Source organism: Tachyglossus aculeatus, chromosome 21 (genome assembly GCF_015852505.1).
Source record: "Tachyglossus aculeatus isolate mTacAcu1 chromosome 21, mTacAcu1.pri, whole genome shotgun sequence".
NCBI lineage: Eukaryota > Metazoa > Chordata > Mammalia > Monotremata > Tachyglossidae > Tachyglossus > Tachyglossus aculeatus.
Window position 1 is genome coordinate 33,609,349 of NC_052086.1, and position 243,793 is coordinate 33,853,141.

At 44.0% G+C, this 243,793-nt stretch overlaps 1 protein-coding gene and 2 non-coding genes across 3 annotated transcripts; all 3 read left to right on the forward strand.

Moving 5' to 3' along the window:
* Positions 1-3,956: 3,956 nt before the first annotated feature.
* Positions 3,957-4,094, forward strand: LOC119942981. The gene has a single exon (XR_005455471.1). It is a non-coding gene; the product is annotated as a small nucleolar RNA SNORA7 (small nucleolar RNA).
* Positions 4,095-101,699: 97,605 nt separating this feature from the next.
* LOC119942801 (splicing factor SWAP) lies at positions 101,700-220,923 on the forward strand. Its single transcript, XM_038763758.1, is given in 20 exon segments — positions 101,700-101,784; positions 101,786-101,922; positions 114,722-114,891; positions 115,475-115,606; positions 119,017-119,105; positions 123,306-123,531; positions 125,402-125,511; positions 128,958-129,093; positions 151,561-151,798; positions 152,950-153,081; positions 153,394-153,487; positions 159,956-160,127; positions 164,932-165,162; positions 174,923-175,113; positions 189,166-189,434; positions 194,886-195,041; positions 196,417-196,542; positions 213,498-213,662; positions 215,260-215,332; positions 220,492-220,923. Coding segments are annotated over 20 exon segments (2,994 nt in total). The 5' UTR covers positions 101,700-101,703; the 3' UTR covers positions 220,558-220,923.
* A 13,398-nt stretch (positions 220,924-234,321) lies between these two features.
* On the forward strand, positions 234,322-234,459 carry LOC119943066. The gene has a single exon (XR_005455550.1). It is a non-coding gene; the product is annotated as a small nucleolar RNA SNORA7 (small nucleolar RNA).
* The last annotated feature ends 9,334 nt before the right edge of the window (positions 234,460-243,793 follow it).

Genomic DNA, 243,793 nt, shown 5'->3' on the forward strand with positions numbered 1-243,793 from the left:
GGCTCACAGTCTTAATCCCCATTTTACAGATGAGGTAACTGAGGCCCAGAGAAGTGAAGTGAGTTGCCCAAAGTCACACAGCTGACAATTGGCAGAGCTGGGATTTGAACCCATGACCTCTGACTTCAAAGCCCGTGCTCTTTCCACTGAGCCACGCTGCTTAACTGCAGAGTAGTGTGGCTAAAGGAGCAGTTTCCTACTCCTCGATGCTCAGGTAATATCGTTCAGGGTCCTACACAGTTGCACTTCTTATTAATGATAATAATGATGGTATTTGTTAAGCGCTTACTATGTGCCAGGCACTGTACAAAGCACTGGGGTGGAGACAATCAAGCAGGTTGGACACAGTTCCTGTCCCGCGTGGGGCTCACAGCCACAATCCCCATTTTACAGATGAGTTAACTGAGGCATAGAGAGGTGAAGTGACTTGCCCAAGGTCACACAGCAGACAAGTGGTGGAGCTGGGATTAGAACCCATTACCTTCTGACAACCAGTTCCGTGCTCTATCCACCACACCCTGCTGCTTCTCTATTTATTTAGCACTTCCAATTTGCAGAGCACTGTACTCAGTGTTAGGGGAGAGTACAGTAGAATTGGTAGACTCGAACCCTGCCCTCAAAGAGCCTACAATCAATTCATCAGTAGTATTTATTGAGCATCTACTTTGTAGTGAGCACTGTACTAAGTGCTTGGGAGTAAAATAGAATTAGTAGATGTGAACCCCACCCTCAAGGAAATTACAATCTAGCGGGAGAGATGGGCACTAAAATAAATGACAGGTGGGAGGAAGCAGAAGCAGCGTGGCTCAGTGGAAAGAGCCTGGGCTTTGAAGTTAGAGGTCATGGGTTCAAATCCCTGCTCTGGCACTTGTCAGCTGTGTGACTTTGGGCAAGTTACTTAACTTCTCTGGGCCTCAGTTACCTCATCTGTAAAATGGGGATTAAGACTGTGAGCCCCCCATGGGACAACCTGATCACCTTGTAATCTCCCCAGCACTTAGAACAGTGCTTTGCACAAAGTAAGTGCTTAATAAATGCCATTATTATTATTATTATTATTAAAGATGTTACTTAACTTCCCTGGTAAACTTGAGGGCAGGGAGTAAGTTTTAACAACTCTGCTGCATTATATTCTCTCATATGCTTGGTTCAGTATTCTGCACACAATAAGAGCTCAATAAATACCATTGATTGACTGAAGGGGTGTGAATACCCAAATGCTTCAGTGAGGCACAGTACCCGAGTCAATTGTACTTAATGAGCACTTACTGCATGCAGAGCACTGTGCCAAACTCTTGGAAAGCACAATATAACAATATACAGGCATTCCCTGTCCACAACGAGTTTACAGTCTGGAGGGGGAGGCAGACATTAACATAAATGAGTAAAATTACAGATGTGTACCTAACTGCTGTGCATCTGGGATGGGGGATGAATAATGGGAGCGATTCAGGAAGACATGGAAGGGAGTGGGAGAAGAGGAAAGGGGGGCTTAGTCAGGGAAGGCCTCTTGGAGGAGATATACCTTCAATATGGTTTTGAATGTGACGTGTGGGGGAGAAAAAAAAGAAGTGAAAGACAAAACAGCCTCCAAGTGTGCTAAAGGAGGAGTCAGAGGTCATGATGATGATGATGATAGCATTTATTAAGCGCTTACTATGTGCAAAGCACTGTTCTAAGCGCTGGGGAGGTTACAAGGTGGTCACGTTGTCCCCCGGAAGCTCACAGTCTTCATCCCCATTTTACAGATGAGGGAACTGAGGCCAGAGAAGTGAAGTGACTTGCCCAAAGTCACACAGCTGACAACTGGAGGAGCCGGAATTTGAACCCATGACCTCTGACTCTAAAGCCCGGGCTCTTTCCACTGAGCCACGCTGCTAGCTCCACCACTTGTTAGCTGTGTGACTTTGGGCAAGTCACTTTACTTCTCTGTGCCTCAGTTCCCTCGTCTGTAAAATGGAGATTAAGACTGTGAGCCCCACGTGGGACAACCTTGATTACCTTGTATCTCCCCCCAGCAGCACTTAGAACAGTGCTTGGCACACAGTAAGCGCTTAACAAATACCAACATTAATCAATTAATGCGGCTGCTTGGTCCTCACCCTGCTGACCTGGAACCAAGCAAGGTGGCATCCAGTGGTGACGGGAAATAATGGCTGCAGGGGGTCTTCCAGGGAGTGAGGCTAGCAGATCGGCAGAGTGGACTGGGCACACACTACCTCTCGGACACCCAGGAGTCTGAAGGCCATGGCCTGCAACATACTGTGGTATGAAATGTCTAGTCCCTAAGGAGAGAATAAGAAGAGAGTTGGGGGGTTCGGGGGGGGGCGTGTACTTTATCTCCCCCACTAGACTGTAAGCCCTTTGAGGGCAGGGATATCATTTACTTTTTGGTACGCTCCCAAGGGCTTAGTTCAGTCCTCTGAACAGGCTCAGCATTCAGTAAATGGCAGTGACTGAATGAAGGATTGATTGAGCTGCCTCTAAAGCCACTTCAAATCTCCTCCCAGGTGGAAAGGAAACAGGGGGGTGGCTGAGGGTTAAGAGTACCCAGTTCTTTCCAAATTTAGCTACATAATCTTGGAGTCCCAAATTCCAGCTTAAAGTTGCCAGCAGAGCATGAGGTTATTATTGTTAATAATAATGATAACTGTGGTATTTGTTAAGCGCTTAGGCTGTGCCAGGCACTGTACTAAGTCCCCGGGTAGATGCAAATTTGTCAGGTTGGACATGGTCCCTGTCCCACATCGGGCTCACAGTCTCAATCCCCGTTTTACAGATTAACTAACTGAGGTGCAGAGAAATTAAGTGACTTGCTCAAGGTCACACAGCAGGCAAGCAGCAGAGCCAGGATTAGAATCCATGTCCTTCTGAATCCTAAGCCCATGTTTTATCCACTAGGCCATGCTAGTGTTAGCGGGACACTCAGCACTTGCTGAAGCTCCCAGCTTCTGTCTTCTTCTGCCCCTCACACCCCATGATCCTGCCAGACTCCACCGACTGCTCCTCCGCCCAGGAGCCCTCTGCCTCGGCTTCCAGTCGGGCCCTCACATCTCACTGGCCTGGGCTGGGAGGCGACTTCAGGAAGGTTCAAATTTGGAACCTTTTCAGATGATATATCACGGAGACCCTCCGATACAGCTCACAGCATCCTTTTTATTTCCCATGGGACACTGCATCCTTGCCCTATATGTTGTCAGACATTACTGCATCTGCCCCAGACAGGTGTATTTGTGAAAGGAATTTCCCGATGGAAAATTCCAGCTTTGACTTGAATCAGCGTGGGGCCAATTTAACCTTTGGAGCTGACGGTAACAGCATAGATTGCACAGTACAGACATTTCTGGAGCCAAAATTCTCACAGACGGGACCCAAGAACCCTGACGTCAGCCTATCTGCAAGTTTGCCAAATGGTATTTCAGTTTTTCAATCCCTTACCCATCTCCTCAGTTCCCTCCCTCCTTTTTGCTGACCCTGCTACCACCCTGGTTTATTATAAACTCATCCCTGATTCATTCATTCAATCGTATTTATTGAGCACTTACTGTGTGCAAAGCACTGTACTAAGTGCTTGGGAAGTACAAGTTGGCAACATATAGAAACAGTCCCTACCCAACAGTGGGCTCACAGTCTAGAAGGACTGTCTAGAAGGATCCCTGATGAGGATCGAGTTTTTTGCTACTTTTGAATATTTCCCTAATTCAATAAACAATATTCTGCACAAAGAAGATTATCAATACCATTGAGGATTATGACGATGAAGACTTTCAAAAGAAAAAAGCATAGCTAATTATTCACTGAACCAACTAGTCCCAGGGGACCCATGGGCTTAGAGAGCAACAGGATCAGTGATCTAAACCACAGAGCTGTATAAATCCTTAGGAGAAGAGAGCAAGACTCATTAATTCACTGGCTCATTTTTCAAATTCAAATATAGTTCGAGGTAGAGACTGTCACCCCTCTCAGGGTCGCACCTGGAGAGTTTCCAGTACTTTACCAGTCTCGACTCCTCGAGGGAGAGTCTAGCAGAGGCCTACCCGTTCCATTCCTAGCTTGGGCAGTGGCTAGCGAGTGGAAGGCAATCCGCTACAAGTAAAAACTCACCTGTGCTGGGCAGCAGCGGCATGGGAGAGCGGAGATTCAAGTTTACTGTGCAGAAGGAGATGTGTCTGTGGTATCACTGTGGGTTGGAAACGACTTGACAGCATAAGACAAGACTGTCAGTGTTCCCCACCCCATCTCCTCCTCACCATGTCATTACCCCCTCCTCATCCTTCTCCTACTTTCCTGCTGTTTCTCAGACTCCCTAAATCAACTTCCTCTACCTATGCCTTACATCTTATCTCCTCCACCTAGTAAAGCTCTTAATAACAATGATGGTAATTGTTAAGCCCTTACTATGTGTCAAGCACTGTTCTAAGTGCTAGGTCCTACTCTCTTCCCCCTCCCTCACTGAAATAGTCAACACTTGACTCTCTGAGGGTCTCTTCCCCTCCGCCTTCAACATGTGCCAGCCTCCTACACCCTAAAAGAGCCCCCTCTCATCCCCATGGCCACCTCCAACTTTCACTCCATCTCTCTGCTCCCATTCTAATTCAGTCTCTTGGAATGGTCTTTGCTTCCTTTCCACACACACTCTCTTCTTGACCTGCTTCAGTCAGGTTTTTGACCACTCCACCCAACCCTAACTGCACCCTCCAGTGTCACCAGTGATGTCTTTGAAGCCAAGCCGAAAGATCCTCCTTGACTTTTCAGCTTGAGTGTTGTGGACGAGTCCTTCTTCCTTGTCAGTCAATCAATCACACTTATTGAGAGCTTGCTGTGTGCAGAGCTCTTTACTGAGCACTTTGGAGGGTACAATATAAAAGATACACTCCTTTTCCACAATGAGCTAACAGTCTAGAGTGGGAGACTGATATTAACAGATATCTTTGAACATGCTATCAGGCCCCAGGTATTTACTGACATGATATCATCCTGATTCTCCTCCTACCTACCTGACAGCTCTTTCTCAATCTCTTTCATTGGTTCTTCTTTGGCTTTGCAGCCCCTTACTGGAAGGTCTCACAAGACTATTCTGGGTCTCCTTCTTTTCTTATTAATTTGTGGTTCAGTGGAAAGAGCACGGGCTTTGAAGCCAGAGGTCACGGGTTCAAATCCTGGGTCTGCCAATTGTCAGCTGTGTGACTTTGGGCAACTCACTTCATTTTTCTGTGCCTCAGTTATCTCATCTGTAAAATGGGGATTAAGACTGTGAGCCCCCCGTGGGACAACCTGATCACCTTGTAACCTCCCCAGTGCTTAGAACAGTTCTTTGCACATAGTAAGCACTTAATAAATGCCATCATTATTATTATTATGGCATTCGTTAAGCACTGAATATGTGCCACGCACTGTTCCAAGCACTATACAAGGTAACCAAGTTGGACACAGTCCCTGTCCCAGATGGAGCTTCCACTCAATCCCCATTTTAAAGATGAGATAACTGAGGCACAGAGAAGTGAAGTGAATGGTCTCACAGCAGATAAGTGATGGAGCTGCAATTAGAATCCACTTCCTCTGACTCCATGCTGCTCCTTGTTGTTCAATCACTCTGACAGGCAGCTCATGCACTCACATGGCTTCAGCTACTGTCTGCATGTGGCTGACCCTCCAACCCATCTCTCTTTAAGGTCTGATTTTAATCGTCTAATCAAACTTGACCAGCCTGGAGTAAAATCCTGCTCTAGTTAACCATTCCAGTGTGAACTGAGATCTTACTACAATGATGTCAAACAGTACCAAGAAAGAATCTCGACATTCAAACTCCTTTATTGACAGACAGGTGTTATCTTGGCAATCAATATCAAGCTATTACCTCCAAATAAAAGGGACTCTGGGACAATTCAGACAGGTCCCCAATTTTCTGAAATGAAATGAGTTTTGTTGTTGTTGTTTTTCCATGGTTGTCAGCCTTTCCATTGTGGAAAAAATGGGAGGCTTGTATTAAGATAGAGACAATCTGAATAATAATATTGGTATTTGTTTGACACATAGTGAGTGCTCACACAGTACTAAGCACTTGGGTAGATTCAAGATAATCAGGTTGGATATGGTCCCTGTTCCACACAGGGCTCACAGTCTAAGTAGGAAGGAAAATAGGGATTGAATCTTCATTTTACAAATGAGGAAACTGGAGCCCAGAGAACTTAAATTACATGCCCGAGGTCATACAGCACATTAGTGAAAGAGCCAGATTTAGAACACAGATCTCCCAATTCCCGCTCCTGTGCTCTATCTACTAGGCCCAACTTCTTCTCTGTCCTGACTCCAGTAACCCCTTCCCACTTCTGCCCCCATTCAGTACCCTTCCCATTCCTCCCTCCAGAGTCCCTACCCCCTGCCACACTCCGTGACCCCGGGCCAGTGGACTCCTCATTTACTCCCATCACTGAATGGATTTTGGGACCTCGTGGTGCATTCCTCCTACAGGTCCCAAGCAATAGTGGAAGATGAAATAACATCTCTCCCCAGTAAAGCATTCAACAGCTGGCATCTGGCACAGGAGGGTCAGGAAAAAAAAAGAAGCTACCACAAACTCACACATCTGGGATTTGAGGAACACCTTGTTTAGCTCCAGCTTTGTCATTCGTACAATGGCTTTTTCTAAACATTACTAATAATATGATAGCACTCTGTATCCCACTGATGGGGATTTTTGGAAATAACTTTATGACTGTCTCAAGCCCCGAGGGCACCAAGACAACCTGATAAAGAGGGCAATAGTTGTATTTGGACCAGTTAAATAACCACTTGGAGTGGTACAGTCCGAGGATGACGGGATCTTTCCCAATTCCCAGAGTGCCAGGAAGATCAGGACTTCATGAATATTTATCAATCAATGGTATTTATTGAGTGCTTACTAAGTGCAGAGCACTGTTCTAAACACTTGGGAGAGTGCAGTGTAATAGAATTGGCTGATACGTTCCCTGCCCAAAATGAGCTTTACAGTCTAGAGGGGGAGACAGACATTAATATAAATAATTCGTAATATATCATTTAAAGATATGTACATAAGTGCTGTGGAGTTGAGGGTGGGGCAAATATCCAATGCCCATAGATCATAGATCCAAGTACACTGGTAACATGGAAGGGAGAGGGAGCTGGGGAAAATAATACTTTTAAGGTGGGGAGAGTGGTGATCGGTATAAAGGGAGAGGGAGGAAGATCAAGGCTGGGGGTGGGGAGGGCCCTCTGAGAGCTCACCTCCTCCAGGAGGCCTTCCCAGACTGAGCCCCCTTTTTCCTCTCCTCCCCTCCCCATTGCCCCCTCCCTCTGCCCTACCTCCTTCCCCTCCGCACAGCATTTGTATACGTTTGCACATATTTATTACTCTATTTATTTTACTTGTACATATTTACTACTATACTTTATTAATGATTTGCATATAGCTATAATTCTATTTAGTCTGACAGTTTTGACAGCTGTCTCCATGTTTTGTTTTGTTGTCTGTTTCCCCCTCCTAGACTGTGAGCCCGTTGTTGAGTAGGGACCATCTCCCTATGTTGCCGACTTGTACTTACTTCCCAAGCGCTTAGTACAGAGCTCTGCACACAGTAAGTGCTCAGTAAATGCCGTTGAATGAATGAATGATGGGTGACCTGGGAAAGGGGTCGGTTAGCTAGATGAGATTGGGGCACAGTGAATAAACTGGCCCTGGGCAGCAAGGAGTAGGGGCTGAGCTGCAGCAGGAGATCAGAGAGGTGACATATGTTTTCAACAATGGTAAAGACTTTCTATTTGATGTGGAGGTGGATAGACAGCCATTGGAGTTTCTTGACGAGTGGAGAGACAGGACTGAACTTTTCTTAGAAAAATGATACATGCACTAGAGTGAAGTCTGGACTGGAATGGGGAGAGAAAAAGAGGCAGGGAGGTCAACAGGAGGTAAATGTAGTAGACATGGCAAGATAGGACGAGTTTAAGACTGAGTTAAAACTGTGAACCCCATGTGAGACAGGCCCTGTGACCAACCCAATTTGCTGGCATCTGCCCCAGCGCTTAGTACGTGACTTGCACATAGTAAGCACTTAAATACCACTTACTAATATTATTTTTATAAGTGCTTAGATCAGCATGGCAACGGTTTGGATGGAGCAGAAAGTGCTAATTTTGTGAAGGTAGAAGCAGCAGGATTTGGTGATAGATGAAATACGTGAGCCCGTTGTTGGGTTGGGACCGTCTCTGTATGTTGCCGAATTGTACTTTCCAAGTGCTTAGAACAGTGCTCTGCACACAGTAAGCGCTCAATAAATACGATTGAATGAATAAGTGGGTGAAATGAGAGGGAGGATTGAGGACAACTCCCAAGTTAAGGGCTTGTGAGGTAGGGAAGATAGTGATATTGTCTACAATGATGGGAAAGCTGGAGGATAGGGTTTGGGTGGGAAGATAAGGAGTTCAGTTTTGGACATGTTTAGTTTGAGGTGTCGGCAGAGCATTCAGGTAATAATAATAATTGCAGTATTTGTTAAGCAATTACTGTGTGCCAGGCACTGTGCTAAATGCTGGGGTGCATTCAAGCAAATTGGGTTGGACGCAGTCCTCATCGGGCTCACAGCCTTAATCCCCCTTTTACAGATGAGTTAACTAAGGCACAGAGAAGTGAAGTGACTTGCCCATGGTCACACAGCAGACAAGTGGCAGAGCCAGAATTAGAACCCACGACCTTCTGACTCTGAGGCCTGTGCTCTACCCGCTATGCCATGCTGTCCCGAGGGCAGGAGGAAATTTTAAATTTCAGAAAAGGAAAGAGGTCAAGGCTAGAACTGTAGATTGGGGAATCATCCATGTAGAGATGGCAGCGTGGCTCAGTGGAAAAAACTCAGGCTTGGGAGTCAGAGGTCGCGGGTTCTACTCCCGGCTCTGCCACTTGTCGGCTGTGTGACCTTGAGCAAGTCACTTAACTTCTCTGAGCCTCAGTTCCCTCGTCTGTAGAATGGGGATGAAGACTGTGAGCCCCACGTGGGACAACCTGATCACCTTGTATCCCCCCCAGCACTTAGAACAGTGTTTGGCACATAGCGCTTAACAGATGTCATTATTATTATTATTATTAGTTGAAGCCAAGGGGAGAGAATGATTTCTCCAAGGCGGTGGGTGTAGAACAGAAGAGGACATGGAACTGAGTCTTAAGGGACCCCCACTGTGAGAGCATGGGAGGCAGAGAAGGAGCCAGAAAAAGAAACTGAGAGGAAGGGGTCCGAGAGGTGGGAGAACCAAAAAAGGACAGTGTCAGTGAGGCCAAATTTGGTTAAAGATTCTACAAGTTCAAAGGCAGTTGAGAGGTCCAGGAAGATTAGGATAGTGCAGACGGCTACAGATTTTACAAAAAGAAGGCATTGGTTACTTTAGAGAAGACTTTCTATGGAGTGATGGGGGCAAAAGTCAGGTTGAAAGGGATCAATCAGAGAATTGGAGAGGAATTGGAGTCAGTGGGTGTAAAGAACTCTTTCAAGAAGTTTGGGGAGGAAGGGTAGAAGGAAGATGAGAAATAACTGGAGGGTGCTTTAGGGTATTGAGGGTTTTTTTTAGGATAGGGGATATGCAAGCATATTTGAACAGGCTCAGAGGCTTCAACATGGGTTTGCCTCAGGAGCACATGAAAGACCTAATTCTGGCAAACAGGTTGACTGGCATTCAACTGGAATGAAATACGATGATTTTGTACTGTCCAAGGGTTTTGTACAGTGCTCTCTACACAGTAAGTGCTCAATCAGTGGTGTTTTTTGAGCACAGAACACTGTACTAAGCACTTGGGAGAGTACAACAGAGTTGGTAAACATGATTCCTGCCCACAAGGAGCTTACGGTCTAGCAGTTGATGCAGACGTTAAAATGAAGTATGGATATGAACTTAAGGGCTGAAGGTGGGGTGAATATCAAGTGTGCCTATTTGACTCAGAAGGAGAAGGAAGTCAGAGAAGAGAAGACTTAATCGAGAAGCAGTGTGGCTCAGTGGAAAGAGCACTGGCTTTGTAGTCAGAGGTCAGGGGTTCAAATCCTGGCTCTGCCAATTGTGAACTGTGAGACTTTGGGCAAGTCACTTAACTTCTCTGTGCCTCAGTTACCTCATCTGTAAAATGGAGATGAAGACTGTGAGCCCCCTGTGGGACAAACTGATCACCTTGTAACCTTCCCAGTGCTTAGAACAATGCTTTGCACATACTAAGTGCTTAATAAATGCCATCATCATTATTATTATTTTTATTATTAATTAATCAATGAAATTTATAGAACACTTACTGTGTGACTTTTCTTCAAACAATCAATCAATCATATTTATTGAGCGCTTACTGTGTGCAGAGCACGGTACTAAGCACTTGGGAAGTACAAGTTGGCAACATATAGAGACAGTCCCTACCCAACAGTGGGCTCACAGTCTAGAAGGGGGAGAAGTCTGGGAAGGCCTTCTGGAGGAGGTGAGCTCTCAGTAGGTCTTTGAAGGGAGGAAGAGAGCTAGTTCCAACTATGTATAAAACACTGTGCCAAGCACTGGGGTAGATACAAGAAACCTGATCTGCCCCAGTCCCTGTCCTACACAGGACTCACAGTCTAAGAGGGAAGAAGTGGGCTCACAGTCTTGTTTTGTTTTGTTGTCTGTCTCCCCCTTCTAAACTGTGAGCCTGTTGTTGGGTAGGGACCGTCTCTATATGTTGCCAATTTGTACTTCCCAAGCGTTTGGTACAGTGCTCTGCACACAGTAAGCGCTCAATAAATATGATCGAATGAATGAATGGCATCTAATAAGTGTCATCTTCATTATTCCAAGGCACAAAATGGCAACTGGAAAAATGTGTTTTCTTTCAACAGAAAGGTACAAGACTGCTACCCATCGTCCTTGCAGTTTCTTTTCTCTGATATGAAATTCAGCAGTGGAATCTGCCAATATTCAGCTCAAATGCAAACTTTCCCAAAAAGAAAAATAGTCCAAGATCACCTGTCCCCCTCGTCCCCCTCTCCATCCCCCCATCTTACCTCCTTCCCTTCCCCACAGCACCTGTATATATGGATATATGTTTGTACATATTTATTACTCTATTTATTTATTTATTTTACTTGTACGTATCTATTCTATTTATTTTATTTTGTTAATACGTTTGGTTTTGTTCTCTGTCTCCCCCTTCTAGACTGTGAGCCCACTGTTGGGTAGGGACTGTCTCTATATGTTGCCACCTTGTATTTCCCAAGCGCTTCGTACAGTGCTCTGCACACAGTAAGCGCTCAATAAATACGATTGATTGATTGATAGGTGCTCCTTCCATTTCTCACCATCATTTTCCCTCTTATTTTGTTACTGGTGCCAATCACAGTGAGGTTGAAGTCTGACATGGAAGTGTAATGGATGAGTGGAGGAAAGCCTATGTAATGGATTCTTCCAAGTCTAGGCAATAAAACTCCAGAACTATTAGACAATACAATTTTCCTCCTTATTTCCTACCACCCTGCCGTTGGCCTGCCGAGATCAATTCAAAATGTGATGGGGAAAGAACCGCAAAGCATTCCACCAAGAATTTTCCTTGCTGTAATTGACTTGGATTTTTCTTCCTTCTTTCTCGGTTCATTTAGTTTTCAACATTTCCCACAAAGTATCTGAATATTATTAGCCTGCTGCCAGACCTACTCCAACTTATTCTTTACAGTTTTGGCACAGAACGCAGGTGCCTCTGCTCTGCCCTTGTGTTCAGTGTTAAGTGAAAGGTTCAGAAAGGTGTAGCATGTGCTTATCTCTCCTGATCCTTTTAAACCTGGAGGCAGCAGAAGGAAGACAGGATCAGAAGAAAAGATTGCTCTCTGGAGAAGCGAGTGCTCAAAGAGAATGTGAAACTCTGGGCAGCAAGATCTAAGCAGATGACTAATCCCAGCCTAGTAAATCAATCGGTGGTATTTATTGAGCTCTTACTATGTGCAGAGCACTCTACTAAGTACTTGACAGAATTCAGTAGAGTTCATCATCATCATCAATCGTATTTATTGAGCGCTTACTATGTGCAGAGCATTGTACTAAGCGCTTGGGAAGTACAAATTGGCAACATATAGAGACAGTCCCTACCCAACAGTGGGCTCACAGTCTAAAAGGGGGAGACAGAGAACAAAACCAAACATACTAACAAAATAAAATAAATAGAATAGATATGTACAAGTAAAATAAATAGAGTAATAAATATGTACAAACATGTATACGTATATACAGGTGCTGTGGGGAAGGGAAGGAGGTAAGATGGGGGGATGGAGAGGGGGACGAGGGGGAGAGGAAGGAAGGGGCTCAGTCTGGGAAGGCCTCCTGGAGGAGGTGAGCTCTCAGCAGGGCCTAGAGTTGGTAGACATGATCCCTGCCCTCAGTGAGCTTACAACCTAGCTGGGGAGGCAGAATTTAAAATAAATGACAGATAGGAGAAGCAGTAGAGAGTATAGGGATTTTTCAGGGTGTTTAAGTGCCTACTATGTGCCAGGCACTGTACAAAGAGCTGGGGTCGATAAGAAAATCAGGATAATAATAATAATTTTGGTATTTGTTAAGCGCTTACTATGTGCCAAGCACTGTTCTAATCGCTGGGGTCATCGGGTTGTGCCACATGGGGCTCACAGTCTTAATCCCCATTTTCCAGATGAGGTAACTGAGGCCCAGAGAAGTTAAGTGACTTGCCCAAAGTCACACAGCTGACAATTGGTGGAGCCGGGATTAGAACCCATGACCTCTGACTCCAAAGCCCCCGCTCTTTCCATTGAGCCACGCTGCTTCTGGGCTCCCAGTCTTAATTCCTATTTCACAGATGAGGGAACTGAGGCACAAAGAAGTTAAGTGACTTCCCCAAGGTGACATAGCAGGCAAGTGGCGGAGCAGGATTAGAACTCAGGTCTTCCGACTCACTGACCCATGCTCTTTCCACATGTTTCTGAATTGTTCATAAAGGGTTTTTGTTTTTTTCTAATGGTATTTGTTAAGGGCTTACTGTATGCCAGGCCCTGTACCTAGCGCTGCGGTAGATACAAGCTAATCATAATGAACCAAGTCCATGTCCCAAATGATGATGATGATGGCATTTATTAAGCACTTACTATGTGCAAAGCACTGTTCTAAGCCCAAATGGGGCTCACAGTCTTAATCCCCATTTTACAGATGAGGAAACTGAGGCACAGAGAAGTGAAGTGACTTCCCCAAGGTCACACAGCAGACAGGTGCTGAGCCCAGGATTAGAACCCAGGTCCTCTGACTCCCCAACATGTGCTCTTTCCACTAGTCCATGCTGCTTCCCACCAAGTCTCACCTTGTTGCTTGTGAGCACCTTGAAATTCACAATTTCAGAAAAGTGATCTCTTCCTGACGAGGAAAATGGTGCACCAGAGCACGGGCAAGGAGCTAAGAGAATGAGGACTGTGGGAATGGTCAGAAGAAAGAAAAGGACACATAGAAAAGCTCATTGTGGCCAGAGAACAAATCTACCAACTCTGTTATATTGTACTCTTCCAAGCACTAGGACAGTCCTCAGCACACAGTAAGCGCTCAAAAAAATACCAATGATTGATAGAAAAAGGGAAATTCATTTCAATCGTATTTACTGAGCGCTTACTGTGTGCGGAGCACTGTACTAAGCGTTTGGGAAGTCCAAGTTGGCAACATATAAAGACGGTCCCTATCCAACAGCGGGCTCACAGTCTAGAAGGGGGAGACAGACAACAAAATATATTAACAAAATAAAATAAATAGAATAGTAAATATGTACAGGTAAAACAGAGTAATAAATATTCCTTCAATTGTATTTATTGAGCGCTTACTGTGTGCAGAGCACTGTACTAAGCCCTTGGGAAGTCCAAGATGATAAGCCACTGAAAGATAACCCATTAAGAACCATGAAAGCCCCCAAATCAAGAGCACGCTGTCGACAAGTTCAACAATGATTAGTGGAGTAATAATAATCATAGTATTTAGTAAGCACTTACTAGGAGCCAAACACTTTACTAAACACTGGGATAGTTACAGTATAAGCAGACTAGATAAAGTCCCTGTCCCTTACAGGGCTTGCAGTCTAATATAGTGCTCTGCACACAGTAAGCGCTCAGTATCATCATCATCAATCGTATTTATTGAGCGCTTACTGTGTGCAGAGCACTGTACTAAGTGCTTGGGAAGTACAAGTTGGCAACATATAGAGACAGTCCCTACCCAACAGTGGGCTCACAGTCTAAAAGGGGGAGACAGAGAACAAAACCAAACATACCAACAAAATAAAATAAATAGAATAGATATGTACAAGTAAAATAAATGAATAAATAAATAGAGTAATGAATATGTACAACCATATATACATATATACAGGTGCTGTGGGGAAGGGAAGGAGGTAAGATGGGGGGATGGAGAGGGGGACGAGGGGGAGAGGAAGGAAGGTGCTCAGTCTGGGAAGGCCTCCTGGAGGAGGTGAGCTTTCAGTAGGGCCTTGATGGGAGGAAGAGAGCTAGCTTGGCGGATGGGCAGAGGGAGGGCATTCCGGTAAATATGACTTAATGAATACATGGCCAACCAGGTCCAGCACTGCCAGAGTCCGTACCCAAACTGCCAGTAGGAGCCACAACCATCACTGCCAACCAGGGCTACCGTTGCCAAGGCTACCACGGCCAGCCAGATCTACCACTACCAGTAGCAGCAGAGGAAGTAGAGGTGGTGAAGGTTCCCATTGTCCCATCACCCTTCACCCCTCTCCTCCACTTTCTCCTTCTCCCCATCACTCCTCTATCCCCACCCCTCTCTCCCTTTCTTCTCCCATTCACCTTTCTCCCCCTCTAGACCGCTGTGAGCAGGGAACATGTTCATCCATTCATTCAATCGATCATATTTCTTGAGTGCTTACTGTGTGCCGAGCACTGAACTAAGCGCTTGAGAAAGTACAACAATAAACAGTCAAATTCCCTGCCCACAGTGAGCAGTCTAGAAGGGGGAGATAGACATCAATACAAATAAATCAAATAAAATTACAAATATGTACATAAGTGCTGTGGGGCTGGGAGAGGGGAAGAGCAGAGGGAGCAAGTCAGAAAGGATTGGGAGATGAGGAAAAGTGGGGCTTAGTCTGGGAAGGCCTCTTGGAGGAGATGGGCCTTCGGTATGGCTTTGAAGTGAGGGAGAGTAATTTGTCTGTCAGATCTGAGGAAGGAGGGCATTCCAGGCCAGAGGCAGGACATGGGCTAGGGCTCGGTGTCAAGATAGGTGAAACTGAGGCACAGTGTGAAGGTTAGCACTAGAGCAGCGAAGTGTGCAGGCTGGGTTGTAGAAGGAGAGAAACAAGGTGAGAGAGGAGGGGGCAAGGTGGCAGAGGGCTTTAAAGTCAATGGTGAGCAGTTTTTGTTTGATGAGGAGGTAGATGGGTAACCACTGAAGAGCAGGATATGTCCTGAATGTTTCTGTAGAAAAATGATCCGGGCAGCAGAGTGACGTATGGGCTGGAGTCAGGAGAGACAGGAGACTCTACCAGTTCTGTTGGATTGTACTCTCCTTACTGCACACAGTAAGCACTCAAATATGATTGATTGATGTCTTGCCTTTCTCCATTTCCCCCTCCCTCTTTTTCTTCTCTCCACCCCTCCCACCTTTTCTTTCCCATTCATTCATTCATTCATTCAATCATATTTATTGAGCACTTACTGTGTGCAGAGCACTGTACTAAGCATTTGGGAAGTACAAGTTGGCAACATATAGAGATGGTCCCTACGCAACAACAGGCTCACAGTCTAGAAGGGGGAGACAGACAACAAAACAAAACATGGGGACAGGTGTCAGATCATCAGAATAACTCCACTTAAGGTGACTAATAATAATGATAATAATGAATTTTGGTGTTTGTTCATTCTGGCTCTCTTAATGGAAGGTAGGCTGATCAGTTTACCCAATCCAATCCCAATTTGTCTGTACAATTGTAAGTTCAGAGAAGCAGCGTGGCATAGTGTAAAGAGCATGGGCTCGGGAGTCAAAGGATGTGTGTTCTAATCCCGGCTCTGCCCCTTGTCAGCTGTGTGACCTTGGACAGGCCACTTCACTTCCCTGTGCCTCAGTCACTTCATCCCTAAAATGGGGATTAAGACTGTGAGCCCCATGTGGGACAACCTGCAGCGTGGCTCAGTGGTAAGAACCCAGGCTTTGGAGTCAGAGGTAATGGGTTCAAATCCCGACACCGCCACTTGTCAGCTGTGTGACTTTGGGCAAGTCACTTCACTTCTCTGTACCTCAGTTACCTCATCTGGAAAATGGGGATTAAAACTGTGAGCCCCCTGTGGGACAACCCAATCGCCTTGTAGCCTCCCCAGTGCTTAGAACAGTGCTTTGCACATAGTAAGCACTTAATAAATGCCATCACTATTATTATTATTATTACCCCAGCACTTAGAACAGTGCTTGGCACATAATAAGCATTTAAATACCATCATTGTTGTTATTATTATTATTACACAAGATTCGGTTCATACTGACACCAGATAGAGTTTGCAAAGCTATCAGTGATGCAGAGCATGCAGAGACTATGTTTAAATAAGTAGATTTAATTGGGAAGCAATACTCACAACCTCATCAGTGCAGGAAGAAGCCAACACAGCTGCAGGGGAGGACCGCAGGAAGCACAACAGACCCACATCAGAATTGGTATTAATGGCATCTCAATCAACCCATCCCGGCACCAGGACTTTTATAGGCCCAAATAATAATAATAATAATAATAATAATAATAATGGTATTTGTTAAGCGCTTACTATGTGTAAAGCACGGTTCTAAGCGTTGGCCAACTACATCATACACAAGCAGGGGAACAGGGTGATATAATAATAATGATGGTATTTATTAAGCGCTTACTATGTGCAAAGCACTGTTCTAAGCACTGGGGAAGTTACAAGGTGATCAGGTTGTCCCACAGGGATCTCACAGTCTTAATCCCCAAGAGAAGTGAAGTGACTTGCCCAAAACATCTACCGCTCCAGTGCCCGAACGGGATCCATCAATGGGGACGAAGATACCTGGGCCGCGAAAAGCGCAAAAAAAATCACTCCGCCCGAAAGTTCAAACCGTTTCCATGGAGAATGCTTTCGGTGACTGTTAGGGACGTCTCCCCGGTTCCGCGTATATGTATATATGTTTGTACATATTTATTACTCTATTTATTTATTTATTTCACTTGTACATATTTATTCTATTTATTTTATTTTGCTAATATGTTTTGTTTTCTTATCTGTCTCCCCCTTCTAGACTGTGAGCCCGCTGTTGGGTAGTGACCGTCTCTATATGTTGCCAACTTGTACTTCCCAAGCGCTTAGTACAGTGCTCTGCACAAAGTAAGCGCTCAATAAATACGATTGAATGAATGAATGAATGAATACGGGAGAATTATTGCCTTGAGAAGATACTTCCCAACCAAGTCCAGCATTTCCCCACAATCCAGGCTTTTGTGTTTGTCCTTCCTCTATGAGAAAGGACCACTTTCCTGGAGTTGGACCATTCTGCACTTGGTAAAGGGATGCGGTTCTTCTTTATCAGGGGCCTTCCTCATTCCAGGAATAGGAATCAAGGGTCCCACAGTCCTCAGGTTGGCACCAGGAGATTCGTAGTGTCTCTTTTCAGGCCTCACGTGCTAGTTTGATTAGTACCACTAAGAGCCCTCCTCGTTATTCTTCCATTGTATCCCCCTTACAACAATGCTCCAAAATAGCTCCAACCACCTACAACAATCCAAGACTGCCCCAGATCAACTGCAGGAAGAGGTTCACAGCCTATAAACAGTTGCCTCAAAAAGCAGTCGGCCCGAGCTGTTTCCCATCTGATCTGCTTTCTGGTAAACTGTCTGGAGGCGGCCAGTTACCAGGGGGCTAATCTCCCTTCAGTTTGGTCTTTTCATGATAGCTGAATTGTTAGTGATGGAAAAAAAATGGCTTCTCAATTATTCATATTGCGTTGCTTCATCTTACATTGTTGTTCATGCCAACTATGCAAATGAAAAACCAAAGGCGTTTGGGCATTAAGTAGAGGAATTCCATCACATGCTCATTTATGTCTGTCAAGGACTTTCCACTGTAGGGAAGCCAAGAATCCCTAAGGAAAGGACTAATGTTCCAAAGCACTAAGGAAACCTGGCAGAATGTGAAGTTCTTGCCAAGTCAGTATCTCCTTTACCCAGTCCAATCACGAGTCTAACTCCCAACCTCTCCGGTTTTACAACCCCATGAAGAAGGAAGGCAAAACGCTTTGGTTGATTACCTCTGAGTCACATCACCCCAGAAGCATACTCTCAGATGAACGTCCAGAAGACAGGCCACTAAGTTTTCAGAGGTTTGGGGGTATTTTTTGGAGGGAGGAGGTGCTTGGGAGAAGGATTGCTGCATTTGACAAACAGTACCAAACCTCTTATTGGATTCCTGACCCAGTGACTTGATGAGCAATGTGGTCAAACATAACCGAATAGCATATCTGTCAAACTCCTTGACTGTTAAAGCAAATCAAAGACAGAAAGGCGGCAGCAAGAACCCAAGACTAGAAAGCAGTTCTATTGTGTTCTGACAGAGTTCAGTTAAGCTCACCCAGGCTCCAACAATTGATTGGGTCATACTAATTAACCTAATAGACACTGGAGAGCTGTCATGGAACCTAGATGTCCTTAGCCAGAATTGCTTTTTAAGTAATTTCTCCTCATAATTGCATGACGGGGAAATCAATTAGAAGGCCTTCCCTGGCAAAATTCAAACCCATCTCCAGAAAGGCCTTTGTAAATGATTGACGTTAAAATGTCATCTGCTTATAAATATAATACTTCTCTATTAATTAGGGAAGGTGCTTTGGATTTCCAGAACGCATCTGAGGAGATAATAATAATAATAACAATAATGGCATTTGTTAAGCCCTTACTATGTGCGAAGCGCTGTTCTAAGCGCTGGGGGGATACAAGGTGATCAGGTTGTCCCATGTGGGGCTCACAGTCTTAATCCCCATTTTACAGGTGAGGGAACTGAGGCTCAGAGAAGTTAAGTGACTTGTCCAAGGTCACACAGCAGACATGTGGCGGAGCCAGGATTAGAACCCGTGACCTCTGACTCCCAAGCCCAGGCTCTTTCCAAACATTTATGGACACGTGGGCAGTCCTGCTAATCAAAAACCTGAACGAGCAGCCTGAATCAGCTGGAGAGGCCAAGATCTCAGCCAATCAACACAGCACACCCCTCAAACTTCCCAGAAGAGGCTGGCGGGATCAGATTCCTCTGTCAGAATATTCAGGTTCTTGCTTTCCATAAGCCAGAGTCTCATTGTACTGTGACAGATCCTGTTTCTAGCAGTCAGAAAATAAAAAATCTCCAGTGGCTACCAATCAATCTGCACATCAGGCAGAAACTCCTCACCCTGGGCTTCAAGGCTGTCCATCCCCTCGCCCCCTCCTACCTCACCTCCCTTCTCTCCTTCTCCAGCCCAGCCCGCACCCTCCGCTCCTCCGCCGCTAATCTCCTCACCGTACCTCGTTCTCGCCTGTCTCGCCATCGACCCCCGGCCCACGTCATCCCCTGGGCCCGGAATGCCCTCCCTCTGCCCATCCGCCAAGCTAGCTCTCTTCCTCCCTTCAAGGCCCTGCTGAGAGCTCACCTCCTCCAGGAGGCCTTCCCAGACTGAGCCCCTTCCTTCCTCTCCCCCTCGTCCCCCTCTCCATCCCCCCCATCTTACCTCCTTCCCTTCCCCACAGCACCTGTATATATGTATATATGTTTGTACATATTTATTACTCTATTTATTTATTTATTTTACTTGTACATATCTATCCTATTTATTTTATTTTGTTAGTATGTTTGGTTTTGTTCTCTGTCTCCCCCTTTTAGACTGTGAGCCCACTGTTGGGTAGGGACTGTCTCTATATGTTGCCAATTTGTACTTCCCAAGCGCTTAGTACAGTGCTCTGCACATAGTAAGCGCTCAATAAATACGATTGATGATGATGATGAATAATAATAATGATGATAATTAGTGATGAATGCTTTCTATGTGTCAAGCATTGTACTAATAATAATGATGGTATTTGTTAAGTTCTTACTAAGTGCCAGGCACTGCACTAAGTGCTGGGGTGGACACAAGCAAATTGGTTGGGACACAGTCCCTGTCCCATGTGGGACCTACAGTCTCAATCCCTGTTTTACGGATGCGGTAACTGAGGCCCAGAGAAATGAAGTGTTTTGCCCAAGGTCACACAACAGACAAGTGGTACAGCAGGGATTAGAACCCATGACCATTATACCATACTGCTTCTCATGGGGTAATCAGGTTTTTGACCCAATCCCTGTCTCACACAGGGCTCACAGTCTAATGGAAGGTGAATGCGTATCCTTTTGGGCAGGGAAGGTGTCTACCAACTGTATTATGTTGTACCCTCTCAAATGCTTAGTACAGTGCTCTGCACACAGTAAACGCTCGGTATGACTGACTGAAGGCATGTCCAAACCAGCTCAGACAGGGAGAACAGACCCAATTTGTAAAGACAACCACAGAAAGAAATTCAAGTCTTTCTCTGGTTACCTGACATTATGTTTCCCAATCCTTCAAATTTAGGCAGGCCTTCCATCTGTCTAAGCTCCATAGTTGGGCTCAAAGGACCTGTCCTCTTGATCTCAAAGTTACTACAAAGATTGGCACAATGGGCATTGTGTAAATGGGGATCAGTTGGCATAGTAAAAGAGCATAGGTCTATAAGTCTGAGAACCTGCGTTCTAATCCTAGTTCTGCCAATTGCCTGCTGTGTGACCTTGGGCAAATCATTTCATTTCTGTGCCTCAGTTTCCTCATCTGTTAAATAGAGATTCCATATCTGTTCTTCCTCTTGAGGGAAAGGAATGATGCCTGACCTATCATATCTATCCCAGCACTTAGCACAGTGCTTAACACACAGTAAATACTTTACAAACATAATAATAATGGGCTTGATAATAAGGCCTTGCACTTAAACAGCCCATATCAGATTCAAGGTCTCTGCCCCTCCAGTTGAAAGAAACAAAGCCGGTGAACCCTGATCTCTGTTTGAAGATGTAAGCAATTAATATTTTCTTAGTCATCCAAATGTGTAGCAGTTATAACAGTGTGAATCTGCTGGATAGAGCACAGGCTTGGGGGTCAGAAGCACTTAATAATAATAATAATAATTTTTGCATTTGTTAAGCGCTTACTATGTGCCAAGCACTGTTCTAAGCACTGGGGAGGATACAAAGTGATCACGTTGTCCCATGTGGGGCTCACAATCTTAATCCCCATTTTAGATGAGGTAACTGAGGCACAGAGAAGTTAAGTGACTTGCCCAAAGTCACACAGCTGACAAGTGGCGGAGCTGGGATAATCCCAGTTCGAACACTTGCCTGTTGTATGACCTTGGGCAAGTCACTTCACTTCTCTGTACCCCAGTTACTTCATCTGTAAAATGGAGATTAAAACTATGAGCCCTATGTGGGACATGAACTGTGTCCAGCCTGATTAGCTTGTATCTACCCCAAAGTGCTTAGTACACTGCTTGGCATGTAAGTGTTTAATAAATACTGTATAAATATAAATATTTACATATATAATATAGCTTAGTACAAGCGCTTAGTACAGTGCTCTGCACACAGTAAGAGCTCAATACGATTGAATGAATATAATATAAACACACATAATTCATTGACTGATAGTCTTGTCTTATGCCATCAGGTCGTCTCCGACTCATAGACACATAATAAGGATGGTATTTGTTAAGCGCTTACTATGTGCCAAGCACTGTTCTAAGCACTGGGGGAGATACAAGGTTATCAGGTTGTCCCATGTGGGGCTCACAGTCTTAATCCCCATTTTACAGACAAGGTAACTGAGGCACAGAGAAGTTAAGTGACTTGCCCAAAGTCACACAGCTGACAAGTGACGGATCCTGGATTAGAACCCATGACCTCTGACTCCCACGTCCGTGCCCTTTCCATGAAGCCGTGCTGCTTCACATCTCTTCCATTCATTCATTCATTCAATCGTGTTTATTGAGCGCTTACTGTGTGCAGAGCACTGTACTAAGCGCTTGGGAAGTACAAGTTGGCAACATATAAAGACGGTCCCTACCCAACAGCGGGCTCACAGTCTAGAAGGGGGAGACAAACAACGAAGAACATATTTAACAGAATAAAATAGAATAGTAAATCTGTACAAGTAAAATAGAGTAATAAATATGTACAAACATATGTATAGGTGCTGTGGGGAGGGGAAGGAGGTAAGACGGAAGGATGGGGAGGGGGAGGAGGGGGAAAGGAAGGAGGGAGCTCAGTGTGGGAAGGCCTCCTGGAGGAGGTGAGCTCTCAGTAGGGCTTTGAAGGGAGGAAGAGAGCGAGCTTGGCGGATGTGCAGAGGAAGGGCATTCCAGGCCAGGGGGAGGATGAGGGATGGGGTTCGATGGCAGGACAGGCGAGAATGAGGTACAGTGAAGAGGTTAGTGGCAGAGGAGCGGAGGGTGCGGGCTGGGCTGTAGAAGGAGAGAAGAGAGGTGAGGTAGGAGGGGGTGAGGTGATGGACAGCCTTGAAGCCGAGAGTGAGTAGTTCCCCGCCTCCATCTGCAATCATTCTGGTAGTGTATCCATGGAGTTTTCTTAGTAAAAATACAGAAGTGGTTTCCTACTGCCTTCCTCCATGCAGTGAACTCAAGTCTCTGCCCTTGACTCTCTCCCATGTCACTGCTGCCCAGGACAGGTGAGTTTTGACTTGTAGAATAATAATTATAATAATGGCATTTATTAAGCACTTACTATGTGCAAAGCACTGTTCTAAGTGCTAGGGAGGTTACAAGGTGATCAGGTTGTCCCACGGAGGGCTCACAGTCTTAATCCCCATTTTACAGTTGAGGTAACAGGCCCAGAGAAGTTAAGTGACTTGCCCAAAATCACACAGCTGACAATTAGGGGAGCTGGGATTTGAACCCATGACCTCTGACTCCTAAGCCCATGCTCTCTCCACTGAGCCACGCTGATTGCCTTCCAATGACTAGCCTCCGCCCAAACTAGGAATGGAAGGGGTAGGCCTCTGCTTGACTCCCCCAACAAAAGCCGAGACTGGTAGAGTACCAGAAACTCTGCAGGCGCCATCCTGAGAGGGGGATTGATAGCAGCCGTGATATTTATTGAGCACCTATTGAAGATAATACACTGTACTTTGAGATCTTCTGCAGGAGCAGCCCTACACTCCTCAGAGAAACACCAGTCCTGTGGTGAGCCCACAATAAGCTGCCTTCTTAGCGACTGACTGTGACCCCGTGAACAAGACTGTGAGCCTGTTGTTGGGTAGGGACCGTCACTATATGTTGCCAACTTGTACTTTCCAAGCGCTTAGTACAGTGCTCTGCACACAGTAAGCGCTCAATAAATACGATTGAATAAATGAATGAATGAGTGAACAACAAGGAAGAGACTTGGCAAAGCCACTTATGGGCTCTACCTGAGACAGGTGATAGCTGGCCTGTGGGGACGGAGCATGTTCAACCCAGTTACAGGTCTGGACCAACCAATGACTGTCACCTTCTCACTTTGCCTAACCTCCTCACTGCGCCTCGTTCTCGCCTGTCCCGCCATTGACCCCCGGCCCCCGTCCTCCCCCTGGCCTGGAATGCCCTCCCTCCGCACATCCGCCAAGCTAGCTCTCTTTCTCCCTTCAAAGCCCTACTGAGAGCTCACCTTCTCCAGGAGGCCTTCCCAAACTGAGCCCCCTCCTTCCTTTCCCCCTCCTCCCCCTCCCCACCTCCACACCTTACCTCCTTCCCCTCCCCACAGCACCTGTATATATGTTTGTACAGATTTATTACTCTATTTTACTTGTACATAATTACTATTCTATTTATTTTATTTTGTTAATATGTTTTGTTTTGTTGTCTGTCTCCCCCTTCTAGACTGTGAGCCCGCTGTTAGGTAGGGACCGTCTCTATATGGTGCCAACTTGGACTTCCCAAGCGCTTAGTACAGTGCTCCACACACAGTAAGCGCTCAATAAATACGATTGAATTAATTTCCCTTTTTCTAATGGTAATAATGGTATTTGTTAAGCGCTTACTATGTGCAAAGCACTGTTCTAAGCGCTGGCCAACTATATCATACACAAGCAGGGGGACAGTGTGAAATGTATATATGTTTGTACATATTTATTACTCTATTTCACTTGTACATATTTATTCTATTTATTTTATTTTGTTAATATGTTTTGTTTTGTTGTCTGTCTCCCCCTTCTAGACTGTGAGCCCGCTGTTGGGTAGGGACCGTCTCTATATGTTGCCAACTTGTACTTCCCAAGTGCTTAGTACAGTGCTCTGCACACAGTAAGCGCTCAATAAATACGATTGAATGAATGAATGAATTAATTAATTAATTAATTAATGTAGAGCCCCAGCTGCGACACCTAAGGCAGATAAAAGGTGGTCATTTTGAATCACGAGGGGCCACATGCAGAAGCAGCATGAGGAGGTGCAGAGGCACCCTAAGACCATCGAGCACTGGAGCAGCAGAAGCAGCAGCAGAAAGAAGAAGCATTGGCAGAACGGGCTTTTTTGACCCCAGACTGGTATTGGACTTTTGGTGGAGTGGATTGAGTGAGTGTGTGTATGTGTCACTCCCTTGCACGCTGGTAAAACTAAGTAAAAAATTTTCTACATTAACCTCGGTGATCAGAGGTGTGGTTTGACTTCTACTACATGCCACCGAGGCTCCCCCGTTCCAGGAAGGTCCTGGTTGGTATGAATCGGGGGCTCACGATAAATCCCTGCTGTGGAGACCAGAGGGCTTGGCATTTCTGTGTGGAAACAGATTTGTGTAAAAGCAGTTGAAACAAAACAAAAATGGACTCGTACCACATCTGGAAGTGGAGGCGAAGAGCACTGTGCATAAACGCTGTCAATCAGAGTTGGTAGGAGGCTGTGGCATGGAGGAGGAGGAGAAGCAGGAGGAAGAGAGGGATGGAGAAAGCACAGTATCAGTGAGATTGATCACTGCAGAGTCAGTGAGGGCGGCATCCAGTCATAGCACAGGGAGAGAAAACCAGCCAGCATTCCGGCGACAAACCCGATCAACCTCTTTTCATATAGGAAAAGTGAACTTGCTCAGCAACTGGGTTTTCTCAAGCCCCAGCAAAAAGACTTTTCCATTTTTTTCCTGTCACAGATCTTCATCTGTGGCAATAAAAGCATAAAACTTGTCAGTGAAAGCTTTTACTTTATCCCCTAATCACAGCCACAGCAGCTGCTTGTGTGAAGAATAATGACACCATCTGTACGGTGTTTGTATATGAGGAAAGCCTTCAATTCCCCCCTAGCCGCCCACCCATTCCCCAGGAGTTTTGTTTTTATCAACCTAATGCTGGCTGGTTTCATCAGAAATGATTATTTTAATTCTAGTTCTAATGGGTATTCAGCAGAAAAATCGATGTGGAGGTGGCATTTTCACTAAGGAATGGAAAACAGACATGTGGGGCAACCTGATCACCTTGTATCCCCCCAGCGCTTAGAACAGTGCTTTGCACGTAGTAAGCACTTATCAAATACCATTATTATTATTATTATTATTATTATTATTATTATCATTATTATTATTAAAGCCCAGCAGTGTTGAAAATCACTTTCGGGGCTTGGGAAAGCCATGGACACTCCCAACGGGTCCTTGAGGTGGCATTCCACAACACGGTGCCTCTAAAGGGAAGCACAAAGCCAGTGGTTTAAACAATGATCATGCCACGCTGTTAAAACAACTCTTTACGATTTACTGAAGGAAAAATGCTGAGAAAGGCAATAAGCACAAATGTATATGCCCTGAGGCTTAATGGAAATGCAGAAGCAGACTAATGGAAGGGAGCTTGCTGAACTATAAATGAAAGTCCAAAACCCTCAGGCTGCACCAATGCACCAAGGCAAAAGAGTCCCACTGCATATGGCCTGTGGGCTTGAAACCAAGCCACCTACAATCACCTGATTCAACTGAGCACCTACCATGTGCGTAGCATTATACTAAGTGCTTGGGAGAGCACTAAATGGTTGGCAGACACGATCCCTGCCTACAAGGAGCTTATACTCTGTTTCTACAGAAAGAAACTAAAAGACAAAGGGGCAGGCACAAATCTTTTAAGTCCATCCTCCTGCCTCTAGGCAGCACTGAATTCAAACCATCATAGCCAGATGATAATTCTTCCGTTTTAAAAAAAAAAGCCTCCAGGGAGTGTGATTTCCCCATTTCTCTCAGATGAATCAGCATCATCACGGAAATCCTCTGATAATCCCAACTCCTCAAGTGAAATGATCGTTTCATCCCTTTCGCCAGAACTCAGAGCTCTGGAGTAACTTTCCCCTACTCTCCTCTCTCCTGCTCTGTCTCTGGCAGAAGTGCTAATGAGGAAATGGCCAAAAGGCAGAGAACTGGAGGGAAAAGGAAGAGAGTGTGATGGCCTGAGAAGTTGGTTTTGCAGCTCAAAGATGGTACGATTTTTCTGGTTCCTGTGTCTGACTGGAAGGTTTCATGAAGAAACTGAGAACATTAGCATTCTGGAGGTAGTCCTTGTGCAAGAAGATGCCCCAGAAAATGAATTTGAATGGTACTATAGAGTATAGTGAGGCTCAAAGACTTAAAATGGTACCTTAAGTGCTTACTATGTGCCAGCTATTGTACTAAGTACTGGGGTAGATAGAGAAGAAGCATGGCCTAGTAGAAAGAGCACAAGCTTGGGAGTCAGAGGAACAGGATCTGCCAAGTGCTTGTTGTGTGACCTTGGGCAAGTCATTTTATATCTCTGCAGCTCAGTTTTCCCCCTTACTTAGACTGTGATTCCCATGTGGGACAGGGACTGTGCACAACCAAATTAACTTGTATCTACCCCAGCCCTTAGAACACTGACATATAGTAAGCGTTTAACAAATACTATATTAAAAAAAAAAAGTTGAACACAGCCCATGCCCTACATGGGGCTCACAGTCTTAATCCCCATTTTATGGGCAAGGTTGCAGGCACAGAGAAGTTATGTTACTTGCCCAAGGTGTCACAGCAGACAAGTAGCAGAGCCAGTATTAGAACCCAGTTCTTCTGACTCTCAGGCCTGTGATCGTTCCAATAGGCGACGCTGTTTTTCAATCCATAGCCTCAAAAAGATGCTCTGGCTCCAGAATATTTTAATTCTCATTTTACAGATGAGGAAACTGAGGCCAGTTAAATCGAGTTAAGACCACGCTCTCATAGCAGGCAAATGGTGGAGGTGGGATTAGAACCTGTGTCTCCTGATGCCTAGTATCACACTCTTTCCACTGGGGCACACTACATCCCACTACAGCATGGGCCGCATGCTCCTTGTGAGCAGGGAACATGTCTACCAACTGTTATTCATTCATTCAATCGTATTTACTGAGCGCTTACTGTGTGCAGAGCACTGTACTAGGCGCTTGGGAAGTACAAGTCGGCAACATAGAGAGACGGTCCCTACCCAACAGCGGGCTCACAGTCTAGAATGGAGAGACAGAGAACAATACATATTAACAAAATAAAATAAATAGAATAAATATGTAAATAGAGTAATAAATACATACAAACATATATACATCTATACAGGTGCTGTGGGGAGGGGAAGGAGGTAAGGCTGGGGGGGATGGAGGGGGCAAAGCCCGGGCTCTTTCCACTGAGCCACACTGCTTCTGGTCCACCTTGTAACCTCCCCAGCACTTAGAACAGTGCTTGGCACCTAGTAAGCGCTTAATACATGCCATCATTATTATTATTAAGATTGTTATGGGGGGGGAGGTCACTGTTATAGTGTACACTCCCAAATGCTTAGTATAGTAAAACTTAGTATGTCCAAGACTGAACTTCTTATCTTCCCTTCATTCATTCAATCGTATTTATTGAGCGCTTACTGTGTGCAGAGCACTGTACTAAGCGCTTGGGAAGTACAAGTTGGCTACATATAGAGACGGTCCCTACCCAACAACGGATTCACAGTCTAGGAGGGGGAGACAGACAACAAAACAAAACATATTAACAAAATAAAATAAATAGAATAGTGAATATGTACAAGTAAAATAAATAGAGTAATAAATCTGTACAAATCTGCTGTGGGGAGGGGAAGGAGGTAGGGTGGGGGGATGGGGATGGGGAGAGGAAGGAGGGGGCTCAGTCTGGGAAGGCCTCCTGGAGGAGGTGAGCTCCCAGTAGGGCTTTGAAGGGAGGAAGAGAGCTAGCTTGGCGGCTGTGTGGAGGGAGGGCATTCCAGGCCAGGGGGAGGACGGGGGCGGGAGGTCGATGGCGGGACAGGTGAGAATGAGGCCCGGTGAGGAGGTTAGCTGCAGGAGAGCGGAGGGTGCAGGCTGGGCTGTAGAAGGAAAGAAGGGAGGTGAGGTAGGAGGGGGCAAGGACAGCCCTGAAGCCAGGAGTGAGGAGTTTTGGCCTGATGCCTTCCAAACCCTGTCCTTTCCCTGACTTTCCCGTCACTGTAGATGGCACTACCACCCTTCCCCTCTCACAAGCCTGCAACCTTGCTGTTATCCTAGATTCTGTCGTGGACCCCCTGCCCACGTCCTTCCCCTGGCCTGGAATGCCCTCCCTCCCTCCACACATCCGCCAAGCTAGCTCTCTTCCTCCCTTCAAAGCCCTACTGAGAGCTCACCTCCTCCAGGAGCCTTCCCAGACTGAGCCCCCTTTTTCCTCTCCTCCTCCTCATCCCCCCCGCCCTACCTCCTTCCCCTCTCCACAGCACTTGTATATATATTTGTACAGATTTATTACTCTATTTTACTTGCACATGTTTACTACTTTTTGTTAATGATGGGCATATAGCTATAATTCCATTTGTTCTGTTGATTTTGACACCTATCGACATGTTTTGTTGTCTGTCTCCCCCTTCTAGACTGTGAGCCCGTTGTTGGGTAGGGATCATCTCTGTATGTTGCCAACCTGTACTTCCCAAGCACTTAGTACAGTGTTCTGCACACAGTAAGCACTCAATGAATATGACTGAATGAAAGAATGCTCTGCGTATGGTAAGTACTCATTAAATATTATTGATCAATTCAAACTAACCTACTCTCACACTCATATCTCTCTCCCCATCGACATCTTGCTCATGTCCTCCCCTCTGCCTGGAAAGCCCTTCCCCGGCACAACCACCATTCCTTCATTCATCCATTAGTATTTATTAAGCACTTACTGTGTGCAGAACACTGTACTAACTGCTTGGAAGGCCTCTCTCCATCTTCAAAGCCCTTCAGAATATATATCTTTAAGGTACTTGTTGAGCACATACTTTCTGCCTCCTGGATTAATCTTTCATTCCCCCTTCTGCCACCACTTCAGCATTTGTCAGTAAGTCAATCATATTTATTGAGTGCTTACTGTGTGCAGAGCACTGTACTAAGCACTTGAGAGAGTTAAATAGAGCAATAACACAGACACATTCCTGCCCATAATGAGCTTATCCCAGCAACTAAATATTTGGGTAATCACAACCCCTCCCCAGTCCTCTGCCCCACTGTGAGCCCACTGTTGGGTAGGGACTGTCTCTATATGTTGCCAACTTGTACTTCCCAAGAGCTTAGTACAGCACTCTGCACACAGTAAGCGCTCAATAAATACGATTGATTGTACCTTGTATGCACAGATCTGTAAACTCTGTTGCTTCCCTGCCTCCCCTCTAGAATCTAAGATCCTTGAAGGAAGGAAGCATATCTTCAAGTTCTACTCTACTCTCCCCAAGCGCTTAGTACAGGACTCTGCACATACTGAGAGTTCAGTAAATGCCACTGTGATTCAATTTGATTGTTGATTGATTTATAAAGGTTCTAGGTATCTCAAAACCTCACACATCTCCAAAGTAAAGGGGTATGGCTGTGTAAAGCAAAGACAGCCACTTCACGCCGTATGTAAGGTGCATTTCCGGATTTGAGGGAACTTGACTCTTCTTTATCTGACAGTTTCATCTTAGCCGCCAAACATTTGGCTCATTAAGAGGAGGAAACATGATACATTTAAAAATTCTTCAACAGTTTCTCTAACAGTTCAGAATCCTTCTGTTTCCAAAGATATGCATGTGTCAGTGAGCAAGTGCCCATGGAAAGAAATAGGCTTGTGTCTAAGAAAAAAAAGTCAGGCAGAGGAGAAGTACTTATGGTAGTAAAAATAAAGATTCTGCTCCTCAGCACTCTAACTACCTTTCAGAGCCAGCCTATTCATAGCCACTGGGTACCTCATTGCTGGGACATTGATAAATAGAGTGATTTAGATCCTGTGGCATCTGAAATGTATCTGCAATGCTGAGCAAAGCATATTTCACTGTCTCCAATGTGCTCATGCATGTGAGTAGATATCATATGACCTCTGGCCTCCCTATCCTAAGGCTTCTAAATTAAACTGAATATCAACTTAGCCCACGGTTTAGCTGTGGGTTTTGTTCTTTCTTTGATGAATTACTCACAACTCCCTCTTCTTTTCTGCTGAAGAAAAACTACACAGTAAACTACACTTTCCAAGTATGGGGAAACTAGACTTGTCCAGATGAACAGAGCCCATTCATAATGCAGGTTCGAAACATATTTCATTATTTCTTCTTGAAAAAGAAAAACAATGAGCAAGAGAAGCCAAGTCTGAAGTATCGAGCAGTCTTCCACCAATCCATCATCGAAATATATGAGAAAACCAACCCAGGACTGCAGCTAGCTAAGTACTCTGATAAACAATATTTCTCCCAACAAAGAGCTTTTCATTCAGTGGTATTTACTGAGTGCTTACAATGGGCAGAGCCCTGTACTAAGAGATTGGGAGAGCACAATACAACAGAGTTGGCAAACACATTCCAGTGCTTAGAACAGTACTTTGCACATAGTAAGCACTTAATAAATGCCATCATTATTATTATTCCCTGATCACAGTGAGTTACAGTCAAGTAAGCTTTGTTATAATAGATGATCCATTCTTTTCAGGGAGATCGTCTGAAGGGAAATAATAAATAACCCTAAGTGAAAGAAGAATCTTTATTAAAACCCTGAAAGACAGAACAATGGCTCATCTGAAGAAAATGAGGTGGGAGAAGAGGTCTTCCAGGAAGAAGAAAGTATTTTTAAAGTGATGTTCTGCAAGGCCACAAAGATTGAATTGGTGGAGAGCACGTTGGCAGGAAAACAGATAATGACCTTGACCTTGTAATGTCACTTGGTTTCATGGGTGAAATCTCACTCTATAGCACTCTGGAAGAGAACTACTCTCCTTTAGGTTTGTGTTTTTCCCAGGTTCTGAAAAAGAAGGAAAGAAGGTCCACCCAAAGCCTCTGAAAATGCAATTACATACAGGATATCTTTCTAGGGCATTTCTCCTTGGACAGGAGGAATCACATGACACCCCATTCTCAATTATACATGTAAACTAGCTCATCCCTGTAAATGAAGAAAAATAATGGTCAATAGAATTTTTTGATTTATTCAGCGTAGATAAGAGGGCAAGTATCTATCGGTACCTGAACTTGTAAGAAAATCATAGGTCAGGTAAATAAAAACAGGCTTCATTCCAAATCCAATTTGGTCCACAGGATGGGCTGATTCCTGTCAAAAGCTTTTACAAAAATTTAGATAGCCAGGATATTTAAATTTCTAACTAAAAAAGGCGTGTATTCCCAAGTAAAACACTTGCCAAAGTGTCAGATGTATTCCTAATTACCCACTTTATTAGTTTAAAATAGGCACTGTAAAGAATTACTGAATACAGTTTTAGAAAATTGAGTCAACTCTTTAAGGATAAGTAAAATCAAATATTATTCATACCAGTACCACTTAAAAAGTAGTTTTGCCATTAGAAATTAACCATCTCTTAAAGCAAACTTCCAAAAGGAAATTGAGACCTAGGCTCTTCATACAGAGCTTCACTTGGTGATGTGTCTCCTGCCCAGTGTCCCACAAAATGTTTCTCAAAAGGGTCTTTAATATTCATGAGAGAATTTGCCTCATCTCTGATGGCCAAATGTGCTCTAAAAATCCGTGCTAAGTACAAAATAATGGATCACAAATTGCAGAGGTATTAAACTTGTTGTGGGCAGGAAATGTGTCTGTTTATTATGTTGTAATCTCCCAAGTGCTTAGTGCAATGCTCTGCACACAATAAGCTCTCAATAAATACAACTGAATGAATGAATATTAATTGCCCAGAATCACTCTGTGTGCATGATGGTACACAGGAAGTTTATTGCTTTCTTCAAGTCACAGAGATCAGAGACAGAAATCTACAAAAAAAGTGAGTAGTGAGCAGAAGATCAAACCCACTGAAGAATGGTTTGCAAAGGAGGTATCAAGATGGTGATGCATTTCTTGATGAAAGTATCAATCTACAGTCCTTGCACAGCAGACAGCAAAGAGTATTATGGGGCAGATGTGAGCAGAACATTTCATTTAGGAGACATGTCTTTTTTGCCTTTTTTTTAAATGGTATTTGTTAAGTGCTTACTATGTGTCAAGCAATGTTCTAAGCTTTGGGGTAAACACAATTTACTCAAGATGCTCAAAGTCCCTGTTCCACATAGGGCTCATGGTCTAAGTTGGAGGATTTAATCCCCATTTTGCAGAAGAGGGAATGGAGGCCCAGAGGAATTAAGTGACTTCCCATGGTCACACAACGGACAAGTGGTGGAGCCAGAATTAGAACCCAGGTCCTCTGGCTCCCAGGCCCGCGTACTTTCCACTAGGTCACGTGTTGAAAAAACGCATTTGGTCTGCCGAACGTGAAGTGTTAATATTGTTTTTCATTTGTCTTTTGGTTTTGCCTGGCCCAGAGAAGAGATGCTCATACAGACACTCTGAGGAAAAAACGGGGCCTGGTTTGGACTTTTTGATCAGTCAATCAGTAACGTTTATGGAGCACCTACTCTGTGCAGAGCACAGTACTAAAGTGCTTGGGTGTGAACAACAAACAGAGATGATGGGGATGAGGAGATGTGTGATCGTCACGTATCTTTTGTGTTCAAAGATGTCAGCTCTGATGGTAAGACTCCACATTCCTGTAGGAGAGAATGAAGAAAAAGACAGCCTCTTCCACTCGATACACACTTATAGTAGGCCACTTTTTCTAGCTCCCTGCCCAAAGGAAGTAAGCAGTACATCTGTTATTCATTCATTCGATCTTATTTATTGAGCACTTACTGTGTGCGCAGAGCACTGTACTAAGTGCTTGGAAAAGTAGCATACACAATAAACTGTGACATTTCCTGCCCACAACGATTTCACAATCTGGAGTTGGGGAGACAGACATCAATACAAATAAATAAAGTTACAGATATGTACATAACTGCTTTGGGGCTGGGAGAGGGGAAGAGCAAAGACAGCAAGTCAGGGCAATGCAGAAGGAAGGGAGTGGGAGATGAGAAAAAATGGGGCTTAGTCAGGGAAGGCCTCTTGGAGGAGATGTGTCTTGAATAAGGCTTTGAAGTGGCCCTGCCCTAACATTCTGCTCCCTTCTGCATCACCCTGACTTGCTTTCTTTATTCATCCCTGCCCCCAGCCCCACAGCAATTATGTACATATCTATAATGTATTTATTTATATTAATGTCGGTCTCCCCCTCTAGACTGCAAGCTCATCGTGGGCAGGAAATGTCTGTTCTATTGTTATATTGTACTCTCCCAAACACTTAATACAGTACTTGGCACACAGTAAGCACTCAATAAATACAGCTGACTGCCTGACAGTATGGATCTACCTATACAGGTAAGTTTTTGGTTCAGGAAGGAGAGGAGGAAGGAATTTCTTACCACCCACAGGACACACTCTTGATTCATTTTCCCACTGGCAGTCAAATGACAGAGAAGTAGGTTCTCCATTCGGGTGAAACCCTGCCTCATTTCACCCCTGTCCTCTGGGATGGGTGAGAGCACATGAACAATGCAGCCTATATCTATGATTCCACAACCAGGCATCACACAGGTGAGAGGTGTGAGAAGCAGAAATGATAGTGTCAGTAAAGGGACACGTCCTGAGTTGCCGGTAGGTCTGGCTTTGAATGTGGAGGTAGAGTCACCAGATCTGGAGTTTCCAGTCTCTCAGGGACTCTCACCCGACCGCTGGGCCTGGAGATCAAGAGAGCTTGCAGCCTTTGCTTGCCACCGTGCTGGCAAGATGGAGCAGAAAAAGCTGAGGTGTGAGAAGGAGATGACCTGGGTTTTCATCCTGGTTCTGACAATTAATAATTGGGGTATTTGTTAAGCCCTTACTATGTGCCAAGCACTGTTCTAAGCACTAGGGAAATGCAAGAAAATCTGGTTGAACACAGTCTCTGTCCCACACAGGGCTCACAGTCTTAATCACCATTTTACAGATGAGGTAACTGTCACACAGAAGTGAAGTAACTTGCCCAAGGTCACAGTGCAGGCATGTGAAGGAGCAGGGATTAGAACCCAGGTCCTCTAACTCCCAGGCCTGTACTCTTTCCACTAGGCCATACTGCTTCCCAATTGCCGGCTGTATGACCTTGGGCAAATCACTTCAACTTTCTGACCTCAGTTTCTTCACCTGAAAAATAGGGATTAAATACCTGTTCTCCCTCCTACATAGACTGTGAGTCCTATGTGGGAGAGCGACTGTATCCAACCTATTTTGTCTCTACCCCAGTGCTTAGAACAGTGCTTGGCACATAGGTAACAACTTAGACACCCTAATCATTACTATTATTGCTACTCATGCAACAGTAACTGCACACTCTTAGGACTCTGGGGCTCCCCTAAAAGCACTTACCCAGAAGAGGATTTTGCACTCCAAGGCAAGACAGACAAAATGGGTACAGATGGATATTTAAAACATTAAGTTCACTGACAAGCGCAAATTGATTTGGAACCTTGGACAATTCATTTTCTTAACCTCAGTTTCCCTCTCTGTCAGGCAGGGATAATGTCACATGTCCCTTCCTCTCTGAAGGATAGAGGGTGAAATGTATTAAACCGACAAAGTTAAAGTTCCCTGAGCTCATCCAACAGAGTGATGACATCTTTGTAGCTACCATTTCAGCTTGATATAGCGGAGCACGTGAGATCCATTTTTTCCACCTCACTCTGCTTGGTGTAAAGATCTGAATTCACAACCAGAAATTTCAACGAGTTCCTGGTGAGTCCTGAACCCAGATACTTTTTGGTGAAATCAAGGCCGAGAAATGTGTTTTTAAAAGGCTGGAAATTGAAGGTTGTTCCCTAACCCTTTATGCACTGGAGGTTAAGATAAGACATGGAGCTGGAATGGACGAAGCAGCCCTGTTGGGTGACAGTGACAGTGTCAGCTGGGAAGATGATAAATTGTAGGTTTAAAAAAAAATTAAAACAAAAAAACTATTCACTTAATTTTCCAGAGCTCCAACCGTGTATTCAATCCTTAGAGGACCAAAACTGAGGCTCATCAAATGTCCCCTGTTGTAAAGGCCCTGGAAGGGCCAAATGAATCTTAGGAAATAATAATAATAAAAATAGTATTTGTTAAGCACTTACTATATGCAGGTACTGTTCTAAGAGCTGGGGTAGATACAAGATAATCGGGTTGGACGCAACCAGGGCTTACAGTCTTATCCTTATTTTACAGATGAGGGACTGAGGCACAGAGAAGTTAAGTGAAGTGATTTGCCCAAGGTCACGCTGTAGATAAGTGGCAGAACCGGGATTAGAATTCAGGCCCTTCTGACTCCCAGTCATGTTCTCTACCACCTTTGTGAAGTCTCATCTATCCCACCACCGGCCTCTTTCCCCAGTCCTCCCTTGGACGTGGAACTCCCTCCCGCTTCTTGACGAGCAGTTCGCCACTCTCCCCACCTTTAAAACCCTTCTAAAAATAACATCTCCTCCTAGAGGGCTTTCAGACTAAACCCTTTATTTCCCCTACCCATCTACTAGGAACTAGGCTGGGTTTCCCTTAAGCACTTTGATACTCACCCTAGCCCCACAGCACATATACACATATTTTTATGCTCTCTTTCCCCCGAAATCCCTAATCTATTTTAATATCTGTCCCCCCCGTAGACTGGAAGCTCCTTGTAGGCAGGGATCACTTCTACCAACTCCTTTGTATTATAATTTTCCAAGTGCTCAATTCAGTGCTCTGCACCCAGTAAGCGCTCAATAAATTCCACTGATTGATTGGCTATTTTGCCACACTCTGACCACAGCATTATCCTAATTCATCATGACTTTAACTAGAATTTCTACACAGATGATTCCCAAAACTACCTTCCTGGGTGAGACTTCTCACCTCCACTACAATCTCACATTCCTTCTTGTCTCTAGAACATCTCCACATGGATGTACCACCAACACTTCCAAACCTCCATGCCTAATGTTAAATTCCTCTTCCCTCCCAAATGATCTCCTTCAAATTTGCCCATTATAATCGATTACCTCACCATGTTTCCCTTCCCAGAAACCCTCAATTTTCCTTGACTCTATCTTCTATTTCAATTCCCATAGTTCAATCCAGTATCAAATCCTATAGGTTTTTTCTCCATAAAATTTCTAGACCTTGAAACTTGAAACCTTCATCCAAATGGCTATTTCACTGGGTCTCCTACTGCAACCCAACCCACACACTCCTCTCCTCTAACACCAACAGGTACCTCAATCTCATCTATCTCACTACTGGCCTAAAACTCCCTCCTCCCTTCACATCTAACGGACCACCACTCTCCTCACCTTCAAAACCCTCCTAAAAAAAAAAAAAAATCACATCTCCAAGAGGCCATCACAGACCAAGCCCTTTATATCCCCCATCCAACTTCCCCTCGACCCCAAATATGAACCCTCAATACTCACTCCAGCCTCACAGTACTTATGTAGATATTCTTATAATCTACCATTTCCCCTATCCCTAATCCACTTTAATGTCTGTCTCCCCCCTAGATTGTATAAGGTCACTGTGGGCAAGAATTATATCTACCAACTTTGTTGTATTGTACTTTCCCCAAGTTCTTAGTACAGTGCTCTGCACACAGGAAGTGCTCAAATACTATTGATTATTTGATATAGCCTCACTTCAATTTGCTTACTGGTCTCCTTACATCCAATCTCACCCCTCGGTAGTCCATACTTCATTCTGTGGGACCAAATCATTTTCCTAAACTATTGTTCTTTGTCCATCACTCCAGCCTTCATAAACCTTCAATAGTTGTCCATTTCCTTCATCAAGCAGGAACTTGGCACCCATTGTATGCTCATGTCCTCACAAGTCCTCACCTTTCTATGTATCCACTTTCAAGTAATCATAATGGTATCTGTTAAGGGTCCATTACATGCCAAGCACTGTATAAAGTGCTAAGGTAGATACAAGATAATCAGGTCGTACACTCAAACCCTCAAACCCTTTGCCACATGGGGCTCACAACTGGAGTAGGAGGGGAAAAAAGGATTGAACCCACAATTTACAGATGGGGAAACTGAGACCTAGAGGTGACTTGCCTGAGGTCACACAAGAGGCAAGGGACAGAGCTGGGATTAGAACCCAGATCCTCTGGCTCCCAGGCTCATGCTCTTTCCATTAGGCCATGCTAGTTCTAGTGACTGCCTCTCCTGCCAAAGACTAAGCTTCTCAAAAATAAGGAAACTCTTCAATATACTCTCCCAAGCACTTACTACAGTGCTCTACCCAGTCAGCACTCCATAAACACTATTGATTGATGACTGATGCCTCCCCCACTTAGGAGGCCTCTGAAGCCTCTAAATTCACATCAAGAAGTGAAAATACTTTGAGTACTGTGTTTCCTGGGTCGTTTGCCTGTCAGAAGATATTCTGCCACAGATAAGGATCTACATTTCTAGGCAAGGACAATGGAAAACAAAAAGAAGTCAGAAAAACCAGAGAACTCCAAATCCTGAAAAGGTTTATACCTCTCCAGGATTAACAGACAGAATGATCCCCAGCTAAGGCAACCTATTTAGATGTAAATGTTGGATACATGAAAACAAGCAACTTTGATATGCAGTAGCCATTTTATGCACTTTAATTTAGGACCGATGAAAGCTGTGTTTCTAAAACACAGTATCTGCACCAAAATCATTCAAATAGTAAGTAGGACAACCATCCTACAATAGAAAAGACTGCCTGAAACCAGATTAGGAATGAGGGACTAGTGCTGAACTTTGCAAACTCAAAAAGTACTATCTTCTGGTTATTTAGATTGCACTAAAACCTTTACTCTTTCAACAGTCAGAAAAGCAGTGTTTACAATTCTTTGCACCAAGAAAGATATTTTCAGATAACAGAATTTACATTTTCTACAACTTTATTGCAGTGACATGTTAACCTTTAGCACCCTGAAACTGAATTATTTTAAAAACATATAGTTTGGTGGTAATGAGCTTCCCTTGAAAGTGAGAAAGGGAAAAAAATCAGTCTGTCATTTTGCCTTTGCTTTTGATTTGTCCTCCTCTCATCCTGCCAGGGAAGCCATAATGATGAAGTATTTTCCTTAGCTTCTTTCTTATTAATTATATTCCTCTGGACTGAGATTAAAATAGCTCCCCTCTTCGAAACAGGAAAAGATTTCCACAACTACATGATTAACTAAAGGCAGTACAGATTTTGACTTAAACCCTAATCTATAAAAATTCATCAGGAGAGAACATCGGGTGTATAACATAGAGGCTCAGGTCCTTATACAGAAAATATATACCGTCCCCATGCTAAAAAATCTGCAGGACAGCAGACAAATGAGTCTTTTGTTAACAATGATCTCCCAATTAAGGCTTAAGATGACAAAATGACCCTTAAGCATAAAGTATCATCATAAACAGAAAATGAAGAAACATCAAATAGCTCAGTAAATAACATTCCTAGTGTTTACTCATTGTACAGCACTTGGGTCCCGGCATGCATTAAAGTTGTGTTTAATTGTACCTAATGTTTTCTCACTACTTCAAAGTATTCGCCAGAATTACCATTCCTGAAAGTAAAACAGCCATAGATATCACCCGTTTAACTTTTATCATCCATGACTCAGTTTCTCATGCCTGCCCCATTTCCCCTGTCATTCTGAGGAGCGGCATGGCCTCAGAAGAGATAACAGCCTTAGGAGTCAGAAGACGAGCAGTACTGTGCTTTCCAAGCGCTTAGTACAGTGCTTTGCACACAGCAAGCACTCGATATACAACTGAATGAATGAATGAATAATCTGAGTCAGTAACTTGCCTGCTTTGTGATCTTGGGCAAGTCACTTGACTTCTGTGCCTTTGCTTCCTCATCTGTAAAATAGGGATTAAATCTCCATTGTCCCTCCCCATTAGACCACGAGCTCCATGTGAGACAGGGACTGTGTCTGAGCTGTAACTACTCATTCATTCAATCGCATTTATTGAGCGCTTACTGTGTGCAGAACACTGTGCTAAGCACTTGGAAAGTACAATTCATCATCATCATCATCAATCGTATTTATTGAGCGCTTACTGTGTGCAGAGCACCGTACTAAGCGCTTGGGAAGTACAAATTGGCAACATATAGAGACAGTCCCTACCCAGCAGTGGGCTCACAGTCTAAAAGGGGGAGACAGAGAACAAAACCAAACATACTAACAAAATAAAATAAATAGGATAGATATGTACAAGTAAAATAGATAGAGTAATAAATCTGTACAAACATATATACATATATACAGGTGCTGTGGGGAAGGGAAGGAGGTAAGAAGGGGGGGATCACCTTGTAACCTCCCCAGCGCTTAGAACAGTGCTTTGCACATAGTAAGCGCTTAATAAATGCTATTATTATTATGATGATGATGATGATGAAGACGGCGATGAGGGCAGGATAGAGACAATCCTTACCCAACAATGAGCTCACAGGCTAGAAGGGGGGAGACAGACAACAAAACAAGTTGACAGGCATCAATAGCATCAAAATAAGTAAATATAATTTCAGATATATACATTATTAATAAAATAAATAAAATAATAAATATGTACATATAGACCCAGGTGTTGTGATGCGGGAAGGGGGGTAGAGCAGTGGGAGGGAGTTGGGGTGATGGGGAGGGGAGGAGGAGCAGAGGAAAAGGGGGGCTCAGTGTAGGGAAAGCCTCCTGGAGGAGGTGAGCTTTCAGTAGGGCTTTGAGGAACTCCAGTTCCTCGTGCTTTGTTTGGCTTATAGTTTGCTTTTCAATATGTGATTACGCCGATTGGGTGGTCTCTTCTCACTGCTAGTGTCTACCTTCATGACTCCAGAGAGTCTAACCTTGCTCAAATTTGGTAGAAACCTATTCTGTGGGGGCTGATAGTCCCATCTGGACGATGGTCCGTGGACATTCATTAAGGCAAGACTTAGAACTGCATACCATTACTTTCTCCCCCTCTGGGGAGAGCACAAATGTTGTGTTCCACCCAGGTCAAGAGTAGGTCACATCTGTTGCTCAGAAATCCACCTACCATACTACATTGGATTTAATTTTCCATGCCTTCTAATCAATGTATTAAGTATTGCAGAACTAATTTAACCGCTAATCGATTTAAGCAGAAGAAGGTTTCTCCCAACATGTTTGCTGCTTTGCAGCTTAAAAAAAATCTCTTTCGGGTCCTCCTATAAAGCCATCTGAAGGAAAAGGAGCACACTTAATGCTGATGAAATTCCGATGTGATAACCACTGGCACGGGCTATGGAAGAATGCAAAACTAATAACATTTTGGCAAGCTGAGAAAAAGCATGTTATAGAAATCAATCAATCAATCGTATTTATTGAGCGCTTACTGTGTGCAGAGCACTATACTAAGCGCTTGGGAAGTACAAGTTGGCAACATATAGAGACAGTCCCTACCCAACAGTGGGCTCACAGTCTAAAAGAAATCAGTGGTGCATGAAAAGAATAACTGCAATGAAATTGTGACGTTCCTATAACGTCACTTATGAAACTAAATTTAGTTCTATAATGAAGGAAATAAACTGGAAATGACTGAGCTGAAAATTCTAAGTTCTGAATCTATGAACTAAGCATCCTTTTTGTTTGGGTTTTGTTTTTTTTTTTTTGAGGGGGGCAATCAAGTTTTTTTGCAGAATGGACTATTCTAAAGAGAGAACCTCAAATAGGCCTGCCCTCTGGCAACTTCACCTCCAGCAAAGTTTCAACTTGGCAAAAAAATTGTAATGAAACTCCCAATATCACAAACTGTGAAAACATTAAGAGGGACTACTTTGCAATAAATACCAGCATAGAAGTTTAGGACTCCGACACTTTTAGAATTATTTGAAGCATTAAGTGTCAGAAATTGGTTGTGCATTTGCAAAGCCAACATTTACCACTTAACTGTGTCAAGAAGACTTTATCACTGTTCACACAAAGCAGAAAAACTCTCCTGCAAATCCAAATGGTCTATTCTGTTCTAAACATGTCGAAGTTCTTATCAATGCCCTTGTTATTTTTAATATCCCAGGCATTCTGATGATTCTGCCAACCACATACCACAATGGTATAAATAAAATAGCAATTCTGTTTATCTTAGAACTCAGTGAAAGATAATTTTTTCCCCTTCCACCTCAAAAAAAAAAAACACCTCATTTCATTACAAGCGGAGTTTCTCTCTAGTCTAATCATTTATATATGGTGAGGCACCAAGCATTTGTTTCACTACCTGTGAAGCATCACAATAAACAAATTCATGATGTTAATAATAACAAAAATTGTGCCATTTGTTAAGTGCTTTTTCTGTGTCAATCACTGTGATAGGCACTGAAGTCTATTGAAATAAGCAGAATGGAAATAGCCCATCCGCATGGGACTCACAGTCTATCGGGGAGGGGGACAGGATATTTAATCCCCATTTTACAGATGAGAATGCTCAGGCACAGGGAAGTTAATTGATTTTGCCTAGGTCCCACAGCAGGTAGGTGGCAAAGCCAGGATTAGAGAAGCAATGTGCCCTAGTGGAAAGAACATGGGAATGGGAGTCAGAGGACCTGGGTTCTAATCCTGCCTCTGCCACTTGTCTGCCATATGATCTTGGGCATCTCGCTTAACTTCTCTGTGCCTCGGCTACCTCATCTGTATAATGGGGGTTATGCCTGTAAGCCCCACGTGGAACACAGACTGTGTCCACTCTGATTATCCCATATGCAACTCGGTGTTTAGTACAGTGCCTGGCACATAGTAAGCACTTCATTCAATCGTATTTATTGAGCACCTACTATGTGCAGAGCCCTGTACTAAGGACTTGGCAGAGTAAAACAATACAACAAAAGACACATTCCCTGCCCACAGTGAGCTTGCAGTCTAGAGGGGGAAAACAGAGACATATGGGGTCCTAATCCCAGGCCTGCCACTTGTCTGCTGTGTGACCTTGGGCATCTCACTTAACTTCTCTGTGCCTCGGTTATCTCACCTGTAAAATGGAGATTAAGACTGTGAGCCCAATGGGGGAAGGGACTGTGTCCACCCTGATTTGCTTGAATCTAGACTGTGAGCCCACTGTTGGGTAGGGACTGTCTCTACATGTTGCCAACTTGTACTTCCCAAGTGCTTAGTACAGTGCTCTGCACACAGTAAGCGCTCAATAAATATGATTGATTGATTGATCTACCCCCAAAGCTTAGTTCAGTGCCTGGCACTTAGTAAGCGCTGAAGAAATACTATAATTATTATTAATATAAATAACAGATATAGATAAATTAGATACACTTAAATACATCTTTTAAAACTCTCCTGATCCCAGGCCCATCCACCAGACCACACTGCTTCTCAACATTATATGGGGTTATTTTATGAGTAGCCATTATTCAAAGGGTAATTAATGAACACTGACAGTCACAATACACCACAGGGCCACAGTGAATTGGAGGAGAGAAAGGGACTCTCTATCTAGTCCTGATATTATTAGCATAATGTTGACTCATTGCATGGCAACTGAGGTGGAAAATGAGAATATTTCCCCAAACCGTTCCAGCCCAGCTAAGCCAGAACAATGAAAAGAAGAAACATAAATGAATCTGCCTGAAGAGAGCGACTAATAAGTAAAAATTGAAGCTGATGGTACACTTGCATTTTTTAAAAATATATAAATGTAATAACTCCAAGCCCCTGTTAAGGAAGAACCTGATCATATCCTAAAATGAGCAATTATGAGAGGTTATAAGTGAGGAGACCATGGTGAAGTAATCACATTTTTGGAAAAGGGATGATTGGTTGAGGAGCAGACCTGAAATTGGGCAAAGAGTTTTTACTTTTGAGGAATGCACAACATCCTATTGTGTGGGGAATTAAACTGATTGTAGCACACTAGAGAAATCTATTCTTATTAGAATGTGTAGTAGAAATATTGCTGTTTTATATTTGGAAAAGCAAGGCTCAACAAATTAACTTGTCTCCTCAACTGTGACGAGTGAAAAATTTCATCAACCAGCTTTGGAGTTAGAATAATATTGAGTAGTTTAAAATAAAACCTCTATGAATGGTATTTTTATTGGACTGGTGAACTCAGGAAACATCCACTGAGCCTAACGCATAACTGAACCTAATTTATCTACCTCTCTGCTGACATCTTGCCCACTCTACTGTGTGACCTTGGGTAAGTCACTTCACTTCTCTGTGCCTCAGTTCTCTCAATTGTAAAATGGGGCTTGAGACTGTGAGCCCCTCACGGGACAGAGACTGTGTTCGACCTGATTTGCTTGTATCCATCCAGCACTTAGTACAGTGCCTGGCACGTAGTAAGCGCTGAACAAATACCATTATTATTGTTATTACTATATCCTGCTTCTGGCCTGGAGTGCCCTCCCCCAAAATCTGACAGACCACTGTTCCCCCCATCTTCAAAGCCTTAATAAGACCACATCTTCTTCCAAGACGCCTTCCTTGTATAGGCCCTAATTTCCACTACTTGTAGCCCTCACACTTGGATTTGTACCCTTTATCCATCTCACAGCATTTAAGCAGCATGGCGTAGTGGATAGAGCATGAGTCCGGAGGTAGAAAGTCATGGGTTCTAATTCCGGCTCTCTCTCGTCTGCTGTGTGATCTTGGGCAAGTCACTTCACTTCTCTATGCCTCGGTTACCTCATCTGTAAAAATGGGGATTGAGAGTGTGAGTCCCACGTGGAACAGGGACTGTATCCAACTCTATTTACTTGTATCCACCCCAGCCTTAGTACAGTGCCTGGCACATACTAAGCACTCAAAAAATACCACAAATATTATGTTCCTATCCATACTTTAATATCTGTCTCCCCTTATAGATCATAAGCTCCCTATGAGCAGGGAACATGTCTACCAACTGTATTATATTGTATTCTTCCAAGCACTTAATACAGTGCTCTGCACACAGTAAGAGCTCAGTAAATATGGTTGAGTGGCTGAATAGTTCTTGTCACCTTCAAAGGATAGGAAACAGAATCTCTTGCTCTTTCTTCTGGTCTGGTTTTGTTTGTCGCTTGGTTCCCAGCTGGATAGTGGAGATAATGCAATAAGTTGGTTCATATAATAGTAACAATTGTGGTATTTGTTAAATGCTTATTTATGTCAAGTATTGTTCTAAATGCTGGGGTAAATGAGGTAACTGGGTTGGGCACAGTCCATGTCCCATGCAGGGTCCACAGTCTTAATTTCCATTTTACAGATGAGGCCACTGAGGCAGAAGGAAATGAAGTGACTTGCCCAAGGCCACACGGCAGACAAGTGGTGGGGCCAGGATTAGAACCCAGATCCTTTTGTCTCCCAAGGCCATGCTCTACCCCCTAGCCCATGCTGCAAATACCCATAATAATAATTATGGTATTTGTTCAGTTCTTCATATGTGCCAAGTAGAGTAATATGTATTGAGCGCCCACTGGATAAAATGCACTTTACTAAGCACTGGAGAAGCAGTGTGGCTCAGTGCAAAGAGCACGGGCTTTGGAGTCAGAGGTCATGGGTTCAAATCCCAGCTCCGCCAACTGTCAGCTGTGTGACTTTGGGCAACTCACTTAGTGTCTCTGTGCCTCAGTTCCCTCATCTGTAAAATGGGGATTAAGACTGTGAGCCCCATGTGGGACAACCTGATCACCTTGTAACCTCCCCAGCGCTAAGAACAGTGCCTTGCACATAGTAAGTGCTTAACAAATACCATCATTATTATTATTATTATTATTAATAAATGCTTGGAAAACTAGAACAAACAAAAAGAGCAGTAACACATTCCCTTCCCAAGGAACTTACCCTCTGATGGGGAGAAAGCTGTAAAAATATTTAGAGGAATCCAAATAAATGAATTTACAATTCATTAAATGTACATTCACAACTAGTAAGGACAGGCATATATAAGGAAATAGGTGCTAAAATGGCTGATAGGGTACAGGGCTAATAGCCCTGGGGTACTTGGCTAATATGATAGGCCATGGGAAATTTGAATTTATTATCTTTATTATCTATACAGTTACCAGAGGAATGCTTAACCTGCTCTACTACCTAGTTTTGACTATAGGATATTGTTTCTGCATCAGGGCTTTTGACTCATTTGCACTGCTTTTAAAATAATCCTGGTCATACTGTAAGCACCCCCAAAATGCAGTTTGACTCGCATCATAATATCAAACAAGATTTGGGAACTGTGAGCCAAGTTGGGCAAACCACAAAATCCATAAGGATGCTTCTTAGAAGGCAGCCCCAGGCAATAGGGCTCCTGGCTTTCACTTGGGAAACGATGACATTGACAACAACACCCTTATGTCCATCGGTAAGTATAGATTTCCCAAAGTGCTTTATTGGCTACACAAAGTTCCTTCTTGAATAAACACTGTTTAATGCAGTTTGAGAATTAAGTCTCTCTCTCTCTCTCACACACACACACACACACACACACAAAGATGAACATAAAGGGTGTGGCTCCCAAGGTGATATCCTAATTTACTTCTGACACTATGAAAACATGAACATCAACCTCAAGCTAAACCCTTAGAAGGAAGCAAAGCAATATTACTATCTGTACAACCTGGGCCAAGGGTTGCCTTATCCTCCAAGATTCACATCCTACAGAAACTAGCAATATCTCTGATCCAGAGGCTCGAGAACTGTTCTTCATTTGGTGGGCAGAGTGAGCAGTTTCCCTTGAAAGAAAAGGAGACAACTTCATGCCATGCTATTTTTACCCCCATTAAAGTCTTGCAATCTAACTACTTGTTGGTTGTTGCTTAGGGTACTTGTTAAGCGCTTACTACATGCCTGAGAACTAACCTGTAAGTCCCTCATGACAGGACCAAGCAAACAATCAGTGGTATTTACTGAATGCTTAACTGTGTGCAGAGTATAAAATAACAGAGTGCGAGACATGAGCCTATTCTGCAGTAGTTTCCCCTGACATCTTCCTTATTTCTGCGATCCGAAGGATTCAGAGAACCAGAGCAGCTGAGGAAAAGAGCCCATTCCGACAGGCTGATTTTTCAGCCATCACCCCGAGGTCATAGTTTTGTGTCCTGTGACATTTGTTAATAAACCGATCTAGAAAATAACCAGGGAGGAAGTATAATAATCTAGTGAGGAAGATAAATGTTTGTTTCAAGGTCCCTGTGTCATTGGAAGTCTAAATTGGCAAACTCAGTCACAAATAACACAATTCAGCTTTTGCCTCCTAGCTCCTTTCAAAGGCAAGACAAGGATCTCTCGGAGCATGAGGACTGCTTGCGGATGGGAAGAGAAAAAACGATTGCTAGTTAAATTAATAAAACTAGGAGGAGGGAGATTTAATAAGTGATACTGAGTACGTCTGACACAAGAAATTGATACTTCCCGACATCGTGATCACCAACCTTTGAACATTCAACGTTAATGACAACATGAAAATGAAGATAAATGCAAAGACTTGTGAGCTGCCAGGTTTAAATAAATGTGCTCATCATTGGCAGAAAAGTGAACCCACAGATCCAGGACCGAGTGGTGGGCGGAAGGGCGCGGGAGGTGGCATTTATTGAACTGGCCATGAAACAGCAGCCCAAGGTGGCATATTTAGCAGCAGCTGTTCACACGGAACAGCTATCAAGATGCCTGGGTGTCTCACCGTGGACAGCTGGAAAGGTTAAAAGCACTGAACAGACCCTCCACACCAGATGGGAGGAAGATCATATACGTCCCCAATCATAAATTAGCAATTTTTGCCTGAGATAATAAAGACTCTCAGGGAAACTGGACCAGGACTCAAGGTATTGCCTGAGGTTTGTCCATATTCAAAATGGACAAATGATTTCTCAAATGAATAATTTGGGGGTTTTGGTTTTTTAATGGTATTTGTTAAGCATTTACTGTGTGCCAGGCACTGTATTCAGCACTGGGAGAGACGTAAGTTAATCGGGTTGGACGCAGTCCATGTCCCACTCAGGGTTCACAGTCTTAATCCTTATTTTAGACTGTGAGCCCACTGTTGGGTAGGGACTGTCTCTATATGTTGCCAACTTGTACTTCCCAAGGGCTTAGTACAGTGCTCTGCACACAGTAAGTGCTCAATAAATACGATTGATTGATTGATTTTACAGATGAGGGACCTGAGACACAGAGAAGTGAAGTGACTTGCCCAAGATCACACAGCAAAAATAAGTGGCAGAGCTGGGATTAGACCCACGTCTTTCTAACTCCCAGGCTCATGTTTTATCCACTGAGCCACCCTGTTTCATAGTTCCTCTAGACTATAAGCTCCTTATGGGCAGGGAATGGGTCTACAATTGACTGACCTAAGGTAAATTAGCCCCAGTCTCTCACCTACTCCACAATCTCCCATATCCTCTTGCCTCTAAGATATCTGGAGATGGATTATTACCAGCTCAGTTGTAATGTTCTCTCCCAGGCATTTAATACAGTGCTCTGCACACAGAAAGTGCTTAATAAATACCACTAATGGATCATTTTGGTATTTGTTAGGCACTTACTATGTGTCGAGCGATTCTAAGGACCAAGGTAGTTACACGTTAATCAAATTGGACATAGTCCCTACCCTACAAGGGGCTCACAGTCTTCCAAATGACATATTTTGGAACTATGAATGAAGTCAGCCAGCAAGCTTGAATGCCAATGTTTACGGTACAGGGACCAGAATGTCACTCTGTTGGATCTCTCCCTCTGCCAACCCTTTACCCACATCCTCCCCTTTCTGAGCTTTCTCCACCTGCAAAGCCCTCCTGAGAGCACATCTCCTCCAAGAGGCCTTACCTGATTAATTTTTGCTCTCCTCAAATTAGATTCTCACTCCCCTGCACCATCTGGGCATTTGTAAGCACGCAATCTTCCTTAACACTGAATAATTACCTATTCTCTCTTTATTTTATCTGTTAATTATTTGAATGTCTATGTCCCTACTAGAATGCAAGCTCCATGAGGGAGCGGATTTTTTTTAAGGTATTGGATAAGCACTTACTATGTTCCAGGCACTGTACTAAGTGCAGGGGTAGATACAAGCTAATCAGGTTGGACACCAAACCTGTCCCACATGGGGTTCACGGTCTTTGTACCCATTTAACCGATGAGGTAACTGAGGCACCGAGAAGTTCAGTGACTTGCCCAAGTTTATGCAGCCTTCTAGTGGTGGAGCTGGAATTAGAACATGGTGCTTCCGATTCCCAGGCCTCCACGTTCCATGAATTAGGTCATGCTGCTTCCCACATCTACTAACTCTACCACACAGTGCTCTCCACACAGCAAGAGCCCAACCAGTAACATCGATGTGAACAGATATTCTACCGGCACCTAAAACTTAACTTGCCGAAAATTAAACTTAAATTGCTTACAAAATTCTCTGCTTCTAACTACCAGAGTTAACACTTCCCATCTCAGAAGCCCATAACTTGGGTATTAGCTTCATGTCCTCACTGACATTGAATTCTCATAGTCGGCCTGTTGTTAAAATCCTACCAATTTTTATTCTACGATATTTTCCAGATTATTAGTATTATTATGGTACTTGTTAAGCACTTACTATATGCCAAACACGGTTCTAAGCACTGGGGTAGATACAAGGTAATCAGGTTGTCCCACATGGGGATCACAGTCTTAATCCCCATTTTACAGATGAGGTAAATGAGGCACAGAGAAGTGAAGTGACTTCCCCAAAGTCATACACCTGATAAATGGCAGAGCCAGGATTAGAACCTACATCCTCTGACTCCCAAGCTTATGCTCCTTCCACTAAGCCACACTGCTTCCCTAATCCTACTTAACAGTGATTCCCCTGTTTCTAGCTCTCATCATCTCCCAACTGGACTCCAGTATTAATTTCCTCAGTGGTCCCCTGCCTCCAACCTCTCTATTTTCCAGTCTACATAACAATGCTGCCTAGGTAAGTTTTGTAAAACAGCATTTGCTACATATCTCTCCACTCCTCAAAAGCCTCCAAAGAAGAATCATTTCCCACCAATAATAATTATAGTGGCATTTGTTAAGCACTTTCTATGTGCCAAGCACGGTACTAAGTGCTGGAGTAAAACAGGGTAGCCTAGAAGACACAATCCCTATCCCACACGGGGTTTGCAAATACAATAATAATAACTGCAGGTAAGTAAAACTCCAGGAGGTTCACTGCAGCCTCCCTTAAGAAGTAGCACTGGGTTCAATCAATCCCCAGTATTAAACACGCACTGTACTAAACACTTGGGCAGGTGCAATAGTGGTCAGACACTGACCTTGACTTCAAGGAATTTATAGTCATATGGGGAAGACACAAATGATTAAAGGGATGGGGGGCAAAGGATACATGTGCAACTGAAACAGCAGAAATAAGAAACACTGATTAGGGGATTGCATAAGTGACAGAAGACATAGATTTGTAAGGATGGGTATATTTAAGATCTTCGGTGGATATAGGGGTGACATGTCTTGTTCACAAACTAAAAGGGAGAACAGGTATTAGATCCCTATTTTATAAATGAAGAAACTGAGGCACTGAATCATTAAGTGACTTACCCAAGGTCACTTCAGAGCCCAGATTAGAACCCTCCTTCTTAGTCCCTGTCCACATGGGGCTTAGTTTACCTCCAATCTATCTCACATCTAAGATGCAATCTATCTTATATAAAAGAAACAGCGTGGCTCAGTGGAAAGAGCATGGGCTTTGGAGTCAGAAGTCGTGGGTTCAAATCCCAGCTCCACCAGTTGTCAGCTGTGTGACTTTGGGCAAGTCACTTCACTTCTCTGGGCCTCAGTTACCGCATCTGTAAAATGGGGATTAAGGCTGTGAGCCCCCCGTGGGACAACCTGATCACTTTGTAAACACCCCAGCGCTTAGAACAGTGCTTCACACACAGTAAGTGCTTAATAAATGTCATCATTATTATTACATCTATTCCAGCACTTAGAATAGTGCTTGGCATTCATTCATTCACTCATTCCATTGTCTTTATTGAGTGCTTACTGTGTGCAGAGCACTGTACTAATTGCTTGGAAAGTACAGTTCAGCAACAAAGAGAGACAACCACTGTCTCAAAGTCTAGAAGAGGGGAGACAGACATCAAAACAAGTAAACAGGCATCAATAGCATAAATATGATTGAATGAACGAATACCTACTTCTCCTCCCCACAGCACTTGTATCTATATTTGTACAGATTTATTACTCTATTTTACTTGTACATATTTACTATTCTATATATTTTGTTAATGATGTACATATAGCTTTAATTCTATTTGTTCTGATGACTTTGACACTTGTCCACATGTTTTGTTTTGTTGTCTGTCTCCCCCTTCTAGACTGTGAGCCCATTGTTGGGTAGGGACTGTCTCTATATGTTGCCAACTTCCCAAGTGCTTAGTCCAGTGCTCTGCACACAGGAAGCGCTCAATAAATAGGATTGAATGAATGAATGAATATAAATAAATAGAATTATAGATATATACACATCAAAACAAGTAAACAGGCATTAATATAAATAGAATTATAGATTAGTACATATATATACAAGTGCTGTGGGGAGGGGAGGGGGTAGAGCAAAGGGAGGGAGTCGGAGCGATGGGGGAGAGGGAACTGGGGAAAATGGGGGCTTAGTTGGGGAAAGTCTCCTTCAGGAGGTGAGCCTTCTGTAGGGCTTTGAAAGGGGGAAGTGTGATTCTTTGGCAAATTTGAGGAGGGAGGGCATTCCAGGCTGGGGTAGGACGTGGGCCAGGGGTCGACAGAGGGACAGGTGAAAACAAGGCACAGTGAGAAGGTTAGCACCAGCAGATCAGAGTATGCAGGCTGGGAGGCAGAAGGAGAGAAGGGAGGTGAGGTAGGAGGGGGCAAGGTGATGGAGAGCTCTGAAGTCAATAGTGAGGAGTTTTTGCTTGGCACACAGTAAGCACTTAACAAGCACCATCATTATTATTATTATTACTATCATCATCATCACAGGCCAGGGCTCTTTCCACTAGGCCACACTGTTTCACTACCTCAAGCCAAAATGCCTGATCACTGGCTTCAAGGCAATCCATCGGCCTTCTCCCATATACATATCAGCACTCTTCATTCAGTCTCCCAAGTTTGCTTCCTCTCTGGGCCTTGTTGTCACCACTCCCACCTCTGACCCAAGCAAGAATTGCCTTTTGCCAAGAATCTTCTCCCCTTCAAATCCAGACCACAACTCTTCCCAGATTCACAGCCCTTCTGAAATCCCACCTCCTCCAGGAATCATTCACAGGAGGTCATGTCACCCCTATATCCATCGAAGATCTTAAATATACCCATCCTTACAAATCTATGTTTTCTGTCACTTATGCAATCCCCTAATCAATGTTTCTTATTTCTGCTGTTTCAGTTGCATATGTATCCTTTGCCCCCCCATCCCTTTAATCATTTGTGTCTTCCCCATACGACTATAAATTCCTTGAGGTCAAGGTCAGTATTTGACTGCTATTGCACCTGCCCAAATGTTTAGTACAGTGCGTGTTTAATACTGGGGATTCACTGAACCCAGTGCTACTTCTTAAGGGAGCCTGCAGTGAACCTCCTGGAGTTTTACTTACCTGCAGTTATTATTATTGTATTTGTCAGGTGCTTACTCTGTGTCCAGCTCTGTTCGAAACTCTGGGATAGATATACATCAATCAGGTCAGACACAGCATCTGTCCCACTTGGGACTCAGAGTTTAAATAGGAGAGAGAACAGGTATTTATTGCTCATTTTACAGTTGAGGAAACTGAGGCACAGAGAAGTAAAGTGACTTGCCCAAGGGTAACACAGCAAGCAATTGGCAGAGGGAAGAGCCAGAATTAGAACAAAGGAGCTCTGACGCTCAGGCCCATGCTCCTTCCACTTGGCCATGTTGCTTCTCAGTTGCTCACTGAGCATCCAGAACTGCAATTAATAATAATAGTGGTGTTTGTTATGCACATTCATTTATTCAATAATATTTATTGAGTGCTTACTGGGTGCAGGCACTGTACTAAGCACTTGGGAAGTACAAGTTGGCAACATATAGAGAGGGTCCCTACCCAACAGTGGGCTCACAGTCTAGAAGGGACTATTTAATATGAACATATTTGCCACATAATATGCACATATTTGTCAAGCACTGTACTAAGCACCAGGGTAGATACAAGATAATAATAATAGTATTTATTAAGTGCTAACTATGTGCCAAGCACTGTTCTAAGCGCTGAAATAGGCACAAAGTAATCAGGTTTTCCCATGTGGGGCTCACCGTCTTAATCCCCATTTTACAGATGAGGTACCTGACTTTCACAGAAGTTACGTGGCTTACCCAAGGTCACAGAGCTGACAAGTGGCAGAGTCGGGATTAGAACCTGTGTCCTCTGAATTCTAAACCCGTGCTCTTTCCCCTAAGCCACGCTGCTTCTCAGTTGAGACACAACCCTGGCCCAAATGGGGCTCACAGTTTAAGTATTCATTCATTCAGTCCTATTTATTTTTTCTGTTTTGTTTTGTTATCTGTCTCCCCTTTCTAGACTGTGAGCCCATTGTTGGGTAGGGACCGTCTCTATATGTGGCTGATTTGTACTTCCCAAGAGCTTAGTACAGTGCTCTGCACACAATAAGCACTCAATAAATACGATTGAGTGAATGAAGGAATTTATTGATCACTTCCCACGTGCAGAGTAATGATGATGATGATAATAATAATAATAATGGTGGTATTTGTTAAGCACTTATTATGTGCAAAGCACTGTTCTAAGCACTGGGGAGGATACAAGGTAATCAGGTTGTCCCACGGGGGGCTCACAGTCTTAATCCCCATTTTACAGATGAAGTAACTGAGGCCCAGAGAAGTGAAGTGACTTGCCCAAGGTCACACAGCTGACAATTGGCAGAGCTGGGATTGTTTGGGAGAGTACAGTACAACAATAAACAAACACATTCCCTGCCCACAATGAGTTTATAGTCTTGGGGGGGAGGGGGTGGTGGAGACAGACATTAATAAAAATAATTCACAGATATGTACTTATGTTGCCGATTTGTACTTCCCAAGGGCTTAGTCCAGTGCTTTGCACACAGTAAGTGCTCAATAAATACGATTGAATGAATGAATGAATAAATGCAGCGGGGATGGGAGGGGGGAAGAACAAAGGGAGCAAGTGAGGGTGATGTGGAATGGAGTAGGAGATGAGGAAAGGGGAGGCTCAGTCAGGGAGGGCTTCCTGGAGGAGATGGGCCTTTAATAAGGCTTTGAATGGCCTGGGGAGAGTAACTGTCTGTCAGATTTGAGGAGGGAGGCCGTTCCAGGCCAGATGCCCACTTCTAGACTGTGAGCCCGCAGTTGGGTAGGGACCGTCTCTATATGTTGCCAACTTGTACTTCCCAAGCACTTAGTGCAGTGCTCTGCACACAGTAAGCGCTCAATAAATACAACTGAATGAATGAATGAATGAAGAGGCAGGATGTGGGCAAGGGGTCAGCGGCAAGATAGGCAAGATTGAAGCACAGAGAGAAGGTTGACATTAGATGAGCAAAATGTGCAGACTCAGTTGCAGTAGGAGAGTATTAAGGTGAAGTAGGAGGGGGCAGGATGATAGAGTGCTTTAAAGCCAACAGAGAGGAGTTTTTCTTTGATAAGGAGGTGAATTGGGCAAGCGCTGGAGTTTTTCTGAAGAGTGGGGTGACAGTTCCTGAACATTTTTGCAGAAAAATGATCCAGGCAGCAGAGTGCAATAGGTACCTTCACGGGGAGAGACAGAAGGCTGGGAGGTCAGCTAGAAGGCTGATGCAGTAATCCAGATGAGATCCGATGAGTGATTGTATTAACGTGGTAGCAGTTTGGATGGCGAGAAAAGGAATCATCAATCACACCTGAGCAAGCATTCCTTTGGAAATGAAACCCCAGTCACTTATGGTTGAGCCCCAGGCTACTTCCAGCCAAACTCCGAACTAAACTAAGCTTTGATCCTAAGCGTCAGAGGTCCATTTGGGCTTGGCATGAGTTGGGACTAGAAAAGGGGAGAGTAGTAATAATACTATTTTTTAAGTGCTTACTGTGTGCAGAGTAAGCACTGAGAGAGACCGTACAGGTGGGAATGAGTGTTGGACCCTAACTCTTGAGGGGCTCACAATCTAAAAAGGCATCAGACCAGATGTCTGGTCCTACTAGGCTATATTTCAGTCAGTCTTTTGGTGTGGTTTCACAAGCCTCTTTTAAAAAATTTTGAAAAACAGAAAAGGAATGAAAAGAAATGCCAATCAGCTGTTCTGGGTTACAGAATTAAGACTGCTGCAGTACTGACCTCTCCCCCTACTACCCCTCCCCATCTCCCCCCCACCTTACCTCCTTCCCCTGCCCACAGCACCTGTATATATGTTTGTACATATTTCTCTATTTTACTTGTACATATTTATTCTATTTATTTTATTTGGTTTATATGTTTTGTTTTGTTGTCTGTCTCCCCCTTCTAGACTGTGAGCCCACTGATGGGTAGGGACTGTCTCTATGTTGCAAACTTGAACTTCCCAAGCGCTTAGTACAGTGCTCTGTACACAGTAAGTGCTCAATAAATACGATTGAATGAATGAATGAATGAATGCAGTCAGTCAAGTATTTATTGAGCAGTAAGTGCAGAGCACTGTACTAAGTAGTTGGGAGAGTACAATACAACAGAATTAGCAGACAAGTTCCCTGCCCACAATGAGCTTACGGTCAATGCAATGTGTCCAGGGCTTGCATTTTAAGCAGTCAGAGAAAGATAAGGTTCTTTACTATTCTTTAAGATTGCCAAAGAAGTATACTCACAACCTTCAAATATTTAATCATAACTCGATAATACTGGCAAGCCATTTAGACCAAGCCCCCTGTTTTTGTACGGATCCTTTACCTTATCCCAAGCCTGCCTTGTGTCAGAAGTGATAGGTAAAGGGTGTACATAATTTAGATTCATTTTAGCTCCCATGTTAAATGTAGTCATTTGAATAGGCTTAATTCACCTTCCTTATCACCAAGAACTTGAGAGCCACATAAAAAGGAAATTGCAAGCAGGGCCCCAGTGTGGTCATTTCGGTAAGTTAAATCAAAGTAATTTGAGCCACATTTAGATGTTTTCATCCTTAAAACACGTTAGTGGTTCCTGGCTCCTTGGTCTCTGGGCCTCTGTGGTGTTCTGCCAGCTATGATTTGGAAAGATGGCCTCTCCCTGTGGTAGAAGCTTGACACCACACCGAAGAGCAGGTCAGAGAATTGATTCCTTTGCCCAACCCAAGCTCCCACGACAGGGTACCAAATGTACAAATAAATTTCATCATGGCTCCCGATTAGGGAATAAAGGAATTACTCTGAGAATGACTAACCAGGATATCGGGCCCTGAATGTAAAGTTCAACTCCCGGGCCAAACAGGGATTGAAAAAATATCATAGATGGGAATAATTCCAGGCCCCAGGAAGATCACTTCCATCTTCAACTGCTCACTCTCCCATGGCTTCTTCCCCTCAGCCTTCAAACATGCCCATGTCTTCCCCTCCTAAAAAAACCCTCTCTTGACCCCACTGCCCCTTGCAGTTATCACCCTATCTCCCTCCTACCCTGCCTTTCCAAACTCCTAGAACGAGTAATCTAAATTCGCTGCCTCGAATTCCTCAGCTCCAACTCTCTCCTTGACCCCCTCCAATCTGGCTTCCATCCCCTACACCCCACTAAAACCGCCCTCTCTAGAGGTCACCAATGACCTCCTTCTTTCCAAATCCAACGGCTCCTACTCTATCCAAATCCTCCTCGACCTCTCAGCTGCCTTTGACACTGGGGACCATCCCCTTCTCCTCAACACATAATCCAACCTTGGCTTCATGGACTTCATTCTCTCCTGGTTCTCCTTGACACCCCCCCCACACACACACACACACCAATCTGGCTTCTGTCCCCTACACTCCACTGAAACTTCCCTTTCAAAGGTCACCAATGACCTCTTTCTTGCCAAATCCAATGGCTCCTACTCTGTCCTAATTCTCCTCGACCTCTCAAATGCCTTCGACACCGTGGACCATCCCTTTCTCCTCAACAGGCTATCCAACCTTGGCTTCACAGACTTCGTCCTCTCCTGGTTCTCCTCTTATCTCTCCGACCGTTCATTCTCAGTCTCCTTTGCAGGTTTCTCCTACCCCTCCCATCCCCTTACTGTAGGGGTTCCTCAAGGGTCTGTTCATGGTCCCCTTCTGTTCTCTATCTACACTCACTCCCTTGGTGAACTCATTCACTCCCACGGCTTCAACTACCATCTCTATGCTGATGACACCCAAATCTACATCTCTGCCCCTACTCTCTCTCCCTCCCTTCAGGTTTGTATCTCCTCCATTCTTCAGGACATCTCCATCTGGATGTCTGCCACCAACTAAAACTCAATATGTCCAAGACTGAGCTCCTTATCTTCCCTCCCAAACCCTGCCCTCTCCCTGACTTTCCCATCACTATAGATGGCACTACCATGCTTCCCGTCTCACATGCCCACAACCTGTAAATATGTTTGTACGTATTTATTACTCCATTTATTCATTTATTTTATTTGTACGTATTTATTCTATTTATTTTATTTTGTTGATATGTTTTGTTTTGTTCTGTCTCTCCCTTCTAGACTGTGAGCCCACTGTAGGGTAGGGACCGTCTCTATATGTTGCCAACTTGTACTTCCCAAGCACTTAGTACAGTGCTCTGCACACAGTGAACGCTCAATAAATATGATTGAATGAATGAATGAACCTTGGTGTCATCCTTGACCCCGCTCTCTCGTTCATCCCTCACATCCAATCCATCACCAAAACCTGTCAGTCTTACCTCCATAACAACGCCAAGATCTGCCCTTTCCTCTCCATACAAAACTCCTACCTGGCTGATTCAATCTCTCATCCTATCCCGACTGGATTACTGCATCAGCCTCCTCTCTGATCTCCCATCCTCCTGTCTCTCCCCACTTCAGTCTATACTTCACGCTGCTGCCTGGATCATCTTTGTGCAGAAATGCTCTGGGCATGTTACTCCCCTCCTCAAATACCTCCAGTGGCTGCCAGTCAACTTATGCATCAGGCAAAAACTCCTCACTCTCGGCTTCAAGGCTTTCCATCACCTCGTCCCCTCCTACCTCACCTCCCATCTCTCCTTCTACAGCCCAGCCCGCACCCTCTGCTCCTCTGCCACTAACCTCCTCACCGTACCTCATTCTTGCCTGTCCCGCCATCGACCCCCGGCCCACATCCTCCCCCTGGCCTGGAATGCCCTCCCTCCGCACATCTGCCAAGCTAGCTCTCTTCCTCCCTTCAAAGCCCTACTGAGAGCTCACCTCCTCCAGGAAGCCTTCCCACACTGAGCCCTCTCTTTCCTCTCCCCCTCCCTACAGCACCTGTATATATGTTTGTACAGATTTATTACTTTATTTTACTTGTACATATTTACTATTCTATTTATTTTGTTAACGACGTGCATCTAACTTTAATTCTATTTGTTGGGACGACTTGACACCTGTCCACATGTTTAGTTTTGTTGTCCGTCTCCCCCTTCTAGACTGTGAGCCCACTGTTGGGTAGGGGCCATCTCTATATGTTGCCAACTTATACTTCCCAAGTGCTTAGTACAGTGCTCTGCACACAGTAAGTGCTCAATAAGGACGATTGAATGAATGAATGGTTCTCCTCATCTCTCTGGCCATACATTCTCAGTCTCCTTCGCGGGCTCCTCCTCCCCCTCCCATCCCCTAACTGTAGGGGTTCCTCAGGGGTCAGTTCTTGGTCCCCTTCTATTCTCCATCTATACTCACTTTCTTGGTGAACTCAATCACTCCCATGGCTTCAACTATCATCGCTATGCAGATGACACCCAAATCTCCATTTCCTCCCCTGTTCTCTCTCCCTCCCCCCAGGTTTGTATCTCCTCCCGCCTTCAAGACATCTCCACCTGGATGTCTGTCCGCCACCTAAAACTCAACATGTCCAAGACTGAGCTCCTTATCTTCCCTCCCAAACCCTGTCCTCTCCCTGACTTTCCCGTCACTGTGGATGGCACTACCATCCTTCCCGTCTCACAAGCCCACAACCTTGGTGTCATTCTTGACTCCACTCTCTCATTCACCCCACGCATCCAATCCATCACCAAAACCTGCCGGTCTCACCTCCGCAACATCGCCAAGATCTTCCCTTTCCTCTCCATCCAAACCACCACCTTACCGGTTCAGTTTCTCATCCTGTCCTGACTGGATTACTGCATCAACTTCCTTTCTGATCTCCCATCCTCCTGTCTCTCCCCACTTCAATCTATACTTCACTCTACTACCCGGATTATCTTTCTACAGAAATCCACTGGGCATGTCACTCCCCTCCTCAAAAATCTCCAGTGGTTGCCTATTAACCTACATATGAAGAAAAAACTCCTCACTATTGGCTTCAAAGCTCTCCATCACCTTGCCCCTTTCTACCTCACCTCCCTTCTCTCCTTCTCCAGCCCAGCCCACACCCTCCACTCCTCTGCCACTAACCTCTTCACTGTACCTCATTCTCGCCTGTTCCACCATCGATCCCTTGCCAACGTCCTCACCCTATTCTGGAATGCCCTCCCTCCACACATCCACCAAACTAGCTCTCTTCCTCCCTTCAAAGCCCTACTGAGAGCTCACCTCCTCCAGGAGGCCTTCCCAGACTGAGGTCCCCCTTTTTTTCCCTCTCCTCCTCCTCCCCCCCTCTATCCTACCCCCTTCCCCCCCCCACAGCACTTGTGTATATTTGTACATATTTATTACTCTATTTTATTAATGATATATATATATAGCTATAATTCTATTTATTCTGATGGTATTGACACCTGCCTGCTTGTTTTGTAGTCTGTCTCCCCCTTCTAGACTGTGAACCCATTGTTGGGTAGGGGCCGTCTCTATCTGTTGCCAAATTGTACTTTCCAAACACTCAGTACAGTGCTTTGCAAACAGTAAGCACTCAATAAATATGATTGAATGAATGAATGAATCACTTCATAAAATACACCTTTACTAGACAGGTGTAACCTGGACCTGTCTTGATAGATTTTAATTATTATGGTATTTGTTAAGCAGTTATTATGTGCCAAGCACTGTACTAAGAACTGAGATAGATACAAGATAATCAGGTTGGACACAGTTTTTTTTAATGGCATTTATTAAGTGCTTACTATGTGCAAAGCACTGTTCTAAGCGCTGGGGAGGTTACAAGGTGATCAGGTTGTCCCACAGGGTGCTCACAGTCTTCATCCCCATTTTACAGATTAGGTAACTGAGGCCCAGAGAAGTGACTTGCCCAAAGTCACACAGCTGACAATTGGCAGAGCCAGGATTTGAACCCATGACCTCTGACTCCAAAGCCTGGGCTCTTTCCACTAAGCCACGTTGCTTCTCTGTCCCACATGGGGCTCACAGTCTTCACCCCCACCTACCTACAGATGAGGTAGCTGAGGCACCGAGAAGCGAAGTGACTTGTCCAAGGTCATAGAGCAGACAAGTGGCAGACTGAGGACTAATAATATTAATAATAATAGCATTTATTAATCCCTTACTATATGCAAAGCACTGTTCTAAGTGTTGGGAAGGTTACAAGGTGATCAGGTTGTCCCATGGGGGCTCACAGTCAATCCCCATTTTACAGATGAAGTAACAGGCACAGAGAAGTGAAGTGACTTACCCAAGGTCACACAGCAGACAAGCAGCAGTGCTGGGATTGGAACCCAGGTCAGGTCCTTCTGACACCCAGTCCATGGTCTTTCCATTACGGGACGTGCAGCAGAGCTGGCTCGTCCTGTCTGGGCTTAACTGCATCCCCACTTACCCGAATTAACTCAGAAAATCAGAATGAATGGCTGGCATAATTGTCATTCCAATTCCAGTTTGTCATTGAACCATGCTTTTCTCGGTTGCCAAGAATGCCATCTGAGCCATTTACCCGATTACACACTCTGAGTTTTGGGCCGATAAAAAAGAGCCAAAAGAGGGACCTGCGTCTGGAACTCAAACCATTCCCACAGTGCCATCCTCTAGTGGGACTTCATTCTGTTCTAATGGAATTAGCTCCCCAGGATTAGGCTGGCTTCCCAGTATGGAAAGAAGCTAGGCGGACAACTCCAAAACGGGTTCCAGGCCATCGAAAAAAACTCTCTTTACCTCTCTTTTGTTCAAGGTCTGACAATAATAATAATAATAATAACAATAATAGGATTTGTTAGGCACTTTCTATGTGCCACGCACTGTATTAAGCGCTGGGGCGGATACCAGCAAATCGGGTAGGACACAGTCACTGTCCCACGTGGGGCTCACAGTCTCAATCCCTATTTTACAGATGAGGGAACTGAGGCCCAGAGAAGTGAAGTAACTTGCTCAAGTTCACACAGCAGACAAGTGGCAAAGCTGGGATTAGAACCCATGATTCCAAACCTGACCTTGAGCGGAAGCAGTCACCTGACCTTGGCTTTCATTTTGAGAACAGAGACTGATCAGAAGCATTCTGAATCCACAAAGAAACTGATGAATCAAAATAACAATCAAAATAAACCACAAAGACCAAGAGTAATACCAGTTACAATTAAATATGCAAAGAGCATTGTCAAATGATAACATTATACATGCATTCCCTCAACATCGTAAAATTGACAGTCATTGCAGCAATGACAAAGGGATCATCAAAAGGCCCTAAGAAAAACACTCAGTTAAATCAGAGCACAATACTCCCAAGATCCAATCAGCAAAAGGAAAACACAAAGAGAAAATGAGACTTTATGACGCCTGGAGGACTGCAGACATGTAGAATGACTTCACTTAGATGAAAATATTTCATAAGGGGAAGGTTTTGATTCTAAAGGCTCTCTCATGTACCACCGTCCTGCTGCTTTCCAAATGACAAGGTTTTTCCTCCTCCAACATCTATCCACACTCACAAACCCTGGATCCTTTACTCCGGTTGTCACCAAAGTCTGGGAAAGTTTCCCCTCCCTCTCCCTCTCAGCTTGAGTGGGACCATTCTGAATCCAACAAGTGGGGGAGGAATTCTGCTCTGAAGTTGCCATCATACTTTTCTCTCAAGAAAAAAAAATAATACTAAAGATTTTCGACCTTAGCAAGTGAGGCCATAAGGGTGAGGGGATGGAATCAATGCTTCTGAAGTACATTTCTTTTCCCATTTCTATTTGAAAATGCACAACCATGCTACTGAACTACTCAGGGGGTTGAATGCTTGATTGCCCTAGAGACCAGTTTAGAGATTAACAGCTGTCCTCAGATTCACTAGAACAAATTTAACCGGGGACGTTTCTCTGCAAACTAAAAGGATGGTTGCTGTTCTGTAGTGAGTGAGGAGCTGCAGGGGTTGGGGGGCACGCAGGGAGGCACTCAACAACCAGAAGCAAGCGCAGCTTCTGCTATTTGAACAGCGCTTTATCCCTGTGGATCCACAGAGGAACAGCTCGGCCGCAGGCTTTGGAGAGGTGCCCATTTGGTCTGTGGAACTCTAGGAGACACTACGCTCTTTTTTCAGGTGATGAAAATAAGGAAAAAAAATGCTACTGTAGTTAAGTCAGAGGGCCAGAAGCTGTTATTTTTAATTGAACTGGAAAACCTGGCTGAGCAATGCAGTTTAAATGTTAGCAGGCTACAGCTTACCAGAAATGGGTGTGTATTGAAAGCAGATATACCCCCAAACCAAATGAAGAGGCCTTCCTGAGTCCCTTTTCTTACTCCTAGGGAACAGGATGACACTTTACAAGCTTGATAATCAAATCGGTGGTATCCTTATCTTCCCACCCAAATCCTGTCCTCTCTCTGACTTTCCCATCAATGTAGACAGCACCACCATCCTTCCTGTCTCACATGCCCTTAACTGTGGCATTATCCTGGACTCCTCACTCTCATTCACCCACATATTCAATCCATCACCAAATCCTGACGGTCCCACCTTCATAACATCCCTAAAATCTGCCCTTTCCTCTCCATCCAAACTGTTATCGGGTTAATACAAGCACACATCCTATACCTCTTGGATTACTGCATCAGCCTCCTTGCTGACCTCCCTGCCTCCTGTCTCTCCCCACTCCGGGGCATACTTCACACAGCTGCCCGGATCATTTCTCTACAAAAATGCTCAGGACAAGTCACCCTCTTCCTCAAAAAAAGTCCACTCATAGCCCATCCACCTCCTTATCAAACAAAAACTCCTTCCCATTGACTTTAAAGCACTCCTTCACCTTACCCCCTCCTACCTCAGCTACTCTCCTACTACAACCCAGCTGGCACACTTTGCTCCTCTAGTGCTAATCTTTTCACTTTGCCTCAGTCTCACCTATCTCACCATGGACCCCTAATCCAAGTCCTGCCTCTGGCCTGAAATTCCCCCCTCAAATTCAACAGAATTACTTTCCCACCTTTTAAATCCTTATTGAAGGCACATCTCCTCCAAGAGTCCTTCCCAGACTAAGCCTCACTTTTCCTCGTCTCCCACTCCCTTCTACATCACTCTCGTTTGCTCCTTGTGTTCTTTCTCTCTCACAGCCCCACAAAACACATAAACTTATCTGTAATTTTCTATATTTGTATTGATGTCCATCTCAATCAATCATATTTATGGAGCGCTTAGTGTGTGCAGAGCACTGTACTAAGTGCTTGGGAAGTACACGTTGGCAACATATAGAGACAGTCCCTACCCAACAGTGGGCTCACAGTCTAAAAGGGGGAGACAGAGAACAAAACCAAACATACTAACAAAATAAAATAAATAGAATAGATATGTACAAGTAAAATAAATAAATAAATAAATAGAGTAATAAATATGTTATCTCCCCCCCACACACACTTTAGACTGTAAGCTCATTATGGGCAGGGAATGTCACTTTATTGCTGTGTGGTACTTTCCCAAGCACTTTGTAGAGTGCTCTGCATAGAGTAAGCACTCAAAGCAATTGAATAAATTTACTGAGCACTGAACTAAATACTAATATTTTTATATTTAAGGGTCAGACGTGTGCGCTCTCACTGAGAAGCAATGTTTCCTAGTGGATAGAGCACAGGGCTGGGAGTCAGAAGGACCTGGGTTCTAACCCCTTGTCTGCTGTGTGAACTTGGGAAAGTCACTTCACTTCTCTGTGCCTCGGTTACCTCATCTGTAAAATGGGGATTAAGACTGCGAGCCCTCACTGGACTGTGCCCAACTCAATGCTTGACACATAGTGCTGAGCAAATATCACAGTTATTATTATTATTCTCTCCTCCCCTACTACTGGAACTTGAAAGCCAAGGCGTCTCGTGAGCCAGAAAACTACCCGGGGGGGTTGGGGAGCCCCAGGCTGCATCTTCCCAACCCGGTGGGAGTGAAAGCATAGCTCCTGCAGAAGAAAAGAACTGGTCAAAAGCACCTGCACAACATTTCTATGTTCAGAAAGTGGCGGTGGTTTGGCCCTATTTGGAGCAATTAAAAGCATTTACTGAGCACTCCGTATGCAGCACTATTTAATTCAGTGGTATTTACTGAGTACCTCTGTGCAGAACACTACTAAGCACTTGGGAGAGTACAATACCAGAGAATTAGCAACACATTCCCTCCCCATAATGAACTTACAGTCTAGAAGGGGAGACAGACATTAATATGAATAAGTAATTTACAATATATAATTTAAAGATCCATACATAAGTGCTGTGGGGTTGGAGCAAATATTAAATGTTCAAAAGTCACAGATCCAAGTGTATAGATGATGCAGATGGCAGCGCGAGCTGGGGGAAATAAGAGCTTAATGAGGGAAAGCTGTATAACAAACTCCCCAGCGCTTAGAACAGAGCTTTGCACATAGTAAGCGCTTAATAAATGCTATCATTACTAAGCATTTGGGAGGGTATAATTAGTAGACATAGTCCGTGCCCAGAAGGAGTTCAAGAGATCTAGCAGGAGAGAGAATGCTAAAATGAAGTACGGATACTTACAGAAGTCATGAGGACTGAAAGTCTAGCACTCCCTCAAGACTGTAAGCTTGTTGTGGGCAGGAAATGCACACTATATTGTTGTATTGTACTATCCCACGAACTTAATGCAGTGCTCTGCTCAGTCAGGGCTTAATAAATATGACTGACTGACTGAAATCAATCGTATTTATTGAGCGCTTACTGTGTGCAGAGCACTGTACTAAGCGCTTGGGAAGTACAAGTTGGCAACATACAGAGACAGTCCCTACCCAACAGAGGGCTCACAGTCTAAAAGAATAAACAGAGATCATTCCCTCAACCACACCCATACACACCAGGACAGTACTCATTCATTCATTCAATCGTATTTATTGAGCGCTTACTGTGTGCAGAGCACTGTACTAAGTGCTTGGGAAGTACAAGTTGGCAACATATAGAGACGGTCCCTACCCAACAGCGGGCTCACAGTCTGGAAGGGGGAGACAGACAACAAAACAAAACATATTAACAGAATAAAATAAATAGAATAGATACGTACAAATGAAATAGAGTAATAAATACGTACAAACATATATACATATATACAGGTGCTGTGGGGAGGGGAAGGAGGTAAGGCGGGGGGATGGGGAGGGGCAGGAGGGGGAGAGAATGGAGGGGGCTCAGTGTGGGAAGACCTCCTGGAGGAGGTGAGCTCTCAGTAGGACTTTGAAGGGAGGAAGAGAGCTAGCTTGGCGGATGTGCGGAGGGAAGGCACTCCTGATCTAATCACCCAGATGATCCGGGGGCTCTTCCCAAACCAGTTTGCCAAGGGAGATAAATCAATCAGTGGTATTTATTGAGCGCTTACTATGTGTAGACCTCTGTTCTGTGTGCTTGAGATGCTAGCCACATGACAACATACGGGGGGTGAGTGACCTAGGAGAAAGAGCCCAGGCCTGAAAGTCAGAGGACCTGTGTTCTAATCCCACTTCAACCACTTCCTGTTTTGTCACCTTGGACAAATCATTTAATACAACCCAGCCCACACACTCTGCTCCTCTAATTCCAAGCTATTCCCTTTACCTTGTTTATTTCGACACCAGCCCTTGCCTACATCCTCCTTCTGGTCTGGAATTCCCTCCCCTTTTCCATACGACAGTACACCACCCTCCCTATCTTTAAACCCATCCTAAAAATCACATTCCCTTCAAGGGGCCTAGTCCGACTAAGCCTTCATTTCCCCTACTCCATCTCCCTTTCACACCGAGAAGCAGCGTGGCTCAGTGGAAAGAGCAGGGGCTTTGGAGTCAGAGGTCATGGGTTCAAATTCCAGCTCCGACAATTGTCAGCTGTGTGACTTTGGCCAAGTCTCTGTGCCTCAGTGACCTCATCTGTAAAATGGGGATTAAGACTGTGAGCTCCCCGTGGGACAACCTGATCACCTTGTAGCCTCCCCAGCGCTTAGAACAGTGCTTTGCATATAGTAAGCGCTTAATAAATGCCATCATTATTATTATTATGTCACCTATGCACTTGGATCTGTACCCTTTAAGCACTTGATACTCATCCCACCCCCACAGCACTTATGACATATACCCTGCACTTTCCCCTATATGTAATTTATTTCCATGTCTGTATTTCCTTGTATACACCTTTACCCTCAGCTTTAAAACACTCATCAGTTTACCCCCTCCTACCTAAGAGAAGCAGGTGGCTTAGTGGAAAGAGCACAGGTTTGGGAGTCAGAGGACATGGGTTCTAATCCCGGCTCTGCGACTGGTCTGCTGTGTGACCTTGAGCAAATCACTTAACTTCTCTGGGCCTCAGTTACCTCATCTGTAAAATGGGGATTAAGACTGTGAGCCCCACATGGACAACCTGATTACCCTGTATCTAGCCCAGCGCTTACAACAGTGCTTGCCACAAAGTAAGTGCTTAACAATTACCATAATTATTATTGTAATCATTATTACCTTACCTCTCTGATCTCCTACAACCCAGCCCACACACTTCACTGCATTTATTGAATACCCACTAAGACTGTGAGCCCATTGTGGGCAGGGATTGTCTCTGTTGCTGAATTGTACTTCCCAAGTGCTCAGTACAGTGCTCTGTACACAGAAATAAATAAATACGATTGAATGCATGAATGAATTGTTCACAAATGATTTGTCTGTTTCTCCCAATAAAATGTAAGCTCCTTATAGGTGGGGAATGTGTGTGTGTCTGCTGTACTTTCCCAACTGCCTAGTATAGTACATTTTACTCAATAGGCACTCAGTAAATACCATTACAACATCATATTACCTGTCTCTGCTGCTTCTCTGCTGTGTGACCTTGGGCACTTCACTTCACTTCTCTGTGCCTCAGTTACTTCATCTGTAAAATGGGGATTAAGGCTGTGAGCCCCATATGGGAAAGGACAGTGTCCAACCTGATTTGCTCATATTCATCCCAGCGCTTAGTACAGTTCCCGGCACATAGTAAGCACTTAATACCATAAGTATTATTATTGTTGTTGTGCAACAGAAGACCACATTCTCTGTCAAGGAACTTAAAACATAATGGAAGATAAAAATACACAAAAGTTACCTGATCACCTTGTATCCCCTCCAGCGCTTAGAACAGTGCATTGCACATAGTAAGCGCTTAGCAAATACCATCATTATTATTATTAGGTGCTTGGGAGAGTTCAATACAACGAAGTTGATAGACATTCCCTATTCACAGAGGTAAGTTCTGTTTTTAACCTAAGTTTGAAGCATCAGCAGGACATAATAATAATAATAATAATAATGCTATTTGTTAAGTGCTTACTAAGTGGCAAGCACTGTTCTAAGTGCTGGACATCCAAGTAGAGATGTTCCTACTCCCCATCCCCCCCACCTTACCTCCTTCCCCTCCCCACAGCACTTGTATATATGTATATATGTCTGTACATATTTATTACTCTAATTTACTTGTACATATTTCCTCTATCTATTTTATTTGGTTTATATATTTTGCTTTGTTGTCTGTCCCCCCCTTCTAGACTGTGAGCCCACTGTTGGGTAGGGACCATCTCTAGATGTTGCCAACTTGTACTTCCCAAGCGCTTGGTACAGTGCTCTGCACACAGTAAGCGCTCAATAAATACGATTGAATGAATGAACGAATTTACAAATACTAATGATGGCATTCACTTAGCCCTCACGATGTGCCAATTATTGTGCTAAGTACTGGGGTAAATGCAAGGTTATGGGATCAGACGCAGTCGCTGTTCCACACAAAGCTCACAATCTATCTCATCTCACTGAGGTCCAGAGAGGTGAAGTGACTTGCCCATGGCCACACAACAGGTCAGTGGTAGTTATGAGATTCAAACCTGGGTCAATGAGATTCAAACCTGGGTCCCTTGGCTTCCAGCCCTGTGTTCTTTTCACTAGGCTACACTACCTCCCTGGTGGTACTTCCAAATGAAAAGCCAGTGAAGTTGCTTACTCTTTTGGAAGTATAGCAGATCCTATGTCTGTCTCCCCCTCAAAACTGCAAGCTCCTTGTGGGCAGGGAATGTGTCTACCAAATCCGTTGTACTGTACTATCCCAGGCGCTTAGTACAGTACCCTGCACTCAGTAAGTGCTCAAATACCATTGATAACGGTGATCCTTAGTCCTCAAGACTTCCTCCGCAGTTATTCGAAGAGAAGGCTTAACTTCCTGCATCTATGATTTGTGTTGGTTTATGGCTCTGTGAAGGAGGCTAAATTAGACAAAGCTCAGTTTAATTTCAAACAGGGAACAATTTAGCAGAGTCACGAGTATTTGGGGAAAAGTTGATGGAGCAACCTTTCATATTTATCTCCTCACAACCTTTCGCTCTCACCTCCAAGTCATCACTCTTGTTTTTCCCCACTCCCTGGAACCCCCATGCTCTTCAGCTTCGAACGATGAACTTCTCTTCCTAAACATCACATACTCCAGGAGGGACTCTGATTTATCTCACCACCTTCCCAATGTTGCCATCCCAGCAACTATGTGGGCACCCCTCAATCATTCTGTTAATTTGCTATTCATTTGTTGATTTTTTTAATTTATTCTCATTCTTTAACCATCTTACTGTGTAGTCATTTTTTTTTTTTTTACGTCTGATGTCTTCTTTAGCAGATTTTAAATATTTGAGATCAGGGATTGCATCTTTTACTTCATTTATCTGTTCCCCAAATAATAGTAATAATAATAATGACATTTATTAAGCTCTTACTATGTGACTTTTTGTTACTATGTTTGGTTTTGTTCTCTGTCTCCCCCTTTTAGACTGTGAGCCCACTGTTGGGTAGGGACTGTCTCTATATGTTGCCAATTTGTACTTCACAAGTGCTTAGTACAGTGCTCTGCACACAGTAAGTGCTCAATAAATACGATTGATGATGATGATGATGATGATGTGCAAAGCACTGTTCTAGGCACTGTGGGAGTTACAAGGTGATCAGGTTGTCCCACAGGGAGCTCACAGTCTTAATCCCCATTTTACAGATGAGGTCACTGAGGCACAGAGAAGTTAAGTGACTTGCCCAAAGTCACACAGCTGACAAGTGGCAGAGCCGAAATTCGAACCCATGACCTCTGACTCCAAAGCCCGGGCTCTTTCCACTGAGCCATGCTGCTTCTCAATACCTAGTACCCAGCAGGTGCTCAGTAGTAGTAGCAGAATGTTCTTACTATACTTACTATACATTGTACTAAAATCTGGGTTAACTACCTGATCATCAGATTAGACATTGCTTTCCCCACAGAGGCCTCACAAACTAAATTAATCCAATCAGCTAAATTGAGGGGAGGCAGGGGTAGAGGAGAAAGGAAGAAATCAAATAGATATGAGAAGAAATGAGAATGAATTACAAATACAGTTGGTGATTTATCACTCCTTAAGTAATTAACACCAGAAGTTGAGCATTATAAGAAAAACTATTCTTTATCACGGAATAGATCCACAAGCTCTCAATTAATGTCCATTTTGCAGTAAGAGCAGCATACTACCCATTAGCAGTGAGAGCCTGTTTCTCTCTCTGAATCCTAGGAGGATTTGCCTTGGGATGGACTACACAACTATGACGGTATTTGCTAAGCACTTACTATGTGCCAAGCACTGTTCTAAGTGCTGAGGCTTCCAGGACTTTTATTTCTACTGGGCAAGGCAAAAATAGGAACAAATGCTCACACCTGCACTGCCTTAAAGAGGAAAGAGAGAGACCAGGCTCTTTTTTTAAATTGTATTTGTTAAGCACTTACTATGTGTCAAACACTACTCTAAGTACTGGGGTACCTCTAAGTTAATTATGTCAGACACAGTAAGTAGGAGGGAGAATGCTTCCTCTGGGATTTGGAGTTGGGAGCACTGGGAACCCTCTCAGGATAGCATCTGAAGAGTTTCCAGTACTCTCCAACTCTCCACAATGGAGGAAGAGTCATTCATTCATTCAATCGTATTTATTGAGCACTTACTGTGTGCAGAGCACTGTACTAAGCGCTTGGGAAGTACAAGTTGGCAAAGTATAGAGACGGCCCCTACCCAACAGCGGGCTCACAGTGTAGAAGGGGGAGACAGAGAACAAAAGGAAACATATTAACAAAATAAAATAAATAGAATAAGCATGTACAAATAAAATAATAGAGTAAATAAATAGAGCCACATGGGGCTCACAGTTAAACCCCATTTTCCAGATGAAGTAACTGAGGCCCGGGGAATAATAATAATAATTATGGCATTTGTTAAGCACTTATTATGTGCCAAGCACTGTTCTAAGCACTCAGAGTCAAGCAGAGGCCTCCCCATTCCATTCCTAGCTTGGGCAGTGGCTAGCGAGTGAAAGGCAATCCGCTACAAGATGAAACTCACCTATCCTGGGCAGCAGCGGCAGGGGAGAGAGTCGAGGGCGGATACTCAAGTTTACTGCACTGAAGAGGGTGGTGGTAAACCACTTCCATTTTTTACCAAGAAAACTCAACGGATACACTACCAGAACGATTGCAGATGGAGCTTTCTAGGAGAGATGTGTCGCTGGAGTCGCTGGGGGTCAAAGAAGACTTGACAGCACAAGACAAGTGTTATTGGCAAAATAGAGTTGACCCACTAGAAAGAGTGCGAGGCAAGGAGGCCATGAAGAAGGTGGAAAACGAGCACTTCTCCATGTAACATCTCAGGCACAATCTCAGACTGACCTTTCACTCCTGATCCTTGCAGAACTCTCACAAGATCCTGGTAGATTCAGGAATCACCTTCAGGTTTCTAGCAAAGTACATCCTTCCTGGCACTGATTCCTTTTTTAGGTAACCCTCTGCAGCCTTGACCTGAGGACTCCTAAGGAGATTTTTCCCTCCTTTCCTTTCCTTCCCTTTATTGACTAGCCCACTGGCTCTCCAGTTAGTCAGGAGCTCTCCACTAATTCCTTCAGCTGGGGAGCTCATCAGCTGGGGCCTTGTCAGCTGGAACTCCTCAGGGGCTCTGCCAATTGTGTGCCAGGTGACCTTGGGCAAGTCCCTTCATTTCTCTGTGCCTCAGTTACCTCATTTTTAAAATGGCCATTAAGACTGCAGGCCCCATGTGGGACAAGGACTGTGTCCAACCTGATTTGTTTGTATCTACTCCAGTGCTTAGTACACTGTCTGGCACAGAGAGAAGCAGCGTGGCCTAGTGGAGAGAGCAAGGGCTTGGGAGTCAGAGGTCATGGGTTCTAATCCTGGCTCTGCTACTTGTTAGCTGTGTGACTTTGGACAAGTCACTTCACTTCTCTGTGCCTCAGTTACCTCACCTGGAAAATGGGGATTAAGACTGTGAGCGCCACATGGGAAAACCTAAATACCTTTTATCTACACCCCACCGCGCCGTCAACCCCTGGCCCACGTCCTACCTCTGGCCTGGAATGCCCTCATTCATTCAATCGTATTTACGGAGCGTTTACTGTGTGCAGAGCACTGTCCCTCCACACATCCGCCAAACTAGCTCTCTTCCTCCCTTCAAAGCTCTAGTGAGAGCTCACCTCCTCCAGGAGGCCTTCCCAAACTGAGCCCCTCTTTTTTTCTCTCCTTCTCCTCCTCCCCTCCTCATCGCCATGAGTCAGTCATTCATATTTACTAAGCACTTACTCTCTCCCTCTCTCCCTCTACCCTCCCTCTACAGTGCTCTGCACATAGTAAGCGCTCAATAAATACGATTGATGATACCCTACCTCCTTCCCCTCCCCACAGCACTAGTATATATTTGTACATATTTATTACTCTATTGTATTAATGATATGTATACAGCTATAATTATATTTATTCTAATGGTATTGACACCTGTCTACTTGTTTTGTTTTGTTGTCTGTGTCCCTCTTCTAGACTGTGAACCCATTGATGGGTAGGGACCTTCTCTATATGTTGCCGATTTGTACTTCCCAAGTGCTTAGTACAGTGCTCTGCACACAGTAAGTGCTCAATAAATATGTTTGAATGAATGAATGAGTACCCCAGCACTTAGAACAGTGCTTGGTACATAGTAAGTGCTTAACAAATACCATTTTTATCATTATTATTATTATTAAGTACTTAACAAATACCACAATTATTATCAGTGCTTTGAAGGGACGATATCACAATATCACAATATATCACAATAATATCATGTGCTTTGAAGGGACGATTTCCTATGTACCTAACAAATGAATAGTAAATTAAGAAAATCAGAGCCCTTCATCTACTTCTTCTTAGTAGAAGTACAGTTCAGCAACATAGAGAGACAATCCCTTCCCACAATGGGCTCACAGCCTAGAAGGGGGAGACAGACATCAAAGTAAGTAAACAGGCATCAAGAGCATCAATATAAATAAATAGAATTATAGATATGTACTCATCAAAACAAGTAAACAGGCATTAATATAAATAAATAAAATTATAGATATGTACATATATACATAAGTGCTGTGGGGTGGGGGGGAATAATAATGCTAATAGTATTTGTTAAGCACTTACTATGTGCCGAACACTGTTCTAAGCACTGGGGTAGATACAAGGTCATCAATTTGTCCCACAAGGGGCTCAATCAGTCAATGTCAGTGAGTTTTTTTGAGTGCTTACTGTATGTAGAGCACTGTAGTAAATGCTTGGGAGAGCACAGTGCAACAGACTACAGTCTAAAGGGGAAGACAGACATTAAAATAAATGACAGACATGGACATATGTGCTGTGGGACTGAGGGTGGGGTGAATATCACGTACCTCAGAGGTAATAATAATAGTAATAATGGCATTTATTAAGCACTTGCTATGTGCAAAGCACTGTTCTAAGGGCTGGCACAGAATCAAGTGCATAAGCGATGCCCAAGGGAGAAGGAGAAAGGGAAGTGAGGGCTTAGCTGGGGAAGACCTCTTGGAGGAGATGTGATTTTAATAAGGCTCTGAAGGTAGGGAGAGTGGTGGTCTGTCATACACATAGGGGAAACTATAATTATGTGTACACATCTCCACATAAACAAGTAAAGTCTTCATGCTTTCAGTGTGTAGTAAAAAGGAATTTACTCCTTTTAAACTGCCCTAAGTCAACATTTCAAATACATTTTATCAGTGATATTTACCGACCAATTCCAAGTGCAGATCATTATATTAAATGCTTGGTAGAGTACAATAGATTTAGTAGGCACAATCCTGGCCTTCAAAAGAGCTTTCAATCTAGGTAGTATGGAAGACAGGCACTAAAGCAAATTACAGATAGGCGAGCAACCAACGATAAGGATATATATCCAAGTTCTCTTGGGGTGGGTGAGTATCAGAGTGCTTAGTTTGCATCTGGGCCCACGAATTTAGGTGACACAGAAGGGAGGGACAATTGTGGGGGGAGTTGAAGGTTAGCCAGAGAAGACTTCAGGGAAATATGATTGAAGTAGGATTTTGAGGACGAAGAGAATGGTGGTCTCCCCTTTATTGACTGTGAGCCCACTGTGGGCAGGGATTGTCTCTCTCTATTGCTTTATTGTACTTTCCAAGTGCTTAGTACAGTGCTCCGCACACAGTAAGCTCTCAGTGCGGCTCAGTGAAAACAGCCTGGGTTTAGGAGTTAGAAGTCATGGGTTCTAATCCCGGCTCTGCCACTTGTCAGCTTTGTGACTTTGGGCAAGTCCCTTAACTTCTCTGTGCCTCAATTACCTCATCTGTAAAATGGGGATTAAGACTGTGAGCCCTACGTGGGACAACCTGATTATCTTATAACCCCCCCCCCCCCACACACACACCCTAGCGCTTAGAACATCCTTGGCACGTAGTAAGCGCTTAACAAATCCGATTATTATTAATAAATACGATCAAGTGAATGAATGAATGAATGAATGATCTTTCACTGGATGCTTTTAAGATAGCTTTCTGGATGAGTACCTTTGAGAATTTGAGGGGAGAGGTTGGGTAGGTTTTTGCAGCCCCAAACTGACACAATGTATCCAAATTTTGGGATTGTACAACAAGGGTCCAATTTTTTCCATTGATTTTTCATCCAAAGTGAACTGGATTGACCTCGAGAATTATCCTGAAGATCTCCGGTGAAACCTAGATGAAAGCTCGGCAGAAGGCATTTCAGTGACCCAGAACATATCAAAACCATGACCCGTTTGCCTGCATACACCTAGGAAATCAGCCGCAGGTTTTCAAGTCCACCGGTGTGAACTTCAGCTGCTCACTCCTGTGGGGTCTTGCTGCTTCTCCATTGTCATGATCAGGGCTCTGCTCCTGGCATGCCCTGGGCTCCACAGGCCACCTATGTGGAATTAAGCCGCTGTCGATTGCGCCTCAGAGCTCTCCACCAGGATTCTCTCGGGGACTGTCACCTCTCCGTTGCCGTAATCGACCGTTGTCCGTTGTCGACCCCAGGCCCATATCCTCCCCCTTGCCTGGAATGCCCTCCCTCCCTACATCTGCCAAGTTAGCTCTCTTCCTCCCTTCAAAGCCCTACTGAAAACTCACCTCCTCCAGTAGGCCTTCCCAGACTGAGCCCCCTCCTTCCTCTCCCCCTACTCCTCCTCCCCATCCCCCCCCCCCCAATCCAACCTTGGCTTCACAGACTCCGTCCTCTCCTGGTTCTCCTCTTATCTCTCCAGCCGTTCATTCTCAGTCTCATTTGCGGGCTCCTCCTCCCCCTCTCATCCCCTTACTGTAGGGGTTCCGCAAGGGTCAGTTGTTGGTCCCCTTCTGTTCGCGATCTACACTCACTCCCTTGGTGACCTCATTCGCTCCCATGGCTTCAACTATCATCTCTACGCTGATGAAACCCAAATCTACATCTCTGCCCCTGCTCTCTCCCCCTCCCTCCAGGCTCTTATCTCTTCCTGCCTTCAGAACATCTCCATCTGGATGTCTGCCCGCCATCTAAAACTCAACATGTCCAAGACTGAACTCCTTATCTTCCCTCCCAAACCCTGCCCTCTCCCTGACTTTCCCATCACTGTTGACGGCACGACCATCCTTCCCATCTCACAAGCCCGCAACCTTGGTGTCATCCTTGACTCCGCTCTCTCGTTCACCCCTCACATCCAATCTGTCACCAAATCCTGCTGGTCTCACCTCCACAACATCGCCAAGATCCGCCCTTTCCTCTTCATCCAAACGGCTACCCTGCTCGTTCAATCTCTCATCCTATCCCAACTGGATTACTGCATCAGCCTCCTCTCCGATCTCCCATCCTCCTGTCTCTCCCCACTTCAATCCATACTTCATGCCGCTGCCTGGATCGTCTTTGTGCAGGAACACTCTGGGCATGTTACTCCCCTCCTCAAAAATCTCCAGTGGTTGCCTATCAACCTTTGCATCAGGCACAAACTCCTCACCTTTGGCTTCAAGGCTGTCCATCACCTCGCCCCCTCCTACCTCACTTCTCTTCTCTCCTTCTCCAGCCCAGCCCACACCCTCCGCTCTTCTGCTGCTAATCTCCTCGCTGTGCCTCATTCTCACCTGTTCTGCCATCAACCCCTGGCCCATGTCCTTCAACCCCTGTCCCACATCCTCCCTCTGGCCTGGAATGCCCTCCCTCTTCACATCCGCCAAGCTAGCTCTCTTCCTCCCTTCAAAGCCCTATTGAGAGCTCACCTCCTCCAGGAGGCCTTCCCAAACTGATCCCCCTTTTTCCTCTGCCCCTCCCCATCCCCCCCGCCCTACCTCCTTTCTCTCCCCACAGCACCTGTATATATGTTTGTACAGATTTATCATTCTATTTATTTTACTTGTATATATTTACTATTCTGTTTATTTTGTTAATGATGTGCATTTAGCTTCAATTCTATTCATTCTGATGACTTGACACCTGTCCACATGTTTTGTTTTGTTGTCTGTCTCCCCCTTCTAGACTGAGCCCGTTGTTGGGTAGGGACCATCTCTATATGTTGCCAACTTGTACTTCCCAAGCGTTTAGTACAGTGCTCTGCACACTGTAAGCACTCAATAAATACGATTAAATGAATGAATGAATGAATGAATGAATACCATACTGCGCTCTAAGGGTGCCACACTGACTCTCCTTTGCATCACCAAGGAATTACCATCCCAAACTCCCTTCCGCTGCCCTGTGGGATAGAAAAAAGCAGCTGTGGCCTGACGCCGCCTCTACACAACCTTGGGATGACTGTGCTGGCTGCTGCTGTAATAATAATAATAATAATGATGGCATTTGTTAAGCGCTTACTATGTGCAAAGCACTGTTCTAAGCACTGGGGGGAAGATACAAGGTGATCAGTTTGTCTCACGTGGGACTCACAGTCTTAATCCCCATTTTACAGATGAGGGAACTGAGACCCAGAGAAGTTAAGTGACTTGCCCAAAGTCACAAAGCTGACAGTTGGCGAAGCTGGGATTAGAACCTGTGACCTCTGGCTCCCAAACCTGTGCTCTTTCCACTGAGCCACGCTGCTTCTCTTAGTAGTCACTAAGTAGTCACTTAGTAGTCACTGGGAGTGCAGTCAATCGGATTTATTGAGCACTTACTGCGTGCCAGGACTCTACTAAGCCCTTGGGAGAGGACGGTATAGCACTGTTGTTAGACACATTTCCTGCCGGTAACAATTTTACAGCCTAGAGGGGGAGACAAACATTAATATCATCATCATCAATCGTATTTATTGAGCACTTACTATGTGCAGAGCACTGTACTAAGCGCTTGGGAAGTACAAATTGGCAACATATAGAGACAGTCCCTACCCAACAGTGGGCTCACAGTCTAAAAGGGGGAGACAGAGAACAAAACCAAACATACCAACAAAATAAAATAAATAGGATAGATATGTACAAATAAAATAAATAAATAAATAGAGTAAAAAAATATGTACAAACGTATATACATATATACAGGTGCTGTGGGGAAGGGAAGGAGGTAAGATGTGGGGGATGGAGAGGGGGACGAGGGGGACGAGGGGGATGAATTATAAATTATTAATTTATAATAAATAAATTATATTTATTAATATAAATAAATAAATGTACATAAGTGTTGTGGAGCTGAGGGTGGGGAATAAAGAGGGCAAATCCAAGTGGGAGGGTGACGCAGAAGGGAGAGGGAGAAGAGGAAACAAGGGCTTAGTTGGGGAAGGCCTCTTGGAGGAGATCAGGTTTTAGAAAGGCTTTGAAGGTGGGGAGAGTGGTGGTCTGTTAGATCTGAAGAGAAAGGGAGTTCCAGGCCAAAACGTGGCTCCGTGGAAAAAGCACGGGCTTTGGAGTCAGAGGTCATGGGTTCAAATCCTGACTCCGCCAGCTGTGTCACAACTTCTCTGGGTCTCAGTCACCTCATCTGTAAAATGGGGATTAAGACTGTGAGCCCCCTGTGGGACAACCTGATCACCTTGTAAACTCCCCAGTGCTTAGAACAGTGCTTTGCACATAGTTAGTGCTGAATAAATGCTATTATTATTATTATTATTGTATGGGCGAGAGGGGCTCATTGGTGAAATAGACAGGATTGAGATATAATGAGTAGATGGGCATTAGAGGAGCAAAGTTGGCATTAGACTGTGAGCCTGTTTTTGGGTAGGGACCGTCTCTACAGGTTGCCGATTTGTACTTTCCAAGCGCTTAGTACAGTGCTCTGCCCTCAGTAAGTGCTCAGTAAAAATGATTGAATGAATGAATTAGGGGAGCTCCTCCTCCCATGTTATCCTACTGATGGTTGTTTTTGTCCTCATGGTGTCTTCCCGCCTTTAAAGCCCTACTGAAGGCTCACCTCCTCCAGGATGCCTTCCCAGTCCCCTTTTTCCTCAGCTCCCTCTCCCCTCCCCATCACCCTGACTCACTCCTTCCCTTTGGGAAGCACCGTGGCTCAGTGGAAAGAGCACGGGCTTGGGAGTCAGAAGTCATGGGTTCTAATCCGTTGAACCCTGGCCCACATCCTCCCCCTGGCCTGGAATGCCCTTCCTCCCCACATCCGCCAAGCTAGCTCTCTTCCTCCCTTCAAAGTCCTACTGAGAGCTCACCTCCTCCAGGAAGCCTTCCCAGACTGAGCCCCCTTTTTCCTCTCCTCCTCCCCAAACCCACCCACCTCCTTTCCCTCCCCACAGCACCTGTATATATGTTTGTACAGATTTATTACTCCATTTATTTTACTTGTAGATATTTACTATTCTATTTATTTTGTTAATCATGTGCATTTAGCTTTAATTCTTTTTGTTCTGACGACTTGACACCTGTCCACATGTTTAGACTGTGAGCCCATTGTTGGGTAGGGACCGTCTCTATATGTTGCCAACTTGTACTTCCCAAGTGCTTAGTACACTGCTCTGCACACAGTAAGCGCTCAATAAATACGATTGAATGAACGAATGAAATCCCAACTCCACCACTTGTCTGCTGTGTGACCTTCGGCAAGTCACATAACTTCTCTGTGCTTTAGTTACCTCATCTGTAAAATGGGGATTAAGACTGTGAGCCCCACGTGGGACAACCTGATGACCTTGTGTCTACCCCAGTGCTTAGAATGGGGCTTGGCACATAGTAAGCGCTTAACAAATACCATTATTATTATTATTACCCTCCTGCCCCACAGCACTTCTGTATATATATGTACATATCTATAATTGTATTTATTTATATTAATGCCTGTTCACTTGTTTTGATGAGTATATAGCTATAATTCTATTTATTGATATTGATGCTATTGATGCGTGTTTACTTACTCTGATGTCTGTCTCCCCCCATCTAGGCTGTGAGCCCATTGTGGGCAGGGATTGTCTCTCTTTGTTGCTGAACTGTACTTCCCAAGCATTTAGTACAGTGCTCTGCACACAGTAAGTGCTCAATAAGTATGATTGAATGAATGAATGACTGGTGCTTTGTTTCATTCATTCATTCAGTCGTATTTATTGAGTGTTTACTGTGTGCAGAGCACTGTACTAAGCACTTGGGAAGTACAAGTTGGCAACATATAGAGACCGTCCCTATCCAACAATGGGCTCACAGTCTAGAAGGGGGAGACAGACAACAAAACAAAACATGTGGACAGGTGTCAAGTTGTCATCTCCCCTTATTCATCTGTCACTAGTCCCCTTTCCCCCTTTCTATTTTTAGGTTGAGAAGCCCCCAGAAGACAGGGTCCAGGTTTAATTCCCACCTATGGATTCTTCACCTACACTTATACACTACTCTGCATCCTGTAAGTTTAATAAATATTAATAACTGTGGTATTTGTTAAGTGCTATATGCCAAGCACTGTTCTAAGCTCTGGGGTAGATACAAATCAGGTCAAACATAGTTCCTGTCCCACATGGGGTTCACAGTCTTAATCCCCATTTTTGCAACTGAGACACAGAGAAGTGAAGTGACTTGTCCAAGGTTGCACGGCAGACATGGGGCTGAGTCAGGATTAGAACCCACATCCTCTGACTCCAGGCCTGTGCTCTACCCATCAGGCCAGGTTGCTGTGTTACCTGGTGCTCATCATCATCATCATCATCATCAATCGTATTTATTGAGCGCTTACTGTGTGCAGAGCACTGTACTAAGCGCTTGGGAAGTACAAGTTGGCAACATATGGAGACAGTCCCTACCCAACAGTGGGCTCACCGTCTAAAAGGGGGAGACAGAGAACAAAACCAAACATACTAACAAAATAAAATAAATATTAAAAAGAGGATTCGCTACCTAGTCTTCCTCTTCCTTAAACTTTGAACTCCACATGGTACAGGGACTGTGTCCAACCTGGTCAATTCATATCTAAATAAATACTGTTTCTACTCCTAAGCCCTGCAGAGCTAGGTAGATGAAAAGTTCCCCTCCCAAATACGGCTTCTCCTACTATTCAGTTTCTTGATTTCAACCCACTTTTGAAGTCGATTCTCTCTCCCTGGAGATCACATCACCGCCATTTCCGCAGCGGAGAGTTCTGTATCGTGTCCCTTATTGGGATCACCCAGGGATTAATAGGACCGTACCTGCAGTCGATGCAGCTCGGAAGAGTGGTGGTAATAAACCCAAATCCCCGAAAAGCAAGCGGGAACAGCAGAGGGAAACTGGTTTGCAGCTGATACAGCCCCTGGCAGTGCAGGCTGTTCGGCGAACGTGGAAATGGCATCCCTGCGAGAGAAACGTCACCTACAACCAAAGCCAAACGGCCATAATTCCCTCTTTATTGTCCTTCCAGTTACCATTCTGATGAAAATCATCAGGGTATTTTTGTGTAGGAAGAAAGTTGGCCCTTTGTTTTAGTTCTCAAACTGCCATTTTGCTTTTTATTTTTGGGGCTGCAGCTTTAGTTCTGGGGTCATGACCCCGGTAGATTGTCGCAATGAATTAGATCTTGTTCAGTCATCATCATCAACACCAATGGCATTTATTGAGTGCTTATTGCGTGCAGAGCACTGTACTAAGCTCTTGGGAGAGTAAAATAGAGAGGCAGCGTGGCTCAGTGGAAAGAGCACGGGCTTTGGAGTCAGAGGTCATGAGTTCAAATCCCGACTCCACCAACTGTCAGCTGTGTGACTTTGGGCAAGTCGCTTCACTTCTCTGGGCCTCAGTTCCCTCATCTGTAAAATGGGGGCTGTGAGCCCCCAGCGGGACAACCTGATCACCTTGTAACCTCCCCAGTGCTTTGCATATAGTAAGTGCCATCATTATTATTTTACAGGTGATTTCTGGTATTTTTAAGCACTTATTAAGCGCTAAGCACTGTGCTAGACACTGGGGTAGATACAAGATAATCAGTTGGTTAACAGTCCCTATCTCAAACAGGGCTCCCAATCTCAGAGGAAGGGAGAGCGAGAACCTTTTCCCCAGTTTATAAATGAGGAAACCGGGACACAGAGCGGTTAAGTGACTTGCCCAACATTACCCAGAAGTTGTAGGGCAGAGCTGGGATTCGAACCTGGGTCTCTGACACCTGGGCAGTCCCCGGCTCTTTGCACTAAGCCATGCCACCAACCACATCGTCCCTAGCTCCACCCCAGAAAAGTCCGTATTGAGATTTTCAGTAGGTAGAGGAACAAGGACCTAGAAAATACTATTCATTCATTCATTCATTCATTCATTCATTCATTCATTCAATCGTATTTATTGAGCACTTACTGTGTGCAAAGTACTGTACTAAGCGCTTGGGAACTACAAGTCGGCAACATGTAGAGACAGTCCCTACCCCACAACAGGCTCACAGTCTAGACGGGGAGACAGACAACAAAACCAAACCTGTAGACAGGTGTCAAAGTCGTCAGATCAAATAGAATTAAAGCTATATGCACATTATTAACAAAATAAATAGAATAGTAAACATGTACAAGTAAAATAAATAGAGTAATAAATCTGTACAAGTATATATACAGGTGCTGTGGGGAGGGGAAGGGGGTAGGGTGGGGAAGATGGGGAGAAGGAGAGGAAAAAGGGGGTTCAGTCTGGGAAGTCCTGCTGGAGGAAATGAGTTCTCAGTAGGGCTTTGAAGGGAGGAAGAGAGACAGCTTTCCCAGTTGGAAGAGGGACCCAGAATCAGGTATTTCCTTTTTAAAGCCCAGTTCTTACGGACATATACATGTGTATAATAATGATAATAGCATTTAATAAGTGCTTACTATGTGCAAAGTACTGTTCTAAGGGCTGGGGAGGTTACAAGGTAATCAGGTTGTCCCATGTGGGGCTCACAGTCTTTACAGATGAGGGAACTGAGGCACAGAGAAGTGAAGTGACTTGCCTAAAGTCACACAGCTGGCAGGTGGCTGAGTGGGGATTTGAACCCATGACCTCTGACTCCAAAGCCGGGGCTCCTTCCACTGAACCCGTCCCCCTCAGCTTACCTCCTTCCCTTCCCCACAGCACCTGTATATATGTATATATGTTTGTATATATTTATCACACTATTTATTTTACTTGTACATATCTATTCTATTTATTTGATTTTGTTAGTATGTTTGGTTTTGTTCTCTGTCTCCCCCTTTTAGACTGTGAGCCCACTGTTGGGTAGGGACCGTCTCTGTATGTTGCCAACTTGTACTTCCCAAGTGCTTAGTACAGTGCTCTGCACACAGTAAGTGCTCAATAAATGCGATTGATTGATTGATTGATTGAGCCATGCTGCTTCTCATATATGTATATGTATATATATATGCACATGTACATACACGTACATCGAATACACCTATATGTAGACACCACTAGCTTTAAAGCAGTCCATCACCTTGCGCCCTCCTACCTCACCTCACTCCTAAAAAAACCCTCTCTTGACCCCACCTCACCTTCTAGTTATCGTCCCATATCCCTCCTACCATTCCTTTCCAAACTCCTTGAACGAGTTGTCTACACGCGCTGCCTAGAATTCCTCAACAACAACTCTCTCCTCGACCCCCTCCAGTCTGGCTTCCGTCCCCTTCATTCCACGGAAACTGCGCTCTCAAAGGTCACCAATGACCTCCTGCTTGCCAAATCCAACGGCTCATACTCTGTCCTAATCCTCCTCGACCTCTCAGCTGCCTTTGACACTGTGGACCACCCCCTTCTCCTCCACACGTTATCTGACCTTGGCTTCACAGACTCCGTCCTCTCCTGGTTCTCCTCTTATCTCTCCGGTCGTTCTTTCTCAGTCTCTTTTGCAGGCTCCTCCTCCCCCTCCCATCCTCTTACGGTGGGGGTTCCCCAAGGTTCAGTGCTTGGTCCCCTTCTGTTCTCAATCTACACTCACTCCCTTGGTGACCTCATTCGCTCCCACGGCTTCAACTATCATCTCTACGCTGATGACACCCAGATCTCCATCTCTGCCCCTGCTCTCTCCCCCTCCCTCCAGGCTCGCATCTCCTCCTGCCTTCAGGACATCTCCATCTGGATGTCCGCCCGCCACCTAAAGCTCAACATGTCGAAGACTGAGCTCCTCGTCTTCCCTCCCAAACCTTGTCCTCTCCCTGACTTTCCCATCTCTGTTGACGGCACTACCATCCTTCCCGTCTCACAAGCCCGCAACCTTGGTGTCATCCTCGACTCCGCTCTCTCATTCACCCCTCACATCCAAGCCGTCACCAAAACCTGCCGGTCTCAGCTCCGCAACATTGCCAAGATCCGCCCTTTCCTCTCCATCCAAACCACTACCCTGCTCATTCAAGCTCTCATCCTATCCCGTCTGGACTACTGCACTAGCCTTCTCTCTGATCTCCCATCCTCGTGTCTCTCTCCACTTCAATCCATACTTCATGCTGCTGCCCGGATTATCTTTGTCCAGAAACGCTCTGGACATATTACTCCCCTCCTCAAAAACCTCCAATGGCTACCGATCAATCTGCGCATCAAGCAGAAACTCCTCACCCTGGGCTTCAAGGCTGTCCATCACCTCGCCCCCTCCTACCTCACCTCCCTTCTCTCCTTCTCCAGCCCAGCCCGCCCCCTCCGCTCCTCCACCACTAATCTCCTCACTGTACCTCGCTCTCGCCTGTCCCGCCATCGACCCGCGGCCCACGTCATCCCCCGGGCCTGGAATGCCCTCCCTCTGCCCATCCGCCAAGCTAGCTCTCTTCCTCCCTTCAAGGCCCTGCTGAGAGCTCACCTCCTCCAGGAGGCCTTCCCAGACTGAGCCCCTTCTTTCCTCTCCCCCTCATCCCCCTCTCCACCCCCCCCGTCTTACCTCCTTCCCTTCCCCACAGCACCTGTATATATGTATATATGGTTGTACATATTTATTACTCTATTTATTTATTTATTTATTTATTTTACTTGTACATTTCTATCCTACTTATTTTATTTTGTTGGTATGTTTGGTTCTGTTCTCTGTCTCCCCCTTTCAGACTGTGAGCCCACTGTTGGGTAGGGACTGTCTCTATGTGATGCCAATTTGTACTTCCCAAGAGCTTAGTACAGTGCTCTGCACATAGTAAGCGCTCAATAAATACGATTGATTGATTGACTGATTGATTGTCATGCTACAACCCAGCCCGCACACCCTGCTTCTCTCGAGCCAACCTTCTCACTGTGTCTCAATCTCGCCTGTCTCGCTGCCAACTCCTGGCCCACATCCTACCTCTGGCCTGGAACGCCCTCCCTCCTCAAATAATGATAATAATAATAATAATAATAATAATAATAATAATAATAGCATTTATTAAGCGCTTACTATGTGCGAAGCACCGTTCTACGCGCTGGGGAGGCTACAAGGTGATCAGGTTGTCCCACAGGGGGCTCACAGTCTTCATCCCCATTTTACAGATGAGTGAACTGAAGCACAGAGAAGTGAAGCGACTCGCCCTAAGTCACACAGCTGACAATTGGCGGAGCCGGGATTTGAACCCCTGACCTCTGACTCCAAAGCCCATGCTCTTTCCACTGAACCGCGCTACTTCTCCTCAAATCTGGCAGGCAATTACTCTCCCTCACTTCAAAGCCTTACAGCCCGGGCTTTGGAGTCAGAGGTCACAGGTTCGAATCCTGGCTCCGCCACATGTCTGCTGTGTGACCTTGGGCAAGTTACTTAACTTCTCTGAGCCTCCGTTACTCATCTGTAACATGGGGATTAAGACTGTGAGCCCCACATGGGACAACCTGATCACTTTGTATCCCCCCCCCCAGTGCTTAGAACAGTGCTTTGCACATAGTAAGCGCTTAGAGAAGCAGCGTGGCTCAGTGAAAAGAGCACGGGCTTTGGAGTCAGAGGTCATGGGTTCGAATCCCGGCTCCGCCACATGTCTGCTGTGTGACCTTGGGCAAGTTACTTCACTTCTCTGAGCCTCAGTTACCTCATCTGTAAAATGGGGATTGACTGTGAGCCCCACATGGGACAACCTGATCACATTGTATCCCCCCCAGCTCTTAGAACAGTGCTTTGCACATAGTAAGCACTTAACAAATGCCATTATTATTATTATTAACAAATGCCAACATTATCATTATTATTATTATTGAAGGCACTTCTCTCCAAGGGGCCTTCCCAGACTAAGCCCCAGTTTTCCTCATCTCCCATTCCCTTCTGCGTTGCCCTGACTTGCTCCTTTTGCGCTCCCCACCCCCAGCCCCACAGCACGTATATTTATATATCTGTAATCATATTTATTTGGATGGATGTCTGTCTCCTCCGCTCTAGACTGTGAGCTCGTTGTGGGCAGGGAATGTCACTGTTTATTGTTGTATTGTATTTTCCTAAGTGCTTAGTACAGTGCTCTGCAAACAGTAGCACTTAGCCCACTGCTGGGTAGGGACTATATATGTTACCAACTTGTACTTCCCAAGCGCTTAGTACAGTGCTCTGCACACAGTAAGCACTCAATAAATACGATTGATGATGATGATATGATGAATGAATGCATGAACGAATGCAGGAATATACGGCATTTGTTAACTGCTTACTTTGTGACAGGCACTGTAATAATAATAATAATGATGGCATTAGTTAAGCACTTACTGTGTGCAAAGCACTGTTCTAAGCACTGTACTAAGCAGATACAAGCTAATTAGATTGGACACAGTCCATGTCCTACATGGGGCTTGCAGTCCTAATCCCCATTCTGCAGATGAGGTAACTGAGGCACAGAGCAGTAAAGTGATTTGCCCAAGGTCACCCAGCAGACAAGTGGCAGAGCAGGGATTAGAACCCAGGTCCTTCTGATTCCCGGGCCCGGGCTCTAGCCACTAGGCCATGCCATTTCTCATTTTCAGAATACTATTCATTCATTTAATCGTATTTACTGAGTGCTTACTGTGTGCAGAGCACTGTACTAAGCGCTTGGAAAGTACAATTCAGCAACAGATAGAGACAATCCCTACCCAACAACATCAGGGCTCTATTCAAAAACAAAGTGCAATTTAGAAACTCCTTGAGCCCAAAAGCCTGCCTATCATCATCATCATCATCATCAATCGTATTTATTGAGCGCTTACTGTGTGCAGAGCACTGTACTAAGAGATGCCGCTGCAGGGGCTGACCTCTCTGCCCCGTTCAGGCGAGACAAAACACTACATTAGAAGTAACTACATATAATCGGGAATATTTGATCATGTGCTTTTCAATAATGCATTTCATGTGGTATTCATATTTCGGCTTGAGTCCTGCTCGTTTCCATAGCAACACCGCCGAAATCGAAACTATACGACGAAGGTTGAATGTAAAGTGTGAGTTTAATTTTAAAGTGAGCACATTCTAAACTGTTTATTCCCCCACCCTTGATGTAACAAGTAACACAGTCACGGCGAATTCTTCTCATCTTTTGTTCTTTCCCCTAATTGCTTAGCTTCCCCCGAAAAAACAAAATAACAAAAACAAAACCAATATCCTAAGTAATTGAAGGGCAAATGCAAACACTGAGTCCCAGTGGGATTTTTAATTGGAACTCACTCATCTCAAGTATGACTTCAGAAAAGGGGTTATTGGCTGCAAATGCAGGCCTATTAACTAAAGACATTCCGCTTTTTCGTTCTTCTTTTCTAAGGATCTCTGCGAGGTACATATCTTATAATTGGGGTGGACGCTATCGTTGCCCTCACAATTCAGAAAGAGAATAAAGCCGGGACATCCGGATAAAACACGGAGGGGCCGGAGAAGCAGCGGAATGACCTGGTGGAACAGCACGGCCTAAGGGGAAGCGGCGTGGCTCAGTGGAAAGAGTGTAGGCTTGGAAGTCAGAGGTCATGGGTTCAAATCCCGGCTCCGTCACTTGTCAGCTGTGTGACCTTCGGCAAGCTACTTAACTTCTCTGTGCCTCAGTTACCTCATCTGCAAAATGGGGATTAAGACTGTGAACCCCAAGTGGGACAACCTGATCACCTTGTGAACAGTGCTTTGCACATCATCATCATCATCAATCGTATTTATTGAGCGCTTACTATGTGCAGAGCACTGGACTAAGCGCTTGGGAAGTACAAATTGGCAACATATAGAGACAGTCCCTACCCAACAGTGGGCTCACAGTCTAAAAGGGGGAGACAATCAATCAGTCAATCAATCAATCGTATTTATTGAGCGCTTACTATGTGCAGAGCACTGTACTAAGCTCTTGGGAAGTACAAATTGGCATCACATAGAGACAGTCCCTACCCAACAGTGGGCTCACAGTCTAAAAGGGGGAGACAGAGAACAGAACCAAACATACCAACAAAATAAAATAAGTAGGATAGAAATGTACAAGTAAAATAAATAAATAAATAAATAAATAGAGTAATAAATATGTACAACCATATATACATATATACAGGTGCTGTGGGGAAGGGAAGGAGGTAAGACGGGGGGGATGGAGAGGGGGACGAGGGGGAGAGGAAAGAAGGGGCTCAGTCTGGGAAGGCCTCCTGGAGGAGGTGAGCTCTCAGCAGGGCTTTGAAGGGAGGAAGAGAGCTAGCTTGGCGGATGGGCAGAGGGAGGGCATTCCAGGCCCGGGGGATGACGTGGGCCGGGGGTCGATGGCGGGACAGGCGAGAGCGAGGTACAGTGAGGAGATTAGTGGTGGAGGAGCGGAGGGGGCGGGCTGGGCTGGAGAAGGAGAGAAGGGAGGTGAGGTAGGAGGGGGCGACGTGACGGACAGCCTTGAAGCCCAGGGTGAGGAGTTTCTGCCTGATGCGCAGATTGACCGGTAGCCATTGGAGGTTTTTGAGGAGGGGAGTAATATGTCCAGAGCGTTTCTGGACAAAGATAATCCGGGCAGCAGCAGAGAACAAAACCAAACATACTAACAAAATAAAATAAATGGAATAGATATGTACAAGTAAAATAAATAAATAAGAGTAATAAATATGTACAAACATATATACATATATACAGGTGCTGTGGGGAAGGGAAGGAGGTAAGATGCGGGGGATGGAGAGGGGGACGAGGGGGAGAGGAAGGAAGGGGCTCAGTTTGGGAAGGCCTCCTGGAGGAGGTGAGCTCTCAGCAGGGCCTTGAAGGGACATAGTAAGCGCTTAGCAAATACCACCGTTAGTAATATTATTATTATTATTAATGGATAGAGCCTGGGCCTGGAATCAGAAGCACCTGGGTTCTAATCCTGGCTCTGCCACTTGTCTGCTGTGTGACCTTGAGCAAGTCACTTCACTTTTCTTTGCTTCAGTTCCCTTATTTGTACAATGGAGATTAAGACTGTAAACCCCATATGGGACAGGGACTGTACTCAGACTGATTACCTTGGCCCTGCTGAGAGCTCACCTCCTCCAGGAGGCCTTCCCAGACTGAGCCCCTTCCTTCCTCTCCCCCTCGTCCCCCTCTTCATCCCCCCATCTTACCTCCTTCCCTTCCCCACAGCACCTGTATATATGTATATGTTTGTACATATTTATTACTCTATTTATTTATTTATTTTACTTGTACAAAGCTATTCTATTTATTTTATTTTGTTAGTATGTTTGGTTTTGTTCTCTGTCTCCCCCTTTTAGACTGTGAGCCCACAGTTGGGTAGGGACTGTCTCTATCTGTTGCCAATTTGTACTTCCCAAGCGCTTAGTACAGTGCTCTGAACATAGTAAGCGCTCAATAAATACGATTGATGATGATGATGATCTAACCTGGTGCTTAGTAGAGTCCTGGCGCAGTAAGCACTTCACAAATACTGCAATTACTATCATTAGTAGGAGGAGGAGGGAGAACGGGTATTTAAACCCTGGTTTACAGATGAGGAAATTGAGACACAAAGAAATTAAGCGATTTACCCAAGGTCACAGAGCAGGCAAAATTAGCACTGTGGCTTAGTGGAAAGGTCACAGGCCCGGGAGTCAGAGGACCTGGTTTCTAATTCTGGCTCCACCCTTGTCTGCTGTGTGATCTTGAGCAAATCACTTAACTTCTCTGTGCCTGTTACCTCATCTGTAAAATGGGAATTAACACTGTGACCCCCAAGTGGGACATGGGCTGTGACCAACCTGATAACCTCGTATCTCACCTGGTGCCTAGTACAGAGCCTGGAATATAATAACAATAATTACAATGATGGCATTTATTAAGCGCTTACTATGTGCAAAGCACTGTTCTAAGCGCTGGGGATGTTACAAGGTGATCAGATTATCCCACAGGGGGCCCACAGTCTTAATCCCCATTTTACAGATGAGGTAACTGAGGCACAGAGAAGTTAAGTGATTTTGCTCAAAGTCCCACAGCTGACAATCGGCGGAGCCGGGATTTGAGCCCATGACCTCTGACTCCAAAGCCCGTGCTCTTTCCACTGAGCCACGCTGCTTCTCTAAAGTAGAGTGAATGTCATTTCAAAAAAAGTGGAGGGGTCAGTACTAGAACCCAGGTCTCCTAGTTCCTAGGCCTATGCTCTTTGTAGCAGGCCTATGCTGCTTCAGAGAAGCAGCGTGGCTCAGTGGAAAGAGCCCGGGCTTTGGAGTCAGAGGTCATGGGTTCAAATCCCAGCTCCGCCACATGTCTGCTGTGTGACCTTGGGCAAGTCACTTAACTTCTCTGAGCCTCAGTTACCTCATCTGTAAAATGGGGATTATGATTGTGAGCCCCATGCGGGACAAACTGATCACCTTGTATCCCCCCCAGCGCTTAGAATAGTGATTTGCACATAGTAAGCGCTTAATAAATGCCATTATTATTAGTAGTAGTAGTAGGCCACTCTGGTAATTCATTCATTCATTTAATCATATTTATTGAGAGTTTACTGTGTGCAGAGCACTGTCCTAAGCACTTGGAAAGCACAATTAAAGCTTGGCTTCAAGGCTGTCCATCACTTTGCCCCCTCCTACCTCACCTCCCTTCTCTCCTTCTCCAGCCCAGCCCGCACCCTCCGCTCCTCTGTCATTCACTTCCTCACTTTACCTCGTTCTCGCCTGTCCCGCCGTTGACCCCCGGCCCACGTCCTTCCTCTGGCCTGGAATGCCCTCCCTCCACACATCTGCCAAACTAGCTCTCTTCCTCCCTTCAAAGCCCTACTGAGAGCTCACCTCCTCCAAGAGGCCTTCCCAGACTGAGCCCCCTTCTTCCTCCGCTCCTCCTCCCCTCCCCATCATCCCCCTCCCTCCCTCTGCCCTACCCTCTTCCCCTCCCCACAGCACCTGTGTATATTTCTACATATTTATTTCTCTATTCATTTGATTAATGCTGTGTATATAGCTGTAAGTCTATTTATTCTGATGGCATTGACACCTGTCAACTTATTTTGTTTTGTTGTCTGTCTCCCCCTTCTAGACTTTGAGCCCGTTGTTGGTAGGGACCGTCTCTATACGTTGCCGATTTGTACTTACCAAGCACTTAGTACAGTGCTCTGCACATAGTAAGCTCTCAATAAATACGATTGAATGAATGAATGAATGAACAAATAGAGACAACCCCTGCCCAACAACGGGCTCAAATCAATCAATCGTATTTATTGAGCGCTTACTGTGTGCAGAGCACTGTACTAAGCGCTCAAAGTCTAGAAGGGGGGAGACAGACAACAAAACAAAACATGGAGTTAGGCGTCAGTAGCATGAAAATAAATAAATACAATTATGGGTATATTCAAATCATTAATAAAATTAATAGAATAACAAATATGTACATTACTGTAAATCATTGTAAGTTTATTGGAAATATGTACAAGTGCGGAGGGGTGGGGAGGGGGGTAGAGCAGAGGGAGGGAGTTGGGGTGTTGGGGATGGGAGGAGGAGCAGACAAAAGGGGGGCTTAGTCTGGGAAGGCCTCCTGGAGGAGGTGAACTCTTAGTAGGGCTTTGAAGGGAGGAAGAGAGCTAGCTTGGTGGATTCATTCATTCAGTCACATTTATTGAGCTCTTACTGTGTGCAGAGCACTGTACTAAGCGCTTGGGAAGCACAAGTTGGCAACATATAGAGACGGTCCCTACCCAACAGCGGGCACACAGTCTAGAAGCAGAGTGGCTCAGTGGAAAGAGCACAGGCTTTGGAGTCAGAGGTCATGGGTTTGAATCCCGACTCCACCACATGTCTGCTGTGTGATTTGGGCAAGTCACTTGACTTCTCTGGGCCTCAGTTACCTCATCTGTAAAATGGGGATTAAGACTTTGAGCCCCACGTGGGACAACCTGATCACCCTGTATCCTCCCCGGCGCTTAGAACAGTGCTTTGCACATAGTAAGCTCTTAACAAATGCCAATTATTATTACTATTATTAGAGAGGGGAGACAGACAACAAAACAAAACATATTAACAAAATAAAATAAATGGAATAAATAATGTACAAATAAAAAAATAGAGTAATAAATACATATAAACATATAGACATATATACAGGTGCTGTGTGGAGGGGAAGGAGGTAAGGCGGGGGGGATGGGGAGGGGGAGGAGGGCGAGAGGAAGGAGGGGGCTCAGTCTGGGAAGGCCTCCTGGAGGAGGTGAGCTCTCAGTAGGGCTTTGAAGGGAGGAAGAGAGCTAGCTTGGCGGATGGGCAGAGGGAGGGCATTCCAGGCCCGGGGGAGGACGTGGGCCGGGGGTCGATGGCAGGACAGGCGAGAACGAGGCACGGTGAGGAGATCAGCGGCGGAGGAGCGGAGGGTGCGGTCTGGGCAGTAGAAGGAGAGAAGGGAGGTGAGGTAGGAGGGGGCGACGTGATGGAGAGCTTTGAAGCCAAGAGTAAGGAGTTTTTGCTTGATTCGAAGGTTGATAGGCAACCACTGGAGATTTTTGAGGCGGGGGATGACATGCCCAGAACGTTTCTGTAGAAAGATAATCCAGGCAGCACAATGAAGTATAGACTGAAGCGGAGAGAGACAGGAGGTTGGGATGAGCAGCGTGGCTAAGTGGCAAGAACATGGAATTGGGAGTCAGAGGCCATGGGTTCTAATCCTGACTCCACCACTTATCACCTGTGTGACTTTCGGCAAGTCACTTAACGTCTCTGTGCTTCAGTTCCCTCATCTGTAAAATGGGGATTAATAATAATAATAATAATAATAATGGCATTTGTTAAGTGCTTACTATGTGCAAAGCACTGTTCTAAGCGTTGGGGGGGATACAAGGTGATCAGGTTGTCCCACTTGGGGCTCACAGTCTTCATCCCCATTTTACAGAAGAGGTAACTGAGGCTCAGAAAAGTTAAGTGACTTGCCCAAGGTCACACAGCAGACATGTGGCGGAGCCAGAATTCAAACCCATGACCCCTGACTCCAAAGCCCATGCTCTTTCCACTGAGCCACGCTGCTTCTTGTACCTTGCCTCTGAACAGAGGCCACTCCAATGCTTTAGTTGGTCCCACTTCAGTTCCCTCATCATCTGTAAAATGGGGATTAAGACTGTGAGCCCCACATCCGACAACCTGATTACCTTGTATCCATCCCAGTGCTTAGAACAGTGCTTGGCACATAGTAAATGCTTAACAAATACCATCATTATTATTATTATCATTATAGATCAGAAAGGGTAATTGATAGCTCCCCCGCTAACTCTCCCAAGCACTTAGTATAGTGCTCTGCACAGAGTAAGTGCTCAAGAAATACCATGGATTGATTGATTGATTGATTGAGGGCATTAAAAACACAGGGTGAGGAAGGGGGTGACAGGAGAGGCAGACAACCTCCTGAAGTCCTTTATAAATCAGGAGATCTCTCCACCCAAATCAAATAGCCAATAGCCAGGACTACTGAGAGCTCACCTCCTCCAGGAGGCCTTCCCAGACTGAGCCCCTTCCTTCCTCTCCCCCTCGTCCCCCTCTCCATGCCCCCCATCTTACCTCCTTCCCTTCCCCACAGCACCTGTATATATGTATATACGTTTGTACATATTTATTACTCTATTTATTTATTTATTTATTTATTTATTTATTTATCTTACTTGTACATATCTATTCTATTTATTTTATTTTGTTAGTATGTTTGATTTTGTTCTCTGTCTCCCCCTTCTAGACTGTGAGCCCACGGTTGTGTAGGGACTGTCTCTATGTGTTGCCAACTCGGACTTGTAGAGAAGCAGTGTGGCTCAGTGGAAAAAGCCCGGGCTTTGGAGTCAGAGGTCATGGGTTCAAATCCCGGCTCCACCACTTGTCAACTGTGTGACTTTGGGCAAGTCACTTAACTTCTCCGGGCCTCAGTTCCCTTATCTGTAAAATGGGGATGAAGACTGTGAGCCCCACCTGGGACAACCTGATCACCTTGCAAATTCCCCAGTGCTTAGAGCAGTGCTCTGCACATAGTAAGCGCTTAATAAATGCCATTATTATTATTATTATTATTACTTCCCAAGTGCTTAGTACAGTGCTCTGCACACAGTAAGCGCTCAATAAATATGATTGATTGATTGATTGATATGTATAATGGGGATTAAGACTCTGAGCCCCATTATACAGAATAGTGCTCAATAAATACGATTGATTGATTGATATGTATAATGGGGATTAAGACTCTGAGCCCCATTATACACAGTAAGTGCTCAATAAATACGATTGATTGATTGATATGTATAATGGGGATTAAGACTCTGAGCCCCATTGTACAGAGTAAGCGCTCAATAAATGTGATTGATTGATTGATATGTATAATGGGGATTAAGACTCTGAGCCCCATTATACACAGTAAGCGCTCAATAAATGCGATTGATTGATTGATATGTATAATGGGGATTAAGACTCTGAGCCCCATTATACACAGTAAGCGCTCAATAAATATGATTGATTGATTGATATGTATAATGGGGATTAAGACTCTGAGCCCCATTGTACACAGTAAGCGCTCAATAAATACGATTGATTGATTGATATGTATAACGGGGATTAAGACTCTGAGCCCCACATCCGACAACCTGATTACCTTGTATCTACCCCCAATGCTTAGAACAGTGCTTGACACATAGTACACGCTTAACAAATACCATCATTATTATTATTATCATTATAGATCAGAAAGGGTAATTGATATCTCCCCCCTAACTCTTCCAAGCACTTAGTATAGTGCTCTGCACAGAGTAAGTGCTCAAGAAATACCATGTATTGATTGATTGATTGAGGGCATTAAAAACACAGGGTGAGGAAGGGGGGGGTGGGAGAGGCAGACAACCTCCTGAAGTCCTTTATAAATCAGGAGATCTTTCCACCCAAATCAAATAGCCAATAGTATTTATCGCGCCCTTCCCACATACAGAGCACGATCCTTGCCTTCAAGGACCTTAAACTACAGTGTTCGGCATAAAGTAGCCGCTCAATAAATACAGTTGATTGCACCGGAATTTTGCCCCCTGAAAAACCTGAGGCCCACTGGGCTAAGTGAGCTTCCAAGGTCCGAAATCATCATCATCATCATCATCAATCGTATTTATTGAGCGCTTACTGTGTGCAGAGCACTGTACTAAGCGCTTGGGAAGTACAAATTGGCAACATATAGAGACAGTCCCTACCCAACAGTGGGCTCACAGTCTGAAAGGGGGAGACAGAGAACAAAACCAAACATACTAACAAAACTAAAATAAATAGAATAGATATGTACAAGTAAAATAAATAAATAGATAAATTAATTAATTAATTAATTAATTAATTAATTAATTAATAACTGCGATTTCCCGACTTCTGAACAGAGGCCACTCCAGTGCTTTGGTTGGTCCAGCTTCAGTTCCCTCATCATCTGCAAAATGGGGATTGAGATAGTGAGCCTCACGTGGGTCAAGGACCCAGCTTGACTTGATCGTAAAATCATCATAATAATAATGGCATTTGTTTTTTAGACTGTGAGCCCACTGTTGGGTAGGGACTGTCTCTATATGTTGCCAATTTGTACTTCCCAAGCGCTTAGTACAGTGCTCTGCACATAGTAAGCGCTCAATAAATACGATTGATGATGATGATGATAGAGAGACGGTCCCTACCCGACAGCGGGCTCACAGTCTAGAAGGGGGAGACAGAGAACAAAGCAAAACATATTAACAAAATAAAATAAATAGAATTCATTCATTCAATCATATTTATTGAGCGGTTACTGTGTGCAGAGCATTGTACTAAGCGCTTGGGAAGTACAAGTTGGCAACATATAGAGACGATCCCTACCCAACAGCGGGCTCACATATGGAGAAGCAGCGTGGCTCAGTGGAAAGAGCCCAGGCTTTGGAGTCAGAAGTCATGGGTTCAAATCTTGGCTCTGCCAATTGTCTGCTGTGTGACTTTGGGCAAGTCACTTCCTTCATTCATTCAATCATATTAACTGAGAGCTTACTGTGTGCAGAGCACTGTACTAAGCGCTTGGGAAGTCCAAGTTGGCAACAGAGAGAGACGGTACTCACCCGACAACGGGTTCACAGTCTAGAAGGGGGAGGAGACAGAACAAAACAATAAATATTAACAAAATAAAATAAATGGAATTCATTCATTCATTCAGTCGTGTTTATTGAGCGCTTACTATGTGCAGAGCACTGGACTAAGCGCTTGGGAAGTACAGACTGGCAACATGGAGAGACGGTCCCTACCCAACAGCGGGTTCACAGTCTAGAAAGGGGAGACAGACAACAAAACAATACATATTAACAAAATAAAATAAATAGAATTCATTCATTCATTCAATTGTATTTACTTTTCATTCATTTATTCATTCATTCAATCGTCTTTATTGAGCGCTTACTGTGTGCAGAGCACTGGACTAAGTGCTTGGGAAGTACAAACTGGCAACATGGAGAGACGGTCCCTACCCAACAGCGGGCTCACAGTCTAGAAGGGGGAGACAGAGAACAAAACAAAACATTGTAACAAAATAAAATAAATAGAATTCATTCATTCATTCAATCGTATTTACTTTTCATTCATTCATTCATTCATGCAATCGTATTTATTGAGCGCTTACTGTGTGCAGAGCACTGGACTAAGCGCTTGGGAAGTACAAATATTGGCAACATCTAGAGACAGTCCCTACCCAACAGCGGGCTCACAGTCTAGAAGGGGGAGACAGACAACAAAACAAAACATAGTAACAAAATAAAATAAATAGAATTTATTCATTCATTCAATCGTATTTGCTTTTCATTCACTCATTCATTCATTCAATCGTATTTATTGAGCGCTTACTGTATGCAGACCACTGGACTAAGTGCTTGGGAAGTACAAGTCGGCGACATCTAGAGAAGGTCCCTACCCAACAGTGGGTTCACAGTCTAGAAGGGGGAGACAGAGGACAAAACAAATTAACAAAATAAAATAAATAGGATTCATTCATTCAATCGTATTTATTGAGCGCCTACTGTATGCAGAGCACTGTACTAAGCGCTTGGGAAGTACAAGTTGGCAACATATAGAGATGGTCCCTACCCAACAGTGGGCTCACAGTCTAGAAAGGGGAGACAGAGAACAAAACAACACATATTAACAAAATAAAATAAATAGAATTCATTCAATCTTATTTATTGAGCACCTACTGCATGCAGAGCACTGTACTAAGCGCTTGGGAAGCAAAACTTGGCAACATATAGAGAAGGTCCCTACCCAACAGTGGGCTCACAGTCTAGAAAGGGGAGACAGAGAACAAAACCAAACATATTAACAAAATAAAATAAATAGAATTAATTCATTCATTCAATCGTATTTATTGAGCGCTTACTATGTGTGGAGCACTGGACTAAGCGCTTAGGGAGCACAAGTTGGGAACATATAGAGACAGTCCCTACCCAACAGCGGGCTTACAGTCTAGAAGGGGGAGACAGACAACAAAACATATTAACAAAATAAAATAAATAGAATTCATTCATTCATTCAATCGTATTTATTGAGCGCCTACTGTGTGCAGAGCACTGAACTAAGCGCTTGGGGAGCAGAAGTTGGCAACATCTAGAGACGGTCCCTACCCAACAACGGGCTCACAGTCTAGAAGGAGACAGACAACAAAACAAAACGTATTAACAAAATAAAATAAATAGAATTCATTCTATCAATCGTATTTATTGAGCGCTTACTGTGTGCAGAGCACTGGACTAAGCGCTTGGGGAGCAGAAGTTGGCAACATCTAGAGACGGTCCCTATGCAACCAGTGGGGAGATTTTGAGGAGGGGAGTAATATGCCCAGAGTGTTTCTGGACAAAGACAATCCGGGCAGCAGCATGAAGTATGGATTGAAGTGGAGAGAGACACGAGGATGGGAGATCAGAGAGAAGGCTGGTGCAGTAGTCCAGATGGGATAGGATGAGAGCTTGAATGAGCAGGGTAGCGGTCTGGATGGAGAGGAAAGGGCGGATCTTGGCAATGTTGCGGAGCTGAGACCGGCAGGCTTTGGTGACGGCTTGGATGTGAGGGGTGAATGAGAGAGCGGAGTCGAGGATGACACCAAGGTTGCGGGCTTGTGAGACGGGAAGGATGGTAATGCCATCAACAGAGATGGGAAAGTCAGGGAGAGGACAAGGTTTGGGAGGGAATACAAGGAGCTCAGTCTTCGACATGTTGAGCTTTAGGTGGCGGGCGGACATCCAGGTGGAGATGTCCTGAAGGCAGGAGGAGATGCGAGCCTGGAGGGAGGGGGAGAGAGCAGGGGCAGAGATGGAGATCTGGGTGTCATCAGCGTAGAGATGATAGTTGAAGCCGTGGGAGCCAATGAGGTCACCAAGGGAGTGAGTGTAGATCGAGAACAGAAGGGGACCAAGCACTGAACCTTGGGGAAACCCCCACAGTAAGAGGATGGGAGGGGGAGGAGGAGCCTGCAAAAGAGACTGAGAAAGAACGACCAGAGAGGTAAGAGGAGAACCAGGAGAGGACGGAGTCTGTGAAGCCAAGGTCAGATAGCGTGTTGAGGAGAAGGGGGTGGTCCACGGTGTCAAAGGCAGCTGAGAGGTCGAGGAGGATTAGGACAGAGTAGGAGCCGTTGGATTTGGCAAGCAGGAGGTCATTGGTGACCTTTGAGAGGGCAGTTTCCGTGGAATGAAGGGGACGGAAACCAGACTGGAGGGGGTCGAGGAGAGAGTTGGTGTTGAGGAATTCGAGGCAGCGTGTGCAGACGACTCATTCAAGGAGTTTGGAAAGGAATGGTAGGAGGGATATGGGGCAATAACTAGAAGGTGAGGTGGGGTCGAGAGAGGGTTTTTTTAGGATGGGAGAGACATGGGCATGTTTGAAGGCAGAGGTGAAGGAACCGGTGGAGAGTGAGCGGTTGAAGATGGAAGTTAAGGAGGGGAGAAGGGATGGAGCTAGTGATTTCATGAGACGAGAGGGAATGGGGCCAGAAGCACAGGTGGCCGGAGTAGCACTTGAGAGGAGGGAGGAGAGTTCCTCTGAGGATACCGCTGGGAAGGATGGGAGAGTAGCAGAGAGTGTCGAGAGCCGGGGGGATGGAGAAAGGGGGGAAGAGAATTTGGGGAGGTCGGACCTGATGGATTTAATTTTGTTAATGAAGTAGGAGGCCAGATCGTTGGGGGTGAGGGAAGGAGGAGGGGGAGGAACCGGGGGCCTGAGAAGGGAGTTGAATGTACAGAAGAGCTGGCGGGGGTGATGGGCATGGGTGTCAATAAGGGAGGAGAAATAGTTTTGTCTGGCAGAAGAGAGGGCTGAGTTAAGGCAGGAAAGGATAAACTTGAAGTGAACGAGGTTGGCATGGTGTTTAGACTTTCGCCAGCAGCGTTCGGCAGCTCGAGCATAAGAGCGAAGGAGGCGGACAGTGGCAGTGATCCAGGGCTGTGGGTTAGTGGTGCGAGAGCGGCGAAGGGAAAGGGGAGCGAGCGAGTCTAGCTGAGTAGAAAGGGTAGAGTTGAGAGCAGTAATCTGATCATCAAGACTGGGTAGAGAGGAGAGGGCGGCGAGGTGGGGTGTGAGGCGCTCCGAAAGATGGGTGGGGTCCAGAGAGCGGAGATCTCTGTGAGGGAGTAATACGGATTTACAGGGGAAAGGAGTGTGAGTGAGGAGGCAGGTGAGAAGATTATGATCAGAGAGAGGGATTTCAGAGTTGGTGAGGGTGGACACAGTGCAGCGATAGGAGATGATGAGGTCGAGGGTATGACCAAGTTGGTGAGTGGGTGAGGTGGGGTGGAGAAAGAGGTTGGCAGCGTCGAGGAGAGATAGAAGGCGGGCGGCAGAGGAGTCGTAGGGATATCCATGTGGATGTTGAAGTCTCCGAGGATCAGAGTGGGCATGGAGAAGGAGAGAAGGAAGGTGAGGAAGGGGTCAAAATCGTTAAAGAAGTTGGAGGTGGGGTCGGGGGGGGGGCGGTAGATGACGGCTACAAGAATCTGGAGGGGGTGGTAGAGGCAAATAATGTGGGCTTCAAAGGAAGGGAAGGAAAGGGAAGGAGGAGGAGGGACAGTGCGAAAGCGACATTGGGGGGCGAGAAGGAAACCGACACCTCCTCCTTTTCCGGTGAGTCTGGGGGAGTGGAAGAAGAAGAGGCCTGCACTGCAGAGAGCAGCAGAAGAGACCGTGTCGTCTGGAGACAGCCAAGTTTCAGTTAGGGCGAGGAGGAGTAGAGAGCTGGAAAGGAATAGGTCCAGGATGAAAGGGATCTTACTTAAAACGGAGCGGGGGTTCCAGAGGCCACACTTGGCAGCAGCTGTCGAGGGAGGGGAGGGAGGGGGAAGGGTGCGAGGGGTGGGGAGGGTTTGGATTGGGATGAGTTGGCGGGGGCCTGGGTGGGGAGAGTGGGAAGGGGGGTGGCGATGGGAAAGGAGAACTGGGATGGGGTGGGGGCAGGGAGAAGGGGAGGGAGGGGGCCGGGAGGGAGAAGCGGAGGACCTGTGCTGGTACAGAGGAATCCTTGGTAGGGGGTGAAGGGGAGTGGTCTTGGTGGGTGAGAGGGAGGGAAACAGCTGGGTGGGAGAGGGGAAGGGGAAGGTGAGGAATGGGAATGGCAGTTGGGAGCAAGGGAACTGAAAGTTCATGGTGAGGTCAGCAGGGTGAGTGACAGTATGGCGGGAGGTTAACAATTGAGATGCAGAAGCAATAAAACAGTAGCAATGATATAAGGAGGCGATGGCATCACAGGGGGTAGTTAAACAATCGATATGCTATGGCAATAATAAAATTGGCAGATTATGATGTCACAGAGAGCAGATACAAACTATAAAGTGCTGGAGTAGGGTGGGCCTGTTAAGGGGGGGTCAGGGAGCAGAGATACCTGGGGAGAGGTATCTCTAGCTCTCTTCCTCCCTTCAAGGCCCTACTGAGAGCTCCCCTCCTCCAGGAGGCCTTCCCACACTGAGCCCCTTCCTTCCTCTCCCCCTCGTCCCCCTCTCCATCCCCCACCTTACCTCCTTCCCTTCCCCACAGCACCTGTATATATGTTTTTACATATTTATTACTCTATTTACTTATTTATTTAACTTGTACATATCTCTTCTATTTATTTTATTTTGTTAGTATGTTTGGTTTTGTTGTCTGTCTCCCCCTTTTAGACTGTGAGCCTGCTGTTGGGTAGGGACCGCCTCTATATGTTGCCAATTTGTACTTCCCAAGCGCTTAGTCCAGTGCTCTGCACACAGTAAGCGCTCAATAAATGAAGAAGAAGAAGAAGAAGAAAAAGAGAAGAAGAAGAAGAAGAAGAAGAAGAAGAGAAGAAGAATTAGAAAAGAGAAGAAGAAGAAGAAGAAAAGAGAAGAAGAAGAAGAAGAAAAGAGAAGAAGAAGAAGAAAAGAGAAGAAGAAGAAGAAGAAGAAGAAGAAGAAGAAGAAGAAGAAGAAAAAGAAGAAAAGAGAAGAAGAAGAAGAAGAAGAAAAGAGAAGAAGAAGAAGAAGAAAAGAGAAGAAGGAGAAGAAAAGAGAAGAAGAAGAAGAAAAGAGAAGAAGAAGAAGAAGAAGAAAAGAGAAGAAGAAGAAGAAAAGAGAAGAAGAAGAAGAAAAGAGAAGAAGAAGAAGAAGAAGAAGAAGAAGAAGAAAAAGAGAAGAAGAAGAAGAAAAAGAGAAGAAGAAGAAGAAGAAGAAAAGAGAAGAAGAAAAGAGAAGAAGAAGAAGAAGAAGAAGAAAAGAGAAGAAGAAGAAGAAGAAAAGAGAAGAAGAAGAAGAAAAGAGAAGAAGAAGAAGAAAAGAGAAGAAGAAAAGAGAAGAAGAAGAAAAGAGAAGAAGAAGAAAAGAGAAGAAGAAAAGAGAAGAAGAAGAAGAAAAGAGAAGAAGAAAAGAGAAGAAGAAGAAGAAAAGAGAAGAAGAAGAAAAGAGAAGAAGAAGAAAAGAGAAGAAAAAGAAGAAGAAGAAGAAAAGAGAAGAAAAAGAAGAAGAAGAAGAAAAGAGAAGAAGGAGAAGAAAAGAGAAGAAGGAGAAGAAAAGAGAAGAAAAGAAGAAAAGAGAAGAAGAAAAGAGAAGAAGAAAAGAAGAAGAAAAGAGAAGAAGAAAAGAAGAAAAGAGAAGAAGAAAAAGAAGAAAAGAGAAGAAGGAGAAGAAAAGAGAAGAAGGAGAAGAAAAGAGAAGAAGAAGAAAAGAGAAGAAGAAAAGAAGAAAAGAGAAGGAGAAGAAAAGAGAAGAAGAAGAAAAGAGAAGAAGAAGAAGAAGAAAAGAGAAGAAGAAGAAGAAGAAAAGAGAAGAAGAAGAAGAAGAAAAGAGAAGAAGAAGAAGAAGAAAAGAGAAGAAGAAGAAGAAGAAAAGAGAAGAAGAAGAAAAGAGAAGAAAAAACGAACGAACGAACGAACGAACGAACGAACGAACGAACGAACGAACGAACGAACGAACGAACGAACGAACGAACGAACGAACGAACGAACGAACGAACGAACGAACGAACGAACGAACGAACGAACGAACGAACGAACGAACGAACGAACGAACGAACGAACGAACGAACGAACGAACGAACGAACGAACGAACGAACGAACGAACGAACGAACGAACGAACGAACGAACGAACGAACGAACGAACGAACGAACGAACGAACGAACGAACGAACGAACGAACGAACGAACACCACCAAGCCGGGCCCGGCCCCCTTTTCCCTCACAGCGATGAAACCTAGCGCTAGAAAGCGCCGTCGCACTTTCGCAACTCCGCGGAAAGTCGCCCGGCCCATCTCGCCCTCCCGCCGCCGGAGCTGATTTCAACGGGCACGGTGGGGTCGGACGGGCTCGGGCCTTTAAAGTGTCCGCTGAGGAGGCCGGCGTGCGGGGGGGGCGCGTGGAAAGTGCGGGAGCGGGGCCCGCCGGAAGTCCCCGCCGGAAATGGCGCGGACGCCATTTTGTCGCCCGCCATGGCGGCGGGGCCGCGCTGACTGAACGGGGAGGCCGCCGCCGCCGCCGCCATGTACGGGGGAGGAGGCCGCGGTAAAGGCGAGAGGAAGAGCGGCGCCAAGGAGGAGGCCGGGCCCGGTAATGGCGGCGGCGGCGGGGGGGGGCCGTGTGGAGCTGCTGGTCTTCGGCTACGCCTGCAAGCTGTTCCGCGACGACGAGCGGGCCCAGGCCCAGGAGCAGGGCCAGCACCTCATCCCCTGGATGGGGGACCCCAAAATCCTCATCGACAGGTCGGTCCCGCCGCCCCCGGACCGGGACCCGCATCCCCCTTCCCCTTCCCCTTCTTCCCCCCTTGGCGCCCGGCCAACGACCCCCGCCCCTCCCCCCCCCGTCACTCCCTCATTCATCCGTTCATTCATTCACTCAATCAATCAATCAATCAATCAATCGTATTTATTGAGCGCTTACTATGTGCAGAGCACTGGGCTAAGCGCTTGGGAAGCCCAAGTTGGCATCACATAGAGACAGTCCCTACCCAACAGCGGGCTCACAGTCTAAAAGGGGGAGACAGAGAACAGAACCAAACATACCGACAAAATAAAATAAGTAGGATAGAAATGTACAAGTAAAATAAATAAATAAATAGAGTAATAAATATGTACAACCATATATACATATATACAGGTGCTGTGGGGAAGGGAAGGAGGTAAGACGGGGGGATGGAGAGGGGGACGAGGGGGATTCACTCATCATCAATCGTATTTATTGAGCGCTTACTGTGTGCAGAGCGCTGGACTAAGTACTTGACAGAATTCAATAGAGTTCATCATCATCATCAATCGTATTTATTGACAGCTTACTGTGCGCAGAGCACTGGACTAAGCGCTTGGGAAGTACAAGTTGGCAACATCTAGAGACAGTCCCTGCCCAACAGTGGGCTCACAGTCTGAAAGGGGGAGACAGAGAACAGAACCAAACATACCAACAAAATAAAATAAGTAGGATAGAAATGTACAAGTAAAATAAATAAATAATAAATAAATAGAGTGATAAATATGTATAACCATATATCCATATATACAGGTGCTGTGGGGAAGGGAAGGAGGTAAGACGGGGGGATGGAGAGGGGGACGAGGGGGATTCTCTCATCATCAATCGTATTTATTGAGCGCTTACTGTGTGCAGAGCGCTGGACTAAGTACTTGACAGAATTCAATAGAGTTCATCATCATCATCAATCGCATTTATTGACAGCTTACTGTGCGCAGAGCACTGGACTAAGCGCTTGGGAAGTACAAGTTGGCAACATCTAGAGACGGTCCCTACCCCACAGTGGGCTCACAGTCTAAAATCGATATCAATCAATCGTATTTATTGAGCGCTTACTATGTGCAGAGCACGGTACTAACCGCTTGGGAAGTACAAACTGGCAACATCTAGAGACGGTCCCTACCCAACAGTGGGCTCCCAGTCTAAAAGGGGGAGACGGACAACAAAACCAAACATACTAACAAAATAAAAGAAATAGAATAGGTATGTACAAGTAAAATAAATAAATAAATAAATAAATAGAGTAATAAATATGTACAAACATATATACATATATACAGGCGCTGTGGGGAAGGGAGGGAGGTAAGATGGATAGATATGTACAAATAAATTAAATAAACAGTAAAAAAATACGTACAAACATATATACAGGTGCTGTGGGGAAGGGAGGGAGGTAAGATGGGGGGGATGGAGAGGGGAACGAGGGGGAGAGGAAGGGAGGGGCTCAGTCTGGGAAGGCCTCCTGGAGGAGGTTTATTCATTCACTCGTTTGGACTGCGCGCTTCCTTCACCCGCCCATTCATTCAGTCGCGTTGATGGAGCGCTTCATTCAGTCGTCAGTCGTGTTTATTTATTGAGCGTTTGCTGTGTGCGGAGCACCGTACTAAGCGCTTGGCCCTACTGAGAGCTCCCCTCCTCCAGGAGGCCTTCCCAGACTGAGCCCCTTCCTTCGTCTCCCCCTCGTCCCCCTCTCCACCCCCCATCCTACCTCCTTCCCTTCCCCACAGCACCTGTATCTGTGTTTGTACATATTTATTACTCTATTTATTTTACTTGTACATATTTATTTATTTTATTCTGTTAATATGTTTGGTTTTGTCATATTTATTACTCTATTTATTTCTCACCTCCTCCAGGAGGCCTTCCCAGACTGAGCCCCCACCTTCCTCTCTCCCCCGTCCCCCTCTCCATCCCCCCATCTTACCTCCTTCCCTTCCCCACAGCACCTGTATATATGTATATATGTTTGTACATTTTTATTGCTCTATTTATTTGTTTTGCTTGTACATATCTATCCTATTTATTTTATTTTGTTAGTATGTTTGGTTTTGTTCTCTGTCTCCCCGTCTTAGACTGTGAGCCCACTGTTGGGTCGGGACTGTCTCTAGATGTTGCCAATTTGGACTTCCCAAGCGCCTAGTACAGTGCTCTGCACATAGTAAGCGCTCAATAAATACGATTGATGGATTGATTGGGAAGTACAAATTGGCAATATACAGAGACAGTCCCTACCCAGCAGTGGGCTCACAGTCTAAAAGGGGGAGACAGAGAAAAAAAAACCAGACTAACAAAATAAAATAAATAGGATAGATAGGTACAAGTGTTGGCTGAGCGCTTACTTCATTCGCCCACTCATTCAGCCGTATTTACTGAGCGCTGACTTCACTCCTTCATTCATCCAGTCGCATTAATTGAGCGCTTAGTTCATTGATTCACTCATTCAGTCGTACTTATTGAGCGCTGACTTCATTCGTTCATTCATTCAGTCGCATTAATCGAGCGCTTACTTCATTCGTTCATTCATTCAATCGTACTTATTGAGCGCCGACTTCATCCGTTCATTCCATCAATCGTATTGATTGCTTCCTTCATTCAGCCAGTCGTATTTAGTGAGCGCTTACTTCACTCGTTCATTCATTCAGTCGCATTAATTGAGCGCTGACTTCATTCGTTCATTCATTCAGTCGTACTTATTGAGCGCCGACTTCATTCGTTCATTCATTCAATCGTACTTATTGAGCGCCGACTTCATCCGTTCATTCCTTCAATCGTATTGAGCGCTTACTTCTTTCATCCAGTTGTATTTAGTGAGCGCTTCATTCGTTCATTCATTCAATCGCATTAATTGAGCACATACTTCATTCGTTCATTCATTCAATCGTACTTACTGAATGCTTACTTCAGTCCCTCATTCATCAGCATCATCAATCGTATTTATTGAGCGCTTACTATCATCATCATCAATCGTATTTATTGAGCGCTTACTATGTGCAGAGCACTGTACTAAGCGCTTGGGAAGTACAAATTGGCAACATATAGAGACAGTCCCTACCCAACAGTGGGCTCACAGTCTAAAAGGGGGAGACAGAGAACAAGACCAAACATACTAATAAAATAAATAGAATAGATATGTACAAATAAAATAAATAAATAGAGTAAAAAATATGTACAAACATATATACATATATACAGGTGCTGTGGGGAAGGGAAGGAGGTAAGGCGGGGGGGATGGAGAGGGGGACGAGGGGGAGAGGAAGGAAGGGGCTCAGTCTGGGAAGGCCTCCTGGAGGAGGTGAGCTCTCAGCAGGGCCTTCACTCGTTCATTCATTCAGCCGCATTAATCGAGCGCCTAGTTCATTGGTTCACTCATTCAGTCGTACTTATTGAGCACTGACTTCACTCGTTCATTCATTCAATCGCATTAATCGAGCGCTTACTTCACTCGTTCATTCATTCACTCGTTTTGACTGCGCGCTTACTTCACCCGCCCATTCATTCAGTCGCGTTGATGGAGCGCTTCATTCATTCAGTCATCAATCGTATTTATTTATTTATGGAGCGCTTACTATTGTGCAGAGCACCGTACTAAGCTCTTGGGAAGTACAAATTGGCAACATACAGAGACGGTCCCTACCCAGCAGTGGGCTCACAGTCTAAAAGGGGGAGACAGAGAACAAAACCAAACATATTAACAAAATAAAATAAATAGAATAGATATGTACAAGTAAAATAAATAAATAGAGTAATAAATATGTACAAACATATATACATATATACAGGTGCTGTGGGGAAGGGAAGGAGGTAAGATGGGGGGGATGGAGAGGGGAACGAGGGGGAGAGGAAGGAAGGGGCTCAGCCTGGGAAGGCCTCCTGGAGGAGGTGATTTGAGGAGGTCATGGGTTCAAATCCCGGCTCCGCCACTTGTCAAGTGTGTGACTTTGGGCAAGTCACTTCACTTCTCTGGGCCTCAGTTCCCTCATCTGTAAAATGGGGATTAAGACTGTGAGCCCCACGTGGGACAACCTGATCACTTTGTAACCTCCCCAGCGCTTAGAACAGTGCTTTGCACATAGTAAGCGCTTAATAAATGCTATTATTATTATTATTGAGCGCTTCATTCATTCAGTCGTATTTAGTGAGAGCTTACTTCACTCCATTCATTCAATCGCATTAATTGAGCGCTTACTTCGTTCGTTCATTCACTCAACTGTATTTATTGAGCGCTGACTTGGTTCATTTAGTCGCATTAATTGAGCACCGACTTCATTCGTTTGTTCCTTCAGTCGTATTAAGCGCTTCATTCATTCAATCGTATTTATTGAGCGCTTACTTCGCTCGTTCATTCATTCAGTCACGTTAATTGAGCGCTGACTTCACTCGTTCATTCATTCAGTCGCATTAATTGAGCGCCGACTTCTTTCGTTCATTCCTTCAATCATATTGAACGCTTCATTCATCCAATCGTATTTAGTGAGCGCTTACTTCATTCGCTCATTCATTCAATCGTATTGAGCGCTTCATTCATTCAATCGTATTTAGTGAGCACTTCATTTATTCAGTCGTATTTATTGAGCACTTACTTCACCCGTCCATTCATTCAGTCGTATTTATTGAGTGCTTACTTAACCCGTCCATTCATTCAGTCGTATTTACTGAGCGCTTACTTGATTCATTCATTAAATCATATTGAGCGCTTTATTCATTAATTCATTCACTCATATTTATTGAGCACTTCATTCAGCCGCATTTATTGAGCACTTCATTCATTAATTCATTCAATCGCATTTATTGAGCGCTTACTTCATTCGTCCATTCATTCAATCGTATTTATTGAGCACTTGCTTCATTCAGTCAAGCGTATTTATTGAGCGCTTACTTCATTCGTTCATTCAGTCGTATTTATTGAGTGCTTACTTCATTCATTCATTCAGTCGTATTTATTGAGTGCTTACTTCATCCATTCATTCAATCCTATTTATTGAGTGCTTACTTCATACATTCATTCATCCAATCGTATTTATTGAGTGCTTACTGTACACAGAGCACTGTACTACTAGAGAAGCAACGTGGCACAGGGGAAAAGAGCCCGGGCTTTGGAGTCAGAGGTCATGGGTTCGAATTCCGGCGCCGCCACATGTCTGCTGTGTGACCTTGGGCAAGTCACTTAACTTCTGAACCTCAGTTACCTCATCTGTATAATGGGGATTAAGACTGTGAGCCCCACGGGGGACAACTTGGTCACCTTGTATCCACCCCCAGCACTTAGAACAGTGCTCTGCACATAGTAAGCACTTAACAAATGCCATTATTATTATTATTATTACTAAACGCTTGGGAAGTACAAGTTGGCAACATATAGAGATGGTCCCTACCAAACAGCAGGCTCACAGTCTAGAAGGGGGTGACAGAGGACAAAACAAAATAAATAGAATAAATATGTGCAAATAAAATAAATAAATGGAGTAATAAATATGTACAAACATATATACGTATATACAGGTGTTGTGGGGAGGGGAAGGAGGTAAGATGAGGAGGATGGAGAGGGGGAGAGGAAGGAAGGGGCTCAGTCTGGGAAGGCCTCCTGGAGGAGGTGAGCTCTCAGTAGGGCTTTGGAGGGAGGAAGAGAGCTAGCTTGGTGGGTGTGACTGAGCCCACTGTTGGGTAGGGATCGTCTCTCTATGTTGCCAACTTGTACTTCCCAAGCGCTTAGTACAGTGCTCTGCACACAGTAAGTGCTCAATAAATATGATTGAATGAATGAATGTGTGGAAGGAGGGCATTCCAGGCCAGGGGGATGATGTGGGCCGGGGCACTGTACTAAGCACTTGGGAAGTACAAGTTGGCAACATCTAGAGACGGTCCCTACCCAACAGTGGGCTCACAGTTTAGAAGGGGGAGCCAGACAACAAAACAAACCATATTAACAAAATAAATGCCATTATTGTTATCATTCATTCATTCAATCGTATTTATTGAGTGCTTACTGTGTGTGCAGAACACTGGACTAAGCACTTGGGAATTCCAAGTCGGCAACACATAGGGATGGTCCCTACCCAACAGCAGGCTTACAGTCATATATGTTTGTACGTGTTTATTACCCTATTTTACTTGTACATATTTATTCTATTCATTTTATCTTGTTAATATGCTTTGTTTTGTTGTCTTTCTCCCCCTTCTAGACTGTAAGCCCGCTGTTGGGTAGGGACCGTCTCTATATGTTGCCAACTTGTACTTCCCAAGCGCTTAGTACAGTGCTCTGCACACAGTAAGCGCTCAATTACTACGATTGAATGAATTGAATGAATGAATAGAAGACCGCTAGGGCCGTTATTCGAGTTATTCTATATGTTGCCAATTTGTACTTCCCAAGTGCTTAATACAGTGCTCTGCACACAGTAAGCGATCAATAAATACGATTGAATGAATGAGTGGGGGTGGGAACGCTTGGGCAGAGCGCCTATGGAAGGGTGTGTGGGACCCTTCTATCATTCGTAATAATGATGATGGCATTTATTAAGCGCTTACTATGTGCAAAGCGCCGTTCTAATCGCTGGGGAGGTTACAAGGTGATCAGTTTGCCCCACAGGGGGCTCACAGTCTTCATCCCCATTTTAATAATAATAATGATGGCATTTATTAAGCACTTACTGTGTGCAAAGCACTGTTCTAAGCGCTGGGGAGGTTACCAGGTGATCAGGCTGTCCTACGGGAGGCTCACAGTCGTCACCCCCATTTTAATAATAATAATGATAATAATAATGGCATTTATTGAGCGGTTACAATGTGCAAAGCGCTGTTCTAAGCGCTGGGGAGGTTACTAGGTGATCAGGTTGTCAATCAGTCAATCATATTTATTGAGCGCTTACTGTGTGCAGAGCACTGTACTAAGCGCTTGGGAAGTACAAGTTGGCAACATATAGAGACGGTCCCTACCCAACAGTGGGCTCAAAGTCTGTAAGGGGGAAACAGAGAACAAAACCAAACATATTAATAAAATAAATAGAATAGATATGTACAAATTAAATAAATAAATAGAGTAATAAATGCGTACAAACATATCTACATATATACAGGTGCTGTGGGGAAGGGAAGGAGGTAAGATGAGGGGGATGGAGAGGGGAACGAGGGGGAGAGGAAGGTGGGGGCTCAGTCTGGGAAGGCCTCCTGGAGGAGGTGAGCTCTCAGTAGGGCCTTGAAGGGAGGAAGAGAGCTAGCTTGATGGATGGGCAGAGGGAGGGCATTCCAGGCCAGGGGGATGACGTGGGCCAGGGGTCGATGGCGGGACAGGCAAGAACGAGGCACAGTGAGGAGATTAGCGGCAGAGGAGTGGAAGGTGCGGGCTGGGCTGGAGAAGGAGAGAAGGGAGGTGAGGTAAGAGGGGGCGAGGTAATGGACAGCCTTGAATCAATCAATCAATCAATCGTATTGAGCGCTTACTATGTGCAGAGCACTGTACTAAGCACTTGGGAAGTACAAATTGGCAACACATAGAGACAGTCCCTACCCAACAGTGGGCTCACAGTCTAGAAGGGGGAGACAGAGAACAGAACCAAACATACCAACAAAATAAAATAAATAGGATAGAAATGTACAAGTAAAATAAATAAATAAATAAATAAATAGAGTAATAAATATGTACAACCATATATACATATATACAGGTGCTGTGGGGAAGGGAAGGAGGTAAGATGGGGGGATGGAGAGGGGGACGAGGGGGAGAGGAAGGAAGGGGCTCAGTCTGGGAAGGCCTCCTGGAGGAGGTGAGCTCTCAGCAGGGCCTTGAAGGGAGGAAGAGAGCTAGCTTGGCGGAGGGGCAGAGGGAGGGCATTCCAGGCCCGGGGGATGACGTGGGCCGGGGGTCGATGGCGGGACAGGCGAGAACGAGGTACGGGGAGGAGATTAGCGGTGGAGGAGCGGAGGGTGCGGGCTGGGCAGTAGAAGGAGAGAAGGGAGGTGAGGTAGGAGGGGGCCAGGGGATGGAGAGCCTTGAAGCCCAGGGTGAGGAGTTTCTGCCTGATGCGCAGATTGATCGGTAGCCATTGGAGGTTTTTGAGGAGGGGAGTGATATGTCCAGAGCGTTTCTGGACAAAGATAATCCGGGCAGCAGCATGAAGTATGGATTGAAGTGGAGAGAGGCACGAGGATGGGAGATCAGAGAGAAGGCTGATGCAGTATTCCAGACGGGATAGGATGAGAGCTTGAACGAGCAGGGTAGCGGTTTGGATGGAGAGGAAAGGGCGGATCTTGGCAATGTTGCGGCGCGGAGACCGGCAGGTTTTGGTGACGGCTTGGATGTGAGGGGTGAACGAGAGGTGGGGAACGGTGTCCCACGGGGGGCTCACAGTCTTCATCCCCGTTTTAATAGTAATAGTGATGGTATTTAAGCGCTTACTATGTGCAAAGCGCCGTTCTAAGTGCTGGGGAGGTTACCAAGTGATCAGGTTGTCCTACCGAGGGCTCACAGTCTTCACCCCCATTTTAAATAATAATAATGATAATAATAATAATGGCATTTATTGAGCGCTTACTATGTGCAAAACACTGTTCTAAGAGCTGAGGAGGTTACAAGTTGATCAGGTTGTCCCACAGGGGGCTCACAGTCTTCATCCCCATTTTACAGATGAGGTCACTGAGGCCCAGAGAAGTGAAGTGCCTTGTTCAAAGTCACACAGCTAACAGTTGGCGGAGCCGGGATTTGAACCCATGACCTCTGACTCCAAAGCCCGTGCTCTTTCCACTGAGCCATGCTGCTTCTCTATGCGCTGGGGAGGTTACCAGGTGATCATGTTATCCCACGTGGGGGCTCAGTCTTCATCCCCATTTTAGTAATAATAATGAAGGCATTTTTTAAGCGCTTACTATCTGCAAAGCACCGTTCTAAGCCCCGGGGTGGTTACCAGGTGATCATTTTGCCCCACGGGGGGCTCACAGTCTCCATCCCCATTTTAATAGTAATAATGATGGCATTTGTTAAGCGCTTACTGTGTGCAAAGCACCATTCTAAGTGCTGGGGAGGTTACCAGGTGATCATTTTGCCCCACGGGGGGCTCTGAGTCTTCATCCCCATTTAACAGATGAGGTCACTGAGGCCCAGAGACGTTAAGTGACTTGCCCAAAGTCACACAGCTGACATTTGGCCGAGTCGGAATTTGAACCCATGACCTCTGACTCCAAAGTCCTTGCTCTTTCCACTGAGCCATGCTGCTTTTCATTCATTCATTCATCCAATTGTATTTAATGAGCACTTACTGTTTGCAGAGCACTGGACTAAGCGCTTGGGAAGTCCAAGTCAGCAGCTTATAGAGACAGTCCCTACTCAGCAGTGGGTTCACAGTCTAGAAGGGGGAGACAGACAACAAAACATGTAGACAGGTGTCAAAATCGTTAGAACAAATAGAATTAAAGCCATATGCACATCATTAACAAAAGAAATAGAATAGTAAATATGTACAAGTAAAATAGTCATAAATCTGTACAAATATATAAACAAGTGCTGTGGGGAGGGGAAGGGGGTCAGGTGGGGGAACACCGTAATGATTCCAAGGCCCAGCTTGGCACCCGGATTGGAAAGCGACCCATGAGTCAGGAACGAGGTGCTGGAGACACGGGGCTCAAGGGCCGGCCTCGCTCACTGGAAGCACGCAGTAAGCGCTCAGTAAATACCAGGGAATGAATGGAAGAGTTGGCAGTAAGTGCTCAATAAATGCCAGGGAATGAATGGGAGAGTTTGGAGCAAGCGCTCAATAAATGCCAGGGAATGAATGGAAGAGTTTGGAGCAAGCGCTCAATAAATGCCAGGGAATGAATGGAAGAGTTTGGAGCAAGCGCTCAATAAATGCCAGGGAATGAATGGAAGAGTTTGGAGCAAGCGCTCAATAAATGCCAGGGAATGAATGGAAGAGTTTGGAGCAAGCGCTCAATAAATGCCAGGGAATGAATGGAAGAGTTTGGAGCAAGCGCTCAATAAATGCCAGGGAATGAATGGAAGAGTTTGGAGCAAGCGCTCAATAAATGCCAGGGAATGAATGGAAGAGTTTGGAGCAAGCGCTCAATAAATGCCAGGGAATGAATGGAAGAAATGGCAGTAAGCGCTCAATAAATACAAGGGAATGAATGGAAGAATTTGCAGTAAGCGCTCCATAAATACCAGGGAATTAATGGAAGAATTTGCAGTAAGGGCTCCGTAAGTACGAGGGAATGAATGGAAGAATCTGCAGTAAGTGCTCAGTAAATACGATGGAATGAATGGAAGAATTTGCAGTAATCGCTCAGTACATACCAAGGGAATAAATGGAAGAATTTGCAGTAAGCGCTCCATAAATACCAGGGAATGAATGGAAGAATTTGCCGTAAGGGCTCCATAAGTATGAGGGAATGAGTGGAAGAATCTGCAGTAAGTGCTCAATAAATACGAGGGAATGAATGGAAGAATTTGCAGTAAGAGCTCAGTAAATACAAGGGAATGAGTGGAAGAATTTGCAGTAAGTGCTCCATAAATACAAGGGAATGAATGGAAGAATTTGCCGTAAGGGCTCCATAAGTATGAGGGAATGAGTGGAAGAATCTGCAGTAAGTGCTCAATAAATACGAGGGAATGAATGGAAGAATTTGCAGTAAGAGCTCAGTAAATACAAGGGAATGAGTGGACGAATTTGCAGTAAGCGCGCCATAAATACGAGGGAATGGATGGAAGAGTTTGACTCTCAGTTGCAGATGATGGGGAAAGTGGCCTTTGGTTTGGAAATTGGAGTTGACAAGCGCACGGCCTTTAGGGCAGATTTGGAAGATGCGGGCTTGGCTCTTTAGAGGTGGTGACCTTAGGGCAGGCTTCCCTGTCTCTAAAGTGGGGGTGGAGAGGGGGTGTCCCGCTTCTTTTTTGAATCAGAGGCCAAATATTCATCTCCCCTCCCGACTCGGAGAACTGAGGGGGTCGGAGACCCCTAAAGGTCTTTGATTGGAAAAGGAGGGCATGACATACGGTAGATTGTTTGCTCCCTCTCGATTCCTCTTTCCTTCTCCCTTACGGAGTTCCGGAGCGGGGTTTTGGCAACACAACTTCTGGATGGCCACCGTTAGACTGTGGAATAGGACCTCCAAGGGAAGGAAGCCCCATCGCTTGAGACGTTTAAAGCCGGACTCTACAAAGCACTGGAAAATGCACTGTAGGAAACAATCCTGCACTGGCCAGGGTGGACTACAGTAGACGACCCAACGGGTCTTTCCATCACTAACTTTTTTGGGGTTGTTTTTGAAGTTAAAACTAGAAATTAAGGACTCGGGAAGGGAGCAAGTCAGATCTGAGATAGTTTGGATGCGTTGATTACTTTGCTCAAGCAGTGTTATGCAATTAAACCATGGTGTTTTTTGGTTTTTGGGTTTTGTTTTTTTTTAACGATGATGCCTGGCCTGGCAGCTCATTTTTTTCAACGAGTCACCTGTTTATATTATTTATAAATTATGATGTTTAAACTCTAATATACAGTTTTGTGCATCATACCGTATACTTTTCGGGGTAGGTCTTCTGCAATTGCCAGGGAGCAAACTCTACACGTGTACACGTGCACGATTTTTAAAATACCAGTTTATATCTGTAAGTTAAGGAGGTTTACATCTGCATAGAATAAAGATGAAATGAATGATTTGAAGGTAGATTTTTGTCGCCGGCAGCACGGAACCGCTAAGGGCTTTTAAAATTCATGTCATACTGTCACCAAATTTAGACGTAACGAGAGATCGTGCCAGACGCTTGCTGGTCGGCCAGTCCGTTGTACAAGACCCAGGATCTCGACGCTTTAGATACAGTCACACTCACATATACTTTGGCAGCACACTCAATTGAGAGTCTTGTGTTATTTGGAAAAAAAAAAGACTACGAATGCAGGGAACATTCTGCTAATTCTGTTGTATTATACTCTCCCAAATGCTTAGTACGGTGCTCTGCACATAGTCAGCGCTCAATATGTACTATTGATTGACTGAATGCCCTCTTCATTTTGCACTCGGTTTTATTATTCCACAAAAGAGAAGCATGTAGGTGGTAACTTCACGTGCTGTATTTCCTGGAAGCCAAATGTACTTACAGAGGGAGCGATTATGCACCGTCCAGTATTTTTGTTGTGTTTCTGGTGAACCTCCTTAAACTGCATGTCTCTGTTACTGTTCCTATGTATGTGTGTGTCTCTCTATCACATAACCCAGCACTTATTTCCTCAGCCAAATGGCTAGGGGTCGAGCCTAGCCCAGATTTTACCTCCAATGGACGCAAGTTTCTTTGGTGAAGATCTCTCCTGAGAGTTCGGGACTAGCAGAAAGAAGCGAGGAAAGTTCCACCGTTTGGTTCTTACGGATAGGTATTTATGTATTCCGGTTTGTGTGAATGTAAGCTGCAGTATTTGACTTTCCAGAACAGTATATTTGGCGAGTGACATTGAATGGTTGGCCAAGCCATAAACGGTAAGGACACTTAAGAAATGGATCCAACTTAAACGATTAAAGAATTCTTTGCCTATAATGTAAACTCAGTTATATTTGAGAAGGGAATTTTAACCTTTATTAAGATAAGCCGCTTGAATTTAATCGGTAACACGTGACTAGCAAACTTAAGTATAAATCTACAGAGCCAAGCGCCCCCCACCCCTCCCATCCCTTACTTTTTAATGTCGTTTTCAGTCATTTTGAGTGGGTAAGTATTTTCATTCTTCTCCCGCACAAAACCTGTATCTTAATTTCTTTACCTTGACCAGTCTGTTCATATTACAGATATGATGGACGTGGTCACCTGCATGACCTTTCTGATTATGATGCTGAATATTCCACCTGGAACCGAGACTACCAGCTGTCCGAAGAGGAGGCACGAATAGATGCCCTGTGTGATGAAGAGAGGTATTTAGCCTTGCATACGGACTTGCTTGAGGAGGAGGCAAGGCAAGGTACTGCTCAAGAAAACACTTACTTAAGCAAAAAAAAACTGTACAAAATAAAAAAAAATAAAAAATTACTCCCACTCATTTTTTATACTCACTCTTTCTGATATTATCTTGACAGTACCCAGTGGATTGGAAAAACAGGCGTCTTTGCGTATCTGAGAGGACCTCAGGATAGTTTATATGTAGAACCACACAGAATTTTCCCAGCTTTTGAGGGCAGACTGGGATTTGAAAAAAACAAAAAAACCAAACTCTTTAACTGTTCTTCTTTAACAGTATCGTATCAATTAAACTTGATTTTTTTTTTTTGTCTTTGCCTTAACAACCTTTACAACAATTCTTAATCCCTCAATTTTCTCACCAGGAAGAAATTTTCCACAAAAGATGTGTATCTGCTGTCTTTGGGTAAAAATGTACTCACAGAAAGTACATAATAGTAGATGTAAGGTGTAATCTTACCTTTTTTTTTTTTTTAACCTCAAAGTGAGGTTGAAAAGTGTTGTATGCTTTAGCTACAACTTAAGGTTGTGAAGTTTTGTGCAGAAAGTTCCTTTTTGTTAATAAAGTACTGGTATTTTTATTAAAGAGGAAGAATACAAGCGACTGAGTGAAGCCTTAGCCGAGGACGGAAGCTATAATGCTGTGGGATTCGCTTACGGCAGTGATTATTATGATCCTTCTGAACCAACAGAGGAGGAAGAACCTTCTAAGCAAAGAGGTAAGAAGAGGAGTTGGATTTCAAGGGAGTCAAAAGCACGTTAGAAACTAATATGTCACCTGGCTTTTTATTGGAGAATTTTCTTTCGTCTGTTTGATTTGTAGTGTTGCATTAATGAAGCAAGCTTTTGGATATCAGCCCAAATCACTTTGACATATGTTACTCCAGTCACTGTCTCCCAGCCTCTCACAAAATCTTTGTGAACTAAAAAGAGATCAGACCTTAGTGCTGAGACCACGCTCAGATTGAACACCCGAAACCTGACCTAATCTTTTCAGATTTTGTGGCCCGATGCCAGGCCCCAACCTGTCTGAGCACAGCCTTCCCGATGCAATACTTCCCGGCAGCGCCGGATATTTGTGCAGAGGGTCTGAAATGAGGCGAGGAGGGCAGGATCATCCCAGCCGGAACCGATCCAGGAGCCAGGTTAGGCCCGTTTAGGGCTCCAGGTCAAATCCCACCTTTATCTGGGATGAAATAAAGGCAGACATGAGGAAAATTAGCCCCTCACATTCTGTCAGTGTGTTGGTGGGTGATAGAGGGGGGGAGAAAGACCCCAAACTTCCCTCTGTTCTGTCTTTTAGGCCAGCCTGCCATTTCATTTGCCTCCTCATGTCAGTCGTATTTATCGAGTGCTTACTGTGTGCAGAGCACAGTAGTAAGCGTTTGGGAGAGTAATATTCCCTGCCCTCAACGAGCTTACAGTCTGGAGCTCACTTTTATACCCTTTATTCACCCCACCCTAAGCCCCTAGCACCTATGTCCAGATCCACAATTTATTCATATTTATGTCTATCTCCCCCTCTAAACCGTGAGCTTGAGGGCAGGGAATGTGTCTACTAGCTCTTATATTGTTCTGTCCCAAGCGCTTAGTACAGTGCTGTCCACACAGTAAGCCCTCAATAAATACGATTGACAAGAGAAGTAAATGCATTCATAGGTTTGCATGTAATAACCTTTCTGATGACTATGACGAGGCATGGAAATATAGGTGTTACTACAACCCTTGGAGCGAAAAGATGTCTCTCATGCAGCAATGGTGCCTGCCCACCAGTAGCAGGGAGAGACCGTCAACTGTTGCCACTTACTCTCCCCGTTAAAGCTGTTCTCTGTTGTCCTTGGGTAACTTTTCCTTAAACTATAACAGCCTCTTTTTCTTCATGGTAGTTGTTAAGCACTTCCTCTCTGCAAGGCACCATACTAAGCAGTGGTGTAGTTACACATTTTTCAGGTTGGACATAATCCATGCCCCATATAAGGCTCACATTCTTGATCCCCATTTTACAGATGAGGTAACCGAGGCGCAGAAAAGTTTGTTGACTTATCCAAGGTCACCCAGCGGACAAGCGGCAGAGACGGGATTAGAATCCAGGTCCTCTCGGAAGGCCATTTTCTCTAAACAAAAAAAAATCAAGTGTTTTGAGAATGTTTTTCTTTTCGAACTCATCTGTGTTCCATGGTGTGTTGAGAGAAAGCCTGTAAATTTATAGCACTTTTTTTCTTTCACGGAGCAAAACATTTAAAACTTGATAATACTATGGCAAGATTCTGCTTGGCCGCATCAATTCTTGTCGGGCGCTACTGATTTTTTTCAGTGCCGCACAACAGCGGCAGATGTTCTTCAGACAGATCATTAAAGCAGAATCCCTGCAGTGAATTGACTTACCAAAATGTATCTCCTGAAATCTGCTGCTGTAGAAACAAGGTGGCAAAGTAGAATTCCTTGTAAGACTTGATAGTACTCTGAGCATGCTTTTGTTATATTGAAATTGTGCCTCATGCCACTGTAGATATACTGTTTGTACTTTTTGGTGCTCATTTTCAATATAAGAACCTCCTTGAGTTTTGATTGTGCTTTTCTTCCAAAAAGAGCAGTTCCCATGGTTATCATCTCGCTTTTAGTGCCTCTGTAACTTGGAGAGGCAGGCGTGGGATAATGTCTTTGTTGTATAGCCGAAGAAGCTGAGGGGGAAGAGTGAAAATGTGATAGCGGCTGCCGTGGAGATAACACAAGCGATGTATGAACTTTAGACTCCCCAGCATATAATTCAAGACGCCACTCATAAGTGTCCATCTCGAGCGTAGTTGTCTACCGTTAAAGAGAGTGTGTGGTGTATCCCCCCACCAGCCCAGAGCTGTAAACAAGACTGCGACTGAGGGCTGGGCCGTGTGTAGGGATTATGGGGTGGTGATGGTGGGCATTCCTAGTGCCCTATTCGATTCGGGGAGGGATGAAGCTAGTAAATCCAGAAATGTAGTCAAACACTCCTTAACAAGTAGCGTCCTGGGAGCTCGTTGCCTGCTTATGGTAAGAACTCCTTCCTTGGCCTTAGGGTTCCTCAGCAGCACTTTCTCCACGAGGACAATCTCGCAGGGTCAAGACTCCACACTCTCCTGCCCCTCACTCTCTCTAGTGGATCTCCGTCTCGATCTTGGAAGTGAAAGAGGAGGGTAACAATAATTACAGGATTCACCGAGCTCGTTATTATTATTACATACCACCAAGTCGTTTCCGATTCATAGAGTCTCCATGGATAGACTTCCTCCTCTGCCATAATCCACAACCTTTGTAACGGTTCTTCCGTTACCGTCATTATGGTCTCTGTCCATCTTCCAAGTTTTCCCTGGACTGTTCCTAGCATTAGAATCTTCTCCAGAGAATCAGTCCTCCTGGTTATGTGTCCGTAATATGCTAATCTAAGAAGAGCCATTTGGCCTTCCAAAAAGCACTTTGGTTTACTTTGCTCCAAAATCCATTTGTTTGTTTTTCGGGCAGTCCGTGGTATTTGCAAAAGCCTTCTCCATCACCGCATTTCAGAAGAATCGATGTTCTTTCTATCCTGTTTTTTCACTGGCTCGGCACACATTAAGCACTCAACAAATACCATTTTTATTATTATTATGTCAAATGCTTGGATTCTGATTTTTAAAATGCACTTTAAGGCTGTTAGATTGATTTCTGTCATTTTCTTTTCACGGTTTTGGACCCTTGGCTCGAAGATTCTGTAGATCAACCATCTTACTAGGCGCACCAACGGGGATATATTTTAGAGCCATCTAAATGCAGCTCCCACGTTGGAGCATTAGAGGGGCCGTGTCCCCTTGATAGGTCAAGGAGTTTGTAGTGAAGTCAGTAACTCACCACTGTGTTTATTTTTAATTTTTACTTTTCATATTGTGTCTGCAGCCATTTTATTTAAAGGGGGTCCTTATTAAAGTGGGGCCACATTTAAAGATTTCTATGGAAGAAAAATGGGTTTTGAGGAGGGAAAAATTATCATGGGAGGGAAGTGAATTAAGATTCGTCAATCAGAATCAATATTGCGCTTCTGTTGTTCATTCTTTGGTGGTGCATTCTCTGCTTGTCAGGGCCATGAAATGAGTTCTATATTTCCTATTTTTTTTTGCAGTAGAAAAAAATGAGCCTGAAAATGCAGAGGAAAATGAAGAGCCTTTCATTGCCCCTTTAGGATTGAATGTGCCCTCTGACGTGGAACTGGTATGTGTGCCTCTGTTTCATATGTAGTGATATCATATTGCTCTGAGACCAAAACCCGATTTATTGGAGTCCATTTTTAACCCTGAAAACAAGCTTTGTTTGCAGCTGGGATGGGGTTGTTTGGGGGCCGAAGAAGCAGAGGGTCATCTTAAAATCGTGACTTGCACTAAAGTGAATTAACCGTCACCCTTTGTTCTGTGGACAGGGAACAAGTCTGTCAGTTCTCTTATAGTGTACTCTCCTGTGCAGTTAGTACAGTGCTCTGTACACGGTACGTGCTTAATAAATACCATTGGTGGATTGATTGCTTTCCAGCACCCTTATCTGCTTTTCTCACAACTGCTAGAAATGGGGTAGAGTCTAAAGCCAACTAATGGAGAAGAGCAAATGCGAAGCCGGAGTTCTGTTTATTTCTTCCTGCTGCTTTCAGGCCCAGTACTGGGTTTGAGCAGGGGGAGTGGGGAAGGGAGGTGTCTCGGTTGGGAGGTCATTCTCTGGGTGCACTCTGTTTTGATTATGGTGTTTGGCTGGCACTCACACCCATTAAGTGGTTTTTTTCACTGAAGGCTTCCTCCTTGGGGCTTTCACCCTTGCTGACTCTTACCCTCCCGTGTCATTTCTGTGAGTCTGTTTCTCTGGCTGTCTTTCAGCTCCTACTGTCAGCCTCAGGCAGAGTCCCATCTGTCTCCTCTGTCCGTCAGAAAGGGGGTACAGTGGATGTCAGTTGAAATGGCTGCGGGGGAAATAGAGGAGACCTGTCACTTAAAGACCAGAAACAAGGGAAAGGCACAAAAAAGGTGGAGGAGCTGTGTCACCTAGTGTATAAAGCACAGGGCAGGGAGTTAGAAAGACTTGGTTTCTAATCCTGGCTTCTTCACTTCTGTTTTCAATGTCCTTGGGCATGTTACTTAATTTCTCTGGGCCTGAGGTATGTGTAAAATGGGGGATTAAAACTGTGAGCTCCATGGACTCTATCCAACTTGTATCTACCCCAGCGCTTAGGTCAGTGCCTGGCACATAGTAAGTGTTTAACAAAAACCATTAAAGCAAAATTGGGAAAGGCTGATGTAGGAGGGTGCGTTTCCATTCTGAAAGTAACAGACTATAGGAGAGTCTCCAAATGGTTTCCAGTAAATTTAGTACTCTGTGTTTTGTAAATTTTCTGTGCCTCAGCACTTTGTTTATTTTTTAAGAAAATTAAAGGACTGGAATTCTCCCCATTTTCACATCAACCCTGGGTAGTCTGACATTTCTGTATATGGCAAGAATAAAGCCATTTTCCTTAAAAATGGATTAAAATGTAAAACAGTTTTATAAACAAAAATGCACTGTCTTTAATGGAATTCAGTAATGCAGAATTACCCTGCTCATCTTTCAAGCCAAGTCTTTCTTTGCAGAGGCCCTTTGCCAGTGTGTGCTTCCCTTTGGCTTATCAATGTATTTGATGTTTTCTCTCCGTTCCCTTCTACACATTGGTTCTCAACCATGATCTTTATGCCCCCCACTCAACACTGACAAGTAAAGGAACACATTTTTTCTTCATTTTATGTAGTCAGCTCTCCTATAATGCAGGAGTTACATTCTCGAAGAACCCCATGCAAAGTGAGTTGTGTTGTAGCATTCAGATTTTAACCAACTCTTTGAGCCTATGCAAAGCTATGGTAGAAACATTGGAATAACGTTCCGTAATTATTCCGTTGTATTCTATCCAAAATTTCATTTGCAGACCCCCTGTTAAAGGACAACTGACTGATTTTCAGCATTTTCATTTATTGAAAACCAACTAGAGGTTTGTCTTAGGGCCTTAGAAGTCGGTTAGCCAGTCATGCTTATTGAGGGCTTAGTGTGTGCAGAGCACTGTAATAATAATAATAATAATAATGGCATTTGTTAAGTGCTTACTATGTGTAAAGCACTGTTCTAAGCACTGGAACTAGAGAAGCAGTGTGGCTCAGTGGAAAGAGCACAGGCTTTGGAGTCCGAGGTCATCTATTCAAACCCCGGCTCCGCCAATTGTCAGCTGTGTGACTTTGGGCAAGCCACTTCACTTCTCTGTGCCTCAGTTATCTCATTTGTAAAATGGGGATTAAGACTGTGAGCCCCCCGTGGGACAACCTGATCACCTTGTAGCCTCCCCATTGCTTAGAACAGTGCTTTGCACATAGTAAGTGCTTAATAAATGCCATCATCATTATTATTATTATTGCTAAGTGCATGGTAGAGTACAGTAGAATTACTATAGCAGACCCATCCCCTGCTTACAAAGAGCTTACATTTAGACAGGGAGGCAGACATTAAGTAAATTACAGATGGGAAGGGGGGTGAATAAAGGGAGCAAGTCAGAGCAATGCAGAAGAGAGTGGAAGAAAAGGAAAAGAGGGCTTATGGAAGGCACAGTCCTTGTCCTTAAATAATTTCTAGCCCATTAGGAAGGAGATGGCGCGGCACCCAAAGCTAAGCTAGTGGGAATCATTGTTATAACGGGGGTTAGGACTCGATATTTCTTTTTTTTTTTTATTCTTAGACCAATAATTTCTTGCTCTGTTATACAGGAAAATTAACAAATCAAATATTCTTCTCATTTTTGTGTAATCGCAGTTGTTTTCAAAAATTACCAATGCATTTCTTTTCAGCTAGTGTAGGCAAGATATCTCAGTATAAAACTGTCTGCTTTTAAGAAGTTTGTGGTAACCAGTTAATGGTATTTATTGAGCACTCACTATGTGCAGAGCAATGTACTAAACGCTTGAGATAGTACAGTGCAACAGAATGTGTCCCCTGCCCATAATGAGGTTTAATAAGATCTTGGTCAACAGAGCTAGCCTTTAATAGAAAAAATGAAAAATGGTTTTTTTTTTTCCTTCTGGTGCGATTGTTCTAAAAGAGACCGTGATTGTCAATAGTATGGTTTCGGTGTTTGTTGTTTTGAAATTGATTTTGCTATTTTGCATCAGTGTCTGCTTTAATGCAACAATACGTGGAAGCAAGTATGATAACCAGTGGTATTTATTGAGCACTTACCATGTGCGGAGTGTACCGCACTAAGCACTTGGGAGAGAAGCAGCGTGGCTCAGTAGAAAGAGCCCGGGCTTTGGAGTCAGAGGTCAAGGGTTCAAATTCCGACTCCACCATTTGTCAGCTCTGTGACTTTGGGCAGGTCACTTAACTTCTCTGCCTCAGTTACCTCATCTGAAAATGGGGATTAAGACTGTGAGCCCCCCGTGGGACAACCTGATCACCATATACCCACCCCAGCACTTAGAACAGTGCTTTGCGCGTAGTAAGCGCTTAATAAATGCCATTATTATTATTGTTCATTCATTCAGTCGTATTGAGCGCTTACTGTGTGCACAGCACTGTACTAAGTGCTTGGGAAGTAAAAGTTGGCAACATTATTATATTACAATGGAATCAGCAGACACGTTCCTTGCCCATAATGAGCTTGCAGCCATGTTAATTGAACATATTTGGGGGTCAGTAAATAACTCTAATTGTGCATATTTATCCTGTGTAAATATGACCCCCTGGCTTACTTTAGAAATAAAATCTGAAAATAGAAACTTGCTGATAGGATTCCAGCCTTACACTTTCAGTAGGTAATTCGAGTTCCTGACTGACCAATTTCAGCAGAGACAATTCTCATTTAATTGCAGATGGTCTGCTACCGTTGTGTTCCACTTTCTTTTCAAAGTATACTGTACTGTAGTAAAGTATACTTCTAGACTGTGAGCCCACTGTTGGGTAGGGACCGTCTCTGTATGTTGCCAACTTGGACTTCCCAAGCGCTTAGTACAGTGCTGTGCGCACAGTAAGCGCTCAATCAATACGATTGGTTGATTGATTGGTTTGCAGATTCTCTGTTTCTGTCTTTTAATAAGTATTGCCTTCATTTTCTTTGAAAAGTTAAATTTTGTTCCTTCTCCAGGTTGTCAAGTGCCTTTCATTGCTCACTAGTGACTCCAGTAGTAGTTGAGAAATAGTGTGAGCCTCCTCTAATGGGGGTTACGTTTTATCCTCTGCCTGGAAAGAGCCTGTAGCTGTACTGAGCATTTTCAGGGGGAGGAAAATGGGCCTCCTTGGAAGAGCCTGCAGAATCTTGTTTCAGTCTGTTTCCCTCAAACCAAAGGAACGTGTGGCACGTGGAGAGGCGAAGAAAATTGATAAGCAGTTACACCTCTCCTGCGTTTATTTTTCTTATAGCCACCTACGGCCAAAATGCATGCCATCATCGAGCGAACTGCAAATTTCGTCTGCAAACAGGGAGCCCAGTTTGAGATCATGCTCAAAGCTAAGCAGGCTCGGAACTCTCAGTTTGACTTCCTGCGATTCGATCACTACCTCAATCCCTACTACAAACACATCCAGAAGGCTATGAAAGAAGGGCGGTACACTGTCCTGACCGAAAACAAAGGCGACGAGAAAAAAAGTACGTACGATTACTCCTGTCCTCGGCTCTCATTCGTGGTCTCCCAACAGCAGCTTAAAATCTGTGAAATGGCACTAGCCAGATCTAGCTAGCTCGAAAAACCACTTTTCAGCTCCGGTCGCATTTTTAGCTCATATCCTTCCGGGGCAAATCTGAATCAGATGTCAAAGTAATGTCATCTGGAATTTGTCCAGAACACCTAAGACTAATAGTTTTGGAGCCACATACCTCTGGGTTTGCTCCAAATCCATCAGGGAATCGTGAAGTCGGCAAATCCATCATTTATCAGGCTTTTCCATCTCCCAGTCCTGCCTCCCCACTGCTTCCCAGGAAGGAATCGGGAATAGATCTCAAAAATCCAGATGGGTCCGATTAATCAGTCGATCATATTTGTTGACCGCTCACTGTGTGCAGAGCACTGTACAAAGCACTTGGGAAAGAACAATTTAATGGAGTCGGGAGACACATTCCTTCCCAAAAGGAGCTTGTGGTATAGAGGGGGAGCTGGATGTTAAATTACAGATTAGGACATAATGCTTGGAGGGCTGAGGGTGGGGTGAATAAAGGGTACAAGTCCAAGTGTAGGGGTGATGGAAAGGGGAGAGGGGTATGGGAAATGAGGGCTCAGTTGGCAAAGGCCTCTTGGAGCAAAAAATGGGAAATATAGAAGAAGGGCAGCTTTTTGGGAAAGAAGCCTCGTCAGCCTGACACCAACCTAATGTTTTTCAGTGCCTTGGTACCGGGTGACAAAAAGTATTGTGAATACTGGCTGTCTCCCTGCCCCCCCATGCCCCCCAACAGCCATCCCCTTTGTGAGAATTGGCCATCACCTCAGATTGTTAGGATCGCTGGGAAACTAAATTACTTGGTTTTCTTTTTCCCCCCAGCACAAATTGGACTTAAGGCAAAACAGAGCCATTGTCTTATTAATTAGTCCAGAGAATGAAAACAATTCTAAAACTCCATTGTTGAATTACCTGGGTTGGACCTTGAATGTATTGTGGTTCCTTGAGGTGACGTGGGCCATCCATTGCTTGCTGCAGTAGTAAGACACGGCATTGGACTAGTCAATGCACCCAAAGGAGAGTGCAGTGTTTTATTTTGACAATGAATCATAAAAATGTATTAGGCTCACGGTGCCATATTTACAAATAAATGAAGCGTTCTAATGTAAAGCAGGTACTGTCAGGAAATAAAAATTTAAATTGTGACAATTTGTCCCACTTACAGCTGACACTGTAGCGGAGAAAAATCAAAAATCCATATGAAAGCTAACTTTCATAGAAGTGTTGATTTATCAATATACCTCTACCATTCTATAGTAGTCAGAGCTTCAAGATTAAATTACACAAAGTCTCAAAGAGGTTTATTTGATTTGACATGCTGAACCACTACCTGTTAGGGCAGAATTTTCTCTTTTAACCTTTTGTTTCTAAAGAGACCTAGAATCTCATAGACTTGGAGTTCTAGTTCCTGGAATCAATTTTTTAAAGTCATTATTAAGAGCTCCGATACCTTGGTAGGAGTCCTGTTAGTCTTTTTTCTTGGAAAATAAGCTAGCACTGAATTTTGCAGTCCTAAAATGAAAGTTCAGATGGTTTGCATTAAAACTGAAGCATTCATAAATCTTTAGTGTTTATAATAAAAATTCACCTTTCCCTTGGCTTTTGTTTTCACATTGTTTACAAATTTATGCTTGACGTACGTATGATGTGCTGTATATATAGAATGAAAGAATATAGGTCCTTAGAATTAAAATTGAAAAGAAAGGGTGAATTGTCAGGCTATTAAAGCCATGACAGTCAAGTTACATTTCTTCCTTAATTGGTTTTTATCATTTTAAGATGTTTTCTTTTCTCTGTAAACCTAGATTCAGGTGTCAACTCCGATGACGACGACGACGATGATGATGATGGTAATTATCTCCATCCATCGCTCTTTGCTTCCAAAAAATGCAGTAGACTTGAAGAGCTTGTGAAGGTATTTATCTTCAGGTTAAAATAACCTCTATTCACGTCACTGTAAAGTTGCCTAATAATTTCCTGATGGTTTTGTGTTTAAATTACTAAGTATGCCAGTCTTTAAAGCATAAAGTACTTAGAACAGTAAACTGTTTTATGAATTTTCTGGAATTTTCTGGTGTTCTGTTGATGATAGCTTTAATTTTCAATTCTGCATTTCAAGGAAATGCACTATTACATTATTTAGGTATTCTATCCAATGCATTCTCTAATTGATATAAACGAAGCAAGGATTTTTTTTCCTAAATGCTAATGGACCTAAATATTCTAAAAAGTGAAACAGCATTTGGACCGAACTTTACCATTCGTTGTCTGTTTTTCACAAGCACAAAGCAGTCTTTCCTTATTATAATGAGGCTGCATTGCTGCTAAAGAAAAGTTGGTCATGCTTACTGCCAGTTGCATCCTTCCTAATATTTTCGCAGTGATCGACTCTAGAAAGACATGTATTGCTAAAGCAGCAGAAGGCAATTCTGAATATTTGGTAGGATGCCTTTTCACAGAAGGAAATAGAGAGATTGTTCATAGAGTGAAAAATATTCTACTTTATAAATAAGGCTTTATTCTTCTGCGCCTGCTAGACTGTGGGCTCCTTGAGGACAGGAAACACACATACCAATTCTGTTGTATTCTACTCTTTTATTCAATCGTATTTATTGAGCACTTACTGTGTGCAGAGCACTGTACTAAGCTCTTGGGAAGTGCAAGTTGGCAACATATAGAGACGGTCCCTACCCAACAGCGGGTTCACAGTCTAGAAGGGGGAGACAGACAACAAAACAAAACATTAACAAAATAAAATAAATAGAATACAAGAATTCTATAGAATAAAATAAATAGTACAGTTCTCTGCCCACAATAAGCACTCAATGCCATTGATCGATTTGTCAAAATAGTTCATTTGAAGGGGACAGGACTGAACAAACAAAAGCCATGTCTCCGTCAACTTGGCTGCGTTTCAGTCACTCAGCCCTATTAGCCTTGCGGTAACAGTGGCTGAAGGATTGGTTCAAAAATCGTGTGGTTGTCTTCGTTTTTTACGTGCTCCTGGTTTTCCCTGTGTTTTCAGCCCCCAGGCTTCGGTTCTGGGGTTTTTGTTTTCCTATAGGAAAAAAATGTGGATTTCCCATGCGGGTAGACAATCCTCTAGCTGTAGTGTTAGCGGGTTAGGAGTCTGAGTTAGTAGGCTCAGGCCTGTAATTTTCAGCCACTGGGGTGGCTGACACCCAGTGTAAATAACTCTTCCTCCCATGTAGTGATAGAGCTTTTGGAAGAGATTGAAATTGTCATTATGTGTAATTAATATTCATGATGTTTATTAAGCAGTTAATATGCCCTAAGCACCAGGGGATAGATAACAGAATAATAATAATAATGGCATTTATTAAGTACTTATGATGAGCAAAGCAGTGTTCTAAGCACTGGTGAGGTTACAAGGTGATCAGGTTGTCCCACAAGGGGCTCACAGTCTTCACCCCCATTTTAATAATAATAATGATGGCATTTATTAAGCGCTTACTATGTGCAAAGCACTGTTCTAAGCGCTTGTGTGGTTACCAGGTGATCAGGTTGTCCCACGGGGGGCTCACAGTCTTAATCCCCATTTTACAGATGAGGTAACTGAGGCACAGAGGAGTTAAGTGACCTGCCCAAAGTCACACAGCTGACAATTGGCGGAGATTGGATTTGAACCCATGACCTCTGACTCCAGAGCCCGGGCTCTTTCCACTGAGTCTCGATCCAGTCCGTGCCCCACGCGGGGTTCACAGGCCCAGGGTCACACATCTGGATAGTGGTGGATCTGGGAAGTACTCGAACCCAGGTCTCTTGACTGTCAGATCCATACTCATTATGCGAGGCCCCGGTGCTTCCAGCCAAGTACCTTTTTTTTGTTTTTGTTTTTTGTTTTTTTCACTTTCAAATCAGTGTTTTAATTGGGCCTTTCCCAAGAAGCAGCTGTATTGGCCCAAGATGACCCTCATTGAAGACACTCTTCCCTTCTTCTGCCCATTCCCCAACGACACCAAATTGGTCGTTTTCAGAGTAGAAAAATGATTTTGCCGGGCAAAACATATCGAAAAGGATTTTGACTATTGAATTATTGGCTTTATACCTCCTCTCCAAGCTCAAGAGAAGATCATCATCATCAATCGTATTTATTGAGTGCTTACTATGTGCAGAGCACTGTACTAAGCGCTTGGGAAGTACAAATTGGCAACATATAGAGACAGTCCCTACCCAACAGTGGGCTCACAGTCTAAAAGGGGGAGACAGAGAACGAAACGAAACATACTAACAAAATAAAATAAATAGAATAGATATGTACAAATAAAATAAATAAATAAATAGAGTAATAAATATGTATAAACATATATACATATATACAGGTGCTGTGGGGAAGGGAAGGAGGTAAGAAGTGGAGAAGGAGAGGGGGAAGAGGGGGAGAGGAAGGAAGAGAAGATAAGGCTAGAGCAAAGGAAAGCATAAGCACTTACAGACCCCATTCTCCTCTTTTTTCGTTTTCTCCCACTCCCTCTTTCCCCGTGTCTTGGCCGTTAAAAGATAGCAGGAGGAGGGAACAGTGTAAGCCTCCCACAGCCCAGGGATCTGTAAGTTGGGCCCAGTCCAGTCAATTCAGGACTGTAGCTCACGTGTGCGAACAGACATGCCCCTGCATATGTTCGCACGCTGATGCACTAGTACCCCAGTGGTACAAAACAAGGGTAAGTTCCCTGCCTGCCGGATTCAGGATCCTTTCCATCGAGCACTGCAGAAGCGGCATGGATTTTTCCAACCGCGGGATTCATCCCCTGCAGGGCGCCCACAGAGGATTGGATTCTGTTGGGTTACTGCCGGACCCCAGGTGGCTGTGTGAAGCTAAAATCAGCCCAGCACACAGTCGGTTTAAAGAGTACGTTTGTCCCCTTAGATGAGTCATTCTCAGGGTTTTTCCTCCCTGTGCACAATGGCACTCCTTTATCACTGAAGATAGGGGACACAATTCTGAGGCAACCCTTTCTTCTCTGAAGCTATAAATAGGGGTGTGGAAAATAAACCTCATCTTGGTTTCGGAGCAGCACAGTTTGTTTTGAAGCCAGTGGTCTCATGCGTTTTCAACCTTCCATCCCCTGAATATGGCTATTGAGAAGGACGAAGTTGCTCCCGCGTAGAACAGAAGTCATTTCAAAATTTCCGCCCAAACACGTCACTGCCTTGTTTGCCAAATCGGATGTAAGAATTGGGGCACATATGGCCCAAGGGTAATAATTACAAAGTTTTGAGGAGTAAGCCTGAGGGAAGGAGAAAAAAATCGAATTATCCAGAGGGTTTTTAAAAGACTTTATCGCAGGTATTGGAGAGAGAGAGAGACGATGGATGACAACCCAGTGGTTTGTTTTTCTGCAGCCTCTGAAGGTGGTAGATCCCGACCACCCACTCGCCGCACTCGTCCGTAAAGCCCAGGCCGATAGCAACGCAGCTCCCCCGCAGCCCCCCGACGGGGCCGCCGTCCAAACAGCACAAGTGGAGTACACCGCAGACTGTAAGTTCATGGCACGAGTCTCGTAGGTGGCGAAACACAACTTTGGGGCTCTCTTGGGTGAAAACAATATTTAAAATATATTAAGCATCGAGATTGGTGGGTGCCGGCAGACTGCGGCATCGACAGTGAGCGTGTTCGGTCATTCCAGCTTACTGAGAGCTGCTCATTAATACTGCGAAGTGAGTCTCGGGATTGGTGACCCACGTGTGCTCTGCAGAGGAGCTTCAGGAAGTTAGGAAATTACCAATTTCCTCCCACTTCTTGGAAAGCAACTTGGTCACATCATTTTGGGGGCTTGCTTAGCTATTTGGTTCATTCATTCAGTTGTATGTATTGAGCGATTTGATGGATTAGGGTACCTCGCAAGAGAAACTGGAATTCGTTTGTGCAGTCTGCTGGGGATCGGAATCTGATGGTGAATGTACAATGCTCAAAGCGGCTATTCAGCTGCAGATATTAAGTCTGATCTAAGATGCAAGCTGTTGCCTATTTGGGACCCTCATGTGTTTTTGTTCAAGATTTTAATTGTACGATCCTTGAGATCATTTGGAAAATAATTATCCTGTGTAATGGGAGACCAGGGGGTTGAGTGGAGTATAATTTTTAAGGGTTAATTGGACCAAGATCTGGGAGTGCGGTATTTTCTGATTTACAGAAATGAGTCCGATTGAATTTTCTAGCTCCATTAGGGAAAAAAGCCACTTAATTTCTCTCATCGGGTGTCCTCAAGACATCAGACAAAAATATGGCTCCAAATATAGAGCTTATGTTATCCTCTGAGAAAGGAAAAGGAAATGTGAAAGTGACTGTCGCCTATAGTCACTTGCCCCTTATCACCAGTCTTTGAATATATGCAATAAATTACAAAATCATAGACTAGAAGAAACATCTTACCCTCTAGACTGTAAGCCCCTTATGGGTAGGAATCATGGCCATCAACTCTGTTGTATTGTACTTTCCCAGGCTATTAGTTCAGTGCTCTGCACCCAGTAAGCGCTCAGAAAACACCATTGATTGACTGGTTGATTTGAAAGGTATCTAGCCTGGGTATTTATTCTTAAAGATTTCCATCTATGGAAACATCACAACCGCCTCTGGAAGGTCATTAAGGTTTTTTGTCTTTAGTGGATCCTGGGCCCAACATTTAAAACAGGAAGGGCGACTTCCAGCAGGGAAGGACCCTGTTTTGGGTGTGTCAAGCTTCCAACCCATGATAGCAGGGCAGAAGAAATAAGCCTTGCAAGATCCCTCTACAGCCCAACATGGTTTCTAAGGCATGAAAGCCCTTTTGGATGAATATCATTTTGGTCACTTAGAAGGAAATCTGGAAAAGCAACCACATGCTGCTCAATTGAGTCATTGGCCAGTGCAGTTGGAATTCTTCATTCACCTCTTAGTTCAGCCCCAAAACCTGCACCCAGGCCCAAAACAGCCTAATTGAAACCGATTTTTTTTTCTGCATTGTTGTGTCATTCGTGTACACGGAGAGCAACTGGTTGGCAGCGCACTAAGCTCTGGGGAAGGTACTTTAGAAGCAGAAGCTAAGGAGCTCACAATGTAACGGAGGGGGGACGTGCACAAAATAATTTAAAGATCAGAGGAAGAAGTGCTTAGGTAGAGGAGTGTGCAAATTGGCTTTAAAGCACTTAAATCACCTTGCCCCCTCCTACCTCACAGAAGCAGCGTGGCCCAGTGGAAAGAGCCCGGGCTTGGGAGCCAGAGGTCATGGGTTCAAATGCCGCCTCTGCCACCTGTCAGCTGTGTGACTTTGGGCAAGTCACTTCACTTTTCTATGCCTCAGTTCCCTCATCTGTAAAATGGGGATTAAGACTGTGAGCCCCATGTGGGACAGCCTGATCACCTTGTATCCCGCCCTGGGCTTAGAACAGCGCTTTGCACATAGTAAGCACTTAACAAATGCCATCATTATTATTACCTCACCTCACTACTCTCCTACTGTAACCCAGCCCACACACTTCATTCCTCTTAATTCTGACCTTCTCACTGTACCTCGATCTCGTCTATCTTGTCGCCGACCTCTCACCCACATCCTCCCTCTGACCTGGAACATCCTCCCTCCTCATATCAGGTCGATAATCACTCTCCTCTTCTCCCATCATCATCAATTGTATTTATTGAGCGCTTACTGTGTGCAGAGCACTGTACTAAGTGCTTGGGAAGTACAAATTGGCAACATATAGAGACAGTCCCTACCCAACAGTGGGCTCACAGTCTCCCACTCCCTTCTGCGCCGCTCCTTCATGCCTACTCCCTCCTATCCACACGTATATCTGTAATTTATTAGTTCATTTAATCTACTCATATTCATGTCTGTCTCCCCCTCTAGACCGTGAACTCATTGTGAGCAGGAATGTGTTTGTTGTTATATTGTACATTTCCCAAGTGCTTAGTACAGTGCTTTGCACACAGCAGTGCTCAGTAAATACGAAGGAATGAGTAAATTGATATGCACAGAAATGGTATGGGAGGTTGTAAATGCGTAAGTGCTGAGGTGATGTAAAAATGTTGAGATGATCATCGCGATAATGTGACTTGGGAAAAAGGAAAAACAGTTGGGGATACTAGATCACCCGGGAAGAGGTGCCCATTTGTTGTTTTAAGTGCAGGGGGTGGGTGAGGATTTTAAGGGGCAGGAGGGGACAGGGTTCAAAGAGTTAACAGGCCACTATTTGGGGTCTTTTGTGCCTTTATTGGAAACTCAGGTCTTGGGGGAACCTGGGAAGAGTGAAGCTAGGAGTTTATTCAAGCAGGTGTACCACTCCTGTGGAGCAGGCAGCTAGAGACGCGGTGGGAAGTTTACAACTTCCAACCAAAATGGTTTTTTTTCACATCATGAGTCTGTTTCCTAGTTTTTATTTTTGGTGCAAGTCTGAAAACCTGATTTGGTCATTTATGTTCGTCCCTTTATTCCTCATGAAATCTTGATTTTTTAAAAAAATATTTCAGTGCTCCTTATGGCAATTAATTTTGATGCTGAAAACAGAGATTTAAAGATGAGACGTTAACTGTAGGGACTCTTAAGCTATTAAGGATTTGGCTTCCATTTAAACATCCAGTGATAATAAACCAAAGACAGACAATTTAGCAAGTTAAGTGAATTAATCTTTGAAGGCCTTCTGAGAAATGTCAGATAGTATTTAAAAAAGTAATGTTCATTCCATGTGGGATTATGAGATTAGAAACTCTGAGGGGCCGACTGCAGTGTCTTTTAGGTGCTATTTTGTATGTTGCTTTTTCCTTTATTCTTAGTTATTAAAGAGGATTGCTTGCAGCAAAGGGATGTCATTAGCATATGTAGGCTGAGTACAAAGTTGAGTTTTATGATAACAGAATGTTTGAAATGGGCATATTTCCCCATTGTATTTTGGAAAACAGGGTCACATTTTACCTAGATCAGAAAAGGTTTTCATGTTGGAAAGGAGCTGAGTTCCACAGGTGAGTCCTTAGAAGCGTATTTTATTCAACAGGGAACATTAAGGCATTATAGAAGTTTTTGAAGCTGTTTAAAAAGCATTAACATGTTGATAAAAACTATTAGAGCACGGGCTTTAATGCATGTGAACTATTTTGAATTTTCCTCAGCTTTTCATGTTCCATATTTAGAATAAGTATCTGGTATTCACTATTGAGCAGGTCTTTAAGTCCCTTTCCTTTCCTGTCATAGCTTTTGTTGTTCCTTTTTCAGTATTAATGGACTTGTTCCTGTGCTGTAGTCGTGGGTCCTTATTGGATTATCATTGAATCAGTGGTATTTATCAAATTTTAAATTGCTTTCCTGACCAGAGCTGGGCCTTACTTGCCATGGAGATCTTTCCCTGACCCACTGTTCACTCAGGAGAACAATGTTCTCTAGAAATGTTGTTCCAGTGATTTCTAAATACAAAGAATTGGAAGATTGGACAGGTAAACTGAATCACTTATTTCGCAATCTGATACATGCATTAAATACCACATTTTAAATTTTGGTAGTTTTTTACTTTGATTATCGTTCTGACAAGATTGAGCTAGGCTTCAAAGGAAATCAGAATTGTAAATTATTTTCAAGCCCTCCCATATTATCATAGCAGTGTGTCTTCCAAGAACTTTGTAGAAGCTTTTTGGAAAATTGGTTTTGAACAAACCTGAAAATTATAATTTGAGTGTGGGTTATTAATCAGTGGTGAATACCACAGTCAATTGGTTATGTGTTTTTTTGGTCAGGATGGGTTTTTAAATAGTTAAAATACCTGCCAGATACAGTAAGGTTCTCGGATTTCTGTCTTCTATACTCTTCCAGCTTCCTGTGGTAAATATCATTAAGGAGAGCCAAGGAGAGTGATATTTTTAAAGGTTTAACCAGAATATCTAAAATTTGAAATGCTTTAAAGTGCCAAATCATTTGGCCTTCACGACTTGTGGTCAGTTTATACAGGCGAAAAAGCATACGGATACAGTAGTCTTGACTTGTTGTATGCCGTATTGTGTAGATTCTGTTGTAGAGTTGGTTTCAAGAAGATTATAATTAAGTGACTGTGCCTGAAGGATCCTTGTAAATACACTGCATGAGGTTGAAGGGTGGTTTTGAAATTAGACTGTTAAAACAGCTCTGGAGAAAAATTTATTTGTAATTCTTTTCCACTCTGAGTTCACCTTAGGGCGTCCCCACGGGCGGTATTTACTGTAAATGTATTCTGGTTAGCTGTTTACTGCCAACAAGCTTCATTGAACACCAGCCTTTTTTTCTTTAGTTTCACTGATTTACGCTATACATTCAAATAAAACAATATTACCCATTTGTTGCAGGTCGAGAATTGACTTGTAAATTGTGATTTTTCAGTGGACTATATTATACCTAGCCCTGACTTTTGCTCAGCTTCCACCTCTGTACCAAAGTCACAGCGTTCGTGTTGATTCAGATAATTGTTTGCAGGATTTTACTCACGTACTGTATCATCCCGGTTTCTGCAGTTGAGAGAGAAATTTTGTAAATTGTTCAGGGAAGCAAAATGTGGTAAGATTTCTGTGGAAGTCTCTGATAACCATTTATATAAATCACAGTGATTTTAAAATGAATCTATGTATTTTGGAAGGGAAAATTAGCTGAAAGTACAGATTACCTTAGTAAGCGCTCAATAAATACGATTGATGATGATGATGATTACCTTAAATACCTTAATTTTACAATTCTGGTTATCTCATTTCAAAGGGGAAATTGTACACAAAGTGCTTGAATAGTGGTGGAATGCTTATGCTGGTGTATTGAAGAAGCCATCTTTATATTCAACAGCCAAGAAATGATAAAATATAAAATTCAGGTCTTGCTAAGAGTGGGATTTAGTAGTTTACCAAATCAGTCAGTGGTATTGGAAAATTACAGTTAAACAGAGTTGCTAGCAACGTTTCCTGCCCACAAGGAGCTTATCGTAGATTTTATCGAAGATATCGTAGAGAAGCCGTGGAAAGAGCACGGGCTTTGGAGTCAGAGGTCATGAGTTCAAATCCCAGCTCCGCCAGTTGTCAGGCATGTGACCTTGGGCAAGTCACTTTTAACTTCTCTGGGCCTCAGTGACCTCATCTGTAAAATGGGGATTAAGACTGTGAGCCCCCCGTGGGACAACCTGATCACCTTGTAATCTCCCCAGTGCTTAAACAGTGCTTTGCGCACAGTAAGTGCTTAATAAATGCTATTATTATTATTATTATTTTTGCAAAATAAAGGTATAGCATATAGAGTGAATAAAAATATTAATGGAATATTTTATTTTTTTTAAGTATTTAGTTACTAATTGTCTTAGGGCTGCGTGCTATTGAATCAAATGTCTCTGTGAAGATTTTAAAAATTGCCCGTGGGAATACTTTTTCACATTTGATATACACTACAAAAAGATACCTGTGCTTCAAGAATCAGTTAATCATACCAAGTCTAGAAGATAGTTATTTCCAAAATTAGTGTCTGCAGCATAGCTTAGTGGAAATATCACGGGCTTTGGAGTCAGAGGTCATTGGTTTGAGTCCCGGCTCTGCCACTTGTCAGCTGTGTGACCTTGGGCAAGCCACTTAACTTCTCTGTGCCTCAGTTACCTCATCTATAAAATGGGGATTAAGACTGTGAGCCCCACATGGAACAACCTGATCACCTTGTATCCCCCCAGCGCTTAGAACAGTGCTTTGCACATAGTAAGCGCTTACCAAATACCGTCATTATTGTTATTATTGTTATTATATCTGTTGAGCTTTTAGGTAGCTCCTGGTTGCATGGGGCTTTCAAATCCTCTTTTTCATTTATGTTGTTAAATAACCACTTTATCATTGTATTTTTTTTTTCCTTCACGAGGATGTTAGCAATAGGGCTAGTTGAGCTTTGAGTGGTCAGAGTTACTCTTCAGCCATAAAATATTAATGTTTCATGATCATCCAGAAATGCCCGGTTATTTGTTACTTTTCATAGTTTGGACTTAGTAATAGTGGTAATAGTAATTATTAATCGCTGATTGTGTGCAGAGCACTATACTAAGTGCTAGGAAAGGGTGCACAGATGGGTATTAGACACCGAGCCTGTCCCTTGAGAGGCTCGCAATCTATGAGCTTAGATGTCGGTCAGCTGTATTGGACAAGAGTATTATTTTGCAAGACATTTTAGCTATAATTACATAAAGCCCAGCTAGCTCTCTGATCGCTGCATTTGTCTTGCTAATGAATCTTGTTTGTTTTCCGCTGCTAATTAATTGCCTTTGGAAATTTGCATTATTTCGTTTAGCAGGTGAAGGATTTGGATTTTTAAAAAACTATTAAAAATGTCTATAACTTTTAGACCGTGGTGTCATTTGTATCCTTGATGGACCTGTGCTATTTGTCTTCAACCTTTTTATCAATCCATGGGAATGATAATGATGGCATTTGGTGTGCGCTTACTATGTGCCAAGCACCGTTCTAAGCATTGGTATTGAGGGCTTGCTGTGTGCACAGGACTGTAGTAAGTGCCTCGGAGAGTACAATACAACAGATTTGGTAGACCCCTTCCCTGCCCACAAGTAACTTGCAGTCTAGAAGGGGAGACACCATAAATAATGGATAGTATATCTAAGTGTTGTGAGGCAGAGGAAGGGGTGAATATCAAGTATTTGTACATATTTATTACTCTATTTATTTATTTTACTTGTACATATCTATTCTATTTATTTTATTTTGTTAGTATGTTTGGTTTTGTTCTCTGTCTCCCCCTTTTAGACTGTTGGGTAGGGACTGTCTCTATATTTTGCCAATTTGTACTTCCCAAGCGCTTAGTACAGTGCTCTGCCCATAGTAAGCGCTCAATAAATACGACTGATGATGATGATGATGAAGTATTCACTTGATAGCAGCAGCGTGGCTCAGTGCAAAGAGCACGGGCTTGAGAGTCAGAGGTCATGGGTTCTAATCCCGGCTCCGCCACTTGTCAGCTGGGTGACTTTGGGAAGTCACTTAACTTCTCTGAGCCTAAATTACCTCATCTGTAAAATGGGGATTAACACTGTGAGCCCCACATGGGACAACCTGGTCACCTTGTATCCCCCCAGTGCTTAGAACAGTGCCTCGCACGTAATAAGCGCTTATCAAATACCATTACTATTATTATTATTACTAAGTACCTAAAGGGTAGAGACCATAACAATAACGGAAGAACCTTAAGAAACGCTGAGGATTATGGCAGAGGACAGGACGTTCTGGAGAAAGTATATCCATGGAATCGCTATGAATTGGAAATGACTCGACGCACTTAATAATAATAATAGTAATAATAATAGTAAAAGGGTAGAGATCCTAGTGCCTGTGCAATGCAGAAGAGAGAGGGATTAGGGGAAATGAGGGCTTCCTAGTGGAAGGCCTCTTGGAGGAGATGTGATTTTATTAAGGCTTTGAAGTTGGGGAGATGTGGGCAGAGGATGGATAAGATCCAGGTTGGCGTAAGAGTGAAGCGTGCAGACCGGGTTGTAGTAAGGTAGGAGAAGGCAAGCTGATGAAGTACTTAGAAGATAATGCAATTTTCCATCATATTAAATCACTGAACGGTGTGTATGAGGGACAGTCCTATCCACTGCGCTCAGCACTAGAAAAGTACAACAGCCATGCACTCAAGTGCTTACCACAGGGCCCTGCACACAGGAAACCATGTGGCCTTGTTGAAGGAGCCAGGGCCCAAATCAGAGGACCTGGGTTCTAATCTCGGCCCTGCCACTTGTCTCCTCTGTGACCTTGGGCAAGTCACTTCACTGCTCTGGGCCTCAGTTATTTCATCTGCGACCAGGGGATTAAGACTGTGAGCCCCTTGTGGGACATGGACTTGTGTCTACTCCAGTACTTAATACAGTGCCTGGCACACTTAACAGATAGAATTAAAAAACACCGCTGATTGATAATGACCTGTTCATTCATTCATTCATTCATTCAGTCGTATTTGTTGAGCACTTACTGTGTGCAGAGCACTGTACTAAGCGCTTGGGAAGTACAAGTTGGCAACATATAGAGATGGTCCCTACCCAACAGCGGTCTCACAGTCTAGAAGGGGGAGACAGACAACAAAACATATTAACGAAATAAAATAAATAGAATAAATATGTAGAAGTAAAATAAATAGAGTAATAAATATGTACAAACATATATACATATATACAGGTGCTGTGGGGAGGGGAAGGAGGTAGGGTGGGGATGGGGACGGGGAGGAGGGGCCCCAGTCTGTTCCTGCCCACAAGGAATTTATAATCTTTTTGGAACACAACATTTGTGTATATATCTGTAATTTTCCTTAATGTCTGTCTCCCCCTCTAGACCATAAGCTCATTGTGGGCAGGGAACATATTATATTGTACTCTCCCAAATACATAATACAGTGCTCTGCACCCGGTCAGCTCTCAGTAAATAGGATTGATTGAGTAGAAGTTACCCAAGGAATATGGGTCTAAGACAGAACTGACAACAGTGCCAGGCACAACATACACATTATATAAGCAAGACTGTAGATTCTAGACTGTAAGCTCATTGTGGGCAGGGAATGTGTCTGTTTTATGCACTCTCCCAAGCACTTAGTTCAGTGCTCTGCACACAGTAAGAACTCAATAAATATGATTGCCTGACTGACATTAGGACAGGCTCTATGTGTATATTCTCTTACATCATAGTATGTTCAATTATTCTCTGCTTGTAAATAAAAATATTACTCAGGGCTTCTCCTCCCCTTCAGCAGTGATAACAATAATTGTGGTATTTAAGGGCTTACTGGGTGCCAAGCACTGGAGCGGATAGAAGATAATCAGGTCCCACACGGGGCGAACAGTCTAAGGAGGAGAGAGGATGGTATTGAATCATCCTCTCCTTGGCGGGTTCAAATCCCGCCTCCGCCAATTATCAGCTGTGTGACTTTGGGCAAGTCACTTAACTTCTCTGGGCCTCAGTGACTTCATCTGTACAATGGGGATGAAGACTGTGAGCCCCAAGTGGGCCAACCTGATCACCTTGTATCCTCCCCAGCACTTAGAACAGTGCTTTGCACATAGTAAGCGCTTAACAAATGCCATCATTATCATTATCATCATCATTTTGCAGATGAGGTAACTGAGGCCAAGAGAAGTTAAGTGATTTGTCCAGGGTCACGCAGCAGGTACTTAGTGGAGCCGGGATTAGAACCCAGGTCCTCTGACCACGTTGCTTCCCGAGGCTGTTTCAGCCTGGCCGAACCACGTTCCTCCAAACTTTCCAAGCTCCCTAAAATGTCACTTCCTCAGTAGGCATTCCACAGTTCTTCTGCTCCCACCAACTTACCCAGACACGTCACCCCATCAAGCATCTTGGAATTTGTGTATTTATTCAACAGTAGGGTATTTTTTCATGCCTATTATTCTTATTTATTCTCACAAAACTAGGTATGGTTGTCATGCCATCCGTCTTCTCTAGGTCAAAGTTCCAAGTCAGTGCTCTTCACATAGTAGGCACTCGATAAAGAGTGTTGATCCTGCTACTGGAGAACAAAGAGTAGATATTAATTTTCACTTGATTGCATACTCACTGTAAGCTTGTCAGTCACAAATGGAATATGTATTTTCTTGCCGTTAGTTCACATTTTCAAAACCGTTCCTGTTATCCATGCTCGGTTGCCTGGAGTAAATGCTTTAAGTCCTTTAAATCAAAAGCACCTCAGCCTAGTAGAGAAGCAGCGGGGCTCAGTGGCAAAGAGCCCGGGCTTTGGAGTTAGAGGTCATGGGTTCAAATCCCGGCTCCACCAGTCGTCAGCTGTGTGACTTTGGGCAAGTCACTTGAGTTCTCTGTGCCTCAGTTTCCTCATCTGTAAAGTGGGGATGAAGACTGTGAGCCCCCTGTGGGACAACCTGATCACTTTGTAACCTCCCCAGCGCTTAGAACAGTGCTTTGCACATAGTAAGCGCTTAATAAATGCCATCAATATCATTATTATCATTATTATTATTATTATTATTATCACGGGCCTTGGAGTCTGTTTCAGACCAACAATCTCTCCAGCCCCTTATTCTGTCTCTGACAGCGGCATCAGCATATTGGAAACGTTAAGGATGGTTGCCCTCCTGATGTTTAGAGTGAATTCTTAGAGGTGTCTTGCCCGTACATTTATCCACTCCCTTCTTGAACTTAACAGTGCTTTCCTCAGTCAATCAGTGGTATCTATTGAGTGTTTACTATGTGCTCACCTGTATATATGTATATATGTTTGTACATATTTATTACTCTATTTATTTATTTATTTTATTTGTACATATCTATTCTATTTATTTTATTTTGTTAGTATGTTTGGTTTTGTTCTCTGTCTCCCCCTTTTAGACTGTGAGCCCACTGTTGGGTAGGGACTGTCTCTATATGTTGCCAATTTGTACTTCCCAAGCGCTTAGTACAGTGCTGTGCACATAGTAAGCTCTCAATAAATACGATTTATGATGATGATGATGATGATGATGTGCTGAGCACCGTACCAGGCACTGTTCTTGTACAACGTCCTATAGCCACAAATTCATTATTCTTACCACCTTTGGGTGATCCTCCCACTGTCGTGCTTCACTTAGTGCCCCCTCATCTTGCTGTGGAATTTGGAGAAGCAGCTTGGTGTAGTGGCCAGAGCACGGGCCTGGGAAGCAGAAGGTCATGGGTTCTAATCCCGGCTCTGCCACTTGTCCGCTGTCGACCTTGGCAAATCACATCACTTCTCTAGGCCTCAGGTTACCTCATCTGTAAAATGGGGATTGAGACTGTGAGCCCCACGTGGGACAGGGACTGGGTCCAACTCGATCTGCTTGTCAGCTGTGTGACTTTGGGCAAGTCACTTAATTTCTCTGTGCCTCAGTTGCCTCATCTGGAAAATGGGGATGAAGACTGTGAGCCCCTGTGGGACAACCTGATCACCTTGTAACCTCCCCAGTGCTTAGAACAGTGCTTTGCACATAGTAAGCGCTTAATAAATGCCATCATTATCATTATTATTATTATTATCACGGGCCTTGGAGTCTGTTTCAGACCAACAGTCTCTCCAGCCCCTTATTCTGTCTCTGACAGCGGCATCAGTATATTGGAAACGTTAAGGATGGTTGCCCTCCTGATGTTTAGAGTGCATTCTTAGAGATGTCTTGCCCGTACATTTATCCACTCCCTTCTTGAACTTAACAGTGCTTTCCTCAGTCAATCAGTGGTATCTATTGAGTGTTTACTGTGTGCTCACCTGTATATATGTATACATGTTTGTACATATTTATTACTCTATTTTATTTGTACATATCTATTCTATTTATTTTACTTTGTTAGTATGTTTGGTTTTGTTCTCTGTCTCCCCCTTTTAGACTGTGAGCCCACTGTTGGGTAGGGACTGTCTCTATATGTTGCCAATTTGTACTTCCCAAGCGCTTAGTACAGTGCTCTGCACATAGTAAGCTCTCAATAAATACGATTGATGATGATGATGATGATGATGTGCTGAGCACCGTACCAGGCACTGTTCTTGTACACCGTCCTGTAGCCACAAATTCATTATTCTTACCACCTTTGGGTGATCCTCCCACTGTCGGGCTTCACTGAGTGCCCCCTCATCTTGCTGTGGAATTTGGAGAAGCAGCTTGGTGTAGTGGCCAGAGCACGGGCCTGGGAAGCAGAAGGTCATGGGTTCTGATCCCGGCTCTGCCACTTGTCCGCTGTCGTCCTTGGGCAAATCACTTCACTTCTCTAGGCCTCAGGTTACCTCATCTGTAAAATGGGGATTGAGACTGTGAGCCCCACGTGGGACAGGGACTGGGTCCAACTCGATCTGCTTGTCAGCTGTGTGACTTTGGGCAAGTCACTTAATTTCTCTGTGCCTCAGTTGCCTCATCTGGAAAATGGGGATGAAGACTGTGAGCCCTCCGTGGGACAACCTGATCACCTCGTAACCTCCCCAGCGCTTAGAACAGTGCTTTGCACATAGTAAGTGCTTAATAAATGCCATTATTATTATTATTATTATTATTATTATTATTATTATTATTATTATTATTATTATTATTATCACGGGCCTTGGAGTCTGTTTCAGACCAACAATCTCTCCAGCCCCTTATTCTGTCTCTGACAGCGGCATCAGCATATTGGAAACATTAACGATGGTTGCCCTCCTGATGTTTAGAGTGCATTCTTAGAGATGTCTTGCCCGTACATTTATCCACTCCCTTCTTGAACTTAATAGTGCTTTCCTCAGTCAATCAGTGGTATCTATTGAGTGTTTACTATGTGCTCACCTGTATATATGTATATATGTTTGTACATATTTATTACTCTATTTATTTATTTATTTATTTTATTTGTACATATCTATTCTATTTATTTTATTTTGTTAGTATGCTTGGTTTTGTTCTCTGTCTCCCCCTTTTAGACTGTGAGCCCACTGTTGGGTAGGGACTGTCTCTATATGTTGCCAATTTGTTCTTCCCAAGCGCTTAGTACAGTGCTCTGCACATAGTAAGCTCTCAGTAAATGCGATTGATGATGATGATGATGTGCTGAGCACCGCACCAGGCACTGTTCTTGTACACCGTCCTGTAGCCACAAATTCATTATTCTTACCACCTTTGGATGATCCTCCCACTGTCGTGCTTCATTGAGTGCCCCCTCATCTTGCTGTGGAATTTGGAGAAGCAGCTTGGTGTAGTGGCCAGAGCACGGGCCTGAGAAGCAGAAGGTCATGGGTTCTAATCCCGGCTCTGCCACTTGTCCGCTGTCGTCCTTGGGCAAATCACTTCACTTCTCTAGGCCTCAGGTTACCTCATCTGTAAAATGGGGATTGAGACTGTGAGCCCCACGTGGGACAGGGACTGGGTCCAACTCGATCTACTTGTAATAATAATAGTAATAATGGTATTTATTAATGGTAATGGTATAATAATAATAATAATAAGCAGACACATTACCTGCCCGCTATGAGCTTTCAGTCTAGAGGGAGAAAGACATTAATATAAATAAAGAAATTACAGATATGTACGTAAGTTCTGGGGGGCTAGGAGGAGAGATGAATAAAGGGAGCACATCAGGGAAACGAAAGAGGAAAGGCGGGCTTAATCAGGGAAGGCCTCCAATCAATCAATCGTATTATTGAGCGCTTACTGTGTGCAGAGCACTGTACTAAGCACTTGGGAAGTACAAGTTGGCAACATATAGAGACAGTCCCTACCCAACAGTGGGCTCACAGTCTAAAAGGGGGAATGATAGGTATCTAATGATACCTATCTAATGATAGCTTCTGCCCTTTAGCCAGAAGTGCTGTAACCTCTCTGGATTTCTTCAGGTGTTTTGTTTGCATTTAATTTATCCGTTGGGCGTCAGATAGCCTGTGAGGTCCCCACAGTTTCTGTCATGATACTCAGCCTTTCCCCTTAATGACCGCTGAGCCCAAGTCCTAGTTTGGACATCACTATGGACTTGCAGGGAAGTGATTGTTTGTGTCCCTGTCCCCCGTGCCCATTTCAAGGTTATTTTTTCGTCCTTGGGTGTATGCTTAAGGAATGCCTTCAAGGCCCTACTGAGAGCTCACCTACTCCAGGAGGCCTTCCCAGACTGAGCCCCTTCCTTCGTCCCCCCCCCTCCACCCCCCCATCTTACCTCCTTCCCTTCCCCACAGCACCTGTATATATGTTTGTACACATTTGTTACTCTATTTATTTATTTTACTTGTACATATCTATTCTATTTATTTTATTTTGTTAGTATGTTTGGTTTTGTTCTCTGTCTCCCCCTTTTAGACTGTGAGCCCACTGTTGGGTAGGGACTGTCTCTATATGTTGCCAACTTGGACTTCCCAAGCACTTAGTACAGTGCTCTGCACATAGTAAGCGCTCAATAAATACGATTGGTGATGATGCCACTGGTCGCCAAGGTGACAAGCATGGGTTCCTGAGGATTCTGTAGTCCACATCACTCCCCTTGCTTTTTGTAAGGGGCATATTAGGAAGGGTGGAGGCTGCCAGCTTCAAGCAGATAATAAGAAAAGAGGCAGAGGGAGGTTTCTTTCCCATCTGGTGCTCCCAAGCACCTTTTAGCAGCTCAGGAGACCAGGCTCGTAGAGGATTTTCTTAATATCATAGTTTTTTTGAGTTATAAATTGTAGTTCTAAGGGGGGGGTTGGGAACGGTAATAAGCTTTACAATTGAAAGGTTATTACCTAGCCAGAAAGGAGGGAATAGAAGAAAGCAATTCAAGCAATAACGTTTTTTCCTCCTCAGATATATGAAAGTTACATTTCTGTATTACAGGAGGCTTTTTCTCTTACTAGTAATTTAGCTAGGTAAATTACTGGGCAGAGCTTTCTCTTCAGGTCAAACGCATGAATTTGATGGAAAATTGCGGAACACAAACAAAGCAAAACTAGAAATATGTTTTTCTCAGAAATGTTTTGAATCGGATCTCAGGAAGGTCAAAACACGGTGGCTATATTGTGGTTCTCTTTGTCTTTCTGTACAAATTTTGAACGGGTAGATTCAGTGTGATTCAGAGGCTGCCTGAGAGCACCTATTTTCCCTGCTGGGATGCTATATTTCTTGGTGTAATAGATTTTGTGAGTTGTAATTACCTGTGTCAGTCAAAGCAAAAGCCAAAGAAAAACTCTGTTGTTTAAACAGAGATTTTGGAGCCGATAACCAATTTGCTACTAAATAAATTCCCTAAATTTCAAACAAGGGTTGAACTGTCATACAATACCAAACGACTACAGCAGTACCTAACTAAGCAACTGTGGGACCGACATAACCTTATTTTGCTTTTGAAAGCTTATCACATATGCAGATCTCATTTTTAGGGGTATCTTCTGTTTTTCTGTGGTTCTCAAGCTATTTAAAATGCACAGTATCTGTATTTTGAGAGACTTTTAAAAGAAGAAAAGCAATCCATCATGTTTATTGAGCGCTTGGGAGAAAAACAGTGTAACCGTTGGTAGACACATTCCCTGCCCACAACAAAACTACAGGCTGGAAAAAGTATTCTTTTCCAGAGTTGTTGTTGTTTTTTTTACTACATCGTCATTGCAGTTTCTTGGCTCCTAAATACTTGCAGTGTAGGACAGTTTCCCTTTAGAGTAATAGTCAACATCATTTAAGTGCTTACTCTGCAAAACATTGGGAAGAACAAATAGCTATTAACTCACATGGACCTTGGCCCTCGAACTCAGAGAGGAGGTGGATGGGTGTCAACAATTAATGAACCAAAACAGGGGATAAACAGATAAAATAGAACATTTCAAGAGTTTCATCAGCAAAGTGTATAAAGGCACATTATGGTTCGGTCTTCAGGCATCTCGTTGCTTTGGGCTAACCGTGCATAAGCATTACAATATTCCCAGGTTGGAAAGTCAGGCTTTTGTCCACTTACTCTGCTCTTTTTTGGGGGCGTCGGGGGGGTGGGTATTCATTAAGTGCTTTCTATGTGCCTGGCACTGTACTAAGCGCTGGGGTAGATACAGGCTAGTCGGGTTGGACACGGTCCCTATCCAACGTTGGGCTCACAATCGCAATCCCTGTTTTATAGATGAGAGAACTGAGGCACAGAGAAGTGAAGGGACTTGCCCAAGGGCACACAGCAGACAAGTGGTATAGCTGGGGATTAAAACCCATGTCCTTCTGACTTCTAGGGCCCTTCTCTATCTACTAGGCTATGCTGCTTCTCCCCCAGACTGGAAATGAAGTCCCCTTTGATTCATTCATTCATTCGTATTGATTGAGTGCTTACTCTGTGCAAAGCACTTTGATTTCTGGTATGTTTGTGTTACCTAGAAAAATCACTTACCCTAGACACACTCAGTTCAGCCATAATGAATGTTTTCACGACTGTTTTGGCTAAAATGCTCATTGGGAGATAAGGCCACATCTCCAGCGTGGCTCAGTGGAAAGAGCCCGGGCTTTGGAGTCAGAGGTCATGGGTTCAAATTCCGGCTCCACCACTTGTCAGCTGTGTGACTTTGGGCAAGTCACTTAACTTCTCTGGGCCTCAGTTACCTCATCTGTAAAATGGGGATTAAGACTGTGAGCCCCCCGTGGGCCAACCTGATCACCTTGTAACCTCCCTAGTGCTTAGAACAGTGCTTTGCACATAGTAAATGCTTAATAAATGCCATTATTATTAACTGACTGTGAGCCATATTTATTCTATTTATTTTATTTTATTAATATGTTTTGTTGTCTGTCTCCCCCTTCTAGACTGTGAGCCCGCTGTTGAGTAGGGACTGTCTCTATATGTTGCCAGCTTGTACTTCCCAAGCGCTTAGTACAGTGCTCTGCACACAGTAAATGCTCAATAAATACGATTGATGATGATGATAGGCTTGGGAGGCAGAAGGACCTGGATTCTAATCTCGGCTCTTCCACTTGTCAGCTTTGCGACCTTGGGCAAGTTACTTCTGTCCCTCAGTTACCTCTTCTGTAAAATAGGGATTTAATGTGAGCCCCATGAGGGCCATGGATTGTTTCTACCCAGCGCTTAGTATAACGTCTGGCACATAGTACGTGCTTAATAAATACCATTAAAGAAGTTCCACATACAGTGTATACAGCCGGCTGCCGTGTCAGACAGAACCGTTTGTGCTCAGGCACGAGACGTCGGATGGAGTGAGTAATACAGTGCAAGTTTTTCTTAGCACAGAATTTTGCAAGAATGCAAATCCTATAGTTTGGAACAGTATGTATATGAGGTTCTCCGGCTATAATAAGTAGGGAATTCTTATTGGGAAAGCATTTGTTAAATCCTTGAATAAAAAAATATTTTCAGAGTGCACTATCAAGATGGGTTGCCACTTATTACGCACATCAAAGTGCCTATTTAACCTCATGGGCTCTGGCCTCCATATCTTAATTCTGCTCTTAATTTGACATGCTTTTGCAGAAAGAGCTTGTAGCTTGATTTCTGCCATAAATTTTGGAACTTTCGAAGCAACAACATATTCACAAGTTATTTTTGAAGACGCAATTATTCACAAGTTATTTTCAAAGACACACTTTCACACTGCAGTCATCGTTCAAAAAAGCACTAAGATGAAACTGAAATACATTGTGATGGGAAAGGAAGGGCAGGGCTGTGTGGTTCTACTGTACATATGTTTATCTCACCTTGCCTAAGTTTTCCATTGTAGGTCCCCTGGGAGTAGGAACTATTTTACTGAGTGCTTACTCTGAGCAGAGCACTGTACCAAGCACTTGGGAGAGTACAATACCAGGGATAAGCGGAATAAAATAAATAAAATGGTAAATGTGCTTCTTGCCTACAGTGAGCTTACGTTCTATAGGGAGAAGGGCATTAATGTAAATAAATGATTTTACAGCGTATCATTTAGTAATTAAAGTGAGATACCTTGTTCCACACAGCCCTGTAAAGTCACCTTCTGGAAGTTTTTTCAACCCCAGCCAATTATGGCCCTATGGGAGGCTAGGGTGTCCCTGAAAGCTAGAAAAAAACCGTGGTGTTTTCTGAGATGATTCACTGACGAGGAGGAATCTGGGCATTTGCGTCAGGGGAAAATAGTAAAAGAGATGACCCGATGGTTCCTGATTTCCCTCTGCCGAGATATGACTCATCTCTTGAGGTTAGGGAGGGATTGTCTGGTGCCCCCTAAACCCCCTTCAGCCATGTGCAGATCTGGGGTGGTTAACCATTTTACCTAACAGACTACTTAATGAGTTTGGCTGTTGATCCAAGCAGAAACTCTGAGAAGTTCTTTGCAGTTCTCTAAATAAGTTTGTTTAATCAATAGGTCTTTTGGTAGTTCATCTCTAGCTCTCTTCCTCCCTTCAAGGCCCTACTGAGAGCTCACCTCCTCCAGGAGGCCTTCCCAGACTGAGCCCCTTCCTTCCTCTCCCCCTCGTCCCCCTCTCCATCCCCCCATCTTACCTCCTTCTCTTCCCCGCAGCACCTGTATATATGTATATATGTCTGTACATATTTATTACTCTATTTATTTTACTTGTACATATCTATTCTGTTTATTTTATTTTGTTAGTATGTTTGGTTTTGTTCTCCGTCTCCCCCTTTTAGACTGTGAGCCCACTGTTGGGTAGTGACTGTCTCTATATGTTGCCAATTTGTACTTCCCAAGCGCTTAGTACAGTGCTGTGCACATAGTAAGCACTCAATAAATATGATTGATGATGATCTCCCCCCCCTTTTTTTTAACCAAAGATCCAGTTGTATGATACTGTAGTAGGACTTTGTGTTAAAAATAGTCTGCAGAATGAACTGTAGACTCCAGCTCAGTAGGGGAAGGTGAGAGTCAATCACTGTTGTGGTGTGGCAGCTGAAGGGGGAAGATTGGGGGGCAGGGGAGGCAGTTTTAGCTAGCCTTCTCCATATCTTGTACTTGCCTGCAGATTGTGCCCCCACTCACCCCCCCAATTCCATCCTAGGGCTTGCAGTTTGGCTTTGGGGCATCCTCCCTGGATTAGGCCAGGCCAGAGGCTACTCCCATCCTTGGAAATCGTGAAGACAAACCATCCAGAGCCCCTGACTGCAGAGGCTGTTTAACGTCCTCTGGGCAGACTAGGCTCAGCTGGCCTGACTGGGGCCCAACCCTCAAGCCACTGCCTCTTGAATAATAATAATAATAATAATAGTAATGTTGGTATTTAATAATAATAATAATAATAATAATGTTGGCATTTGTTAAGCACTTACTATGTGCAAAGCACTGTTCTAAGCGCTGGGGGGGTTACAAAGTGATCAGGTTGTCCCATGTGGGGTTCACAGTCTTAATCCCCATTTTACAGATGAGGGAACTGAGGCTCAGAGAAGTTAAGTGACTTGCCTAAGGTCACACAGCAGACATGTGGCGGAGTCGGGATTCGAACCCATGACCTCTGACTCCAAAGCCCATGCTCTTTCCACTGAGCCACGCTGCTTCTCCGTTGAGAAGTTAACAAATGGGGATTTGTTAAGCGCTTACTATGTGCAAAGCACTGTTCTAAGCGCTGGGGTAGATACAAGGTAATCAGGTTGTCCCACGAGGGGCTCACAGTCTTCATCCCCATTTTACAGATGAGGGAACCGAGGCCCAGAGAAGTGACACAGCTGACAAGTGGCGGAGCCGGGATTTGAACCCATGACCTCTGACTCCAAAGCCCAGGCTCTTTCCACTGAGCCACGCTGATAAAGATGGCATCAACAGCCCCAGACTGGGAAGGGGGAGAGAAATTATTTTCAGCCCTCCAGGTTCGGGGGCTTTGGGGGCAGGGGCAAGACAGCCAGCTGGCCTGGTTACACAGCCTCAGTGAGATCAATCAATCAATCAATCGTATTTATTGAGCGCTTACTGTGTGCAGAGCACTGTACTAAGCGCTTGGGAAGTACAAGTTGGCAACATATAGAGACAGTTGCTACCCAACAGTGGGCTCACAGTCTAAAAGGGGGAGACAGGGAACAAAACCAAACATACTAACAAAATAAAATAAATAGAATAGTTATGTACGGGTGAAATAAATAGAGTAATAAATATGTACAAATTGAGATGTGAGATGCAGTAGAGGAAGAGGAGGTGGGCCGGCAGGGAGAGTAAATTCTTATTTTCACCATCTGCTGGGGACAGAACACTTTATTAGGCTTGTGAGGGAGTACAGTAGGACTAAAAGACATGGTTTCAGGTGCCCATTTCTTCCAACCCAATAAATACGATTGATGATGATGATGATGAACCCTGAAATGCACAGCTGGGAAGTATGAGTGTAATTGCCATCCTTACTGAATAAGGTATTAGAGAAGCAGCTCCTTTACCCCTCTTCTCTCCCTTTTTCTCCTCCATTCTCCACTCTTCTCTCCTTTCTCACCTCCTTTCCTCCTGCTTCGTCAGTGCTCCATCCCAAATTCAAAATGCAAAGCTGGTACCCCAGGGACAAAGTACCAGCCTCGTTCCCACAAGAGAAATTTGTGAGCCAGTGTTACATCAAGCCAGGATCTAATATATTAGGTATTTGTACATATATAATTAATAAAGTAAGTCATAAACAGCTGTAAAATAGGACAGGGTTGGTTTGGCAGGTTTCTGAAAGGAAAGCTCTACATAATTGCATTATATTATGCCTGAAGCATGTATGAATTATGCAACTAGTCCAATTCGACAGCAAGCCTATAATTCCAGCTTCTGAAATTGACATTCTTCCGTGTTGCTTTATCCAGCTCAGCAGCTACCACTGAAAACCTTCCTAAATGTAAAAGTTTCGAAAATTTCTACAGGCTTTGATTTTCAGATGAATTAATTGGGAAAGTCTTCTCGGTTCACTTAAGGGTTCAGTTTAATACGAATGCAATCCGAGCCAAGCGTATGTATTGCAAATATGACTCACGTTTAAAGGAATATTCCTTAATCATAAAGTGGAACTTTCTCGTGTTCTGCAAAATGATGTTTACTTTTGCTGGGTAACCTAGTGAGAGGCATGTGACTTTTTGTAAGTGTTTTTTGAGACAAACAGATGTACTCTAGTCGTAGTAATGGAAGCAGTTCAATGGTCTAGAATGCCCCTTTCAAGTATTTCACCCATTTTGCTGGTAAATACAGAAGAAATAGAAGCAGAAACAGCGTGGCTTAATGGATAGAGTACAGGCCTGCGAGTCATAAGGACCTGGTTTCCAGGCCCAGATCCACCACATGTCTGCTTTGTGACCTTGGGCAAGTCACTCAACTTCTCTGGACTTCAGTTACCCCATCTGTTAAATGGCAATTAAGCCTGTGGGACGTGGACTGTGTCTAACTGATTAGCTTTTATCCAGCTCGGCACATAGTAAGCGCTTAACTAATGCCATTATCATTATCATTATTATTATTGTTATTATCATCTACCCCAGCACGTAGTATGGTACCTGGCACATAGTGAGCCCTTAACAAATACCATTAAAAAGCAAATCTTTGATGTGAATATATGGTGGACTTTTTTTCCTCCTTTTCTTTTTAAATAATAATAATAATGGCATTCATTAAGTGCTTGCTATGTGCAAAGCACTGTTCTAAGCGCTGGGGAGGTTACAAGGTGATCAGGTTGTCCCACGTGGGGCTCAGAGTCTTAATCCCCATTTTCCAGATGAGGTAACTGAGGCCCAGAGAAGCTAAGTGACTTGCCCGAAGTCACACAGCTGACAGGTGGTGGAGCTGGGATTTGAACCCATGACCTCTGACTCCAAAGCCCATGCTCTTTCCACTGCTTCTCTACAGGAATGAGGTTATGTGGTGGGATATTAGAAAAGTTTTGAAGAACCTTACCTTCTCTGGGGAATGTATCCCATTTGAATACTTCTCATACATGCTTATAATGTTAGCTCTTCATACCCATTCAGTTTGCCATTTGACAGTGCGTATGACATGCTAAGTGCCACCTTCAGTATGCCTGCTTCATTTAATCAAAGGGTGTTGACATTCATTCAGTCAGTCATATTTATTGAGCGCTTACGGTGTGCAGAGCACTGTACTAAGCGCTTGGGAAGTATAAGTTGGCAACATATAGAGGCCAACAATGGGCTCACATAAGCAACTTTCTCTACATTCATTCATCCAATCGTATTTATTGAGCACTTACTGTGTGCAGAGCACTGTACTAAGCGCTTGGGAAATACAAGCACTACATGGGGAACACCACCTGGGATACGAAAAACGAGTTTGGCGCTAGCCCAGCACTTAGCACAGTGCTTGACTCCTTCAGACTGTGAGCCCACTGTTGGGTAGGGACCGTCTCTATATGTTGCCAACTTGTACTTCCCAAGCGCTTAGTACAGTGCTCTGCACACAGTAAGCGCTCACTAAATACGATTGATTGATTGATTGACACCTAACCACTTAACAAATAGCCCAGTTATCGCCGTATTATTGTTAGGGTGGTTGTTGTTGTTCCCCTTGCCATGGGCTATGAAGTCTCCTCGTGTCTGTTGCCCAGACTGACCCGTCATTTTGCTCCGTCCCCCCCTCACGAAAGTCCTATGTGTTTTTTTTATTTTAAACAGCAACAGTAGCGGCCATGTATTATAGCTACTACATGTTACCCGACGGGACGTACTGCCTCGCGCCTCCCCCGCCGGGAATCGACGTGGCCACATACTACAGTGCCCTCCCAGCAGGGGTGACTGTATCAAGCACTACAGGCGTCACAACAGCACCCCCGCCCCCGGGAACTACCCCCCCACCACCCCCAACAACAACGGAGTCAAGTAGTGGGGTGACTACCAGCACTGCTTCTACCAGGTTTGCTTTTTCTGTGACGTTCACGCCCACGGCAGTCAATATTTGTTCATTTCGGGACACTGGATTATATTCACATTTAACTTGGACCAATCAATCAATCAATCGTATTTATTGAGCGCTTACTATGTGGAGAGCACTGTACTAAGCACTTGGGAAGGACAAATTGGCAACATATAGAGACAGTCCCTACCCAACGGGGGGCTCAAAAGCCCAAGTTTCAGGTTTCCGTGAAGAGAGGAATGTCATCTAGTAGCAGCGTGGCTCAGTGGAAGGAGCACGGGCTTTGGAGGCCGAGGTCAGGGGTTCGAATTCCGACTCTGCCACATGTCTGCTGTGTGACCGTGGGCAAGTCACTTAACTTCTCTGAGCCTCAGTGACCTCATCTGTAAAATGGGGATTAAGACTGTGAACCCCACATGGGACAACCTGATCACTTTGTAGCCCCCCCAGCGCTTAGAACAGTGCTTTGCACATAGTAAGCGCTTAACAAATGCCAACATTATTATTATTATTCTCTGAGCCTCAGTGACCTCATCTGTAAAATAGGGATTAAGACCGTGAGCCCCACATGGGACAACCTGATCACTTTGTAGCCCCCCCAGCGCTTAGAACAGTGCTTTGCACATAGTAAGCGCTTAACAAATGCCAACATTATTATTAGTATTATTATTATTCTCTGAGCCTCAGTGACCTCATCTGTAAAATAGGGATTAAGACCGTGAGCCCCACGTGGGACAACCTGATCACCTTGTATCCCCCCCCAGCGCTTAGAACAGTGCTTTGCACATAGTAAGCACTTAACAAATGCCATCATTATTCTTTTAGACTGTGAGCCCACTGTTGGGTAGGGACTGTCTCTCTATGTTGCCAACTTGTACTCCCCAAGCGCTTAGTACAGTGCTCTGCACACAGTAAGCGCTCAATAAATACGATTGATTTAGTAGCGTGATTATCTAAAGTATCTGTCTGGCTGTTAAATATGTGCCATTCTTGTGGAGGAAGAAAGGTATGATAAAGGGGGTACTAAAATAATCCTTCATCAGAACTCAGGAGCCTGATGGAATTTAGTTTGAATCTTGTATACCTTGAAGCAATAACGGACGTGTGTTTTTTTTGTTGTTGTTGTTGTTGTTGCTGTTTTTCTTTCTCAGCCCTCTCACTCCAGTGGTTGCCATTATTCCCCCGCCTCCGGATATTCAGCCTGTTATCGACAAGCTTGCAGAATATGTCGCTCGGAATGGAATTAAATTTGAGACCAGCGTTCGTGCCAAGAATGACCAGAGGTGAGATCCAGCAGTTTTGTAATTTTGCCTTATTTTATCTTACTTTATGATTATTGTTTTTTCCTCAACGCACACGTGAGGGAAAATGTACCTTGTAAATTAATGGCAAGCCTAGAATTGGGCTGTTAAAAAAGAGAGAGAGAGAGAGAGAGAGAGAGCTAAACCCCTGCTTTTAAAGATGTCCCCGGGACTTTAGGTTTAAACCGTATTATTTCTGAGCTTCAACCCATGCCTGAGCTGGCAGAAAGGGACTTGATTATGTGCAATATTCTTGTGTTTCACCAATGACTTTTATCCTTCTGTTGATAACAGATTTGAGTTCTTGCAACCATGGCACCAGTATAATCCCTACTATGAATTTAAGAAACAGTTCTACCTTCAAAAAGAAGGAGGCGAAAGCAAACAGGTATATTAATAAAAGGGGTGGGGAAAATGAGAAAATCTTCTTTCATTCATGAAAATACATTTTTGAAGTGCTCTTTAGATTTGTTTTGGGAGAAAGGACTATTGAGAAGAGCATTTATTTTCATTTCAATATAGCATACCTGGCAAGTTAAATTTGTACATTCCTATCTTTTCCAAAGCATAATTTAGAACTGTTTACTTATTCTTAGCAGTTGATTAGAAACCTGACTGTGTAGAAACAATTTTCAAGACTTCTGTGGTGATTTTTTTAAATAAAATACATTTGAAGGAATTAAAACTAGGTAAAATGAAACTGAAACAACTTCCTCCAGCTATTAATAGGGAGAGTTGCCCACAGTGAGTCTCTAATGATGCAGCCAAGGGAACCCTATGTTTTAGAAAATTATAATACCTAGAAGCTGTTGATTTGGCAAGAGCAGAGGCATTGTTTCAATTTGTAAATTATATGATCTTAAAGAATCCTAGACAGAAGAGACTTCCAGTGGTCATGTAGTCCAACCTTTAAATTGAATTCCACCTAAACTCTCCTGGATCTTCCTACCGAATATCTCCCGGTTCCGTTGTTCCTGTCCTCTCTAACAGATCCCAGTGTGGTACAAGTTCTGGTCATTTTATGGCGAGGCTGTTCTCTCGGCCTCCTTCCAGGTATCCCTGGCCTGAGTTCATTCCCCTCTCCAGTCAGTAATAATAATAATAATAATAATAATGGCATTTATTAAGTGCTTACTATGTGCAAAGCACTGTTCTAAGCGCTGGGGAGATTACAAGGTGATCTGGTTGTCCCACGTGGGGCTCACAGTCTTACACCCCATTTTACAGAAGAGGTAACTGAGGCACAGAGAAGTGAAGTGACTTGCCCAGGGTCACACAGCTGACAAGTGGTGGAGCCGGGATTTGAACCCATGACCTCTGACTCCAAAGCCCGGCCTCTTTCCACTGAGCTCCCGCACGGATCTTCCTGGAGCATCACTTGGGACACATCTTTCCATTCCTCAAAGCCTCCACTGACTTTCCGTGTCCGCCTCAAGTAAAATCTCTGTGTAAAAAGCAAGGTCAGTCGACCTTTATTAAGGGCTTATTATGTGCAGAGCACTGTACTAAGCACTTGGGGGGGGGGGGGCACCATACAACAGAATTAGCAGGCACATTCCCTGCCCATATTGAGCATGCAGTCCAGGGCACACAGTCTTCAGGTGTCATTAAGGGAAAATTCCTAATTGGTTTCAAGGTTCTCCACCAATGCACCCCACCTTACATGTCTGTTCTCTTCACCAGCTACTCTCCAATCCCCTTTCCTCATTCCCAAGCTAACCTAAGCGTACTTCACTCGTAATTGCCATCACCGTCCCCTTGCTTACACCTTTCCCCCAGTTTGAAACCCCTTTCCTCCCCAAATCCAAAAATCCCCGGCCCTCACCGTACTCCAGATCCTCTGGCATGCCTGTCCCGATTAATGTCCAGGATCATAAGTAATAAAAACCCATAAGATATATCTAGTGGATAAGTATTTAGTACTTAGCTACTTTTTTGTACCCATACTTATGCAAATAGAAGCAGAGTGGCTCAGCGGAAAGAGCCCGGGCTTTGGAGTCAGAGGTCATGGGTTCAATTGTCAGCTGTGTGACTTTGGGCAAGTCACTTCACTTCTCTGTGCCTCAGTCCCCTCATCTGTAAAATAGGGATTAAGACTGTGAGCCCCACGTGGGACAACCTGATCGCCTTGTATCCCCCCAGCGCTTAGAACAGTGCTTTGCACATAGTAAGCCCTTAACAAATACCATCATTATTATTGTTGTTATTAAATAGTAAGCACTCAATATGGTTGAATTTAAACTTACCCTCGGGACTTAGACCTGGGCATTTGTTCCCTCTGACTATAAATTATTTGTTGTGATTAGGCCTGGGCATTTGTTCCCTCTTACTATCAATTATTTGTTGTGATTAGGTCTGGGCATTTGTTCCCTCTTACTATCAATTATTTGTTTTGATTATGCCTCAAAACCTTTTATGTCTGCTTCCATTATTAGAGCGCGAGCTCCTCATGGACAGGGAATGCATCCTTTGTCTGTTTTGTACTTCCCAAGTGCATAGTACAGTGAATTGCACTCAGTGGGCATTGAGTAAACACTCTTCCTACCGCTGAAGTGTTGGGGAATACCCTGGGATTGTCTCCAATGCAGTAAGCACCATTCTTGGAATTGGGAGCCTTAGACTTTTGTCTCGGAACTGTGCCGTTAGTGATGAAAGTTTCTGACCGAAGAACTACCTGGAGCGTTCCCCGAGTAGACAGACCCGGCAGGAATCTCGAAAAGGAGCCGGCTGACTTTGCAGCCGCAAATCCAGCGGCTGGCAGGGTCCTGGAGCTACTTCCCAAGCGCTTAGTACAGTGCTCTGCACACAGAAAGCGCTCAGTAAATACGATTGATTGATTGGTTGATTGGAGCTAGGCCCCGGCATCGTTTTCACTGTATCCCTGGGGCACTTCAGCCAGAAATAGGCCCACGTGTGAACGTCCTCTGTGGGCATTTTGCCGTGGACTCGCCCACCTCCTCGTTCGCTGCACTCCGGGCCCCACGGGAGGACCGACCGGCAGAGACGAGATTATTATAAAATGATGCCGCACAAGCCACTAGCACCGTAATCAATTCTGCTGCCAAGGTTCGCAGCCTCCAAGTCTCAGAACTGAGTCGCTTCCATAGTTCCCAACTGGAATCGACATCGTCGCCTAGCACGGCAGAATGTACAATGTGTACAAAAAGTTCCATTATTTCCCTCGGAATGCTCTGGCATTATAACTGTCCCTAAAATTAGGCAAACTTTCTTACGTATCATGAGATTTGCCTTATTTTTAGTGGAGGGAAAGAAAAACTACAATTTTGGGTGGTGGTAGTATCGAGTGAAGTATCGCGAGCACAGTGAATATCAATAACCCTGGGTGGGATAGGGACGGATCTTTTGTCTACTCCAGCATTTGGAGGAGTGCTCAGCACATTGTAGGTGCTTAATAAATACCACCATTATCTTAATAACCATACCAAAACTACGATTGAGTGTCCTGTGTCTTTCTTTGAAAGACGTCCGTTTTGCATATATTTTCATTTCTATAATATCCTGATTAGGTAGAGTGGAAGCAGAGCAAGAGAACTTTGCTCAAGATCACAGCTACTCATTCATTGTCAGATTTATTCAGTGGCAGGACTCGATGTAACTACTGAAATTAATCACTTTCTGACCTTTCCTGGTTTACTGGGTTATGGCAGATAGCTGCCCAGAAAGGAGTGCTTAGTACAGTGCTCTGCACACAGTAAGCACTCAATAAATATGATTGAACGAATGATGAAGTGGAGGAGGATTGCCAAACAGATGTCTCATTGGTTCTGATCCAGTTCTGCTGTATGAAGCTCTTTATGTGCAGAGAACGTCTACCATCTCTATTTGTATTGTACTCTCCCAAGCACTTAATAAAGTGCTCCGCATGCTGAAAGCGCTCAGTAAACACCATTGATTGAGGTGGAGTAATTGAAGTCAGTTTAGTAGAGATTTGTTTATCTTTCGCCACCTCTGATTTGGGTCAGAAGAGAAATAAGTAATTACAGTGCTACTTCTGGGAGTTCGGGGGCTACTGATGCAGCCACCCCATCGATGTATGCTTGTCAGTTGTCATCGTTATCTTGATTGTCACCAGGAATTCGGCTTTGTTACTGTTCTGGAAAGCAGTGTCGCTCAGTGGAGAGAACACAGGCTTGGAAGTCAGGTTATAATCCCGGCTCTGCCACTTGTCTGCTGTGTGACCTTGAGCAAGCCACTTAACTTGTCTGTGGCTCAGTTACCGCATCTGTAAAATGGGGATTAAGACTGTGAGCCCCACGTGAGACAGCCTAATTACCTACCCCTGCGCTTAGAACAGCTTAGAACACATAGAAACCACTTAACAAATACCATAATTATAATTATTACTGAAAAGTTGACAGAATGCAAACTGCTGCACTGTGCGGTTATTTTGGTGTCTCTTTCCTGGTAAGGGGTAAGGCAAAGTAGTGATGCTAGGGAAGAGTTCCAGTTGTGAAAGCACTCTCCTTTCAGTTTCTGCTGTATTTCAAGCAAAAAAAAATCTTTGCCACCCGCTTCCTCCATAAACCTGCCCAACTTCTGTTACTGACAAATGGGCAGCTGTGTGACTGAACGAAGGAAAGGGCAAGGCTTTTTATGTTTGTATTCCAGGTTTGACTGCACCCCTATCAATCTGTAATGTGCAGTGCTAGTAACATAAGGCTTGCACATTTCCTTGAGACTTTGTGAGTTTTCAAAGTCAGATGGATGATTTTGTCACGAAATAACTCCCCCCAGTTCTCAAGCTGTGTATTAAAAGCCCTCCACTTAATTATTGTTAAAATATGTAAACAGTCGTTTTCAATTTTACGTACGCCATATTACATCAAAACAATGAATGAAGTTGCAGCTCAAGCACTACCGAGCTGTGTCTTGACAGTTTTAATTATCGCTTCCCAAGATAGGTAGGCTTTATTTGAGGTAGCTGATTGGGTTTCTTCATTTCTCCTTTAATTGAAGTCTTTTGTTAAGGATTCTGCACATCCCCAGCCACAGGCTAGCGAGCTAAAAGATTGATTAGGCATTGTTCCCACACACACAAGAAAAATCCCTGTAATGGCTTTTAAACTGTCAAATGTGATATAGAACCTAAAATTGTATGACAATCCAGAAGTTTGCCAAGGAGGAGGATGAATAAAATGGGCAAAATTATGAAAATATAGTTTCACCCTATTGCTGTACTATGGTTAACTTGTTATGTTTGCTACCTTTAATTTTGTGGCGCCTTTCTTTGTAAGAGGTCCCTTTTACGTCTATTTTCATTTCTATAATATCCTGATCAGGTAGAGTGGAAGCAGAGCCAGAGAACCGTGTTCAAGATCACAGCTATTCATTCATTCATTCAGTCGATTTATTCAGTGGCAGGACTCGATGTAACTATTGAAATTAATCGCTTTCTGACCTTTTCTGATTTACTGGGTTATGTCAGATAGCTACCCAGAAAGAAGGAGAGGGATGAGGTGGAGGAGGATTGCCAAACAAATGTCTCCGGTTCTGATCCAGTCCTGCTGTATTGTCCCAGGTGCTTAGTAGGGTTTTCTGCACACTGTAGTAACCCAATAAATATCAGTGATTGATTGTAGAGCTGATGCAAGACTTGAGATTTTTCACCCACCTCATGCATGCCCTGTATAATTTTTGTTCGCAAGCATGCATAAATTTCCTAAAATGTTAGCCCAGTCATAGGTTTTGTGGAAGCTAGACATGTGTATCCGGTTTTCACTTTCTTCTTTAAACACATGATATTCATGAGGAAAGGGAAGAGTGACTAGATGTAAATGTTTTAAAACATAAAGATATTCAGTTTCGTCTACTTTCCACCTTCACAATATTCACGGGGTAAGGAAAGAGGAGAGGATGGGGGAGGTGAGCCACATGTTGTAGAAGGAAGTGATTTGAGAACAGTGTATAAACCCAGACCACTTCTAAAATAGCCTGAACTACAGTTCTTAACTCTGAATGCCCAGGTGGCTCAGTGGAAAGAGCCCAGGCTTTGGAGTCAGAGGTCATGGGTTCAAATTCTGGCTCCGCCACTTGTCAGCTGTGTGACTTTGGGCAAGTCACTTCACTGTGCCTCAGTTCCCTCATCTGGAAAATGGGGATTAAGACTGTGAACCCCCCACCCCCATGGGACAACTTGAGCACCTTGTAACCTCCCCAGCACTTAGAACAGTGCTTTGCACATAGTAAGTGCTTAATAAATGCCATTATTATTATTATTATTATTATTATTAAAAGAAATCCATTGAAAGGATGCGGAGATTGTGTTGCAGTCTAATTTTAAAACTAACCCCTTCTAGACTGGGAGCCCGTTATGGGCAGGAATGGTCTCTGTGTTGCTGAGTTGTACTTCCCGAGCGCTTAGTGTACAGTGATCTGCACGCGGGAAGTGCTCAATAAATACGATTGAATGAATCCAAATCTCACGAAGAATCAGGTGTCAGACCATAATTCACAGAGCATGTTAAAGGCTCAAGTGTTTTGGGCAGGGGTGTGTCTGCGAACTGTGTTGTATTGTACACTCTCAAGTTTTTAGTACAGTGTTCTGCACGTAGTAAGTGCTCAATAAATTTCTTTGACGGATTAACAGTGCACTTGCGGGGCTGGGGAAGGGGCTTGGGAGGTAGGGTGGAAGGAGAAGTTCTCCTACTGCTCTTCCTTTCACTCTGGAGCCTTGCGTCTGCCGGTGGCAACAGTGAATTTGAAACTGTCTCAGCTGTTAGCACTGCTGAAATGCTCTTGTCTAATTAAGTGGTTGTTAGGAGTATCTGTAAGTGTTTCAGTCGAACGGCTCTACCCGTCAGGTACTGATGTGAAAATACTTCATCTCTACTTATAGGCCGTGTCAGCGCCAGAAGAAGCTCCGGCCGAACCTGCCCCGGAAAGTTCAAGTGAAGCCGTGGAAGAGCCTGGGTCTGAAGAGTCGGCGGATGTGGGCGGGAAAGGAGCGACAGCGGTGAAGAAGGATGCTTCTGCTAGTAAAGTTGTCAGCGATGGCAAATTGGTAAAAGGTATGTAGTCACATTTCTGAGTAGCCGAAGTCTTTTGACTACCAAGCTGCTTTTCACAGCGTACCAAAAGAAGCGATACATTTTCCTGTAGATGTTAGGGAATTTACTGCCGTTCTGTGGCAGAGAAGTTAGTTGTTGAAATGCACGGAACTTGTAAAACTACTATAAATGTGGCATCGTTGGAGATTGGGATTGTCAGTTTTCACTTTCAGTATAGACTGGGCTGCAGTCCTGCTTTCCCCAACACGCACTCGAATTGTAAATTTTTCAGGAAAATAACTCAAGATGTTGAAACAAGAGCCAATCCTATTGATTTGGGGTCTCTTAGCAACCTCACTCAGTACCGAGGTGCATTGTAACTCCTCATTAGAGTTCAGATCCAACAGTTTGATCAACCCAGCTAATAATAATAATAATAATAATGGCATTTATTAAGCGCTTACTAGACTTTTAGACTATGAGCCCACTGTTGGGTAGGGACTGTCTCTATATGTTTCCAACTTGTATTTCCCAAGCGCTTAGTACAGTGCTTTGCACACAGTAAGCGGTCAATAAATACAATTGATTTGATTACCATGTGCAAAGCACTGTTCTAAGCGCTGGGGAGGTTACAGGGTGATCACGTTGTCCCACGGGGGGGTTCACAGTCTTCATCCCCGTTTTACAGATGAGGTAACTGAGGCCCAGAGAAGTAAAGTGACTTGCCCAAAGTCACACTGCTGACAAGTGGCAGAGCCGGGGCTTGAACCCATGACCTCTGACTCCAAAGCCTGGGCTCTTTCCACTGAGCCACGCTGCTTCTCTAATCTCCTTGTGAAACAGGAGAAACAGTGAAACATTTCTCTAGAGCGGGGAGATGTGGAAATTCATTAGTATAAAAACGATATGAGAAGTATAGCCTGTTGCTGAATATATTTGCATTCATCCTCTCCGGAAAACATGCATGTCTGCGTTTACCTTTCTCTGACCCAGCTTATAAATTGCGCCCTTTGGCTAGTTAACTGGAAAATGTGTCATAAAATATTTATTTAAATGAGAAGTACACGTAGTTATAACAACTCATGGCAATAACTCAAATATGCAGTTGGTGGTTCTTTTAGAAGTAGGTTTAGCGCGTAGGAGTGATCCATCAGGTAACAGTTGTGATCATTTGGTCTATTTGGTCTATTCTTTCTCTGTTCTCACCTAAACGTACCTCTTTTCTTCTCTTGCTTCCTTTTTCTTGCCCTTTTCTCTCTCCCTCCTTTCTCTGTATTAAGCTTGTCGATGCCATCTGTGGGCATTGCTTAGTCCAGCTGTTGGTTTTTAGAATTGAAAAATTTACTGAACTCCAAGAAGCTTCCAGAAAGAAGGGTGATTTTGGTGATTCAGAGGCAGTTATGCGTATCTCTAACGGACTTCCCGCCAATTTTGAGAAGTTGGGGGAAATAGAGCATAATAGTATACCAAGAACTGCTCTCAACACTGAGGTAGATACAAAATAATCAGATTAGCCAGTTCCTGACTCGCACAGGGTTCACAAATCTGGGCAGGAGGGAGGACGACAGCAGCTTGAAGGGTTTCTGGAAAGAGGAATTTACCATGCAACTTTTTGGGTCTTCTGAGAAGTTGTGTCCTCCAAAATCAGAATTCTTTAAGGAGCTTAAATTTCCAAGTCCTGCTTTATGAAGTGTAGTTTTCTTGGGTACAAACAAATGATTTTTCAGCTCATTAAAGAATGGGAAATATTTAAATGGCTTTTTTGATTTGGACTTCTAATGTAGAAATAAAATTAGGAGCAAAAAAAAATCACAGTGAAACACTTTTCGTCCAAATGCACTAAGGAAGAATTGCTTGAACGGCCTGGGCGACCAAAACTGCCATTCAAAGGCATGCTGTCTCTTCTGGCCGATTCCACGGAGTTGAACATGTCTATTCCTTACTGTAACACATATTGCTGTAACAATAAGAATTCAAAGAAGGGGAGTCCATTTCTCTGAATATATGGTTCCATAATTTTTTGCAGCTTTGAAAAGGAATTGAAGGGTTTCGTTTGAAGTGGGTAGTAAGCAAGTCAATTGTGACCTTAACTTGAAATTTCTATTATTTTTCTTATAATGGTATTTGTTAAGCGCTTACCGTATATTTCCCCAGGTCACCCAGCAGGCAAGTGCGGGGGATTAGAACCCAGTTCCTTCTGATTCCCAGGCCCATGCTCTATCCGCCAGGCCAGGCTGCTTCTCTTTTTTGGTGTAATTGAGCCTGCTTTGGCTGCTGTGCTCCCATGTGAATGTCCTTTTACATTTTTATCGTACAGTAGAAAAGCCGTTTGTCTGGGGAACAATTAATTATCGCCTATGAGAAAAGTGTGAACACTTCTGTTCTGCCAAATAGTTAATATCTAGAAGTAATTAATTTTCATATAGCTTTAAGGAAAAATGTGACCATTCCATGAGCTACACTATTGATCTGGTGAGGAAGTTAGAATTTTTTTTCCCTTAATCCTGATACATTCAAACGTAGCCAGCACCACTTAACATCCGTAATTATAAGGAACTAAGAGAATATTTTTGACTGAAAAGTGATGGACTATCTAGAAAAGCTAGAAGTATTTTGATGTGAAGAAGTTACAGCAAAACGAAAAGTACTTGTTGAAGTAAATTTGAATCAGTCATTGGTATTTATTGAGTTCTTACTGTGTGCAAGACACTGTCCTAAGTGTTTGCACATGAAGTTACCCAAGACAGGTAGAATACTTAGGCAATTTAAGACTCTGGCCATAAGTACCATTTTAAGTTTCAAATAATAAAGCATGCTCTTCTGTTTTTATGATGCTTCCCCAAACATTGCAAGTTTTTAAGTGGATTGGTCACTTCAGTATATTGCACATCTCTTAATGTTTAAGCCTGTCTAGAGTGCCTCAGAACTTATCGTGAAAGTGACTTTAAAATACTGGTTTTTATTCATCATTTACTAAGCAGCTTCTCTGATCTAAGCAATGTATGGAGATTATAAAAGGGACAGTTCCCTTTCCTTGGGGAGCAGGATTCTAATATCGAATTCTCCTAACGGTTTAATGATCAATTTTTTTTTTTTTGAGCGGATTCATCTTCCCTTCCAAATCTTCTTGACCGAACTTTCCCATAACAGTTGCCAACAGCATCCCCCATCCATCTTTGAAACCCCCTACCACGGCATTATCCTGAACTCTCGACTCCTTATTCATTTTGTCGATAAATCCCGTTGCTTTTTCTTCCACACCATTTCTTAAGATCTGTCTCTTCCTCGCTGTCCAGACAGCCACCTCGCAGGTTCAGGTTCCTCACTGGTCTCATGGCCTCTGATCTCTCCCTTCACTGCCAACTGCCACTCCAGCATTGTGTGCTTACAACTACCTTTGACCATTTATCTACGTAACTTTATGCCTTACTTGCTTAACCACTAAATCACAGGTGTAACCCGCTTTCCTTCCCACATGTATAATTATTTCAGTGTCCAGCTCCCCAGCTAGGTGTAAGATCCTTGAAGGTAGGGAATCATATAATAATAATAATAGTAATGGTATTTAAGTGCTTACTATGTGCCAAGCACTGTTCTAAGCTCTGGGATACATACAAGTTATACACTTGGGGCTCACAGTCTTAATCCCCATTTTACAGATGAGGTAACTGAGGCACAGAGAAGTGAAGTGACCTGCCCGAAGTCACAGAGCTGACAAGTGTCAGGGCCGGGATTGGAACCCACGACTGTCTACTGTCATATCTACTAACTTCTTTATACCTTCTCCCAAGCACTTGGTTCAGTGCTTTGCACACAGTAGTACTCAGTAAGCACAACTGATGATGATAAAATATTCCGTGAATTACTCTCTGTGCCTAGCCATTTTCATTCCTCCACCACGAACAGTTATGATAGAAACTCTTCTTTTTCCTCCACTGTGTATTTTTTTCTTTAATTTGACCACAGTTTATTAAAGGGAAGTTCATACCGCAGTCAGGAAAGGCTGATCTTAGTTATTTCAATTGGCCAAACATGACAGATGGTTTTCCCCCATCTCTAAAATAACTGATTTTGTACCACTGATCTGGAGAGAATGTTTAGAAAGCAAGTGCATCGTGTCAGGTTGGAGATTTTATCTTAGCATTTGGGTTAGCCGTGTGGACTTCAGTTTAGCGTTTGATTCTTACTTGAGTGACTGGAAAATGTGAGCATCAAAGCCGCGTGCAGCTCCAGGCCATTGGGGGAATTCATTTTCCGAAGGTGCGGTGTGGAATGCAGAGCACAGGGCTTCAAGTTGTAGCCGCTACAAGTATTTCAAAATTAGCTCTACTTGCGCTGAATTTGAAATTGACTTTCCCTGTAGTCATTACTCTTTGAAGCACCCTTTGCAAATAAAATGGGGAATGCTTTAAAATACATCTTTAGCAAATATGAAAGTGTATCTTTTATATGTTAACAGAACATAATTATATTGATATTCCTATTTATTGAAAGCAAATAAGTGAATTTCTGGGATGGGGAGGAATCTAGGTGAATCCTGGAAAATAGTACTGTATCTTTAAGTATTTGGAAAAAAATATTGTACTTACAATCAGTGGGGTGGGGGACATAATTGGGAGAAAAACAGTATTTCGTAGATTAGTTTCATGTTAAATTATGCTTTTCGCGCTTTCCACAAATTGGAGAGGTGAAATCAATTGCATTTAAATTGCGGGGAGAAAAAAAATCACATTTGAGCATCATCATTTTCAGAAGCTTAATTTACTGTGGTAGATGGATGTGCGCATCAAGAGTCACTGTTACGGATATCCCCTTTTCTCCACAGCTTCATTTGCTCCAATAAGTTTTGCGATCAAAGCCAAAGAAAATGATCTACTTCCCTTAGAAAAAAATCGCGTCAAGTTAGATGACGACAGCGATGAGGAAGAAGAGGGCAAGGAAGGCCAAGAAAGTTCGACAGTTACTTCCACCACAAACCCAACAGTCGCCCCACCCTCCTTGGTTGTTGAAGAAAAGAAGCCTCAACTAACACAGGAGGAACTGGAAGCCAAGCAAGGTACTTTATTCAGATTTGTGCTTCTCGAAAGATAGGAACTATAGAAGTGAAAAATGGCAAATGAGCTAAAAGTAGTAACGCCACCAGGAAACAAATTCTCAGGCAGCAGAGCTGTCATTCTTCTGGGGTTATGGATGGTGATGGGGGGTTATTTTGAAGGAATTTCTAAATCATTTTTCCACTTCCAATTCCGCACTTAAGCAGAGCAGCCGTAGATTGCCTTCAGCAGATTCGTTTTGAAAGAAGTCAGGTTAGAGTCCTAAGTGCAAAAGGACAATGCTCTGACATTTGGCATAAAAGTATGAGGCATTCTTTGTTTTGATTGCCACCCTGGGGTGCAATGTTCAGGCTTTATTCCTAGGTTGTGTTAAATGTACCAAAACTGGGCGCGCTGTTTGGTTTTGACGTGTTCACATAGAACAGCCGAGTGCCTTGAGCTGAATTCCAGATCTGTAGCATGCTTCCAAATTCAGTAATTTGTTGCTGCCTAGTTATTGTAATGCATTGCCCAGTAGCATTGTTTGGTGGATCTTTTTTATGCCTTTCTATATTTTTAGTATGGGTGATCTTTAGATGAAATGATCACTCAAAGACTGCTCTGGGCTATTTCAGAATGGGGTTAATCATGTATTTTGAGAAGTTAACTCTATTAGTGGAAAAGCTGGTGATGTATGTTTTTGAGCCCCTTTAAGCTGCAGTATGTGCTTTTTGTCGGTAATTTTTCAGTTTGTGGGGGACTGTTGAAATTGATTAATTTGGGACAAACTGCTAACCAGTTTTTCCTCGTTTCTGAAATTCGACTTGGAGCCTAAAATAATTCTGAATTATTTTAATTAGCTTTTCTGAATACAGTTGTCTTTGGCACAGTAGAGGGTTATTTAGAGCAGGGATCATAAACCCAATTGTACCAGTACTCCTGGACTCCTTCGGTTCAGCCTCCGTTGCAGTGGCAGTGTGCTACTGAGGTGCTTCCACAGAGCCCACGAGAAGGGCATCGGCCCCCGGCCACGGTGGGTGTCGTTGCTGCCTAGACCCCAGAATTCCCGTTTCTGCCAGGAGGCTTAGCGAGGAGAGACCCAGCACTTCAGAAGCACCGTAGCTTAGCGGAAAGAGCACAGGCTTGGGCATCAGAAGATGTAGGTTCTAGTCCTGGCTCTGCCACTTGTCTGCTCTGTGACCTTGGGCAACTTCTCTGTGCCTCAGTTCCCTCATCTGTAAAATGGGGATTAAGACTGTGAGCCCCACATGGGACAGCCTGATTACCTTGTATCTACCCTAGGGCTTAGAACAGTGCTTGGCGCCTGGTAAGCGCTTAAGAAATACCATTATGATGATGATGATGATGATTATTATTATTATTATTATTATGTGTTTGCATAGGGAAGTAGTGTGGCCCAGTGGAAAGATCACGGACTTGGGTTCTGATCCCAGCTCTGTCACTGTCTGTTGTGTAGCAGTGGGCAAATCACTTAACTTCTCTGCGCCTCAGTTTCATCATCTGTAAAATGGGGATTAAATCCTTGTTGACAAATGCTGTCGTCGTTCCTGACCCATAACGACTCCATGGACACATCTCCCCCAGAACGCCCCACCTCCATCTGCAATCATTCCGGTAGTGGATCCATAGAGTTTTCTTGCTAAAAATTTGGAACCAATTTACCATTGCCTGCTTCCACGCAGTAAACTTGCATCTCCACCCTCAACTCTCTCCCTTGTCACTGCTGGCGAGCAGTGGTGAGTTTTGACTTGTAGCGGATTGCCTTCCACCTGCTAGTCACTGCTCAAGCTGGGAATGGAATGGGTATTCATTCATTCATTCATTCAATCGTATTTATTGAGCGCTTATTGTGTGCAGAGCACTGGACTAAGCGCTTGGGAAATGCAAGTTGGCAACACATAGAGACGGTCCCTACCCAACAACAGGCTCACAGTCTAGAAGGGGGAGACAGACAACAAAATAAAATAAATAGATTTGTAAATACATACAAGTAAAGTAAATAGAGTAATATGTACAAACATATATGCAGGTGCAGTGGGGAGGGGAAGGAGGTAGGGCGGGGGGAGGGGAAGAGGAAGGGGGGTTTAGTCTGGGAAGGCCTCCTGGAGGAGGTGAGCTCTCAGTAGGGCTTTGAAGGAAGAGAGCTAGCTTGGCGGATGTGTGGAGGAAGGGCATTCCAGGCCAGGGGGAGGACGTGGGCCCGGGGTCGACGGCGGGACAGGAGAGAACAAGGCACGATTAGGAGGTTAGCGGCAGAGGAGCGGAGGATGTGGGCTGGGCTGGAGAAGGAGAGACGGGAGGTGAGGTTGGAGGGGGTGAGGTGATGGACAGCCTTGAAGCCAAGAGTGAGGAGTTTCTGCCTGATGTGTAGGTTGACTGGTAGCCACTGGAGATTTTTGAGGAGGGGAGTAACATGCCCAGAGCGTTTCTGCACAAAGATGACCCGGGCAGCGGCGTGAAGTATAGACTGAAGTGGGGAGAGACAGGAGCATGGGAGATCAGAGAGGAGGCTGATGCAGTAATCCAGCCAGGATAGGATGAGAGATTGAACCAACAGGGTAGCGGTTTGGATGGAGAGGAATGGGCAGATCTTGGCGATGTTGTGGAGGTGAGACCGGCAGGTTTTGGTGGCGGATTGGATGTGAGGGGTGAACGAGAGAGCAGAGTCGAGGATGACACCAAGTTTGCGGGCTTGTGAGACGGGAAGGATGGTAGTGCCGTCTACAGTGATGGGAAAGTCAGGGAGAGGGCAGGGTTTGGGAGGGAAGATAAGGAGTTCAGTTTTGGACATATTGAGTTTTAGATGGCAGGCAGACATCCAGGTGGAGATGTCTTGAAGGCAGGAGGAGACACGAGCCTGAAGGGAAGGAGAGAGAACGGGCAAAGAAGTAGATTTGGGTGTCATCAGCATAGAGATGATACTTGAAGCCGTGGGAGCGAATGAGTTCACCAAGGGAGTGACTGTAGATAGAGAACAGAAAGGGACCAAGAACTGACCCTTGAGGAACCCCTACAGTAAGGGGATGGGAGGGGGAGGAGGAGCCCGCAAAGGAGTCTGAGAATGAACGGCTGGAGAGATAAGAGGAGAACCAGGAGAGGACGGAGTCTGTGAAACCAAGGTTGGATAGCGTGTTGAGGAGAAGCGGGTGGTCCACAGCGTCAAAGGCAGCTGAGAGGTTGAGGAGGATTAGGATAGAGTAGGATGCCTCTGCTTGACTTTTCCTCCTGTAGCTGAGACTGGGAGAATACTGGAAACTCTCCAGGCATGATCCCGAGGGAGGATGATTCAATCCTACATCCTCCTAACTAGACTGTGAGCCCCATGTGGGACAGGGGAATAATGGGATTGGTTTATATCTACCCCAGCTCTTAGAATGGTGCCTGACACATAATAAGCGCTTAAAAAATACCATTATTATTGTTATTTTTACTGTTTGCAGAGAACTGTACTAAGCACTCAGGAGAGTACAGTACAACAGAGTTGTTAGACATGTCCCCTGCCCACAACAAGCTTACAGTCTGTAGAGGGAGACAGACGTTAATATTAATAAATTGCAGGTGTGTACATAAGTTATGTAGTTATAAGTGTGTGGTGTGGGACTGAGGGAGGTGAAAAAAGATGCATGGACAAACAGAGCACTGAGCCTGCAACCATTGGCTAATAATAATAGTTTATTTGGTTTCCATATGGCGCCTGATCCTTGTAGCCTGGATTTGAATTCATTCATTCATTCAATCATATTTATTGAGCGCTTACTTTGTGCAGAGCACTGTACTAAGTGCTTGGGAAGTACAAGTCAGCAACATATAGAGATGGTCCCCACCCAACAATGGGCTCACAGTCTAGAAGGGGGTCAGACAACAAAACATGTTGAATGTTAAATGTTAGATGAGAGTAGCATTGCCAAATGCAATTTAAAGTAGGATAATGAATTAATGAATTAAAACAGATGTGTCCTAGCAACGTCATGACATCTGTGAGAAAATCGCGAAACTGATTTACTTGAATAAGCGAGGCTCTCTTCTTTTTGTGCTTTCCGCTGGATGATATTTAACCTTCATTTCCTCGACTGTTTGCAGTGATGCTGATGGATGGAGTCTCCCATTAAGAGTGACAGGCAACAATAATAATAATTGTATTGGTTAAGTGCTTACCGTGTTGTGCTGAGGACTGTACTGAATGCTGGGCTCGGTGCAGTACGGTCAGATTAATCGCAGTCCCTGTCCCATGTGAGGCTCCCAGTCTTGGGAGCTGCGAGGGAACAGGTATCTGATCCCTATTTTGTACAGGAGGAAATTGAGACCCAGAGAAATTAAACAGCTTTCCCAAAATCACCCGGCGGGAACGTGGCAGGGCTGTGATTAGAACCCGGGTCTCCTGACTTGAGGTCTTGTGCTCTTTCCACTGGGCCACCCTACTTCTCAAGCCTCAGTCCAGAGACTTCAAGGTGAAGAACCTCGTACCAAGGAGTCTGTTGGACTCCACACGTTCATCCCTCCAGCAAAATGGAGTACAACAAGCCAATGCCGCCCCAAACAGAGGGGCAGCATCTTGCAGAGGGCAATTTGATGTTCCGAACCCATTTACTGTCCAGGTGACTGCAACTTTGTGGTGCCAACAGTCAGTTGCCAAAATACCCACCTCAGTGGCATCGCCGTTTTCCCCATGTACATTATCCAGAAGCGTTCGGGATTCTTGTGACACCTGTTGTGCGCAAGATTCCCTTGGTGGTTGTTCAGTCGGAAACCCTTTACCACTAATGGCATAGCAAGCATCCTCATATTTCTGGCTGCTTCAACACGCACGCATGCAAGCGTGAAATGGTATGTGTCAGACTTAAGGGATTGGGTGGGGGGCTGTTTGTAGAAAACAGCAGATTGTTATGTACCCTGGGGAAACCCATGTCTCCCGAACAAGTGAGGAGAATCCCTGGTGTCCCCAGAACTCCCGTGATTCCTCTTGCGGACCAAAGACATTAAAGCTAAAGCAGCGTGAGGAACAGTGTGGCCTAGTGGATAGAGCACGGGCCTTGGTTCTCATTCTGGCTCCCCTGTTTGTCTGCTCTGTGACCTTGGGCAAGTCAGTTAACTTGGGCCTCAATGACCTCATCTGTAAAGTGGGGATTAACACTGTGAGACGGATGTGCTACTGTGTCCAACCTGTTGACCTTGTATCTACCCCAGCGTTTAGTACAGTGCTTGGCACAAAGTAAGTGCTTAACAGGTACCATTTTCTCTAAAAAGGCAGCGTGGCTTAGTGGATAGAGCACAGACTTGGGGGTCAGAGGGACCCGGGTTCTAATCCTGGCTCCACCACTTTTCTGCTGTGTAACCTTGGGCAAGTCAGATCACTTCTCTGAGTCTCAGTTCCCTCATCTGTAAAATGGGGATTAGGACTTTGAGTCCCATGAGCCCCCCTTTTCCTCTCCTCCTCCCCATCCCCCACGCCCTACCTCCTTCCCCTCCCCACAGCACTTGTATATATTTATTCAGATTTATTACTGTATTTTACTTGAACATATTTACTATTCTATTTATTTTGTTAATGTTATGCATATAGCTATAATTCTATGTTTTCTGACTATTTTGACACCTGTCTACGTTTCATTTTGTTGTCTATCTCCCCCTTCTAGACTGAGCCCGTTGTTGCCTCTATATGTTGCCAACTTGTACTTCCCAAGAGCTTAGTATAGTGCTCTGCACACAGTAAGCGCTTAATAAATAGAATTGAATGAATGAAGGTGGGACATGGACCGTGTCCAACCTGATTAGCTTATTTATACCCCAGTGCTTAATAATAATATTAATAATGGCATTTATTAAGCACTTACTGTGTGCAAAGCACTGTTCTAAGCACTGGATACAGTGCCTGGCAAATAATAAGCACTCAACAGGTTCCACAGACATTATGTTTAGCTGCCATTTATATTTGAAATCAATCAATGAAAACAATGCTCCTTCTAGAAAAGTGTTTTTCCTTGTGTGGGTGTAAATGAAAAGGTCCAGAGTACTCTTTGGCTCTTTCCCCACTGCAGGGGTTAAGTTTATCCTTGGTCAACTGCAGACCTGTAGAGCCTGACTCTTGCTTTCAATTCCGCCACGTGGATCCGCCGTCTGCCCAAAGCCTGGGTTCAAGAGCCATCCTATTCCGAAGCGCTCCGCTCCTTTTCACTGTAGGTTCCCCCAGAGTCATCATCATCATCATCAATCGTATTTATTGAGCGCTTACTATGTGCAGAGCACTGTACTAAGCGCTTGGGAAGTACAAATCGGCAACGTATAGAGACAGTCCCTACCCAACAGTGGGCTCACAGTCTAAAAGGGGGAGACAGAGAACAAAACCAAACATACTAACAAAATAAAATAAATGGGATAGATATGTACAAGTAAAATAAATAAGTAAATAAATAAATAGAGGAAGTCGTCGACTTGCCACAGATTGCTCTTCTCTGGAGTTTTAAAACCATATCTCCAGGACTCGCCACTTCAGCTCACGCCGAGCACAGCTGTTTTGGCATTCTGCTACCGTCTATTTTGAGCACATGCCTTTCCCAGCAATGTTGTACTGAGCTGTAAAGCTAATAGATTGGCCATTCTCCCAGACCTTGTTATTGCTGGCCCCGTCCTTCCGCTTTGGTACCGAATGTGGTTTGGAGGTGACGGCGTTCAGACTGCTCAAGAAGCTAGGTGAGAGGGGAGGCTATAGTCTCACAACAGAAAGGCCCTGCCGCTCAGGAGGCCTCCATTTGAGCCCACTGTTGGGTAGGGACTGTCTCTATATGTTGCCAGCTTGTACTTCCCAAGCGCTTAGTACAGTGCTGTGCATACAGTAGGCGCTCAGTAAATACAATTGATTGATTGGAGTTGGCGTCAGAGTAGCCGACATTTTGAGTTGGCCTTTCTCATTCAGTTTTCTTCCCTGTTGGGAATTAGGACATCAATCAGTCGATGGTACCGATTGAGCGCCTACTGGCTCTGCTGTTAGCGCTCTGCTAATAAGCTCTTGGAAAATACATACAATAAAGTCGTTACACAGGAGCCCTGCCCACAAGGCACTTGTCCACAGGGGAAGACGTACAAAATCCCATAGGGCTGGGATGCGGGTTGGGGGCTTAAGGGGTACGCGGCCCAGGTGTATAGTCGAGGCAGAGGAAGGGCATAATTGGGCCGAGTGCTGTCTAGAAAACAGAATTTAGTGGCAGCTCTCCGTTCCTTATTGCCGATGTAAGCGTCAGGCTGCTTGTCGGTTTCCCGGTGCCGAGGGACGTTTCATCTCAGCTTTCCAACTTAGGTATTACATGGCTCCCGCCAAAGCAGTTCAGAATTATTTACCTACTGTTGCGATTGGGCTTCCAAAGCGTCAACAGGCAGAAACCCCCTGGAACACTGTCTCCAGGACTTTGGAGTTGGAAGCATTTCCCGGAAGCTCGGTCTAACGCCAGTTTCCGGTCAGTCAGTCGGTGGTTTTACCGAGCGCTTATTGTGCACAGAGCACCGTGCTAAGCACTGGGAGAGTACAGAATAAAAGAGCTGGTAGGCATGTTCTGGGCCCACAGTGAACTTCCAGAGTAGACGGGGAGATTCGCGCGCACTAATATAAATGAATAAATCACGGCTAGTTACGTGTGTGCCGTGGGGCTGAGGGAGGGGTGAAGGAAGGGTGCTAATCCATGCGCAAGGGCTACGCAGAAGGGAGTGGGAAAAGAAGAAATGGGGGCTCAGTCGGGAGCAGAGCGAACATTGGAAGCAATGTGCTTGGGGAGCGTGAGCAGCCCACTTCCTATCAATCAATCAATCGTATTGATTGAGCGCTTACTGTGTGCAGAGCACTGTACTAAGCGCTTGGGAAGTCCAAGTTGGCAACATCTAGAGACGGTCCCTACCCAACAGTGGGCTCACAGTCTATAAGGGGGAGATCCCTGTCAGGCAGGGATCATGGCTACGGACTCTTTTGTGCTGTATTCTCCCAAGTGCTTAGTGCAGTGCTCTTCGCACACCGATTGCTTACTAAAAGCCACCGACCGATTTATTGATTGATTTGACCGGAGTTCACTTTCAGTCCATTACCGCCCGCAGACCAGGACAGGCCTAATCCCGATTTCTGTTCCCTCAGAGCTCTGTAGGAAATCAAACCTGCCTTTCCCTACCGTGGTTTGAATACTCTGTTTCTGTCTTTGGGTGACCTCCTTCTGTTGTGCACAAAATTATTTAGATCAGGTAACTCTACCTGTCATGTGCGGCTCTGCTGGTACTCTGTGAACAGGGAGAAATCAAAAGGTTCAAGTCATCATCATCATCATCCATCGTATTTATTGAGCGCTTACTATGTGCAGAGCACTGTACGAAGCGCTTGGGAAGTACAAATTGGCAACATATAGAGACAGTCCCTACCCAACAGTGGGCTCACAGTCTAAAAGGGGGAGACAGAGAACAAAACCAAACATACTAACAAAATAAAATAAATAGAATAGATATGTACAAGTAAAATAAATAAATAAATAAATAGAGTAATAAATATGTACAAACATATATACATATATACAGGTGCTGTGGGGAAGGGAAGGAGGTAAGATGGAGAGGGGGACGAGGGGGAGAGGAAGGAAGGGGCTCAGTCTGGGGGAAGGGGCTCAGTCTGGGACTCCACTCCCTTAGGAACTGGTCGAAAATACTTTTTTAAGGATTGTCATGATTATGAATTTGGGACAGAAAATGGAGACATTTTGCACTGTAAGGTTTTCCAATTCTATTTTTTAAGAAAAGCAAGGCTATGAATCTAGTTAGAGCCCATTCCAAATTAACGTTACTGAAGCGCTGTTAACTTATGGTTTTGAAAAGCAAATAAAAAGTTGATTTGTTAGCACTGATTGGTGTAAATATAAAAATATGGGATAGAAAATGGGTTCAGTGCAATTAAAGGAGCCAGGGGCAAAGTAAATTATGCCGTTGGTTTTAGGATATTGGCTTAGGAAAGTTTTAAGTTAAAATTTATTGATTTACTTTGAATAGTTTTGTCTGTAGTCTTGGTACCAAATGAAATTCTCAAAAGGAAGTAGTTTGATCAAAACCTTGTGTTAACACGAAAGCCTTTGGCCTTATGTATTGTAGTTATTGATTAAACTGAATTTGGTTCTTTGTTTTATTGACCATTTTTTGGTTGTGGTACTACACATACGTGTTCTGTATTGTGTGCATTTAGGTGCCCAGATTTGAAACATGAAATATCAAAAAATGTAGGCATGACACTTTAAAACAAGCCTTTCAAAAACACTTGGAATAATTATTTTGAAACTGAACCTGACTCCTGGGAACTGTGAAGAAGTAAATTGTCAATATCATTTTGTTAAATAGCTTCAAGTAAAATTTTCCAATAAAATTTAATTGGGAATCCACAAGAGTCAATGAAATAGCTGAAATTTTGTTTGCGATCTGCCTGGCATCTTCACCATTGCAAATCTAACAAATGCATTCTGACACAGCATACTTTACTATAACCCCTCCTCGCCCCACAGCACTTGCGTATGTATGTGCATATTTATAATTCTATTTATATTATGTGTATATATAATTCTGTTTATTTATATTGATGCTTTTGATGGCTGTCTCCCCCCTTCTAGAGTGTGAGCCTGTTGTGGGCAGGGATAATCTCTGTGGCTGAATTGTGCACTCCAAGCTTTAAATACAGTGCTCTGCACACAGCGCCCAATAAATATGATTGAATGAATGAAGTTTGTTGTTTTTTTTTATTTTCGCTTATTTTTAAAGCCAAGCAAAAGCTAGAAGACAGACTTGCTGCTGCCGCCAGGGAAAAACTTGCCCAGGCCTCCAAGGAGTCAAAGGAGAAACAACTTCAAGCCGAGCGCAAAAGGAAAGCCGCCCTGTTTTTGCAGACCTTAAAAAATCCCTTGGCAGAAGCAGAAATGGGGAAAATTGAGGAGAATCCATTTAGTGTAGAGGTAAGTTAATTCATTCAATTGTATTTATTGAGCGCTTAGTGTGTGCAGATCACTGTACTAAGCGCTTAGTTAATAATAATAACGATGGTATTTGTTAAGTGCTTACTACTACGGGCCAAGCATTGTTCCAATCGCTGAGGTAGATACAAGATAATCAGGTTGTCCTGCGGGGGGGCTTACCATCTTAATTCCCATTTTTACAACTCCTCTGATCAAGTGTAGCTAAAAAAAAATACTTGCAGGTAAGTTCAAGAGTCTTTTCAGCTTTCTGCAATTTTCAAGAGTCTACCTCCGCGTTGCCGCTCAGTACAGATGTTAGCTGCACGCTAGCTAACGAGATGCCATGGGTCCTAGTGAGAGAGCATGGCCCCGGCAGTCAGAAGGACCTGGGTTCTAATCCCGGCTTGTCTGCTGTGTGAACTTGAGCAAATCACTTCAGTTCTCTGGGCCTCAGTTCCCCCATCTGTAAAATGGGGATTAAGACTGAGCCCCGTGTGCGTCCAACCTGATGACCTTATATCTACCCCAGTGCTTAGAACAGTGCCTGGCATGTAGTAAGCGCTAAACAAATACCATAAAAAGGACATACTTCACGCTTTTTAATGTTGGACATTTGTTACAGACCGTGATCTCTTACCTTGGAAAACTGACTTGAGCGTTTTTTAGTGTTTTCTGTCAGCGGTTTTAGTGTGGCTTTGTAAAGCAGAATTAGGTAGCCATGGAAAGATAACATTTACTCATCAACAACCCGTAGTTATTTAATAACCCCAAGCTTCAATTGCCGAATCAATTATAGTTGCCTTTGAATAAAAATGAAATCTACTTCACTGTTGGGTAGGGACTGTCTCTATATGTTGCCAACTTGTATTTCCCAAGCACTTAGTACAGTGCTCTGCACACAGTAAGTGCTCAATAAATGCGATTGATTGATTGATTGATTGAAACATGGTTTTAATGTAAGCCTTGGTAGTTTTTGTGGTATTTTCTAAACATTATGATCTGAGCCTCCCGATTTCTGGTTGTAATACAGGGAAAGTACTGTTGCCCACCCCTTTTGTGGCTAAGTATTTTGAGGGTTAGAGAGAGCATTCTTTTCACCTCAAGAGATAGCGGCGAAGAAAACACTCAGTTAATCAGAGATTCGTTCATTGATTTTCTTTTAAAAAATCTGTTGTACATAAATCCTCCAATTCTGGCCTCAGTTCAGTGTTACGGTTGTTTTCATCCTTGACCCGTCAGTGGATTGACTTATGATCGTTTTCATGTAGTCACGCCAAGAACAAAGTAGCTAATGATTAGATTAGCACTTTTGAGACAAGGCTAAATGTTGATACATTTTCCTGTGCGTTGCTTACTTTTGCCTAATTGTCTTCAATAATTACAATCTGAAGAAGTGTTAAATTGGAAATGGCTGTCCATGAATAATTTTTCACTTAGGAAAAAATTGTTAAAGCTTTGCATTGGAATGGATAAAAGTGCCAAACCCTCAGTCCTAGGAGTGCAAAGCAACTTAAAATTAAAAAAAATCTTTAAATACTCAGTTGATATCGTGATTTCCTAGTTATTCTTGCTTTGCTCTAGAGACACTTAGGTCCCTTCTTTTATAAAAACTTCTTATAGTGTTTACTATGTTCCATCTCAGTTGTATTCAAGAGTACCTGGGTTCTCTGTTGAGTGCAGAAGTTCACTGGGTCTTTAGTACGTTTAAAGAAAGTCAGTAGAGAGTAGTATATGACTCACCGTCCCTTGGGTTCACGGAAGCATCGTCTTCACGTTTGTGGGGCTGTGTGTGCTTGTCTTTCATTCTCAAAATCGATTGCCAGGCCGATGAAGTTCTCACTGCCTGGGCCCGGTATTAGACATCCAAAAACTGGCCGTCTTATACTGGCCTGTCTATGGGTTGGAGTGTCTAACGCTGTTTTCACTTCCTTGTTTCAAAATTATCTCGAAGCCTTTATCCAAATTAAAAAAGGCACTCCTTTCCTGATTGCAGTGTGCTCTGCCGATCTGTGTCCCGCATTTGTCTTCCATTTGTCATCTATGATACATTACTGCCTGAGGCTTCATTTCACTACGTCCTTAATTGTTTCTTCAGTTTCCATTTTACCCTTACCGGTTCACTACAGGAGCTGTTGGAGTGCCTTTCTGCCATCCATTCCCCCTCATCTCCCTCCCTCCCCCGCACCCACTAAGGCCGTGTTGACACGTGCATTGCTTTAATGCCAAGAGATTGACTTCACTCCAAGATTTTGTTGGTGGTGACTGTGATGTTGATGAAACTGCTTTAGGAGCTGTATGTAATGTCTGTGGAAGGTACAGGCCTCAATCACTGGTAATTATTGAGGACCTGCTGAATGGAAAGCACTGTACTGAGTGCACAAGAAAGTAAGGCAGCAGCAAGATTCATGCTTCTACCCACAAAAGGCTTAAAATCTGTCAGAGAGGTGATTAGATGTTTCTACAGCTGTTTAGCCGACTTTGAAATCTGTGAGACATGGACTGGGTCCAACTTGATTAGTTCCCAAGTGCTTAGTACAGTGCTCTGCACACAGTATGCATTCAATAAATACGATTGATTGATTGATTAAATCTTCCCCAGTGCTTAGTACAGTGCCTGGCACTTAACAAATGCCATTAAAAATGGTGGGGGTGGGAAGAGATGAGAAGTTTAGTCTTGGACATGCTGATCTTGAGATGTTGATAGGACATCCAGGTAGAGATATTCTGGAAGCAGGAGGAAATAGATACAATTGAATGAATGAATGAATATGTATATATGTTTGTACATATTTATTACTCTATTTTACTTGTACATATTTATTCTATATATTTTATTTTGATAATATGTTTTGTTTTGTCATCTGTCTCCCCCTTCTAGACTGTGAGCCCGCTGCTGGGTAGGGGCCATCTCTATATGTTGCCAACTTGTGCTTCCCAAGCGCTTAGTACAGTGTTCTGCACACAGTAACCGCTCAATAAATACAATTGAATGAATGAATGAAATTCAAGATCGCAGAGAAAGTGGGAGATCAGGGCTAGCGAGGTAGATGTGGAAGTCAACCATATTAGAGGCTTTGGTTGAAGCTGAGAGCACTGGGGAAGGTGATGTCACCGGGGAGTAAGTAAGAACTGAAAGAGAAGGTGATCCTGAACGGGGGCACTGCCAAAATAGCAAGTTCTCAAGATCATTTCCAGTCAAATCCATTAATCAACGGCATTTGTTGAGAGCTCACAGTGTGCAGAGCACTATACCAAGAACAGAACAGGGGGCCACTGTCCAAAAGAACAGATTGCCAAGATCCTTTTGACAGTCTGAAGGAATTTTTAGCAAGTATGCCACCAAGGCGTGATGATTTGAACACAGCTTTCTAAAGTAATGTGGTTAAGTTTGACTTCTTACTATCCTATCAATAGTGCTTCTGACTATGTGATTTGAATTAACTTCCTTGGTCAGTGATGATTTGAACACAGCTTTCTAAAGTAATCTGGTTAAGTTTGACTTCTTACTATCCTATCAGTAGTGCTTCTATGTGATTTGGATTAACTTTCTTGGTCAGTGCTGAAATAAGCCCTTTTCATTTTTTATTCATTAGCTTTACGTTTTCATCTGATGAACCTCTTATTGTTCCCCTGATTTACCTAAATGAAAGATTGATTATTTCTCCCTTTTTGACGTATCAGGTATCACCTCCATCTTCCTGGCTATTTGTCTCCTATGGTATCACTTTTCAGGTCCTGGCTCAGATAAGCACTTCATCCCTGGGCTTCTCATCCCATGTGGGCCTTCTTCTGGCCTAGGAATGACCAGTTTTCAGCTCTCCTTCCTCCTGCCCAGTATGGACACGGCCCCAAATGCCTTTATATCTAGTAGCTTTATTTTCCACCCCTGGGTCCTGGCCTAAAAAGAGTGTCTGCAGCAGAGGAGTTGAAGAGACACATTGGGTAAACTCTGTAGATTTTGAGGTTTGGAGAAAAACTGATCACCTGGACCATAATTTTATTATTCTTTCTTTGATGTTAGCTTTGCATAAATACAAAAACAAGTCCATTAATTCCTGGTAATCACCTTCCTGAGAACGATGAATTTGCAAAGAAAGCAAATGAACGGCTTGTCTCATTGGACACGTATCTGGGACCCAGCCTCCACTACCTACAGTCTCTCTTCAGAATATCCCCTTTCACCATGGAAATACCTTGGAGAGAGATTTCAGCAGAACTCACATCTCTACATAAGGAGCTTTCCTTAAATGTCCTCTGTTTTAAAAGAGCAGCTCCTAGAATCAGAGGCTTCCAAGCCATTGTTTTTCCCCTTTTTCATCATTTCAGCTCAACTGATCATTTTTGCTGATTTCCCCCCCCCCCCAAAAAAAAAAAACCTGCTGTGTGCTATTGCTACATTCTTGTGGCAATTCTGTCTTTGTGATGCACTAAACTCCTCAAGACTTTGGGGATTTCTTGGATTCCCAGTTTTTTGTTGTTTTTTTTTATGGTACTCGTTAAAACCATTCTAAGTGTTGGGGTGGGTCCAGGATCATCAGCTGGACACGATCCCTGTCCCATATGGGGCTCAGTCTAAGATTTTACAGATGAGGTAAATGAAGCCCAGAAAAATTAGGTGATTGGTCCAAGGTCACATGGCAGGCAGGTGACAGAGCTGGGATGAGTACGTAGCCAGGCCCATGCTCTTAAAAGATGCAAATGAGATTTGTGCTTATTTAAAAATCTTCTTGGATGGGTAGGAACACAGATTGTAGTTGTTAAATTTGTTCTCAAAAATGTAATTTTGGAGGCAGATGGTGATAAATAACTTTAATTGCTTCTAAACAAAAATATGTGTAATTAAATTGGCAGTTGCTGTAAATGGTGTATAAATATTTTTAGCTTAATGTGATTTCTGAATTCAAATCACCATTGCCTTTAAACATGGGCTCATCTACTCTAGTGCTCTGAACACAGTAAGTGCTCAAAAAGTACCATTGATTGGTTAAAAAAAATGTATATATTAGCACATTACTTTTAAGAGATGCCACTTTTAAGAGGTACTAGACTATAAGCTGCCTGTGGGCAGGGAACGTGGAAACCAATTCTACTGTAGTATACTCTCCCAAGCACTTAGTAATAATAACAAAAATGATAGTATTTGTTAAGCGCTTACTATGTGCAAAGCACTGTTCTAAGCACTGGGGGGATACCAGGTGATCAGGTTGTCCCACGTGGTGCCCACAGTCTTAATCCCCATTTTACAGATGAGGGAACTGAGGCACAGAGAAGTGAAGTGGCTTGCCCAAAGTCACACGGCTGACAGTTGGCAGAGCCGGGATTTGAACCCATGACCTCTGACTCCAAAACCCGGGCTCTTTCCACTGAGCCACGCTGCTTCTCTGGTAGTAGAGTGCCCTACACCCAGTAAGCATTCAGTAAATACCATACCAGTTCCTAATTCTCTTCCATGACTAGTTTATAGTATCTTAACACACATTGCTAGAAAACATTCTTTATTTACATGAAGGTCTTACTCAAGCTGACAATTCAGTAAATTCATCAAGTGATGCTTCCTTTTATCTCTGGGACATGGTCTCTTGAAGGGAACAAAATATAAAAAGCAGTTTTTGCTTGGAGGTGGTCTTTCGTGGGATGAGCAGCCATCGTACAAATTAACAACATTTTGTATTTGATTCGTACGTATCTTTGAAGGACATGGTCCCAAGTTTATCTTGAGTTCAAACTGCCTTTACCTGTCTCGTCTAATTTTTCTTCTCATCCCTGGGAGTTAAGTCGAAATGGATACAAATTTTAAAGTGGGAAAGTCGAAAGAGGGTTTTTATTGATTGTCTTGTATGCAACCCGACCCTTAGTACAGTGTTTGGGCTCATTAGGAAGTGCTGAACAAATACTATGAATAGCCCTCCCTGGCCTGGGGAACCCTCCTCAGCTTGTTCCAATCCATTCACTGTCTCTCCTCATTTACTGTGAATTCAGACCAGACAGGTACAAGTAAAACTCCCTCCCGCCCTTCCTCTTCACAGGTACGGCTATTGTGCCAGTGGCATAGAAGATGGCTAGTGTAACTTAAATGATTTTTCCCCCTTTTACAAATAAAGAGATGGGCCCAGTGGGATTTAAAAGCAGCATGACCTAATGGATAGAACGCGCGCCTGGGAGACAGAAGGACCTGGGTTTTAATCCTGCCTCCACACTTGTCTGCCGTGACCTTGGACAGCTCACTTAACTTCTTTGTGCCGTCTTTAAAATGGGGATTAAGATGGTGAGTCCCACGTGGGACAGGGACTGTGTCCAACCCAATTTAATTGTATCGACCCCAGCGCCAGTAACAGTGCCTGGTACATAGTAAGTGCTTAACAAATACCACAGTTCTGGTTATTATTATTAGCGTCTTGCCCAAAATGTGTTGCCAATTTGTACTTCCCACGCGCTTAGTACAGTGCTCTGCACATAGTAAGCGCTCAATAAATACGATTGATGATTGATGATGAAGTAATCTCAGTTGGTGGCCAGTGGCATAGGCAGAACCAGAAACCCCAAGTCCTGAGTTGTCTAACACACTGACCACTGGACAACACTGGTCTCCATCCCCCCCCATCTTACCTCCTTCCCTTCCCCACAACACCTGTATATATGTATATATGTTTGTACATATTTATTACTCTATTTTACTTGTACATATCTATTCTATTCATTTTATTTTGTTAGTATGTTTGGTTTTGTTCTCTGTCTCCCCCTTTTAGACTGTGAGCCCACTGTTGGGTAGGGACTGTCTCTATATGTTGCCAATTTGTACTTCCCAAGCGCTTAGTACAGTGCTCTGCACACAGTAAGCGCTCAATAAATACGATTGATGATGATGATAATGATTTAAAGAGACCTCATTCTACTAGAACGAGAGTTCAACCTCAAGAGGGATTTGGAAAGTATAAAGTATATCTCTTGAATCATTTATTTCTAACCATAGGAAGGTCTTGGGGCTTCCATGATGCTTTCTTATTTCTTTGCCCACCACATTCAGAGTATCAGATTTTGATTCCTTCCCTTGTTTTATTTCCCCCGCTGTGTACCTGACATGTGTGTTTCCTGGTTGTAAGATTTGGTTTTCCATAGAAAAATGAGCAATCAGTTAATTAGATTTGGTGTTGCAGATATGGAGGATTGGAATTTTTTGCAGTTCATTGACCACAGAAAGTTTGTGGGACCAACTTTTTAATCCAGTACTATGGTTAGTACACAAGTTAATATTTTTTCTAGGGTGACAGTGCTTTTTAAAACACCGGTGTGTTTTAATCATTTTTCATTCAGGCATTCAAACTGCTTCCTGAAAGGCATCACTGTCTCTTTTTGGAAGAATAATTTGGCATTGTTGAATATACATGGCAATAGTCACGCCCTCCTGTGACAGTCTAAACTAATATTTCTTTGGATGGCCATCTTCTTTGAGTTCAAGCAGAAAACCTAAGAAAACCGTGGAGAAATGAGGAAAGATGAAGGAAATCACCTAGAAAGAAATTCTGGAGACAGTCAAAATAACCAGTTGATTTTCTGATTCAGAGACAATGCTAAGGATGTGCTATTTGAATGGACATTAAAATTAGAACATGGACCTCTTGGTTAAGAAATAAGATAAAAGTTTCTCTGGTTTTGTTTTTCATATTCAAATGTCATGAGCAGAGTGCAGAGCTTATAATTCTATAGTCAACTGTTACGAATTGATGCATCAGACCTTTGCGTAATACTGTAGGTCATTAGACACGTATGTATTTTCTGTTGGGTCCTACCTGTAATGGGCTGCATTCGTTTTAGAAAAATATTTGGGTGTTAGGTTGGGCCCCAAGGTGAACATGAGCATAATGGTGTTTGCTTATTGTGCTATTTTAAGCCAACACGATGCTCTGCACATGTTAGGTGCTCAGTTCTTCGGTATGAGAAATTATTTAAATGATGAACGGTAATCCTTTCATTATATTCACTGGTCATTCCTTCATTCATTCATTCAGTCATATTTATTGGGCCAACTCGTACTTGTACGAGTTGCACAGTGCAGTAAGTGCTCAATAAATACGATTGATGATGATGATGATTGAGCGCTTACTGTGTGCAGAGCACTGGACTAAGCACTTGGTAAGTACAAGTTGGCTTTATTGGTACTTGGTGTCTATTTCGGTTATTCTAGCTTTGAAAGGATTTGAAGGGAGATTAAAAACAATCAAAATGTTTAAAGACATAAAAGTTCCCCGGCTTTGAAGGCCATATTGAGGTCACACCTCCTCCAAGAGATCTTCCCCGAGTGCACCTTCTTTTGCCTGACTCCCTCCCGTTTCTGCCTCATCTTTTGGGCATTTGGTATTCACCCCGCCCATCACCCTACAGCTCGTAATAATTCATAATAATATTTATGGCATTTGTTAAGCACTTACTATTTGCCAGGCACTGTACTAAGCACTGGAGTGGATACAAGCACACAGGCACATATGTGCATATCAGAAAATTATTTATATTATCACCTGTCCCACCCTCTGGACTAAAAGCTCTTTGTGAGCAGGTAGTATGTCTCCAATTCTGTTGTACTCTCCCAACTCTGCACACAGTAAGTGTTCAATTAATACCATTAATTGATTGTTTCTCGATCACTTAGTACAGTGTTCTGCATGCAGCAGTTGCTCAGTTGTTTGATTGCATTTCTGTACAACTCCGTAGAGAATGCTGTGTGCGCGTGCAGTGACGGAAAGTTGTCGAGGGTAAAGAGCTTGAGTTCTAGACCTCGTTCCACCACTTCCCTGCTCTGTGACCTTGGGCAAGTTTTTTTAACTTCTCTACCCTCAGTTTCCTTCTCTGTAAAATGGGGAGAAAGTCCCTGTTCACCCTTCCTCTTAGACTGTGAGTCCCTTGTGGGACAGGGACTGCCTGTATCTGATCTGATTGCCGCGTACCTCTGCCAGTGTCTAGCAAAGTGCTTGGACAATGCGCAATAGAAGAGAACGGCAAATACCTGCGTTGAAGTTTAAGTACAAACAATAGAATAGATTTGAAATTGCAGGCATGAAATGCCAGTAAACATATTCTTAAAGGGATTTTTTTCATTGACTAAATTGTGGTTTGGGTTTGACTAATCGAACTTCATTAAACCTCTAAATGTGAAGCGCTTATTAGATTGTTGAGCTCATTCATTGGACAATAATAGGCAATTACACAATTGTCAAAAGAAAAGTCTATAGTTGTATTTTACAGCCATCACGAAGGAATGCAAACTGGTGCTTAATTCCATTTTAGCAACCTAATAGGGGTTGTTTCCCGTTTTGCTGCTTTGACAGTCTTGGCTTTTAAACCTTTCCTGTCTCCCCATAATGGATGTAATTAGGCAGATTTTGATCAGTAAATTCTGCTTGTTCTGTATTGTGTGTGAATAGTAATAATAATTGTGGTATTAATCGCTTACTGTGTGCCATGCACTCTTCTAAGGGGTGGATACAAGCAGATCGGGTTGGATACAGTCCCTATCCCACGTGGGGCTCACAGTCTTAATCCCCATTTTACAGATGAGGGCACTGAGGCACAAAAAAGTGAATAGACTTGTCCAAGGCCACACAGCAGAAAAGTAGGGGTGCCAGGATTAGAACCCAGGTCTTTCTGACTCTCAGATCCGTGCTCTATTCACTAGGCCATGCTGCTTCTCTGATTGTTCTCCATCATCATCATTAGCCCCTTCTAGACTGAGCCCATTGTTGGGTAGGGATCATCTCTGTGTGTTGCCAACTTGTACTTCCCAAGCGCTTAGTACAGTGCCCTGCACACAGTAAGCGCTCAATAAATACGATTGAATGAATGACAAATCAAGCTTCTTTAAGGGCAAGAAGCGTGACTTTATGTCTTTATCTTTTAAAAACAACCAAAAGTAGTGGTAGTGATTACAACGGTGATAGATAAGCGCTCATTCTGTGGCGAATATTGTGGTAAGCACTGGGAGAGAGACAATGCAGTCAGATCATATCACAGTCCCTGTCCCACATAGGGCTCACAGCCTAAAGGGAAGGGAGAACAGGTATTTAATCTTCATCGTACAGATCATCATCAGTCGTATTTATTGAGCGCTTACTGTGTGCAGAGCACTGTACTAAGCGCTTGCAGATGAGGAACCTGAGGCAGAGTCCCGCAGCAAGCAAGTGGTGGGTGGAGTCGGGATTGGAACCCAGGTTCTCCGCCTCCCAGTTTTGTGCTCTCTAGGCTGTGCTGCTTCTCCTACATTGCCATTAATTAGTAGACTCAAAAAATGATTGTTGCAAATGAGACGGAAATGAACAAGATCAAATCCTTAGGCATGAAAGTAGGCATTCTTGTTACTGTTCATTCATTCATTCATTCGTATTTATTGAGCACTGTTCGAAGCGCTGGGGGGGATACAAGGGGATCAGGTTGTCCCACGTGGGGCTCACAGTCTTAATCCCCATTTTACAGGTGAGGTAACTGAGGCCCAGAGAAGTGAAGTGACTTGCCCAAAGTCACACGGCTGACAATTGGCAGAGCTGGGATTCGAACCCATGACCTCTGACTCCAAAGCCCGTGCTCTTCCCACTGAGCCACGCCGCTTCTCTATTAATTACTGTTAATGTTGGCCAGCGTAGGGGGAGAAGGGGGAATGGGTTGCTATTTAGAAGTGCAAAATTCAACACGAAAATTGTCAAACAACACGGATTACTATGTTCGATTTGAATAGAATCCCTTGTAATGCATTTCTGTAGCTAGTCCTATAATGAGGCATGCTTATCTTTAATTCAAGTGGTAATTCTCTAAATTTGTTCATTCATTCCATCGTATTTATTGAGCGCTTACTGTGTGCAGAGCAGTGTACTAAGCACTTGGGAAGTAAATCATTTCTGGTCCTTGAAGCAAACTACCACAGTAAAGGGACTACTGTAGAAGTCTATATAAACACTGTAGAAAATAGCCAGTCTCAATTAGGGCTTAGAGAAACCCAAGACTTTAGTGGGCTGTAATTTAAAAGAAGGGTGATATCCAACTATCCAAATATCTTTGTATGTAGCCTTGTCATAATCAATCAATCAATCGTATTTATTGAGCGCTTACTATGTGCAGAGCACTGTACTAAGCGCTTGGGAAGTACAAATTGGCATCACATAGAGACAGTCCCTACCCAACAGTGGGCTCACAGTCTAAAAATGGCAATAATGGCAAGTAAAGGGGAAAAAAGGGAGCTCAAATGAATTTCCGGTTTCTGATTTATAAATTTCATAGGTCAACATGCTAACTCACATGAGGCCTCACTGTATCAAACAGGGTAATGCAGAGTGGAGGCTATAGAAGGATGAATGTGATTTATCCAGTTACTGGGGAACAGCGGCTTGAAAGTCAAAGCATTTATAATGCGGAACAAACCTGTAGTACCTGACTTGAATTGTGTTAAACTGTACGGCAGAATTCTCTGAGGCATAAAATGATAGATTGCAGATTTTTAAGCATATCTCAGAGTGTTCCAGGTCTAATTGTCGGGAGTTAAAAATTTTCATTTAGCATAATTTGGGGAAGGGCCCTTCTATCCTTAAAGGTATTTATTTTAGGATAGCAACACTTTGCATACAAAATATTCTAATTTCATAACTAACTGAATTTAAAGCACCATCATTTTAGTTCAGTCCTTAATTCATTCAATTGTATTTATTGAGTGCTTACTGTGTGCCGAGCACTGTACTAAGCGCTTGGACAGTACAAGTTGGCTACATATAGAGACGGTCCCTACCCAACAGCGGGCTCACAGTCTAGAATAAAGTGAAGAGATTCAGAAAAGTTGCTCTTCAATGCTGGGGAGTAAGGAATTGTTTTCTTTTTAATCTTTAAGGGTCTAGTTTGCTTCCCAAAGCCTAACTGGGTGAAATATATATTTGCCAATATAATTTCTTGTAAACAACATGTACTTACGTAATCACTAAATCTCAATCCCTTCTGACCTGTCTCCTTCTTTGCAGTCTCGCATTCCATCCTGCCTTCAGGACATCTCTCTCCGGATGCCTGCCGACATCTCAGATTAAACATGTCCAAAACACAAATTTTCCCACCCAAACCCTGGCCTCCCCTTGTCTTTCCCATCACTGTAGACACTGCCACTCTCCTCTCCCTCTGACAAGCCCATTACCTTGACTCATCGCTCTCATCCAACCCACATATTCAGTCTGTCATCAAGTCCTATCAATTCCACCTTCGCATTGCTAAATTTCTCCCTTCTCCTTCCAAACTGCAGCATGGCATAGTGGATAGAGCATGGGTGTCAGAAGGTCATGGGTTCTAATCCCGGCTCCCCTGCTTGTCTGCTGTGTGGCCTTGGGCGAGTCACTTCACATCTATGGGCTTCAGTTAACTCGTCTCTAAAATGGGGCTTGAGATTGAGAATCCCACATAGGATAAGGGACTGTGTCCAACCTGATTTGTTTGTATCCACCCCGGAGCTTAGTACAGTGCGTGGCATATAATAAACACATAGCAAGTAGCACAATTATTTGTAGTATGCTGATCCAAGCATTCATATCCTGCCTTGATTACTGTATCAGTCTCCTTGCTGACCTCTCTCCCTCCTGTCTCATCCCCAGTCTGCACTTCACTCTGGTGCCTGGATTATTTTTCTTAAAAAAGAAAAAAAACCCTCAAGGCCATGTCTCCCCACTCCTCAGGAACCTCCAGTGGATGCCTATCCACCTCTGCATCAAACTGAAACTCCTTACCAATGGCTTTAAAGCACTTAATCAGCTTGCCCCCTCCTACCTTGCCTCACTGATTTCCTAATTTGACCCAGCCCATCCACTTCACTCCTCTAGCACCATCTTACTCATTGTACCCCAGTCTCATCTGTCTCGCCGCCAGCTCCTTTCCCACATCCACCTTCAACTCCTTCCCCCTCAACATATGGCACACCACCACGCTCCCCATCATCATCATCATCATCAATCATATTTATTGAGCGCTTACTATGTGCAGAGCACTGTACTAAGCGCTTGGGAAGTACAAATTGGCAACATATAGAGACAGTCCCTACCCAACAGTGGGCTCACAGTATCTTCAAAGCCTCATGAAGGTCACTTCTCCACCAAGAGACCTTCCCCATTAAGCCCTCTTTCCCCGCCTCCCTCTCCCTTCTGCAACGTCTGTTACCTGTTTACCCTCCCTCAGCTCCATAGCTCCTATATTCAGGTCTATAATTCATTATTTATTTGTGTTAAAGACTGTTTCCCCCTCTAGGCTATACGCTTCTTGTGGGGCAGGAATGTGTCTGCCAACTCTGTGTGTTGTATTGTACTTTCCCAGGTGATTGGTACAGTGCTCTGCACACAGTAAGCGCTCAATAAATACCACTGATTGACAAATTAATCCAGAGACCTGCAGTTTGGTGGAAAGGTTTCTGGAACACGGAAGATTTTTCTTTTAGGGGCTCCGATTTCCGTAATTACTGAAGAGCTATATAGTGAAGGACCTTCACTATTACTGTTCCTTCTAAGAAACTTCAGGAAAAATGTTTGTTCATTATTTCCCTAAGTCCTTGCAAGTAGTGTTCTGTGCCCAAGTACTTTCAGAAGTCGGTTTTCATAGCTACCTAATCACCTCTCCAGCGGCAGGTGGACACCAAAAGTAGATTAGTTGTTCACTGGCATGTTCCTCAAGTTAGCAGACCATCCCTTCCATTTATATACCTGCAAATCCAGAAAATGACGTCTTTTTAATGCAGGACAACCACTATGATAATATTTTCATCAGCCTACTGAAAAATCACCAAATACTTCCTTATAATATGTATTAGGATTTGCATTAGCCTGCCATTTCCAAGGTGATGATTATATCCACCTCCTATTTATCTTGGAAAATCTGATTTGCTTGTATCTAAGCCATTGCTTAGCACAGTGCCTGGCACATAGTAAACCCTTCACTAATAAAGTTAAAAAATATAATGTAGCATGAGTATATATTTTAGAAATGAAAGCATTTCTTCCAGTTTGTAAATTCATGTGATACTCATTTTAATCAGTAATACGATTCCATTTTCAGGAAGTAAGCAATATGCCGTGTCCATTATTGGCTGGGGTCAGACCACTGCCTACTTTAGAAGTTAAGCCAGCTGAGAGGCCTTCAAGCAAATGTAAAGATCCTCCCCGCACAGAAGAAAAAGAGAAGAAAAAGAAGAAGCACAAAAAGAGATCTCGGACAAGATCCCGATCCCCTTCCAAGTACCACTCATCATCCAAATCCAGGTCTCGGTCACATTCAAAAGCAAAGCATTCTCTTCCCAGTGCCTACAGAACAGTCCGGCGGTCCAGGTGGGTATGCGCAAGTTTAGTGGTGTTCATTGGCTTTTCCCGATTGTTCACGTTCCGTTTACTTCAAGGAATGGTGATGATTCCTTTGGGTGGGTAGTGGTGATGACTTTTTTAATGTCTTGTAAGAGCCAAAAGCGGTAGTTCTAAAGCTATTTAACCACTTCGGGAGAAAATGTTTAGATTTTTCAGGTCATCTATCCCATTTATTTTTATGTGTGTAGGTACGTATATAGGTATATATATTAAGATTGTATGGAAAAAACACAGTTTTATTTGTATAAATGAATTCCATACAAACCAGTTTTGGTATGTTTAAGTTGAACACCAAAAGTTTGGATAAGTAGTGGAATCATTTGAAAATGCCATACCGATTTTGTTCTGCACGACATTCTGCAGTGTACATAGTGAATGAAAGGCAGTACAACTACATTTTGCAATTCACATTTTTAATTAAAATTTCCAGCTTCTCACTAGGGGTCACTGACTTGACCCCCAAAAAAAGAACAAAAACAAATCTCCATTTTAGGGGGTAGGTTCATGAAGAAGCAGTCACATAAAAAAACCCAAGTGAGTGTCTCCTGATAGCCAAGCCTATTTCAAACAGTAAAATCCAGGGATGCCGCATTGGGTTACTTTTGACCAGTAAAATAGTGTCTGCCAACAGGAGGTGAAGAAAATCCTTTTCCTCAGTCCTTTTGATTTATTGACTATGTTGCAAGAATTTTCACACCTTATAAACTATTTAAAATGTTTCTTTTATATTGTAAGGTGTAGCTATCCTCCTGTAATTGAGATCTAGGTTCTCAATAGTTTCCACTGCAATAACTGTTTGCCGTTTTGAAAAAAAAAATGAAGTTCCTCTCCTGGGTAGAAGACTGAGAAGCAGTGAGGCTCAGTGAAAGGAGCACAGGCCCAGGAGTCAGAGGGCCTGGGTTCTAATCCCAGCTCTGCCACTGACCTACCTGCTGTGTGACCTTGAGCAAGCCACTTAACGTTTCTGTGCCTCAGTTTCCTCATCCTTAAAATGGTTTTCAACACCTGTTCTCCCTCCTACCTAGACTGGGAGCCCCGTGTAGGACAGGGACTGTGTCCGACCTGATTATCTTTTGTCTATCCCAGCGCTTAATGCAGTGTTTGGCATATAGTAAGCACTTAACAAATACCACAATGATTATTATTAGGATTTAAGGGACCCTATTATTTAGGGAAAGCGATTTCCCCCCGCTTTTTTTATTGATTCATTTAAAACTTTGAACAAACACTAATATTTTCCATCACGTACTTTCTTAGCTGTAGTATTTTCGAGTAGAGTTACTTATGTGGGTAGTGTAGTTGGAAATGGGATTGATCAAGTTTTTAATACTTGTAGTGTAGTAGTAGTAGTGGTAATGACATCTATTAAGCACTTACCATGTGAAAGGCACTGCACTAAACCCTGCTAAGTAGTACATGGGCATTGATTCAGGCATGGCCCATAGCCCAAGGGCACTCACTGTGTATAACCAGAAAGAACATGAGGGGAAAAAATGTCAAGGTAAATTCAGAGAAAAAAGAGTGTAAGAATAGCTTACTGGGAGGAAATAGTCCCCAGGCTCCTCACTGCTTCAGGCAGGGCCATCCTTGGCCCAAATCCCTACAGCCTTTCCATCCTTCTAAACGTTTGGACGATGGGCTTTCTTCCTTTGGCCACCTTCCAGCGTATGGGAGAACGAGCCTTGGAGCTACAGTGGCCTATGGCAAAGAGAATTGGCGAGGGGAAAAGGGGCTTGAAGGGGGCCGGTGGCAAAGAAGAGGGAATCCATGCCAACAGGTGTCCCCCAAGTAGCTCAGTCATACCATAAGGGCACTTTTGTTTTTTGCCAATTTTCTGTTCAGCATTTTTCCTGGATTTAAGAGAGCAACCGTGTTAGAAAATGAAAGGAGCTCTCACTCCTAGCCCCTGACCAGTACGGATACTATTTCTTTACATATTCACCATCCCCTAGGATTAAGACTTGTGAACCGGTTCTATTTTTAGCTCTTCCATCATGTGCTACTAAAGAATAGGGCCCAGCGGAAAGCATATCGATTGGAATCGTCTCTGACGGAGATGATGAATCCAATGGCACCTTGCCCTCAACACCTGAGTAGTTCATCTTGCCCGACAGTGGGACTTGTATTGCAGGACTTATAAAAAGGAAAATTGTGATGTGTTTACAAGTGCAAAGGTCTGGGAGCTTATAAAGAGATATGAAGACATTACTGAGATTGTACAAAGTTGTTAGCTTTGAAGTGCTTTTTCTTTACTACCTACAAAACTTGTTTGTTGGCTGATTACTTTAAGAAACAGTTGTTTGTTTTCAGACTATTTTGAACTGAACCCAGATTCTGTAGATTGTGATGTAAAGGTTTTGAAATGGTTGATGTGATGAAGTTAAGCAAATCTGATCATGTTTCAAACTCTTTAATACTATTTTATAATGGTAGGTATTTTTATTTTAGAATATGACTTTACAGTAAAGGGTATCAATCAATGCGTTCAATGTGGCAAACCCAAACTACGAAGGCCAGCTTTCCAGCATCAAGACCATGAAAACAATGCCCTCCAGGTGAACGATGACAGAACACTTTCACCTCTCTTGAGGCAATTTGTTAGCGTAGTAACAGTGATATCAGTTCAAGTCTATGGAGGAAATGTAACTATGGTAGCAATACCATTATGAAATGGAAATAAAGCTAAACTGATTAGGGACGCAGTCTTCCAAAAGGGATTGGTAGCCTAGAAGCTTTTGCAGTAGGTCTGTGAAGCTTCTTCTTCCTCCTTGTTCTTCTTCCTCCTCCTCCTTCTTCTTCTTCTCCTTCTTATTCTTCTTCTCCTTCCTTTTTCCTCCTCCTCCTCTTTTTCCTCCTCCTCCCTCTTCTTCTTCTTCTTCCTTCTCCCACTTCTTGTTCTTCCTCCTTTTTTTTTTTAATCTGAGAGACAAAGTGGGAGATGGATGTCTGCTCATATTAACTAAAACAGCTCCCCCATAATTCATCCAGTTCTAGCTATTTGTGGGCTACGATCTTGGGTAGCACTGCATCATTTACCTAGCCCAAGTGAAAGACTTCTATAATGCCCCCATCTCAGGCCCAATTATTCCATAATTCCTGCGTACCATGAACTTGAGTTAAATAAGCTTTAGCTTTCATACCGTGTATTATTTTTATGTGGCTTTCTGACTGAGCTGTAGCATTTTAGAGTAATACCATCATGTTTTATTTGGTATTCATTTCCTTTTCCACCACTAACAGACCGAGCCATCTAGTCTCTCAAAATGAGAACTATCACCACAGTAATTTCTTGACATCTGAATTGGATAGAAATTCAATAGTCGTAAGGGGGAATAGCTTTGCTTTTTCAGAATAGCGTGAAACCGAGGGCCGTCCTTGAAAACCAGTTACGTCCGTTGGTGAGTGAGTAGCACAGCCTATTGCCTAAATAGCCCGCGTAGCCCATTGCAGACTTTCCATTTCTAAGCCTTTCAAATTTGTTTCTCCAGCCTCAGGCAATTTTTCAGTGACTTTTAAGTGAACTCTTGCAGCAGAAACTGCAACCCTCCATTTTTGCAATTTTTCTTTAGGGTCTGTTGTAATTATAGGGTGTTTGCCTTTGTGCCGATTGGTAAGTATAAATTCTAGGTGTTTTGGCATGAGTTCTGCCTGGTTTGGGGAGATTACAGTAGGTCATTGGGTCTTGACCGTGATATTGAAAATAGGATAGGTTAGGTGAGTTTGTTTTTTATTTCCTGTGCTAAGGGTATAGTTGGCTTATAAAACCACCAAAGGAAAAAATAATCACATTTGATCTTTAATATATAAAAAGGAAAAATATGCTGTGTAAAAAATGTAGTTAATGTATGACCGATTGTGGCAATGTAAAGGCAAGTCATGCTAAAAATTTATATTTTAAATACGGCACTGTCAGTCCTCTTATAGCATGTTAACATAATTTTAAGTAGTTCACATAGCTAATATTCTACTCTAAGCTTGAGATGTCAAAGCTTTTTTCCTTTAAAATGCAAGTCAATTATCAGAGCGTATGTTAAAATCAGTGTGTTTTCTCTCTTATGCTGTTAATTTAGTATTAAGCACTCATATTTATTTTGGTACTTATTAAGCTCTTTCTATGTCTGTGCCAAGCGCTGTGAGAAGTCCTAGGGTAAATTCAAAGGGATCAGATCAGACACAGTCCCAACCCAAACGGGGTTCCAGATGAGATCTCACTTGGTTATCAGAGTCTTTTGGCATATTAAATCATTTCTTGCTCTAATCCAGTATGAAGTCATCACAGAATTTTAGGACCTACACTGTATGTGTGGCACTGTGTATCAGGGCTTATTTATCTTCATAGAAACTTGAATCTCGCACTAACCGTAATTGAAGTCAAAAGGACTGGTTTGGAAAGAACAAATAAGATTAGCACTTTGACATTGGATTCATTCCCCACCAGTGATTAAAATGAAAGCAAATCTGCCTATATGTGAGTCATATCAGCTGAGAATGCCTTTAAAAAGAGATTGTCCCAAAGGTTTTGCATGGCATGCTAAATTGAGATTTCAAATTTCCTAATTGGCGTCTAGTAAGTGTAAATAGAGGTGATATTCGTGGAAGGGCAGATCCATTTTTTTTCCCTTATCGTGACCATCCACGCAAAAAGGAGACTGTTGCTAAAGGTCTGATCCCGTGTTTGTGTAGAAATGTAAAAATATCTTTAGAACAATTCATTATAGAGTAATGATGTAATGAATCGCAGATTAAATCTGAACTCCACAGAGTGAACTTGAGTAGAGCCAGAGGCTGGAAACGTGCCTTTATTGATATGAGTGTCACAGTAATAGCTTGCTGCTAAAGCTATTTCTTCAGTTTATTCCATCGAATCTCATTACGCCGCTGTTTTAACATAGCCGTAAGACTTTGAAATTGGAAATCGTGAAACTTGAAACACTCGAAACGAAACGGCTAAAACATTCCCTCAGAAGTTATCCACCCACCTCATCCAGATTGACTCCCAAAATAGACGTTCGGTTCGTGTGAGTCTGTGGTGGTCTTCCCAAATATAAATATGGAAATAAGAAGCTAATTAATGAAATTATTAGCATAATTGGGGCTAGAGGGACTCTAAAGCACAGTCTCATGCAGTTTGCTACCATTCCTAATAAAAAGGGATTACTTTCCAAATCACTTGAAAGCTAATGCTAATCATCATTTCAATTTTAAGTGATTGATGAATGTTCTGGGACCAAACTAACCTTATACATTTCCAAGCATTGGCAGCCAATTTGGTGTCCTTTCCGGTGTTGATTAGACTTGTACATTTAAGCATTCCATAAAATAGAGCCTTAATTAAGATAGAGATTTTTCAGAATTCTAGTAAACGCCAAATCTAGCACATTTTATTCTGAATATGAAGTGTGTGCCTCCATATCACAGACCCTCAGCATCCACAGGGACACTGAGCCCGGAGCCATGTCTGAGCAGCTCATCAATGGCAGCAGCAACAGATCAAGAAAGTTATCAGGCAGCTTCGACAACGAAAAGATTTGCCTCCCGGAGCTCTTTTGAGGGAAAACCTGGTAAAATGTCAAGGTGTCTGATTGACCTCAACTTTTGTAATTGTCTATTTTCTTTTAACTCTTTAGGGAAGGTCAAGAAAGATCAGTTTCTTAAGGAGCAGTGACATTGTAGAAGAGCTAAAAATTGCGATTAGCATTTGCAAAGTAAAAGATTTATTTCATTGCCGTGTGTTTTCTTGAAGAATGGTTCAGGTTTTTCTGTGTGGATCTAGAGGGATCTTTCCTATATTTGCTGGTCTCAAAGCAACATCCGTAATTTTTTATTCTAAGCAGTGTCATTTCACATATAGTTTTCAAAGCTGTTTTCAAGTGGATTGGCGTGGGAACTGAGGGCAGAGAAGTCATTTTTCAGATTGTTCGTTTTATGTGTTCCCAAAAACGTGTACTTCCGTTGACTTCTTGGTTCATTCAGAAGTCCGACAGCCACTTGATAAATGCTTTTGTGTTGAGGACTCTATCCTTCAAATGGGTTTGGCACTAAATGCATTGTTCCCAGGTTGTGTAATAACGACTGAAAGGTTGTGGTTCCAGATGAATAGAGGGGGTCTCTCAGCTACACGAAAATGAATAGTACAGTTTTTGTGGATGACTTAAGAATCTCTCCCAAGCGCTTAGTACAGTGCCCTGCACGTGAGCGCTCAATAAATGCCACTGATTGATTGAATCCAGAAAAATCTTACAAGTTTAAAATTCACCTTTGCCCGCATCCATTCTTTTCTTTTGGAGGCATGCTAGTGTGCTTCAGACTTTCCGAAACATGATCAGGATTCCGCGGGTAGTTCTAGGCATCGAGCCAAAATGGACTCCCAAATGGGACAAATTCCACCTCCCAGTGGAATCACGGCCAACTCTGAATTATCCACGTTAATAGTGGAGGAGCGGCGCTGTGTGTGTAGATAACTGCAGAATCCAAACTTTAGTTTTAAGCTGGTTTTAACCTGCCAAACTAATTTTTTACCAGAAGAATTAATGAAAAGCAAAATTGCTTAGAATTGTATCTCCTCCCCTTTACCCTGCCACCCCTGCTAGAGGTGAGTTGTGGAGGTAAAGCTCAAAATGTGGAAAGGAGGAAAAGAACAAAGGGCTTAAATAATCCTCACACTGGATGATGATTTTCTGAACCACTGAGAGTTTATTGTAGTTAACTGCTACGTAAAAATAGTGGCTGGATGTCAGTAGCCATTGGTTCCAGATCAAATAGGATGTGGATTAGAGGTTTAGCCCAAGCAGCGACTCCAGTGTGTGCTGGGGATTTGCCGAAGGGGTAGAATGCATGGGGATTTGAATGTGGGGCGATTTTGTATGAAGTGGACTAGTTTGTGCTGGGAAATTGAGATCAGAACCAAAACCCAGCCGTAAATGAAGTTATTTTCTCTTTCTCTATTCAGGTCACGGTCAAGGTCCCCTAGAAGGAGGGCTCACACTCCTGAGAGACGAAGAGAGGAAAGGAGTGTTCCAACAGCGTACCGCATGAGTAACAGCCCTGGCATCAGTAGGAAACGTACTCGTTCTAGGTAGGTGTACCAGGCACTTTGTGGAGGAAAAAACTGTTCCCTTGTTTTTAAGGTGAATCGAGACTGTCATTAGTATGTAGAATAGTAATAATAATAATAAAGGCATTTGTTAAGCGCTTAATATGTTCTAAGCACTGGGGGCCGTACAACGTGATCAAGTTGTCCCACGTGGGGCTCACAGGCTTAATCCCCATTTTACAGATGAGGTAACTGAGGCTCAGAGAAGTGAAGTGACTTGCCCAAGGTCACACAACAGACCTGTGGCGGAGCCGGGATTAGAACCCACAACCTCGGACTCCCAAGCCCGTGCTCTTTCCACTGAGCCACCCTGCTTCTCTATGCTGCTGCCTCTGATTCTGCTTCAGGATCCGCATAAGAGTCTTGCTGGAGAATCTTTAAGTTCATTGTGGGCAGGGATCATCTATACATACTTATTTGCATCGTAATCTGAAATCAGTCGTATTTATCGAGCACTTAATGTGTCCAGGACACTGTATTAAGCGCCTGGGAGAGTGGAGTATTACAGAGTTGGTCGGCACGTTCCCTGCCTACAACAAGCAGCGTGACCTAGTTGCCACTGCGTGGGCCTGGGAGTTGGAAGAACCTGGGTTTTACCACCTGTCTGCTGAATGACCTTGGGAAAGCCAGTTAAACTTCTCTGTGCCTCAGTTACCCCATCTGTAAAATGGGGATTAAGACTCTGAGCCCCATGTGGAACTTGATTCCCTTGTATCTATCCTAGCACTTAGAACAGTGCCTGGCACATAGTAAGCTCTTAACAAACGCCATTTAAAAAAAAAAAGAAGCGTACAGTCTATTGAATAAGTTTACAGTCCAGGCTTAGACTCTCCCAACCGCTTAGTTCAGTACTCTGTGCACACAGTAGATACTCAGTAAAAACCACCGATTTAAAATTGTGGAAAAGATAGGTTGAACTGTTTAGGGGAGGAGAAGGAACCATTGTGGCCTAGAAGAAAGAGCATGGGACTGAGAGTCAGAGGAACCAGATCCTAATCCCAGTTCCTCCATTTGCCTGCTCTGTGACCTTGGGTGAGTCATTTGACTTCTCTGGTCCTCAGTTTCCTCAACTGCAATATAGGGGTTCATTACCTGTTTTTCCTCTACTTAGACTGTGAGCCCCATACGTCCGACCTGTGTCTACCCCAGTGCGTAGAACAGTGCATGACATTCATTCATTCAGTCGTATTTATTAAACTCTTACTGTCTGCAGAGCACTGCACTAAGCACTTGGAAAGTACAATACAGCAATAGAGAGAGACAATCCCTGTCCACAACAGGCTCACAGTCTAGAGGGGGTAAGCACTTTACAGAGATCGTTAAAAAAAAGAGGATGGGGAGACAAATCTCACGGGGATTTAAAATTTAATGCAAGGCAAAAAGACCAGAATTCTTTTTCCTATGCCAAAGCTGGCCCCTCCTGGGACATGAAGTGGATATGTGAGCCCACTGTTGGGTAGGGACTGTCTCTATATGTTGCCAGTTTGTACTTCCCAAGCGCTTAGTACAGTGCTCTGCACACAGTAAGCGCTCAATAAATACGATTGAAGATGATGATGTGTGAGTTGCCACTTGGCAAAATGGTGGCATACACCATCTCTCCTGCTGTTGGACCCATAGTAACCTGCGAAGTCAGCCTCCCTGAAGTTGAAGGAAAAGTACAGGTCTAATTCTGTTCACCCTCTTCTTTGAGGGAGAGTTTAAAGTAAACATGGAGGCTATTTCAAACCCTTAGCCCATTTTCCAGCAAACATCAGGGTGAGAGAGGGGCAGGAAGGAAAAGAAGCGTCAAAAGTTTTGAAAACCATGGCGGATAGGTGCATAGAACCCCAAATCACGTAACACCGACTCAAACTGAGGAAAACATAGCCTGGGGTTATCTCACCATCTAGTTCTCATGGATAAAAAGGAGTTTGTGCATTTCATTACTCGCATTTAGGGGGACATCTACCAGGTGTTGGGAAATATCAAAGATGATATAAATTGAAGACCGTCCGTGGCCACTGGAGCTGGCAATCTAACAGGGAAAGAGCAACAAAGAACTAACAGTGAAGCATCAAAGATAGTATACTGGGGTAGCTATCACTCACCCATCTCCCTTCCTCTTTCTTCATCAGACAAATGCCACATTTTGAGTTTTTCTAAACCTGCTGTTTCACCTGCCCTCTCCTCCCCATAAGGGAGAGGCTCAGGCACTGGAATGGGGGGCCGGGGAGGGGGACGCCGAGGGCGAGCACCCTTGGTACGCTGTTGACGAGACGGTGAGACCTTGAAACCCCAAGTGGCCCAACCCCAATGATGAAGGCCCCGGGCTCTTCTCCTTGCTTCACCTACCTTCTCCTCCCTTCGGCATGGCACCATTAAAGTTTGCATTTTTTTTCGTGACTTGAAATAGAGATGCCATTATTTTAATGGAGTGCTGCTGCTTCTCTATTTGTGCTGCAATGTTTTCGCCTCTGCTCATTCAGGTGGCTTAATACTGCGCTACCGAGAATTCCTATGCATGTTTTTCACAGGATATGCCAGGCTACAAGAAGCTTTTTGAATAATAAATCTCGAGTTATAAATATTAGGAACCCACTTGGGAATGACCGTGCCCAGTACACTGCTTGAAAGTGAAAATGAGAGTGGCTAAAGCAGTTCAACTGACCAGCATTTACACGAAGCTCTTTTTGGCCAAATATTCATTCATTCAATCGTATTTATTGAGCGCTTACTGTGTGCAGAGCACTGTACTAAGCGCTTGGGAAGTACTAGTCGTCACATATAGAGACAGTCCCTACCCAGCAGTGGGCTTTGCACTTCTTCAAGGGAAAAACCTCCAAATCAATTACTTTCATTCATTGTTGCATAGCATTTTCTTTAAGTCTGTATAACACATTAATAAAATGCCTCTCTTTAATATCCACAAAAGCCATAAGAAGCACTGGGCAACCAACAGGAAATTTAGCTAAGATTGTAGGTTCCTGGCTTACCTTCCTTCATAGATTACTAGTCAGCCAGATATAAAGCACACCCAACTGTAACATTCTAATATGATATCAAAAATTCAAATCCAATTTAGATTTTATTCCTTAAGCAAGTAATTGTTTAACATAAGAAATTCTTCATCACCCATAATAAACTTGAGGGCATAATCTGAAAAGTAATTCTCCGTACTGAAAGATTTCATGATTTGCCCTCATATTAACCTCTTACCATGCATAAAAACTATGGCAGAAAGTGAATGAGATTATGCTGGCTTCAAGTTCCGAAAGACTAGACTTCTCCAACTTCTATTCTGTTTGTCATATTAGCTGTTAAGCTCAAAATTCATCATTAGCCAAGCATTGTCGACATTTTGAGGGATTTGATCATTAGGACATTTTGATTAAAGGTAACTAATGTCAAATGGGCACACAGTTAGGAATAATGTGACATTAGATTGTAAATACTGAGACCACACTCAGTACGTTTTTTTTCAGGTAAATTTAATTGTGCTCTCTTAGCCTGGGCTCTAACCACAGATATTTCAGGTCCAGTAAATTCTTCTGATGACTTAAACTACTTTACCGCTATCACAGTGAACTATGCTAAAATGACTACCACACTTTAATCAATCAGTAGTATTTATGGAGCACTTACTGTGTTCAGAGCATTGTAAGAAGTGCTTGGGAGATTACATTATTACAATGTAACTGTTAGTAGAGACGTTCCCTGCTTATACCAAGCTTATAGTCTAGACGGGTTGTAGACATGACTGTAAGTAATTATGGATATGTACATAAGCCCTTTGGGGCTGAAGGAGTAAAGGGAGCAAATGAGGGCAATGCAGAAGGGAGTGAGGGAAGAGGAAAGGAGGGTTTAGTCAGGGAAGGCCTCTTGGAGGAGGTGTGCCTTCAGTAAAGCTTTGGCCAGGCCAGGATTGGGCGTGTAATTGTCTGTCAGGTATGAAGAGGGATGGCTTTCCAGGCCAGAGGCAAAATGTGGGCGAGAGGTTCACGTCATGATAGATTTGGATTGTAGTAGGAGAAACAGTGGGGTGAGGTATCGGGGGCAAGGTGATTGAGTGCTTTAAAGCTGTTGGTAAGGAGTTTCTTTTTAGTGTGGAGGTGGATGGGCAACCTCTGTAGGTTCTTGAGGAGCGGGGAAACATAGACTTCAAGTTTCTGTAGAAAAATGATCCGGGCAGCAGAGCAAACTATGGACTGGAGTTTGGGGGGAGACAGAGGGCAGGGAGGTCATCAAGGCAGGATGGGATAAGTGCTTGGATTAATGCTAACGCTACAAGAAGCAGCACGGCCTAGTGGAAAGAGCACAGGCTAGGAAGTCAGAGGGTGTGGGTTCTAATCCCGGCTCCGCCACTCGTCAGCTGTGCGACTTCGGGCAAGGCACTTCACTTCTCTGGGCCTCAGTTACTTCATCTGTAAAATGGGGATCGAGACCGGGAGCCCCACATGGGACAACCTGCTAACCTTGTATTTACCCCAGGGCTTAGAACAGTGCTTGGCACATAGATGCAGCCTGGATATGGGAAAGAAGATGAGTTCGATTTTAGGAAAATAGCATTTATTGATCCCTCGCTTTGCAGTGAACACACAGTGCTAAGCTCTAGGGGTGAACGCAAAATAAAAAAAGAAGAAGATGAGTTCGATTTTAGGAAAATAGCATTTATTGATCCCTCGCTTTGCAGTGAACACACAGTGCTAAGCTCTGGGGGTGAATGCAAAATAAAAATAATTTAGTGACAGACGGATCGGTGTGGCGTCATCATGAATAAGGTAGCTTCTTTTGAGTGGCGGCCTGGGGAAGATCATTACGTTTGGCTAGGCATCGCAGATACCGAATATGATGATACGACAAGGAACAGTCTTTTTGTGTGCACGATGTGGGTGGGACTATGGGTCCGACATCAGCTCTTGGTGGTCACATCTGTGCTCTTGTGTGAATATCACTTAACAAATCACTTAATATTACTTAACAAATACCATCATTGTTGTTAGTAGTAGTAATAGTAGTAGTAGTAGTGGTGGTAGTAGTATTAACATGGTAGCAGTTTGGATGGAGAGGAAAGGGTGGGTTTTAGCCATCTCACTGCCTTTAGCTAGGAGATCGGTCCCTCCCGGTCCACGGAGGAGAGAAACGGCTGTTCATCCGCCGAGTGAGGCCCCAGGAAAGGCAGACATCCCTGGGCAGAATTTTCTAGCAGAAACCTTTCCTCTCTGGCTAAGGCTCCAACTGGGCCAGTGTGCCCCAAGCGGAACAAGAACCTCCCAGGAAATCTCCGTTTTTGGTCCTTATACTGATTATTCGTGACCTCGGTTTGAACAAGATTAGTTTGTAGCAACATCAGTTTCTCGAGTTTAGGTATAATCAGGATTTATCGTGTCTGCCCTAGTTATCTACTGGCTATCTACTAGTTATCTACCCCAGCGATTAGTATGTGCTTGATGCCTAGGCAGTGCTAAACAAATAGCACAGTTAGTGTTTTTGTCATTCTGCCATGTTTGCAAGGGCTTATACTAGCTGGCCTTCATATTTGCAAAAGAAATCACTGGCCGTGATATTCACACAAGAGCACAGATGTGACCACCAAGAGCCGATGTTGGACCCATAGTCCCACCCACATCGTGCACACAAAAAGACTGTTCCTTGTCGTATCATCATATTCAGTGTCTGCGATGCCTAGCCGAATGTAATGATCTTCCCCAGGCCCCCACTCAAAAGAAGCCACCTTATTCCTGATGCCGTCACACCGATCTGTCTGTCACTAAATTATTTTTATTTTGCATTCACCCCTAGAGCTTAGCACTGTGTGTTCACTGCAAAGCGAGGGATCAATAAATGCTATTTTCCTAAAATCGAAGTCATCTTCTTTCCCATATCCAGGCTGCATCTGACTTTGCTAACAAAGGAGATGGAACCGCAACCATGGCTCCTCACTTTCTTTCAATTCTCACATTCAGTATGTTGCTGGATCTTGTCTCTTTTTGTCCTCCATAACATTTCCAATTTTTTCCCTCCATCCAAATGGCCACTACTCTGGCCCTGGAGATTACTCCGCCTCATTACTGGCTTCCACTGACTTCAGTCGGTCTCTCTTCATTCCAGCCCATACTTCACAGTGCCCCCCGATCATTTTCCTCAGATGCTGTTCAGAACAGATCTCTCCACTCCTTAAAACGCTTTCCCATTTCTCTCTGCATCAATGCGAAGAAGCAGCTTGGCCTAGTGAAAAGAGCGTGGGCCCAAGAGTCAGGACTTGGGTTCTAATCCCACTTACCTGCTCTGTGACCTTGGGCAAGTAAATCACCTGACTTTCCTCGGCTTCAGTTCCCTCATCTGCAAAATGGGGATTCAGCCTCTGTTCCTCCTGCCACTTAGACTCCGAGCCCCGTATGGGACCTGATTATCTTGTATCCACCCCAGCACTTAGTAGAGTGCTTGGCGCATAGTAAGCACTTACCAAATACCGCAATGATTATTTCTGTCAAGTTGGAACTCCTGACCATTGACTTTAAGGTTCTCCATTAGCTCTCTCTCCCGCTTACTGAACCACTCTTCTCCCCTACAACCCCGCAGCTCAACCTCTTCATTCCTCCCTATCTCACCTTCTTACTCCTCTGCTCCTTCAAATCAGGCAGACCACACCTCTGTCCATGTTCAAGCCCTTCTGCAGTCTCATCTCTTCCAGGAAGGCTTCCCAGATTAATTTTTCTTTTTCCCTGGCCATAACATTAGAGAAGCAACGTGGCCCAGTGGAAAGAGCATGGGCTTTGGAGTCAGAGGTCATGGGTTCAAATCCCGGCTCCGCAAATTGTCAGCTGTGTGACTTTGGGCAAGTCACTTCACTTCTCTGGGCCTCAGTTACCTCATCTGTAAAATGGGCATTGATTGTGAGCCCCCCCATGGGACAACCTGATCACCTTGTAACCTCCCCAGCGCTTAGAAGAGTGCTTTGCACATAGTAAGTGCTTCATAAATGCCATCATTATTATAACTTCCCAACTACCTACCACCTCAGTACTTATACAGTTCCCAAGCGCTTCTTGTACTTCCCAAGCGCTTAGTACAGTGCTCTGCACAGTGTAAGTGCTCAATAAATACGATTGAATGAATGTATAATTATCTGTTGCACTTTAATGCATATTGATTTGTACATTCAGCTAGTTCGCCACTTGCTTTCCCCCAAGTCCTTCTTTTCTTATTACTCTATTTTACTTGTACATATTTACTATTCTATTTATTTTGTTAATGATGTGCATCTAGCTTTAATTCTTTTGGTTCTGACGACTCGACACCTGTCCACGTGTTTTGTTGTCTGTCTCCCCCCTTCTAGACTGTGAGCCCATTGTTGGGTAGGGACCGTCTCTATATGTTGCTGACTTGTACGTCCCAAGCGCTTAGTACAGTGCTCTGCACAAAGTAAGCGCTCAATAAATAGGATTGAATGAATGAATGAATCCTCCTCTTATCATAAATAAATTAATTACGTCTGTCTTCCCCATTAAATTGTAAGCTCCCCGAGGGCAGGAACGGTATCTTCAACCACTTTTGACCTCTCCCAAGCCCTTCGAACAAAGCTTCACATTCAGACATGCAAATATCAGTGACTGATCCTAATGGCTTGCTCAAGGTGTCCCCAAACAGCCTTTTTTCACTCCCTGTACATCGGCCCCTTAAATCTTTGGAGATGCCAATAGCCCAGCTACATTACAGAGCCATGGGTATAGTCTTGGCTTGTTACCGGATGGCATGTAGGTGATGAAGATGATGATGATAATGGCATTTATTAAGCGCTTCCTATGTGCAAAGCACTGTTCTAAGCGCTGGGAAGGTTACAAGGTGATCAGGTTGTCCCACCGGGGGCTCACAGTCTTAATCCCCATTTTACAGATGAGGTAACTGAGGCCCAGAGAAGTGAAGTGACTTGCCCAAAGTCACACAGCTGACAAGTGGTGGAGGCTGGATTCGAACGCATGACCTCTGACTCCAAAGCCCGGGCTGTTTCCACTGAGCCACGCTGCTTCTCTAATAATGGCATTTATTAAGTGCTTACTATGTGCAAAGCAGTGTTCTAAGCGCCGGTGAGGTTACAAGGGGATCAGGTGGTCCCACGGGGGGCTCACAGTCTTCATCCCCATTTTACAGATGAGGTAACTGAGGCCCAGAGAAGTGAAGTGACTTGCCCAGAGTCACACAGCTGACAAGTGGCGGAGCCGGGATTTAAACCCATGACCTCTGACTCCAAAGCCCAGGCTCTTTCCACTGAGCCACGCTGCTTCCTCCCTTCAGTGAAGCTGTAGAGGAAGCTTAATATGGGGTTTGCATTGGTCAGAATCTCAAAGCCATTAAGAAGGCTGGACACTACTGTCACTCTGTAGCCCTTACGGCAGTTGCCTGAATTTGATGCCAAGTTGGCCCATCACATTCTTCTTTTCAGTCTCCCAAAGGATGAACCGGCCTTAATAATTACGGTGTTTGTTAAGCCCTTACAATGTATCAAGCATTCTTGTAAGCATCAGGGCAGAATCCATTTGGTCAAATTTACTGAGCACTTACTCTGTCCGGAGCACTGTACTAAGCACTTGGGGGAGTGCATGTGAGCCAGTTGTTGGGTAGGGACCGTCTCTATATGTTGCCGACTTGTACTTCCCAAGCACTCTGTACACAGTAAGTGCTCAATAAATGTGATTGAATGAATGAACAGACACATTCCCTGCCCACAGTGAGTTTACAATCTAGAGGGAGCTTACAGTCTACAGTGTAGATGCAAGTGAATCTTGGAGAAGCTGTCTATTGTATTTATTCAGTGCTTACCTTCTGCAGAGCTCTGTACAAAACGCTTACGTGAATACAATACAGCAGAAACATCCCCTGCCCACATATGGCCTAAGTAGCTAGAATTCTCGCCTGGGGGTCAGAAGGACCTGGGTTCTAATCCTGGCATTGCCACCTGTCTGCTGTGTGACCTTGGGCAAGTCACTTAACTTTTGTGCCGCATTTACCTCATCTGTAAATTGGGGGTTAAGACTGTGAGCCCCATGTGGGACCTGAATACCTTACGTCGACCGTAACGCTTAGAACAGTGCTTAGCACAAACAAAGCACTTCAAAACACCATAATTTTTAAAAAAGTGAATCAGGTCAGACGTAGTCCCTGTCCTACATGGAGCTCCCAGTCTCGGTAGGAGGGAGAACAGGTATTAAATCCGTCATCATTATTAAATCCCCCTTTTTACAGTTGAGGAAGCTGAGGCACAGAGCAGGTAAGTGACTTCTGCCCAAGGTCACACAGCAGACGGGTGGCAGAGGCAGGATTAGAACCCAGTACTTGTGTTGCCCAAGTCTGCGCTCTCTCCACTAGGCCACACTGCTTCTTCATTTGGCTTTGGTTTGTTGTCTAGAACTGAGCCCCTTCCTTCCTCTCCTCCTCGTCCCCCTCTCCATACCCCTCATCTTACCTCCTTCCCTTCCCTACAGCACCTGTATATATGTTTGTACATATTTATTATTCTATTTATTTTACTTGTACGTATCTACTCTATTTTATTTTGTTAGTATGGTTTTGTTCTCTGTCTCCCCCTTTTAGACTGTGAGCCCACTGTTGGGTAGGGACTGTCTCTATACGTTGCCAACTTGTACTTCCCACGCGCTTAGTACAGTGCTCTGCACACAGTAAGCGCTCAATAAATACGATTGATTGATTGATTGATTGGAAGAATGTGTGGATTTGTTCGGAAGCTGATGCGTGATCCATTCACAAGGCTAGAGCCATTGCTGTGGAGCTGTCCCACTCTTATTTCAACATCCCTGATTACATGGGCAGTGAAATCCTTTCTGTTAGCTTGTGTGATGGTGCTTTACTACTGGTAAATCACAAGCAACCTTAAAAGCAGCAGTAGGGAATTGGGTCTGCACAATAATGGTCAATTCGGTAATATTCATTGCGCAGCTGACCTAGGTAAATCTCTAAAGTGATCAGTTTTGAATAGTGTAGCTCATGTACGTATATATATTTGTACCCGAGATAGACCGAGCTCATCTATCATTCAATGGTATATATTGAGCACTTACTGTGTGCAGACCAGTGTACTAAGCACTTGGGAGAATTCAGTACAGCAGAGTTGGTAGGCATGTTCCCTGCCCGTAACAAGCTTACGATCTAGAAGGGGAGACAGACGTTAATATAAATGAATAATTTAGGTAGGTCATGCTGTTCTCTTTTTCCCTTTCAACGAAAATCAATTATTCACCAACTGGCTTATTGTTAATTTTATCTCAAAGTCTTATCCAACAGACAGAAGTGGCTCTTCTGCCACTGTTATTTAGACTTGTCAGTATACCGACAACCAGTTTTTAATGAACTTAATTTGAACTTTACTGTCACTTGACTGTTGAGTAGTTTTCAGAGAGAAAGTTGGCGCGGGTTTCCCGAACCAAGAGTTGGGGTTCAAGAAAAATTGACTCCATGAAAATTATAGGATTTAGAATTCCGTAGGTTAACTTGTCTTAATAACAGTAAGGATAATGATTGTAGCCTGTATTAAGCGCCTACTGGGTACTAAGCCCTGGGGTATATGGTTTATGAGATTTGACGGTCTCTTTTCCCCCATTTTACAGATGAAGAAACAGGTCAGGAGAGATTGTGACTTTTCTAAAAATGGCACGTTAAGTGGTAGAGCTGCAATTTGAGCCCAAATCTCTTAGCTCCCAGCTCCATGCTCTTTCCAAAAGGCAATGCTGCCTCTCTGCCTCCTGTTAAGTCCGTTTCACAAGTTACCCGGTGTAACATAAAAAAATTGAATTTGTTAAATACATGAATAAGTCCGGAAGGGAGAGGCCAAAAGCATGAGTTCCATGTAGGGAGATTTTTTGTTTGGATGGGTGATGTGAATCTCTTTGGATCTGTCTGCTGCATGCCAGGAAACATTTTAAAGGGAACCGTCATCCTCGTGGTTTCTTTCAAGACCAAGTTTTCATTCACAAAAATCTTTTCCCAGCATTTCAGAGTTTTGAAAAATAGTCATGTTATACAAGTCTCTTGCCATTTTTCTGAGACAGTGAGATTTCGAATGGTATTGGACACTGATAAAACACATTCAGTCAATAATTTGATCAGCCAACAGTGGCCTTAGAAGAAACTAGTAGTCTTGTCAGCTGCCAGAATGGTCAGTTTATTGGTGTCACCACTTTATCCCCTAAAGCTAAGTCACTTTGCTGTCAGCAGAGGCTTACAATTTGGCCACCTCTAGATGATTTCCCCTCGGTTTTTTTTTTCCTTTCAGTAAGCTTGGTTTGCTTTGTAAAGCAGCATGGCCTACCGGATAGAGCACAGTCTTGGGAGTAAGAGGACGTAGGTTCTAATCCCAGCTCTGCCGCTTAACTGCTGTGTGACTTTGGGCATGTCACTTCCCTTCTCTAGAACTCAGTTCTCTCACCTGTGAAATGGGAATTAAGACTGTGAGCCCCATGTGGGACACGGGCTCTGTCCATCCTGATTACTGTGTATCTACCCCAGTACTTAGAACATAGTATTTGGTACATGTAAGTGCTTAACAAATACATATAAGTGCTTAACAAATACCATAGCTATGGGTATTATTATTATTCTTAAAATTTCCAGCTTTGCTATCCTGAGGTATTAAGCTGCTTTATTGAGAAGGTGTGCTGCAACTTCAGAAAAGAGCAGAACTGACAGCTTGCTGACTTGGACTACCTGTTGTTTTCATTGGGTTTGGCCATCCTTGAGTCCCAAAGCTAGAAGGGGCTTCAAGGTACGGGAGCGAAAACCAAACTCGCAGAGCAAGATTGTTAGCTGTCCTGATTTTAAAGGTCTCCAGAAATGGGAAAGCCACAACTTTGCTCCCTGACGTATCAGTGTTTAACCATCAGTTGATGTCCGTCCCTTTTCCACCCTCACCCCGGCAGTATTGATGGCTGCAATTTGAGTGCATTTCCTCTCTCCGGAAATGAAGGATCAGTCAGTACTCTCCTCTTAGTAATAATAATGATGGTATTTGTTTAGCACCATATGATGTGCCAAGCACTGGAGTAGGTCCCATGTGGGGTTCACAGTCTTAATCCCCATGTAACAGATGAGGTAACTGAGGCACAGAGACGTTAAGTGACTTGCCCAAAGTCACGCAGCTGACAAGTGGTGGAGCCAGGATTAGAACCCATGACCTCTGACTCTCAAGCCCATGCTCTTTCCACTACGCCACACTGCTTCTTCAGGTTCTTGAAGGCACAATTCCCAGCCCAGTGTCCTCACCTTTTCCCCTTCAGGCCCTTTTTTTCTGCTCAATTTGTTTGCGGGTTGACCATTCCTTTTGGTCAGTTCCCAGCTCCTGCCCTCTTTACCAGATGATGTGAATGGTTAAGGTGCCGGTTCTTCGTTGCTGTTAGCCGGCTGTGAGGGAACACCAGCTCTGTGGCATCGAACAAGAACAACGCCATGAGTGGCTCCAGCTTTTGGCACTGGATATTTTGTGGAGATAGAAGTGCAGGAGGATAGACAGTGGACCAGTAAAGAATTCGGGTTTGTAGAGTTTCCAAATAGGGTGGTGATAATAATAATCATAACTGTGGTGTTTGTTCAGTGCTTACTATGTGCCAAGCACTGTACTAAATGCTGGGATGGATACAAGATAATTAGGTCAAACACAGTCCCTTTCCCATATGGGGCTCACAAGGCTGAGTAGGAAGGAGAACAGGGAATGAATCCCCATTTTACAGCTGAGGCACCGAGCGGTTAAGTGACTTGCTCACGGTCAAACAGCAGGCAAGTGGCAGTCAGGATTAGAACCCAGGCCCTCTGACTCTTAGTCCATATTGCTTCTCTGTCTTTGAAGGAAGGATGTGAAAATGCAAAGTGAATGGCAGGTCAATCAATTGTATTTATTGAGCACTCACTATGTGCAGAATACTGCACTAAGCTCTTGGTAAGTACAATACAACCGAGTTGGTAGACGCAACCCCTGTCCACGAGGATCTTACCGTCCACGGGGGAAGACAGACATGAAAACAGATTAGGGATGAGGGAAATGGTAGAGTATAGGAAGCATCAGTCAGTTGTGTTTATTGAGCACTTACTGTGTGCAGAGAACTGTACTAAGTGCTTTGGAATATTTATATGATAATTGTATTAGTGCTTATCCTGTGCCAAGCACTGAACTAAGTGCTGGGGGAGATTCAACATAATCAGGTCTCACTGGCTAAGTAGGAGAGAGAAGTATTGAATCCCCATTTTGCAGAAGAAGGACCTAAGTCACAGAAAAGTAAAGTGACTTCCCCAAGTTCACAAAACAGGTAAATGGTGGAGCTGGGATTAGAACAATAATATTAATAGTAATAATAATAATGATGGCATTAAGCGCTTACCATGTGCCAAACAATGTTCTACGTGCTGGGGTAGATACAAGGTAATCAGGTTGTCCCACTTGGGGCTCACAGTCTTAATCCCTGTTTTGCAGATGATGTCACTGAGGCACAGAGAAGTTAAGTGATTTGCCCAGAGTCACACAGTGGATAAATGGTGGAGGCGGGATTAGAACCCACGACCTCTGACTCCCAATCCCGCACTCTTTCCACTGTCCTCTGACTCCCAGTACATAAATAGTGCGGGGCTGGGCTGAGTATCTCATACCCCAGTCCTCTTAACTGTAAACTCATTATGGGCAGGAAATGTGCCTGCTAATTCGTTCATTCATTCAATTGTATTTATTGAGCGCTTACCATGTGCAGAGCACTGTACTAAGCTCTGGGAAGTACAAGTTGGCAACATATAGAGACGATCCGTACCCCACAATGGGTTCACAGTCTAGAAGGGGGAGACAGAAAACAAAACATGTGGACAGGTGTCAAGTCGTCAGAACAAATAAAATTAAAGCTAAATGCACATCATTAACAAATAGAATAGTAAATATGTACAAGTAAAAGAGTAATAAATCTGTACAAATTCTAATTTTATTGTATTGTCAAGTCGTCAGAACAAATAGAATTAAAGCTAAATGCACGTCATTAACAAATAGAATAGTAAATATGTACAAGTAAAATAGAGGATTAGGATTAAATATGTACAAATTCTAATTCTATTGTATTGTACTCTCCCAAGCACATAGTACAGTGCTCTGTACATAGTAAGCTCTCAGTAAGTACCGTTGATTAATTGATTAAAATGAACAGCCTTCAGAGTGACACCAAGCTACTGTTCAAATATTGCCTGGAACTATCTTTCTGTTTTCAGCACTAAGAGATGGAGCTGTGTTTGTTCTCTCCTCGGTTTGTATCCAGGTGCAGATCCCCTTTTGTCAGGTGTTAATAACTATCCGGACAACCAGAGCTAACCTAATAAATTAGCTTGTCACCTTCCGCAGGGCAGATCCAGGATGAGTTGTCCATTGCACCAGTGTTTATTGTTCATCAAAAGTTGCTCTAAATCGTAAAATCGTTTCTTAGAATAAATGAGGTTCCACTCCACCTCGTGAAGATTTATCAGATAGATTTCTAGTGGCGGACTCAAGCCTCTTGTGGCATAACCCGAACGGTTTGAGTTAAATCAGGTGAAAGTCTAAACCTGGACAGGCAGAACCACGTATTGGCATATTTAGCCTGTCCATAAACAGCTAAGTGGTAGTGCAGGAGGAAAAACAATGGTTAAATCACAGAACTGCTAACGAGGAGCCCTCATCTTTTCCATCCTTACGTTTTTTCCTGTTAGTCTTTACTTTTTAGATTAATCCTGATTGACTCTGAGGCAGTCCAAAACTCAGTTTGAAAGACTGAGCCAAGTTTGAGAAGTGGCGTTTTATAATTCTTTCGAAAGCAATCCGACAAAATAAAGATTTGCTGAATATAAGGGAGGTGTGGGAGGGAGGGTTTGGGGATGTTTGAGCCTTTAAAATCCGTGATCAGGCATTTGAGTGCTGTGAATACAATTCTGTAACATTCTCAACAAACCTCACATTTGGGAAAACTTTCATTACGCTTCTCAGGTTTTGACTAGATCGCGTTCGAATCAGCGTGGCTCAGTGGAAAGAGCACGGGCTTTGGAGTCAGAGGTCATGGGGTCGAATCCCGCCTCTGCCAACTGTCAGCTGTGTGACTTTGGGCAATTCATTTAACTACTCTGTGCCTCGGTTACCTCATCTGTAAAATGGGGATTAAAACTGTGAGCCCCCCTGGGACAACCTGATCACCTTGTAACCTCCCCATCACTTAGAACAGTACTTAGCACATAGTAAGCGCTTAACAAATGTTATTATTCCAGCGCTTAGAACAGTGCTTTGCACATAGTAAGCGCTTAATAAATGCCATTATTATTATTATTATTATAAGAATGCAAAGTTCTCCCCCAGCATTCCACCATGCCCATGTCTCATAGGTGCTCATTGTCTAGAAATTTTCCTCAGCCACTAAACTTCTGAAGATCCATCGGAGCACATTAAATTTTAACTTAATAATGATGGCATTTATTAAGCGCTTACTCTGTGCAAATCAATCAATCGATTGATTTGCACAGAGTAAGCGCTTAATAAAGCAAAGCACTGTTCTCAGCGCTGGGGAGATTACAAGGTGGTCAGGTTGTCCCACAGGGGGCTCACAGTCTTAATCCCCATTTTACAGATGAGGTAACTGAGGCACAGAGAAGTTGAGTGCCTTGCCCAAAGTCACACAGCTGACAATTGGCAGAGCCGGGATTTGAACCCAGGACCTCTGACTCCAAAGCCCGGGCTCTTTGCTCTGAGCTACGTACTTCACGAGTATTCTAAGACAGCTCAGTTTGCCTTAAAAAAAAATGCCACTCAGTTGCTTAATATGCTGGCCCTGTCATTTTAGTTACTTCCACCTTTTCAGGAAGTTGATACGGCAGATTTAGTTGTCTTCTTCGAAGGGGATAGCACTGATGATGAAATTCATCTGCGCGTGTGTGGCGGAAAAGGCCAATAATAATAATAATCATGGCATTTATTAAGAGCTTACTATGTGCAAAGCACTGTTCTAAGCACTGGGGAGGTTACAAGGTGATCAGCTTGTACCACGGGGGGCTCACAGTCTTCATCCCCATTTTACAGAGGAGGGAACTGAGGCCCAGAGAAGTGAAGTGACTTGCCCACAGTCACACAACTGACAACTGGTGGAGCCGGGATTTGAACCCCTGACCTCGGACTCCAAAGCCTGTGCTCGTTCCACTGAGCCACACTGCTTCTCGAGCCAGTGCTGTCCAATCAGGCATCATTCATTCAATCATATTTGCCGAGCGCATCCAAAGACCTTTGTTGGATTGTCATATTTGATTGTTGTGCCTGGTACCGTTTTTGCCAATCAGTAGTATTTCTTGAGCGCTTACCAGGTGCAGACCCCTATACTAAGTGCTTGAGAGAGTACAATTATTATTATTATTATGAACGATAGGGACCATGTCTAATTCCCATCTGTGTAATCTCTCCCAGGGCTTAGTACAGTGCTCTGCATGCATTAGGGGTTTGATAAATACTATTACTACGCATACCAACGGGTGAGTTTCCACTGTCAGGATTCTTTTTAAGCAACAAGGATAATCAATCAGTCAATCAATCGTATTTATTGAGCGCTTACTGTGTGCAGAGCACTGTACTAAGCGCTTGGGAAGTACAAGTTGGCAACATATAGAGACAGTCCCTACCCAACAGTGGGCTCACAGTCTAAAAGGATAACTGTATATAGGTATAGTACAGCTTAGTACAGTTAGTCTTTACAGTAAGCACTCAAATATGATTGATCGATATATTTTTGTATTTTTGGTGGACTGTGTATGACTTAAAAGTGAGGTGATGTTCACATGATCAGATTACTGACTGGCAGACTGGGACCACAAAGAATCAAAGGTTTCAAATGCTTAAATTTGTCCTCATTTTGGACTCCTGGTTTTTGCTCTGTCAGGCTTAGTGATTCTGTGCGTTTGTGCTTGACTCTCAGGAGCCCCCACGAGAAGAAGAAGAAACGACGGTCTCGATCTCGCACCAAGTCCAAGGCCCGGTCGCCGTCGGGGTCACCGAGCAAGCAGTCGGCACACAAGAACTCTGCACATTCAGCCAGCATCTCTCCTGTGGAGAGTAGGGAATCCAGCCAGGAACGCTCCAGGTAACTTCCTCTCCCCTCAGCCGGGTGATGTTTTAGCGGCCCTTTCGATCTGGCATCAGTCCCTGGCTGTCTGAAATGCCAAGCAGTGTGGGTGGTTGTCTTCTCCCCCTTTTAGACCGTGAGCCCACTGTTGGGTAGGGACTGTCTCTATCTGTTGCCAATTTGTACTTCCCAAGCGCTTAGTACAGTGCTCTGCACACGGTAAGCGCTCAGTAAATACGATTGACGATGACGATGATGTGTCTTCCAGCTCAAGGAATGTGAAAAACAGCGTGCGGATAGAATTCAGGCTTAAAGATGCTAGTATTCAAAGACTCTTCATCCCCTTTTGCTGGTTACAGTTTGACATAAACAGGGCCTCTGCCGCCTCCTCAGACACCCCCTGGCCATTAACGCGCTGCTTTCTATTTCGTCAAGTTGGCTTTAATAATAATAATAATGTTGGTATTTGTTAAGCGCTTACTATGTGCCAAGCACCGTTCTAAGCGCTGGGGTAGATACAAGGTAATCAGGTTGTCCCACTTGGGGCTCACAGTCTTAATCCCCATTTTCCAGGTGAGGTAACTGAGGCACAGAGAAGTTAAATGATTTGCCCAAAGTCACACAGCAGGCAAGTGGCGGAGCCGGGATTCGAACCCGTGACCTTGGACTCCCAAGCCTGGTGGTAAAAATATGTATTAAGCCCCTTCTGTGTGAAAAACACTCTGCTAAGGCCTGAAAAAGAATTAGACCGGGTCCGTGGACATCAAGGAGCTCTAAAAATAAAGGGAGGAAGGGAGTGCGGTCTCGTACACCTAAGGAAAAAATAAAACAAGAAGAACACAAAAATGACAAAGGATAAATACCAAAATACTGTGGCTAGAAGAGGAGGGTGTCAGAGTTCTTGCCAAGGTGGAACAAGGCAGGTCAGGATCGAGACCCAGATTAGAAATAGTATAAATGACTTTCTGAGCTTACTCTATTTATTTATTTATTTATTTTGCTTGTACATATCTATGCTATTTATTTTATTTTGTTAGTATGTTTGGTTTTGTGCTCTGTCTTCCCCTTTTAGACTGTGAGCCCACTGTTGGGTAGGGACTGTCTCTATATGTTGCCAATTTGTACTTCCTAAGCGCTTAGTACAGTGCTCTGCACATAGTAAGCGCTCAATAAATACGATTGATGATGGTGATGATGAGCTTTGGTAGTTTAAACTTTATAGGACTACCTGCTTTGTGTATTTGTATGTTTAGTTACAAAAAGTGAAAGTGCTTAATACAATCCTTGTGTGTTTTCTCATGAAGAGGAGGAAAAGAAGCACACGTCAAACACCTTGGGTTCCATGTCAGAATTGTTATCCCTGAAAGGACTTTTATGGCTGCATTTACATTTAAGTTGTTAAACAGGCTCATGATGTGTTAGTTACCAGGCCTGGATCCTGGGTTTTAAAAGTGTTTGTCTTAATGCTCATTAAGTCGTATCTCAGAAAGACTTTGGTGTCTGGGTTCGATGCTCATGGTTTTAATTTAATTTCTTTGAAGTCAGTTTTGGTTTTCTAAAGAAAATATTGATCTAAGCATACTGCTAATAGTTTTGTTCATTGATCTTTCAATAGGGGAGTTTCTCAGGAAAAAGACGGTCAGATCTCTTCAGCAATCGTGTCTTCAGTGCAAAGTAAAATAACTCAGGTAAAGTTGAAAATATCTCATAATTATATTGGGAATTCAATTATCTAATCTTTGTATTGAATTTCATTACCTTAATTACAGTGTCTTTACATAATAATAATAATAGCTTATCTTTCTGTGGAACCTTCCTCTAAGGGCTTCAGTGCTCTCTGTTCATGCCCACTTTTTTAAATTTTAAAGTTTTTTCTCAAGGGAGTATCAATGTGTCTTTCTGTAGACTTGTTTATAATTTTCTGAATTTGAGGTACTAGAACATTCTCATCAACTGAAACATTCAGTATAAAACCTTGAATGCCATCCTGGCCTCCACCATCGTTCTGTTTTAGTCCCACTACACCTCTTCTTTTTGGAGATTTTAAAGGACCACCTTACTTGAAGCAGCGTGACTTAGTGGAAAAGAGCCCGGGCTTTGGAGTCAGAGGTCATGGGTTCAAATCCCGGCTCCGCCACTTGTCAGCTGTGTGACTTTGGGCAAGTCACTTAACTTCTCTGTGCCTCAGTTCCCTCATCTGTAAAATGGGGGTGAAGACTGTGAGCCCCACGTGGGACAACCTCATCACCTTGTATCCCCCCAGCGCTTAGAACAGTGCTTTGCACATAGTAAGCACTTAATAAATGCCATCATTATTATTATTATTATTATTCTCTGTGCTTCAGTTACCTCATCTGTAAAATGGAGATGAAGACTGTGAGCCCTACATGGGACTGTGAGCCCACTGTTGGGTAGGGACCGTCTCTGTGTGTTGCCGACTTGTACTTCCCAAGCGCTTAGTACAGTGCTCTGCACACAGTAAGCGCTCAATAAATACAATTGATTGACAACCTGATTACCTTTTATCTACCCCAGCACTTAGAACAGTGCTGGGCACATAGTAAGCGCTTGACAAATACCATCATTATTATTAATTATTATTACATCGGAGTCACTCCTCTGGCCGCAAGCATCAGTTACCAGAGATATTTCAGCTAAAATCTCAGTCCTCAAATGGTTTCGCCCATTTTATTCCCCCCTGGGGTCGTTAGGTTTCCATTTAATTTATTAAGCTACTAAAAGACTACTGGCTAACCCAAAACACTTTGTATATCCTCCTAAGATCTTAAAATTGCTAGGCGTATTGCCTACTTAGTTCATAAAATAAACCGTTCATTTTGAAGAAATGAATTTTGAAAAGCATGTTCTCAGGAACCGTAGGCACGACTGCCAGAGAGGCATTGAATGCGCCGTGTACACTTTACGAGACTGTCTCAGTAGGACCTTCGCCTCGGAAAGATAAAATAAATGGCTGCTCTATCCTCTAACTTACCATGGTGGGGTACTCCTCACAGTATCCCACAAGGTATTGAGTTTGTGCCAGTTGTTTCTTTGCCCTCGTAAAAACAAATCCTGATCTCATTTAAAATTTGGATTCTTTGAATTACAGCAGTTTACAGTCAGCGACTCCCAGGGCTCATAGGAATTGTTCTAGGATGAGGGCTTCCCAGTAGATTGTAGCCCAAGTGGTTTCAGCGTACTTTTTGAAGGGGAGGAGATCTGGCTCGATAGATCCATTTTTATCTTAGGAAAGCTCTCTTTCATTTTCCACCTAAATTTCCCTCTTCCTCCCTGTCAACTCCCCCCGCGCCCAGCTCTGGGCTAAGATTAGAGGCTTTTAATTTCCTCACCTTATGCAACGACCCACAGTTATGATTGAAAAGCAGAGGTCTTAAATTTCTTCTTTTCCAACTCAGAGTAGAAAGGAATTGATGTTTCTGCCAGAAATGAAAACGCGTCTGAAAGATAATGCCATTATTACCTAGCAGACAGAACTTTCCCATAACTCACTGTCACAGTGGCGGTGTTCCCCTGAGGAGGAGACGGGGACCATCAGCCAGAAGAAAACAACTGCAGGAAGACCCCAAGGAGATAGTTATCCTAGTGCAAAATAACTGAAATCCTCATGTTGGCTAATGTGCTTGCCAGTTCAACTCCAGAAGGTCACCTGTGAGGAGCTGTCTGATCATCTGGCGTGAAAGAAAAATTGAGGTTATACATCCCTCAACTCAGTTTTTTAAGTATATATATCGTTTTCTTTCCGAACTATAGGTTGCTTCTCCACAGCAGTACCTGTGGTTATTCTTTTCGGTAATGGTCCCATTTGGCCTGGTATATTTATTCCTTTTGTGTGAAGCAAAAGCAGTCCATGTCTAGTTTTCACAATTATCTTAGATTTAGTCATCTTAGCAGAACCCGAAGGGAAAGCTTCTCCAGGTGAGCTTGGGCACTTTGGTTAAAATGCCATATTTAAATAGTCCACAGTTGGCGGAGCCAGACTTTCAGTGAAGAAGATATGCCTGAGTGGTCTTAGAAGACCTGATTAACCTTCAGATTCCACAGAGCAGAGCAGCTTCATGTTTTTCACCTAGGAAACGATCTTTTCCTATGCTAATAGGTTGTGTGGCTATGTCTTTAGAAAGAAACGCATTTCATTATTACTCTCATCTCATTAACATTCAGGTATATAATTCTTATTTCAGTATCATCAGAGTAACTCTCCGAGCATGAAAAATTAGCACTTGCTTGGCAGCACAGTATTGCAGTTTATCGGTCAGAGGTATTAAGCACTTACTGTGTGCAGGACACTGTTCTAAGAGCTTGGGCAAGGACAGTACAGATGAGTTTGTATACACTGTTCCCTGTCCGCAAGGAGTTTACAGCCCACAGGGGAAGCAGGCATTAAAATAAATTATAGATTAGTGTAACGTAACTAACCCCAATGAGAGTTTTGGATTTTGATCCTGTCAGCTGGTTAATTTTGATTTTTGTAAACATCAACCATTGGAGATCATTGAAGGATAGACCTTCATCCGTGTCAGTTTAGCCCATGATGTAAGCTCCTTGTGGGCAGGGATCGTGTCTAACTCTGTTGTGCTTAGTTTCTTTTGAAGGTTTTGGGAGGTTTTTTTTCCTGTATTTAGCCTTCCAGAGGCGAGATTTTCCCTTTGTCAGGTAAATTCTGTATCAGCCGTGGAAGTAAAATTTTTAAAGACCCATCCACCTGCTTCTCATTCTCAGTTGCAGTGGCAAAATGTTGTTATCCAGATCGCTGAAAACATCTGCACCTCTGTACCAGGTTCCTCTTGTCACAAAGAATTTTGCACAGTTTCAGGCTACAGCCAAATTTGAATCTATCCTCAAGATTGTAAAGGTGTTCACTTGAATCAATCAATCCATCGATCATAATTTTTGAGCACTTTTTTTTGCAGAGCACTGTACTAAGTGCTTGAGAGAGTACAGTGTAACAGAGTCGACTGACACGTTCCCTGCACACAACAAGCTTACAGTCTAAAGGGGAAGACAGACATTAATCTAGGTGGATAGATTACAGATGTGGACATAAGGCTGTGGGCCCAAAGGCGGGGTGAATAAAGGGTGCAAATCCAAATATAAGGACAATGCAGAAGGGAGCCGGACAAGAGGAAGTGAGAGCCTTGTTGTGGAGATGTGCCTTAAATAAGGCTTTGAAGGTGTAGAGAGTGATAGTCTGTCCTCAACTCATCCTTCCAATCTTAGAGTCTTTCCTAGCTTTGAAAATGGAAATTGCCTTTTTTCTGGTGGGAATTGAGCCCTGTGCAGGAGGGTTGACCCAATAAGCATTGTGAACTGCCTAGCATTCCTCTACTTGGGAGAGTCACTCATGTGCAATTCCCTGCTTGTTGACTTGTATCCTTCAGCTCTGTCTGCCTGAAACTGCAAAGGCCCCTTCAGTTGGGTATTTAGCTTCACGCAGAGCTCATTCATTCATAAAGTCGTATTTATTGAGCGTTTACTGTGTGCAGAGCACTGTACTAAGCGCTTGGAAAGTACAGTTCGAGGACTTGGTTAAGGATTTTCCTTCCTCTTGAGAGAACTAGACTGGCTTCACCCTGTTTTTCTTTTTTGTTTGTTTTTCCCGTCAGTGTGTCCGGTTTTTTCTAAACCTGATCCTGACAGCGCCTGCCAGTCATCCTTAGTTGTAGCTTTTGGAGCCGGTGGAGCGAGTAAATCAGGCCCCCTTTCCCTTCACCTCTAAAATGGCAGTTTCCAGTTTTCACATAGGTTCACGGGAATATTTGTTTCTCTGCCCGCTCCCAAGGACTTGGACATGGAGCTTGAGGCGGTCGTGTGAAATCTAATTGACAGACGAGCGGCTTACTCCCTGGGGGACGGTCCAAACAAAACCGAGATGGGCTAGGTCTAAAAGGAAAGATCCGTAAGGAATGCTGTGGGTGGAACTGAAACGGTACTTGAGCCGCTATCTAACTTCTGGTATCTTTTTCCCAGCCCGGCTTCCATGACTCCTGTTCCGTGGCTCTCCCGTTCCCTCTCAGCTTCCATTCTCTAAAACTAAAACGTTGAAAGGAACCTGAAAACGTCAGCTCCTTGGGAGCAGGGAACAGGTCTAGCAGCTGTTATAATCGGTCAGTCAGTCAGTCGTGTTTATTGAACACCTGCTGTGTGCAGAGAACTGTTCTAAATGTTCTGTCCTAAGCACTTAGTATAATGCTCTACGCACAGTAAGTGCTCAGTAAATATGATCGATTGATTCTGGTTGTAAAATTCAAATCCCCAATCCCACACCCGCCCCGGGCCACAAATAAGCACCGTACCTCAACCCAGCCTGTGGTAAATAGATGGGAGAGGCCTTTCCTCTATTTAAGGAGGAAGATCCTTGGGGGTGTCATGGTCATACAAAGAGTAGTATCATATCCTGCAAACTGGGTTCAGTATTCTTAAATATATAGCGTATTTATCCTTTCGGGTGCCCAGGAACTCTCCTGCTGTGTGATCACCAACAGACAGTCAGCACTCGCCCACAGAGTCCATGGCATCAGGCTGTAATGATAATAGTAATGGTTATTATGTAATTAGCTGGTCCACCTACTCTGTGTGAAGCACTGTACTAAGCTCAGGGGTCGATACAGTAAAAGCAGACCAGACAAGACTCCATGGGGCTCCCAGTCTAAAGGAGAGGGAGAACGGGTGTCCTATCCCCATTTTCCACGGATGGGGAAACTGAGGCCCAGTCAGGTTAACGAATGTCAGTGCAAGATGTGATGATGTACAAGCCGTGTAATAGAGTAATATGCTCCAAGTGGAAAGCTCCTGAAAAGGCATCCTGACTTTCTCCGGTTTCTTACAGGATCTTATGGCCAAAGTGAGAGCAATGCTTGCAGCTTCCAAAAACATACAGACTAGTGCCTCCTGAGACCGGATGGACTACCCATTACCAAAACGTCGTGGAAGGGAATTTTGCAAACAATCTCAGCTGCCTCATTGTAACAGTGGATCCTACATTCTCGAGCATTTGTTCTCGAGCATTACTTTCCGTTTGAGATCATGAAAAAGACGAAAACCTTACTTCTGTACAGACTCGTCATGACAGAATGCCGTCGATTTTTCGCCCTGGAGCTCCTGAACCGGTGTATGGTTTTTGTAAATTGACTTTTGATGCCCTTTTCAGTTAAGATTTTTGACCAGCAGCCTCTTACCTGTATATATGTAAATAATACGTTTCTGTGAAAATGAAATACACATTAAAATTGGAGAGAAACATCTTTTATAGGTAGCAAAATTTTGGAAGCTTCGTCATTGGGTGGCATGCTTTATTTTCACGTTTTTACCGTATTTTTTTTATGGTATTTAAGCGCGTACTGTGTTCCAGGCACTGTTCTAAGCGCTGAGGGAGATAGGGAGATTGAACGCTGTCCGTGTCCCACAAGGGGCTCACGGTCATAATCCCCCTTCTGCAGTTGTGGTAACTGAGGGCACTGAGATGTTAAGTGACTTGCCCAAGGTCACACAGACAAGTGACAGAGCCAGGACTAGAACCCAGGTCCTTCTGACTCCCGGGCCTGTGTGCTCTATCCACTAGGCCACACTGCTTCACCATCCATCGGCCACCCACCATGGGAGCTCCACTGTCTACAGTAAGCTTGCTGTGTGAAGAGTGTGAGCCGCTGTTGGGTAGGGACCGTCTCTATATGTGCCGACTTGTACTTCCCAAGCGCTTAGTACAGTGCTCTTAGTAAGCGCTCAATAAATACCACTGAATGAATGAATGAATGAAGAGTACCTGGCCACCAACACTGTTCCATTGTATTCTCTCGGGCACTTAGTGCAGTTCTCTCAGTCTGCAGTTGTTTTTATTTCAAACTTAACACAAACAAAATGAAACGTTTCACACAGCATATGGGATCTGTTTCCAGAGGAAGTTCTGCGGGCTGAAAATATCGGTAGATTTGAGAGAGGTTTGAGTAAACTCAGGATTAAAAGATCTATGAGGGGGCATAGAGGAAAAGTTTAGGACCATTCGAAGCAGCGTGGCTGAGAAGCAGCATGGCTCAGTGGAAAGAGCACGGGCTTTGGAGTCAGAGGTGATGGGTTTGAATGCCGGCCTGCCACGGGTCTGCCGTGTGACCTTGGGCAAGTCACTTAACTTCTCTGGGCCTCAGTTACCTCATCTGTAAAATGGGGATTAAGACTGTGAGCCCCACGTGGGACAACCTGATCCCCCCAGTGCTTAGAACAGTGCTTTGCACGCAGTAAGCGCTTAACAAGTGCCAACATTATTATTATTATTCGGTGGTACAGCCTGGAGTGCCAACTTCTTTCTTTTGAGTGTGGGAATGAAGCATCGTGGTGACAGGATTTGAGGGGAAGGGGGTGCAAGGAAGTGGGGGAAGGAAAAGGTTCTCACAGCGCTGTCTCCACCATACCAGCCCTGCCGGGTTTTTTGATCTTCACTGGGCAAAGCATGAGAGATTCCTCTCACCAAGATGGGGCACCACCCACCCAATCCCCCACTAAGTGCCTGGGGGCCCACCAGCTAGGGTAGGTTCACTGTGGGCAGGGAACGTGTCTGCCAACACTGTTATATCGTGCTCTCCCAAGTGCTTAGTACAGTTTTCTGAACATAGCAAGCACTTAATCTAAATGAGATGGACTGATTGACTGGGACAAGGTTGGAGCATCAGTGCAGTCCTGGCATGGTCCGCCTCAGGGCTGCCCAGTAGCTCCATCATCATCATCATCATCATCGTCATCAATCGTATTTGTTGAGCGCTTACTATGTGCAGAGCACTGTACTAAGCGCTTGGGAAGTACAAATTGGCAACACATAGAGACAGTCCCTACCCAACAGTGGGCTCACAGTCTAAAAGGGGGAGACAGAGAACAAAACCAAACCTACTAACAAAATAAAATAAATAGAATAGATATGTACAAATAAAATAGAGTAATAAATATGAACAAACATATATACATATATACAGGTGCTGTGGGGAAGGGAAGGAGGCAAGATGGGGGGGATGGAGAGGGGGACGAGGGGGAGAGGAAGGAAGGGGCTCAGTCTGGGAAGGCCTCCTGGAGGAGGTGAGCTCTCAGCAGGGCCTTGAAGGGAGGAAGAGAGCTAGCTTGGCGGATGGGCAGAGGGTTTGGGGGCATTCCAGGCCCGGGGGATGACGTGGGCCGGGGGTCGATGGCGGGACAGGCGAGAGCGAGGTACGGGGAGGAGATTAGCGGCCGAGGACCGGAGGGTGCGGGCTGGGCTGGAGAAGGAGAGAAGGGAGGTGAGGTAGGAGGGGGCGAGGGGATGGACAGCCTTGAAGCCCAGGGTGAGGAGTTTCTGCCTGATGCGCAGATTGATTGGTTGCCACTGGAGATTTTTGAGGAGGGGAGTAATATGCCCAGAGTGTTTCTGGACAAAGATAATCCGGGCAGCAGCATGATGTATGGATTGAAGTGGAGAGAGACACGAGGATGGGAGATCAGAGAGAAGGCTGATGCAGTAGTCCAGACGGGACAGGATGAGAGCTTGAATGAGCAGGGTAGCGGTTGGGATGGAGAGGAAAGGGCGGATCTTGGCAATGTTGTGGAGCTGAGAGCGGCAGGTTTTGGTCACGGCTTGGATGTGAGCTCCACTGCTGTCCAGCCAGGATCCTCTGTGATGGCCATTGCTACATGAGCATCCTGGCTGCATAATGACAGCAGGTCATTCATTCATTCTTTGTCATATTTATTGAGCGCTTACTGTGCGCAGAGCACTGTAATAAGGGCTTGGAAAGTGCAATTCAGCAACAGATAGAGACAATCCCTACCCAACAACGGGCTCACAGTCTGGGGAGACAGACCACAAAACAAAAGAAGTAGGCATCAGGTCCTGCATCAAGTAGACTGGGGGGCCCACATCACAGAGCCTCTGGAGCTCAGTTCCCATCCCACCAATCCATCAGTAGGACTTAACTGAGCACCGACAGTGGGCAGGGCACTGTACTGATCAGTTGGGAGAGCACAACAGAATTAGCAGGTGTGATCTCTGTTCTCAAACAGCTCATGGTCTAACTGGGGGCACACACTAAACTCATTTACAGAGAGCCACAACACCCTTACGTATATGTCCATAATTTATTTTAATGTCTGCCTCCCTGTCTAGATTTGTAAGAGAACCAGCGTGGCTCAGTAGGAAAGACCCCGGGCTTTGGAGTCAGAGGTCATGGGTTCAAATCCCAGCTCCGCCAATTGTCAGTTGGGTGACTTTGGGCAAGTCACTTCACTTCTCTGGGCCTCAGTTACCTCAACTGTAAAATGGGGATTAAGACTGTGAGCCCCACGAGGGGCAACCTGATCAACTGGTAACCTCCCCAGCGCTTAGAACAGTGCTTTGCATGTAGTAAGCGCTTAATAAATGCCATCATCATCATCATCCTTCTGGGCAAGGAACATGCCTACCAACTCTGTTGTACAGTGCTCTGTACTCAACAAATACAACTGATTGAGGAGGAAGGAGGGAAAGTGGATATGTATATGAGTTGGTAGCATGTACATTTGGAAATGTGTATTTATATATATTCATTCAATCATATTCATTCATTCAATCATATTTATTGAGCACTTACTGGGTGCAGAGCACTGTACTAAGTGCTTGGGAAGTACAAGTTGGCAACATACAGAGTGCTTGGAAAGTACAATTCAGTAATAAAGAGACAATCCCTGCCCTCACTGGGCTTACAGTCTAGGAGGGGGGAGGCAGACATCAAAACAAGTAAACAGACAATATGTATACAATCAATAGGCATCAATATGTAATATGTATAATAATAATGATGGCATTTATTAAGCACTTACTATGTGCAAAGCACTGTTCTAAGTGCTGGGGAGGTTACAAGGTGATCAGGTTGTCCCATGGCGGTCTCACAGTCTTAATCCCCATTTTACAGATGAGGTACTGAGGCCCAGAGAAGTGAAGTGACTTGCCCAAAGTCACACAGCTGACAATTGGTGGAGCAGGGGTTTGAACCCATGACCTCTGACTCCAAAGCCTATGCTCTTTCCACTGAGCCATACTGCTTCTCTATATGAAGTGGTAGCTTATTCAAGATATATGCAGAAGTAATATGGTAAATGAAGTTGGTGTTGATGGGGTAATTAAGAGTAATGGTACTAATGCTGGAATTCAAGCGCTTAGTACAGTGCTCTGCACACAGCAAGCGCTCAATAAATACGATTGATTGATTGATCATACACAGTCCCTGTCGCCCATGAGTAGCTGTAGGAAGTTGAGGAATTAGGAAAAGCTAATTTCCTGGTGGAGATGTAATTTCAGAAGGGTTTTGAAGCTGAAGAGCTGTGGTTGTTCCAGGCAGGAGGGTGGGAGCAAGAGATCGGAGCTGGAGGAGCCAATACCAAGGCGGAGTGAGTAGTTCAACTTGAGAGGAATGAAAAGTGGGATCTGGGGTTTAGGAGGAGAAAAGAGGATAAAGAGGTGGGAAAGAGCAGGTTGTCTTGAAGTCCGTTTCTGTTTGAGGCAGAGAGGAATGGAAAGCCAGAGAAAGCTTTTGAGGCATTCATTCATTCAATCAATCATTTATTGACTGCTTACTGTGTGCAGAGCACTGTACTAAGCGCTTGGGAAGTACAAGTCGGCAACATATAGAGACGGTCCCTACCCAACAACAGGCTCACAGTCTAGAAGGGGAAGACAGACAACAAAGCAAAACATGTAGACAGGTGTCAAAGTCGTCAGGACAAATAGAATTATAGCTATATGCACATCATTAATTAAATAGAATAGTAAATATGTACAGGTAAAATAAATACAGTAATAAATGTGTACAAATATATACAAGTGCTGTGGGGAGGGGAAGGAGGTAGGGCAGAGGGGATGGGGAGGAGGAGAGGCAAAAGGGGACTCAATCTGGGAAGGCCTTCTGGAGGCGGTGAGCTCTCAGTAGGGCTTTGAAGGGAGGAAGAGAGCTAGGTTGGCGGATGTGTGGAGGGAGGGAGGGCATTCCAGGCCAGGGGAAGGATGTGGGCTGGGGGTCGAAGGCGGGACAGGCGAGAAGGAGGCCCAGTGAGGAGGTGAGCGGCAGAGGAGCGGAGGGTGCGGGCTGGGCTGGAGAAGGAGAGAAGGGAGGTGAGGTAGGAGGGGGCAAGGTGATGGACAGCCTTGAAGCCGAGGGTGAGGAGTTTTTGCTTGATTCGTAGGTTGACAGGCAGCCACTGGAGATTTTTGAAGAGGGGAGTAACAAGCCCAAAACGTTTCTGTACAAAGATAATCCAGGCAGCAGAGTGTAGACTGAAGTGGGGAGAGACAGGATGGGAGGCACAGGTTGAAACGTGCAGAACCCTAGAAGGGGTAATGGTACCCCTCCCCCCCATCCTCCTAGAGTCAGGACCTCTGGATACACCCCAAAATTAGGATGAAGTCCGAGAGGGCAACCATCGCACTTCCTGCAAGCATCCTGTTATTCCAGTTGGAGAGCAGAATACTTGTCTGGACCGATGACTGGTCTGGACAAGTAATAGGAATTGATTGTGGCTAGTACCTAGAGCACTTTGGTTTTCATAATCTTTCCAAATTTTCTTCAGATTCCAAAAAGCTTACAGGCTCTTATGCCACCGTGAACTTGTTTGAGCATTATCTGTATAGTTTGTGTTCCATTGACCTGTTGCCTCAAATGTGATGTTGAGCCTTTAATGGAATTGTTCCAATACCTCTTCAAAATAACTTCAGAGACTGTCACCTTTTCCATCTGAGCCATCTGGCTTTCTCAACCTGAAGCCTCACTCAAATACTCCTTCAAAGGTTTTCACCCGACTCCTCAAACATTCACCACTTCTTCGACTCCTCAAACATTCACCACAAGAAGATCATTGTGTTTTCCCAAGGAATGCTGAAAAGTACCTTGCAAGGAGAGGAAGGTGTTTAGTGGCTTTTGTAAGCAGCTAAACCATGCTCACAGCCCCTTTGAATCTGTGAAAAAATCACTTTAAATACAATTCCTTCCATTACTCAGTTTGGAAAGGCCAAGAAAGTGTGAAAGGAGAACCCCTAAAGTTGTGAATGATTTGGGAAAGCAGTTTCAAAGTAATGATGGAAAAAAAAAATATTTAGATACCATTAAGGTGAATGCCGAATGTCTGTTTTTCTTGGTTTGGGGCCAGACTGTGGAGGTTAAGTAGTTAATTAGTGGCCTAGTTGATTATTTTATGCTTTAAAATGGCCCTAGGGCATGTGCAGATTTTTATACAAAAATAAATTTCCAGCAGTAGCACCAGAATCACAACAGGTGATAATCGACCTTATAAGAATCTCCTAAGGGGCTTGAACTAGGCACACTTTGAGACGGTTTCCGAGAGAAAACCAAGGCAGAAAACCAGCCCTCCAGGAGAATATGGAGAATAGGGTGCCTACATCAGGTCTGACAAATGGGGCTTCTCTAAGATAATAGATGAAAAACTAGGCCCCCTTAGATCCTTGGAGGAGTAAGAAATGCCCTTCAGCCGGCAATTATTTTTGTTGAAAGCCTTTGGACTCCAAAGCACCCAACCTCTTGTTGAGTAAGATTTAAGTGAGGGACTTGTGCTGAAGGAACTTAATTGCCTTAAGACAATTGAGCCTGGTGGAAAAAAAAACCTGCTTTATAGAACAAAGATAATGCCTCTTACGGATCAAAATGGCTATCCTGGTCAGAAATGTAATCTTGAGCCAATATCTATTTATTATTTTGAAAGAGGAAAGTATCGATTTGCATTATGAAGTCTAGTTAGAACTCGAGAGTACCCTAACTTTTCTTTTTGGCAACAAAAGAATTGGCCGGCTCTCAGATCCACAAATCAACAGAACTGATGCTGGGAGAGATTTTATTGGTCACAGAGAGTATAGTGAGACAGTCCTCTAATCATTAATGTGCATCCCTACAATCCATCACTGCTATCTTATCTCTAGTCTGTGTATAATTTAATCCCTCTCACTTCTGGAACTGCCGAGTGAAATATTCTCAGGCAGTATGTTAAATCAAAGGCAAGGTGTTCATTTTTTCTCAAAATATGTTGATGAGACAATTCAGTGATATGTTGCAGTATGTTAAAGAAAAGAATACACGATGGATTTTATAGCTACTTACCGTAAGCTTCAGAATACTGCAGAAGTTAGGAGAATTCAGCCTCACATCAAAAAAAAAAAAATCCTTTACCATGTAATTTTTTTTTATGGAGAAATAACTGGCAGCTTGGATTTCAATCACATCTCCTAAAACACAAGCTCCTCATAAAGCAGTGTGTGTTGTGTACCCTTTTGCCGACATTGCCTCAGAAAAGCCATTTCTAGATGACTAAATTTATTGATTTTTTTCTACAACTAAGCCCTTCCTTAGTGTGTGCTGAGAGTAAGTTTAAGGTTCAAGAAACCATGCCATCCATTTCATTCCTGAGCAAGGATCTCAGCCAGTCTAGTAGTAATTGTAATTGAGCCATTAATCGATGGTGTTTATTGAGTGCGTACTGTGTGCAAAGCACTATACAAAGTGCTTGGAAGAGTATAAAATAACAATATTACAGACACATTCCCTCCCCACAGTGAGCTTTCAGTCCAGATGGGGAGAGCTTACGGGAATATTCATTCATTCAATCGTATTTATTGAGCGCTTACTGTGTGCAGAGCACTGTACTAAGCGCTTGGGAAGTAAAAGTTGGCAACATATAGAGACGGTTCCTACCCAACAGTGGGCTCACAGTCTAGAAGGGGGACTAGTACTTGGAGTATTTATTAATAATAATAATAATGTTGGCATTTGTTAAGTGCTTACTATGTGTCGAGCACTGCTGTAAGTGCTGGAGTAGATACAGGGTAATCAGGGTAATCCAAGCACTTAGTACAATGCTCTGCACACAGTAAGCGCTCAATAAATACGATTGAATGAATGAATCAGGTTGTCCCACGTGGGGCTCACAGTCTCAATCCCCATTTTACAGATGAGGTAACCGAGGCACCAAGAAGTTAAGTGACTTGCCCAAAGTCACACAGCTAAGTGGCAGAGCCAGGATTAGAACTCATGACCTCTGACTCCTAAACCTGTGCTCTTTCCACTAAGCCCTGCTGCTTCTCTATTGAACCCCCATTGGATACTGGGCACCATAATGGGAGAAGCTGGAAGGGCTGGAATTGGCTTTTTATTTCCTCTAAGATTTTCAACTTCCTCTTATTTGTCTTTCAGAAGGGCATGCAGCCGAGAAGAAATGTTGCTAGCTCCTTGTGGGCGGGGATCGTGTCTACCAACAGGACTGTACTGAACTCTCCCAAGTGTTTAGTACAGTGCTCTGCATGCAGTAAGCAGTCAATCAGTACCATTGATTGATAAATGTGCACGCTATTCACCGTGGAGGCTTCAACAGGAGGAGGAATTTCAATGGTTTAATCCTCGTCCATTCCGTTTCAAGATGCCGGGCGTTTTTGAAAGCCCAATGAGCCATCTCAACTATCACAAATAATGCCACTTTTATCGTCTTTCTTTAAAAACAGTGATAGCCTTGGTTTCTTCCCAAATGATGGTTGCTGGTTTGGGGATGAGAAGCAGCATGGCCTAGTGGAAAGAGCCCGGGGTGGGAGTCAGAGGACCTGGGTTCTACTCCCGGCTCCGCCACTTGTCTGCTGCGTGACCTTGGGCAAGTCACTTTTTTTTTTAATGGCATTTATTAAGCGCTTACTATGTGCAAAGCACTGTTCTAAGCGCTGGGAAGGTTACAAGGTGATCAGGTTGTCCCACGGAGGGCTCACAGTCTTAATCCCCATTTTACAGATGTGGTCGCTGAGGCCCAGAGAAGTTAAGTGACTTGTCCAAAGTCACACAGCTGGCAAGTGGCGGAGCCGGGATTTGAACCCATGACCTCTGACTCCAAAGCCCAGGCTCTTTTCCACTAAACCACGCTGCTTCTCTAACTTGGGCAGTTACCCCACCTGGAAAATGGGGATTAAGACTATGAGCCCTATGTGGGACAGGGACTGTCCCTCTTTTAGACTGTGAGCCCACTGTTGGGTAGGGACTGTCTCTAGATGTTGCCAACTTGTACTTCCCAAGTGCTTAGTACAGTGCTCTGCACACAGTAAGCGCTCAATAAATATGATTGATTGATTGACTGATTGACTGTGTCTGACCTGATTTGTTTATGTCCACTCCAGTGCTTAGTACAGTGCCTGGCACATAACAGCATGGCTCAGTGGAAGTCTTGGGAGTCAGAGGCCATGGGTTCTAATCCCATCTCCGCCACTTGTCAGCTGTGTGACTTTGGGCAAGTCACTTCACTTCTCTGTGCCTCAGTTCCCTCATCTGTAAAATGGGCATTAAGACTGTGAGCCCCACGTGGGACAATATGGTTACCTTGTATCCCCTCAATCAATCAATCAATCAATTGTATTTATTGAGCGCTTACTATGTGCAGAGCACTGTACTAAGCGCTTGGGAAGTACAAATTGTCAACACATAGAGACAGTCCCTACCCAACAGTGGGCTCACAGTCTAAAAGGGGGAGACAGAGAACAGAACCAAACATACCAACAAAATAAAATAAATAGGATAGAAATGTACAAGTAAAATAAATAAATAAATAAATAAATAAATAAATAGAGTAATAAATATGTACATGGGGGGATGGAGAGGGGGACGAGGGGGAGAGGAAGGAAGGGGCTCAGTCTGGGAAGGCCTCCTGGAGGAGGTGAGCTCTCAGCAGGGCCTTGAAGGGAGGAAGAGAGCTAGCTTGGCGGATGGGCAGAGGGAGGGCATTCCAGGCCCGGGGGATGACGTGGGCCGGGGGTCGATGGCGGGACAGGCGAGAGCGAGGGACAGTGAGGAGATTAGTGGCGGAGGAGCGGAGGGTGCGGACTGGGCTGGAGAAGGAGAGAAGGGAGGTGAGGTAGGAGGGGGCGAGGGGATGGACAGCCTGGAAGCCCAGGGTGAGGAGTTTCTGCCTGATGCGCAGATTGATTGGTAGCCATTGGAGGTTTTTGAGGAGGGGAGTAATATGCCCAGAGCGTTTCTGGACAAAGATAATCCGGGCAGCAGCACGAAGTATGGATTGAAGTGGAGAGAGACATGAGGATAGGAGATCAGAGAGAAGGCTGGTGCAGTAGTCCAGACGGGATAGGATGAGAGCTTGAATGAGCAGGGTAGCGGTTGGGATGGAGAGGAAAGGGCGGATCTTGGCAATGTTGTGGAGCTGAGACCGGCAGGTTTTGGTGACGGCTTGGATGTGAGGGGTGAACGAGAGAGCGGAGTCGAGGATGATACCAAGTTTGCGGGCTTGTGAGATGGGAAGGATGGTAGTGCCGTCAACAGAGATGGGAAAGTCAGGGAGAGGACAAGGTTTGGGAGGGAAGACAAGGAGCTCAGTCTTCGACATGTTGAGCTTTAGGTGGCGGGCGGACATCCAGATGGAGATGTCCTGAAGGCAGGAGGAGATGCGAGCCCAGAGGGAGGGGGAGAGAGCAGGGGCAGAGATGGAGATCTGGGTGTCATCAGCGTAGAGATGATAGTTGAAGCCGTGGGAGCGAATGAGGTCACCAAGGGAGTGAGTGTAGATTGAGAACAGAAGGGGACCAAGCACTGAACCTTGGGGAACCCCCACAGTAAGAGGATGGGAGGGGGAGGAGGAGCCTGCAAAAGAGACTGAGAAAGAACGACCGGAGAGATAAGAGGAGAACCAGGAGAGGACGGAGTCTGTGAAGCCAAGGTCAGATAGCGTGTTGAGGAGAAGGGGGTGGTCCACAGTGTCAAAGGCAGCTGAGAGGTCGAGGAGGATTAGGACAGAGTATGAGCCGTTGGATTTGGCAAGCAAACCATCAGCGCCTAGAACAGTGCTTTGCACATAGTAAGTGCTTAATAAATACCATTATTATTATTATAGTGCATAACAAATACCACAATTAATGCAGAGTGATGCTGCCTACTGGATACTTACCCTAACCATGACACTTCACTCTTGCCCTTATTTGGGTCTTCTTAAACTCCCACTGAATTGGGATAGGAAGAGTATAAAGTTAGAGAGGCCCATTGTGGGGAGGGAATGTGTCTGTAATATTGTTATTTTATACTCTTCCAACCACTTCGTATAGTGCTCTGCACACAGTACGCACTCAATAAACACCATTGATTAATGGCTTGATTACAATTGCTACTAGACTGGCTGAGATCCTTGCTCTGGAATGAAATGGATGGCATGGTTTCTTGAACCTTAAACTTACTCTCAGCACACACTAAGGAAAGGCTCGGTTGTAGAAAACAATCAATAAATTTTGTCATCTAGAGGTCTGAGATTAAAGGTTACAGAGAAGCAGCAAGGCCTGGTAAAAAGAACATAGGACTAGTTAATAACTGAGTTCTAATCCCTGTTTTACTGCTTGCCTGCTGTGTGACCTTAGGTCAGGCATTTAATTTCCCTGGGCCTCAGTTGCAGCATCTGTGAAATAGGGGTGAAATACCTGTTCTCTCTCCCCACTTTGGCTTTGAGCCCTATGTGAGACAGGGACTGTGTCTGAACTGATTGAATTGTATCTACCTCACCCTAAGCACAGCGCTTGGCACCAGGTAAGGGTTTGACAAAACCATAGTCATTGTCATTTTCACATAATATCAATAGATCCCTAAGAAAGAGAAAAATGTAGTTTTTTTCTGTAGTTCTGTAGTTTTTTCTGAACTGTAGTTTACAGTTCAGCAAGATCTTGCTGTTACTTTTTGAGAATTAAGGCTATTAGACTTGCCAGGATTCTTAAGGAAAATCCCCACACCCAGTGAATAGACTATTAGTTTTCATTACTCTCTAGTTGGTTCACACCTCCATATTAAGTGTCTAAGCGCCCCTTAGAGAAAAGTTGGGCCTTAGAAAATGCATTATCTTTCCTTGCAATTCTACCTTAGTTGTCTTACTACTTACTGTCCGCCAAAGCCTTTCCCCAGCACCTGGTATTGGGAACAAAACTCAAGAGACAGTGTCACATAAAAAAAATAATAATAATAATAATGATGATGATGGCATTTGTTAAGCGCTTACTATGTGCAAAGCACTGTTCTAAGCACTGGAGAGGTTACAAGGTGATCAGGTTGTCCCACAGGGGGCTCACAGTCTTCATCCCCATAGTATAAAGACTAATATTCGCCTTTAAGCGGCTCACTACCTAATTAAAACATGGTTTCAGAAACCCCGGCCAGATTCCATTCATCAAGCCTATGTAGGACAGTTATAAATTCCCACTCCACGCTTTTCTTACCTGAACTAATGCTCCTCATCAATCTATATTCCCCCTCTACAGCTTTGCTCTCCTTTCAAGTTTTGTCCCCATTGCAGCGCCAACCTGCAATCTTCCTGAAATGGCAAAGTGGAATCAGATCCTCCAGTATTTTGGAGAGAAATGTGTCATTTCTTTTATACTGTGATATACTGTACTTTTATACAGCTTTTAGACTGTGAGCCCACTGTTGGGTAGGGACTGTCTCTATATGTTGCCAACTTGTACTTCCCAAGCGCTTAGTACAGTGCTCTGCACACAGTAAGCGCTCAATAAATACGATTGATTGATTGATTGATTTCAGATGTGTGCAATTGCGTGAAGCAAAGATGGGGGCATGTTCATTTAGGAATGGTCTATCATCAGTATCCTAAAAATGCTCATTGGGGGCAGAGCACTGTACTGAGCTCTTGGGAACATGTAATAGAAGAAAAATACCACCTTGACTGTATGTAACACTTTTTTATTTCCAAAATGCTTTCACTTTAAGCCATTTTTCTCCTCAGACCTACCCAGTGAGGTAGAGAAAGGCAAATATCCCCATTTGGCAGAAGGAGAAACTGAGATATAAAAAGATTGTCAGTCAGTCACTTGTATTTATTGAGCTTTCATTATAATAATAAAAACAATAATAATTATGGTATTTGTTAAGCTCTTACTATGTGCCAAGCACTGGGGTAATACTAGGTAATCAGGTTGTCCCACGTAGGGTTCACAGTCTTAATCCACATTTTACAGATGAGGTAACTGAGGCACAGAGACGTTAAATGACTTGCCCAAAGTCACACAGGTGACAAGCGGTGGAGTCGGGATTAGAACCCATGACCTCTGACTCCCAAGCCTGTGCTCTTCCCGCTAAGCCATGCTGCTTCTCTGTGCAGAGCACTTTACTAAGTGCTTGGGAGAGTACAATATAGCAATAAACAGACACATTCCCTGCCCACCGCGAGCTTACAGAGGATTAAGCGATTTGCCCAAAGTCACACGGCATGTAAGGGACAGAGCTGGTACTATGGCTCAGTGGAAAGAGCCCGGGCTTTGGAGTCAGAGGTCATGGGTTCGAATCCTGGCTCTGCCACATGTTTGCTGTGTGACCTTGGGCAAGTCACTTAACTTCTCTGAGCCTCAGTTACCTCATCCGTAAAATGGGGATTAAGACTGTGAGCCCCACGTGGGACAACTTGATCACATTGTATCCCCCCCAGTGCTTAGAACAGTGCTTTGCATGTACTAAGCGCTTAACAAATGCCATTATTATTATTATTATTACTAGAATCCAGATCCTCTGACTCCCCGAATCGTGTTCTTACCAACCTGCCCTTAAGGATCTTGCAGTCTAAAAGGAGAGTCAGGCAGATGACAGGAGTAGCTATACAACAAGAACAAGGAGGAAAATATAACTAGTAGTGTGAAAAACCCCTCTCAGAGTCACAACTGGAGAGCTTCCAGTACTCTACCAGTCTCGACTGTGGGAGGGAGAGTCAAGCAAAGCCCTTCCCATTCCATTCCTAGCTTGGGCAGTGGCTAGTGAGTGGAAGGCAATCTGCTACATCAAAACTCCCTTTTAATAATAATAATAATAATGATGATGGCATTTATCAAGCGCTTACTATGTGCAAAGCACTGTTCTAAGCGCTGGGGAGGTGACAAGGTAATCAGGTTGTCCCACGGGGGGCTCCCAGTCTTCATCCCCATTTTCCAGATGAGGTAACGGAGGCCCAGAGAAGTGAAGTGACTTGCCCAAAGTCACCCAGCTGACAAGTGGCGGAGTTGGGATTTGAACCCATGACCTCTGACTCCAAAGCCCGGGCTCTTTCCACTGAGCCACGCTGCTTCTCGTGCTGGGCAGGAGTGGCACAGGAGAGAGCCGAGGACATATCTATTCTATTTATTTTATTTTGTTAGTATATTTGGTTTTGTTCTCTGTCTCCCCCTTTTAGACTGTGAGCCCACTGTTGGGTAGGGACTGTCTTTATATGTTGCCAATTTGTACTTCCCAAGCGCTTAGTACAGTGCTCTGCACATAGTAAGCGCTCAATAAATACGATTGATGATGATGATGATGATGGAGACTCAGGTTTACTGCGCGGAGGACGTCGATGGTAAACCACTTCTGTATTTTTACCGAAAAAACCCCATGGATCCACTACCAGACCGAGTGCAGATGGAGGTGGAACATTCTGGGAGAGATGTGTCCGTGGTGTCCCGTTGGGTTGGCGACGACTCGAAAGCATAAGACAAGACAAGTGTGAAAAATGAGCAAAGAATACATGAAATGGAACATATCTGCTAATTCTGTTGTATTCCTCAAGTGTTTAGTACAGTACTCTGCATTCATTCATTCAATCATATTTATTGAGCACTTACTGTGTGCAGAGCACTGGACTAAGCCCTTGGGAAGTACAAGTCAGCAACCTATAGAGATGGTCCCTACCCAACAACGGGCTCACAGTCTAGAAGGGGGAGACAGACAACAAAACAAAACTTGTGGACCGGTGTCAAAATCGTCAGAACAAATAGAATTATAGCTATATGCACAGCATTAACTAAATAGAATAGTAAGTATGTACAGGTAAAATAAATAGAGTAATAAATCTATACAAATATATATACAGGTGCTGTGGGGAGGGGAAGGAGGTAGGGTTGGGGGGATGAGGAGGAGAAGAGCAAAAAGGGGGCTCAGTCTCAGCCCATAGTAAGCACTCAGTAAGTACCTTTGAGTGACTGAAATGAATGGACCCAGGAGTGTGAAGGAGGTTTATGGCTTGACCTCTAGACTGTAAGCTCCTTGCGGTCAGGAAACATGTCTACCACTCTGTTATATTGTACTCTCAATCAATCAATCAATCAGTCGTATTTATTGAGCGCTTACTGTGTGCAGAGCACTGTACTAAGCACTTGGGAAGTCCAAGTTGGCAACATATAGAGACAGTCCCTACCCAACAGTGGGCTCACAGTCTAGAAGGGGGAGACAGAGAACCGAACCAAACATATTAATCAAAATAAAATAAATAGAATAGATATGTACAAGTAAAATAAATAAATAAATAGAGCAATCAATCAATCAATCATTTATTGAGCACTTACTGTGTGCAGAGGACTGTACTAAGCACTTGGGAAGTATATGTACAAACATATATACATATATACAGGTGCTGTGGGGAAGGGAAGGAGGTACGGTGCACTTAGTACAGTGCTCGGCATATAGTAAGCACTCAATAAATACCACTGGTTAATTGACCCGATCATAGAGATGGGGAGTAGTTGGGGATGAACTGCAGACTTCAACAAAGTGAAAAGCCTCCGAAAACAGGGCACCCATCATGGTACGGGGGGAGTCCTATAGTGCTTTGGTTGCGACAATATCTATTCTATTTATTTTATTTTGTTAGTATGTTTGGTTTTGTTCTCTGTCTCCCCCTTTTAGACTGTGAGCTCACTGTTGGGTAGGGACTGTCTCTATATGTTGCCAATTTGTACTTCCCAAGCGCTTAGTACAGTGCTCTGCACATAGTAAGCGCTCAATAAATACGATTGATGATGGTGATGACAATAGATACCACCCTTTGTGTTCCAAGATCACGTAGCTGGGAAAGTATTAACTGTAATTGGCCAGCTCCATACACAGCCCAAAATCCTGTCCGTACGGGATTCTTGTCATCCCTTCGTGGTTTAGATGGCTGAGGCTATTTACAGCTTCAATGTAGCCTAGTAGAAAGAGCACAGGTTTGGAAGGCAAGGGACCTGGGTTCTAATCCCAACTCCGCCACTCAGCTGCTGAATGATCTTGGGCAAGTCATTCCATTTTTCTGGCCCTCAGTTTCTTCATCTGTAAAATGGTGATTCAGTTCTCATCCCCCTCTTCCCTTAGCATGGAGCCCTGTGTGGGTCAGGGACTGCGTCCAACCTGGTTATCTGTGTCTACCCCAGAGCATAGTACAGTGCTTGGCATTTAGTAAGCACTTAATAAATACCAGAATTATTATTATCATTCCTCCTTGTCTCAAGGGCTTTGGAAAACCTTTTCTCCAAATAAACCACCCCATCCCTAATTGCTGCATGCTCTGATGATCTTTCTGCTGCTGCTGTACTGCAGTCTCTCAGCAATCAACATCTAGACTTCCCTTCTCACAAGCAACAGGCACTGATCCTTGTTCTGGCTCTGCACACAGTAAGCGCTCAATAAATACGATTGATTGATTGATTGATTGATTGGCTTCTCCAGCCACATACTACCCCAAAGCTCAGAGGTGTTTTCACTACTTTCATTCATTCATTCAATCGTATTTATTGAGTGCTTACTATGTGCTGAGCACTGTACTAAGTGCTTGGGAAGTACAAATCGGCAACATATAGAGACGGTCCCTACCCAACAACGGGCTCACAGTCTAGAAGGGGGAGACAGACAACAAAACAAAGCAAGTAGACAGGTGTCAATACCATCCAAATAAATAGAGTTAGAGCTATATACACATCATTAATAAAATAAATGTAGTAAATATGTACAAATAAAATAAACCGAGTAATAAATATGTACAATATATACAAGTGCTGTGGGGAGGGGAAAGGGGTAGGGCGGGGGAGGGTGATGGGAAGGGGAGAAGGAGGAGGAGACGATAAAGGGGGTGTTTAGTCTGGAACCTCACTATTTCTAAACCATGCTTATTGACTGGGGAGCTCTGCTTTCTTAACTTCTCTGTTGGAGTCTCTAAAACTAACAGCCCTGAATTTGAGGGCTCCCCGCCCCCCACAGCACCTGTATATATGTATATATGTTTGTACATATTTATTACTCTATTGATTTATTTATTTTACTTGTACATATCTATTCTATTTATTTTATTTTGTTAGTATGTTTGGTTTTGCTCTCTGTCTCCCCCTTTTAGACTGTGAGCCCACTGTTGGGTAGGGACTGTCTCTATATGTTGCCAACTTGTACTTCCCAAGCGCTTAGTACAGTGCTCTGCACACAGTAAGCGCTCAATAAATACGATTGATTGATTGATTTAGAATTAGAGTGCTTACCTTCCACTCACTTTTCTCCAAACCTCCCGTATCTCACTTGCCTCTGTGTCCTCTTGATCACCCTTTAGGAGCTTCCTTTCTTTACTTTTCCCTCCTTTTTAATTGAACTGACTTGCTGGGTGTATTTTTTCTTTGTTGAATTTTTGGTTTATGGTACTTAGGACAGGCAGCCGTTGAGAACTTGACTCAAACCATCCAAAAATGAGAAAAGGACAATGAGGGGGAAGAGGAGAGGGACAGACCTAGGTGCAGCCATCTGCTCTTTTATGGACCAGAATGAGGCACCCTCTTTTAGCATTTAGGTGAGAGGGGGGAGCGAAGACCCTTGGTTATTAGAGTGCTTCTTGCACCCTCTTCCATGACTAATAGTGCTAATTCAGGTCTGCCTTCCCATTTAGAATGTAAGCTCCTTGTGGGAAGGTTTCATGTCACTTCTTTTGCCTGCCTTTCCTAAGCATCTATGACAGTGGCCCACACCAAGTGGGCACTCAGTAAATGCTGCTTCACATAATTTAATGGATAGAGCACGGGCTGGGAGTCAATAGGTCATGGGTTCTAATCCCAACCCTGCTGTGTGACCTTGAACAAGTCGCTTCACTTCTCTGTGCCTCACCTGATCTGTAAAATGGGGATTGAGACTGTGAGCCCCACATGGGGACTGTGTCCAACCCGACTTGTTTGTATCCACCCCAGTGCTTACTACAGTGCCTGGCTCATAGTAAGCACTTAACAAATACCATTATTATTCATTCATTCATTCATTCAATCGTATTTATTGAGCACTTACTGTGTGCAGAGCACTGGACTAAGCGCTTGGGAAGTACAAGTTGGCAACAGATAGAGACGGTCCCTACCCAACAGTGGGCTCACAGTCTAGAAGGGGGAGACAGAGAACAAAACAAAACATATTAACAGAATAAAATAAATATAATAAATATGTACAAGTAAAATAAATAGAGTAATAAATACATACAAACATATATACATATATACAGGTGCTGTGGGGAAGGGAAGGAGGTAAGGTGGGGGGGATGGAGAGGGGGAGGAAGGAGAGAGGAACTACAACCACCATCATCAACACCACCACCACTAATTTAGGGCATTCCCCTCTGCAGAAAGGCAGGTTTGCCTAAGTGGAAAGGACATAATAATAATAATAATAATAATAATAGAATTTTATTAAGTGCTTACTAGGTGCAAAGCACTGTTCTAAGCGCTGGGGAGGTTACAAGGTGATCAAGTTGTCCCACGGGGGGCTCACAGACATGGGACCAGGAGTCAGGAGACTCCTGACTCAGTCACTTGCTTGCTGTGGGCAAGTCACTTTACCTTTCTAGGCCTGAGTTTCCCCATTTGTAAAATGGAAATTAAATCCCTTTTTCCCCCCCGTAGACTATGATCCATAAGTGGGGCGCTGGATACTTTTATTATGATTATTGTTGTTGTTGTGCTCTGCACACAGTGCTCTGCACACAGTAAGCACTCAATAAATACGATTGAATGAATGAATGAATTGTTATTATTATTCCAATGACTTAAAAAAAATTAGTTAACTAATTTTAAGTCAAGTCCTTGGAATAGGTGACATGTCAGAGCCCTGATGGACCCAATAATAATTATTATTATGATTATTATTATGGTATTTGTTAAAGCGCTTACTATGCTTCTAGACTGTGAGCCCACTGTTGGGCAGGGACCGTCTCTATATGTTGCCAACTTGTACTTCCCAAGCGCTTAGTACAGTGCTCTGCACACAGTAAGCGCTCAATAAATACGATTGAATGAATGAATGAGTGTGCCAGGCACTGTATTAAGCATTGGAATGGTTACAAGCAATCGGGTTGGACCCAGTCCCCGTCCCACGTGGGGCTCACAGTCTCAATCCCCATTTGCCAGATGAGGCAACTGAGGCACAGAGAAGTGAAATGACTTGCCCAAGGTCACACAGCAGGCAAGTGGTGAAGCAGGGATTAGAACCCATGACCTTCTAACTCGTAGGCCAGCGCTCCTTCCACTACGCCTTGCTGCTTGGACCTTGGCGATCAGAGAGTTGCCTGGAGATCTGTGGCATATCGGAGGAGACTACTCTTCGGGCATGAAGGCAGCTCAACGTATTGCCCGGGAGGGAGGCTGCCCTTGGGCATGAGCAATCTGCATTCGCTGGCACAGTCTCTCAAATAATAATAATAATAATAATAATAATGGCATTTATTAAGCGCTTACTATGTGCAAAGCACTGTTCTAAGCGCTGGGGAGGTTACAAGGTGATCAGGCTGTCCCACGGGGGGCTCACAGTCTTCATCCCCATTTTGCAGATGAGGGAACTGAGGCCCAGAGAAGTGAAGTTCATTCATTCAGTCGTATTTATTGAGCGCTTACTGTGTGTAGAGCACTGTACTAAGCACTTGGGAAGTACAAGTTGGCAACATACAGAGACGGTCCCTACCCAACAGCGGGCTCACAGTCTAGAAGGGGGGAGACGGACTACAAAACAAAACGTAATAACAAAATAAAATAAATAGAATTAATATGTACAAGTAAAATAAATAGAGTAATAAATATGTACAAATGTATACCACTAAACCACGTTGCTTCTCTGATGCCTCACTTTGCTATTTTCTCTAACTCCAGAATGCCAGTCATTGTAGAGTGAGGGTCCACGTAATACTTCAACTCACAAAGTTATGCTACTGCCGATTCATAACTAAATTTCAGGTGTCAGATGAGGCAACTGAGGCACAGAGAAGTGAAATGACTTGCCCAAAGTCACACAGCTGGCAATTGGCAGAGCCGGGATTCGAACCCATGACTTCTGCTGCCCGGATTGTCTTTGTCCAGAAACGCTCCGGGCATGTTAGTCCACTCCTCGAAAATCTCCAGTGGCTACCAATCAATCTGTGCATCAGGCAGAAACTCCTCACCCTGGGCTTCAAGGCTCTCCATCCCCTCGCCCCCTCCTCCCTCACCTCCCTTCTCTCCTTCTACTGCCCAGCCCGCACCCTCCGCTCCTCCACCGCTAATCTCCTCACTGTACCTCGTTCTCGCCTGTCCCGCCGTCGACCCCCGGCCCACGTCCTCCCCCGGGCCTGGAATGCCCTCCCTCTGCCCATCCGCCAAGCCAGCTCTCTTCCTCCCTTCAAGGCCCTGCTAAGAGCTCACCTCCTCCAGGAGGCCTTCCCAGACTGAGCCCCTTCCTTCCTCTCCCCCTCGTCCCCCTCTCCCTAACCCCCGTCTTACCTCCTTCCCTTCCCCACAGCACCTGTATATATGTATATATGTTTGTACATATTTATTACTCAATTTATTTATTTATTTATTTTACTTGTACATATCTATTTTATTTTGTTAGTATATTTGGTTTTGTTCTGTCTCCCCCTTCTAGACTGTGAGCCCACTGTTGGGTAGGGACTGTCTCTATATGTTGCCGACTTGTACTTCCCAAGCGCTTAGTCCAGTGCTCTGCACACAGTAAGCGCTCAATAAATACGATTGATTGATTGATTGATTGATTGATTGATTGATTCTGACTCCAAAGCCCGGGCTCTTTCCATCATCATCATCATCAATCGTATTTATTGAGCGCTTACTATGGGCAGAGCACCGTATTAAGCGCTTGGGAAGTACAAATTGGCAACATCTAGAGACAGTCCCTACCCACCAGTGGGCTCACAGTCTAAAAGGGGGAGACAGAGAACAAAACCAAACATACTAACAAAATAAAATAAATAGGTGAGCCACGCTGCTTCTCAAATCCCTTCACTGCCCAAGGCAAAGCACTGCCCACCCTCTCTGCTGGCCTCTCCCTCTCTCGTCCCAGTCACACAGATGGCAGGGACCACTGATGAGCATTCTTGGGTCCGGGGGCACTGAGCACTATTTTCCCCAACATTTTGCTGAAAAGGCAAAGGGCACCAATTATTCCCGCTTAGGATTCATCAGTGCCCTCGCTTTGGGAAGGGGCCATCACCCGGGCTGCCATTTAATTTAGCCTCCTCCTGGCTCGCTTGGCCCGCTCTCTGCCCACCTGCCGTTGCATGGCTCTCTAATGCGGGATGCCAATCTGAATCGGGTCCAACAGCTGACACCCAACTCTTGGGGAAAGACGTCTTCTCAAAGTCACCGCTCCCTTCCCATTTATTGCACTGGTCCCCACAGGAGTCGTTCTGACCTGTGGACAGATTGAAAGAGATTTTTTCTTCAGAAGCAGCTAGGCCCGTCCCCCCCATCTTACCTCCTTCCCTTCCCCGCAGCACCTGTATATATGTATATATGTTTGTACATATTTATTACTCTATTTATTTATTTATTTATTTTACTTGTACATATCTATTCTATTTATTTCATTTTGTTAGTATGTTTGGTTTTGTTCTCTGTCTCCCCCTTTTAGACTGTGAGCCCACTGTTGGGTAGGGACTGTCTCTATACGTTGCCAGTTTGTACTTCCCAAGCGCTTAGTCCAGTGCTCTGCACATAGTAAGCGCTCAATAAATACGATTGATGATGATGATGATGATGTATATATGTTTGTACATATTTATTACTCTATTTATTTATTTATTTATTTTACTTGTACGTATCTATTCTATTTATTTCATTTTGTTGGTATGTTTGGTTTTGTTCTCTGTCTCCCCCTTTTAGACTGTGAGCCCACTGTTGGGTAGGGACCGTCTATATGTTGCCAATTTGTACTTCCCAAGCGCTTAGTCCAGTGCTCTGCACATAGTAAGCGCTCAATAAATACGATTGATGATGATGATGATGATGATGTATATATGTTTGTACATATTTATTACTCTATTTATTTATTTATTTTACTTGTACATATCTATTCTATTTATTTCATTTTGTTGGTATGTTTGGTTTTGTTCTCTGTCTCCCCCTTTTTGACTGTGAGCCCACTGTTGGGTAGGGACTGTCTATGTGTTGCCAGCTTAGTACAGTGCCCTGCACATATTAAGCGCTCAATAAATACGATTGATGATGATGATGATGATATATATATATGTTTGTACATATTTATTACTCTATTTATTTATTTATTTTACTTGTACATATCTATTCTATTTATTTCATTTTGTTAGTATGTTTGGTTTTGTTCTCTGTCTCCCCCTTTTAGACTGTGAGCCCACTGTTGGGTAGGGACTGTCTATATGTTGCCAATTTGTACTTCCCAAGCGCTTAGTACAGTGCTCTGCACGTAGTAAGCGCTCAATAAATACGATTGATGATGATGAAAGAGCACAGGGCTGGGCATTTGGAGATGCAAGTTTTAATCTTGGCTCTGCCACTTGCCTGCTGTGTGACCTTGGACTAGTCACTTCACTTCTCTGGGCTTCAGTTTCCTCCTCTGTAAAATGGGGATTCTATATCTGTTCTTCCCTGTCCCACAAGGACTTTGCTCAAGTCCATCAGGGCTCTGGAGTGTCATCTCCTCATAGATAGTACACAGGCCAGGGAGTTCCCAAGCGCTTAGTACAGTGCTCTGCACATAGTAAGCGCTCAATAAATACGATTGATGATGATGAGTTAGAGGGACCTGGGTTCTAATCATTCATTCATTCATTCATTCAATCAATCTAATTTATTAAGCACTTACTGTGTGCACAGCACTGTACTAAGCGCTTGGGAAAGTACAATACAACAATAAAACAATCAATCAATCAATCAATCGTATTTATTGAGCGCTTACTGTGTGCAGAGCACTGTACTAAGCGCTTGGGAAGTACAAGCTGACAACATATAGAGACAGCCCCTACCCAACAGTGGGCTCACAGTCTAGAAGGGGGAGACAGACAACAAAACCAACCACACTAACAAAATAAAATAAATAGAATAGATAGGTACAAGTAAAATAAAGAAATAG